A 279193-nucleotide genomic window follows, 5' to 3' on the forward strand; every position below is an offset into this window, starting at 1 on the left:
CAAAGGTGATCCTGGTGCCCCTCTTCCACCCTGGCTGCACATCAATTGTCAGGATCTTATCCCTGATGGTGCTTGTTTGACCATCCTCGTTCATCACCTGGGGGTGAACACCAAGGGGCCAAAGAGGGAGGGTCAGGAGTGGAGAAAAGGGCAAGGGTGGCTTGTACTCCACACCAAAGTGGCTGTGGGTACAAACAGGATCAGATCATAGAATCATGGGATCATTTAGGATGGAAAAGACCTCTAAGATGGGAGTCCAACCATCCCCCAGCACTGCCAAGGCCACCACAAAATCACATCTCCAAGTGCCACATTCACATGGCTTTTAAATCCCTCCAGGAATGGGGAGTCCACCTGGGCAGCCAATTCCAATGCCTGACCACCCTTTCAGTGAAGAAATTTTCCCTAATATCCAGCCTAAATCTCCCCTGGCACCACTTGAGGCTCTTTCCTCATGCCTTAGAGCAGGAGAAACTTGCAGCTGGATCCAAGGAGGTGAGGACACAGGTAACGAAGGGCACAAAAAGGAGACACAACATGGTGTGAAAATGGACTTGTGGGAGCCCAGAACACACTGAGCTTCTTCTCCACTCATTTCTGAAATTCCCACCAGCTCCTGCATTACCTCCTGTGCTGAATTGCCTTTGCAAAGCCAGAGGGGAGGATATTGGTTTGGCTCCTGCTGGGTTTGGTGCTGATCCCACAGCACAACTGCCAAGCCCCCGGAGCATGGCCATCCCCAAATCCTCAATGTCCCACCCCAAAATCCACCCTGCTTCACCTGCACAGCCCCTACCCTGCGGGAGATCTTGATTTTCTTGGTGCAGCCGTGGAACAGGTCCTCCAGGGACACGTAGAGATCCCGCACGATGGGAGGGTCGCGCCGCACCGCCCCCCGGCCCCGGGGCCCTCCGAAGGGCAGCAGCACCTCCGAGCCATCCTCGGCAAAGAACTCTGGGTGAGGGAGCAGAGGAACAGCCCCTCGCCCGGGTCAGAGCTGGGGGATCCTCTGGAGCCCTTACCACCCATCTTCTCCCACCCACAACCACCTGGAGAGGTATTTTTTCCAGCCTTGCTTCCCTAATCCTTCTTCTTGATGGAAATTGTCCCAGGGAAGGGTGACAGGAGCAGCTGTGGAAAGCTGACAGCCTGAACATGTACCTCCAGGCCTCTCCCCCACCCAGGATGGGGGAAATCAGGGTCTAACCTCCAAGCTCCAGAGAGATCTGGGAGCAGCTGGGCAGGGAAACATTCCTGGAAAGCTTAATGCTCTGAGCTGGCAGCAGTCATGGAATCATGGCAGTCATGGACAGACCCCAGCCACCCTCAAGGCTCCCAACCTACCTGCAAAGGGGTTGTCCCCACCAAAGAACTCCCTGAAGACTTTGTCAGGGTTGTTGTGGAACACATATCCGACACTCCAAGGGTTGTCGCTCGCCAGCTCCAAGGGGATGCCTCCTTTGAGCCCCTCTTCCCCAAACTTGTCGTAGATGCCTTTCTTCATGGCTTAGGGGAAAAGAAGGGTTTGGGAATGACTGTGCTGAGGGAGAGCCCCAGCCTGAGATCCAGGTTTTGCTTGGGTGGAGGCTGGAGAAGAGGATTCCCGGGAATAGGGGAGATGGACATGGGAGTGTGTGCCAGTTCTGGGTCACAGAGCTGGTCCTTCCAGGGACCAGGAATTCACACTCCCTTCCAGCCCCTCCTGCCCCTAAAATCAGTGGAAGGGAACATTCCCCACTTACGGTCGCTGAGCACATCGTAGGCCTCTGCCAGCTGCTGGAACCTCTTGGGGCCCCAGGGCTCCTTGCATTTTAATGGATGGTACTTCAGAGCCAACTTCCGATAGCTAGGGATCACAGGATGGGTTGGGTTGGGGGGGACTTTAGAGCCCTTCTGGTTCAAACCCCCTGCCTTGGGCAGGGGCACCTTCCACTATCCCAGGCTGGACAGGGCTTGGAGCAATTTCCAGGCACCCTTCTCCCCCATCCCAATCCCCGCTGTGGGGCACAGCAGGAGGCCAAGGACAGCCACTCTCGGGGCCACCCCCCTCCCACCGCCACCCCCCGGGTCCCCAGGCTGCCTCCCGGCCCAGGGGGTCTCTCTGATGCCGGGGGTCCCTCACGCCTTCTTGATGTCGTCGGCGGTGGCCCCGCGGTCCAGCTCCAGCACAGCGTAGTAGTCCAGGCCCATGGCGTCCTGTTGCTATAGCGACGGAAGGACTTCCGGTCCCTGCCGCTCGGTGCATCACGGGAAACGTAGTTCTCCTGTTCACTTCCGCACTCTGCCTGGGCTCCACTCATACCTTCCCCTCTCATTACCTCGTTTTCTTAAAAATCCCCAAGTTTTCATGGAAACGCACATGTTAACACAGGTATTATCAAAGCTGCGGCTTTATTTCACTCCATACTATGACAGTCACTTTCACTGTGCCCCCCCCTCCTTTATTTCTTTATTTTCCCCCACTACAAACAGCTTTCAGCACTGGAAATGAAACCACAACATCATTGCAACACAAAATCCTCTCTAAATTAAAAATTGATCCCAGTTGTGTCGTAGGAAAAAATATGACCTGGTACTAAAACACTGTGTTTGGAGTCTGGTCATCACAACAGCCTCAAACTTGTACACACATCCCAGGAAAATCAGCTTGGAAGAGCCTTTCCAACACATTTCTCCATTATTCAGCCCCTTCAAACATTTAAAGGTCAGAAAGTTGGTATCTCCTCACTATCCCATCCCTGCAGCATGTGTAGATTTCCTTCTCCCAAGAAGCCACCTGAAGAAGACAGGGAAAAAAGCAGTATTTACACAAGGTGTTTTCCAAGTGACAATCCCCAGTGAAATCCGCAGAGGTGAGCTTTCTCTTTGGACTTTTACAAAGAGAAGAGCAGGGGAATGCTTGCTGGGACAATCCTAAGGGTAAAAGCAATGGTGCTGCCTGATTGTCCCAGCACCCTTAATCCACATGTTTTATAGGAACACAGCTCTGCCAGAGCTGCTCCAACTCCACCATTCCGCTCAGCTCCTGCACGAGGGAGATAAAGCCAGGGAATTCTGCAGCGGATTTCTTTATGCAAAATATTAGGATTATTCAGGCGTGCAAAACAAAGATAAGCTCCAAACTCAACTGTGTGAAGGAACCTGCTGAGGTAAAAAGCCTGAGGTAAAGGCAGCTGTCTCCTGAGTGGAATCAGCTCTCCCTGCCCACTTTCTCCTCAGGGATGTCCTGTGTTCCTCACCTTGTACACAGGGTCACAGTCAGCCTCGGTGAGATCCAGGACATAATCCAGGTCTTGCTGGACAATGAAGCAGGTGCCATCCCCTGCAAGGAAGGTGCAGCAGCCAATTAGGGAAACAGCCCACACTCTTAATTACAAATGAAGTTCCATTGGGAAAAGGCTCCAGTGGGTGACATATGCCTTGGAGGCCACATTTTGGAAGGACATGCAGGAGGTTGGGGGTGGAAATCCCAAGGCAAAGGGGCAAGAGAATAATGCCCAAAGAGCACAAAGCTCATTGACTTGATTATAGGATTTCTACAGGCATTAACAGCACAGGAATTACCTTGGCTAGCAATAAATCCATCTCGGTAAGGGTGCAGGGAAAGCACGGGTGCTCCTGATCTGTGGATCACCTGGATTGGAGAACTAGGAAAAGGAGCAGAAACAAGGGATGAGGATTGTTGCCTGGAGAAACTGTGGCTGCCTCATCCCTGGAAGTGTCCAAGGCCAGGTTGGATGGGGTTTGGAGCAGCCTGGGATAATGGAAGGGAGTGGAACTGGATGAGGTTTAAGGTCCTTTCCAACTGTAATCATTCCATGATTCTTTCCTATGATGAGTTAGCAGGGAACACCAGTAAAACCCCACAGCTCAGTTCCAGTCCTATGCTGGAATGAGGATCAGGATAAATGTCAGAACCCTACAAGGACACTCAGGTGAAGGAGTGGAATGGGCTGTGCTTTTGTGGGGGGAATATTGATGTTAAGAAGTTTCCTGCCAAATTTACCTATATATGTGTACATAGATTATATAGATATAAAATCATACAGATATTTCTATAACACAACACACAGTACATAACATAATGCAAGAGGCTCAGGAGCTCACAGTGCCACAGGATGTGTCCCTTGGAAGTGGCACTGCCTGCCAGCACCCTCTGCTTGACTCTCTTTTGCCAGCTAAAACACCGGTTGTTTAAGGACCTGCAGCCCCAGGCACACACTCACTTTGTGTTCCTCACATCCAGCTGGTAGATGTTCCCATCCTGAGTCCCTGCCAGGATGTAGGTACTTGACAGGAATGTGCAGCAATTGAAGGCATCAGATCCAATGAAGAGGAACACCTGAGAATTCAGGAACAAACCAAGTGTCAGATACATGGGACACCCAGGAGAGGGAAGCAATAATTATTTAGAAGACAGGACACCTGGCACTGTTTAATTTTAAAAAATGTCTTCCCCATTCCCAAGTTAAATCCTGAGCAATTCTTAACTCTTCACATAAATATCTGTCTAGGAGGAAGGAGAGAGAGCATCCTTTTATTGCACCAGGCTTTGGGCTCTCCTCCAGTTTAGATTTAACCTGGCCCAATTTCCCATCCCAGTGCTCTGGCAGTCCCAGCTCCTTACTGGCTGCCTGCTCTGCAGTCCCACTCCTTGAAGCTTCTTGTCCTCTCGAGCCAGCAGCAGGATCTTCCCTTCTGTCCCAACCTCACGTTCACCTGACAAGAGGAGAACAGGAAATTCCAGCAGTGGCTACACAACAAATCTTGATGGGATCCAAACCCAACAGTTTGGATCACCCCTGCTGAATTGTGGCAACATTCCTCCAGATCCCAACACACCAGGAAGGCTAGTAATCAAGCAGAGCTCAGCCTTCATCACTCAAACTGCTGGGTATGGCTCAATTCTACCCAGGATTGGAGTGCTCTGTTGCCTTCCCAAGGTGGTACAAGGGCATGGAGCAGCATTACAGACACTTGGGATTACTGGTGACACACCTAAGCAGTTTGGGACAGGGAATGAAGGGGAATTTTAAGAGAAAGGCCCTTACTGGGAGGTTTCTCAGGTGTGCCCAGGTTCAGGGAGTCGTCAGCAGTGCCCACGGCGATGCCATTGACAGGAGAGCCACAGTCAGCAATGACACCCAGGCAGGCAGATTTCCCACAGTCCCAGAGACGGGCAGTGCCATCCCTGGAGCAGGACAGGACATTCCTTCCCCGATCCACAATGGCAGTGTCCAAAATGCCTGCATGAAAGCAAAGACTGTGTTCATACAGACCTGAAAAGCACCTCATTTCCCAAGGTGAACCCAACTACTGGCTCCAAGCCACTGTCCCCAGTGACACCAGTCACACACAGACAAGTTGTGCATCTAGAAAGAGGTGCCTGTGGAAGGCAGCAGCTCCCAGAATACCTCACAGAGTGGAACCACCATCTGGTACAAAGAGAAGATATCATCAATCAAATGACCAGCAACACCTCATCTCAGCCTGAGCTGATGCCACACAAAATTAACCTCTAATTTGGGCAGCCTGGCACCTTTGAATGTTCCCAACTTCACCCTTGGATAATACCCAAAGCAGCATCCCTGTTATCCAGCTACAGCAACATCCAAAGAGCAGTCTCTGCTGGCATTAAGATCCCTTAACTACTTTATTTTACTGTGGGCTGTCAAATCTGGATCTGAAAAATGACAGGTTTTTTAGCAGGGAACAGTCAGGTGGTCAGGAGATTTAATTGGCACTTTTCCTACAGCAGCTCAAATGACAGGATAAGCCAAGCAAACAGACTGCAGCAGTTTGGGCTGGAGGAATAAGCAGTGACTAAAGTCACCTTGAGACAGACTGGCAGTATCACTCTGACCAAGGCTCTGTCACGCCACCAGGTTTGGTTAGGGGATGTCTGTGCCAAAGCATTTTCAATCCACATAAATAGATTATAAAATGGCTTGGCTTGGAAGGGACCTTGAAGATCAAATTCCAACTCCCTAACCATGTAAGAACAATGGTAGGTTTAGCACAAATGGGTTTTAGAGTTAATCAAGTTTAGGGCAGCCAGCCACGGGGTTTATTAACCTCTCAGTCAAGCCCAGCACCTTGGGGGACAGGGAAAACCAGAGCTTGGACACAGCAGTTGGTGGCTTAGGGAAAAGATAGTTTGGGGCAGAGTTTGGGGCATCTGATGCCACATTCCAGACATCAAACACATAGTGCAGCAGGCTGGCAACTGAACATCAGCCCTGGAGTGCAAGGCAAGCACACACACAGCAAATGAAGCATTTTAAGGGCTCTGTACCTCCTTTGTGACCTTTAAATGTTACTACACAGCTGGCATCTTCTGCTGACCAGATCTTTAGCTGGGCATCCATTCCCCCACTCAGAACCACGAGGCCCGATGGGAAAAACCTGCAACAATTCACATCATACACATGGCCTTCCAAAAGTCTCTGGAAAAACAAAGAACTACATGCTAGTTCCATTGTCATCATCCTCATGCCGAGCAGTTGTTGAGTTATGACACTGGAAAACTTGGCATTCTCACATGGACAAAGGATCAAGCTCAGATCCTCGGGGTTTGTGTTGCTGGAATGGGCTGGTCTGAATTTGGGGCAGTCAAAGAGGTGACTTTGGCCCTCCCTCTACCATTTGAGCAGCTAATTACATAGCAAAATATACTTGATTTGTGCCTAATTACAGGTTAAATGTCTTGATCCTCTGCCAAACAAGGAGCTGACAGGTCAAGCTCCACAAGCAACACCTTCATTGGGAAGGCCACAAGCCAGGATGTGGCTAATCCAGCACAGAAACATTTTTTCCTCCCCTCTTGTCTACTGCAGAACAAATTCAGTGCTTGTACCATGCAGGTTAAGGGCTGTCAGTGACCTCCTATTCCTAAGTATCTCTCTGAGCAGCATTCCCCTTGGGAGAAGTCACTTTTTCCAACAGACTTGACTTAAAGCCTCCAAGATGCCCAATTTCAATAAGCTTTTCATTAAAAAGCCAGATTTTTCACAGGGTGTGGACAGCCTGACCAAAGTCATGGCCACAGGACTTCAGGAATGTCACAGACAACACAAAACATCCAAGCCAGATGCTCTTACTCTTATTTCTCCATTTGCAGCCTGCCAGATTTTCATGGTCCCATCTGTGCTGGTAGACACACCCAGTCCTCCACCACTGGAAATATCAAGGCAGGTAATCTGCAGGAAGGTAAAAGCACCAAGAATTAGCTTTATGTATTTATGTATACAGACATTTCTGCTCAAGAACCTTATTCTGTGCAAGGGAGACTTGCTAAGTATATTCTCTGCCTGTGACTCTGCAAGGCAGGGAGAAAAAGGAATGCTGAGTCTGAAGCCTGCACAAGAGCAGTTGTATTTGTGGTTTATCCCTGAATTCCAGGTGGGAGAGAAATCTGGACTTTTCTAGAAGTCCCTGCAAACAGATGAGAAATAAGAAAAGAGCTCAAGATAACTGGCCTGACTCACAAGCCCCCAAAATATGCTTTATTTATGAAGACAAACTCATAGCCTAAATTTGATGAAACACTGAACCAAAATGAGTTTTTATACAAACTGGGGTCAGTTTGGGGTCCCTCAGAAGGACGTTGAGTGGCTGGAGTGTGTCCAGGGAAGGGAACAGAGCTGGGAAGGGTCTGGAGCACCATGAGAGGTTGAGGGAGCTGGGAAAGGAGCTCAGCCTGGAGCAAAGGAGGCTCAGGGGGACCTTGTGGCTCTGCACAACTGCTGACAGGAGGGGACAGCTGGGGGGTCAGGCTGTGCTCCCAGGGGACAGGGGCAGGATGAGAGAAAACTGCCTCAAGCTGTGCCAAGTTGGACATCAGGAGGAATTTCTTCCTGGAAAGGGTTGTTAAACACTGAAAGGGGCTGCCCGGGGAGATTTGGAATCCTCACCTCTGGAGGTGTCCAAGGAAGGACTGGACGTGGCACTCAGTGCTCTGGACTGGTGACAAGGTGGGGATTGGGCATAGCTTGGATTCGATGATCTAAGAGGTCTTTTCCGACATTAGGAATTCTGTGATTCTGTGAGTTGCACTTGCATTGCTTTTTTAAATTGCATTTGCAAGCTATGGATGGGAAAAAACCCGCTTCAGTGGTAAAACCCACGGACAGGAGTAAGAAATGCAGATGCACCGTGAGACAGACAGACGTGTTCCTGCTCCAGCCAGGACAGGGTTAAGCTCTCCATCAGCAGCAGGGGCAGGGCCAGGAGCCGGATGTTTCCCGATCCCATCTCTCCATGCGCCGGCGGGAAAACTCCCTTCTTTCCGGCGTTTCTTCTTTCCGACCGGGTGCCTAGCATCGCTCCTTGTCCCACTGCTGCTCCCAGGGAGTTGTTCTGGCCTCAGTCTCCGATCGCTGCCTTTGGTGTGCCCAGTTTCCCTCTCCAGCCTCCCGGGGGGAGCGAGCGGCGCAGGGCGTGCCCGCTGGAACGCTAATTTCGGGAATACCATCCCCAAACCACCGCAGCCGAATCCGGCGCCCATCGTGCCGCACCGAGGGAGAACAGCTGTGCCCACAGCGGGTTGGATGGAAATTTGAGCTGAGGGTTCGGTGTTGGTACAGCCGCCCTCACCATGTGGCTCAGTGTGCCCTTAGTGCTGTGGTACCTAGGCAAGTTTGTAATCCCCTATGTGGTGCTGATATCGTGCTTTCACAGGTTAGCGAGATGGTTCAAGTTTCTTCTCTACGTGGATTATGTGGTATCAACTTGTGACATGATATACTACCTCCAGGAGACCATTAATAACCGTTCTCTGTCCGTGGGGGAAACAGGGGATAATAATTTTCACGTGCCTTTCACCGCCTTTTCCTTTTTCAAGGCTCTTAGAGCAGCTCTTGAGAATAATGGACTCCTTCCAGATGTTAAGGAAGGCATATTCTGGTCGCTCCTTATCCTCTCTGGGGTCTGCATGATCTTTATAGATACAAAGTTAAAAGAGATTTCTAGGAGATCAGGTAATGACGAATGGCACGGAAGGTGGGAGAAAATCGGCCAGGTTTTGAAGGAGTATTCAGCTCCAGTGGTTTGGGAATTCACCCCTGAACAAATAGAGGACCCTGTAAGGGTGGCAGAATATCTGAAAGAGAAACGCTGCAGTGGTTCCAGGGAGGAGCAACTCACTGCACTGTGCTGGGGCCTGGCTACTCTTTATCGGACACTGCTGGATACCAGGCAGTCCCCTCAGGGCGAGGAGGGGCAAAACAGACCAACAGCTGCACCAGAGCAACAACCCGTGCCAAGAGCAGTCACTCCTGAACAGAACACATCCAACACCCAGGCAGTTCGCTTACAGAGGGATGAAGAGGAACCAGAGTCCTCAGAACAGGAGGAAGAGACAGAACCAAAGGTAACGGATGAACCAGAACATGTGCTGCAAAAAATGTTTAAGCTGCTACGTATCCAACTACGTTTCGCTGCGCTTCTGAACAGAGAGGCAGACCCAACCAGCGAATCCCAACGTAAGCTGCAAGATATCCGATCCAATTTCACCCGCCGGCCAGATCTGACCTTAATGCTCTGGCTGGCTGACTGCTGGCTTTTAGGGGCCAATACAGAAGTGTTCCTAAACAGAAACGAAGCCAAGCAGCTGGGACCTCTGTCCTGGGATTCAGCCGTTGACTGGGGGATTTCGAGAAGGACAGGAACTCTCAGCCTCTGGACACGAATCGTGTCAAGTATGAGGGACGCGTACACTGGGGATGAGGTGATCGAGCACCGGGACAGGTGGAACAACAAGAAGGAAGGTTCTAACTACCTGACAGAACTGATGATGGTGGACATACTCTATGGGAACTCACTGAACAAGAAGTGCCTTTACAATCCAGACGGGGCCTACTGCACCTGGCGCATGTGGGACACGTTCATAAAGAGCGCGCCGCCGTACTACGCCAAGGCGCTGTCGCTGGTCTCGTGGCACAGGAACCTAACGGTGGCACAATTAAAGGACTATATCTACGCCTACGGATATGAACCCTTTCCCCTGCTACAGATCAGCTTCTTCAAGGTGGAAACGCAGCCCAAGGAAGATGCAGCCCCCAGTGATGATCCCTGCACAATATGCCACGACGAACTAGGCAGATACTCCTTTAAACTGAGGTGTGGGCATGAATTCCACAGAGAGTGCATCAAGACATGGCTCCAGGGGCATTCCAACCTCACCTGCCCCATCTGCCGTGTCTATGCTGTCTTACCTAAAGACGTCCCTGAGCGTCCTGCAGGGAACAACTCCAAACGTTACCAAGCCAATGCTTGAAAAAGGTCAGTGTTTTAGAAGAGCTCCCAAAGAAAAGTGTTGAAGAGACCAAGGTCTTAAAGAATAGACTGGATTGATTTCATAAGACTCAGAAGTGCAAGTGAAAAAATGGCTGCAGGAGGAAAAGAAAAAATCAGAAGAATTTAAAAGTGGATACCTATGATAGGGATTGGAAGAGCACCGATGACAAGGAAAAGCAGTATAATGGATATAAATATGTATCTCAAGACATTTAGGAGGGACAGCCTTTGATTAAGGGAATGATTCCCATGTTTTTGTGTGGATAGATACAGTTGGGAGTATGGGATCTGAGCGTGAGTAGATGGGATAGAATAGGGGGTACAGAATGTCCTGGTTTTGGCCAGGACAGGGTTAATTTTTACAGGAGCAGGGAGGGGCATGGGTTATTTGGGATATTCGATGGCATAGGTTCTGGGTTCCTTGTGGTGAGCAATCTCTACATTCTGTTAATTACTATTTTTGTTACTGTTTCTTATTCCATTGCTGTTCTCAGTAAATTTTTCTTATCTCAAACCCTGATCTTTGTCTTTTGTGCCTCCAATCCCCCTTTCCATCCTGCTGCAGGGAGAGGGGAGAAGGAGGGAATGGCACGTGGTTCAGGGTGTTTCAGTGGGAACACCATTCCTTAACCACAAGATCCTATTTCCATTCCAACCCCTCACACACAAATCCACACTCCAGGCCACCCCTCACCACAAGGACACCACAGACAGGGATGTGTTGTGAGAGTTCCCAGTCACATCCAGGGATTCCCACCTCACAAAGCTACTCACACTTTTCTGATGAATCCTAGAAAAACTTGTGTATGGAGCCAGGAACTTTGTGGACACGTTTTCGTGAGGACAAGAAATGAGGATGCTTTTCTAGGGGAGGAAAGAAAGGGATAAAAGGAATTAGTAATGCTGTGAAGTCCTGCTGAAACAGGTTGCTGAGGCAGAACTGAGACCTGGACCCAGCTGTGGTATCCCAGAGCCTAAAAACTGATGGAGGGATCAGTGTGAGGCACATCTCCTCAGCATGCAGGTGGGAAGGGATGGCTGCTCCAGCCTGGCCAGCCATAGCCCTGTGGGATGTTACAGACCAGCTCCAGGGCTCTGCACAGCGGGAGGCTTGGGGTGGCTGGACAGGACCATGCAGGGACTGGGTGACAGCTTCAGTTGTCAGAGCTAAATCCCCTCTTTGTGCACAGAGGGTGATCACCAACCCCTTTCCCCCCAGCCCTGGCACCTTGGTGACTTCCCCGACCACGAATCCCTCGGAGGCCACGATGTCTGGGACGCCATCGGAGCTGAGCCCGCGCCGGGTGACACTGCCATACAGGGTGGGCTTCCCTGGGGGACAGAAGCCGTCAGCTCCAGCACCCTCACAGCCCAGAGCCCCTCAGCCCATCTGCCCCAATACCCAGAGGGACCCCAAATGTCCCCACCCCTCCCAACTCACAGGGACCCAACCACCCTCACCTCCTTCTTACCCCCAGAGACCTCAAACAGCCCCATCCCCTCCTAACCCACAGGGCTCCCAAATGACCCCAACCTCTTTAAAACCAAAGGGACTCCCAAACCACCCCAATCCCTTTTAAACCACAGGGCACTCCAGCACCCTCCCGCCACCAGCCCCTACCCCACAGGGTATCCCAGCCATCCCCACCCGTTTCTGCACCGCAGGCTCCTTAAACACCCTTCACCCCCAGGACCCTCTCGATCCTCCCCGATCCCCTCTCGTCCCCAGGGCTCCCCCGAGGCCTCCTCAGGCCACTCACCGGGGCTGCGGCAGCTCAGCCACGCCTCGCCCTCGTCCCTGCTGCAGAGAGAAGGGGCCGTAAGTGGGGCAGGGACAGGGACAGGGACAAGGACAGGGACAAAGAAAGGGACCGTCCCCACCTCAACGCGCGGCTCCAGTCGCTCTGGATCCGCAGCGTCGCCGCCATCTTTACCAAGGTAACAGCGCCAACTTCCGCCTCGCTACTTCCCGTCGTCCCCCGCGCGGTAGGGTGGAGCCTACCAATCAACGAGCGCAGCCGCGGCCACGCCCTGCCCCGGAAGTGCCGCGCCGGGCTCCCGCCTTAAAGGGGCTGCGCTGGTATGGAGGGTCTGCGGGGAATGGGGACCCTTGGGAGGATGAGGTGTCGGGTGAAGGGGGACGCTGGGCACCCGTGCTGGGGTAAGGTGCACGGAGAGGGTACCGAGCACCCACTCGGGGGTGCTGAGCCGCTCGTGGGGTGCGGAGGGCTCAGCGCGCTGCCTGAAGGACAGCACCGAAAGGACAGCACCGACTCCCCCGTTCCCTGAAGGACAGCACCGAAAGGACAGCACCGACTCCCCCGTTCCCTGAAGGACAGCACCGAATCAACTCCCCCGTTCCCAGCTGTCCCATGGCGAAGGCTGGGCACGCCTGGAGCCGAGCGGCGGCGGAGCAGGGCGAGGAGGAGGAGGAGGGCGAGGACCCCGTGGATGCCATGATCGCGCGGACCGGCTGCCTGGAGCAGCACCGGCGGGTGCAGGAGTGCATGGCGGAGCGGCAGGACTGGCGGCACTGCCAGGCAGAGCTCCGCGCCTTCGGGGCCTGCATGGCCCGGCGGCAGCAGCGGGAGCGCGGGGCGAGCCCGGCCCAGCCCACGGACTGACGCCGCCCGGGACTCCCGACAGCCCCACGGGAATGGGGGGAGCTGTGCCATTCGCCCCTTTCTCGGTGGTGTTTTTTTATCCAGGTGTTGGGAAACGCATACGGAATTAAATCTGGTGGCATTTGGCATCCCTCGGCTTCATCTGTGCCAGTGGGATAACTGGAAATTTGGAGGGGGTGGCTGGTTTGGAGGATGCAGCATCAAGCTGTGCCAGGGGAGGGTCAGGCTGGACATCAGCAGGAATTTCTTCCTGGAAAGGCCTGTTCAACATTGGAAGGGGCTTCCCAGGGATGTTTGGGGTTCCTGTCCCTGGAGGTGCCCAAGGAAGGAGTGGACATGGCATTCAGTGCTCTCAGCTGGTGACAAGGTGGGCATCAGGCACAGGTTGGACTCCATTTACCCAGAGGTCTTTTCCAACCAAAATGATTCTGTGATTGTGGACTTCCAGCCCAAAATGTCTCAGTCTGGGAGCATTCACAGCACCCAGGCTGGATCTTGGCTCCAGAACAGCCCTGCTATGGATCTTTACTCCATGTCCTTCTCTGTGCCATCCCAAGGCTCTTCCCAGCAGTGAAAACCTCATCTCCCACAGGATGGGATTTTTGGGGAGAGGATTTGTTGCCTGGGAAGATGCAGTAAAATTAGGAATGGGAGAAGAAGGGATTCTCATCTGACCACCACTTCCTGGCAAATAAGCCAAGAGAATACAAATAAAATTGCTTTTGGGGGTCTGGAAAGGGAAGAGCACCCATGGCTTTTGCCAGAAGGAAGGTTCCAGGCTATTTCTGATGGAAGTGGGTGCTGGGAATGCTGAGGGGCTGGGTTCCAGCACTGCTGGCCAAAATCACAGCAGGCATGGAAGTGCAAGCAACACCTGCACAGCCCCAGTTTGGGGGAAATAATAAAGAATGCATATTAAAGTGTTAAATAATTTTCCCTCTTTTTCATGAGCTGGTCCTTAGAAGAGGAGAAAAATAGCCTCCAAACAAACCAGTTTCTGGAACAGTTTCTCTTGGCATCCATCAGATTTGGTTATAACAGTTCCTGGGATTGTTGCAGCACAGCATTATTGACTTGCAGAGATTTCTGCAGAAATTCCCACCTATCAAAAGCAAAATAGGCAGGAATTAAATTTAAAAAAAAAAATGAAGGAAAGAAAACCCACATCCCATTGTGGCACCTTCACTCCCAGTACAAACCAGTCAGATAGAACACATTATTTATTTTTATTGAAACAAGCTGGTGGCCAACAGTGGGAATTCCTTCCAATTCACCGAGTTACCAGTACAGTGCTCATGGAATCACCCTCTGGAGGCTGGAAAAGCCCATGGATTCTGGAAAAGCCACTGTTCCTCACCTCAGGACATCTGTGCCAGCAGCTCTTCCAGCTCTGGTCGAGACTTCAATCGGCTCTTGAAATCAGCTTCCGTGTGCTGTGGAGGGAGGGAAAACCACCACAAATCAGGATCACACAAACCCTCTCCCAAAGAGAATCACTTGAGAGTGGAAAAACTAAAGGCTTAAATGTCCTGTAAACCCAGGGAGTGGGAAGCCACTCAGTGATGGAAAACTGTTGGGCTTGTCATGGAAAATAAGCTGGATGCTCCTCCCAGAGGAAATTCCATCAAAACAGGACACAGCATTTGGGATTCCAGTCCCAGCTTTGCTCTCAGCTGCTCCATGATGTTCCTGGTGATTCCCAGGTAAGAGGTGGAGAAGGACTGCTGAAGTGAAACATTCCCTTACAGCTCACAGGGAATCTGTGGCACAGAGTTCCTGTGGCACTAATTAGAGGAGGCTAAATGGGAAATGAAACACTCATTGAGAATTGGAAACAATGGCTTTCCATGGATCAGGGGGGGCTGGATCTTGGAGATCCTGGGAATCCCTCAGTCTAGAGCAGACAGTAGGGTCAGGACCAGGTCTGTGTTTTCAAAGCAAATTCATGGCATGGATCATCTCTGCTTCCTAAAGGGAAAGGTGCTGGGCAATGTAAATGTACCTGTTTCACTAACAGATGGACCCCCTCAGGCTGGTTACTCTGAATGATCTCCAGGAGTATGGGAGCAAACGTTGAACTCAAACCACGGATCTGAAAGGAGAAATGACAGAGCTGCAGGACAACAATCCCAGGATAGGTTGGGTTGGAAGGGACCTTGAAGCTCATCCAGTGCCAGCCCCTGCCATGGGAGAGAGGGGCTTCCACTGTCCCAGGTTGCTCCAAGCCCCATCCAACCTGGCCTTGGACACTTCCAGAGATCCAGGGGCAGCCACAGCTGCTCTGGGCACCCTGTGCCAGGGCCTCCCCACCCTCACAGGGAACAGTTTCTTCCCAATATCCCATCTAACCCTGCAAGTTTCTTCAGTCACCTATCCCTTAACATTACTTTTCTATCCCTCATATCAATTATTCTGCAGAAAATAGGAAACAAATCTTCTGCCTCAAAAACATAAAGACAGGAAACCCTCCTGGGCTTCTACCTTGGGAGCAACACTCAGCAAAAAACCTAATTAGACTTTTTGCTTTCATTTATGTCCAAATGATGCCTTTCATCTGTTAAACGTTTGAGGGGTTTGGGGAGCCTGCAATGGGAAGTGCTGCAGGAGAATCCCAGCACTGTCAGCAAATCCCAGCTCCTACCTGGACAACCCTCTGGTGGGTGGTAAGGACTGCATCCAGCTGCATTTTGGATCCTCGCTCTTCCAGGAACAGCACCTCGTTGGTTTTGGTGGGCATGGCATAGCTGCAGGAGCCAGAGGGCAGTGCTTAGGACAGGCAGGATATTCGCACTACTTTACAGGAATGAGTCAACCTCCACGGCAGAGAATGGGAAAGGAGATTAACTTTGCACGGGAAATTAATTATGCAAAGGATGTATCTTGCAAATCAGGCACTGGCAGAGGCTGGGTGTTTTGCTGGAAGGAGATAAGGGAGAGGCTCTGCAGCACCACTGCCAGCAAAAACCTGGATTAGCTCCAAACACCAGCCTGAGAACTTTTAACTTCATAGTGCAAGGAAGGCAACAGTTCTGACTTATTTTGTCTTTTGGGACAGAGCTAAAAACTGCTGCTGCAATGCACCACTCAAAAGACATTGTTTACACCTCAGATTTGATGGGAATGTGACTGGGAGTGGATCAGACTCTGCTTAACACTCGGTGACCTCAGCCTCCTCATCCCCATTTCCACAGCTACATCCAAGCTCCATCCTACTGCCCACCTTTCCCCTCAATTTCCAGTCTGAAAGGGCAATTCCTTTCTTTCTGTACTCACTGAACCAAGTCCAACCCCAGAGGGCACAAGTGAAAATACATTTTATAGTCACCACTGGTTTTATTCCCTGATGGCTGCTCAATGCTTTCCCCAGTGCCTGCAGCTCCTTGGGAGCACTTCAGGCACCAAGGTGCTGCCTAACATTCCTCAGGCATTAAAACCAGTGGAGTTGCTGTTGGGATACACCTATTTTGGAGAGCTAAGATGCTCCTGAAGCATCTTCTCCTCCTAAACTGAAGTAGCAGGAAGCTCACCCAGCACCTCAGGGCTTTCCCAAGCTCATTCCAGTTTGGACAACCAGGATGACTGGATCAAACAGGTGAGGGGCAGGTAAGAGATTTGGATTTACACCCAAATGGGAATCTCTCAGGGAGACTTGACTGTGCCCTGGTCTGCAGGGGGACATAACCCAGAGGGACAGAGCTCCTCATACCTCTCGTTGACCCGGATGGAGAGCCGGTTGCAGAGTCTGTGGACATGCTGAGCAAAATGCTCCACCAGGCACAGATCATAAGAAGTCATCTGGATATTGATATCTCCATACTGGTACTCAGTGCCAGCATCGATCTCTTTCATCTGCACTTTTTCTTTTTTCCTCTTTGGAACCTGTTTGCCAAAAGAAAAAAAAAACCCAGAAAATGTATCCGGTTTGAACATGCTGGGAATAAAGGTTCAGATCTTGGGTGGAGTCACTGTGATTAGTTTCTGCTAGAGGAACAAAAAAAGGAGTAGAAACAGTAGAAATAAACCTCTTTTATTTCTGCTTTTTATTTCAGTTCCTGCCTACATGGCTTGTTGTTGTTTCCTCCTTCCACAAAAAATGGATGTCTTTCCAAATCTCAGGGAATGTGAAAAGGTTACACACAAATAAGACCTGCTCACAATATTCTGGAATAGTTTAGGTGTTAAATTCAGCATCAGGAAGAGGTTCCTCCCTCCCACAGCTACTCATTAACTTCCACAGGAATGTACTGGACAGAAGAAAGCAATTCTGCAGTGGTGAGTGGGCACTTCATGGGATCATGGAATGGTTTGGGTTGGAAGGGACCTTAAAACTCATCCTGTCCCACCCCCTGCCATGGGCAGGGACACCTTCCACTAGCCCAGGCTGCTCCAAACCCCATCCAACCTGGCCTGCTGGGATGGGACATCCATATGCTTCAGGATTACCTTGGGAAAGCAAGCACACAGGGAAGTCCTTCTGCTTACCTCCTTTGGGAGCAGGTATTTGAACTTCCCAATTCCATGTGTAGGTCGGGACCTGTAGGACCTGTGGCAACCCAGGAGTGCATCACCTTCAAGTGAAAGCAGAGCAAATGTGTTTCCAGATGCAAACAAACACCTACAGGTACTTTGAGAGCCCCAAACCCACACTGGTGCCACAGAACACCATGGCTGGTGCCACTTGCTTAGCCAAGAACAGGGCAAAAAATAAGAAAATGTTAGGAAAAAACATATGGAAGTGGAAGAGCACCTGCTCAGGTTATTTAACCAGTCCAAAATTGGCTAAAAAAACCCCAAGGGGAAATACTAATGCTCCAATGTTTAATATTTATTTGAGGGAAGTGAAGTTTTGCCTCACATTGCATTAACAGAGCTTACCTGCAGCACACAGACGGTTTTCTCTGCATGTTGCTGCTCTGTAGGAAACAAGATAATGATTAAAAACTCTGTAGGAAACAAGATAATGATGAAAAGCTCTAATTTCCTCCCACCTATGGGAGGCCAATCTCCTTTCACAAAGTCTCTCCTGCCAAGTCCCCACATCCCATCAGTACAAAGATCTTCCCTATTTCCCATTCCACAGCCCTTTCAGCTCCCAGCTCAAAGTCTTACCTTCCCTTTTAGATTTTTTTTGGGGAATAAATAAGCAATTTTTTTGTCATGAATGTTTTCTCACCTGCTGGTGGCAAACAGCTGCCTGAGCAATGCTCCCTTCCCCGAGCACAGCACCTGGAATACAACAGGATGGCAGATCCTCTGAGAATTTTCACCAACACCTTCAGGTTACTACACCTCTGGGATAGGAGCCAAGGGAACGGCTGGAGCTGTGTCAGGGGAGGGTCGGGTTGAATTCAGGCAAAGGTTCTTCCCTCAGAGGGTGGTGGGACACTGAACAGACTCCCCAGGGAATGGTCACACCTCCAAGGCTGCCAGAGCTCCAGAAGTATTTGCACAACGCTCTCAGGGACAGGATGAGATGGTCTACCAACAACCCTCGTGCTTGTCCCACCTCCACACGGATGGAGCAAAACAGCCCATCCACCACGGCAAAGAGCCTTGCTGTCGCCAAGCCAGGGCAGGGGGATAAGCAGCGATGTCCCACATGTCGCAACGTAGAGGGACAGCGACCTGCCAGGGACCAGGGCGGCGAGGAGTGTAATGGGGAGGCCGCATGGTGTGTGAGTGTCTCTGCCCGAGCAGCAAGGCAGATCCAGGGCACGATCTCAAGGTCTGGATGCCCTCAGGATCAACCCCGCACCTCCTTCCGAACCCAAGCCAGGGCCTCCAGCAGCAGCGCTGGGGCTGCCCCAGCTGTCCCACGGCTATTCCTCCGTTCCTGTTCCTCCCTTTCCCTGTGTCCGCCCGTCCTTCCCCGTTCCCACTCCCCTCCCGCTGCCATCCCGCTACCTTCGGCACGGCCGCCATTATCCGGCGCTCAAACCGTTCCCCCTCAGTGCCTTGGTACGGCCCCGATCGGCTTCCCCCCCGTCCCACGGCTCCCGCCCCGCGTTCCGGCCACCGGCGCCTCCCGGGAGCTCTAATTTTCGGACAGCCCCGCCCTCCGCCCACTGCGAATTCCCACAGGCAACAATTTTTGGACAACCCGCGGGGCTGGCGCGGCCCTGGTGTGCTGAAGGAGGCGGCGGGGAGGGCGCGGCGTGTGGGCGGTAATGGCGGACACCTCGTTCTATCCTCCCACACGCAGTGGGCAGCGCCGCCACGCGGGAGCGGCGGAACAGCGCACCCCGCTCTGCGCCTATCACCGCGCGCCCCGCCAGTCACGGCCCGCCCTCCGCCAGTCCGCGCACACTGATTGGTCTGGCGCCACGTCAATCACAGCTCGGCGGCCATGTTGAGTGTGGCATGGCCACGTGGCGGTGCTGAGGTCGGTGCTCCGCCCAGCCCTAGCGTGGTGCAACCGCCACCTTGAGTGTGGCGTCGCGGCGGCCATTTACTTGCTCTTCAGTTTCTTTTAGAATTACTTAAAAAAAAAAAAATTAGAATTGCTAAATCCTAAACGTAGGAAGGTTGGGCTGGCGGGGAGCTCCGCCCTGGTTTTCCAGTGGGAGAGGAGGTGAGCAGGGGATCTGTCTGGGCAGAGATGGGCCTGTGCTCCTGTGCCCCCTGGGCCTGACAGTCCAGAGCTGTCAGGAGAACCCATCCGTGTCAAACTGCCGCTTCCACACAAACCTCAATTCCCCACAGCCTCTTTTCCCTCCTCCTGGCTCCCTTCTCTACAGTCTGGCTCCAGTTTCCCCCTTCTTCCATGGCAGACTCTCTGGAGCCCACATCCCTGAGGCCTGATCTTGGAGCTGTTCCCTGCTTGGCAGCTAGATTTTGGATCAGAATTTCCCTCTCTGCTGACTGATGGCTCCTCCAATTGCTCTCGCTGGAGCTATCAGAGCTCCTGATGGACTTTCTCCCTCCAGTTCATCCACGTGGCAAGTTCATCTGCTCTGGGATCCAGCCCTGTCCTGCATTTCTGAGTGCTTGGAGCTCCCAGAACATCCAACACCCCGATGTTCATCCCCGCTGTGCTGGTGCTTGGAGGGGACAGAAGGAATGTGAAAGGACAAGGTTTGTGTCTCCAGCTGCTTGGCACCTGGAGGGAACAGAGGGAATCCACGGGATGTTTGCTCTCTGCTCCATAATGCAAGGACACGTGTTCCCAGCTCCAGGTTGTGTTTTTCTGCCCCCAGGATGTGACAGAACTGCCCACGTGGATGTTGTCCTGCACTTTGATCCCACCTGGTGAGCCCTGGGCAGGGCCAGCCTGGGAATGACATTTGACTAAGGAGAACTGTGGGAGTCTGAGCTGGGTTAAGGATGGCACCCCTAATCCAGGAAACCTGGACTTTTCCCATGATCTTTGAAGCCTGAGGAAATTGAGGAGAGACTGCTGTTGCCTGGATGGGACTGGTTTTTAGGGAAAGCTGTGATGAGCATCATGATTAAGAGAGGGTGACTCCTAATTCCCTGCCCTCCAATGCTGTGTGCCCATGGAGTAGTACTGCACCCCTTAATTCCCTCTGCCCCTCCTTGGGACTCACCTTTCTTCAACCCACAAAACGTGGCTGACAGGGAGTGTTGCCCCAGGCTGAGTTTGGGTTGGCAGTAACAGATTGCAGGGATTCCCCTCCCAATGACTGGTTGTCCTCCAGTGTCTCCAAGAGAAACAAGTCCATCTCTCCACTGAGGAATGTCTGTGACATCTATCATAGATGGATACATTTTAAGGCCAAAAGGGACTGTTAAATCACAGAATTCCATCTCCTGCACATTGCAATCAATAGGTTTCCTGTGACTTATGGCTTTATGGAAGCAGATCACTCCTCTCTCCATGAAAGCATCTTTCTCACAAAGGCTCCTGCTCTCAATTTTCTCTGAATACAAAGATAGCGCTGCTTTTGGCAGCTTGTTCTGGTGGCTGAGCATCCTCTCTGTTAGGACACAGCCCTCATTTCCAGCTGCAGTGTGCCTTTCTTTGCCTTCTCCTTCATTTTGCAACCAGGGAGCCAAATCCCTGTTGCAGGAGCACAACTTCCAAACATTTTTGTGACATTTAGACAGAGAAGCTGAGGTGACTTGATGACTTCCTTTTTCTGTACCACATTTAAAAAAAATCCAGGAAGCTTTTCCTTCTTTTTAAGGCTTCCCAGCCCTTGCCTCCACTTCTTTTCAGAGTCATCCAATGATGAAAGCAATCAAGAAGTGTTCAAATAGATCTTAGAAGAAAACCTCTGTTTCGCGTGTCTCCTCCTCTGCCTCCAGCTGTTGTTTTCCCTGGGATGCGTGGGAAAGATCCTGGAATGCCCCCTGACACATAAACAAGGACAAGGATCTGTATTTAATATTTGAAGTCATGTCAGGCTGGTCTCTGCCGGTCTGGATTCCCTTTCTCCGTGGTGCAGGAGAGCAGCCACTCATCCGGTGTGGAATTGCTCCCAGATGCAGGATGCAGAGCTGGATGGGAGCTCCTGCTCATGTCTATTAAAACTTGTTTAAATTTAATCACCTGATTAAAGACATGCTTTCCTCTTTTAGTTTGTTGGCAATTCAAGGCCTCGGTGAAAAAAACCAACCCTTGGAGAAGCAGTTAATCACACAGAGGGAGTATAAATGAAACTATCAAAAATAGAAAGACTTTCAAAACGAGGGACTAAACATGCAGCAGATGCCATTTCCTGGACTATCAGAGATGCTCTGGAACAATCTCTCGGCCAAGGTTTATACAGGAGTGGCCAGGATGCACCTGGGAACCTCCTAATCCACTGATCTTTGAGGGCAAACTGGGGAGAAATGGGCAGAAAATGGCGAAAGGCAGAGCTGGCCCCTCCAGCAAAAGGTGGAGGGCCCTCAGCCACTGTGAAAGGATGGCAGTGGGGATCACTGACCTTCCTGGGAAACATCACCCTGCTGTGAGGGACGTGCTCCCCAGAGGTGCTCCTTTGAAAGGAATATCTCTATCCGTTTAGGATTAAGCCTTGGGTTTCCAGGACTTTGCTGGTTCCTCCCTCACACCCGTGCGGTTTGGGTACATCTCGCAGCCCTCACACTGATGCTGAGGGTGTGAGGGTGGCGAGGCTTGGCACAGTGATGCTGTGGCTGCCCTGCATCGCTGGCAGTGTCCAAGGGCAGGGTGGGCAGTGCTGGGAGCACTCCGGGCTGGTGGAAGGTGTCTCTGCCCGTGGCAGGGGGTGGAATTGTAGCTGATCCCTCCCGTCCCTCCCAACCCAAGCCATTCCCGGCCCGTAGCAGAGGGAAGCGCGCACGGCGCCTGCGCGGGGCGGGCGGAGCGCCGGCTCCGGCAGCGCGGGGGGGCGAAGCGGCGGCACCGGCACCGGCACCGACACCGGCACCGACACCTCACCGGGGCTCGCAGCCTCCGCCGGGGAGCGGCAGGACGAGGAGGAGGAGGAGGAGGCGGCGGAAAGAAGCGGGAGCGGTCGCGGGTGCCGCCGCGGGGAGCGGAGCGATCGCGGGGCGGCGGCGGCGGCGGCTCCTCCATCATGTCGTCGGGCGGGGACTTCGGGAACCCGCTGCGGAAATTCAAGCTGGTGTTCCTGGGCGAGCAGAGCGGTGAGTCACCGCCCGGCTCGGGCCGGCAGCTGGGCGAGACCCCCACCCCGGCACCGGTGGGGGCACGGAGGGACCCCCTCGGCATCCCCGCGTCGGGGTCCCTGACACCCGCCCGCCCTCGTGGGATCCAAGGGGAGCACCCTCCTCAGCCTCCCCGACACCCACCCGCCCTTGTGGGGGCTTCTGACACCCACCCACCCTCGTGGGTGCTTCTGACATCACCCCACCCTCATGGGGGCTTCTGACACCCACCCACCCCCGTGGGGTTTGAGGGGATCCCCTCGTCACCCTCCCCGACACCCACCCACCGTCAGGAGGGTTCTCGGGGCTCAGCTCCGCTCTAACCCTCCCACCCACCGCAGCCCATCTCCAGAATCAGTTGCTGATTCATTCGATCGCGGCTCCTCTGGTTTTTGAGGGGCAGGAGTCTCAATCCGCGGTGTTTTCCCTGTAAATACAGCGTTTTTCCATCATGGAGTTATGTCTTGGCAGAGCGACGCTCTGAATGTTTAATTCAGTCAGTGAGGTTTTCTTCCCTGTCTTTGGAATGAAAAAAAAACCCCAACCTAAACAATGTCTCCTCCTTCCTCAGCGGAAGGCCTCTATCTCCAATACTGCATTCCAAATCTTTCCCTTGGAAGAGTTTTCTGAAGGGAAAAAAAAAAAATGAAAAGCTCCTTTATTAGATGCTTTGTGTCCTGGGTAGATACTGAGCGATCTTTGACATAATGAATAGGTGCAAAATATTTTCTGTCTCAGGGCGGGGTATTTGCTCCCTCAGCCACCTTTGGTCCCTGTGGTAGGAGATGATGAAATATTAGTTTGTTTTTTTTTTTTGCCAAATTACTTTGCCAAATTACTTGTATCTTGGTGTTTCGTCACTCAGATGTGGATGAGCTTGGTGATAAGGCTGCTACTGAAATTATTTACCTGTGCATTGTCAGTTTCCTTTAGTTTGTTCCTTTCATCATTCTCTTTTTTATTTTGTGGTTTTGGGGTTGAAGCAGCTCTTCTCATACCAGGGATTTGGGGAGCATGAGTTCAACTTGATTATTTATTATTTTTTGGGTAAGTCACCTGATCTGCTTGCTGAGGTGCTATTTGGCCAGCCATTTTATGAGGATTTTGGATGAGGGTCATGTGTAGAAAATGCTGGGGTTTTTTTTTTGTTTTTTTGTTAGGTTGGTTTTTTTCCCAGGTATTTGATAACAGGAATCTTAGGTATTAGCAGTGCATTTGCAAAATCCTTAATTTGTTTACCTGTATTTCTGAGCTTCAATATCATGAAGCTTTTTTAATATCTTCATGGAAGATTGTGGCACCTGGTGCAGATCTTAAATCTCAGCAGCTCTTCATTTACACGTGGATTTCTTGTCTCTTCTAGCAGACATAACGTCAGATAGCTGCTTCCTCTAGGAATTTTTTTTCCCCTCTCAGCTAATCATCTGCTTTTGTACTGGAAGGTTTTAAACAATTCCCAGCCACAGCATCAAACCTGGGGAGGGGAAGAAGGGATTCTGTGGGTACAGCATAGCAAAATCCTCCTGCCTGAATATTCTGAGCGCTTCAACTGCTGCCTCGGCTGGGGCTTAGGGATGGGTGGGAGCTGATTTGAATCCAGGGCCGGGCTGGCAGCTGCAGGGTGGGCTGCAGCCCTGCCTTTGTCTGGGATGCTGGGCGCTGACTCCGTGCCGTGCCGGCTCCGTGTCCGTGCCTCCCGCGGGTGCTGCAGCGTGGGCATGCTCCAACACGGCGCTCTGAGTCTGCCTCTGATGGAGACACGGCCCTTCATGGATTGAAGCTCTTCAGATGGCTCTGTCATGATGTCATTCCCTGACATTTTTTTTATTTTTTTTGCTCCCCGAAGGATGCAGAGCTCCCATTCCAAGTGGCTCCTGGAAGAATAAAGGCCCTTATAATGTTTGGAGAAAACTGCAGAAGAATCTCTGGTGTTGCAGAAAGGGAGTTGGTGTGGGCTCTGCTCACACCTTGTCATTCTTTGTCTGGAAGGTTAAGGGAAATGCAGAAATAAAAGTTCTTAGTGTAGCAGCTTTCATAACCCAGGAGATCTTTGTACAACTGTTGCGCTGGATTGCTGCATTCGCTTCCTGTTTAGCTGCAAGGTTCTCTGCCCTGTTGGAAGGCCATAATTAAAGATATCCTCCTGCTGCTGCTGGGGAGGCTGAGTGCTCCGGGTTCATTTACATCCAGGGACTTGAGGATGACAAATGAAATGGTACAAAGGGCTGCGATGGCCATTAGCCGCCTCAGCATCCAGAGCTGGCTGATGGCAGCCCTGTGCTGACTGCACACAGCCTCCCCAAGAAATGTGTGTCTTATGGCTGAGGAAATCTAAACCGGAGCTCCTTACTGAGCAGGCTTTGCAGCCCTTCCATAGGAGATCTGGAAGCATCCCTGGGCGTTTTAGTTCCCACTGAAAGTGGGATTGCACAGTGGATGCAGTGTGTGGTTTTCTCCGCTCTCCTCAGCCATATTGTGGGAGTTCAGTGCCACAGCGTTCGCGTGGACTGCAGTGGTTCTGCCTCGTGCTGCTCACCACTAGCTGCAGATGCTCTTACCCGTGCTAAGACGCTGATTTTCCTTGCTCCTCGATCCCCAAAATCTCCTTGTCTCTGGGGCTTGCATCCCCCATGCCCCTCCCAGGCCCAGGCTGAGGACTTGCCGCATGTGCTGTGGGTGCATCACGAGCCTGCAACATCATCCATGCCCAGCCAGAAGAATCTTCTCCTCTCTTTCCATCCCTGTTTTTTTTTATCTTGTGCAAGAATACAGCATTTGGCTGGCTAGCAAGAAGGCAACTTCAGCAGCACTCCCCTTAATTGAATTACTTTTCTCAATGATTGAAGATTATACAGAGTTTAGCAGTTTTAAATATGCTAATCTTTGCTGAAAAGGCAGGGAGAGCTCTGTGCTGAGGGATTAGATAGAGCTATTGTGTGTGGGGAAGTATGTTTCTTGCTGCCTTTGATCTGGTTTTATCAGATGATTTTCATCAGTCCTAATACCTCAAGTTTAAGGAATTCTGGTTTCTGGGTCACATCACGGAGTGGACACATCACCTATATTGGGGTAGCTTGCATGAAATATGATACATATTCAAATATTAATAGCCTCTCTAGTTCTGCCTTGCAAAGGAGCACCTCTACTTCTCAATAAATGGATTTTTTTTCTCTGATTGAGTGGGCAGAACTGAATGCTGGGGCACTGCAACAGAAATATTTGTTTGTCACATGGGTTTCCGCTGCAGCTTTCATTGGTGAGCAGGTCTGAAGGGCACCAACATGTACAGAAAGCAGAAGAACTCCCTGTTGTCTCTCTGTGCTGGCATTTCTGCATAAGATCTTGAAGGAAATTAGAACCAGTTGCGTTTTGTTTTGTTATTTTTTTTTATCAGGAGCTGAGATTTTTAATATTGAAAACCCACTGATAAGTACAGTGTAATAACTTTTGAAATATAACTGTTTGGAAAGCACTAATGAGCTGTTCTGTTGCATAACGATGTTGGTACAGGCACTGCTGAGCTGTGTGATGTGTCTCATTAGATAACTGGGGAGCTGCAGGTGCTTCATGTGTAACGTGAGGCTGGTGCAACATTGTTCACAGTGTGCAGGGACTCTCATCCCCGTGCTGCCTGTAACTCCATTATTTCTAAGGCATTCTCCTCTTTACAAACTCCAGAGAGCTATTACCTTGTTGCACTGGTGGTTTAAAAGCTTATCTGCTTCCCTCCTGTTAATTTCCTAATGCTGTGGTTTTCCTGTGGCTGGGCCTTCAGATATGTGGGGTTCTGTTTGGACTGTATGGATTTTCCATGGGCTTCTTGGGTACATCTGGAGGTGGAATATCAGCAACGCATGCCAAGAAAGGGGAAGTCAGGCAGAAACACCAGGAGGCCTGCATGGATGAATGAGGAACTCCTGGACAACCTCAAACCCAGAATAGAAGCCTGCTGGGAATGTTCACCAGGAGAAGAGAAGGCTCCAGGGAAACCTCAGAGCCTAAAGGAGCTCCAGGAGAGCTGGAGAGGGACTTGGGACAAGGATGGAGGGACAGGACACAGGGAATGGCTTTCCACTGCTGTAGGGCAGGGAGAGCTGGGACGTTGGGAAGGAATTGCTCCCTGTTAGGGTGATGAGGCCCTGGCACAGAGTGCCCAGAGAAGCTGTGGTTGCCCATGGATCCCTGGCAGTGTCCAAGGCCAGGCTGGACAGGGCTTGGGGCAGCCTGGGATAGTGGAAGGTGTTCCTGCCCATGGCAGGGGGTGCCACTGGATGAGTTTTAAATTATCTTCCGACCCAGACCTTTCTGTGATTCTTATATAGTGCAGAGTGCTTGGTTTCTGATCCTTCCTCACTGTCCTGAAGATCTCGAGCTCCACCATTTCTTTCTTTCTCTTCTCCATCTCTGAAAAATCCCTTCCCTACAGCAATGTGTGAAAGAAGCACAGAGAAAAAGACATCAGTGTTTTGTGGTGCCTGTTCTCACGGTGCCTTTTGATCCCTGCCTATTTGTGGAAGCCTCTGAAGGAGCTGTATCTGTTCTTGAAAGGAGGAATAGCTGTGCCTTTCTGCACTCCGGTGTGCTCTTCTGTCTGCATCTCAGAAATAATTTGTGATTTGGAAGGAAACGATCATTTTTTCCCTTGATGTGACATAATGGATTTTCTCTCTGCAGCTCTTGGGGTGGTGGTGGTACCTGGCACTTGATCCAGGTTCTGCAAAGCTGATGTCTGAAGGCTTTTTTTTCCTGAAGCTGTAAATGGGACTAATGGAGAAACAAAGGCAGGGAAGCTCATCTGAGGCCACTTTAGCAGGCGATGTTGCATTTGGGAATTATCAGCGCCAACAGCCATTTTTCTCAGCTTCAGTGATGGTTAAAAATCTGTCTTCTGCAATCAGTCTGTGAGGAAATAGCTTCCTTTTAGTCACCTGCTAATTTAGTCCAGATGTTTAAAGGCATTTTGTTGTGTTCATGCGTATACAAGTACCTGTTGTGTACACTAATGATTCTAAACCCCCAAACTACCCAACCAAAACAAGCCAGCTAAACCCCTCAATGCTTTGAAACATGGCTCAGAAGAAACCACACTTTGCTCTCTCGGCATGAACACCATCAGATTTTTCCAGTCAACCTCTAAAATTTAGCTGTTGAGTCCTGTGACCTGTAAGGACAGTGATAGGTGATAGGTGAATGTTTCTGAATGGGTATGGATGGTGATGCATCTCTCCTGGTATGGAGCAAGAAAAAGACCCCGAGATCACTGAGTCCAACTCTTGACCCATCAAGGACTTGATAATCTTGGAGGTCTTTTCCTATCTAGATGCTCCTGTGATTCTGTAAAAGCACTATTTTGAAAATTAACAGATACCATCAAAATGATGATGGCTTTGACACATTAATATAAGTTATTTATGGAAGTAGTTTAAATGAAAAATGTGTGTCTTGGCAAACAAACAGCAGCCAAAATGTAGACTTGCAGTGAAAGTCACATTTTTCAGGTCCCTTTGCTTGATTTATTTACTGAGCTCACATAAAGTTGAAAAGCTAAATGAATGCTTTGTCTTCCCCTCAGCGTAAACCCAACTCTTCTGGCTGTAATGTAATGAAAGGCCCAGGGACAGCGAACAATTCCATCAATTATTTTATGGCAGATATTTTCCTTTTATGTTCAAACCATGTTCTGGAATATTTGAGTGATATTAACTGGAGAAATGACTTTTTTATGTGTTTCAGTACTGTTTAACTCTTATCCAAATGCAGCCTAGTGTATCACCAAAAAAAAAAAGATAATCTGGGAAGCAAATATTGTGAGAAACTAAATGTAAATTTTCTTGCTCCCGGTTAGAGTGTCCTTTTTGCTGGACTTGTGTAAGCCAGGATGGGTCTGTGCTGCCAGGGCATGGTTTTCCCAATCCCTTGGATTGTGGTGTCCCAGTATGATCCTGATTTAGTCGCAGCATGCACACAGGAGGCTGAGGAACACATCCTGGGATGTCTTGGAGTTTGACTTTTAAGTGTTTTTATGAAGCCAAACGCAAGATCCTTGTGGTTCCTGATAGTGATTAGAACCAGTTAAAGGGAGGATGTTCTCCAAAGTCCCTTTTCTTTTCCTAGGCCATTTTTGTCCCTGCTGTCACTTCCTTTAGTCCCACCACAGAGACCAGGGCTGGAAGTGCCACCCTTTGCTGCTCTGGAGTCTAACTGGGAACTCCAGCAGTGAATCCTGCTTGACTGGGCTACTTCCACGGCTGCAGGTGCCTGGCTAAGCACAAGGCACACACTGATGTCACCCAAGCAGTTGCTTCCATTTTAATGAGCAGATTTTTTGGGGCTCACTTGGAAGAGTTTCCATGCCTTGTGTAGCTGCCAGTATCCCCTGGAGATGCCACCCAGCTATTCCGAGATTCGCAGGCTCGTAGTGTTCTCTCATCCAGACATGTGTAGGTGTTACCAACACACAGAATTGAGGCTTTGCTTTAACTCTAAAGCATATTTTCCCAGGATTGAAAGAGTTGGGAAGAAACACTGGAGCAATCCTGATGAGCAGTATCTTGTCTTCAGACATGGCCAGAACCAGGGAGGGGCAGCTAAATCTGCTAATGAGAAAGTGTCTAAACTTTCAGTTAGTCTTTTCTCTGTCTTGAATTGTGACCCTTTAAACCTCTGTACTATTAACATTTGCACCATATAGACAAGTGCCATTTATCCTGCTAAGTGACTTTTCTTTAATGGTTTGCTTCTTCAAGAGCAATCAGCAATTGCTGCAGAAAAAACCAACCAACTCCAGAATTTCTGTAATTAATGCAGAGGCCAGTTTATTCCATTCCCCTAAATGCTTCCTGCTGTGCTTCCTGTCCCTGCCTCTGTCTAGGTTTGATTTATAGCAAGTTAATTTTCTTAATGTTCTTGATATGTGCAACACAAAGGGAAGGGGGATTAAAGCTGGAATGGGTGTGTGGCTAAAAGGAGAGGGGCCCTTGGAGGGTGCAGCCTCCGTGGCAAAGCTCCAAGCAGTGACTGATGCAGCATTGACAAGATCCCTGTCAGTGTGATATTTGCCAAGGGGTGTAGGTAGCTGCTGCTGGAGTTGGGAAGAGTGAATTCCTGCTAACAGGTTGGAACTTTGGCCCTGCAAAGGCTCTGGAGCTGCACAGGAGTGGGCAGACAGCATTGGATTAATGTGAGTCCAGGAGTGTTTCCCTGCAGCTTTTTTTTTTTTGTTTGTTTGTTTGTTTGTTTTTATGGAGATGTTGTCTTTTCTGGGGATAGAAAATATTTGCTGATTCCTGTTCTCCTCTGCTGATACAGAATTGGTGGTGAGAGCCCTGGGTGTCAGTGACAGGAGGATTTTTTTGAATGGCCCAATAGAAGGAAGGCTTAGTAGAGAAATATGAGCTGGCTGGGTGATGGAATCATCCAATGGATGTCTGGAGGTGGGGGAAGAAATGGAGAACATTCTCTTTCAAAGGCAGTTCCGACTCCTTTTTGACTTTCTTAGGCCGCAGTAGGCAGATCTTCGTGTTAGAGAATTGCTACCTTCTTTGTCTTGTCTATATTGCCTGATTGGTTTTTTCCCCCTTCTCCTTATTTGTTGCTGGAGCAGTTTTGGGGTATTTTGTCCTTGGCTCACTCAAAATGGCTGAACAATCACTTGTGTCCACATAAAAACCAGGATGGCTTTAGTCAAGCTGAGCTGGTGCTGCTGATTTGGGTAAAGCTGGGGGTGAATCCTTCAGCTGTGTCCAGCTGCTCTGCTGGAGGAGGGCCAGTGGCTGAAGACAGTTGGAGTTTGGTGTATCATCACAAGGAAATCCCAACCTTTTTTTTTGCCCTTTTTTTCTCCTGACCTTGGAATGCTTTACAAAGAGGGTTGGTCTGTTCCAGTCTCTCACTTTCAGACTCACTTAGCAGTTCTTGTAATTTCTTCTCAGCTTTTCCAGCTGCCTCTTAATATTAAATATTTATGTATTCAAATCATAATTATGTTCCTATTCTTTCTGTTCTTCCAGCTTCCCATTTTTTCCCCTAGTTATCTTCAGTCTTTTTTTCACTGGACAGTCATCAGAGTGGCTTTTATCCATCACTGTACAATCATGACCATGATTCTCTTCCACTTTTTTTTTTTTTTTTTTTATTATTAGTTGCTCTTAAACCTCAATGTGACTTGGAGAAGAGGATGGTTTTTTTTCCCCTGACACTGCACAAACAGTAGGCAGATCAAATGCTTGTGTCCCATAAAATTGACCTCTTTATTTGGATGCTGTAATGCAACAGCAGACTTGAAAACTTTTCCAATCTTGACTCATCAGCTGGTTTGGTGTTAAAATATTTCTCCCCTCCCTTTTGAAGTGCAAAGGGCTGATAGGTTGCCTGTGTTTCTAGGCTTGGTGGACTTTGTACTGTCACAGTGAGTAATTTATAGATAAAAATAGATTCCTTGACCTTAGGAATTTTACATTTTTGCTTAAAAATACAGGAGAGATTTTAGGAAACTCAAGAGGAACCTTGTGTGAATTGCTACACACATTCCCTCCAGTAAGTCTAGCCATCTAGAGAAAGATTTCCCAGGCTCATTGTGTGGCTGATGTTTTCAATGGGCATTTAGTCTGTGCAAGCCTTGCATGGCTGAGAGATTTGACATCTGGCTCTTGCCTGCCTGGTTCCAGACCCCAAAACGAGCTTTTTTAGCTTTACCTTTTGGAAAATGGAGGAGAGGAAGAAGTGTCCTACATGAGATGTTTTTAAGTTGTCTCAAAACAGCTCCATGCTTTCCCCTGGATTTGATGCTTCTCAGCTGCTTCCCTAAAAACCTGGTCCAGAGCCGACCCTGTGGTGCACTTAAAGCTGGTTTTTAGGTAGGGCAGCCTGAAGACCCCAAAATATTTTCTGTGTGCATTTATACAAGGAATTGCTCAAGTTAGAAGCAATTCTTAGAGAGTAAAGATTACAATTAAATGGAAACTTAACTATTGTCCCTAATATCAAGGAATAATTCTTCTGGAAAATAGTGCTGGAGGAGACTGTTTATTTCACTATACTATATCCCATCTGGAGTGTAGATAATTCTTCTCTAAAGAATTTTCTGCTCCAAACTCAGTTTCTCATATAACCACTTTTTTTTTTTCTCCCATTGTTGAACCCTATAATCCTTTCTAGAATATCCTTTCTTCTAGAAAAGATCAGAATAAAACATCGACAAAACTTGTTCCATTTACTATTTGGAACCAATTTTCTACCTCTTAAAGAATAGCTATTTTTATTTTTAAAATTCTTGTAGATGAATGTCAGACCTTTGGTTTGCAGACCCTTCAGGCTCCGTGGACTCTTCCCAAGGCATTTGTGAAGCACAGCTGGGAAGGAACAAGTTTATTGTCTGCTGGCTGAAACTCCATAAGGAGAGGTCAGTCTCTCAGTTAGGAAGATTTTTGAGGAAAAGTTTCCCATTGAAAAGTTGGGAATTGTTGTAATGGTTTCACATCTTTTGAGTTTGGAGTTCTTAATCTACAGCGCAGGCAGAGCAGGCAGCAGGAGCATCGGGTGTCTGGTGGCCTCTGTCCTGCCCCAGTTCCCAGGAGGAAAGCTGGGACAGCTCAGGAGCAGAGCTGTGCAGGGCAAAGGGATAGTGTGGTGTCAGGATATCCTTCCCTTGAATCCTCAGTGTGAAGGATTTGTAGCCATGTGTTGCCTGAACCCTTGCAGGTGTCTGAGGAGCCCAGAGCGTGCAGCTCCTTCCTCTGTGCTTATTTCAGTTTCTACACAGTTTGGGTTTGTTGCTAAAAACAAATTGAGGTTGGGTTGGTTTTTTTTTTCCATACCAAACCCCAGGATTCTGTGCTGCCCTTGCACACACCCTGGTGTCCATGTCCTATGTTTTACACCAGCTGTTTTCCTTCTGCCTTGCTGGGAGTTGCATCATGTGGACAAACCCGTGTGTGTTGGTGCAGCTCCGGTTATTTTCACAGCAGTCCCAGGTGTTCTCCACAGCCATCCCTGTCAGCTCGGATCAGAGGATGCCTGGAGGAGAGCTGTGCTTAATGAATGTACTCTGGGCAGTTTTTTCCCTTACAAGCTGCATCTTCATAAGCCAGGCTGCATCGACCTTAAATCAGGATTATTTTAGGATCTTGTCCAGGCTGCCTTCAGAAGAAGCACTCACCTGTGTGCCTGCCTGGAGAATGGGTTTGAGGGAGCTCCTGTGGAAGCTGTTTGCTATCTCCTGTGTGGAAAGAGCAGAGGGCAGGTCTTAGTCCTTCCAGTGCTGCCCAGGAGGTGGTAGGTTGTGGGAATAAAATGAGATTGCTTAGAGGGAAGCTATGTGGAGCTCTCTTCCCCTTCTTCCCTTTTTTCCCTCTTCCTTCTTCCTTTTCTTCCTTTTCTCCTCCTCCTTCTTTCCTTTTTCTTCTTTTCCTTTTCTCCTTACCCCAGGCAGGAAAACAGTCACAGCAGTGTGAGAGAGCAGAAATTTCTTAGTGGCAGTGTAGGTAATCACGAGAGGAGGGAGCAGGATGAAATACCTGCTTGTTTTGCCAGTGGAATAATGGTGCTTGGGAAACATTAGGCAAAATTTAACTGAGTTAAAGGATGGAGGGAAGGGAAGCGGATGGTAATCCCTTGCATTTTAATAGGTCTCCTGAAACTTCTCTAATTCCTCGCTGGAAATGGCTGACTTAGCATTGCTTGTTGTGCTTTCAAGGGCAAAACATCTTTGGGAAGAGAGCAGGAGCTTGTTCCAAGGGCTCCATTTGGCATGTGATCCAGGGAAGTGATGCCTGGATTCCCTCAGCTGGATACTGGCATCTGCTGGTGTAGCTTGCGTTGGGATAATGTTCAGTGCTCAAAGCAGGCAATGTTTCCCTGCAGAAATGTATCCTCAGGTGGCTGCCCCTTCTATCCCTGCTGCTCTCTGCTGCCTCTCTCCTTCTGCCTCAGGAATATAACTTGGAGGAATCCAGGAGTGTATTCCTGCATTAGATGATATATTAGCCCATCATTTGCAGTTTATTTAACAAAAGTTACTTTCGGGAAATGTTCTCTTAGGGGATTTTCATGCAGGTTTCTGTCTAAACTGCCCATGAATATGGTTTGTTATGGAAAAAAATTCTGTGTTAAATGTATTTAAACTAGAGAGTCATAATTATATTTTCGGTGTCTGCCTCATGATTTCAAGATGGTTTGGTATCTTTAGTTTCTCACTTGAATTGAAAACTTAAAGTGGCTGTAAATCTGGAAATCAGTTGAAGGGATCTCTTGTGCTTCAGGTGGTAGAGGAGCTCTTGGCTCCTTCCCCTTTTGCCTGTGTGGAATTTGCACTTCCCAGAACCACTCCTGGAAGAGCAGATCCACCCTTCCAATGTAATGTCTGTCCAGAGTGGCTTAATTACTTTTGATCTCCATATGTAGCATTTTATAGCTTTCAAGTCTTTTACAAGCAGATAATTAGGTATTTAAAAATAAAATACTGGGATGTAAAAATTGGATCTTATGAATGATTAATTACTGAAGGGCTCCTGGTGGGTTTTTGCTCAGTCCTGTTCTGATTTTTAATGGAATGTTGGACTGATAGAGCCTGGAAGCAGTAGATGCTTCAGAAAGTGACATCAACCCCATGGGCTTTATTTGCCATCATACATAAAGTGAGCATTGAGCCACCCTTGCATGACAGTAATAAAACTTCAGTGCTGGGCTCTGAGACTTGGTTGGTCAAATTTTTGTGTGAGAAACAAGTGGAATAGAATAGAATAGAATAGAATAGAATAGAATAGAATAGAATAGAATAGAATAGAAGTATTTGGAGGTGTCTCTAAAAGCCTTTAGTTTTTCTGAATGTGCACACAGCAAACCTGTAATAACCTGAACAAAGAAATTTCAACCCGATTTCAATCCAAGATAGATACTTTGTCCAAAAATTGAGTTACTAAAGAAATGTTTAGCCAGAGTGGTGCTGCTGGGATTATTGGAGCAATAATGAGCAGGCTGTTTTGGGAAGAAGGAAATAGTAAATGCCACCTGACCCTTTGAATCCCTGGTTATGTCTTGGCTTCAGCTCTGCCCTTCCCACTTGGAATTGCAGCCAGGAGACAGCTGTGCACTACTGGAGTCTGCCATGCCTTGCTTTGGCATCTGGGTGTCCTTTGGGAGTCTGAATTAACTTTTAGTCACTGCTTTGTTGGGAATGGGAAATCTTTCTCCAGTGGGACTTCCTAGAACCATTTTCCATGAGCCTACCTCGGTGCCTGTGTGTACTAATGGAGTTTCATAAGATTTATTCATTCTTTGATTTTAGACTGAATCTTGAAAATCCTCGTGCTCTGGCTCAGGGCAGGCAGCCATTCCCAACTTAATGGAAGCTGGAATGAAGAGGATGTCACTAGCCAAGATCTAACACTGTTCTTCTTCCTTTCCCCAGACATCTTCCAACTCCCCTGCCTCACAAACCTGCTTTTAAATCTGGTTTGTTTTTTTTTCCCCCACAGAAATGTACTTAGAATATAACTTAGCTAAATATTGGGGATGGGATCCAGTCCATTTCTAGAATGCATCCTCCTAGGGTGAAACCCAGTGTTTAAAACCAGAGTGGGGAGTCCAGAAGAGGTGACTTTGCAAGAACTGCTGCTGCTGTTCATCACCTTTAGAAAAAATAATTCCTGAGATGTAGGAGCAGCTTCCCAATAACATCTCCTGTGTGGAATGTCTTCTGCTTTCCAGTCTGTGCTGCACATGCCAGCTGAGTTGCTGATCAGGTCCTCCTGAAATTCCCAGAGCTCAGAGCTCCTTCCTCCACTCGCTGTGCCTTATTCCTAAGAAGTTTGGGTAGAGACTGTGGTCACATGGACTTCTGGACTGCTAAATCTTCCTTCTTCCTTAGCTCTGTGGTCATCCACACCTGGTCAAAAGATCCCTGGGATGTACTTTACAATATTTCCAAGTGTTGTGATAGTTTTGCAAAGTTCTGCTTTGTTTCCAATGTTTATGGCTGAGGCTTCTGAGACATTTCATGAGCAGTAGAGATAAAGTCCTTTGGAGAATATTTGAAGCCTAATTGGAAACTGCTTTAAAAAACCTAAGTGTGTAAGATAAGGAAAGCAAAATCCTCAGGCTATGGTGAAAAAATATCCTCACAAGTCTCTAAATTTTTGGGTTTTTTTATAATTCCTGGCAAATAGTGAGAAACTGCACAGGAGTCTTTGAAATGTAAAGGTGGCCTGTGAGTACCCTTTAGTTAATTAACCAAGCCTAATATCCATGAGAACCTGAGCATATCATCCGTGATTCCTGTTCTCTGGTTGGTTTTAAACTCATCTGCATGGAAGTGAAAGGCATCCTAGTCTGGATTTCCCTCACAGTCACTGTGGTGTGGATCTTAAATATCTACTCTGATCTGTGTCCTCCAAAGGGCCAGGGTTTCTGCCCACATGCTGTGACACTTGAGGGATACAGCTGGATGCTGATTGTGTGTTTTGTGTTTTCCATGCTTTTGTGGCACTTGTTCTGTGCATTTTATGAGTCAAAACTGTTTGGGACCTTTCCTTTAGGTGCTTTGTCTCATTGCTTATGGCTTGGGCAAAATTCCTGAGCTCTCCCTGTTCTTTTGTTTTCCTTATCTGCGGAGTTACTCCAATTCTTGATCTTCTTGTCACCTTATCTTGGGTTTGTTCTTCTTCATTTGCATGAAACCACATTTAGCACCCTGTGCAGCAGCTGGCAGGTGAGATTCCTTTCCTCCCCTTGCTGTTCCCTGTTGTTCCAGGTGTTCACATGCATGTTTCATTCACCCCATCACAGCATTTTGGTTACAGCTCTTTACAGGATTCCCAGACTCTTCCTCCAAGCCAAAGCTCCTACTTTGCTTGGCTGCAGGAAGTTGAAGACAGTTTCTGGCTTCCACACCAGTTTAACCTAAATTAAATTTAAAAAATCCCACCCAGCATTCAGAAATGGGCAGGACTTTACTTCTTGCCCATTTCTCAGTTACCTTCAGCCATATTTAATCAGAATATTTACCCCTTCTGTACGAAATGATGGGAGATTCAGTGCTCTGAACATGAGAGATGACAGCTGTTCCCTCCAACAGAAAGCTGGGAGTCTGGCTCCTCACGTGGCATTGTGTCACTTCCCAGAGGCTTGGTGTCACACTGGAGGAGGAGAGCTGGGATTGCCTGGAGGTCTTCCACTTGTGACACTCATTTTGGCTCTGTTGCTTTTAGAAACCTTTCAAACTGTGAAAATAGCACTGGTTATGTTCCAGGCTTGGCTTGGAATTCCTCTGCAGAAAGAGCAGACAAGGGGCTTCATCTCTACAACATAAGGCCTAGATGTTAAAATGAATTTTTATAGCTGTGCTTAGGAGGCAATATTTCCATGGTTTTTTTTTATTTTACTATATTGACAAAGTAATCAAATTATTATATTTAATAGATTTGTTCTTTCCTGTTCAGCAGTGAGCAGCTGACTCTTGTTTATTCTTTTCTACAATATGGGGGTAAAACCCACCCCAGTTTTTATATGAAAACTTTGCATTGTGCACCTTAATTGTTTAAAAAAGCTGCAAAGTCTGATCTTGAGACAGAACCAGAGGCCTGCCCCATTCTTACTGTTTCATTTCTTTGTGGCTGTGACTGAGCAAACAGAGCAAGATTTGTTTGCATTGTGCTCTTTCATTTATTTCCCATTTTGGGAGGAAGAGTCGAGCTAATTACTGACAAAACCCACAAGAGTTAATGAAGCTATTTATCACCGGGTATTTTTGTCCCTGTCACAAGGCTTGGTGCAGATCCCAAAGGAAATCTTGCCTGTGCATTAATAATCAGGGATATTGTTCTACTTTTATCAACTCTGCCAGTGCTGATTAGGATTTGCTTAGCGGGAAAGAGTTCTGAGTTTGTCATTAAACTTGTAATGAGTCTCCACACGTTTTTATTGATCTGTGTGATCCTTTCACATCCCAAAATGCCAAGGGGAGCTTTTTCCAGCTTTATGTGTCCAGGCTGTACTTTCTGCCTTGGGGCTGGTCATGATCAGTCTCAACTTGTGGATTAGTTTATTCCCGAGAAATACAGATACCAGGTAAAACTAAGTGGCATCTCCCTCAAGAAAAAAGCATGGTGCTGAATCAAATAAGATTCTAAGTTGCCTAAAGACAGCAAACAAGCTGATGTTGCCTTAGAAAAAGATGGATAATAGAAAATACACTCGTCTGCCTCTTCCTTTTCCCTTTAGCTACTGCTGAGCTTTAAATACAAGTGACAATCCTTTGCTTCTCTTGCTGGTTTTAAAATGCCCAGGGATAGCATAAAATACATCCATATGGCACTGAATACTTGGATCAGTGGCAGAGCAAGCTTTTATCCAGTTGTCTTTCAATATGTAGCTGTCAGCTGTAAAACCCTCCTGGGTTTTTACATAGTATGCCTGGGAATGGTTGTGTAAAAGGAAGGATCCTTTGGGAGAATTGCTGCTCTGCCTGTTGGAGGCAATTTCTTGTCCACTGGAGATGGACCAGTAAATACCAGTGAGCCAGCTGAGCTGTCTGAGTGGGAGGAGGAATCTTCTGGTGAGATGTGACCATGAGGAACAAGGGACTTTTCCACTCATCACTGTCTGCTCACATCTTTTGCAGTAGCAGAAATACTGCTCAGAATTCCTCTCTGAGGTTAAGAACAGGTTCCCTTGGGGAAGGGAAGTCTCACCTGGGCTGTTTAGAATTGAAAACCACGGCAGGGAGTTTGGACAGGATGATCTTTAAAGGTCCTTTCCGACCCAGCCCGTTCTGCCTTAACTCTTTTGCCAAATATTGGAAGCAAAATGCAGTAGTGCACAGCAGGAATTGGACCAGGAAAATGTATACTTCAAGATTAGGAATAAAATGAATTTTTTCTTGTTTAAGGAAAAAGAGAGCAGGCTTTCTTTCTGCATTCCTAGTTACAGAGACAAATGTTCTGCTAGATTTAATCCCAAGTGTGTGTCTCTGTCCAGATGTGTGTCTAATCTAAAGCAATGCTGATAAGAACTTCAAATTTAAGAGATGAACCAGCCTTAAACAGGTAGGTTTTTAAAAGGGTTTCTTGAAAACAGAGAAAATAAATCCTTGATTTCTGCCTTGTATTGAATTTGACTAAAAAACAAGATGGGGAGTGGAGTTACAGGCCTTGCTGGGCACTGCTGCCAGGAACACCCTGGGAAAAAAGCCCTTTCTAGGTCAGAAAAGTGCATCAGCCTCCATTTCTTTCTGTTTTGGATCAATTATTGTGGAAAACAACACTGTGAACGTGCTCTGAGGTACCCGAAGAGAAGAATGAATAAGAATTAATGAGCTTTTGAGGCTAACACGTATTTTCATAGTCATCTTTTTTTATAAGGCAGCTACTGAAGTGTTAATCATTTGATTACTGGTTGTTGTAGATAAGGGAGTAATTGGTCCCTTTTTGTAAATGATGGAAATGCCTGACAGGAAGGGGCAGGCATGAAAACTCTTGTTTCCATGGATTATTGCCCAGAGAGATTGACTGGAACTAAAACCCCTTTGCTCTGATGACATCGGGGTTGTGACAAAATTCTACTTCCTAGTTGCCTCTCAAAAGCGAGGGCAGGTCTTTAAACACAATCCCAAATGTGTGTGAAACTTAATTTTTGGCATGGCTTGAAAAGAGTATTATGAATTTCTTTTAGAAGCCTTTACAAATGAGCCTTTGGGGATGGCCAGGGAGAAGGGCTGAATCATTGTCTTGTGAGTGACAGAGAGCTCTGTTGCTGTTTGAGGACATTTCCCTGAGCCTCAAGGAGCAGCAAATTCCCATGTTTTCCTGGGGCTGTAACAAGCAGAGGAAATATTTTATAATATCAAATTATACCCTCTTTCTGGGAAAGGAAGAGCATGTGGAATCACTGCAGTTTTTTCACATCCTTAGAGTTTAAAATGGTGCTGCTGTGCAAAGGGCCTGGCTCCTTCCTTTGTATCCGTGTTCTTGCAGCACGTGGGAACGAGCTGCAGATGATCCCAGCCATTCCCAGAGCAGCTTTCTGTGTGTTCATCTGCTGGGTAGGTGTCATGCCTTGTTATTCCCTGTTACATCATGCCAGTTCACTCCACTCCATGCTTCCCTTCCTGCTGCTCTGCACCAGACACTCATAAATATTCATGAACACTTTCCACCATCCATTTAGGCTCCTATGCCTGGCTTAGGGTCTGTTCCAGTTTGCTAAATGCAGCTTTTTTTACCAGTGCTGAGGGCTGGCTGGGGAGCTAAAGGCTGATGTCACACTTTCTGCTTTGGGAAGTTGCTGGGAATTGTTGGGATGGTAAGGCTTTAAAAGGTTTTGCTCAGAAATTCTCCCATCACAAAGAGCTGACTGAAGTTCAAGGCACCTGATTGTCACAGGGTGAAAGGAAAATGGAAATTTCCTCAGCAGCAAAATTCTGACCGTGCTGCTTATTTAACAGAATGAGTAAAACTCATCTCTCCACCTTCAGCTCTCATAGAGCTGTCTCACCTTGCCTGGAAAAGTCCAGTTTGCATACAGTCTTTGTAAGAACTAAGGGAATTGAATTTACAACGAGCAAATAATCAACTTTTGGTTCAGGATCTCTCAGTACTTTGAAATACTCAGGGCTGTGTATAAAGGGGAGAGGAAAGAGGCCGATTTGGTTATTCCACTGGTTCATTGATCACATGCTGCATCTCATTAAATTCATCCCCATTTTGTGTAAAGCACTGGGACAATGCTATTACTGATCATCTGGAAAGGGGTTAAAATCTGTGTTTTAAAAAAATTAATTAATTTTTAGAGGCTCAGTGCTCTCCCATGAATCACAGAATCCCAGAATGGTTTGGGCTGGAAGAGACTTTAAAGCTCATCCAGTGCCACCTACCGTGGGCAGGGACACCTTCCACTATCCCAGGTTGCTCCAAGCCCTGTCCAACCTGCCCTGGACACTTCCAGGGCATCCATATGCTTCAGGTTTACCTAGAGCTTCCAAAAGTCTCTCATGTGCTCCAGTCAGTTTCTGCAGAGTTTTTAATTTTGATTGTTTCTGCTGTAAATAGTCTTTGAGCAACTGTGGTGGTGCCTGTGAGGAATTATTTCTTACAGCTTTGTCAACTGCTGGGTAACCAATGGAAATGGAAAATAGGCAAAGGCTGAGTCCACCTTTCCCTGTAGTTCACCAAGGCTGGATGTGCTGCTGTGGGAATGGAATTGGACTATGGGAATCCTCCACTGCCAGTCCCTGAATTTCTGTGTGTGTTTTCTTCTCTGCTGTGTGGGTACAGGCCAGCGATTCTCAAATTGAGAGCTCCAGGCTGCCAGCAATCCTTGAAGCCAAAGTAATTGATCCAGGGCTATATCAAACAGTTTTCAATAGTGCTTTTAATTAAAAGGCAAAATAAAAGCTTTGTTGTGGTGGTGACCTGAAAAGAAATGAAGGATTGGCAGGGATTCATTGGTCTAAAAAGGCCAGCTGCAGTTGTTTGACATTGTTATTGATTGTGTCTGCCTTTCTAGAGTTCCATTTCGAGGTAGGATGCCATAAAACCTCCACAAATAAACTGCCAGAAACCCCTTTCAGAGGTGGTTGCTCTGCTGTCTGTCCTTCCTTCCCCTGCAATCACGGACAGGCTGCTGCCAGCAGCATCCTTGTGGCTGGTTTGCGTTGGAGGAGGTTCAGAGCAGGTTGGAGCAGGTTCTGCAGCCTGTGTGTAAGTTCTTGGAGGACTCTGACTTATTTTTGGGCTGAGGTTTGCTGTGTGGGTGTTGTTTGTAGCCCTGTGAGAGCTGCTGGATCCCCATCCCTGGAGGGATTTAAAGCCCTGTGGATGCAGCATTTGGGGACGTGGGTTAGTGACGTCCTTGGCAGTGCTGGAGAAGCAGTTGGACTCCATGATCTTGGAGGGCTTTTCCAGCCAAAATGGTTCTATGATTCCATGATTTACTTTTTGCATTTTAGAAGTATCCTTGTGGACCACAATGTGTCCTGAGCTGCCAAAGAAGCACCTAAATATCAGTGTTTGGCGTCAGCACGTTGTGTGCAGCTCCTCACTGGCCATGGCTCTGTGGAAGCAATGCAGCTGCAAATGTCCTTTGTCAGAGGAGTTGCCAGTAAAATAGAAGGGCTAAAACTGCTGGAATTGAACTGAAAACTGAAGGGACTTTGTGTTCAGAGTGTGCTCCCTGTGCTCTGCTCCCTCCAAAGCTGGCAGATTCAATGTCAGAGCTTTAATTTCCATTGCCTGATCCCCGTGTTTGATCTCTGCCATGAGCTTTAGGCCATTGTTTGTTCTGCTTGGAATGAGTGTCAAACCCAGAATCAGCTAAAATCAAGGTGAGTTGTTCTCGGGAAGGAATGAAATGAAATTATTTAAGGTAGAAAATGGTGGAACATCTCTTGAATTACAAATATGATGTAAAACAAACCTAAACTGTTCCATGTTTTTCTGGGTTTTGTTTCCCTGTAACTCTCTGGATATTCTACATTAATTTCCTCAACAGAATCTTAAATTCCTTCTTAAAGAAGCTCATCTGTATAACAGGACCACAATATAATTTGTAATCTAGATCTTTTACTAGGCTGGGAATAAATTATCTTAAAAGGGGCTGTTTGAACCATTTTGTTTATACTGCTTAGAGGGGTTCATGCATGGATTTCAAGAATGTTTATGTTTTGCAGGCTTTTTGCTGATTTTATTTTTCCCTGATTTTTTTTGTTTTTTGATTTTTTGAGGACTTAAGAATGTAAAGAATTGGCTCAGGTGGTCCTTTAGTCTGATCTCATCTCTCATCAAGAAAGAAATGGCAGAATAAAATAGGCTTGACAATAGAGCAGGAGTGGAATCAATAGGGAAAAAAATCAGGGTAAAAAAAATCCTTTAATTAGAGCAAGGAGAGGAGACCTCCTCAATTGTGGCTTTTGCCTCTGCTCTCTGGGACTAGACTGGATTCCATGCTTTGAGTTCCTCACTGTGACTGGGCTGAACTTCACCTCACTGAGAATTCCTTGGATGAATGCAGTCTGCTGCCTCTGTCAGTGCCTTCAGATAATGAATGAGTTTTGCTTCTTGCTTTGAGGGAAGCAGGTGAAATTTCCATAGTTTGGCAGCGAAGAGCAGAGGAGGATGGGGTGTGTTTTTATTATTTTTTAAAGAAGCTGCTTTAATCACTTTAATACAGCATTTCTGTTTTCGGTGCTGGGACTGACACACCTAAAAATATTCTTACTGGCTCATACAGATCGTTTTAAGTCAACTCTGTGCATCTCCCTTTTGGGACTTCTTTTTAAACACAAATCTAAAAATGGTTTCGAGGCATTCATAATTCAGTATATTGTTCTTAGCAATGCTTTTCCTCTTGGTGCCTTGGGTTGGTTTTTTTCCAGCAAAATAATTCCAGTGAAGACTGTGAGGTGAGCTTATTTATGAAAGAAAGTTGTAGTGTCATTGGGGTTTATCCTTCAATCAAATCCAAAAGGATTCATGCAAAGGGCAACTGAAATGTTGGGATTACACTGCAATTTATCTGCTTATGTGAGGAGAAGGCTTTCCTCATCTTCCTCCCTTTCGCTGTGGCTTTCAGCAGGTTGCATCTCTTAGTCAAGGCTGCCTCTGAGAGCTCGGAGAGGCTAAACATAGTTTTCCCGTTAAAAAGGTTCGGTGTGTTGATTACTTCTAAGGTTATTCTGCTTTGCAGATACTTCTTGTTTGTTTTTTTTCTTGGTTGCTGATACTTTGAAAGTTCTAAACAACAACTAGGATGAAGTCAGCGATTAAATGTGACTTTTTCAGAAGAATCCTTGGACAAGATGTGAATCTCTAGCACAGTGTGCCTAAGAAAACAAGAGGGGGAAGTCAGGCCTGCTCCTCGTGCATCACACGGTCCAAGTGGCACCATCCCAATTACTTTTCCTTGCTAGGTCACTCCTGGCTGGTGCCTGAGCCCTGTGCAGAGTCTGGCAACAAATGACCTTGTAATCCCGTGCTGGCAGGGAGGTGATTTGTGTTATCTAACGGGTCTGTGTCCTCCTCCCCAGTGCCTCGTTAGAGCATCCAGCACAGAGGGCTGTTCTGCCCACGCTGGCACCAGGAGCTGGGGGAGCCCACCGTTAGTCAGTGGCATTACTGGGGGCTGCCTCTGGACACACACATCTCCCCAGGAGCAGGGAGGAGGCAGCCTGCAAGAATCAGATGGAACGACCTTGGAATCTCTCCAGCGGCCGCTGTCGGATCAAAGTGCTGGAAGCACGAGATCAGCGTATTGATTCCATCTTGCAGCTCAATTCTCTTTGTGAAATCCCTGCCAGGCAGTGGCTCAAGGCTCCCAGACAAAGGAGATCGATCAGGGGGACTCGATGAGCTAAAGGCTTGGAATTTAGCCCCTCCTGGTCAATGGCAGTTCTGCTGATAGGAACTTCACAGCTTTCTGTCTTTTAACTCAGTCATGTTGGGCACTTGGCTGTTTGCTGCCACAATTCAGGTGCTGATTTAGGGGGGTGTTGATATTTGGGCATCTGCTGGTTTCTGTGCTGAACCAGTGATCAAACCTTTCCTTCTAGGAGTTTCCTAGTTTTATATATCAGAACAGCCGACTTCTTTTTGTCCCAGAACATACAAAAACACTGCAGCCTTCCTGACTTCATGTGGATGGGGTGAGCAGCCAGTTCATGATGAGAGCCACCAGGTCCAGATTCTTCCAGAGCTGATGTAGCCTAAGAAAGCCATCTGAACAAGTCTCATCTGATCTTCGAAATTCCTGTTAGAGCTAGACCCATTCAGAAGTCTGCACTGATAATTAGATGCTCCCAGAGCTGGAGTCCCTCTGCTCTGGAGCCAGGCTGGGAAAGCTGGGGGTGTTCACCTGGAGGGGAGGAGAATCCAGGGAGAGCTCAGAGCTCCTGCCAGGGCCTAAAGGATCTCCAGGAGAGCTGCAGAGGGACTTGGGACAAGGGATGGAGGGACAGGACACAGGACATAGCTTCCCACTGCTAGAGGGCAGGAATAAATGGGATATTGGGAAGGAATTCCTGACTGTGAGGGTGATGAGGCTCTGCACAGGTTGCCCAGAGAAGCTGTGGCTGCCCCTGGATCCCTGGCAGTGTCCAAGGCCAGATTGGATGGGGCTTGGAACAGCCTGGGATAGTGGAAGGTGTCCCTGCCCATGACAGGGCATGGCAGGGGGGTGGAATGAGATGGTCTTCCAGGTCCCTTCCAACTCCAAACCTTCTAGGATCTTATAATCACATCACTTAAGCAGTGGTGTCTGAGGCACAACTGTGTGGTTAGGAGTTGATGTGGAGTTTTTGTTGGAAAGTTGGAAGGAGCCAAGAGCTCATCTGGTGAAGCCCTTGTTCAGCCTCTTAATGACAGAAAAATGTCCAGAACTGAAGTTGAGGTACAGTGTTGAAACAAATGATTTCTTTGGTTAATTACTTATTTCCTTGGCTTCCCTTCTCTTCAAAAGATTCTTGGATGCCTTGGATGTAAATTCCTAGAGTGGAATGACATCTGACAACTCTGCGTGCCAAGGCAGGGAGGAGAATCCATGGCCCAGCTGAATTAAGTAATTTTGGAGTTTAATTGCCTCAGTTTCCCAGTTCTGTGCCCTTCCTGCTTGGATTGTGGTTGGACTCAGCTTGCAGCTGTTAGATCTTGATCTGCAGAGGCAGAGTGGCTGGAGACCACTTTTTCTGAGCACTAAATCACTTCTTTCCCTCACCTTTCAGTTCTTGGTGTGAACTATGCAATCTACTTGGTTTTTTGCCAAGAAGTTCCTTCTCAGCTCCCAAATTGTTTGAGATTTTCCCTGGCTTCCTGTAGCACAGCTGGCCAGCAGAACACTGCTGCAGCCAAAGCAAACACCATTCCCAGCATTTCCTCCCCCACCTCTGTCCCCCCAAGGATGATATTGACCTTTTTCTTGGAATTGTTCCAGCAGCATGCCAGGAATATTTTGGCCTAAAGGATATTGCGTTGCTGAGTAATGCTGCCCTGGACATACTTGTGTGTGGAAATTTCTCCAAGAGATTAAATTAACTCACTAGATTGAAAAAAAAAAAAAAACCCAAACCAACATCTTAATGAAACAAAGCTGAAGTCTTGAAGCAAATTTGAAGCAAATCTGCTTCCTTGGGCTATAACCCCCGGATTACTTATCCAGTTGTTTCCCATCTGGATTTTAAGCTGCTGGTTGTTCTTGTCCCTGTGTTCTGCTTGTTCTGCTTCTCCCTGCTGAGCTTCATTTGCCTCCTGAGGTAATTTTGGCATTTTCCAAGATGAATTTGAATTCTGCTTCTGTCCTCTCCTTTGCTTGCAATCACTCCCGAATTAATGCCTTCTGGGAATTCAGTAAACACAGGGCCAGCAAGGCGGAACAGAAATTAGAGATACAGAGGGAATTGTGGGCTTTCATCCCTGCCAGCATTTCTAAAAGGAGTCGGTTTGGGTTTTTTAAGAGGAGGAATGGCAGTGCCTCAGTATTCATGGAATTAAAACTGTGAGCAGTTGGTGTTAATACCAACTTGATCTGGTGCCTGTCAACATAAACCTGGGTCTGTTCAGAGAAGAAATGTCTTGGAACTAAGTCCATTAAGATGCTCTCTCCAAATGCTGGTTGAAACAGATATTTAAATATAAACAAGCCAAGCAGCACCTTATTTTCCCTCTCTTTTTGTGAAATGAGTGAAGGCAGGGAAGGCAGGCTCCAGGAATAACCAAAATATTTTCAGATCTCATAGTTTATGGACAGACCCTCTCCAAGACACATCAGTCAGAAGGGAAAAATTTGCTGGAAGACTTGAGTGTCCTTCAGGGGTCGTGAGTTACCAAAGCAAATAATTTCCTGGACCTGTGAAGAATTCAGTGTGTCTGTTTGCATCAGTGGCCACGTGAGGAAAACCAGCTTGTTTGTGGTGCTGCAAATCAATTCCTGGGATTCAGCCTGTGCTGCAGCGGGAGGGGATTGGATTTGCTTGTCTGTGTCTCCTGAGGATTGTCACTGGATCTGGAATGAATCCCAGGAATTGATTTGGGACATCAATGGGACAAATCTGAATAAGGGATTCAGGAGTCATTCCCACCTGGGATGCATTGCTTCCAAAAACCTACTCAGTGTAGGGAATATTTGCTCTACCTTCATGAAAGCAGCTTTTTAACTTTGTGGGAAACTTGGTTCTGCCTCCAGAGCAGAATATGTTAGAAATTCACGTGGGAATTCAAATTTTGACTTGGGAAAATCTCATTTCTCCAAAGCCATCTGCTGGGTTCCTGTTTGTTTAGCCTTTTTTCAGAGTTAACTGAAGATGAAAATGCTGCTTAATTTGGATAGTGGAGCTTTTGGTGACAACTTGGTTAGTTGTAGGGACTGTTAAATCCATTCAGTTCAGCTAAAATTACTGAATGACTTGGTAGAAAATGGAGCAATGAAATTATTTTCATTTTCATCTCAAATCACAAATAGTTAAGAGTAAAACTGATGCTTGGGAATGATACAGAAAGAAATGTGACTTTACAGTTGTAAAGTCACATAACTTCTCTTTTCCTTGCAGGAAGTTTAAGTGCACACTGTGGATCTGTTGGATACAGTAAACCATTTTTAAATCACTTGCTTAAAACTTGCTCTGAAATTGTTCCTTGAATCCATGGTTTTGTTTTGTTTTTTTTTTCTTTTAGTGGGGAAGACTTCCTTGATCACCAGGTTCATGTATGACAGCTTTGACAACACCTACCAGGTAAATTAATCTGTATTTTTGTCTTGTGTGAGATTCTTCTGCTGCCATGTCTTCCATTACAGGAAAAGTAAGAGTTGAAGAGTTGACCAGGAAATTCCTAATTGTAAAATCTGAATTTTAATCACCTGCCAGAGTGGCACTTCTGGGTTGGATTCTGCTCCAGGAGTTTTTCTGCTGCTTGAGCTGTGATTCTAAGGGAATACCCAAGGAACAGCCAGGAAATAGCAGTTGCTAAAACTGCTAAAATAGCAGTTTGCTAAAAACACACTGCCAGGGTGTTCTTTCCATCATTTTCTACCAGAACACCACAAATGTAATCTGTGTGTGTGGATAACATAACAGGTACCCAGCTCTTTTAAAAAACAAGTTGGTACAAGCTAAAAAAATCATACAAAATGTAAAAAAAAGAGGGAAATTTAGGAAATTTAGAAAAAAAAATACAAATTAGCATTGTGTATTCCAGGAGAATGGTCATTGTTGCCCACTCCCAGAATTGAGCATGAGCTCAAAATGTGGCAAGATATAAAAGTACTTCAGTTTCCTAAAAGTGTGTCTTGACCAAGCAGGACATGTTTCATGACTTGGTTACAGTTGGTGATGTTCTGGATACACGAAACTGAGAAAAATCTGTTCCTTGGTGCCTGGGAAGGTTTTTTTAGGGGGTGGGAGGAGGAGGTAATAGGAAAAAAAAAATGGAAAATGTTGTGATTCTTCTGTTCCTCAGTGTCTACCCAAGGATCTCATTTTAACTGAGTGATTTCCCTCCTGCCTCTTTAGTAATTCCTCCTTGCTGCTGCTAGGAAAAAAGAGATGGGAAGTTCTCCCTGAACTTCTATGGGAAGAGCCAATCTTCCATAGTGTGTGGGAGGGCTGGAGCACAAGTCACTGCTCCTGAGGGAGCAAACATCCTTGCAGATTCCTCCCACTGTAATTACATGGCCATTCAAGGCAGTTCTTTTATTTAAGCTGGGGTTTTTTCTTCCCACTGTATTTTTTTTTTTCAGGACTGCTCCTTTTCCTTATAGAGTTTGTGTCCTAGTTCTTCCTGGAGGAGGTTAGACACTCTGTGCTTTAGGGTGTCCCCGTGGAGAGGTGGTCTGATGTAATACATTAAATGATTGCAAAATCAGTGAGTGGCACTTAGAACGGTGAGAAATCCTAAGGGCTTCCAAGATAACTTGGATTTAGGCATCAGGGCTGCCTGCCCAGTTTGGGTGTTAATGGGCTTGGGTCAGAGCCATGCATCCAGACCCCTCAGTTTTCCTGGAGTTGTGACTGAGGTGGGGCCATACATCCTCTTGGGCTGTAGCTGGAAGAAAGAATCAGTCACAAAAGCTCCAGGAATTTGGCCAGAATCACACTGCATGTTGGTGTCAACCCAAACTAGACATTTTTGGATGCCCAGGATTCTCTGGAGACCCCTCAGAGTCCAGAATTTAATGCCACATCACACCCTGATCATGGGCAACTGGAGCTGGAGGTGAGTTCAGGGACGATCAGCTTGTTCTGGACGTTTCTGGCAGATTTTGAATGCATATTTTTCTGAAGCCTATCATTTGAACACGGGTTTTTGTGTTCAGCTGTTAAAAATAGAAAGCTGCCATTTAATAAAATCCGTGCTGTGCATTGCATTCCTTTTGCTCGTTGATGGATGAGAGGAATTCAGCTGTGTCCCTCTGTCTTATCAATAAGAACTTGCTGTGCTATGTCAGAAACCCAAACACCTGGAATAAAACTGTGCAATTGGAGGTGTTTATTTTACCAGGAGTGACTCCCTTCTGTGGGCATGCTGGGAATGATTTCACTGGTGCTGTGGCACCATATGTGACATATCATAGAAGATCTATTTTAGTAAAAGTCTGGGTTATAGAAAGTGCTGGAATCCACTCCTCCCTACTGCTGTTTCCATTTTGTGGTAGGATAGGCTGGGAGAGGAGAAGGCTCCAGGGAGAGCTCAGAGCCCCTTCCAGTGCCTGAGGGGGTTCCAAGAGAGCTGGAGAGGGACTTGGGACAAGGGACTTGGGACAGGACACAGGGAATGGCTTCCCACTGCCATTAAGGGTGTTCTACAGGAAGCTCCCACCGGTGTCTGGGCATTTGGGTGCAGTTCTGCTGCTTTAGGATGAGCCAAGCTTTAGTAGCTGTTAGGGGTCATGCAGGTATCTGCCTGGAAAAGTGACAATCCATGGAGATATTTGGCAGCTGGGAAGAAGGCAGTGTGCCCACATACCCTGTTGAGCAGGGGGACACCAGTTTGTCACATGCATAAAAATCCCTGCTGCTACCCAAATAAATGTGTGGATTGAACCGTCAATATGCATGAACTGAAGTCAAGCTTAAAACCTTTTGTGCCTTAAGGAATTGTTCTGGTTGTGGATATATTATGTAAATTGCTTATTGAATCATGCTATATCTTAAAAATAAGAAACACAGCCTTTTTTCTTGCAGGTGCTGATGCTCCCCTGAAAAATCACTGCAGGTTTTCTGACATTTTATTTAAGAACTGTTGGTTTTCTTCTCTCTCTTCCAGGCAACAATTGGCATTGACTTCTTATCGAAAACCATGTACTTGGAGGATCGAACAGTGAGTAAGATTTTGTTGCTCTTCTCTGTGAGCAGTAGGAATGAGGACCAGCATCTGGTTTTGTGCAGCCCACACTTCTGAGATCACTTGGAAGCACAGGCTGAGCCTTCATCTCCCAGCTGCTTCCAGACTGACATGTGCTGTGGAGACATGGCAGTAGGGAATGGGAAATAATGGGAAATCACCATTTGGTTCGTGTGTGCAGGGCTCTCAGGAGCAGCTTGGGATTGGCAAAAGGTGCTTTAGTGTCATCCTCTGTGAAGAGAGAGATGATACAGTAATTTGAAATTGAGGGGTGAATGATGGTGGGAATCTGGAGGAGGGACCATGCTTAACCCCTTCAGCTTTTGATGCCAAGGAAGAAGGGTAAAATATAAATTGCCAGATGGGGCCAGTTAATAACTGGCTCCATCTTCATAATATTCCTGGTGTAAAAAGAAGGTGGCCTTTGATGAGTTCACTAATGAGGCTTGTTTCTTAGCTTGGTGCAGTTTCAGCTCCTCAAGTGAAATCACTCCTCTGTGCAAGCAGACCTGTTGTTTAAAATGAGCTCAGATTCTTAATTAAGAAATTCAGCCTCAGTTGAGCTATTTGCAGAAACAAAACTGCAGTGCTGCAGAAGCTTATGGGATTGGATAACTCTCCAATAAATGGGATTGGATAAACCCCCAATAAATGGGATTGCATGGAAAGTGCTTGAGGGATGAGATGTCCTTTCCATGGCCGGACTGGCTCTTGCACACCTTGCCATACACCTTGCTTTTAGTGTGTCTTCCCTTTTCTTCCAGAACCTTGCTGGAAAGAGCCATTCAGCCTCTCTGTGCATGTTACTTTGCAATTTAGAGTTATAATGAGCATTTTATCCTTGAAAAACCGACATGAGTAGCTTTTCCAGCTTTTCCACCAGCAGCCATCCTTCATGCTGCTGGAGGTTGCCTGTGTGAGTCCTGAGGAAGGAGAGCAGAGCATGAAACTCTGGTGTAGGGAGAACTGCAGGTGAACATTTCACAGGATCACAGAATCACTGGGGCTGGAAAAGCCCTCCTAGATGAAATCCAGCCATTCCCCAGCACTGCCAAGGCCACCACTGAGCCACGTCCCCAAGTGCCACATCCTCACGCTTCTGAACACTTCCAGGGATGGTGATTCCATCACTTCAGCCTAGCTTTCTTGTTGGTCCTCTCAGTTTGGAAGCTGAGCCATTCCACTCCTCCCCTTTTGGAAGGGAAGCTTTTTTTTGGGAAGCTGAGCTAGCTGCACCCCCCCAGTTTGGCTGCTATTATCCCTTGGGAGAGATTGCTGTAAGGAGACAGTATCCTGCTTCTCCCAGTCCCCAGGCACCTCCTGCATGAGTTTATCCTTTTTATTTAGCTTTTTTGGAAAAAAAAAGTGAAACATTTCTTTACTCTTTTATTTTTAGTGGCAGTTTGGCTTTTTTAATTTTCTCCCACCCACAGATCAGGTTGCAGCTGTGGGATACTGCGGGTCAGGAACGTTTCCGTAGCCTCATTCCCAGTTACATCCGTGACTCTGCTGCTGCTGTAGTAGTTTACGATATCACAAGTAGGTATTTTGCACTGGGTTTGACCTTTTTTCTTATTTTTCTTGCTTGTTTGACTGATTTTGTTAGGTACGGTTGCAATTATGGGACACAGCAGGTCAAGAGCGGTTCAGGAGCTTGATTCCTAGCTACATTCGTGACTCCACTGTTGCAGTTGTTGTTTATGATATCACAAGTGAGTGGGGGGAATTCTGCATTTCTAATACTCTGCCCTTTTCATCCTCTAGCTTAGCTTTGCATGTCCTCTCACGTCATCTGCTTGGGCTTCATCCTGGCATGACAAAAACGTGGTTTCTTTGCTTGTTTTAAACAAGCCCCGTGGTTGCTGCTGTTGCAATGTATAATCCGTCTCACAAACATCATTTTAACCTTCCCTATCCCATTTTCTTCAGTCCTCGAGTCCTGCCTGCTCTCGTTGCACTCTTCCATCTGCCTTGTGGTCATAACATCACCTGTGACTTTTGGTCTTCATGTTCATGGGTACCTGAATTCTGAAACTGGAGACTTTTGTAGCTTGCTCCACTTCATTCACCCTCCCCCACCAAACCAAATCTGGGCACGGGCTGGCGGGGAGAACGCATTAACATCACCTTTTCCTTGGGATCAGCCACTCTCACGTGCTGCGAGATGTAAAACTTAACCACTAAGCCCTTACCCTTTAACAATTGCTCTTTCATTTCTTACTAAGGTATGTACATTTTTGTCAACTAAAATATTAGTGCTTCTTCAGCCCTTCTCCTTCTGTCCCTCCCCTCAGTCCAGACACCCCTTAACTTACCAGTTCCTGCGCTGACAAAGAGCAGAAATTTTGTTTTAGGGGAGCTAAACATTCAGACAGTTTCAGTTCTAAACCACGATTGACTGAGAACAATGGCCTCATTTTACACAAATGCATAGGTTCTTGTCCTTTGATTTACAAATACTAGAAGATTCCAGCAGGAATAGGGGCTTTACCTAGAACAGCTCTAATTGTTAAAAATAGCACTTTCCTTTGAGCTAAAATTACTGGTTAGCTGTGAACTCGGAATTTTTTCCTGACCTAGCAAATTCGATATTGCCAAGCAGTAAAGAGAATTAAGACACTGGCAAGTGATCAAGTCTTGGCTGTCTAGCACACAATATATTACTTTGCAGTAGAAGCCATTAAGAAAAAAAATCAATACTTTTCAAGAACTGCTGCAGAGCTTCCCCCCCCATCCCTTTTTAAGCACTGAAACTACTTTGGCTGCTCAGATGCTCTTTGTGTCACTAACTGGCAAATGCTGAGCTCTGTGGCAGCTTCCCTCCAACTCCTTTTTCCCTATGGGATGCAACTTTTCAAGCACCATACAGTGTGGAATTCTTACCTTGCAGCTTTTAAGGACGTAGCATTAAGAAAAAAATGCTTGTGAAGAGGTTAAATTTCTATTTCTGGTTCTATGCAAAGATTTGGGAATTGTTTTGAAGGCAAGTGTTCAGTGCCACAGGATTTGCTGGTGTGTTGTGTAACCCTGGGATCCCCTAGAGAAAATAAGAAGTGATTCAAGTGTGCAAAATGCAAGGCTGGGATTGAAAATTTTGAGAAGCAGTGGGACTGTAGGAACCTCTGTAGGTGCACAAGCCACGAGCAGCGTAGAGTGCAAAAATTAATCCCCACTCCCTATAGAAAATACTTTATGTTGAGCCAAAAAAAAGGAACTGAAACACAGTGATAAGACTTTTCATTTTAGGTGCTGTCAAAACCAAATTATAGATGGACTCAGTTCCCTCCCTGGCTTTGAATCCACCTGTCATGAAGCACTTGCCCATCTGAAATGAATGCCAGAGTTTCAGTGTCCTTTAGTGGGGGAGATTTAGGGTTTCACTCGCTGATTCTTCATCACCCTCTTCCGCCGACTCCACAGAATATGAAGCTTTTCTTTCCAAGTCCAGATGTATTTCCTGGTGACCTGTGAGGGACACCTGCAGTGATAACCCTCTCCACTGTTCTCTGATAGATGTAAACTCCTTCCAGCAAACCACAAAGTGGATCGATGATGTCAGAACGGAACGGGGCAGTGATGTCATCATCATGCTGGTGGGAAATAAAACAGATCTAGCAGATAAGAGGTATGAAGAAATAATCCAGCTTTCAAATGCTTTGCTTTCTCTGCTGCTGTTTGCTCCTATTTTTAGGAGTATTTTTAAATGTATTTTTTATTTTATGGAGATGGCTGTGACTAGAGAAATCTCAATTTTAAGCCCTCTGTCTTTTGGCTAAACCAAATTTCCATCACAGTGCTGTGAATGAGTTGAAAACCATCACCAACTTGTTCAGATGACAGGAGAGAAGGGATTGTTGACTACAGCCTGCATCAGTGAATGAATAAACTGGTTACAAATATTTATTCTTAGTAGTGTTCTGCTCAATGGGTGGAACACCTGTCTGGGAAAAATGGGACAAAATTCCTCCCAGTTGAGATGCTGACACTTGAACCTTTGTTAAAACAGTTTGTTGTCGTTGATGAATTTTGGATGTTAAAATGTAGTCATTGCTAATTGTTCAGACATAAAGGCACAGCTTCTTGGACAGGGATTTGGGGGTGATCACTTGGCTGTTCCACTGGAATGCTGAGTTCTGCTTTGGGAGCCAGGTGTGCCATGGAAGTGGGTCTGGTACCAAAAGCAGTGATACCTGTCTGCAGCTGTGCATTCCATGCAGGAAGAAAACCCAATAAATGCTTTCAGAAGTGTAATAAATGATAACTTCTAAGGTATTTGTCCAGTTTTTTTTTTCCCTTGACTCTGTTTTCTTCCCTAGACAAGTGTCCATCGAGGAAGGAGAAAGGAAAGCCAAAGAGTTGAATGTAATGTTCATTGAAACTAGTGCAAAAGCAGGATACAATGTAAAACAGGTGAGTGGCTGCTGTTAACACACCCTTGTGGGCAGATATCCTTCCCTGGATATTGGGAGGCCTTGGCAAATGGTCCCAGAGGGAATTTTAGTCCACACACAGCAAGCAACACCTCAGAGCTGAGTTGTTGGCTGAGGTTCAGAAGGATCCCTGACTCAGGATTTCATTCCCCTTAATTAACAGAGGAGTTATGGAAGAAGCTTTGTGAGTACAGAGTCAGACCTTCCTAGGTTTTTGAATAATCCAGATTTGGATCAGTTCAGACTGATAGACAAAAAATTGGGGAAACACGGTCTGAGGACTTTGTGATCCTGTTTCAGTGAGTAAACAGACCAGAGGAGGAGGAGTGTGATCATTTTAAGCTTCCAATGCTCAGGGAGACAGTGAAACTGCTGTTCCTGCTCTGTTGGAAGGCACTGGAAGTGGCAGCAAATGTTCCTGGACAGCCAAAGCTATTTATTTCTAGTAGATGAGGGGTTGCTTTTGAATTGGGGAAAGCAGTGAAAGGTCTTTTGAGCTGATGGGACAGAAAAATGATGGTTTATGTCCTGGGATGAGCTGTGGCCCTTTAAATTCAGGCCCAGAGAAGACATTAATTCATGGGTGCATCCACAGAGCAAACACACATGGGTGGAATGCTGTGTTCAGCTCCGTGTTCCCCAGGAGTAGAAGGATGTGGAGCTGCTGGAGAGAGGCCAGAGGAGACCACAGAGCTGCTCCAGGGCTGGAGCCTCTCTGCTCTGGAGCCAGGCTGGGAGAGCTGGGGATGTTCACTGGAGAGGAGAAGGATCCAGGGAGAGCTCAGAGCCCCTGCCAGGGCCTAAAGGGGCTGCAGGAGAGCTGGAGAGGGACTGGGGACAAGGGATGGAGGGACAGGACACAGGGAATGGCTTCCCACTGCCAGAGGGCAGGGAGAGATGGGATCTTGGGAAGGAATTCCTGGCTATGAGGGTGGGGAGGCCCTGGCACAGGGTTTCCCAGAGCAGCTCTGGCTGCCCCTGGATCCCTGGCAGTGTTCCAGGCAAGGCAGGATGGGTCTTGGATAGTGGAAGGTGTCCCTGCCCATGGCAGGGGATTGAAACTGGATGAGCTTTAAGGTGCCTTCCCACCCAAACCCTGCAGGGATTCTCTGTGTATGGAGGACATTCCATGTCTATTTTATCTATGTAGTTACACAAGTAGTTTCTATGCAGAAGGGTACCAGGAGTAATAAAATAGGATTATAAACTACTTTATGTTCTAGACAGGACTAAAGGGTCTGTTATTAAAATGTCCCTTGACTTTGTCTCTAAGTAGCAAAATGATTCCCTATATAATGGGATAATTATAGCAGTGTTAACTCAGAGCTGTTTCAGTGCATTACCCACCATGGATGTGTTGGCTTCCAGGGTCCCCCAATTATCCTGCCACAACAGAGGCTGCTTTGTGATTAAGGTTTGGATTCTGTGCTGCAATCCTTGATGAGTGCTTAGACCTGGGGGTGTGCACTGAGAGCAGTTGCCTCACTGAGAGGAGTGATGATGATGATGATGATGATGATGAAGCAGCTCTGTACTCCCTCTTTCCTTGGGGGAGTTTCTGTGCCCTGACACAGTTCCAGAGGTTCTGTAGCCAAGCCTGTGAGGGAGTTGTGGCTTTCAGGGCCAGCTGGGACCCTGAGGATTTGATGGTGTGCAAAGGCATGAGTGGATGTTCAAAAAGAATTTAAAATGGATTTTTCTTCCAAGTTTTGATCCAGGTGTTGCAGCTGTGGACTGGGATGTCCAAGGATTTCAAAGCTATTCTATACTCCAGAATATTTATTACTCTCATTTTTATTAGTTTAATAAGTAGTTGTTTAAGCAATTATCAAAGGATAAGACTTTTAATACCACTACTTAGATGGTTTCCTGTTTTCCTGCAGCTTCTCTATTGAATTGTGTGAATTTATTTTATTAACTTAGCAATAAATTCTCTCCAGTGAAATGGGAAAGTATAACTGCAGAATGGATCCTCTTCCCATAACCTGTGTAAAATCCTTAATAAGCTGAATGCAAATTTGACCTTCCCACAGCTGATAACTTCTATCCACAATATATTCTGATCCTGCAGAACAATCACTGTCCAAGTTAATTTTTATACAGGATTTTCAATTCAAGTGTCAAATTATTTTAGACACAAAGGCCATATTCTGACTAAATATAGTGAAACACATTGATGTCAAAATTAAGATCACCTCTGCCAGCTATTAAATATTAATGTAAAGGTGAATTTTGGAGTAGTTGGTTTGTCCACTAAGGTGTAGGTCTAGATTTAGCAATTAATTAACAGCTTGGATACTGCATGTGACTGAAATGTGTGGATTAGGGATTGTGAACTGGTTTGTTTGGGGTGTTTTCATTTCTGTGCAGGACTCCTGCCTGTCAGTGTTGAAGTTTCCCAGGTTGCCAGTGCTCCACTTCCCAGCCTGTGGGAGCAGTTCAGGAAAACAGACCCAAAGTCCTCTTTTCTCAGCACAAAATCTGGGGTAGGGAGTGGCACAAGTTAATGCAGAAGAACACTTGGGATCAAGTTAAGCCCTCTAACATCTCCCCCAAAAGGGGAGAGCTCTGAGGATGGCACCTCAGAGCTGAGAACTGTTGGATCTGTGACTGCAGAGCTGTTTGCTGTCTCCAAGGTCCTTCATGCTAATTGTTCCCTCAGGCTTTGGGCAGGAGGTGTTGGAGGAAAAATGAGTGGGTATTAGGGAATAAAAGTGGTGCCAGTGTTATTGTGGGGTTAAACTGATGCAGTAGAGGGGAAAAGATTGGCTTCTGGATCCTGCAAAGACTGATTGCCAGGGGAGCCTTAAGCTGGAGAAGTAGATAACTTGCTCCATTTAATGCAGAGAATTGTAGTCTCTGATTCATTCTGTCAGCCCTGAATAAGCTTTAAAAGACTTTGCGATTCCTGCTCTGTCTCGGCAGTCTGTATTTCAGGGAATCTTATTGTTAGTCTGTGGATTTCATGCCCAGAATATGTCAGGGTTCATTTTGCTGTCTTGTAGAAAGAGAGAGGAGGGGGAGAGCCCTCTAATTCCTCCTTCCAGCAGTACCTGGCACACTCCACACTGGCCCTGGAAGAGCCAGGGGATGAATGTGGTCCTTGGCAGAAGAACTTTCTCACGGCAGCAGCTGAGGGAGCACAGCCCCTCCGTGACCCTGTTCTCACAGAGCTGGGCTCTTTCTCCTGTCTTCTGATTCTTATCCATCTGATGGGCAAGAATTATCCTCAGAGTTGCAGAGAATGAGAATTAGGGGAAGATTTTGTTTGCCTTGCATTGGGGAACAGGTTTCTTGCCTGGCATTTCCATCTGGACAGTGATCCTCCTGTCCTTTCCATATTGCTGCTGGAGCGTGGCTGAAAACTGGTTTATGCCTGCCGTCCTTTGTGACCCTGATCTCTTGGGATTTACTGGCTGGAGCAGCAGGAAAGGCACAGTTTGGCAAATCACTTGAAACTATTGGGGAGAGATGAGGCTTTTTTTCAGAGTTTCTATCAGGAAGCAGATTGCAGAGTTGAACACTGAAAGATAGTTTATGTGGATTTTAGTCTTTCAGCTGCTGCATTTCACTCCTGCCTTGGAAAAAAAGCCCTGGATGCTCATCAATACTTGTGTTTTTATACCCACACAAACATTTCAACATGTACATGTGTGTATAGACACACACTGGCTCGGGGCTGACAGCACCAGGAAGCTCAGAGGGCCCTGTGGGAAGGCTGCTTTCCAACCATCAGGAAGTTTCCCTAATTGGATTTACTCACATATGCTGCGGCTGATAAGCAGAAGGCTAATAAAAAAGAAAGTTGATTTTTCTTAGTTGCCAAATTCCTATTTTTAGTCCGATAATTTAGGGGAGAAATGCTAGTAAAAGCTCATTTTATGCCTGGTCTTAATGCAAAGAAAGGATTACTGTATTTTAAACAGCATTTCTGTCATCAGTGTGGTTTAAGTGCTGGCATTCCAGTTGGTTCCATCAGCTGAGGATTTTTTAAAGACACCTCAGCCTTCCCCTGTGTGGACATTCCTGCTGTTGGGTTAGGTACAGTTTAGCATCTGGACTTTCATTACTTCTTTGTTGGCTTATGAAGATTTAGCTGAGGTTTTCAAGGAGGCTGGGAGGTCCAGGTTAATGGCACAGTTTCACAGAAACACAGAGTGGGGTGTACAAAGCTTTTTTATTTCTAAATTGTTGGCTGTAATCAGGGAGTAACATCAAGGACCAACTTCTCAGACCCTTGTCCTTGGCTCAGATCCCACTGTGTGCCAGATTCTTGCCAGGAAAGGTCCCAGAAAGGCCTGGGGTCTTGCCCATGGTGAGCTTGGTGAGCTGTCAAGCCAACAAAGTTGTTTTAATTGTCTCCCCAGCATTGTTTGGACACTGGGAGCCAAAGTGGTGAAAGCCCTTGGGCAGGAGCCGCAGGGCTGGTCGGGTACCCACATTCCTGATGTAAACAGGCTGGCAGTGGCTTGGCTCGGTTTTCTGTGGAAAGTGGGTCACTGGGAATAAGTGGTTTAGCTTTGTGTCATTTGAGGAGAGGCAGGAAAACATGCAGTAATGGAGCACACCAGGGCTGACGTCAGAGCCGCAGCTCCTGGGCGAGCCGGGACTCCCGCCTGGCTGTCAGGGATGCAGTGGGAACACACTGATGGATGGAGGGCATCCTGTGCCAGAGGGGACAGGCAGCTGGATTCAGGGGAATTCTCCTGCATTAATAGTGGGCAGATCTGTGGGGTCTTCGCCCAGGAAAAGCCGTGTTGTGGGAATTACAAGCCTGAGCCTCAGGGGCAAAGGTAGGAAGTGCAGGAGAGGGAATCGGTCCCATTTCATCTCACCTACTTCACGTGGAATAAAACCATGAGGAGAGTTTGGAGTTCAAACCTTGCTGGGAAACTGGAGGTGGTGTTCAAGTGAGAGGCTTTGGATGCATTTTTTCTGTGTTTTATGCTTTGAATGTGGACATAGGATAACCATGGTGTGAGCACCGAAAGATGAGGATTAGGATTGGGCACATTCCTCTGTCTGGTTAGTAGGAGCCTGAGCCACAGATGGGTGAAGCCTGGAAGAAATCCTTTCCATACGTCTCAGTTACTGACACTCTTCCATGTGTGTCAGCTCGGCTGATACAGTGACAAGACTCCTGGAAGGTGTGTTTGCCTTTATCAGTGTGTCCATGCTCCTGTGGGGAGGTGTGAAAATCAAATTCCCACCTGGCATGGGGAAGTTGTTGGGGTCCATGGACATCCATGGCAGGTGTGAGGTGGAAATGCTGGATCCCACGCCGCCTATTTGCAGAGAAGGTGCAGGAGGTTTGCTGCTCACAGCCATTTGATCTCCACTAACAAGAGCTGTGGTTTGGCCTTTTCTAGGAATAAAGGTTATATTTGGTGTCAGGATTTTGGGGCTGAGCAGTGTAAATAGTGCTGGAGGATGTGTTGAATCATTGTTTGAACTGTCTCGGCCGGGGGGAGCCGTTGTTTTCATCTGTTCCCTGTGTGGTTCTTTGCAGCTTTTCCGACGCGTGGCAGCTGCCTTGCCTGGGATGGAAAGCACACAAGACAAAAGTAGAGAAGACAGTATCCTTTCTGTGCCTGTGCCAGGCATTACCCTGGACGAGAAAAATCCACTGCAGCCTTCGCTCAGCTCGTGGACATCCCAAAAAGAGGGGGAATAGGGGCAAGTAACCTTTGAGCTTGAAGTGCTGAGGAAGAAGGAGTGGTGGGTTGGAAGGCTGGGAGCAGGGGTGTTGAGGGTGGAGGCAGCAGGGGAAGTAATGATGATCCAAAAGGATTCTTTGCTTGGTGTTTGAACATGGTGGATGTGGGGAGGGAGGTGAGATAAAACAGCCACAGAGAGGTCTGGAAAAAAAACCCTGTGGCTCTTGCAGATCTGACTGACAGAATCCAAGAACAGTCTCTGTTGGAAGGGACCTCTGTAGTCCCTTTCTCCAGCCTTCCTGTACAAAGCAAGGCTGACCCCCAAATTAGGCCAGTTTCTCCAGGTCACATTCAGGGAAACTTGGGAGATTTCCAAGGATGGAGATCCCATAACCTCCCAGGGCAGCCTGTCACAACCTGGACCCCAGGCAGCATCTCTGGTGTGAGGGAGAAGACTCAGCTGATGGGATCAGTCTCAGCCAAGGGAAAGGAGGTGGCATGAGGGACGGAAAAGGGATGACAAGCAGTATGGCTACACTGGAATCACTGACCTGGCCAGGTGGGTGTGTTTGGAATAGCAGCTTTTCCAGGGTTGTTGGTTTTATTTGGAGCAGGGATCATGGAGCTGGTAAATAGTGGAGAAATTGTGCCTTGCAGGAAGGAAGTCACAGGAGCTGTGGGAGTGGGACAAGCCTCTTGAAATTCCATCAGAGCATCTGATTCGTGGGGGAAAGAAGCATTTGGGAAGCTGGGGACTGCAGCTGCTGAGGCACGAGCTTTGTGCCATAGGGACTTGACTGATCAGAAATATTTTGTTATGCGGGTCCCCAAAAGGTTAATGAGCACCAATGTTTATTAATGAGGGGGAGTAGAGTGCACAGGCAGGGGCTGTGTCAGGCAGTTTGATCACCAGTCTCTAAATGGGAGTGCAGTAAGGGCACTGAGAATTGGGCTTCCTGCAGCCTGCAGATAGCTGGGATGGAACAGGATTGTCTCCCAGGCAGCTGCATTAGGATTAACAGGAGCACTTTTGCAGAACATGGAGAGTTCAAGGATCTTGACCGACTCATGATCTGAGATGAAGCTGGCAAGGTTCATGTCAAGCATCTCTGACTTAAATATGCTTCAAGCTTTAGATCAGCCAAATGGACCAAACACTGGGGATAAATTATTGGTCTTTTGTTTCCCTTTCCATATTTATTTTCTCCAAACCTCTTTAAAAAACAACTTCAACCCCCTAAAGAAATAAGTTGGAAGTACCAGCTGTGTGATCTCTTTGCCTGTGTTCACTGATAAGAGGAATGCTGGAGACTTGTGGTGAACAGCTCTGAGCTGGGGATTAGCATTCAAAGCTCCTCCTGGGAAAGGCTCCGTGAGGTTGTCACTGTAGGGCATCCATTGGGAATTCAAGTGCTGCAGAGGGAGTCGCTTATCACAGGCAGGTTCTGAGCAGCCAGCACTGCAGTGACCTTGTGGGACAGGAGCTGTCATTGGAAGGGGGAATTCAGCCTGGTGGCAGGGCTTTGGTGGCTGCTGGTGGGAGCAGAGAGGTTTAACGGCGCAAGGATTGATGCAGCAGTCAGGATGGCACAGCTGGAGCTAGGAAGTGGTAGAGCCCCCAGCCCCATGTGGATGTGGCATTTGGGGACATGAATTGGTGGTGGCCTTGGCAGTGCATTGGAGCAGATGGATCCAGTGATCTCAGAGGGCTCTTCCAACCAGAATGATTCTATGATTTTGCAGAAACAGTGATTAGACCCTTCAGTGTATCCATGCATCTTTAATTCCCACAGCAAGAGATCAGAGGGATTGCTGGGAAGAGCAGACTGGTTGGAGACTAATATATTAGAGACAAATATTTGGGGTCTGACATTGTTTCTGCTGCATATTTAGTGTGCCAGTGCCAGGGCAGGATGGGACAGGTGAGAAACCTTTGGTCTTTACAGGTGTTTCAGTGGGAAGCACTGAAAATGCCAGTCAAAATCCTGCTCTTGGTAGGGAAACAGAGTTGGAGATCTGTTTGCCTTAACTTCCTCCTTCCAGTGATTGACATAAAACTGGAAAAGCCTCAAGAGCAGCCTGTCAGTGAAGGAGGCTGTTCCTGCTAATACCATGTGGCTTCCACCTTTCTCCAGAACATCACTGCTTTCCCTCCCTGTCCTCTTCATTGACTGCAGTGTGAATATTGGCTTGAACCTTCCCCTTTCCGTAATAACGTATCGCAGTTCATCATCGCTGGCTGTCTCGTGGAGATGATCTTTAGCTTCACAAGCACACCCCACACACACACACACCAACAAAATGTCAGTGTCTTCATTATTTATAAGAAAAAAAAAAAAAGCCAAAATATTCCAGCGTATTCTAGGTATAACTTTAAAAAAAAAAAAAAAACAAAAGGAAAAAAATCCAAACAAAAAATAGGTACAATTTCTTAATATTTGTTCCTTTTTTAATATGTTATGATATTGCACTTTGAAATGATGGCAACCGAGTAAGTTTGGAATTGGACCTAGACGAGATGTATGTGCAGAAGAAGGCTTGCAAATCTGACCCATTGGATTTCTCTCAGAAACTGGGAATGTGTAGACAGCAGGCGGAATCACGGGGAGAGGCAGCAGATGCCGAGGGTTAAACGCTTATCCTTGATAATTAAACACAAATTAACCCCAAGCTCTTAATTGCGTTGAGCAGGGCGAGTCTGCCTGGTGTCCAGACCCAGCCTGGCCTTAGCAGGGGTTTGACACCTCAGCTGCTGGAGCTGGGAATTCTTGCCGAGGCAGCGGGGACACTTTTCCGAGGAAGCATACTGGGAAATACGGATGGGCTCTTTGGGATGAGTGGCTTCTGGAGGATTTGGGGGGGAAGGAAAGGGTGGATGTGCATTAGCAAAACACTTGCAGGAAACAGGGAAATAATGTTTCGAGTGCAAAATGAGTTTTCAGAGCATTTTTTTTTTTTCCTTTTTAAGTAGAACACCAATGAAGTGAATTATTACTGCCCAAGGGATGGGAACGTAACGTTTCAGCTGTTCGGAGGAGAAAGCATTTTGCTTTTTTGTTTTTTTAGGGGAAATATTGAAATCATGACTGGCACTAAAACCTGCCAAAGCCGATTGAAACCTTGGAAATTTGGGAGAAAGAGGGAAGAGCAGCTGGCTGCCCCAGCAGAGGGGGAATGGCACCCGCTTTTCCAGAGCGTGGGCATAGGTTGCTGGGGAAGGGGTGTTTACTTTGATCCTACAGAATCCTAGTTGAGACATCGTAGATGGAAAGGGAGGGACTTGAGTAAGATGGAAACCAACTTCTGATTATGCAGATTTATGCCTTTATTTTTTAGCTTTTTTTTTTTTTTTATGTTCAGTCTTCCAAGTTGGTTTAGTTTGGTTCTGTAGAGCTGTATAGTTTGGTTAAATAATTAGTGATTTAGTTTTCTATGGAATTAGGCTCACAATTAACCCTTTTTTCTTTGATATTTATTTCTCGGCTTCATTTTTTTTACTCTCTTCAGTGCTGATTTTGTTGTTCTCCTTTGGCTGAGGAATCTGTGTAGAGCTTTGCTGATGTTGCGAGATGTAGCTACCCGAGAAACACGGAATGGAACACACTAGAAGTGCACCCTTTTAATCTTTACTAGTCATTGTGAAGTTGCTGTGTAAGTTAATAAACACAATTGTAAATACATTGTTTGCTGGGCGACTCTGGCCGAGTTACAGTGCAGGAAGGAATTTCTTGAGTCTGTGTTGCGATTGCGAATTAAACGGACAATTGCAAGGGAATATTCAGGCTCCTCCTTGGTTCTCTTCTGCCCCTCCCTCTACCATCTAAAATAACCAACTGGGGGAGAGGAAGGGAATCATCCTCACCACCACTTTCCCCAGGAAGCGGGCATAAAAGAGTTGGAATTCTTCATTCCTGAGGTGAATGCCAGGCTCGTGCCCTGCCCTGGGTTTCTAGCAACTCTGCACAACAATAACTTAAAGGCAGAACGAGATGTAAAAGTGCTTTTCTAATGCAATATTAAAGGCGAGTTTTTTTGACGTGGCATGTCTTGAAATAAACATCAATGATATGTGACAAAGGATCATTCTTTATTTAAAAGATACTCTCTGGGGGAAGGAAACCTGGCTGCTTTTCCTTTGTTGTACTGTTCTTAACCGTGCAGAAATGCTTCATCCTGCTGCTTCTTCCTTTGCTTTGGTTTGCTTTTTCCTCCTTTGGTTCTCCGTGCAGCTTTTGTTGGTCCTCATTTGGCTGTTGCCCACAAGCACATCCTTTTTTTTCCTTGCTTCTGGTAGAACCAGCCCCCTCTGCTTCCCACAGCCCCAAGCTTTGAGCACTGGATTTAAGGAGCTGGCTTAGCCTGGACGGGTTGTGGCGGATCAGCAGCCTGGCTGCTTCTCCTGGAAGGCCTGAGAGCAGGTTTGTCCAGAGCTCCCTGGAAACAAAGGTCTGGAGAGCAGCATTCCCACAGCTCCATGTGCAGCCCTGTGGCTGCAGGAGCACGGATGAAGCCGTGGTTTGGCACTTCCAGACGAGGTCCCTGGGGCTGCTCAGCACAGCCAGGTACGTTCAGTGCATGTCCTTGCTGGTAGTCTGTGCTTAACATGACCACAGTGCTCAATCCTGTCCTAATCCCAGTTTTCCAGAGAAAACACACTTCCAAAGTGAGCACAGGAGCAACATGATCTTTATAGTAATTCTTTTTGTTTCCTTTTTTTTTTTTTTGCACCATCCGTCAGGTTTTAGATTTTAATTTTATTTTGCTCCATGGATGTGGCCAGTGGAACCATGGGAACAGACTTTTTAGCGCTGATTTTTGTGTGATTTTTTGAGTGAAGGTCTCGGCTCTGTTTCTTTTCTCCTCCCTGCTCTGGCTTGCTCGTTGTACAGTCCATCATGCAGCTATTCCATGCCTCACTTTTTGTCTTGATAAAAGTAGTTGAAGAAATTGTGTAAGGGGGAAAAAAAGGTTCCTTTTCTTCATGTTGGAATGTCACTGGTACCTCAGCTCTGTTTGATAATATGAACCAACAACAACAAGAGAACAAATCCTTAGCGCTTGAACTAAATAAATACCTGTCTCATTGGAAAGCTCTGGGTCTCTTCTCTCAGCATGTCCAGCGCAGCGCAGGCGGGAGGTGCAGCTCCTCACTGAAGTGCTGCAGGACACCTTTCTGAGGGCAAGCAGAGTTTTGGGGGATTCTGTTTGGGAGGGAGGTGGTGGAGGGGTGTGTTTGCTGTTGCTGCGGTGTCTCTGCGATTGTTTGCAGCCCCAAGGAGCGATGCTGGGGACACAGCCCGTCCTCTGCCGGCTGCAGCTGTGCCTTTCTGCTCCTTTCCTGCTCTTTGCATCCAGCTGCTTCCTCCGTTCCCTTCCCCAAGGCGATTCGGGCGCGCTGTGCGGCATCTCCGCTGCCTCAGCTTCCCTGGGACACGGGTGCAGCAAGCCCACCTGCCCTGAGGAGGATCCTCCTTAAGCCTCCTTCTTGCTGGAGATGGCAGCCAGCTCTGCAGGGCCAGGGAGGTGAGTAACAGATGCTCTTTCATGAGTTATCCTTTGCTTTCCTGAAGGAGAGAATCGTGGAATCACAGCATGGTTGGGTTGGAAGGGACCTGAAATCCCATCCAGTGCCACCCCCTGCCATGAGCAGGGACACCTCCCACTGTCCCAGGTTGGCCCAAGCCCCATCCAACCTGGCCAGTAGAGAAGGGGAATTACCTCGTTTTGGTGTGGGAACCAACAGCCCAACCTTGGTCTCTTGGTCAAGCTCTTCACTATTAAAAGGACTGTGAATAAATTGGCTGTGAAACTGGAATGTAGCGGTGGAGATGTGCTGGAATTAGGGATGTGGAAACAGTTGTGTGGGGACTGTCACTGGAGAAGGTTTTTGTCACTGGGGGGAGCTTCTGTTCCTTGCACCTGGCACCTCCAGGTCCTGCCCTGGGTGGGAGCCTCTGGAAACACCACATTCAGCTCCCTGGGGAGCACCCAGGCACCCCAGTCTCGATTCCTCCTGGCTGCTGTGGTTGGTAGCCTTGGGACTGTCACTTCTTACTGGTATCCCAGCTTCCCACTGGTGAAGGGGATGTGGGTTAAACTGCAGAGACAGAGCTGGTGTGGAGCAGGGAATATGCTGGGGGCATCCCCCAGCTCTGGAGGGTGCTCCTGGCCTCTTGCTTGTGGCTGCAGTGGGTCAAGCTCCCTCTCCCAGCCCTGCTCCAAAACCCAAGAGGGACTATCTGGCTGGGTTGGAGGGTGCTGATGGCTTCTTTGCTCGCTGGTGGGACCAGCCCTGATTTTTCCAGGCTGGAGGAGCCACAGCATCCTCCTGGCAGCATCTGCAGAGCTGCTGCAGCAGCCGAGCCATCTTCTCGCTGCAGTTCTGCTTCCAGCGCCTGAATCCTCAGCAAACCGAAGTGCAAGGGCTCTCCCTACCTGCTGCAGCAGCACCTTTTTCCATGCTGGGCATGTCCCAGCTCCGAAGGAAGATAAATGGGGTGGGCAGGCTGCGGCACAGGCTGCCAGCACTCCCGCAGTCAGGGAGGCAGCTGCAAACAGCCGGACCTCAGAGCAGCCTCTCCCTCCCATCTGCGCTGCCTCCTCCTCTGCTGCTCTCCCGCTGCCTGAGCCGGGCTTTCCAGGCTTGCTGGGCTTGGATTTTCACCAAAGTAATTGTTTTTTCATCAATTTAATTGATTGATCATCAATTGGCGAAAATACAGATTTTGTTTCCCCCCCTCTTTAACCATTTTTTGCTTCCCCACCCTGGTCCGAGCGCATGGTAAAGTCAACGTGGCTTTTTATAAAATATTTAGGATCCTCTTGTAGGAGCAGAACGGAGCCGACTGCCCAGACCAGTGCGGGAAACGCTGGGCTCGGGCGTGTCGGCAATTAAACGCCTGTGGAATTGCAGCTCTGCCCTTCCCGGGAGGATAAGGGGTAGGGAAGGGCTGGAGGCAGCTGGGTGATGATGCTCCTGCTGCCCCACGGCTCTGCCCGGCTGGGCTGGGAGGGAGGGGTGCTGTTTCCAAATAGAATTTTCCAGGCTTGCCACCTGTTTCCAAGGGTTTGGATATAAATTAGAGCTGTTTTGAGTGCTCGCTGTCAGCCACCCAGAGAGCATGGCTGGAACGAGGCTGTTATTAAAGGCTTGATTAAAGTTTTTGCTAATTAAAGCACTGAAGTCTCTCTCTCACAGCCAGTGGGTCCATCCATGGCGCTGCGTGTCCTTGGACACAGGGTAGGGAAGGGAGAAAATGGGATTTATCCACATTTATCTCACAGCACTGGTGGTTTGGTACTGACCTTTCCTGCATTTATCCGAGCTCGGGAAGAGGGGCTGGGTGGAAATTGGAAGTTTTATCCTGACATTTCCAAATCTGCCTGATTTCCAGAGAAGTGGGCTTGGGTCACAGTAAGGGTCATGTGGCCCCCAGCTGATTGCTGTGCCATGGGACATGGTGAGATTCATTTCTTCATGGTGGGCATTAATGGCTTGTGCCCACTCCATGGATCCCATTTTTCTGGAGGGTTTTGGATTTGTTCTGAGCTTTGCTGCGTGTTTGGAGCTTCAGCAGCTCTCCCTGCTGGGAGAGAGGAGTGCTGCGATCTGGGTTGGAGTTGGGAATGGAGCAGATCAGCCCTGATCTCTGTCCCTCAGCACCTCTTGTCCCTCTGGTCCTGCCCAGCACCCATCTTGGCACCATGAGCTCCTGGGAAGCCCCTCCTGAGCGGAGCAGACCAAGCCAGGTACTTTTGTGGGCTGTCGTTCTGTTGTTTGTGCTTCTAGAATTATTCATACTGTATTTAATTGCTCCTTCATTTAGCTCCCTAGTGCAGGGCCTGGCTGCCACCAGCTGTTCCCACTGGCAGCTGGGAACAGAAGATCCTGGGAATTGCTGCTGGAGGCACCTCCTGGTCCATCACTGTCCTTGCCTGGATTGTTCCATGTCCCTGGATCTCTGGGAGAACAGCACAGCAGGAGAGAAGCAGGAATGGCTTTGGGATGTTCAGGTACTACAGGGATGAGGAGCATGGGAATCTGAACTGGAAAAAAGGAGCTTTTGCGGGTCAGCAGCTGGATGTGGTATGGGAAGGAGGGGCAATTTCTAGGTTGTGTTGCTCCCAGGGATAAGTTTCCAGATGTTTCTATCTCCAGGTTCCCAGGTTTCTCACCTGGGATTATGCACCTTGTTTGGTGAATCGTAGAATGGATATTGGGTAGGGAGAGTTTAAAACAGATACTAGAGAAAAATTCTTCCCTAGGCAGATGTTGAGGCCCTGGCCTCAAAGGTTGCAAAGAGAAGCTTCCCAATATCCCATTTATCCCTGCCCTCTGACATTAAAAAGCCATTCCCTATGTCCTGTCCCTCCATCCCTTGTCCCCAGTCCCTCTCCAGCTCTCCTGGAGCCCCTTTAGGCACTGGAAGGGCTCTGAGCTCTCCCTGGATCCTTCTCTTCTCCAGTGAACATCCCCAGCTCTCCCAGCCTGGCTCCAGCCCTGGAGCAGCTCTGTGACCTCCTCTGGAATCTCACCAGCAGCTCCAGGTCCTTGTGCTGTTGTTCCCCAGGGCTGGGGCAGCTCTGCAGGTTGGTCTCACCTGAGCACAGGGGCACAGGAGCAGAATCCCCCCCCTTTCCTGCTGCCCATGCTGGGAGGAAGTGGGGGATCTGGTGACATCCCTGGGCAGGGGGGCACAATCCTTCTACCCCCCAGAGGTGGCCAAGGCTGAGCATTCCATCCTCATCTTCACTAACCCACAGACCAGGGCTGGTTTTTCACTGCCTTTATTCAACTTCAAAGAGATTTTTTTGTGTTTTTTTTCTCTTTCCGGGAGTGGGTGCGCAGCAGGAGGGAGGCAGGGAATGCAGGAGAGGATGAGGATGGTGTGTTGGGATATCCCAATCCCCCGATGGGCACAGGGATGAACTGACCTGGGGCTCTAAAGGCAAGAGCAGGCTGGGGTGCTGGTGTCACTGGTGGTTTTCTGTCCAGCTGTGGGGTTTGTAATTCCTAAATTTAATGCCACTCGTGTTTCCAGGATACAATCCTGGCTCTCGGGGCGATGCTCGGCAGCTGCTCCTCACCCCTTCCATCGCCATCTCCCTGGTGCTGCCCAACCAAAACCCTGAGCTGCTGCTTGTCCCCTGGCCTGCCCATGTGTCCCCCCTCAATCCCAAATCCCTGCTGTGAAGATCCCGGCCTGGCTGCCAGAAAGGATCCCTGGTCCCCATGGAGAGCTGCCCTTCTCCCCCTCCCAAAAATCAGGGTGAAAGGGAAGATGCTGTGTGTCCCTCCCACTTGACTGGAGAGGTTGGGATATTCCCTGGGCTCTTCTCAGCCCAATTCCCAGGGCTGCAGTTCCTGAGGGTTTTGCACCATTCCTCCAACTTGGCCAGGCCCAGGGGACCAGTGTGAGTTGGAAATGGATGGAAATCCTGCAAAGGTTTTCATCCTCAGTCTTTCACCCACCTCTTGAGCATCCCTGTAGTTGTCCCTGTGTCAGATCCTGCTCTGGTGCTGGAGCCTCTCCCAAAAAAAGCCTTTAAAAAGCCTCTGCACTGTGGGGTTCACCCAGCCAAAAAAGATCCAGCCACCTCCCCCCAAATTAAGTGCCCCTTGCTCCCAAACCCGGTATTTCTGCAGCCAGCTCCCTGTGGAGATTTGGGGTGGGGAAGCTCTGCCAGCAGCCCCGGCAGCTCCCCGGGCCCTTTGCCGATGGGAATCGGATGCTGTGGGGGTCTGGAGTGGGTTTTGGGGGGCTCTGAAACACATGGGGGTTATTTAATGCGGAAGCTGGGGCTGGGAGGAAGGTGTGTGTGGGGGTCTCTGTCCCCAGGGCATTTCGGTGAGGCTGAGGGGGGCTCAGTGCAGGTTCCAAGGCAGGGGTGGGTTAGACCGGGCTGGGGAGCGAGGAGGGGCTGTGACCCAGCCTGGGGGCCGCTAGAACCAGCACGGCATCCACATGAAGGAGCCCAGGGCGGCGCCGGTGGCAGCCCCGGCCAGCAGCCCCAGGGCCATCTGGTCCCCGGAGACACGGTACGGATCCTCGCGCACGATGACGTGGGTCACCCCGGGAGCTGCAAGGGAAAACGGGATGTGAGCCAGGGGGGAGCATCCTCCCAGCACCCCCCGCGGCCACCGGGCCACCCACCTCCGTACTGGTGGCCATAGTGGCCCGAGCTGATGTAGGCAGCCTGGTGGGAGTCCAGTGGCACCGTCTGGTAGTAGTCGTCGTCGTAGGGGTCATAGACGTGCACCTGTGGCAGTGAGGTTGGGTCAGTTTGTGCAGCCAGGCCAGGCTCCCCTGGGGTCACAGGGCCCTGGGGTGGGGAATCCAAAGGGTCCCAAGGGCTGGGGGCAGCCTGTGCTCATCTTATCTGTGTCCCCGTCACCTTAACAGTGTCCCCGTCACCTTAACAGTGTCCCCGTCACCTTAACAGTGTCCCTGTCATCTGAACTCTGCTCACATTCCCCTTAAGTGTCCCTGACGCTTTAACCATGTCCCTGTGACCTTAACTCTGCTCCTATTCCCCTCAACTGTCCCCGTTCCCCTTAACTGTGTCCCTCTCACCTTAACATCGTCCCTGTCACCTTAACCGTGTCTCTGTCATCTTAACTGTGTTTCTGTCACCTCAGCTCTGCCCCCATTCCCCTTAACAACATCCCTGTCACCTTAATGGTGTCCCTGTCTCCTTACCTGTCCTCATAACCCTGTGTCCCTGTCACCTTAACTCTACTCCTGTCACCCCCCACCACTGCACAGGGTCCCCATGGCTCTGTCACCTGCCATCAGCAGTGGCATCCAACCCTTCCCCACCTTCTTCCCTGTGGCTGCAGGGACTTTGCTCCCTGTGCCCTGAGACTGCACAGTGGGTGTTGGGGAGCCCCCCAGGCTCAGTGTCAGCCCTGGGTTGGGGTAACCTCCCCCTGCCCAAATCCCAAATCCTGTGCCAGGATGGTGTCCCTGCTCTGGGGGGTGAAGCCTCACCGGGGTGGATTTAGCCTCCAGCACGGCCATCTTCCAAGCACTGCAAACAAAACAGAGGCACTCATTTTTGGTGGGTGCTGGAGGGGTGGGAATTGTCCCCCCTCCTCCCCATGGGGACCTGGATGTGGCCATGGTGGCACTAGTCTTTAATTCCCTATTAATGAGCGCTGGGCTAACAGTTGGGATTGGGAATGTGCTGGGAGGTACCTGACACCAGAGGGATGGGCATAGGGCAGTCCCTGGGAATGGCACCTAAATGACACCTAAATTTGGGAAGAAAAGTGGGTAATGCATGAATTTCCACTCAGCTGAGGTCATGCTCAGTTGATGAAGTTCCGCTTTGCCACAGCTGAAGGTTTTCCTCCATCCGAGTTCAGCTGAACTTTTGCCACTTCTAATTTTTAAAATTTTTCTTTAAAAAATATTTTTTTATTAAAATTATCTTTAAAATTTAATTTCTAATATTTTTTAGAAATGAATAGAAGGAGAACAGTGCTAAAAAGGGCAGTTTGCCTCAAGCCAGCGAGGGCTTCACATTCACACTTTTTATTTCCAAATACTGATGAAAACCCTTCTCCAGTGATCCTCAGTCAGGCCAAGAGGGGATTTCTCACCCAGGAGGAAAACCCATGTGTGAGTCAGTCTCACCCCTCAGGAGACCAACTGCTTATAACAGCTGCTTTTGGCTCTGGATTATTCACTCCAAATCTTCTCCTGCACCTTTTACCCTGCGAGCACGTTTGAGAAAACGGGCTGGGGGCAGATTTAAAGGGTGGGATGTGGTGGCAGTAGGACAGGGCTCTCGTGCAGCCCAGGCTCTTTCCAGGCTGGGATAATTGGGATGGAAAAGTGGCTTACACGGCGTCGTCCTCGCTCTCGGCACACAGCGTGGTCTTGGAGCCGTCCCGCAGCACCACGGTCAGCAGGCAGTCCCGGCTCCTCCCCTCGGGCGGCTGCACGTCTGCCAGGGAAGGGAAGGGAAAGGGTGGGATCCAGCCTCAGCCCCAGAGACCCTCCCTGGGCTCCGAATGCCCCCTGGCACAAGGGTTTAGTTTTGGCTCCATCTCCAGGTGCAGGATGCGGTCAGGGTCTCACAGGTTAAAAGCCAACACGAGGAATGAGCTGATGAGCACAAACCTCCACCCCCGTGGCAGAGAGGACATGGAAGGGCAGCAAACTGCCAAAAATCTCCTCAAGGCCACGAGGCTGAGCTGCCTTTGCTTTGAACTTGCCAGAGTGCCCCAAATTGTGTAGAACGGGAGATGCTCATTGCTGGAGTGGGATCATGAGCTCGAGCAAGAGCAAAATCTTAAATCCATGAGGCTCATGTGTCTCCCCTCATTCTCCAAGCTTGGCAGGACCCTCCGGTGAGCACAAAGCTGTGGGATTGTGCTCCCACCGCTGCTCCCAGCCCAAGAAAGGCGCTTTGTGCAGCGGCCGTGGGCTGCGGGGCCCAGCCAGGCTGCTGCTTTGTTCCCCTTGTTTGTGCGAGACGTGAGTGATGAGTCAGGGCCGTGGGATCCTGTTTGCTACAAGCACAAACCAGGAGGAGAGTTCCTCCTTCCCTCCTTCCTTCCTTCCTTCCTTCCTTCCTTCCCCCAGGAAAAGCGATGCAAGAGACGATCCAGCATCTCCTGGCTGGGAACGAGAAGGGCTGAATGAGGCAGCCTGGAGTATTTTGGGGGTTTGCTGGATGTGCACAGGTGGAGCATCACTTTGAAGGGGTTCAGCCACGTGGAGAGCCCTGTGTGGGATGGGTTTGGGAACGAGGAGCTCGGGAACAGGGGCTCGGCTCACCTTTGCACTCGCGGCCGATCCGCACGTCCCGGCAGCTGTACTTGATGTGGATCCGGCCGTCCATGTCCCGCTGCGTCTCGTCGTGGTAGTAAACCAAGCTGCCATCCAGGTAGAGGACGAACCAGTTCCTCTTCCAGCGGCGCAGGATGGAGCCTGGTGGGGCAGGGAGCAGGTGAAGGACCCCAGTGAGCCCGGTGGGATTCGGCCAGCGCGCTCATGAGACCCAGTGTCATCCCCCAGACTTGCAGCCGGATCCCTCCAGCTCCCGTGAGCCGCTGCATCCCGCAGGACACCTGTGCCTGGCGTGAGCATCCGGGGCAGCGTGACCAGGTGGCTTTAAACTGACAAAGGCTGCCAAAAAAGCCATCAGGGCACTTGGTGCCGCCCTGCCGAGCGCACGGGAGCGGATCCAGCCCCGGACATGGAGCCATGTGTGTTTTCATGGCAGGCAGCCCCTCGCTCCGCTTACGTAAATCCGCGAGTGACTGAGCCACAATCTCCCTGCTGCCGTGGATTAACCGCCCAGGTCAGGGCTCCTTGTGTCCCCCACACCCCACCTCTTCCCAGCCAACATCCATGGGTTTTTTGGGGGGCCCCCAGCCTGGAAAGTTCAAGGGTGGCACTTACTCTGTCGCCAAAGCCAACCGCTCTTCACCAGTGCCATGGCTGCCGCAGGCTTCACCGGATCTGCCGGGATGGGAAGAATAATGGGGTTAAAATAGCAACTCCTGCCTCACCTCCGGCTCTGCCCATGGCTTCCACCTCCCCACAGCCTCCGGGGGCGAAGTGGGATGGGGATTCACCCTTGTTGCTCCTGGTATTTTTGGGGGATGAGCTCAGCGCCCGGGTTAATCGGGGTTAGACAGACGCGGGATTTTGTCATCTGGGAAACATCGCGAAGGAGGCACTCCAGCCACCTTTCTTTCTGCCTTTAATCTCATTGGGATTTAGGGATTATCGTCCCGTGGAGGTAAGTGGAGAAATCCGGGCCGTGCATGAAAACAGGCAGTGCCTCCCCACAGCCCCAGTAACTTTCCATGGTAAACGACACCTACACTTGTTTATTTTCCCTGCCTGGATGGAAATTAGTCCTTAATAAGGCCATGAAGTCATCACTCCCCAGGTCCCCAAGCAGAGCCAACACCCCAGGGACAGGCAGGAGCAGTTCCCTGGCCACAGCCCCCGTATCCAGCCATCAGCTGGGAATCCCAGCACTCCAGTGATGGGAACTCGATACCCTAGGATGGCCTCCAGCATCTCCCACCGGCTCTGTGGGGCACGGCAAGGCACAAACACCCCCCCAGTACCTCTGTGCCTGCGTTACTGAGTGCCTGAATCCCTGAGTATCCAGGTCCCCATGGAGTTTGTAGCCCTGGTACCATCATCCGTACTGCCCACATCCCTGGGAAATCGCAGCCCAGGGATACCCCCATCCCCTGGCACCCTCACCCTGCACTGCCCACATGCCTGGGAAATCACATCCTGTGGATACTCCCATCCTCTGGCACCCTCATCCTCCTGCCCTGGCACCCCCAGGTACCCCCATCCCTCCACACTCCCATCCCTGTGCCACCCTCATCCCGCTCCGTTCGCAACCCCTGGGTACTCACATCTGGTGCCCTCATCCCACACCCCCTGGCATCTCTTTCCCTCCGTACCCACATTCCGTGGCACCGGTTCTGCCTCCCTCGCGACCCCGCACCGCCGAGCACCGACCCCCCGGCACTCCCCTGCCCCGCTCCCCCCTCCCCGGTGCCCCCATCCCCAATTCCCGCGCCCGCAGCCCCCCGAAGCCGCCCCGCGCATCCCTCACCGGGCGGAGGCGGCGGTGCCCGCTGCGGGATGCGCTGCGCTCCGCTCCCGCCGCCCGGCTCTGCCCGCCCGCGCGGCTCGCCGGGAGCTGTAGTCCGGCACCAGCATCCCCGGGTGCCGGCCGCCGGGAAAATTCCCGCTTTCCAGCGGTTTATCCCGGCAAAGCTGCCGCTCGGCGCCTGCGCGGCGGGGATGCTGCCGGCTTGGTGCCGCCGGGGATGCCCGTAGTGGATCCAGCTCCTCCAATCCCCACTTTCTCCTCAAATCCTCCCCTTTTCTCCGAGCATGGAGCACATCCAGCAGTGTGGGTGCCCTTGGGAGGGGGCCAAGCCCCGAATTTGGGGGTCCGGAGGGCTGTCCTGCACTGAATTGGGCATGGAGAGGCGATGCTTGGGAGATGCAGGTTTTTCCTCCAGTGCTGGGAATGGATCTGAGGAGGTGTTTCATGCCAGGAAGCAAAAGTCAGGAGCAACTCAAATTTTAAGCACCAAAGTGCTCGTCTGAAATAAATTTCCAAGTGGAGTGAACAGTCTTGTGGGTCAAAATCAAGGCCTGACCTGGCTTCTGCTGGAATTAGAACCATCCCAGACGGTGGGACATGAGGTTGGATTATTTGGGGAAGTCATGGCTTAAATCAGGTGATAGCTGAGGCTGGGCTGTTAATAAAGGCGTTTATGAAGTACATGGCAACTTTTAATATATAAAAAAGTTCTGTTCTAGCAGGTTTTTCAGTGTAAAGCCCCTTCCCCTTCTCTCCCTCCAGCGCTGGCTTTACTGTGGCAAACAGCAGAAGGAATTAAATTAATCCAGCAGCCCACTGGATGATCCCAAAGGAGTTAAATTGGAATCAGCCAGGCCATTCTCACAGCCTCGTGCTGGTGATTGGGCTGCAAAACATCCTGGTGGTGCTGAGTATTTCCAAAATCAGGGAAATTATTTGGAAATCTGGCTGGGCCAGAGACTTTGTCCTGCGATGAGTCCAGAAAAAAGTTCCCCAGGAAGGGATTTGGGCTGAAATTTGGATTTATCCTGGGTTACACACTGGTATTGTCCTGCCCCTCCATACAGATGTGTCACAGTTTGGCATCAATTATTCCAAAAGCTTTTCCATTGTGGTTTTCCTCTTGGGAAGGAAACGGTGCTGGTGTGGGATTTGGGGGGCTTGGTCTATTCATTTTTTGTAAACTGGAGTGGTTTTTTTTTTTTTAATGTTAAATAGGACAAATTTGGGGCATGTTGTGTGGAAATGGTGATCCAAAGAGCCAGGAAATTATTTCCAGCCAGCAAAAGGAGAAGATGCCATGTGGGAATACATGCTGCCCCTCACTCGGAAGAGCCAGATCCTGGATTTCCCCCCAATTTCCATAGAATTGGGTGCTGCTCAATAAAAGAGATGAACTTTGATGCCTGCAGTTTGTTTTTCCTCCAGCTCTGTGTGCAGTGGCTCGTGCCTGGTGGGCATCTCCCCCATCCCGGCCACAGCCTTGGCTTTTGGGTAGGAAACAAAGGAATTTTGGAACTCTTCCCGTGTCTCAGGAAATCCATGTCTTCCACGGGGGATTTCCCTGAATTTTGTGGTGCTGTGGAGACAGAAGCTCTGCGGGTCCAGCTGCAGGTGACACCCCCAACATTTGCTGTTTCTGCCATTCTCACACTGGGGACAGGTCAGAAAATCCCCCAAATCCCTCTGGAGGCTCCTTTCCCCGTAGCTGAGCATTGGTGCCGCTGGAATCCTGCGGGATAAACGCACAAGGAGAATTGTTTCCTTTGACATTTTCCATCCCCTTCGCCCACATCCCAGGGGTGGGAAACAGACCCTTGCTACCCCTGTCCCAGTCCCCTGATTCCCGAGGGAGGCGTTCCACATCCGTGGCTCGGCAAACACAATTTACGGTGCAAATCTACCAAAAAAAAAAACCAAAACACTTGCAACAGCATGGAGTGTTGTGAAGGATCGAGGCGGGGGACGTGGGGACAAGCCCTGCTCGTGTCAGCCCTGGCTGGAGACGCTCGGGAGCTCTCCATCTGTTCCCTCAGCCTCCTTTCCCGCCCTGGGCAGGCTGAGGGTTGGTTTCGCTGAGGGAAGGGCAGGGCACAGCCCCACGGAGGCGCTGCGGGCTGCAGGCAAGGCCGGGCCCCGCGGCTCCCCGCTCCCTCCCTGCGCCCGCCAGGCGACCCGGGAAGGCACTCCCGGAGCCGGGATCAGCTCCCGGATCGCCGTGCAGCTCCACCGGGCACCTCTCGGTGGGATTCCCGTAGCGGCCTTCTCCCTCCCATCAGCCTCCGCGGACTACGACTCCCGTCATGCCTCGCTGAACTACAGCTCCCGCCATGTCCTGCGGCTCTGCCCCCGCCGCACTACAGCTCCCAGCACTCCCCGCGCCCGCCCGGGCCCTGCCGCCGTATGTCCTTCCCCCGCCTGCCGCGGGGACTACACCGCCCGTGACCCTTTGCGCGGGGCGGCCAGCGGCGGGCCGCGGCGGCGGCGCGCGGGGCGTGCCGGGAGCTGTAGTCCCGGCAGCGGCGGCGGCTGTAACGGTCCCGCTGGTGGTACTGCCCCCCCTACCCCCCCCATTCCCGGCTGGCGGCTGCGGGAGCAGCGGGAAGAGGAGGAGGAGGAGGAGGAGGAGGAGGAGGAGAGGGAGAGCTGCTGTACCGGCACAGGGGCCGCCGCCGCCCGAGCAGCCGCAGGTGAGGGGAGGGGAAGGGAAGGGGGGACACCCCCGGGTGACAGCGGCGGGAAAGGGGTGGCGGGGTGGGGGCACCGCGGCGGGGAAGGCGGGGGGCTGGGGGCTCCGCCGACCCCCGGAGCCAGCGGGGAGGGGGAGCGTGGTGCGGGGCGGGGGCGGCGGGGCCGGGGCAGGGCAGAGCGAGCCCCGGGCTGGCGGCTGCCGGCACAGCCCGTGTCCCCGCACCGAGCCTGCTGCCGCCGCCGGGCTCTGTCCCGCTGTCCCCGAGAGCCTGTTGTGTGCCCCGGTGGAGCCTGTTGCCCCGCTCGGGGCTGTTATCCCGCAGCCTGTTGCCCCACAGCCGCTGTGGGCTGTGTCCCCTCGCCGGGGCTGCTCCCCATCCAGGGCACGGGGAGCGGGCTGCCCGCGCTGCGCAGCCCCCGGGAACGGCAAACCCCCCAAAATGCCCGCGGGGCTGGTGGGACGGGAGCGATGCCGGGCTGTGCCGGGGGCTGAGGGCCGGGCTGGGGCGGTCGGGCTGTCCTGCAGCCCCGCCGCGGGTTAAAGCGCTGCCGAGGTGGGCAGAAAATGGTTAAAGGCTGCCGAGCGGGGGGATGTCGGCGCGCAGCATCCCCGGGAATGAAGGCAGGGACAGCCAGGCTGCCAAAGGCAAGGCGGTGGTGGGTTTTCTGCCTGTGTGAAATGCATACCCCGCTCGTTTTTATGAAAATGTGGATTGTTCCCCCCCCGCCCCTTTTTATTTTTTAATCTCTTTTTGGTGATGATTGCTGGCATGCCGTGCTGATGGCATTGTGGTGTTAGGGCTGGCCAAGTCCGTCGCTATATTGTGGGTGAATAATGCCAAAAAGGAGCTCGGTTTCAGTCCTTTATAGAAAGCAGAGCAGCCTGCAAGTATGGAAATGAAATAAATATTCATTAGCAAAAAGAGGTTTTGTGCCGGCTTGGGTTTTGGGGGCTTTTCTTTCCCCCCCACTGCACATGGTGATGAGCTTTTGGGTTATGGTTTGTATTTCCATAGGCTGGATTTTATTTATTTGGTGCTCATTATTGTCAAGTGTAGAAAAATGAGCAGGTTGAGGATATTTTTTTTTCCCCTCTCCTGGACAAAGACATGTTGTACTAAGCAGAAAGAAACCCCAGAAAGATTCTATTTCTGTTTTAATCAAAATATGATTTAAGATGCAGTGGTGTGTTTATTTTTGCTGCTAAATAGCGATGGAGGAAGTCAGAGCTTTTTTTTAAATTTGGTGTGTGTGTGTTTTTAAAGGAATGTGAATGATGGAAACATCTTTAGGGAAACATTTTGCTGGACTTGATTGCATCAACTGCATTATTTCATAAAATGTGAGCTGTGAAGTGGTTGTTGATTAGAACTCAAATTGAGGAGCGATGTTGAGCAATGTAAAGAAAAAGGAAATTAGTATGAAGAGGCCAAATGCTTATTTTCTTTTTTTTCCAGTACGTTCTGATTTTGAATTTTAACTGTTTTGTGGATTCTCTCGACCTTTATGGTTGAGTCTATAAAAAAAAAAAACCAAATAACAACTATGGTCTGTATATTTATTCTTGTTATGCATATGTAGTTATTAAAAGGACTGATATCAATCAGCATTATGTATTTTGCATTAAATTTAAATCACATCTGATTGACTTTCGTTCTGGAAGTTGCAAAAATCAACTTACCCCGTTATGCATCCCAACTTTTTGTTTAGCAAAGCAAATGTTGACATTTTCAGAAGGAATCCTTCTCTCCCAAATCACGCGCTTTATTTTAGGGAATGTGGGATAAGTGTTACAGATATTGTTGTCCACATCTGGGTGGTTTGGGGTATATTCTTTTATTAAAATTCCTGGCTGTCAGCAAAGACACACTTTTTTGGACAGGTAGATGTGTATCCCCAGCGCTCGGGAACAAAGGGATGGGAAGCAAAATGTGTACTGTGGAGGCGTTTGGAATTTGTTCAGCAATGGGAAATACTCCTTGGAGTGAGAAACCTAAACTGCATAAAAATTTACGTGGAATAACTGGGACACAGTCATTTGGGGAGAACATTTGTGGAGATGCTCTGTGATCCTGGTTGATACTCATCTGTCAAAGCCTGCACTGCAGCAGGTGAAGTGTCCAGGGAGTTTTCAAACCCCACTCTGCAGTTCAGACTTCCTGCTCCCCCAGATCCATACCCCACAACAGGGATAACGGGGAAGAGAGGTGATGCTGCTCCTGGTGCTCCTGAAAACATTTCTTAGGAGAGTGAGCACGCTTTGGAGCAGCAGTTCTGTGAAAGGCCTTCAGTACCTGCACTGAAAGCGTAATTAAAATGATAATTAAATTGGGGCTCAATTGAATTAGGCGATGTGCCTGGAAGAGCTCAGCTGGACACGGAGGTGCAAACGCAGCCACTCCAGGCTAGGGAGGTGTGTGCTCGCTCCAGGGTAGTGCCAGCTTTTGGGAAGTTCTCCAGGGCGTGGGGTTGGCACTGATTCCCCTCGCAGGGAAGTGGGACATTCACCGCTGGGATGTCGCCGCTGGGTCACCTGCTGGCAGAGCTGTGGCGTGAGCAGAATCCCATCTGCCTCTCCATCCAGGTGTTTCGCTGCTGCTGCTGCTGTGGTAGAGGCAGCTCAGACCTTTCCACTCAGGTTGTCAGAAACCTCTGTGTTCCCAGCCAGGAGCTCTGAGCAGATTCCCAGCTCTCTGCAAAGCACTTGACGAGGCTGTCAGAAGGGAAACACAACTTTCGTATCTTCCCCTGTGAGCTTGCCCTTGCCTTGAGCCCGGATTATGATCTTCATTTGTCTCCCAGCCCTGCCTCTGGGGCCTGATGGTATCTGCAGAGGCCCCTGGTTTCCCTTTCCGCAGCACTGGTGCTCCGTGTACTTTCTGTTTCCTCTGCAATTCCTGAAGTCTCTCCCTGTGCCGGGGCATTCCTCTCCCCGTTTCTCTCCCGAGTTAGCTCCCTCGTGCTCGCTGACGTGCCTGTGATCCTCCTCATCAGCTGGGCTCGGTTTTGCTGCTTAAAATCCATAAGTTCTCGTGTTCAGTCCGTAGGAATATTCGATCTGAAATGACTGAATGAGGAAAGGGCTCCTGTCGTACTCTGTAGTATTTTCTTTTTGCCGATTTCAAATGCCAATCCCTTGGTCCCTTTGGATGCTACTGGATTTTTGTGCCGAGCATCCCTTCAGTGAACAGATGAAGATTTTGGTTTCACTGACAAGAAATAAAACCCACTGGTCCATTTTTTTTTTTTATCAGTTGATGATCTTCTAAGCATCTGAATTAAAAAATACTGACTCTTAATCTGTCACTGTTTAAAACTGGGAACAAATTTTCAGGAATTATTTCCATGTGACTGAACTACCAGTTGGACAGACTGGTAGCTCTCCAGAGCTGTTAAATTGTGTCACCTTCTTATTCCTTCCACTCAACTGAATCACTTTGTTCCTATTTTTGTGTCGAAAACATTGATCTCCCTAAACACGAGGGAAGAATGTCGGTGGCAGAGCTGTGTTTATTTATGCAAATTCAGAATCCCAGAAGGATTTGGGTTGGGAGGGACCTTAGAGCTCATCCAGTGCCACCCCTGCCATGGGCAGGGACACCTTCCACTATCCCAGGTTGCTCCAAGCCCTGTCCAGCCTGGCCTTGGACACTTGCAGGGATCCAGGGGCAGCCACAGCTTCTCTGGGCACGCTGTGCCAGGGCCTCACCACCCTCACAGGAAGAATTTTTTCCCAGTAACATTTGTGTCAACCTGATTTTTGCAGAAAATAAGGATAATGTGATTGCACTTCCTACCTGCCCACCTGGGCAGAGCAGGAGAATGAAATCAGTTTAAAACATGTCTGTGATATATATTTTTTGTTATGCTCCTATTTATCAATTCTTTGTTAGGTGGACAATCTTGAGGTGGGATTTTATGTTTATTTATTTGTTAGCTTGAATGGGAAGCAACAGTTGGGAATTTCCAGGATTTTCTTTTGCTGAGAGGCAGGTGTGCCATGGGTGTCTGAAGCAGGAACACCCAGGCAGGAAAAATCCAGCTTTTAAAGTATATCTAGCATTTGCAGATCTGAAATTTGTGGAAGCTCTTTATTTTTAAGAACCATGTAGGGAATGAGCTTCTGCTGAGGATGACGGAGACGCACGGATTTTTTAGAGTGTGAGTGGGACTTGGATAATTTTTCCAAAGCTCCTCTGAGTTTTGTTTACTATGGATGTGCTGAAAACCCTGAGCACTGCACAGGAATTTCAAGTGACTGTGTGCTTTCTGGGAGGAAAAAATGTGGGCCTGCTGACGCTCCCCAGCAAACCATTTAGGAGATTATCGTCATAGGATTTATAAAAGCTGGAAAAAACCACATTCCGCTCCTCTGGTTTGTATTTGCTTGTGCTTTACCCTGTCTCTCCTTCCCCTCCTTGGCTGAAACACTCATGTGGAAAACTGGAGAGTGGAAAAATGAAAAGTCAGAGCAGAAAACTGGGGTTTATCGTGGCCTTCCTACGATAACTTTCTCAATAGGAAGATTAAAGCTGAAGTGTATTTGTAGGCTGATCGTTTTTGCCTTCCTTGTCTCAGCAAGGGTTAGAGATTTGGGAGGATTATTGGAGACAAGCTTAGAGTATTTTATGAGAGGAAAAGTACTAAACTGGGAAAAAAAAAAAAAAGAAATAATAGATGCCATCATGCCTGCTAGGCATGTCTAATTCTTTGATAAAATGGATAAAGATTGCAGACTGCAGCAAAAGTTAAAATAGACCATAACACCTCGGGGTCCACAGGGTTTTTCCTTCTAATTTGCTGTAGAACTTAATAAAAAAGATCTGCCTCTTTTATGGCATCAGGCCCTTTATCTGCCACAAATTAAAGCCCAGTGCTTGGGCTTCTGCTTTCTCTGCTGTTAGATACCAGCTCCCTAAATTTGATAACGAGTGGGTTTTATCATTCTGAGATAGGAAATACATCCTGAAGGCTGGTGAGAAGTTTGGACCATCGTCTTCTTTTTCCCCATTTTCCATTCAGCTCTTTATACTTGGATTTATAGGCAATAAGAGCTAACTTTTCAATGGACAAGGGGATTTATGTGGTTATTTTAAACAAGCTCCAAAGTGTCCCCACAGTCCCAGGGCAGGGGTGATGGGAGTCCCCATCCATGGAGGATTTAAAAGCCACATGAATGTGGCACTTGGGGACCTGGGTTAGTGGTGGCCTTGGCAGTGCTGGGGGACTCCATGATCCTCAAGGTCTTTTCCACTGTTAACAATTCCATTATCCTACCTTCTCCTGCCAATTTGATGGACAAAGTAAGATCATTCATTACAGTTCCTGATGCCATTTTACCCAGGATAATTGTCATGTCTGTATGGACAGACAGGCTCTCAGGACTTTGCCCTGCTGAAAAGTATTTTGCATGAAGCTTGTGAGCATTTAAAATGCAATTACTTTGGAATGGGTCCCTGTATAAACATCTGATTCTGTGGTAGTTTATTCTCCAAATCATTCTCTTCAGTTTTCTGTGTATGTTGTCACTTAATGAGACTTTTAATGGCTTTTACAAAACGATGGCATTCCACATATTTTCCACTTTGCTCTTGACTTGAAGTATATTCACAACAGAAGTTTTCAAGCCCTAAAATGCAGTTCCTAAATTGGAGAACTTTTTGGTTCTTTTTCTTTACCTTAGCACCTGAATCCCAGCTGTCAAACTTTCTTGCATTGCTGAGTCTTTTAATATGGATTTGGGAGCTCAAGAAAATATTTCTTTGTGTAAGAGTTTTTTGACTGTCTTTCTGTTTGAGCCCTTGGAAAAGCAAACACGGAGCAACAGCTCAGGAGCATCTTCCCCACGTGGTTTTGCTTTCCAGGGAAGCTGTGCTGCTGCTGGAGGAGATGCCAGGGGCAGGGTGGGTTCCTGTGTGATTCCAGGAAGTGTGGGACATCTCCACCAAGTGAGGCAGATCCAGGGATGGAGAGAAGGAACAAGTTTTTACAATATGGGTGGTAAAACACTGGTTGCCCAGGTGGCTGCCTCATCCCTGCAAGTGTCCAAGGTGTAATTTGAAACTATTTCTAACTACTACTTCCAAAAGCCTTTTCTTGTCTAAATGCAGAAGTCCTTTGATACCTGGTAAGTTTTCCCTTTAGAGAGAACTCTTAATTCCACACCCAAATGGTCTTTGATTGTGGTCCAGTTAAACTCAAGGCACTGCCTGGCAAGCATTGAGCAGTTTCCTGCCTGGCAATACCTTAGGTGGTGTTTGAGGGGCTCTGGCTTCCAGATCTTGCTCCCCAGGTTCCAGGTCTACAGTGGACCTCTGGAATGGTTCTGGATGCAGCCCAGCAGAACCTCACTACAGCTCACTTTGCTGGGGATTTTCCACGGGTGGCTGCTTTTAGTCATCTGTCCGTCGGCCAACTCTAAATCTGCTCAGCCGCTTTGTTGACACATTTAGTGCTAATTTTTTAATTGGGATGTCATCCTCAAAAGATTGCCTGTTACATTGCAGCACTTTATCACCTTGGATCTCCTCAGAGGATGAAGTCAGCTTTGTTTGACAAGGCCTATTTTCCATAAAATTGACTTGACTCTCATTAATTTTGCTCTGTTCTTTTTAAGCCTGAATCGAGTCTGATTCAGTTTTCCCTTATTTTGTCCAGAGCCCATGTCTGGCAAACTGATTGGTGTTTACTTGGTGTTTTGCCCTCTCCTGATGTAGTCATGTTGGAGATATTTGTCTCCCAAATTTTCTCCTGCATTCTGAAAGATACTGTAAATGAGCCCTCAGGGTCTCTGAAATAGTGGAGGACTCTCTGGTTAAACATCCTGGGATTCTGGGGCACCTTTCCATACTGGAATGCAGAGCTGGGAGAGACTTCGGGGGACTTGCCAGTCCATTCACCTCCTCAAGGCAAGCTAAAGTATCCCTAGAGCATCCTTAATGAATAAATTTCTAATTTTTATTTAAAATCTTCCAGTCTTGGAGGGGCCAGCCTCCTTCAGAAGCTGGCAGTGAGTGCTTAACCAATTTAGTTAAAAGCTTTTCCAATATCTTAGATCTTCTAGGAAGCAGTTATTGGGTGTGAGGGTGGGGAGGCTCTGGCACAGAGAAGCTGTGGCTGCCCCTGGATCCCTGGGATTGTTCCAGCCCAGCTTGGGTGGGGCTTGGAACAACCTGGGATAGTGGAAGGTGTCCTTGCCCATGGCAGGGGGTGGAATGGGATGGTTTTTAAGGTCTCTTCCAACCCAGGCCATCCTGGGATTTTGTGATCTCTGAGAAATGAAGATACTTTGCTTTACTGTGTAGAATAACCCATCCCCTTGTTTCTGCTGTCACTGATGGGAACATGTTACATCTTCCTCCAGTTTGCTTTCCTCTAGGCTGGCAAGGTCCTTTAATGTGTTCTTTTGGATCATTTTCTATCCAAATCTCTTTATTATTTCCTCTGCTTTCCTCTATACTCTGGTGTGTTTACTTCTCTCTCTGCTCTGACTTGGCACTGCTTGGCCTTGTCAGCATTGTATAAAATGAAAAATAATGCTGGTTTCCACATGGCACTCTTAAAACAATCTGAAGTGCTTTTTTTTTGTTATTTTTTGGCAATTCCAGTGTATTGTTGACATTTTACTTGTGATCCAATATCCCTTGGGGTTGTTTTCTCCTGTCCATCAGCCCAGCTGGGAATTCTCCACCTGCACAATGTGCACTGCTCTTGCACTCATCTTTATTAGGTTTCACCAGACTCTTTGGATTTGACACAGTTTGGTCTTGACTCGTCCATGTTGTTTCATTTTAGCTGTGTGCTGTAATTGTTTTTATATAAATTGTTAGATAATGCTTCTGGTGTCTTACATTGATTGGGAAGGCAGTTCAGTCTCTGATTTGCTTCAGAAGCTTCTTCAAACTTCACTCTGGAGCTGTTTCCTTTTTGATCCCAAAAGCACTTTGAAACGTGGTGAGTGGACCATCTATATGCAAATTCCTTAATTTTTCCTCTGCTGCGTTGTATTTGTGGAAATTCAAGTGATGCCAATTTTCATTACAGCTGGATTCAGTATTTTAAAGGTCTTATCCAACCCAAATGATTCTATGAGTCTGTGATTATGTTGATATTTCATTAAGATGATAACTAAAAAGTACAAACGTCATGCAAGTTAAAATCAATTATTGAAATCAAGGCATTTTGCAATCTTGATTGAATTACTAAGCTTAGATAGATTTAAATACGAGCCTGTCCTTTTTCTGCACTGTCAAGACTTCCAGCCCAGTGATTTCTGCAGCTTTATTGCTTGTAAGGAGGCCCAAATGAGTCACTTGGTGTTACAAATTGTCCCCTCTGATTTTGGGAAACCAATCTCCTTGAATCACTTGCTGTGAGAGTTTCTGTATCCCTCCTGTCTCCTCTGTAAGCCCTCATGGGTTTTTTCCCCCATGGACTCACATACCTGTCTCGGTGCTTCCCAGAACCTCCTCCTGGCTTCACCCATTAAAACACACCAAGCTTCTGCCAAGTTGCTCTGCAAATTCAGTTCTCCTGCAGTGTTGATGAGAGAAGTGAGCCTTCCTACCTTTTTTTGAGGGATACATTGCAGCCATCTCTACCTTTCATATCTGAACACCATGGCACTAATGATTTTCAAGTCCCATCACATGCTCATTCTTTTCTTACTGCTGGCCAGGATTTCATTTGTTCCTGCTTGTTATCCAGACTCCCTGCATCCATATATAGCAACAGAAAATTCATTTTTTTTATGAACGCTCTTGTCTGACTTTGTACCTCATTTCCCCTTCTGAGTGTCCTTCTCCTGTGTTCAGCTTGTGCCTTTCCTGGATGCATCAGCAGTTTCATCTGGGAAGGTGTCTTATTAGTTGGAAAGATGCTGGCTCTGCAATTCATGGTCTCTCCCTTCCCTCCAATGTTGTTCCATCACTCAAATCCAAATATTCTCTCATCAGTCGTGCAGCCTTGTTCTATTTCATGATTTTTTTTTCTGGTACTGAATGCATCTTTTAGCTCAGAGTTGACAACCTGTGGATGTACAAGGAGACTGTGGGTGCAGTGTGGAGCATTGGCATTTTGGGGCACTGCTTTGCAAGAGGCAGCAGCTTGCAATTCCTGCCTCTCCCTGAGCTCCACGCTCTGCAAAAGCTGCTGTCCTGCTTGGAAGCAAATTCCTGCTGGTTTGAGAGGCACCTCCTACCAGCTCCTCCTCGGCTTCTCTTGGCACCCTCAAGCCAGTGGGAAGAAGAAGCCTGGGATGGCACCATGTGAAGATTGCCAAACCTTGACTTAGACTTTCCCTTGGAGTGCTTTTCCAGGATCCCTGAAATCTTTTCTCACTGCTTGCTTCCAGCTGACACCATCGCTGCTCCCAGCAGGCACAGTTACTTCTTGTGACCAGAGTGATCAGCCAATATTGGTGCTCGTCTGTGGGAAGAGGAAATCCATGGCAGTTCTTGGAGTCAGTCATGCTGATCCACAAAGCATGCTTGCAGAGGCTGGATTTTCTGAACACAGGCTGGAGAAAGCAGCAGGAAACCATTTTTCTCCATATCCCAAGGTTGTTTTTCCTGCCAGCACTAAACACACGCGCGGAGTTTAGCGTGACTTTCACCACGGGTGTTTCCCTGGATGCCCTTGACTTTCTCCTGCTTTCCTGATGCTCTTCACTGACGTTTCTGGCACTTGACTGTGACTATTCCCTCCTATTCCTTGCAGTTTGTGTGCTTTCCACTTCTCCTGACACAAAGCCTGACGCTCCATGTTTGTGTTCAGCCCTTGGGAAGCTTTTTTGCCTCTGTTTGTGGCCAGTGTTGCTGGCTTTAACCAAATTCCACGTAGCAGAATTGTCTTCTGTGGAGATTTTTTTGGGATGAATTTCCAGCCTTGTGCTGAACTTCTTCATTCAGGGGAGATCTCTCTGCCAGAGAACCCAAATCTCCAACCTTTTATGTTGTGACTCGTAATTTGCTGGTGATGAACAATGGTCTTATGATCCAACCATGTAAGTTTGGCACTTGCTCCATTCCACAATTTCCTTCTAACCCCCAAACTGCATAAACAGTGCCTCAGTTGCCCATTTGGAGTAGGGCAAAAAGGGTTGGTAATGCCTGTACTTGCTGAGACAGATCAATGAAAGGTTGGAAGATGCCACAGTGACAACTTTCCCCCTTCTCTGCCACATGAAGTAATGGAAAGGCTGTGGACTCCCCATGTTTGGGGTCCTTTATTGTGCCCTTTATTTAAAGTTTTACACAGATTTCAGAAGCAAATGATTCCTGCCACATGGAAATGTCTCTGGTGTGACATCAGGGCTGTGGGGACTGTTCTGGTGTCACTCTCACTGGGTTTGCAGTTCAGGCTGCTGCCCTTGATCTGTGAAAGTCCTGATTTGAATCTTCTCTCCGTGTGAGACCTCTCTCCTCAGGACTGTGCTGGCAGTCAGGATTAGCTGGGCTTTACTTCACTGGCAATCTTGTTTTTAAATCTGAAAGGACCTCAGCAGAGTTTTCTCCTGGGGCAGGGAGGCCATTGATTCTGGAATACGTTTTTCTTGGTGTTATCAGGATTTTGTGGCTATCAGGATAAGCCTGGGGCTTATGGATCATGGAGTTTTCTTCCTGGAGGAAGGTGTGTCTTCAGTTTAGGTTAGGTTTTACCTGACCTTCCTATGATTTTTACCTTTTAATGATTTTTTTCCCATATTTTTTGGTATTTCTTTCTTTCTGTGGGTGTTTCATATTTACCCAAATATAGTGGGAAGAACATTGGGGAAAACAATCTCTTATTTTTTGGCTTTTGGTTTCTGCCTGCCCTGTGGAGATGCCGGCAGGGTTCCAGGAACACAGGCTTGCCTGAGGGAGGAGAAAACAGGGCAGTGTTCCTTTTCCTGCTTCAAGGTAGACACCACGAGCTGATTCCTGTCATATTTTAGGGATGTTGCCATTTAGTAAAGAGAGAGCAGAGAAAAACCCGGATATTAAATTTACTTAAGATGTGTCCTCTTGAAGATGCTTGGTTGGATATCAGTACTGTCTGCAAATCTTTTTATATTGAAATAATTTAATGGGAGTATCCATTTGAAAGTTACTGGGGAGTATCCAGAGTCTATTCCTGGTGCAGAGAGCGGAAATCTGTTTTAATTGGAGCAGTTTTCTGGGAGTTGTGTTTCCTGCCAGAGTGGTAACAGTAGGGAGGATCAGCAGCCTGAGAGGTTATAAAACCCCCAGGCATTTTACATTCGTTTCAAGTAGCTGGATACTGTAAAAAACCACAAAAATTGGGCAAACAGAGACTCTGCACAGAGGATTCTGAGACTCTGTATTAAACCTTCCCAAAAAGCACCTGAATCCATGGGGACACAGTTCCTGAGTTCCCTTCTGTGTTTGTTTTACTGAGTGGCTCATAGTCAGAGAGTGGATAAAAATCCACTGCTGCCACAAATAGCACTCGAGATTTTGGTACTGATTATAATTAACCCTGATGGTTTCTGCCTGATTTGGTTCATTTTTGTATTTGTAGGCAAAATACAGCAGTGCAGGAACAAACCCAATTAACACTGGGAAGTGAAGCCAGAGTGTTATCAGATAAACCAGGGAAGTCAGAGAGCTGGAAGCTTTTAAAAATAGTTTTTTCCAAGGTAACTGTGTCACTCTAATTTCAGAAGAAAAAGATATGTAGGTACCTTATTGTTAAAGCCAGTTTTGTTTCCCAAAATGCCTGGAAAATCGAGCTGATCCACTAAAAATTGCTGTTCCTTCAGTGTTTCATCTTAGAGGGATTGTTTTATACAGGGATAATTTACTGCTGCTTGACAGTGTGCCCATAATACTCATTATTAGCAAACCCTCAGAATTTTGTTCTCACATGCTAAAATAAAGTGGAAAATTAGAAGACTCTTTCATGTCCATCACTCCAGATTATCTGAGATTTATTTCTGAATACAGTCTTTACAGAATTGGTGAGAAGCCATCATTAGAGGTTAAAGACATCATTGTGTTCTTAGGTGGATTTTCACTTTGAGTTATTTAGTTGCTCAAAATCTGTCTCTCTTTAAATCCATACATCAGGAAAGTTGTGACAATCCATTTTTCAAAGGTTATTGATTTCCCATTTTTACCCATTAATTTACCCATTCAGCATTCTGCCCTGTCTACAATAAACATCTCTTAAAAATATTTTTATGTAAGAACATCCAGAGACAGCCAAACCTCAATGAATAAAGGGGTGCTTAAAGACTTGAATTCAGTCCTGTTAGAGATCTGCTTTCTACTTACAGTCAAGTTAATACCAACTTAATTTTAAGTTAATAATGCCTAAATAGGTTCCCAGTTTTTGTCATCACTAGGAAATTAAATCGAGTTGACTGTGCTTAAATTACTGTTTTCAATTAAGCAGCTCAGAGCAGATCAGCAGCACTGAGAACTAACCCTGGTCCTGCCTTCCTGCAGACCTGGTGCCCTGCTGAAACCTCTGGGGTGGATCCAGGGAAGCTCTTGTTTAAATTGTGACTTGGGAGGCATTTCAGTACCAAGTGATATTCTGATGGAGAGAATTGGCAGGATGTTAGCAAATAAATATTATATTAATCACATTAAAAATGGGTTATTGCGGTCAGTTGGATGGGTTTTAGAAAGGTTTCAATGAACTGGCAGTGGATGCAATGGGATTTTGGGAGCATGGGGAGGAGAAGGCTCCAGGGAGATATTGGAGCACCTTCCAGTGCCTAAAGGGACTCCAAGAGAGCTGGAGAGAGTTGTATTCTGGGCAGTGGTGCTCAAAGGCATTACAGAGCAGGTGGATGTAAACACCAGGAGCAATGCTGCAGCAGAAAAGATAATTTAATTTTTTTTTTTTTTTTAATTTTTAGGTGTATGAGCAAGAAAATATTTAGAAGAGAACAGATTGCATTTCTGTATTTGGTGCTTGTGACTTTCCCGTGTATGATTTCCATTTCAACATCCTGAAATAGCTCCTGGATAAATTGTAGGGGAATGGAAGAAATGCAAAAATAGTCTGAGGACTAGAAAAAACACACACAGAGGAGCTCAGAGCTAAGTCTGCTTGGCTTATCAGGGTGAGAGTCTAACTGCAGGAGCATTCCAGAGAAAATTCCAGGCAGCAAGTGCCCTCCTTTGCATCCAAGGGAGTTGGTGTTTTAAAGGGGGAACCCTTGAAAGGTGAATGCCTGTTGTAAGGAAGGATCCAAGGAAAAGAGCATTTCTCATCTCTAAAACTGATCACTTTTCCTTTAAAACTACAGAGACCAATGCAGGGTATGTTCTTGTCAAGCATTATGTTGTTTAAAGGGATGAAACTTTGAACAGTATTTTCTTCCCTGGCAGAAAGAGTTGCAGGAGGGCACCAGGCACTGTTAACCCGTGGCTGTGGCACATGGGTTGTGTGAAGGGGTGATGGAGTTCCCTGACTGAAACATTAGTTTTTACTCCATGGGCCAACCTTCACATTGAAATTACCACCTCATTCTGGTGAAAAACTTCTGTGGAGGATGGCACTGTGGGTAGGGTGGGCTTGACATGCAGCTCAAATTAACTGGAGCTGGAGACAAGCCTGAAAAATGTTGTGGAGCAAATGGTGAATATGGGAATGGAATTGAATTGCTGAGAGTGAAGGTTAAAGAGATTTATATTTATGCTATAAATGTATTCCCTTATATACAATTACAGGATTGGTAAGGTTGGGAAAGCCCTCCAAGACCATCAAATCCAACCATTCCCCAGCACTGCCAAGGCCACCAGTGCCCCATGTCCCCAAGTGCCACATCCACATGGCTTTAAATCCCTCCAGGGAGGGGACTCAGCACTGCCCTGGGCAGGTGTGCCACGGCTGGACAACCCTTTCCAGGAATGAATTTTCCCTGCTAGCCAGTCTAAACCTCCCCTTGCACCACGTGGGGCTGTTTCATCTTGTCCTGTCCCTTTTCCCTGGGAGCACAGCCTGACTCTCACCTGGCTGCACCTTCCTGTCAGGGAGTTGTGCAGAGCCAGAAGCTCTTCCCTTGAACCTCCTTTTCTCCCCAGCTCCCTCATTATGTGAGAGAATCTGTAAAAGCTGTCAAATACAGGTGGAAGCCTGGACTGTTTGGGAGTTTGATGATGTGATGGTTGGTGCCTGGTGGATCTCCATTGAGGACCATTATAAACTTCCATATATAAACTTCCTTTCTCCCCACACTGATCCCGTCCTCAGTGTTCACCTTGGCTGCTGTGTCCTGGGAAAATAATTCAGGAAACTGTATAAAATGGAGTTTCAAGTGCTTGTCAGCACTGGATAAAATGATGCAACAAGAATCCTGTGAGCAGCAAGACAAAGCCTCTATTGAAATCCACTGGCTCCAGGTGATGCATTGTGGTACCTGCATGTCTCCAGGTGATCCCTTGTGCTGCTTGAAGCCAGACTTCACCAAGGGACAGCTGGACACTATTCATGGCATTTGCAGAAAAAGTGCCACGTGCATTGATCAGTCTTTGTCTGCATCTAAAACTCATCCCTGCCAGTTCTGCCTCGCCATCAGAGCTCCTGGCCTGACTGATGTTTGAAGTGATCTAAGAATACCTCAGATGTATTGTCAAGGGACTCAGTGCTAAATAAATTATAGGAAAGATGAGATCCTAGCAAGCGTTTGGATAACATAAGCAAGATTAATGGTTTGGAGCCTGTTTTCTGAACAGTGGGACGTGATTGATCAAAGAGAAGAAATCGTCTCTGTGCTCCTTTGTACCGAAACTTTCAAGAGCTGAAAATGAGCAGCTGAAGTAAGAAATTCAGAGGTTAGGGAAGAACCTTGTGATAAAAAACTAGGGTGGGAGGTTATGAAAGTACAGGTTGACAGCTCTGTCCTCTTTATCAACCTTTCCCCATAGGGATCTGCTGTAGAAGATTTTGGACAGGCTGCTGTAGCCTGGATAGGTACTTTGAAATTTTTTTACAGTATTTTTAAAAAATCAAAGACTTTTATTGTGCTCTGAATAAGATTTGAGTTTCTAGAAAGCTGGTTTCCTTTGCTGTCTGGGGAAAAAAGAGCTGAAGAATTGGAAGGCTGATCTCCCAGGGAAGGTGACTGTGCCTGAGGATCTGGGAAGAAACACAAGGGCAGATTTTTGTGTGACTCACTCCCTGCAAATAATGTTTCTTGCAATTCCTGCTCCTAAAGTCAGAACTGAGGACTTTGTTTCCATACTTGATTCTCATTTGGGGGTAGAAATTTAGAATTTCCCAGTGTTTGAGTGTTGGACCGAGATGTGGTGGTCTGGTAGGGAGGGGGAAAGGTGAGGCTGGAAATGAACAGAGGAGTTTATGGACACGGGAGTGCTCAGAGTTCATGGAATATCCTGGGGTAACCCAGTTTTTGGATACAGAATTCTCAGATCAGGTCTGAGACCTCTTTCTTGGTCTCAGAAGAGTCAGACCCATTCTGAGGTTGAAATCTGTGAAGCTGAGAACAAGTGAGACACCAAAGGCAGAAAACTGTGGCTTGAACAATTCCAGCTGATTGAGGTTGGAATGTCACTGAAACCAAGCAGTGGGAAGTGGGAGATAAAGGTTATCAAAGTTGTCCATAGCAGCTCCCATGACTGCAGAATTTTCCATACAGTTCTGTAAAATGGTCCTGTGTGTTTAATGGAGTGAAGGACACACATCCACTTTACTTAGCTGAAGAAACTGGGGTACAGAATGGCTGCACTTGATGGCAATGTCATTTTTTTGCAGTTAAATTTTGCCGTTCCGTTCACTGAAGGGTGCAAGGAAGAGACTGAGGATGATATTCTGCCCTTTCCCAATATCTTTCTTTAAAAGATGTTGCCCTGACTAATCTAACAGTGGGGATGGGCTTTTATTTAGCTCAACCCAAATAGCAGAGCTGGGTATAAGAATAAATACAAATGTGCTCATTCAGTATCAGTAGAGGAGATTGATTTTGTAAAAACATTGCAAGGAGAAAGATGGCTGAAACCCATTTGTTCCATCCCGAGAATAGCAATGTGTAAATTGTGATCACTCTTGCACTCCAAGTGTCAGTTTTAATTTGAGTCTTTTATAAACCACTTGATTGTTGAATATTGCAAAGAAATTTAACCCCCGTGGAAGAAATCAGAAAGAATCCTGCTATTGAGGTAATTAGATACAAATTTGAGTGGGGATTTTTTTAATAAAGATTAAATGATCTGTTCAACTGTTTCAGGCCCTACTTGAGATACACACACCTGTGTCTAGCTTGTAGAGCATTTTCCTCATTAATTAAGAGCACTTTCCTTGTGTTATTATTTAATTGGGTATCACAGGGAACCTGATGAGACAATGAAATGGTCTTAATTGCATACAGACTAAATGCAGGATACTCCACATGCTGGAGTGTTCCACGACATGACCCCAGCTTGTCATCGTGTGCTAATGGCCACGGTGCTTGCTCAGGGGGAGAGGAGCCCTCCTGGAGTGAACACAGCCTGAGCCACAAGCACAGCCTGGGCAGGGAATGGCTGGAGAGCAGCCCTGGGGAAGGATTTGGGAGTGCTGGGGGATGAAAAGCTGGATGTGTCCTGGGCTGAGGGGAATTCTGCCCCTCTGCCCTGCTCAGGTGACACCAACCTGCAGAGCTGCCTCAGCCCTGGGGAACAACAGCAGAAGGACCTGGAGCTGCTGGAGAGTCCAGAGGAGGCCATGGAGCTGCTGCAGGGCTGGAGCCAGGCTGGGAGAGCTGGGAATGTTCACCTAGAGAAGGGAAAGCTCCAGGGAGAGCTCAGAGCCCCTGCCAGTGCCTAGAGGGCCTCCAGGAGAGCTGGAGAGGGACTGGGGACAAGGGGTGGAGGGACAGGACACAGGGAATGGCTTCTCACTGCCAGAAGGCAGGGATAGATGGAATACTGGGAAGGAATTCATCCCTGTGAGGGTGGTGAGGCCCTGGCACAGGGTGCCCAGAGAAGCTGTGGCTGCCCCTGGATCCCTGGCAGTGTCCAAGGCCAGGCTGGACAGAGCTTGGAGCAGCCTGGGATAGTGGAAGGTGTCCCTACCCATGGCAGGGGTGATATTTAAGGTTCCTTCCCACCCAAACCATTCTGGGATTGTATAAATAAATCTATTTATTTATTAGTAGTCAATTTCCCCACTTACCAGACTTAAGTTTTCCATGTTTGACAACATTCAGTTTCAAACCATCTGAACACTCTTGGCTGTTTCATAGGGATGGATCCCATTTCATAGGCATGTCTGTTTCCCTGCAGTTTGAGACTGATAATTACAAAGGTAAATGACTGTGTTAACTTTTAAAAATAATATGTAAGACTTACCTTCTGTGAGTGTGCATATGTGGTTCTGGACAACCAGGGGCTTGTGTGGAAGCAATAAGTTTATTCTTCAGCTTCTGGGATTAATCCCTACTCTGCTTCTTCAGCCTCTTCATTTTTTAAAATTTTCTGTTGAGAGAGTGGAAGCAAGAGTGGAAGAAGGAAAAAACTCTTCCTCATATCATGTTTGTCTGTGCTCATCTTTCCCAAGCAGCAGGTAGATGTGTCAACACCATGAATTATGGATGGAGGTGCTGGAGCCCACAGAGTGCTGCAGATCTGCAGTGGAGTTGACCTGTTTTATTCATCTCTAAGCAGCAGAACTCCCTGTGGGACTGGGAAAACCCAAAACCTTCCCATTTTCCATGCTTGGGAAGTTAGTCCTGGATTATACTGATTAAAACTTGGCAAAGAGAAGTTGGAGAGCTTTCACACCTTTCCAGTATGAAAAATTCTCTTGTTCAAGAGGATATTTCAATCTAAAGAAACAGTTGTCAAAGGCAAACTTATGTTTTTCTCTCTTGAAAATGAACTCTCTTGCAATGAGCCAAGGTATTATTTTTGGTTTCAGAGGGAGATATGGCAAGAGGTGCTTTGCAGTCAAGGCAAGGGAAAGACAAAAGCAGGGATTTGACATGTACTGTGCATGACACAGGAGCTGAGTTCTTGTATGACTTGGAGCAAGATCTGTAGTTTATCTGGATTTTTGTTTTCCAAATCCCTGGAAAGGAATGATTGATATTTCCTTTGCAAAGCTGTTTTCAGGCTTCTTGGATAAAAACTTTGAAGGGATTAATTATATGGCACAAAAGCCCTTGTAGCTCTGGGGTTTGGCATTGGTGGCACTCAAAAGTAATGGTGAGAACTGAAGAATAAGCTGGATTTTATCATGCTCCGAACTCCTTGAGTGCCTTACACAGTCCTAGCAAAGGTAGAGTGGCAGTGAACCAGTATCTTTTACCTTTTGGGTTTTTGTACTTTGAATTTATGCCCATTCCAACAGTCATCATCCAAGGAATTCGACAGTGGGAGGCTCTGAATGGATTCCATTTCCATTCTGTTTGTTGTCGTTACAGCCAGTTTAATTTTTCCTGTTGTATTCCTGTGTACAGACACAGCCTGTGTGTGACTGCATTCCTGGTGGGGAAGGCGGGGAGAGCTGGATTTTACCATTTACCATCCTAGTTCAAGTAGTTTTTGCCTTCCTTTTACTGTTTCCCTTTAACAATATTTTGGATTGTTATTGTATTTTATGTGAGAAAGGGCTGCAATAGGTGTAATTTATTTTAAATACTCAATTTCTCTTAAAAATTCCTGTTTTCTTGGCAAAGGGGATCCTGGAGCTTTGTCTGATGGGAGAGGAAATGGTTATTTCATTTACCTACTTTCTGTTTTTAAATCTATTTTTTTGAATCTATTGCCGATTTAACTTATATTTAAGTCAAGAATTCCAGCTTGCTGATTTGAATCATTTGATTGTAAACTTGTTGATTTTTTTTAAATTTTGCTTTTGTTATCCTAAAATAGATTTCTACTCCCTGCTTGGTACAACCCATCAAATATCAGTAGTACACCGATGTCCTTTCATTAAAATTAGAACTCCTTTATTTTGGCCATTGCTTCTGTGCACACTTATTTAAACAATGGCATCTAATTAGTAATTTGAGAGTCTTTGTTTAATTTTTCATTATGTAGGAAACAGAGAATGATACATCTCAGTGATGATGTGTGCTGGGAACTAATGTCAAACTTCCCCTGGAAACTGGAATCCGGATTAATACAGCGTGGGGTGCACAAGTGTTTGTGTTCGTAGAATTAATTTCCATTTCTCAGGATGAATTCCTGAAAAAACCAACAGCCTTCTCCCAGAACAGACTGGGATGTCAGCAGCAGAATTGATCTGACAGGTGTTTTCATGGAATCCCAGAATGGTTTGGGTTGGAAGGAACTTTAAAGATCTTCCAGTGCCGCCCCTGCCATGGGCAGGGACACCTTCCACTAGCCCAGGTTGAACCTGTCTCGGCTTCTTCAGCGTGGAAGATAAACATCAAATCAAGCAAATTAAAGATGTTCCTTTTTCCCCCCGATATTTCCTTTTTTCTACCCAACTATTGAAGTGCTCTCTTGGTGCTTGGATTTTGCCACAACCATTTTGCATCCCCAAATCTGTGTGTACCCACCTGGAGGGTTTTCAGCAGGGCAGGACAGAGTAGGACCAAGGTCAGGGGTACAAGGCCTTGTAAAACAATCTCAGCGTCTCTTTGTACAGATCTGTTTGTCTTGTGATCCCTCAAAACCCAGCTGTCCGGGCTGATGGCTCGTTTCCTCCTTGGAGAGGCCTTCAAAGGCTGCCATACAAGTGGTTGACATTCTTCTTCACAGGCACATGGTTGTTCCAGGAGGTTCATTAATGCAACGCAGCCTTCAAGCTCTTTGGAAAATTAAGGGTCTGATTCTCTCATTTACACCAGCGTGGAACTGGGTAGGAATTGTAATGACTCGAGCTTTTGTAGTCTGTGTACAAAAAAAGGGCTTGAATTTGATGGGTTTGGTGGGAATTAAGATCAGAAAGGAATTTTAGATCATCTATGCTAATTATGAGTAAATTAGATGGTGCAAATTCTGAGGAGAAAATTAAATGCACGCTGTGATTCCTTACGGGATGAACTCTGTCACCAGGAACTGATGGGTGAGAAGAAGGTGTTAATTGCTGAGGCTGCTCTGATGGGGCACTGCTGATGTTCACTTGGGCATAGTTCATGCAGCAGAAGAGAATGGCATCCCTTTCTCCCTGGACTTAAACTGCAAGGTTTTTATAGACTTGTTCAGAGCCTCCAAAAAGGAAAGTAGCGCAAAATTGATTTACATGTGCTAAGATCAAGGAGGGACTGACATAATCCTCTGTTTGGATGAAAGACCCTCCTGAAGCTTGGAACTGAGCATTTTTTTTTTTGGTTTTGGAAACAATTAATATTCAAGTAAAGATATTGAGTCCAAGATTTATTAAATCCTGATGGATCCTTGTGATGGGCTCTTGGAAAGCTCTTATATGTTGGCCTGGCCTTTTATCTGCTCAGTCTTCAGATGCTTCTATTTTATCTGTTTCTGAACTTCCAGAACTCCAGAAAGCCTTCCAGCCCAATTTAATATGGAATAAAGCAAAAAGCACGGTTTGATTGCAGACCAAGTCGGTCAGGCAACAGTTAGATAAGTATAATTAGACTTGTAATTGGAATGCGTTGTAGACAATTAGTTTTTGTAAATGTGTGTAATTTAATCCCAAGTAAAGGGTCAGGAGGACCTTGCTGTGAAAGAGGTTAAGGAGTAACATGTATAATTTCCAGGCCTTCTGACGCTCATGTCTGACACAGCTGGAGAGGAGCATGTCCATCTTTCCAATGGCAACAAAAATTCCAGCCTCCTCCAGGTGAGTCAGGGCTTCTGTTCTGCCTTTGTCTCCCAGTATTCATTCCAAGAGCAGCCTTAATAAATCCATGGGGGATACTGTAGCAGCAGTGATTTAGAGAATGCCCCATAAAAAACCAAAGTCTGTGAGGTAACAAGACCCGCTGTGGGAGTCCATTCAGTTTTTAGGGAAACTCCAGAGAAATGGGATCCAGTCTCATCCAGAGCACTCGATTCGTGCTGCCTATGGCAAAGGGCTGCAGGATCTCACCCATGCAGTTACCTGGCAGCACTCGGGATGTTTTTCTTCCTGCAATCCTTTTGTCAGGAAAGGGGCAACCCTTCAGTCTCCAAGGTCAGCCCAGGAAAAGGGTCTGCTTCCCAAACATGTGGTACTCATTTGCTTGGAATTTTTGACACCCCTTATTACAATACAGTGTGGCTGCAAGTTCCCAGGCTCTGTTTTGGGGTAGAATTGAATGGCAAAAAAGAAATGCCCAAACCTCTCCCTGGAATCTTACAACACAGCTTGCACGTGGAGCGGTGTGTGTGGGGAATGTGTTTCCAGGATTTAACAGATCCTGCATCATTATGGCTGGCCTTTATAGCTTTAGGAAAACAACTCAGTGTGCTGGAGCCCCGCAATGGGTTGGTGGTGCTCGTGACCGGCTGCACCTGGGCTTTGCCAGAACTCTCTGTGTTATTTATGGCTCGCAGGCTGCACTGTGCGTGACCCAGGTTCTGTCGGCGCAGATGTTGGGGCTGGGGGTGGATTCCATGCAAGGAGTCGGCAAAGGGGACTTGCAGCTCCGTGTGGGATCAGTCAGCGACAGCAAATGCAAAGCCTGGAAGAGCAGGTTCTGGTTTCTTGCCTTCTGTAATAGCAGGAGCAGTGTGACCGTATGATTAACAGCGAGAGTCCAAAAGTAGCAGGATAATAAATACTGGGAATTCAAAGGAAACCTCAGCTTCTGGCAATTACAGAGTCTGTGCAGCAGAGAGATGGAGCTTCTGACTCCAGTGTTATTTGTGACCTACTTGGAACTGAAATGTTGCAAGAGACTGTTTGTTTAATACTCGATTGCTATTTTTTTTTAAAGTTATACCGTATTCGGGTTAAATACAATCCTTTGAACATGGACTGATAGATAAACATTCTCCACAGAAAATTCCATTAGCTCTTGTTGTCTTAATTTTTACTGCCAGCAAGTGCTCGATGCATTCCTTCTTTTTCCATGGCAAAAAACCCCCGCCCCAAACCTCCATAACCTTTCCTATCGTGTATCCAGTATTTTATAGAGCAATCACAAAGGGTGGTAAATTGAGTAAAACGTACTATCCTTGGCAGGATTTCCCTTATGACTAAATCCAATATGAACAAAGAGGACAAGGGCAAATAACTTCACTTATTCAGGTCATTTTTCATAAGAATCATAAAAATTAGATAGAAAAGGCCTATTAGATTATCTCTCCTCTCTTCCATTTTGCCAGTTCTGGGTTGTTCTCTACCGTAACCTTGTGAAATTTTACTTGTCCAAATGGAAGAAAGATAATTTTCCTGCTGGTTATTATTTTCTGAGTGGAAAAGGATGGATGGTTTTTCCATCTGGGCTAGAAAATACTTCATGTGCTTCTACAAGGCTCATTTTTAATTTTTACAACTGTCTCTTCTTCAACAGTTTTATGTTCCTTTTTTTGGGCACCGTGATCTTATCGTGAGGTGTTTCCTATGCTTGGGCCCATGTTTTTAATTCCACCCCGTTATTCCAGTTGCTCAAGTATTGGAATAACCCTGAGGCCATCTGTAACAATTTCACCCCATTGTGTTTCTGCCCTTCAAGTGCTCGCCAGGATTAATGTACCAACAACAACAGATTGTTCCTGCTGTATAGTGAGAAATGTTTATCATGCTCTTCAGATTAAAATAATTTAAAATCCTCTTATAAAGATGTTTTTCTCCCCCCAAGAGAACTGCCAGGGAAGTATATATAAGATGACTTAAACCTCCCAAAACAATACAAACAAAGCCTCTTACAATGGTAAAGGACCATGAGGAGTTGGAGAGAAGCTGTCAGTGCAGCAGCTCTAAAGCTGGTGTTTAGCTTCATACATGTGGTTTAATTGCTGTGCTGAACTTCTCACAAGCTGAAGAAGACTGTGGAATGTTGTTGACATTTGTTGCTCTAAACTATGGTTGTATTGGTACCATTAAAGTGTCCAAAATAATGCTGAAATGAATATGGGTTTGGAAGGAGTTAATGTTTAAGGAGTGTATGTGCTTATCTGGAGCTGAAAGGTCACTGAGTAAATTCTTCAATGATGCCAGTGTTGTGGGGGTGCTGCTGAATTGACAGATCTTATTCTGTTTCCAAAAAAGAAAAAATCTGGGCTGTGACTCTGGAGCAAATGGGGATGTGTCTCGTGTTGCTGGGAAATAGGGAATCATAGAATCATGTCAGAGGATCCCAGAATGGTTTGGGTTGGGAAGGACCTCAAAGTTCATCCAGTGCCACCCCTGCTATGGACAGGGACACCTTCCACTAGCCTGGGTTGCTCCAAGCCCTGTCCAACCTCGTCTTGGACACTTCCAGGGATCCAGGGGCAGCCACAGCTTCTCTGGGCATGCTGTGCCAGGGCCTCAACACCCTCACAGACAGGAATTCCTTCCCAATATCCCATCTATCCCTGCCCTATAGCACTGGGAAGCCATTCCTCTCCACCATCCTGTCCCTTCAGGCCCTTGTGCAAAGTCCCTCTCCATCTTTCTTGCTGGCTCCTCCAGGCACTCAAAGGTCACCTGCACTGCTCAGCTTTCAGGAGCAGTGGTTTGATGGAGTAAAGGGTTTGGCACAGTTTTGGAAAATGCTCTGTGAGGTATCCTGTGGATCCTATGCCACACGTGTATGTCACCTTCATCTCTTCAGCACCTCAAGAGTGAATTGTGAGGAGTGGAATTCTGAAGGGAAAATAAAGGAAAGGAATCTGGCCTTCTCAGTCTGGGGGGAATTAGGTGTCTTTGTCTGTTTTCATCCTAAAGGAGTCTCAGCATCCTGGATTTGGACCTCCCCAGCCTCTGCTGGGTTCCTGAATTACTGTAGACTCCTGGGTGATGTTAGGGAAATCAGGCAAGTCTATAATTTATAAACGAGAGATATATTGAATGTGACAGGGAAAACAAAGAGAAATTAGGATCCACAGAATGAACATTTGTGACAGCAGCAGAGGATTCTTGGGAGCTGGTTGTGGATCTTAATGGGACTGATATGCTGGTATATTAAAGGGAAATAAACCTTTAAGATATAATAAGGTGGCTTTTTTGAGAATTGATTTTAGATGCATGTGTTTGGTTATACATTAGTCTAAAAAACGGGGTCTCCTGGTCAGAAACATAAGAAAAGAAGGTTTTATGCTTAACAACATCCATAATAGCCCTTCCTCTGTCTCTATAGCCACATATCATGTGTTGACACCACACCTGGGTATCCTGTGTGGGTACACAGATCTGAGGGATGTTGTCCCTGTTCTCTGTGGCTCTTGCATGGTGAAGTTGGTCTGCCTTTTAAAATGGAAGAGGGGACTACAGTCCGTGGGAACACATGGGGATTTTACTTAAAAATACTCCTGTTTTGGGAGAGTGGTTTCACTGTGAAATAAAATTATGGCATCCTTTTGCTCTGTTCTCCATAAAATCCATGGATGGGAGGGTGGCCATGTACAGACTTGCTGTACATTAATTTTGTTTGCAAAAGCGCTGTAATTATACAGCTCTCCTGCCAATTTGGCACAGGAAGACAAGTAAAATCCCAAGCGGAATGCTTTCCCCATGAAAAGTCTTTCTGTAGGGTTTTTTCTCCCTTAGCTTGAACATAATAACCTGATTGGCAAACCATTGAAAAATGAATTGCAGGGCTTCCAGCGTGAAATGATTGGCTCCATAGGAGTTATGGCTTTTGCATACGTGGGGGAAAAATCCAACTGTGCCGCCGAGATCCGCTGGGATGTCCTCCTGGAGAGCCTGCCAGGCTGCAGTGACCTGGAATGCATCCAGCTGGTGCGTCACCTCTGCTACCAGCGCTGCATTTCTTCAGCTTTTAACTCAATTCCTGCTCTCAGCGGCAGCTGTTTAATTCTTCTGCCAGAGATAGCTTCGGGAAGGGAAAAAAAAAAAGAGCTGCAAAGAGAGGAATTGTTTGGAATATTGGGTCTAAACATAGATGATGGTGGTGATGGCTGGTTCCATTTTTAGCTTCCTAAAGAAATGAGGCTTATCCAGCAGTGACATCTGCTCGTCGGCTGCTTCCTCACAGGTTGTGAGGGAGGGCACGGGTCAACTTCAGCCAAATTTTGATGAAACCCCAAGTTTTGCTCCAGGTTTTGATGTTTGGTGGATGGGGACGTTTGACTTCGGAGCTCAGCTGTGATTTCTTTTTGAGCACCTGGCTGCAGGGCATGGGAGAAAGAGGGGGTCTTACAAAGCTTGGGATCAGGAGAGGTGGAGAAGTGGGTGTCTTGCTGGTGGGTGAGCTCTGACATGAGGGCAGAGAATAAAAACCATGGCAAAAGCAGGCTGCAGTAGTTCCCTGTCTCGAGGAGCAGCCCACCCTGTGTCACCAGGCAGGCTCCCAGCAGATGTCTTCTCCTGCTCCGTTCCCACCTCTCCTCGTGCTGCCATGACCATTTGTGGTTCCCTGAGGCTTAGGGAACGTTTCTGGCTGTGTCATTTGGAGCTCAGATGAGCTTAGGGCAGCGGTGAGAGTGAAGGCGGCGCAGCCTGTCTGAGGCGCCAGTGGCTCGTCGCGCCCACAAAGCCGCTTGGCCTTAAGGAGCCTGGCTCCGGGCAGGATTATCCACCTGGGAGAGCGCACTGGGAGCCAAGTGGGCATGGAAGTGTCTCTGGGGAGGAGGATCAGCGCCTCAGTGTCACCCCCAGTGCCTGAGCAAAGGTGAGATATGGAGCTTATCAGCTCCAGTCCTCGGGGTTTCTGTCCTGCTTTGGAAGCAAACTCATTTGGTTGGAAGGAATCGTCCAGGCCTCCTGGCTGACCAGATTTACACCGTGGTGTTATAAGGGCATTGTCCAGGCACCCCTGACAGCCTTGAGGCATCAACCACCTCTCCAGGAAGCCTCTTCCAGCATTTGACCATCCTTTTGGTAAAGAAATGCTTCCAAACATCCAGCCTGAAGTGGCCAGGGGGCAATCCTCTCCTGCCCAGCTCCTGGATGCACCCAGGATGTGGTTTGCCCTCACCGCTGGCTCCAGCTGACCAGCACCCCCAATCCCTGTCTGTGGGACTGCTCTCCAGCCACTCCTCTGTGTGGATTGGGGTGGATTTGTACAAACATCTGCTGAACCCTGGCTGGGAAGGCCACGTTGTGCTGCTCCCAGCCCCGGGCAGGCTTTGTGGCTGTGCATTCCCAGCTCCGCTGGCTGTGGGAAAGCAGCAAGGTCTTTGAGAATCGGACCAACTTGGGGAATAAAAATCTGCTGCATTAGTTTTGGAGGGGGCTTTGCCCTGTTTGGGATCTGGCAGAAACGTTTTGGGGTTTAGTGATGGGGAAATGCAGGGCTCTTTAAGACACCCTCCCGGAGTCTGTGGGGAGCTCCCGGCCGAGGGAAGTAAACTGGTGACCTGGAAAAAGAAAATGAAGGAAACAAGATTAGTCTGCTCTACAGGGAATGCTGTCCTGGGATTTATTTTGATTCCTGTGAAAGCAGCAGCCTGAAAGGCTTTATGCAGTGAAAATTTGTGGTTTGTAATTGGAGAGAAAAAGAATACATACTTTTGATTCATGTGTATATGTGTGTGTGTATGTATATGTATAAAATACAGAGATTGGTTCCTAGGTAGAGACTCTGGGAGTGCTTTGGAGAGGCTACTCTGCATGATATCCTTTATTTAGCAACTGTCATGCTCGTTTGTAGGATGTGTAGTGATAGAACCTGTCCTGGGAAATGTCTGAAATCCAGAATCATGAAGTATTTAGTGGACCGTTCACTGCTAATGGGCTCCAGCCCCGTGCCAGCACCACAGGATCAGTAACAAAAGGCTCTGTGTACCAGTGCCAGGCTGCCTGAGACTGCTCTGAGTTTGTTCAAGTCTTATTTCAGGTTGTATCTAAAGCAGAATCTGAGTCCAGCAAGGCAGGGTTTGGTTGGTTGAAACCAGCAAAAGCTTGTTTTATTTTCCTTGCTCGGAGGAAACCTGGGATATGTCATGTGTGGCACACACAGAAGTGAGTTATTTTTTTTCAGCAGTAGATAAATTGATGTGAGAAAAAATACACAGTATTGATTTTCCTTTTCCTGTGGCTTTTGAGAGGTTGTTAATGCAGCAAGTACACAAGAGCACTCATATGTCTGTCTGCACAGTAATCGCTAATAAATTGACTTTCTTAAAAACAATTTTTAGTCTGTAGTTTCAGTGACTTGATTTGTGGAGTAGATGATATCTCCTGGCACATAATTACTCATTTTTGGGCTGTGTAAAAGGGGGGAGGATAAATTTTCCTGCATTATCTGTAGCACTGAACATCTCTCCTATTACTCATACAAGTTTTTTCTCTGTGTCTTCTTCCTTACTGTAGCTGAGCAAAGAGGTTTTTAAGGATCTGAAGGTTTTTTCAGTGTTGAAATTTACAGTACAGACACTTTCTAGAGCTAATTCTTGTGCATTCTGACACAGCAGTGGTCACGATCGTGACAAGGACAATGATTTATACTCAGGAGACCAACAATTCATTTCTCTCAGTTGTATCCAAGTGACTTCAGAGAACTTGTTTTCCTTTGGGAAAAAATCCAAACCTGCAGCAGGACCCATGGTGATAATCATATTAACAGCTCAGTGAAAGCAATTTGATGATATGTGACAGAATGTGACATGCAAAGCCCTGTCAGTCTGGGGGTGGTGATGATCTGAGGATGCTGAGGAAGGCAGTGGGTAGGAGCTGACCCATGGAGTGGGATGAGATGTCTGTCCATGCTTGGGGAATTGTGGTGGATGTCCAGTGGAAACATTTCTTAGTCTGAGGCACAGGTGGGCACGTGGTGGTGCTTAGGAATCACTGATGTTCATGGACACTTCTGTGTGTTGCTCTTGGTTCACGATGTTCTGGGCTTGCAGTCAAAATCTGGGGGTCATTAGTATTTTCTTTCCATTATCCAGTGCAGGATTGCATTGTGTCCAATTTCTTCTGGATTTACTCTGAGCAATCAGCGTTATCTGGGGCTTGTTGTCTCAGAGGTTTTGTTCTAAAGCCTTGCAGGTTGCCAGGGTGGCACAGGGACCATGTTGTCACTGTAGTGAGAAGAGACAGACATTGATTATGTTCCTCTGTGGTGATTTATTCCCAGTAACTCCTTGTCTTGACAGTCATCTGGTGATCTCAGTTCTCATGACAGTGATCCTTCTTTAGCATCGTTCCTGACAGGATTTTTCTGATTATTCCCTTGTTCTTTGCTGTTGTTCTAATGCTTTTAGCCACTTTTCTGGTTTTTGGTCTTTCTTCCCATGATGGTTCTCAAGGTCCTGCCAAATCACAGATCTCCACTCGGATACCTTATATGGAGGAACAGTGAGTCTGTGAAGGAACAGTGACTGCATTGTGAGGTACAAAGTGAAATTTAGGGCTTTTAATTCTTGCACATTCACAGCATTCCTTTTTACCCCCCCCACTTTATGTCCTGTTTACAGTGCAAATGGTTTCTGCAGGAGGGCCTTGGACATCTGTGTGTTTGGCTGTTTATTGCAGAAGGCTTTTAGTGGGTCAAGGAAGCACACGGAGGGGAGCTTTTGGAGTGGCCTGTGAAATGATTTTGCTTAGCTTTCTTTTAACGCTTCTTTCACAAAGCTCTGCTCCCTCCCCTCGGGTCGCAGCTTTCCAAGCTGTGCCAGCAAAAGCAGAGTCAGGCTCTGCTAAACTCAAATAAAGCATGGGGCACATTTAATTTGCATTTGTGCAGAGGTGCTTAATTACAAACACCTCTCATCCTGCCACGGTACTCCTGGTAGTTCCTTGATTGCTCCTGGTCGGGAGCTGAGTGGTTTTGAGGATGGATGTTGTTCCCTTAGATTCAGGAAGGTTTTTTACATCCCTGGGAGTGGTGGGCTGTGAGATGGACAAGTAAAGGTCAGTGATTTGATGTAAGCAGAGGGCTGGTTATTACAGGGTGTAATTGTAGAATCGTGGAATATCCTGAGTTGGAAGAGACCCACAAGGATCATTGCATCCAAATCCTGGCCCTGCACTGGACAACCCCAAGAGTCCCACCATGAATCCCACCCCAAAGATGTGTGTGGGTTCATAGTGAGACCAACACTTTTAAACTCTCAGGGGTTTGGTAGGTGGGGTAGGGTGCACCATCTGTAAACCCATGGGTGAATTGGAAGGAACGTTTGTGGTGTGGCAGGAAAAACAACCCCAAATCTGAGCTGTTGCCTGAGGGAACATGGGAATCCCCAGGAGAATGATTTAGATTAGAAAACACATCTGCCAGGAGTAGCTCCAGTATTGTTCTTGCCTTTGCCTCCTGGAATTCCATCAAGGAAGTCCTGCCTTATTTTCTTAGAAGATAGGAAAACCCAAACACCAAAAAAAAAACCCCAAAAACCATCCTAAAAGTACATTTTATATCTGTATTATTTGTATGTCTAGAACTGGACATCCTCTTGCAGTGCATCCATATCCTCTCAAGAGATGGTCCCAGGATATTCCAGGTCCTGCTTTGGACATTCAAACCTTAGATTCAGCTTGGAAATCATCAGGGAAGTATTTTCTACTGAAATACAAATAACCCCTTCTCACCCCCTCTAGAAACATTAAAGCCTGTTTGGAGGAGTAAAAGTGCAGTACAACATTTAGTTATAAACTGAAGATTTCCAAGCCCTGTTGACTTAAAGCATCTGTTAGTGAAACATGTCTGCTCTGCAGACAATTTTTGTACTTGTGCTGTGCAAGCACATTTCCAACAAGCACAGCAAATGTGCTGCTGAGAACAATCCAGCGGTGCTGCTTGGGTCATTTAGATGACTTAATAGGTCTTTTCTTTTTCCTTGCTATCTGTATTAAATCAATGATTCATAGAAATTATGCCAAAGGGAGTTAATTGTTACTGCATGGTATAAAAAGGTGCCAAACTAAGGGCAAAACTCTGATTGCAGTGCATGAAATAAAATGGAGTTGTGTAGTGATTGCTGAAAGCATAAAATGGCTGAACCTGTCGCCCCTACCAAAACAGCCTGGAATGGAATTCCTGTGGAAACAGCAGCAGCAAAGGAATTGTAGAAGCAAAGGTTTGGTGACTGGGGCATGTTTGGAGATTTTGGCACATTTGTATGTTCTCCAGAACATGCAACAAACATTAAATGTGAAATAGCCATCTCAAAGAACTGTGTTTCTCTGGTGCCTGGATCTGCAGAGGAATTTAGGAATTTAACATTGTTGGTTCATTGGGAGTTGAGCTCCTAAATATCTTTGTGAGATTAGGCTGTGGTCTATGTAATATAGTTTATTTCTTATCTCTGCAAGAGGGGCACTGCTACTGTTCTCTCTTGGGCTTCCTCAGGCACATTTTCAGGGCTGCAAGAAGAGAAATTGGTGCTTCTCAGGGCCTGGAGCTTGATTGGGGCATTTGTAGCTTTTCAAGGTTGGACTTGATGATCTTGGATGTCTTTTCCAGGCTTAGTGATTCCAGGCTTAGTGTTACCCATTGCTTTAGGATGTTTCTCACTGCAGCCAGCGGAGAGGAAAAAACATGTCACATGTTACTTAATTTTGATGTGCATTTTATATTATATCTGACATGGCCCTACCCTAGGGAAGCTGCATTTTACATAGAAGAAGGTAATACAGTGAGAAGTTCATGGAGTCATGGAATGGTTTGGGTTGGAAGGGACCTTAAAGCCCAGTCAGTCCCACCCCCTGCCATGGGCAGTGACACCTTCCACTATCCCAAGCTGCTCCAAGCCTGTCCAGCCTGGCCTTGGACACTTGCAGGGATCCAGGGGCAGCCACAGCTTCTCTGGGCACCCTGTGCCAGGGCCTCCCCACCCTCAAAGCCAGGAATTCCTTCCCAATATCCCATCTGTCCCTGCCCTCTGCCAGTGGGAGGCCATTCCCCCTGTGTTGTATAAGGTGAGAGTGGAAACACTGTCTGTTGTGTGAAGGAGAATGGAAAAAGGTAACACTTTTAGGAATTGGTTGGAGAAAAGTCTGTTTCTTTTTTTGTTGATTTATTTATTTTTGTGCAAGGAAAAGTGGTTTTCAAATAGGAGTCAGCACTGGGAAATAAAATAGAGGTGCATGTGGAATATGTAGGTCTGGGGTAGGACAGAGGAGAGCAACAGTGGGGAGGTTTTGGCAGAGGGAAGTAGTTTGGAATGAGAATGTGGATTTGTTGGAGCCAGTGGGGAAGTTCACGAGCACCACAAGACACCAGCAACTTGGGAAATGGCAATGTGGGAAATGAGGAAATCCACACTCTGTAGTGACTAAATAATTAATGAGGAACCATTTCTGGTCTGCTTGGTGACCTGACCCGACTGCAGGAACCAAATGTGTGGGGTAAGGATTAGCGTGCCTTAGGCAAGGTCTGTGCTGGGATTGGAACAGGAAATGATTAAAGTCCTTTGCAAAAGCTGGAGGAAAGCTCGTTATTTTGCTCTAATATTATCAGGAATTTTTATAATCCATGTGCAGCATTCAGGAAGGTGAAGTAGTTGAGTGTTGGGGGGGGATCCCCCCTATGATCTCTTTAAGAACTGGGGGATATTACTCTAAATTTTGGAGAGTTTTTCACCTGCATTGCTATGCAATAACTGTCCCTGCGTGGCAAAGGGAATTAAGTGAATAAAAATTAAGTCTGTGGTGACAGAAATTGCCAATGACTTCTAAAGCAAGGAGAGATTGGGACTGCTTCGAACAAGTGCTTAATAAACCCCAGTGAAAGAAATGTTGACTTAACTCATTTTTAATTGCTTTTAAGCTCTTAAGTGAGTTTGTTATTGAAAAGTAATTAAAGGCCTTGAAAGATTGTGGGGAACTTTGGGAACACCTTTATGGAAAAGCAGTTACCCACCTTAAAATAATTTTTATTGCTACCTAATCTGTCTGAACTGCTCAATTAATTACTTAATGAAGTGTGGCTCAGCGCAGGGATGCTGCTCAGGTACTGCAGAATGTGTGTGCTTTGGGTACAATGGAAGGAAAACCACCCGATAAATAGTCAATTGTTGCTTTGAGAAACTTTATGGATAAGTGAAAAAAAAATCAGTTTTGTGAAGCCCTTTTTAGACCAGAACTCCTTTTCCCAAGACATTAGAACTGGGATGGGTGAATTTTGTAGAGATGAAAGGTTTCCTTGCAGAATCACAGTTTAAACAATGTTTTCATCAATGTGGCTTAGTTGGTTTTTCAGATGGAAATAACTCCAGCAGGAAGTGTTTCTGTCAATACAACAATCTCCAAATTGATTTTGTTGTCATGTTTCCATTTTCATGAGGATGATGGAGAAAAGATTCCAACTCTGCCTTGTGTGGCTGCATTGGCAAAACATCGTGAAGGGATTCCATGATTTTATGATCAGCCCCAAGGGGTGATAATACAAACAGCCACCAGCTGAACTTTGGGCTGTGGACAACCTCCTTATCCATCTGACAGCTCAGCAAATTTTCCATGCACGTTGGAGCCAAGTTGGGAGCTATGAAGGAAATGGGTAGAGTACAAGAAAACAGTGGGGGGAGATCAAGTGGAAATGGTGCAGTGGTGGGTGGAAAACTAAGGATGGTAAGGTGGATCCACTAAGGATGATGGGATTGCCATCTGATTTAATCAGTGCTTATTTTCTATGCTCTGTTGGTAGTAGGATCTGTCTCCCCGAACTCTGCTACTCAGCTATGCATTGAGCTGAATGAGTCTGATATTCCAATTATTCTGAGTTTGGACATTGAAGAAAAACCCTTCTCCAAAAGATGCCCCACATAAATTGAAGCAGATGACTAAACTAGACTAGAACTTACTGCCCTTAGCTTTTCTAAACACAATAAAGTGAAAATCAAGAATGAGAGCATTTATTTCCAGTGTGTATTTTTCTGGATTACAAAATTTGGCAGATGTGGTGCAGAGCGATATTTCTTGGCAAACTGACATGTTTGAAAGACTGGCCTTAGAGAAATGAGTCTCTTTTAAATGGAGCTAAATATAAAAGCAAACCAGCTCTCACTCTGTTTAAGTCTCTTTTATCTGCTGATACGAGTTCGGATTAGAGTGTCTGATTTAAATATCTCAAATCTACCCATCCTACTGCTGCATTGGCATCCAAAATCCAACAGGGCTCAACAGGAGCAGGGAGCAGAGTGCTGATATTTCACTGGCAGTTGTCCTTTTCCTGCTCTTTGGCTCCAAAAGCAACCCCTCCAGTTTTCCAGGGGATTAGACTACTTTTTTTTTTAATCAGTAACTGGTGAGTAAGTAAAAATGCGGATGGGATTTGCCTCTTTTCCTAAGCTCACTCTGCCCTTCTGCCCTTCTGCTGGCATCCTCCAAGTGGGAAAGTTATTCTAAGGATACAAAGTGATGTCAGAGGGGGGTGTGGTCAGGGTGACGTTCAGAATCCTGACGTGTGTCACTTGTCTTCCTTGGGGCTGAGCCAGCAGGATGTTCCTGGAGGAAGGATGATGCCCAACTTTCCCAGTTTAGTGGCTTCCACACTTTTCCTTCTTTTTGAGTTCTCACTTCCATCCTGCACGTGAAAAACAGAGGAGGCTCTGTGGAGTATTTAATACTCTGGGGTTTGAAGAACCACCTAATTTTAGAAATCCATCGCACACCTGGAGATGTTGAGTCACTGTATGTTGTTCCATGGCGTTTTCCTGCATGGATGTTTTCCCATGGTGGATGTGTGCAAGGTGCTGCTGAAGCACATGGCCCTTTTCACCCTCTTCCTTGAAAACTCCTTCCCCTCCAGATTGGCCAAAGCCATTGCTGGTGATTCCCAACAATTCCAATTCTTCCACCAGTTGGCCAGGACAAGTGCCAGGGATGGGTCTTTGGCAGGAGGAAGCTCAGGAGCTGGAAGCAGTCCTGGGAGCCTTTCCCTCCTGAGCATCAGCAGGTTTGGGGAATTCAGGGATAAATTCCTGCTGGTGCTGCCCTTCTCACTCCATGCCAGTTCTCCTGGCTGTGTCCTGTATTTCCTGACTCCAGGATGAAGCTTTCCCTGGGAGCTTCCCTCCTCCTGTGCTGCCTGTTCCTGGTGCTGGGCTCCCTGGGCTGTGCCGGTCCGGCTCTCCCAGGGCCATCTGGTGAACCAGATCAGGGAACAGCAAACCCAGGTTATTTTTAACCCAGATCCTTTCCCTAATCCAGGTCTCTGTACAGCTCCAGGGCAGTCCTGGTGGTGCAAAGGCAAGTGCCAGTTTTTAAGGAGAGGAAAGATGGGAAGGCACTTCCAGCCAGGAACGACCCTGTGGTTTCCTGCAACGTTCTCTGCCTTCCAAAATTATTTTTTTCCATGCCTTTATTTCCTGCTAGGTATTTGCACAGATGTTTTTGCTTCCAGTTGCTCCAGGTGGATCTCATTGGGTAGGTTTTTTGCCAATGACTCTGGTTTCTCAGGATTTCAGGTTTTTAATGTTTTTTTTTTTTAAATGTGCCCTGAGCAGAACGGAATTTGGATCTGTTCTGGACAATCTGTATATATCCATTAACATTTTGCCTTATTCTTCCAGAATTAAGGTCCTGAGTGCATTAGGCTCCATGACAGATGTGTCTGGTATCCTCTCTGAGGTGTCTCCTTGCTCCCAGCTCAACATCAACCCTTCACTATTGCCTTTAAATTCTGTTCCTTTAATTCTATTCCCTGTGTGAGTAAAGGTGTCTGAATTAACCTTCACAATGAACCTGCCAGTGCTTTTCCCAGTGTCCAAATAGATTCTCATTAATCCCTCTTTTGTAATGCTGGGAAGGTTTGTGTTGGAGTGTTTTGCTTCAATGTTATTATTTTTTTTAAATAGAGGAAAAGGTCAAATTGAGTCTGCTCTCACTGAAAGGTTTATTTTTATTTCTAAGATGACAGCTGCATATAATTTTTAATGCTGCCCTTTCTGGAGGTTGACTGTTGTCAGTAGTACAGTTAATATTTCCTTCAATTAACAATAATCTTAGGTAATGGAATTGTTTTCTTTTCATTACAAAGTCGTCTGTGACTTAGAAACACTGAGGTGCCTTATAATATATAAATTGCACAAGTGAGAATAATTATTTCAGAGTCAATGCTAGAAGAAGTTTGGGAAAATTGTTGAAAACAGGCAGTAAAGAATTGGAACATTGACTTTTGGAGAATTTTTCTCTTTCTTTTTGTGGGGTTTGGTTATGCAGAGGGTTAAACCCAAAATATTGTGGAATAGGATTTAACTCTCCAGCGTGTCAGACATTTGCTGAATATTTTTATCTTCATTTGATAAGCAGTTGTGGAGTGTATTTTAAGATTAATTATGCTACCACTATTTTATCAGAACCCTCTGCAATCTACCAAAGCAGGTGTTTTAATCACCACCTCCTAATTAACTCACAATCTATTTTATAATCCGTCTACCCAGCTCCTACCACTGGAGTCCAATTTTATGGAAAGAAGAACAAAAATAATGGATAAAAAGGAGAGACATAGAAGAATAATTGTAATAAGATCATCATTAAAGTGTGGCTACGAAAACAAAAGAGGAAAACTAAATTTGGGGCATAGGAGGGAGGACAGAATTAAAAATCTGTTTTGCTGCTTGAAATAGCACATGGAGTTGATGAAGATATTAGGGAACGAGCTTCCCTCCTAAGTAGCTGCAGTAATCTTACAAAATATTGAGGGATTTAATCTTTTTTCATAGGAAGAAGAAAGTGGGAAGGGAAGGAGCAATTCTAGGCTGCAGGAACCTCCTTTGGTTTCTTTGCTTAACTTGGCAAGAACGATGGAGAGGGACTTTTTGTGGGAATTTGTGGTGACAGGACAACAGGGAATGGCTTCCCACTGCCAGAGGGCAGGGAGAGATGGGATATTGGGCAGGAATTCCTAGCAGTGAGGGTGGGGAGGCTCTGGCACAGGTTTCCCCACAGGCAGGGCTGGTTTCTTCTGTGTCCTTGAAGTTTTCCCTGCCTGTAATTTGGGATTTAATCCCGGATCACACTCCCGATGAACGTGGTCATGCCAACAGGACTTCCCAATGTTCTGCTATTTCCCTAAATTTTCCAAATTAATACCCCCTCACAAAATCATTTGGTTTTTCTCATTCTATAGGGAATGTCTTTGTGCTTCCACTCAAAGACACTGATTTAGACTCATTGTTTTTCTGCAAATGCATCCAAATTTGGTCAATGCTGATGGTTCCCTGCTGGTTTTTGAGGGCAGAGGTGTGTGTTGGGAGCTGCACAGCCTCCATCTCTGCAGCTCCTCACAGCTTCTCTCTGCAGCAGCAGCATGCACGTACTCTGAACAGAATCACTTTGACTTCTGGTAAAAAAAAAACCAGAAAAGGAGCAAAAAAAAATCCAGAAAGGGTGAATGTGCTGAGTGGCAGCACAATGCAAGCAGGTATTGATGCTGTTGCAGCTAAAGAAAGATCCACTGCCAAGGTTAATGAGAGGTGGGGACTCTTCTCTCTCTCTGTAACAGCCAGAGCCTAACAAAAGGAGGAGTATTTGGAGAACCCCTTGGCATTAAAGGTTGTGGCAGTGCTGTCCTCCCACCATATCCTGGGAACCCTCTGGGCATTCAGCCCTGTGGGACACACACCTGTAGTGTTTGTAAGCAAGAGCTTATGGGCTTCCTTGGCTTTTACAAACGTAAGGATGTCAAAATATTCCAAAATGGGGACCTGGAGCTAATCGAGGTATCAAAGCATCTCTGAAATTAAATAATAATGATAAAGGTTTGGGGATTGAGGTGTGAAGGCAGCAGAAGGAGTGGTGCTGAGCCCGGTGCAAGGCATGCTTTCCTGAAATCCATGGGGGGAGGGAGATATGGGGGAGGTGGTTTTCTCCCCCATTTGCTTGAACTTATTTTCAGCTTCTTTCTTGCCACAAAAGGAGTAATTTGTTTAATTTTACAAAATGTTACTGAAGCTGTTGGAAGTGGAGCTGCAGCCCACGTCTTCTTGATAAATGAATGTGTGTATTCCTGGAAGGAAGTTAAAATGGGGCTGTGTTATATTTGGTACCTCCTGAAGCACTGAGGCTACTTTGAGTACAGAATGTGCTCAGAGAGAGACTAATTTGCCACTGCAAAGCTTGATGGGATGAGATTTCTCAAGTCCTTGTCTCTGCTGAAATTCATTTATGCTTTCCTCACTCTCCTGGAGATATTTTAGTGTTCTATCTTTGAATTGAAGGGCCATAAAAACAAGTCAAAAAGCCTGAGACCAGGATTAAATTCCAAGCAATGAATATGCTCATTGTATTGTAGAAATACAGAAGTGGAAGCAACAGGTGGAGATATTCCTGACCCATTTCCCTGAGGGTGCTCATGCTCATGCTCCTGGTGTTGGGATTATTTGGACACTGCAGCATCAGCAGGATGGGTTTTGACTTCTCTCCAAGGATGCCATTTCTGATGGCAGGTGGTGGCTTCCTGCAGGAGGCAGGAAAAAGAAAGGTTCAATTAAAATGAAGATTTTAGCATTTTCTGTTCATTTACAAATTCATGCTGTTTCATATGCTGGGCTTGATGGTGTAATTCTACATGGAAAAGTGGGATGGACCAGCACTCCCAAGGAAAATCTCCGTTGTTTTACTGGATTCAATGTTTTCTCCATCCTGCTTTCTCCCCCAGAGTGTTTTTGAGTGAATGTAAACTAATATGGGATCAGTGGTTAGAAACCATGAAAAAATATTTAATGTAAACCGTTTGGTACTGGGTTGATTAAAATAAACAACTGATCCGAGGAGCTGGTCCTGCTTTGGGAACAGTAGGGTTTCTGTTCCTCCCTGTAATGCATAAAGCATGTGGAGTGCCTTGAGAGCTTTTTTTGGGTGCTGCACTTTATTTTGAGGGATTTCATTTTCAGTTCTCGGAGCTTTTTTGTCAGCTGGGAAGGGAGGATGTAGGAGTAACATGTAAAACTCAAGCTAAAACCTGTTTAGTCCCAAATCCTGACAAATAGCTGGTAAGGAAGTATTTAAATGAAAGCTTGGAGTTTGGAAAGCTGGGAATACCTCAGTCTTATTGCCAGCTCTAGTATCCCTTCCCTCTCCTCTCATCCTGCATCTCCAGCACTCCACCTTTTTTTTCTGCCTGCATTTCTTACATGTCCCTTTTCTCCTTCTGCTCCAGTGGAGGTGAAGACCACTGTGAGCTGGGAAGAGCCTTGTTTTCTTCCAGCAGGTTTTCCACAGAGCCTCACGGGTGTTTCTCTCTCTCTCTCTCTCTGTCCTTGCTGCTGCAGAGCTCTGGAATGCTGTGAAGACTCCCTGCCCAGGCACACTCCTCTCCGGATTATCTCCATCCCAAGGAAGCTCGTATCCAAGAGGTACCAATTCATCTTGTATCTGTGCCTTTCAGTTACAGCCCTTGACTTTAGCTGCTCCTCCCAACACCTTTCCCCTGCTCCCTCCAGACAGGAAAGCCTTGGATGCTGTGGAGATTGCAAGTGTTGAATGTTAAGTGTTGCTCTTTGATACGGTTTGGACTCTCCTTTCTATTAAATGAATTTTGTTACAGTGGCACTTTACATTTTAAAATGAGAAGTAATTTCTGGGTGAAGAAATGCATAAGCTGAAGCTCCAGCAACACTCGTGCCTGGTGTATTTTATTGTGTTGATTTTTAAAGTTAATAAACATCAGGTCATCAGCAGCCTGATGTCAGTAAAACACTCAGTACTTACATGCTGCTCCTATAAAGAATTGTGAGAGGGTTTCTTTTTTTAGTGTTTATTAGTCTTAGTGTCTTCCTAGTAAAACAACACATTTTTGTTTTATATTAAAAAGGAGACTCGTGTTCATTAGCTGGGTCAAATCACTGGGTTGGCACAGATATGATGTCTGATATAAACTTCTGCCATTTGCCTGGAGACAGGCAAATTGTTTCCTGATAGTTTATATATCTTGGTGGAAGAAAGCTGGAAACAATGTTTTTAAATATAAACTTTTCAGTGTAATTTGGTTGGAGCAGGTTCTATCTTAACTCTTTAATTTGGTTTGTAGTGCCCAGCATGATGAGACCTGAGCAGGTCAAGCCCTCTGAGCATGTATAAATACATATATATATATATATATATGTGTTACATGTGTCTGGGACAAAAAATCTGGGTGTTCCTTCCACTTCCACCCTCAGCAGCTCACCCCATCTTAGGTGGGATGGGACAGAAAATGCCAAGGATCTCAGAAAAGCTTTGTCCTTGCTTGTGTCAGCCTTGAGCAACAACAAGGATCCCCAGTCCATCTTCCACGTCCCCTTTTCCCCCTCTTCATGCTAGAAAAAAAGGGATAAATTTGAAAAAAAAGGGACTTAATGCTGTTCGTGTCCCTTTTTCTGCATGGCTTCCCCTGCTGGGGCTCTGCAGCTTTTTTGGGGGATGAGAAGCAGAAATCCAGGGCTGTGGAAGGGGAAAGGCAAAGCCAAGGGTGGGTTTGATGGGTGGTGGGATGGGAGGAAGGAGACAAAGTAAGGCTGGAACTGATGGGAGATCCAAAGGACAGGATGGTGTTTGAAGTGGGAAAATGTGAAGTGTTGGCTTTGCATCAAAAAGCTCCTGCTCCATGGGCTCCTGCTCCAATTCAGCTCCAGATTAAGAAATTTTAAGCTCAGAAGTGGAACTGATGGAGCCTGTGGAGACTTGGCTGCCCAAGCAGATTGGGATTGCTCTCCAGGCTGTGACTGCCCTGCTGGGAATCTCCAGCAGCCACTTCAGATATTTACTTGTGGGTGACTTCATCTTGAGTTGAACCCCTCCCTGTTAGACTCAGTGTTCATTCAGAAATCAAAAGATGGAATAAATTGAGTTAAACTCTTGAATATGTGAGTGCTCCATGCCTTAACTCAGCTTCCTTAGGTTGTGCCCTGCTTGGGAAGTACCCCACTCCCCCACATCCTGATTGAAATTCCAGCAATGAAATAGTTAAACATGGTGAGTGTGTAAAATCCATGTGTTTCTATAAATACCTCTCTTATCTCTGTAATGGTTTGGTTTGATGTAAATATTTTTAAATGTGCTTTTACATTAGGCTGTTTTTTATCCAGTGTGTGTGAGTGGAATTTGGAACTGGGCCTGGACTTTATGCTTCTGCTCCTCAATGTTTCTGAACTCGTATGGAGAATTTCTGGACTTCAGTCTCCTGAGCATTTCTGCCAGTTTGGTGGGGTCCTCACTGGGCTGGGAATGCACTGAATCCAGAGCTGAAGAGGAGTATTTTGCCAGCAGTTCTTGGATACTTCCATGCTGTTGGGAGCATCACTTAGTGAATTTTTTCAGTGCAGGAGCAAATCCTTTGTCCACAGATCAGAAGTTTTCCTGCACTGCCAGCTCTCTTTTGGAGAGCAAAATTCCTTTCAGAGAACATGTGATACAGAAAATGATTTCTGTCAAGCCAAGTTATGTGCTGTATCCAGCTCTGGGGCCCCCAACATCAGGAGGACATGGAGCTGCCGGAGCAGATCCAGATGGGCCATGGAGCTTCTCCAGGGCTGGAGCCCCTCTGCTCTGGAGCTAGGCTGGGAGAGCTGGGGGTGTTCACTGGAGAGAAGAAGGATCCAGGGAGAGCTCAGAGCCCCTTCCAGAGCCTAAAGGGGCTCCAGGAGAGCTGGAGAGGGACTTTGGAGTGACAGGAACCAGGGAGAATGGCTTCCCACTGGCAGAGGGCAGGGTTAAATGGGTTATGGGGAAGAAACTGTGGCAAAAACATTTTAAAAGGGGATTTTGTTAGATTAGTGGATCTGACTAAGAAAAGTATTTGCAAGACTGTTAGGATGAAATCCTAGGTTATTAATCCTAGTAAATTTATCATCTCATACAAGAGGAAGTTTCCATGTGCAATATGGTACAGCATGTTCAGGTACATCATAGAATCCCCAAATGGTTTGGGTTGGAAGGGAACTTAAAGCTCATCCAGTGCCAACCCCAGCCATGGGCAGGAACACCTTCCACTACCTCAGGTTTCTCCAAGGTGGCCTGGAATACTTCCAGGGATTCAGGGGCAGCCACAGCTTCTCTGGGCAACCTCTGCCAGGGCCTCACCACTGTCACAGGGAATAATTTCTGACTAAGATGCAATCTAAACCTATTCTCTGTCAGTTTGAGAGGAGGCTTCATTCCCCCTTATCCTGTCACTGCAAGCCCTTGTCAATAGTCTCTCCATCTTTCTTGTAGGTTCCCTTCAGGTCCTGGAAGGCCACATTAGGTCACCTCAAAGTTTCTCTTTTCCAGGCTGAACAATTCCAACTCTCTCAGCCTTTCCTCATGGCAGAGCTGCTCCATCCCTCTGATTGCCGTGGTGCCTTGTCTGGAGCTGCTCCAACAGCTCAGCAGCACCAATGTGCTCCATTCAAGCACTCTGTGGCTGAGGTGAGATTGTGGGAAACATCCTCCCTTTTCCCTCCACCTTTCCCCAGTGCTTTCCCGCAGGGTGCTCCACATTCCTGCCCTCACAAAAGCCGTGCTGGAAGCAGGGGCCTTTCTCTCAGATGTATAATTCAGCCCCTCTTCCCGGTGTGCCAGCCTTGTTTGTGTTGATGAATGAATGTTCCCTGTGTACAGCCTGCAGATTGCCCTGCTCCTGGAGTACAGTCCTGCTCAATGTACCTGGTTCTGATTAAGTGCATTTGAATTTGGGAGTGTGCTTAATGAGCTACACCTTTCACAGATTCTTTTGTTAATTCAGAAAAGCTGCCTGTTCTGATTTATGGCGCCAAAAGGGGTAAACTGCCATTAAAAGCATTAATTAGTCTTGGTTGACTGCACAAAGAATAGAGTTGGTGTGAGCCAGTTTTTGATTTAGCCCTTTGATTTTTGCCTAAGCTTGTTAGAGGGTCTCTATCTCTGCCTGTCTCATGCTGGATTGTATAATTGGAATTTTGTGTGAAATTCTTGGGCTGGAGGAGCAAGAGCCAATTATAAGCAATGAAGTTGTAAAGCAATTGGGCAGAACTTTGCAGATATTTTAGTACAGAAATGTTCCTTTTCAACATGTGGAAGTGATAACTTGGTATTGTCAGACTGGCAGGAACGATATCCTGAGGGTTTGTTGTGAGCCCTGGGCACCCTTGGTAAACTTCAGACAGGAAAATATTCTCAGGAGCCTTGGATTTGCCCACTGTGCTGTGCTGCAGCTGTGTGTGAATCCCTGAATCCCAGAAGGGCTGGGCTTGGAAGAGACACCAAAGGTCTCTTCATACAAAGGTCAAAGGTCTCTTTCATACAGGCTAACAGGAAAAAAAAAAAATCCAAAATCCCTAAACCTTGGAACATTGTCTGTGTTTGATCCTTGGAAATCCTGTATTAAAACATTGATGAGTGTATTGCAATGTATGGTAGTTCTTGTACTTCTCAATTCTGGCCATCAATTCTCCACACAAAAGTTTGAAAATTAATTGAAGCGCAAATCATAGCCTAAGCTTTTTTTTTTTTTCCAATGGACTTGCCATAATTATGCTTGACTGGAAAAAAAGAATTCCATTGCTATAATTTTGGTAATTGCCTCTGGTCTGTTTGTGAATTAAGATTTCCCTCTGTCTGTATAAAGTTTCCTTCTCTTTTAGATATTGTCACATTAACTGCTGCATGAAAAGAAGTTTGGATTGGGTTTCCATCCCAATTTGTCCTTAAGGAGCCAACATTGGGATCCTCCAGCTCTGCCTTAATTTCCTGGCAGAGCTAGAAGGTTCCTTCTCCGTTCCTTCTTCCTATGTGCCTGAAGAGGTGATGGTGGTACTATAGAACTTGGGAGTATTGAACTGGAAATGTCCTCTGGATATTCAGGGAAAGGGGAACTGCCTTTAAAGTGCATTTTTAGCAAAAATCAGTTCCTAACAGCAGCATAGTTCTGAAATGGCAAATATCTTTAGAGGCACGGAGATATTTAAGGGCTGTATTCTCTCCTGTCTTCCCTGAACACATCAAGTCCTTGGGGCAGTGAGTTTCCAGCGTCTGCCGTGTTTGGCAGATGGATTTTTGGGTAAGAATGAAAGCCTTTGAGCTTCTGTTTTGTTTTTCACCCTCAGTCAGAACATCCTTGGAGAGAAGTCCATCATGTTGGAACCACTGGAACAGCCAGGGAAGTGTGAGCCCCTCATCTCTTCACAGCCACAGCCTGGGCTTGGTTATTCCCAGCTCCCACAAATGTTCCTGGCTTTGACTCTCCATTATTTGTTTTCCTTTCCCATTGAAGGAAGTGGTTCTTTCCAGTATGAGAAGCATTAAATTGACTTAAATGCTTTGTTTGCCGAAGTAGCTCTTTGAAGTGAATCTTTCAAGTTTCTTATGTGATCTGGGATTTGATGAGACACATTTTAACCCAGCAATCTCATGGCAGGGAAGGAAGGGAGGAAGGGATGCAGGGAGAAAAGGAGGATAGAAGGGAGGAGAAGGAACCTTCTAGGTCTGTCAGTTTTGATCCTAACACGCATGGTTTTCAGCATTCCCTTTTAACACTTGGCTTGTGCCAGAGCATCCAGACGTTTCGGGGTCATCTGTGGGATCAGCAGGATCTCACTGGTCAGCTTTTCCAAGCATGTCTCCAGCATTAAGGCTCAAACTGGAAAGGTAATCCCCTCGGGAGGCTTGACCTACTCTTCAAATTACTTTCTCCTGCTCTTTTGAGCCTTTGGGTTTTATTCGGATGGTTTTTTCCTCCTCATCAAGGCAGCTCGTTTAATTGCTGTGACTGCCAGGCAGAAACCTCACTCTCACTCTTACAGACCTCCTTTTCTTCAGCTCCTTCCTAATAAAGTGGTTCCTGGAACAAGGCCAGGCCTTTAGCCCAAAGTGTTTTCTGGTTTAATATCAAACAGGGGACAGCACAGCCAGATTCCTTCCCTAATCCCTCTTCCCAAAGACAAAGGTGTCAGCACTGTCTAGACATTGCTGTTCCACGTGCTCATTCAGGGCTGAGGGTTCCCTCTCTCTCCTTTTCATCCCACATAATTGTCCTCAAAGCCTCCTAGTCTGCTATCACTCAGTGGGTGAAATCCCCTATACAATTTGAGATGGACATGCCCAATTTGGGAGTAGGTGGTCTGTGCCCCTTTGGAGCAGAATCAATAAACAGAAGGGGTGAGTTCTTGCTGCTGTACAGACCAAGCATTTAAAATCTTTTTTTTTCCCATATTGTTGCTGTATCCAGTCAGGAGATATTACACAGCAGCTGCTCTTAAACTTTTATACTTCTTTTATGGTTATTTAATGCCTTTTCTGGTTTTTCCATGGGGGAGTGGATCCTTACAAGCTACAGATTTGGAGCAGGGAAACTAACAATTTAGTTGGTTTCCTGGTCCTTTGAAATGTTCCTTCTACTGATGGCAGGTTTCAACCTTTTCTTTCTTTGGAAGTGTTGTGCTAGGAAGTTTAGCTAATGGGAGATCATTAGAATCCTGTTTAGCCTTGGATGTGGTGTGGTTGTGTAATGGAGAGGAGGAAAGTGCATAAACACTGGGAAAACTGGAGACAAATTGATTGCAGAGCAAAATCACAAATTCTTTCTGTCCTAAGTTCTCTCTCATTTTGGTGTTGGGTTCCTTACACATACCAATTTTCCATTTTTTGTATTAAAGTGTGAAAATAGTGTTCTCCACTTCAACCAACACAGCAGAAGGACTCTCTCGCAGGTGTAAAAGGCTTTTCCCAGTTTGTCAGTGTCCATGAGGAATTACATGTCAGATCCATGAAGGTGCAGGCCATGCTGAGCCCCATGTCTGGCATAGATCTGCAGATAGCTGAGATGCTGCTCAGAGGCACATCCACATGGCTTTTAAATCCTGCCAGGGGTGGAGACTCCACCACTGCCCTGGGCAGCTGTGCTGCTGTGAATTTCTTCTTTTTGGGGAAGAAATTTTCCCTGGGATCACAGCCTGACCCTCTGGCTGTCCCCTCCTGTCAGCAGCTGTGCAGAGCCACACGGTCCCCCTGAGCCTTCTTTGCTCCAGGCTGAGCTCCTTACCCAGCTCCCTCAGTCTCTCCTGGTGCTCCTGACCCTTCCCAGCTCTGTTCCCTTCCCTGGACATCTTCTTTTTAGGAAGAGCCCAGAGCTGCCCCAGGGCTGGAGGTGCCCCAGCAGTGCCAGCACAGGTCACTGCCCTGCTCCTGTTGGACACTGTGGCTGATAATTCCTTGGCACTTCAGCGTGTTCCTCGTGCCTGTCTGTCAGTCTTCCTGGCTGTCACAGCTGGGAACAAGGAGAATCGCTGTGTTTTGTGTGTTCTGTACAGCTGAGTGTGTCATTTCAAGGTAAAAATAAGACAGCTTAATGTCAAGATTGCAAGTTCAAAAAGCAGAACGGGGCTGGAAGTCAGTCACTGCACTTTCAGTTTGTTCTATATATGTGTGAAGCCTTATCAGCAGCATTTCTCTCCAGGATTCTCCCCCTAAAAAATCCTTCATCCATGAAAGGTGTCTTGGTCTGGCAGCTCGGGGATAATTAATTATTTATAACTTGTGAGGCCACCTAAAAGTGAAGCTCCTTGTTTCTTCTCTAAGCTCTTCCTGGAGTTCAGCCTGCTCTAGTGGAAGATGTCCCTGCTTATGGAAGGGGGTTGGAGTGAGATGGACTTTAAGGCACCTTCCAACCCGAAACAGTCTGGGATTCTGTGGAGACAAGCAGTACTCTACATTTGTGGAGCTGCTGTTGCCTTGTCTTTGGGTAGGTCAGCTTTGAAAGGTGTTTTTTCAGCAAAAGTGCCTGGAAAAGAGCTGATTATTCATCAGAAGTTAACGATAAAGTGTTTTGTTGTTGTTGCCCAGGTACTGCTCAAGGATTCTCTTTGTCAGTTCATTAAAGGCTTGGATAGGGATTTACAAGCTGATTGCTTTGGTTCCTCTGGTGGACTCAGGCTGGAGCCCCGAAATATTTTGCATTTAATGTTGAAATAACGTGGGATTTTGGAGTGAGGAGCCAATTCTCCTGTTGGTTTGAAAAGGATTACAGGCAGAGAGTTAGCAGACTGGGGGCAATGATTGAGTGTAACTGTGCTGTATGGGAAGACCACTGCAGTTTATTCACTGTTATTCCTCCCCTCCATTTATTCTCCTCCTGGGGTGGAACGATGACCCCAGAATGTCATCCTTGGGCTCCCTCCCCCAGCTGCAGGAGTGCAGGAATGGCAAATTCCCATCCCCAGGGTGCTTGTGGCCTCCCAGAGCATCTCAGTGCAGTTCAGTTGTGAATCATTGCTTTATTTGTGACGTGCAGCTCCAGCAGGCCGGGCTGGAGAGCCTTCAGTTGGAATTCACAGCGCTCTGCCAAGGCGATGCATTGTTGTCGGAGTCCTGTGCTGATAAAACACATCCTGACTGCACATTGCTGCATCCATGGCATTGCATTCCTGCATGTGGCAGAAGGAAGAGCTCATTCACAAGCCCAGGAATTTGTTGGGTTTAGTCCTGGGGGTTACAGAGTGGGTGCGGGTGTTCCAGACTGTTAATCCATATATTTTACTGCTTGAAAAATTCATTTTCCTGAGGGTTATTTGGCACTGCAAGTGCATCAGGAGGATCTCTGTAGTGCAATCAGAATGTCTTCTACACAAGAGGAAATGTGTGTATTCTTTTTCCTCAAACAAAAAGACAACTTGCTTTAAGAGAAAAAAATTTCCATTCACGACCTTAAAATAATTGATTGGGGGGAAAAAAAGCTTTTTGTCTTATGAAGGTTTTGTGTCTGCAGGATCTCAGGTGAATGCCGTAGGAATTGACTGATGCTAATGGTGACTTAAAAATAACAGAATTGCTTGGACATGGGAGGTTATCAGTCAAATACTGCTCAGAGAAATTATTGTGACATGCTGCCTTCAGCACCTCACCGCGGTGTGGGGGTGAGCAATAATGTGAGCAGAGTGGGCAATGTAAGATCATCACTTTTCTCCTGATAATTTAACTAAATCAGTTTATAATAGGAATATCTGTTGGTAAAATGAGAGGAGAACATTATTCTTGCACATGCATTGTCCTTGTTCTTACCCCCCTGCTCCAGAGCTTGCTGCCAATGCAGGAAGAGCATTGCAGGAGTCCCTGTGGCTCTGCCTTCCGCTGTGTATGTTTTTATAGAGTTCCTCCTCTTTTCTGCTCCTTTGATTCTACTTTTTCCCTTGAAAGCCACACACAGAGCTGAACCTTCAGTTCTTGTCACCATTGTCATCTTTTGTGCCATCTTTCTTTATCCTTTCTCAGTCCCACCTGTGAAGTAGGTGTGGTTTATAAAAAGAAAACCCAAATGCCAGGTTTATGATCCAGTATTTGTGTTGCTCTGCCATGGCTCACAAACGAGGGCTGGCCTCACAATGGACACAAATGGGTTTTAGTGGCTCTTAAATGTCTTTGCAGGCTGATGAAATTAAAGTAGAGGGAATTAAAAGGTAAAGGTACATCTGGGAAAAGGTGTCCCACATCTGTTTCATGGAGCCAGCAATGGGACAAGAGGAAGAGGCAGGAACTGATGCCCAGGAAGGTCCACCTGGACATGAGGCAGAACTTCACTGTGCACTGACCAAACCCTGAACAGAGACCAGAGAGGCTGTGGAGTGTCCTCACTGGGATATTCCAGAGCCTCATGGACACAGTGCTGTGCCCTGTGCTCTGGGATGGCCCTGCTGGAGCAGGGAGGTGGAATCTGATGAAGCACTGTGATCCCTTCCAGCCTGACCCATCCTGGAATTCTGGGATCTGGAAGGTTCCAGAGCTGAGCTCCAAGTGATTCTATAACAACCAAACCAGTTTCAAATGCTGATCTTCCCTCAGACTGTTTTTTTCCAGTGGTGCCACCTGATCAAAGTAACACATAGAACCACCTCACCTTTGGATTTTAGAGAATCCCGGGATGGTTTGGGTGGGAAGGGACCTTAAAGCCCAGCCAGTTCCAACCCCCTCCCATGGGCAGAGACACCTTCCACTGTCCCAGGTTGCTCCAAGTCCTGTCCAGTGTGGCCTTGGACACTGCCAGGGATCCAGGGGCAGCCACAGCTTCTCTGGGCACCCTGTGCCAGGGCCTGACCACCCTCACAGCCAGGAATTCCTTCCCAATATCCCATCCTATCCCTGCCCTCTGGCAGTGGGAAGCCATTCTCTGTGTCCTGTCCCTCCATCCTTGTCCCCAGTCCGTCTCCAGCTCTCCTAGAGCCCCTTTAGGCACTGGAATTTAATTCAGAAATGCTGTTAATTTTGAAAGAAAATTAAGTGCAGCGTTTAATGCGTTTTTTTAATCATTTGGCCATTTGGTTTTCATTGCATAAATATAAAAATTACAGCATTCAGTGAAGGGTTCCAGAAGCTCCATCATGAGTGAGTTTTGGATAGCCAAAAATTGATTCTAGGGGGTCTTTCTAACATATCAGCCACTGCAATATGAGCAGGATTTATTGTTTTATTCAGCACACACACGCTACCTTGCATCTCTTAGCAGATGATTTCACTCTCTGAACTTCTCTCAGGGCTCTCCCAACTTAATTATGACTATTATGAATAATTTAATCCCCACAAACATTGCTTTGTCTCTTCTGCTCTCTTTCCCAGTTTCAGCTGTTGGTCCATATTAAGGCTCTGGGAGCACCTTGCTGTCACTCTTTCGGGAGCCTGAAAATCCCAAGTTTAATACCAGGCTGTTTCCTATTGCTTAACTGCTCCCTAATCCATAACAGTCCCTTTTCCTGTTGTCCTATAACTTTAATTTTTTAATAGTGTCTCACTGAGGCTTTTGTAAGTAGCTTTTTGAGGTGGTTTATCCCCCAGTTCTGGACTCTTTAGCCACAATTGAGGGATTTGGGTTGAGTTATTTTGCTTCCCATGCTGTGTCTGTTTATCTGAGTGAGGGCAATGCAGCATTCCAGCCACTTTTCTTCATGGGAAAGAAGACATTGGCTAATTCCATCATAATCCTTAGGACACTTGTTCAAGATAAGGACAAGTCTTCTTCTGTTAGGTAGTGAGTGATTTGAATGTGATAAAGGGTTTTTGAATACATCATGGACAGGGCGTTCTAACTTTTCCTGACTTTTTAAGTAAACAATGTTTTGTTTTATTGACTTTGTATATATTTGCTTTTTCTTCCCTCATGAAGTTTTCTGGAAATACCCAATCTTTCCATGCTTGTAAGGGAATAAACATGAAGCAGATTTGTCTTTGCTACATGTACTTTCTAAGTTTAAGGTACTCTGTAGTTTCATTTAAGCTCTTCTAGGTTTGGATTTTGACTCATTTGCTTCCCATTATTTTGTTTCCCGATAAGCCTCCTCCTCCCTGCTCTCCTGTTCTCCCACTGGAAGTTCTCTCACATTCCTCAAGCAGACCACAGGCAGTCTGTTGCCTTTAATTTTCCCTCCTTTGGACTTTTCTTACACGGAATGATCCATATTTGAAATCCTCCTGTGAACAGATGCAGATTTCCATGTCACCCTGCTCATGTTAGAGAACATTGGCTTTTTCCCTGTCCCAAATAAGATTTTATTCTTGGCAGGGAAGAGCTGAGTGCAGTTTGTTTGCAGAATTTCCGGATGACTGACGGCACGCTCAGCCATCAGAGTCCTCACGGTAAACACAGCTCTTGCTGTTGAAAAAATACATCAGAAATCCCCAAATAAAGCAGGCAATGTGCAGTATTCCCAAGTTAGGAACACCACGTGTGGCTCTGGGTGGCAGTCTGTTTGATTCTGGGATGTAGGAGAAGCGATATTTTTCAGCTGTGGTTCAGGGAGAGCCAGAACATCTTTTTTTCCCTTTTCCTACTCATCCGGAAACACTTAGGAATGAGCAATTCCACCTATTTGTCTTGTTGATGGCTGTTTTCTCCTGGTATAAGGAAATAGTTTCCACTTATATTAGACCATTAGCTCACACGGATGTGGAGCAGATTTCCATTTGCTGCTCTTGGCTGGGAAGGACACAGTGAGAGAAATCGGGGGGAAGTTGGGTAAAGAAAAAGAGAATTTGAAGTTTCTTAAATAACTGAACTGTGTGTTCTGACTTAGCCTGAAAATTCCTCATTTGTGGGGTGACTGTAGTGAGGATAACTAAGGAAAAGGCTGTGTGTTAACATTTTTATTTGGGGCTGACAAAGCCTCTTGGTGCCAGTTGGATGCTGAATTGCAAGATGTTGGGATGTCTTTTGTAACTCTACCAGTACTAAATCTCTCTCCCAGAATAACTCCCAGCCCTTTCACCTGTGTTTCAGGAAACCTTTGAAAAGGGAATTACCAGGTCAGATTATCTTTCTGCTGGATCTTGTTAATAACTAGAAATCCCCTGGAATTTCTTGGTAAATACCCTGTAGGACATGCTCCTGGTATAGGGACCCAGCAAACTCTGGCCTTGCAATAGCTCAAAAGCCATGAGTAAATATGTTCTTGAAATTACATTTTAAAATGGGTTTTCATCTTTAACTCGTTTTGAAGTTAAAACCTAATTATGAATATTAAATTCAGGTTAAAGAATCTAATTTTCTTCTAGTTCTGCATTAAATGAGCTGCTAGAACTCACCTGGTGATGACAGGCTGGGAAGGAACATTCACTGAGGTGGCATCACTAAACTGCAGACTCTGTGGCCTAAAACTGTATTTTAAAACATTCATTTGCACAGAATGCAGGTCCTGTCTTTCAGAAAAAAAAAATTAATTGCCTCTCCCCTGACTGGCCCTATCTATGATGAGACTGCAGTGGAAAAGCAGGAACCATGCTTTGGAAAAAGGGTTGTTTGCCAAATTCTCCTCTGAATTGCAAAGAGCAGCTTTGGCTTTGAAATCAACCGTGAGTTCACAGTGCCCTTCTATGGATGAGTGAATGAAGGATGGATTTGGGCAGTGCTGTCTGTTTTTCTGGTGGTTGGTGTGACATGGGCAACTCCTGAGCATACAATCCAGCTGAAAATTCCTCCATGTGTTTTGTGTTGCTGGGAGTTGTGCTGGTTGATTTAAAATGGCCATTGAAACACGTGTTGGCAGCAGTTGAAAAGGATGGTGTGTACTGGTCATTCCAACTGGTCTCATCCCAGAAAACATCAACTGTTTATGCTGCTCAAAAACTTCTGGAGCAGGGGGGCTCTTGCAGCTGTCCCAAACTGGCATCTCAGTGAAGCACAAAGGAACTTCACCCTGTCCAAGGTGCCTTGGATATAATGGAGAATTCTGAGGGATCAGGCATAGTGAATTCCAACAAAGCCATGACAGCCACCAGCCCTTTCTCAAATTGTAGCTGATTTCTGGGCCAGGGAACTCCTAAATGGTGCTGTTGGCTGATTTAGTGTGTTTTGGTCTTGTTTCACTGCTCTGAACCGAGATCACTACAAAGAGAATGGGAATTAATTGCAGAACCTTTGGATTAATTGTACACTGGAGTTCCTGTCCTCAGAGATGCTAAAAATCTGTCTGGATTAGCGCACGAGCAGTGCAACAGTCCAGTGGCATCCCTGTGGTCCCAAAGGCATTTTAGCAGAGGATTATCTCTCCATATGTGGAAAAGCTTTGGGATTTTGAATAAAAAGTGAAAAGGAAGAATAGACACACGCAGCATATAAATACTTTGCTCAATATGCATCTTTTCTGCAATCACTAAATACCTTGAAAATGTCCCTTCCAGCCCAAACCAGTGGATGATTCCATGATCCTCATAGTGAGGAATAATCAACTCTGCTCTTAATTACAAAATCCAATGGAAGCTGAATGGGTGCAATCGGATTGACCATCTCAGACTCTGCTGCCTGAAAAGTTTCATCCCTTTATTCTGAGGCTCCTGAAAGCAGTTCTTTTGGAGTCATTTAGTTGTGACATGACCTGGCTTGTCTCAGAATGACACTTTTCAAGAAGTTGCCAAATAGAGCCATCTGTTTTCTCGTACTCTAATTGCTCATTCAGCCCAAGCAGCTCTGTAGATCCCAGGAAAGCAGGGAGTGAGAGGGGCCAAGTGCTGATGGACTGTTCTGAAACTCCCGGTGTGGATTAAGACTCCATGCCTCAAGATCTCATTTCTCCCTGCCCTCTGGCAGTGGGAAGCCATTCCCTGTGTCCTGTCACTCCATGCCTTGTCCCCAGTCCCTCTCCAGCTCTCCTGGAGCCCCTCTAAGCACTGGAAGAGGCTCTGAGCTCTCCCTGGAGCTTTCTCTTCTCCAGGTGAACATCCCCAGCCTGGCTCCAGATCAGAGGGGCTCTGGAGCAGCTCCATGGCCTCCTCCTATCAATTATGAATAGCCAAATTTCTGTAATTTTTCAAAGCAGATCTCTGTCATTTCCTTTGAGTTTTGAGTTTCTGAATATTTTTAATGTGGTTCCAATGCTGTGAACAAGAACTTTTTACTTGCTAACCTGTGGATTCACAGTGATTATTGAGAGAGGTGTGAAAAGCAAAGTAAATCACACTTCCACTAAAAGAGGGTGGATTCTGACCAGATATTGAGAAGAAATTCTTGGCTGTGAGGGTGGTCAGGCCCTGGCACAGGGTGCCCAGAGAAGCTGTGGCTGCCCCTGGATCCCTGGCAGTGTCCAAGGTCAGGCTGGACAGGGCTTGGAGCAGTCTGGGATAGTGGAAGGTGTTCTGCCCATGGCAGGGAGTGGCACTGGGTGAACTCTGAGGTCCCTCCCAACTGAAATCAGTCTGGGATTCTGTATCTCCCCTTAGCCTCTTGCTGAGTCCAAGCCTGGAAATGTCTTTGTAGTATCTGTGGGTGAAACACCAGCTCTTGCCATGGTAATGCTGATCCAGCCAGCCAAAAGTTATGGAAGACTAGAGCTGGAAAAATGATCCCTTGTTCTGTGAGTCTAAGGATCAATAATGATTCATCTTCAGGCTGTTGGCAGCTGAGGGAACAGAGCAAGCCCTGACAGTCACTGAGCATGGGGAGCTGCCAAGGCACAGGCAGTGGCATTCCCTGGATTCCTTGCTGGAAGGCTTTCCTCAGCCTCCCTGCTGAAGAGAGGAGTAAGTTTCTAGATGCTTGAAGGTCCTGCTCAGTGCATCTCACCTGACTTTCTCTGAGCCAGACCTGGGACTTCTTGTATAATGTTACCTTCAGGTCTGTAGCTTCCAGTTAAACCAGTGCTTGTGCTTCACAGAGACCCATATTGCTGATCTGTCGCAAAGGTTTTCCCCAATAAAGGATGCATGATAGTTCAGGAAACTGGACAAGTTTAATTCTGTGGAGCAGCTTTGAATTAACCTGAAACCCCTGGCAGTTGATGTCTTTGGGTTGACTGGTGATAGCTCTGTCAGGAGATTACAGAGACCCATATGAAGTCTCCAATTTATATCAGGAATATGTTTGATATATGGGATATGGACCAGCAGATCACCTCATTAACCCAGTCACCCCAAAATCCTGCTCAGGAGGGAGCCAAACCCAGCCCAGCTGCAGCACAACTTCCAGCCCTCTCCAGGGAAGTGGGACCTGGGCACAAACATCAGGTTACACCAACCAGAGCAGGGTGGGATGTGTGATTGCTCCGAGGCTGATGCTGAGAAAGAAGTGATGTGCAGCCGTAATTAACAGCCACATAATTGAGTGATTTGCCCAGGTTGTGTAGGATACAGAGCAGGATGTATGGAGAACATCCAGTGAAGGAGCTTTGCAGGAAATGATCTGAGGTCGTGGCCAGAAGCTGCTGGAGCAGCTGTGAGCCTCTTTCTTTGAGAGTGTTGAGAGTTCCCAAATCTTTCCAGGGCTGCACATACTTCCCTTTTCTCATCACCCCTGGGAAAGTAAACCCCTGAGTTCCTGCTGTTCATCTGAAGCCCTGCTTTGTTTTTTGAGCAAACACTGCACAGCCTTAAAAAGCCCAACAGAACAGGATGCTTTTTCATTCCTGGTGAAAGCAAGTGTTAAATACTGGATTACAAGATGGGAAATGGAGTTGTATTTTTATGTGGCTCTTTTGTAATTCTAGGATTATGTTTAACAAAGATCCTCTTCAGCTACACCAGTATTTCATTCCCTTTGGATGCTGGTGACCCCAGGGCTTTCTCTACCACGTTAAACTCTCTGAGATGGAGTTTTTCACTCTACATTCAAGATGGAATTTCCCTTTTCTGCTTCTTAGTATTTTGTTAACCTATTTTAGGAGTGATTCTTCTGGATTTACACCAAATATAGCAGCCGTGACTCAGCCTCTGTTCCTGGTTTTGGACTCAGAGATGCACTTGCTGCTTTTGCATTCCCTCCGCCTCTGTAATTTCCCCCTCCAAGTTTCTAATCTGGTCCCCCTGCATTCCTCGAGGAGCTTCCTTCAGTTTACATGGCTTTCCTATTGATCCTGGGATTTCCAAGATTGTCACAATATTTTATAAATTGGCAGCAGCAGAAGAATTCAGCACAGGGGATAGGACAAGGCAGAATGGTTTTAAACTGAAGGAGAGTGAGTTTAGATTAGAAATTGGGGTGGAATTCCTGGATCCCTGGCAGTGTCCAAGGCCAGGCTGGACAGGGCTTGGAGCAGCCTGGGATAGTGGAAGGTGAGTGCCTGGCTGGGATAAGTAACTCATGGCACACATTGTCCAAGAGCCATGGGATGGGATGAGCAGGCTGCACACAGTGGGATGCAGAAGGCTGGAGAGGCATGAGAAGCTTTTGAGAGATGCCAGCTCTGAATTCCAAGGTGGTTCAGGGGCTGATAAGGATTTTTTTGAGTGCCCTCTTAATTGTTGGTAACTGGCAGCACAGCCTGAGCAGTTCTGTCTCGTGTTCAGTTCTCTGTTTCCCTGCTCTGATGTCTGCAGAAGATTTTCAGGATCAGATGGCAGCAGTGAATTGCAAATGAGGAGGATTAGCATTTGTATCAAACATGCTCCAGCAGAAGGAGATTACAAGTCCTGGGTCAGCAAGAGCTGGGGAGTGTAGCTATGGAGTTGGTGCTGTGGTGGGGATGGGAATTCTGCTCCACTCCTTCTACTATGCTGCCTTGACAGATCATAGAAACATGGAATATCCTAAGCTGGAAGGAACCCATGAGGATCAAAATCCAGCTCCTAGCCCTGCACAGACACCCCAACAATCCTATCCTGTGCCTGAGGGCATTGTCCAAACGCTCCTGGAGCTCTGGCAGCCTTGGGGATGTGACCATTTCCTGGGGAGCCTGGGCAGTGCTCCCTCTGGGTGAAGAACCTTTTCCTTATAATAATGCTTTGCTTCTGCCAAGATGTTGTGTTCCCCTGCGAAAATGCAGAAGAAAATCCTTCCAGAACGTTGTTCCTGTCCTTCAGTATCAGACCTCCCTTTCTCTTTTCAGCCAGTGACATGTATTTTATATCAGATAAAAGCCCAGGAGAGGTGCAGGCACACATTTCATGTTTTTATAGCTGCTTTCAGTGTCGGCTGAATTGAGCAAAGCAGGGATGTGAGAGCATCAATGGCAGCTTCACCTCAGCTCATCCACACCGAGCTGGAAATACCTGCAGGCTTGTGTTCGTTTAAAAACTCAGAATGGGAGCAGGGGGAAGCCTGGGCTTCCTCTGCCAAGAGCTTAAACACCCACAAAACACACACATGAACTGCTGCCTGTGGCAAACAGCCTGCCTGAGGGGGAAATTAAAAGTGCCACCCTAAAACCCTTTGTAATTACATTTCCATAGCCCTCAGCCACACTGGGAGGACAAATCTGACACTGTTGTGCTGATACCAAAATCTGGGCACTGCTGGGTTTTAATTTCCAGAGAGAATGGAGGGGTGTGAAGTGCATCTTCCTCTCCTTGTGCTGTGTGTCTTCCATCTTCCTTTGGAATTGCACTTGGAGTGCTCTGCACATTGAGGGATGCTGGTGGGATAGCACAGCCCCAGTAATGCAGGGACACCTATGCCCTGGGAAATTTATATGGAAATACTTTATAGAATGTCATTCACCGTGCTCTGATTCTAAATACAGGCACCATTCTGTTTAAATTCATATAGGTAAAGAAATGAAAATGTAAAATTTATATCGCAAATGTGATTAAATGCATATTATTAATTGAAAAGGAACAACCAGATTATTTTATAGTTATTGAGAGAAGCCAGTTCAGGAAAAAAATACAGAGAAAGGGGGGGCCTTGGGGAAGTGTCTTGCTGTGTAGCATTTGTTCTTTCTGAAGTGTGTATTCCCAGGCTCTCCAGATCGTAGAGGTCGTGGCTACTTTCACGATTTGCCCTCCTTTTCTTTCCCTCAAGGACATTTTTTTCACTCCCGTTGCCTGGCAATTCCTGTGAAGATCACCCAGGCCCTGCCCTGTGCTTTCCCTGTGTTCCCTGCTCTGGTCACATTGTCCAGCATCTTAGCACTGCACTTCCAGGGGATGCACATCCAGCCTGGTTTCTGTCTTACCCACAGCCTGTGCTGCCTACTGAGATGCTTATTATATATTTAATTCCTTCTAGATCCCCTGTTAGTTCTTCCTTGCTGTTGGAATCATCTCTTAAAGCTGAATTAATCATTGAACAGAAAGCAGGAACTCAGTTTCTGTTGTTTATTAAGGAAATAAAAAACATGCCACCAGTATTTCGCAAAACATCTTCTGGGAATATTGGGTTTCTTTTCCAAGCATGTGAAACCCAAACTTGTGAATTCATTAAAAAGTAGAGCGAATCTTACCAAAATTAGTCCCCTGCCAGACTGGGGAGTTTATCCCAGTTATTATCAATTTGGGCATTGTCAGAGGACAGAGAAATCTGGAGAAAGGAAATCTGTCTCTTGAGTAGGTGATGTGCACCTGTTGTATGATTGATAGAGTTCATTTAAGACGAAAATTGAATTGTTAGGGAGAAATGATGGCAGAAAAAAGCCTTATTATGTACAGAGATGAGGCTTATCAGCATGAAAAGAAATGTGTCACAAATTGGTTGCAAATCAAAGGCCTGATTTTTTTCTTCCTTTTCAAAAGGGCACAAATAAGGGTGTGCACTATAAATCATGGAATTGCTGTGTAATGTGTGCTGGGATCTTTTGTGCTATATAAAATGGCTTTTTCTCTGAAGACTTTATAACGTGAAGCTGTGAGGCTGCAGACAACTCTGTGTGCTTAAACCAGTGAGTTTAGTCTGGCTACACCTGAGTGTGTGAAAAAATCAGCACTGAATTCTAAGAATAATTAAATTATCAGTCATAGGTGCAAGCATGGAATTGTTGAAGTTGGAAAAAGCCTCCAAGAACATTAAGTCCAACTGTTCCCCCAGCACTGCACCAAGAGAGCTGAACAGGAACTTGGGACAAGGGATGGAGTGACAGGACACAGGGAATGGCTTGCCATTGCCAGAGGGCAGAGAGAGATGGGATATCAGGAAGGAATTCCTGGATGTGAGGGTGCCCAGAGAAGCTGTGGCTGCCTCTGGATCCCTGGAAGTGTCCAAGGCCAGGCTGGACAGGGCTTGGAGCAACCTGGGCTGGTGAAAGGTGTCCCTGCCCATGGCAGGGGGTGGCACTGGATGTTCTTCAAGGTCCCTTCCAACCCAACCCATTCTGGGACTGTAAATTAACTTTTCTCTACAGTCAATTTTCCCACTTACCAGACTTAAGAAGTTTTCCACATTTGACAACATTCAGTTTAGAATCATCCGAACCCTCTTGGTTTTTTCATAGGGATGTGTCCCATTTCACAGGGATGTGTGTTTCCCTGCAGTTTGAGACTGATAGTTACAAAGGTGAATGACAGTTTGTGATTGTTTAACCCACACATGGATGCTGAAGCCCTGGTTGTTCAAGTGGCTCCTCAGATCCCTGACCTTCCACCCAGGAGGAATCGATTTGAGATGAACACAAATGTTCACACGGGAAGGCCAATATTTGCTTGGCTGCTTCAGAGTAAGCTTTTCCTTTTAAATATTTCTGAGAGACTTCCAGAACTTTTTAAATTGTTTTTTTGCTGTCAGCACTCACTGTGATTTTAAGGAAAAAGGGAATGACTGCTCTGCAATTTCTGCCATCCCATTCATCCCCCAACCTGATCTTATCCCTGATGGAAAACAAGGAAGCTAAGCCAGGTTTTCCAGCCATCATAGGTTGGGGATTTAGGAGTTCTTTTTCTCCTGATATAAACTGCAAGCTGTAAGCTCCTTCAAACTTCTCTTCCTGCTCTTTAGTGTGGGAAGAAATGACCAGAAATCTGTGAAAAGTGTTAATTGTTGACTTGCTGTGGCCTTTGAGTGCTTTTCTTTGTGTTGCTGCAAAAGCATTCCTGGTTTCTGCCTCTTGGGCTGGGTATATTCACTGGAAACCTGAATGAGTGTTCAGGTGAATAAAAGCACTGCAAAATGCTCTGTAATGGCTGGCTGGAAAATTCTTGGCTTTTCCAGTGGTTATGAAATGAATATGCTAATTGAGTGCATATTGCATGTGTTAGGGATTCATGTCATACATGCACCATTTATTGGCTCCTGTCTCTTATACAGTGTCTGCCACTAACCTCTGGTAATTCCTGCATGGAATGTTTGACTTGTGTTTGAGACCTAGGGCAGCTTTAGAGACATCTGTAGCTTTCATTTAAAGATTTCTGTCGTGATCATGTGTGCAAGCTTTCTTCCTGTTGTGCTGGTTATATGTTGTTTTACTGTGTATTTCTGCAGGATTAGCCTCAGAGTTTTTCAAAAAAGTGCCAAGTAGGACAGAATTCCAATAGGATGTGAGTTGGAGAAATATTAGAGCAGAAGGATAGCAGCATTCCAGATGGGGAGAAGGATGCTGAAAGTTGGCTCTTCTGCCCAGGAGAACGGCACAAGTTGGTCATGGAGACCCTTGGATTTGGGATGTGGTGACCAGGCAGTGATCCCCACCAGCACTGCCTAACCTTTGGGAAAACAATGCCAAGCAAGTTGTGGGCAAGGGGAGAGCACTGAGCTGTAAAACACCTGATCTCCCACTCACTGCAGTGTTTGAGAGCTGCAGGTGATTCAGTGAGTCTTCAACATTTAAACCAGCTATTTAATTTCTTGTTTTCAGTTTGAACAATCTTTATTTTGAAGGCTTGTCATAATAATTGCAACACCACTGCCTTTGGGTGAGCATCCCTATTTTTTTTTTAAGACTGGGCTGTCCCATATTTCCTTAGGAAGTTAAACCCTGCCTGAGCTCTGCCTGTGATTGTCGTGAATATCTTGTTTTCTTGATTTGAGATCTGTTTGTTCATCACTTGGCAGCTTTTCCCCAAAAAGTCAGCAACTTCTTTAGCTTATTTTTCAAGTGGTACCAATATATTTTCTGGTGGTCCTTGGTAGCACGGGGCACATCAAGCCCAGCATAAATCTGCAGTCTGTTTTTCTCCTTCCGTGCAGCTTGATTTCCAAATGGAGTGAGGGAATGCCAGTGTCTGCCTGTCCTATGGATGGGAAAGACTTTCAGGCTCCTGGGCTTGTTAACACAGTGCCTCTTGCCAACACGAAATTACAAAAAGACGATGATAAACAAACTTCTTGCCAAAGCTCCCTTTCCGCTGACAGATTTAGCCTGGGCTCTCCTTCATCTTCCCTGGTACTGCTTTGTTTCAGAACAAAGATTCCAAAATACTTAAGGAAGAAGGGACTATTAGGGAGGATTGATCCCCTCAGTTTCCACTGTTCATCTTCCTTTTTCTCAGTCTCTAAACCCCATCTGGGTCCCATCCATCAGTGTGAGCAAAGGAAGAGTGGAGGGCAGAGATTTGCTGTGCTGCCTGATGGGAAAGTGGGGCTGGAGCTGCTCCTCAGTCCTGCCTTGGGTTTCCAGTCTTGACCAGAGAAGAAATCCCAGAAGCAACCAGAAAACAGGACCTGGGAGAAGATTGTTAGAGAACAGTGAGGAATAGCCATGGCTGGAAATGACAAATCACAGCCAAAACCTGTTGCACAGTGGATTTGACCAAATAAAGCCTGACCCATCTGTCAATTCAAAGGACATCTCTGCCCTCATCTAATTTTAATTCCAGGAATATTGTTTTGCTGCTGTGCCAACTTTGTACAGTGTAATTGACTCCCAGGCAAATTAAGATCTTTATCCTGCTGCAATCCGTGGGAAGGAGTGATGTTTTCAGTGTTCAGGATATGGCTGGAAAGGGATTCTCCCATTTGGTGAGGAGTAATTACAAAAAAGGAGGGAGGGTAATTAGTGGTAGTGGTTGGAAATTTTGGAGCAAAACCTTAAATTCAAGCTTGTCTTGGAGGATAACGTGATGGAAAAATGTGTGTTACACCTGAATCTTGGTCCTGCCAGTATGGTCTGGTTTACCTTAGAATAATGGAATTATTTAGGTTGGAAAAGCCCTCTGAGACCATTGAGTCCAACTGTGAACCCAGAACTGCCAAGGCCACCTCTAAGCCATGTCCCCTGAACACTTCCAGGAATGGTTATTCCACCTATTCCAGTGCTTTCAGTGAGCTCACCCTTGAACCCATTGCTCTCCTGCATCTTCTCTGCATCTGTAAAACAAAGCCAAAGGGGTCATAAATTATTTCATATTTTTAAATAGCTTTGAGGGGGGCAAGATTATACTTCTTAGTACCATAAATTGTCTTTGTATGGAGTCTGACTCCTGAAGTGCAGCTTCTCTTAGTGGTTGGCTGGGAGAAAGGCCTATTGAGAAGGCTCAGATAAGAAATACAACTAAGAATAATTTGGGTTTTTTATGGTGATTGGGTGATGTTGTGGGATAGATGTTTATAATCCAGGCTTCTCCTGATGGCCAACCCAAATCTGCCAAGGCAGTGCTTGTGGAAAGGAAGGAGCAGAGAGAAGTGTCTTCAAGCTGCACGTTCCAGGAAGTCTTTTCAGCACAACGTAATGAAGTAGCATAGGGAAGATAAAAGAATGGAGATAATCAGCTGGAGAAGGCTGTGGCTCAGTCGGAGAGCACTGAGTACAAGAGTACAGCAGGGTTCATCTCCAAAGGAAAAGTCAGCAAGACCTCAAGTTAGAGAAATTAATAGGAATATATCAAGGAAGTCGTTTGAGAGCTGCTGAGAATGGTTTGGGACACACTGGGGCAGATATGTTAGATCTTTTAAAAAATACATGTATTTATTGGTTACCTGCTGGTGAAACCCATCAGACTTGCAGATAAAAATCTGGGAATTTGCAGCATGGAATTCATCTGTGTTAAGACATTTTCTTCTCTGGAAACAAGTTACTATAACCCCAGCTGTGCCAGAATCTTTTGGGTTTTCTCATTTTGACATTTCTTGTGGGGAATTGGTTCAAGGATAGGTTGGATGGAGCTTGGGGCCACCTGGTCTGGTGAAAGATATCCCTGCCCATGGCAGGGGGTTAGAACTGGATGAGCTTTAAGGTCTCTCCCAACCCAAACCAGTGTGTGAGTCTATGATTCAATAATTTCTCATTTATTTAGGATCAAAGGGGTGTTTGTGTAAGCTCTGCCTAATCCAAATAATACAATGTGCAGATATTTTGCCACCCACTTTCAGGTTCACCTGTGCAACAAGGGATCCCATCTTCCTAATCCTTTTCAGGGAGGACAGGATTTCCTTTACTATATTTTAGTATGCAGTCTAGCATATTAAATTGAATTAATAAGTGAATTATCATTTTTTGATCCTCTGGCTTTTAAGCAGATCATAAACTTCAGCAAATGAAAGGTCGAGATTTTTCCTGCCTCAGCATTTATTTTTTGGGCAGTCTGAGGTCAGCAAATTCTGGAGTCAAGAGCTGCTTTGTGCTTATAAATTATCCATTTAATTTTTCATACAATGAAGACAAAAGGGCTTGTTGCTGTTAGAGATGTCAGGCTTTTCTCGATTGGAAGTGTCTGGGTTTATTTAGTCATTTATCTCAGAGGAGGCAGTAGGTGATGGATCCTTAGGGATTTGTCACCCAGCCAGCCCAGGATACCCTCCTGTGTCTCCTCGATGAAGAGCTGAGTGCTCCTGTCCTGTTTGGAGGTGGATCTGATGGAAAACACTGTAGGACAATACATTTTCAGGATCAGCTTTGTTTTCCCTTTGCTGGTTTTTTGAGATCAGCAAGGTCAAGTGCTGTAGTGAAATCCCTCACTCCAAGGCATTTCCCTGGGGTTTAGTTCTTTCCCTCCACTGGGGAGGTTCACATCAGCTGGGAGAGCTGGGGGTGTTCACCTGGAGAAGAGAAGAATCCAGGAGGCTTCCAGAGCCTAAAGGGGCTCCAGGAGAGCTGGAGAGGGACTGGGGACAAGGGATGGAGGGACAGGACACAGGGAATGGCTGCAAACTACCAGAGGGCAGGGAGAGATGGGATATTGGGAAGGAATTCCTGGCTGTGAGGGTGGGGAGGTCCTGGCACAGGTTGCCCAGAGAAGCTGTGGCTGCCCCTGGATCCCTGGCAGTGGCCAAGGCCAGGTTGGAGCAACCTGGGCTAGTGGAAGGTGTCCCTGCCCATGGCAGAGGGTGGCACTGGATGATCTTTAAGGTCTCTTCCAACCCAAACCATCCTGGGATTCCATGTGCCAACTTGATGTTTTCACATTATATGAAAACCTGTGAACAGAGTCAATCTTTTGTTTCACATGAGAGATGTTCAATCAACTCTTAGTTAAGGTGTCACTAAAAAAAGAATAAATTAAAGAAGATGCTGCTCACTGTGGAAACAAATCTCTGAGCTCATGCCTACTGTCCCAGACTTTTTTGGGGAAAGGTGGGATATAGCCTTGTAACTTGCCTAAACTAACCTTTAACAGATGAATTGGAAGGTAATTTAATTATTGTTTGGCGGATCCCCAGTGAGGGTCAAGCTTCAAAAGACTTAAGTGAAAAATTGTCAGAAAATTAGTGGAATTTGCATGGAGTGTAAGGTCAGGAGGCCTTTTCATGTTCAAGGAGACTTTGGCTGAATATTATTAGCATGCAATTTGTATAAAATTCATTTAAAGAGGTGATGAGCAGGTCAAGGAAGAAACGTATCTCTTTTCTTTGTTCACACTCTCTCATGTTGGTTCTGTGCCACCTGATGTGAAATAAATGACTTTTGGCACATACAGAAAATACCAACCTTTCTCCAAAATGTAGGGAATAGTCTCTCAAAAGCAATTGCATCCCAGTGCCACAAAGAACAAGGCAATGGGAGTTTAAAGTGAAAATCACCTTGACACAAGGAGTGACTTGAAACAAAACTGAAAAATATCTGTTGTTCAGAACAGCTCCATTTCCATTGTTTACTCTTTTCAAGCTCAGAGCTGCTATTTACTTTATGGAGAGCCTAAAAGACTCACCTGTCCATGTCACTGTTTTAAAATATATTTATTTCTCTGTTTGTAAAGATCTCATTCCTTTATTCTGAAAAGATAATGATAATGACTTCATAAACTTCCTGGATTTTGCACGCCAGCTTTATTCTTTTAGGTTTTACATTTGGTCAGAGGTTGGACTTGATCTTGGAGATCTTTTCCAATCATAATGATAACTTTTCCAACCTGACTTTCACAGGAAGGATAACTCAGATGAAAGCGTAACCAGGTTACAGCCACAAAATATCCCAGGACTGTTTGCTAGCAGCTTATTCCCATGGCATTCCTGCTGGAGTTCCTCCTTGCTGGAGTCTCTCAGAGCAACTGAGCGTCGTTGTCTCAGGGATTAGGAAGCACTGAAGCTCCTGCAATAGAGCAACACTTGTGTTTGCCTGTTTATAATTAATTTTTATTAGTCTTTTGGTTGGGTATTCATGGCCACAAGCAAACGCTGCAGGTTCTGGCGGTGCGGGAGGTTTAATTTTGCTAATCCTGTTTTATTCCCATTTCAGTGTAGCTGTTTCAATGCCACAACATGGTGCCTGCAATGAATTTCAAATGTATTTTCGGATGGCATTGTCTTGCAGAATGGGAGAGAAAATCATCCCTCCCAAACGCCGTTTGCAGGGGCTCTTTCCTGCTGTCTGGAAATCCCACCCTGCATACAAAGGGGGAAAGAAGCACAAGCATCTTCCTCACAAGCTCTCAAGCCCCCACTAAGATTACAACCTTTTTATCTTGGATAAAGAGCATTTTCTTTCATCCTTCTCAATAAGAGTGTTTTGCTTGTGCCATTTGGTACAACTCCTAATGCAAGCCACACATACACAATCATTTTTTCCCCCAAATTATGATTTTTTTTGTACTCTTTACACACACAAGTGTACAAATGAAATGTTGCTGGCATTGGAAAGGCACTTTAGAAAAGCAGCTGTGACTCCAGCCCTGCCTGGGAGCATGTCCAGCTGTCACCACGTGGGTTTTGGGGAGGAACAACTGGAAGGTGTAGAGGGACCCTCATAAATTTTATTTCATAAAATCACAGAATGATTTGCATTGGAAGGGACCTTAAAGCTCATCCAGTTCCACCTCTTGCCATGGGCAGGGACACTTTCCACTAGCCCAGGATGCTCCAAGCCCTTGGGCACTTTCAGAGATCCAGGGGCAGCCACAGCTTCTCTGGACAGCCTGGTCTTACACTGATTTTCCTAAAGATCTTCTTAGTGCTCTGCTGTTAGTGAAGCCACTGATGGAATTCCATGTCTCCCCGTAGGTTTGGTTTTTCTTCCCACTTGCTTTATGACCCTGATTTCCTTTGCTTTGAGAATGGCTCCTTCAGTGCTAACTTGGGGCTGGAGGGACAGCTAATTAATTAAGCACTAATTGTTGTCAAGTCAATCGGTGCTAACATTTAACGTTTGACTTGTTTACTCTCTGGAGGTAAAGCGGAAGGAGTTAATGATCTAACAAATTGTGTGTCCATCATGAGGGACTTGTTTGGAGAGAACGGTGTTATTTATGAACTGTAAAACAGCACATTTTAACAAAATCCCCAGATTTTGAAGCAAGATGGGTTTGGTTCTGGTGTGAAATTATCACTAGATAGCTGTGGAGACAAACGTGTCGCCTAATAAAGCTTAATGACTGATTTTCCCATTAATCAGAATTGAAAATGTGCTTCATTAAGATAATTAACTGAGCCAGTTGCTTAACTGACAGTTAGGAGACACAAATTCCCAAGTTACTTGCTTTCCTCTTAATAAAACCCACAAGAAGCTGACCTGGCTACATCATCCTTATTGGAGAGAGGAGCACAGGGGCTGTCGAGATCTCTTTGTTCCCGTAAGCTCTGTGACAGAGCTCCCTGTGGGACACGGGTGGGATGTGGGGCTGGCCCTGCCCACCCCTGCCAGGATCCAAGCCTCAGCCTCCAGCTTTCACAGTCAGCTCACGCAGCAAGCTCACCAATATTTGCCCTTCTCCGTCTCGCCAGCGGCAAATGGCCTTTTATCTGCTGCTTTTGGAAAGGTCAGGTCTTCGGCGGGGTTGGTTTTATCACCCAAGAACTCTTCTCTCTTCCAAGGGGGAGAATTCCTTGCCTGACTTTGTGGCTCCTCCTCTTTGTTCATCGCTAGCTGGAAGAGGGGTCATGAGTTCTGAGCCCCCCTGGAGCAGCGATGTGGAAGATGAATCTGCTCCGGGTACATTTGTAGGCAGAATATGCAGCGCTGGAGAAGTTGTGGGAATTAGCAGAGAGATCCAAAACTTGAATTATTAAATACGCTATCTGGTTGTAATGTCTGGTTGTAAATCCCTTCCTTTGCAGCGCTCTGTGTCTGGAATTCTAACAGGGTGATGCTATCAGGACTCTGCACAGACTCAGGAGCCAACGTAAGGCAACCATCTCAACTCTGCTTTTCTTTTGTCCTCAGAGTTCCCGGTCTTCCACCATGAATCCTGTTTACAGCCCCGTCCAACCTGGGGCTCCCTACGGAAACCCGAAGAACATGGCCTACACAGGTAGGACAGGGCTTGGTGGCTTTTCCTGAGTGTCTGTGTGCTGTGGGGGTTAATCCCTTTATGAGGGACAAAAAGTTCCCATCAGGGAGCTGGATGGGAATGTGGCTTGTGGTAAAAACCTTCCAGGAAAGCCAGAGAGAGTGAGAAGAGCTGGAGCTGAATTCATGTGAAGAGGATGCCCTGGACATCTTAAGGAAAGGATCCAAAGGGGTTTTCTTTAGATGAATAAAATGTGTGAGAACATGCTGGGACAGGAAGTGGGTGGGCTCCCCTCTGGGGCTGCACTGAGCCACTTGGGTGCACATGCTGGAATAATCCAGCTGTGGAAATGAGGATCCCTCAGCCAAGAGCCCCTTGTTAGGAGAACATCCAGTTATTGTGATTGGTGGTGACTTAAAATACATCATTGATTGATTTTTTTTGATTTCAAGTTGTGCTTTGGTTGAGTTAATCTTATGTTGGAGAGCAAGTCTGATGTCTGTTTGAAACCTTCTTTAGAACTGAGTTGTCTAAAAATGTCATCCTTAATACTCAAAAAAGGCCTGGAAAGATGTTTACCATAATTATGTAACTAGAGGGGAACTAAAGTGTACTAATATGGAAAGAATTCATCTGGGAGAGAATTCAATGGTGCTTTGGAAAAAGAAAATCCCAGCTTAGGTATATCTGGTTTTCCCCATGGATTACATTCACCTTGTATTGTTCTGATCTCGTAACCCCCTTACAAAACCAGCCCTGGAAAACTCCTTTTCATACAATTTCAGGGAATGTAATCAGCTATTGGGTGTTGTGCTGTTTTAGGACTTCCTGCTTTGTGTTTGCGTTGCCAGTTGGATGTGTTGGCTTTCACCTGATGTGTGGAATTGCTTGGGAATGTGCTTTCATGGAGGACAATGGTCACCAGCAAATGGCAATGAACATCAAATGCTCTCAGCTGCTCTGTGTGTGGAATATTTTGGTTTGATTTTGGCAGCTCTTCCAGCTGGTGGATCCGTGGGGCTGTGAGGAGCCCTGTCTGAGACTCTGCAGAGCAGAGAGTTCCTCAAAGGCTTTTTGCCCCATTTTTATTCATCCTTTCTTTTTCCCATTCCAATTTATGCGGCTGCTTTGTTGGAGATACTGTAGCTTGGGGGAACTTTGGTCTTGCAGTCAAAGCATGAGAGGCTTGAGAAAAAACAATTTCTGTGAAAAAGTCTCTTCAAAAATCTCCCCATTGTGAGAGGACTGTGGACTCCAGCAGTGCTTGGGTGATAGAACGAGCTCATAAGTGCACAGTTATTTTCCTGCTCTGGAAATAACAGGAATTTTGTGGCTTTCCAGCACAAGAGGCTACTTCTCTCCCACTTTACTTTGATTTATTTTTGGCATGTGCTTAAAGCTGCACCTTAATATCCATGCAATGTATATTTCTGTGTCTGCTTTCATACAATCCTGGGTGTCTTAGAAGCTGCTTTCTGGCACTTGATGAAAGAATTTTATTTAAATATTGAGGTGCAGATTGGTCAGAATTTGAACCTTGAACCTTTCTAGGAGAATTTGAGAAGGTGAGTTCTGCTTTAGAGGAAGGAATTAATGGAATCCCAGAATGGTTTGAGCTGGGAGGGACCTTGAAGGTCCTCTCATTCCACCCCCTACCATGGGCAGGGACAACTTCTACAAGGCCAGGTTGCTCCAAGCCCTGTCCAACCTGGCCTTGGACACCTGAATTCTGCAGGACTGCATTTGGAATCAGTCAAGTGCCAACATTATTGGGATGTTGCCTTCTAAAATAACCTGCTGGTTGATCACTGTGAAGTTTCTGCTGTGCACTTAAATCAGCAAAATTTAACTTGGCCAACTTGTGCCAGCTCTGATCCATGCAGGGATCATGACAAGGTACCCCCAGAGACTGGTTTCTTCCCAAACCATTGGCCTTCAGGCATTTGTCTTCCAGAATTCGTGGTAAATGCAGAGAAATCTGTGGTGGATGTGCAGAATGGTCTTGGAGAAAAAAATTGGAGTCTGATCAGACTGGAAAAATTATTCCAAGGTTCTTAGTGGTAAAACAAAAAAGGGAAGATTCTGTGTGGTTGTAGGACACCAAAGCAGGAATATTGATGCTGGATTGTTCCATTGCCCAGGTGGAAGGTAAGGAGTCAGTGGGCTGAACTCTTACAGTGAGGTCCCAAAGTAGAAGTTAAAAAGCATTTAACAGAACAGCTTTTTTCTTTTTTTCTTTTTTTTCTTTTTTCTTTTTTTCTTTTTTTTTCTGTGTAAATAGTGTTACAAACCCCTTTTAAATCTGAATTTGTTTGAATATGTAATGAAAGGCCCAAATTTCTGTAGTGAATGGGGGGAGAAAATTTATATTTTATCCTCTGTGGAGGAAAGACAGGGATCTCCTGAGGGTGGTCTCAGCAGCTATGAAAAGAGCTGTGGAATAAAACTCAGGTGGGATAGAGGCAGAAAAACAGCAGGGATGGTAATGAGGATAATGGCAGGTTGAATTCTATGCTTTTGTGGGGTTTTTTTGTGCTAAATGTAAGTGCTTTATGGTACTTAATACCTTATTATTTTTATTTATGTGATAGCTTTAGGCTGAAATAATGAGTTTTAATCTGATTTTCTTCTCATTCTCACTTCTGTGTTGTTTTCTGGTGGAGCAGGGAGAGAGGTCCATTGCAAGATAAATAATCCAATTTTTTCTGCCAGATTGGCTGTTAGGGAAAATAGGAAATCCTTGTGTTAGGGAGAATGGGAAATCCTTGGCACAGACTCAAGCACTTGATGAACCATCCGTTAATTCAGATTCTTCATTTCTCCATTTTGATCTTCCTTAAAGGAAGTGTGAAGGACAGTTATTTCCTAAATCATGTTTCAAGTGTGGTCTGCATTAGGTGGATTTTTAGGGGAAATACTAATTAAGTTTAAAAAAGGAAGTTTTGAAATGGAGTTACTTGGTGAGATAAAATCAGAATTGTTCAATTCATAAGAGAAATGTTTATCAAAACAATCCCCATGTTTGAGCTGACAGATTATTAAGCAGAGGTGGTTTCCCCTGTGTCTCATTTTTTGGGGTCCTTAGAACTCCCAGATCTGTTGAATTTCCTTCCCGTTTTCCACCAGAAAATGAAAGGGGAGCAGAATAACTTCTGTTGGCAGTGTTTCTGGCTGCTGGGTGAGCAGTTGTTGAGCTGAGGGAAGGTGACACAGGGAGAATATTCCTGCTCTAGCCAGAGCTGCATCTGCCCAATGCCAGGTCTGTGCTCCAATCCTGGCTCCTTGTGCCCGGCTGGTGACAGCTTCCACTCTGCTAATTCCATGGATTTTGGAACAGCAGCAGCAGTGTTTCTGTGTTGTTTACTATTTAATTAAACCAGACTGTAATTAAGTTGGATTTTCATGTAAGCTGTTGTTTTAATTGGGGCTAATTTTAAATTGTATTTAAGACCTCTGATTTGCTTTTTAATGCTTAGCAGAATTCGCTTTACCTGCCCCAAATGGGAGCTGCTGAACCACCTGGTTTTCCATTGGCACATTCCCCTTCCCATCTCCTTGCACCCACTCCAGGAAGGCACCAGTGCTGCAGTAAATAGATTAGCCCATTGGTGTGGAATCAGGGATGAAGAATCAGTCTCTCCTGGAGCTTGTTTGACTTCAAGCGTGAAACTATAAAGTGTTTGTGATAGCTCACACCATTTTCCCTCTCCCTACCAGGAGCTGATTAATATGCTGATAAGATGCTGTGATTTATGAACCTTTGCCAGGCTGACTCTGTGTTTGGAGGAGTTATTCCTAAATAATAAATGGTAATAAGATCCAAGAGCCCAAAGATGCGAAGCCGGTTGGGAAATCTCCAGGGGGTTTGTGTCACGTCGCTCCAGCACTCGGCCTTTCTCAGGTTGTGCTGCAGCATGACAGATGCTCACAGAATCCTGGAATGATTTCCAGAAGGGACCTTGAAGAACATCTCATTCCCATCCCCTGCCATGGGCAGGGATACCTCCCACTATCCCAGGTTGCTCCAAGCCCTGTCCAGCCTGGCCTTGGACACTGCCAGGGATCCAGGGGCAGCCACAGCTTCTCTGGGCACCCTGTGCCAGGGCCTGCCCACCCTCACAGGGAACAATTCCTTCCCAATATCCCATCCATCCCTGCCCTCTGGCAGTGGAAAGCCATTCTCTGTGTCTTGTCCCTCCATGCCTTGTCCCCAGTCCCTCTCCAGCTCTCCTGCAGCCCCTTTAGGCACTGTCAGGAGCTCTGAGCTCTCCCTGGAGCTTCTCTTCTCCAGCTGAACATTCCCAGTTCTCCCAGCCTGGCTCCAGAGCAGAGGACCATCCCTGCACAGGACCCCTGCACACTCCTGTAGAGCAAGACACATCCCTGAGCCAGGCTGTTTGCAGCACTCCCAAGATGAACATTCCCAAGTTTTGTCATTTTTTTCTTCCCCAAGGTGAAACCACAACATTTGTTTGGACATAATGACAAACAGAGGGAATCTGCACCCTCCGGCTGTTGTTAGCAGGACAGGAGGTGAAGGATTCTCACGTGTGTTCTCTCCTAATCCATGTCATTGGCATTCCTTGTGGAACCTCAGGGACAACTGCACATGTGAGGAGTGACCTCTTTTACTCCTGATTGTTCCTTTAATTTGTTGGGATGTTGAAAGCTGGTGGCCATTGATGTTGTAGAAGATAGAAGGATGTTCCGATAGGATTTCTGCTGTCAGCTTTTAATCCTCCTTCGCATACTCTTTGTGGGACAAAGGTAATTCTCGGCATGATTTCAACCTTCCTTATTAACTTAGAATTAAAATTTGGCTGTATTACTCTCTGGAAATGCTGGCCCTTTGATGGCAAACCAGCTCTTTGGCCACATAAACTAAGTTCTTTCAGAACTGCTCTGTACAAAAAGGATGAACTTTATGGTTTTTTTCCTTTCCTTTTGGCATTCCTCAGCACATTTGTGGGGAGCACTGAGGAACACGAGGCAAATGGCAGGGTTGAGGTGCTCTCTCCTTGCTTTTCCTTCTGCTCTAAGATGTACATGAACATCAGCCCCTTCCATTGATTGGGAAATGCCACTCCTGGATTTAATTAGGCGATCCATCACTTACCAGGTCTGTAAAACAGGAATTCTAAACCGTGTTCAGGGTGTTGAATTGATTTCAGGGTGATTAAAAATGTATGAAGTGGATACAGTGAATATTTTTCCTCTGGCGTTTCTTCATGTTTATTAATTGGTGTGTATAGAGCAGACAGGAAAATCCTACTTGACTGGGAGAAGAATGAGCTGTGACTTGTGTAGACTCTCGTTGTTTTTATGTTTAAATACATGGTTTTCGTTCGGGAATACTTCCAAACACCTTGCTGAATTCCTCAGTGCTGGAAGCTGCTGAGTTTCAGCACTGAGATCAACGATGGGTAAATCACCATCTTTGCAATGAGTTAACTCAGGGACTTTCTTGAGGTTGTAAAAAGTATAAAACCCCTAAGGAAAGGAGGGAGGAGCAGTTTTTTTGTTTGGGGAGAAGGAAGCAAAAGGATTTTGGGTCAGATTAAGGGTGTTTATGAATGGCACCGGCTGCCCAGGGCAGTGGTGGAATCATCATCCCTGGAAGTGTTCCAAAGCCATGTGGATGTGCCACTTGGGGACATGGGGCAGTGGTGGCCTTGGCAGTGCTGGGGAGCAGTTGGACTTGATGATCTTAGAGGGCTTTTCCATCCCTAATGACTCTGTTGTTCTAAAATAATTCATGACATCAACTCAGCTCACTTGCAGATTTGTCCAGCTGATGCCAGCCTTCCAAGGAGTTCATAGAAACTTTGGAAAACATCCCTCACCCCTTGTTTTGTAGCTGGTTGGAGAAGGTTTTACAGGCTTTTGAGTTTCCCTGTGTTGTAAAGAAACGGAACAGTCTCAGATCTTAAAAGCAAACAAAACTCATGTTCTGTTTTTCCAAATGACCTCATTGTGGGCCTTCTCCTGCTCCAGGCTTGGGTTAGTCTGTGCAACTGGTTTATGTTCAGCCTCATTTCTTGGCTGCAATATTGATTTTGTTTTTCCTCATGGTGGAAAAGAAATAAAAAGATTAAATGGCCACGCTTGAAGAGAGCTGGGGAAAAATTGTGAGGCAGAGAAGCAAAAAAGCATAGGTGGGGAAAAAAAAGATGGCCTTGGAAACATGTTTTGAAGGGAGAAGTGTTCCATTTAAAGAAAATAAAAGGTGAACAGAGAATTTTCTTGTATCTCAATTGCTTCTGTTGAGTACAGGCACATCATCTGAAATTCTTCATTCACTTGGGGAAGAGACAAGCTTTATTTTTAAGTATTAGTCCCCCCAAAGCTCTGTCTTAAATTGCATATAGACAAATTGTAACCAGTGCTTTTGGCTTTTAAAATGCACCTTCAGGATTAAGATTGGTGACTGAAGGGGTTTTTTATTGTCTTATTTCTTAGTGTTTGCATATCAGAGAATGAAACTGGATTTTGGTGGCTTAATAATTTTTAGTGTGCTTCTGTGCCATCTCCTTTTCCTTTGTTTTAGCCATGGTCAATTGTTTTCCACCATTTAAAACTTCCTTTTCTTCATGTTTCCTTTACTTCCATAACTTTTCCTCTAAGTTCCTCTCACTGTGCTTCTGAACAAGGAGCCTCTGTAGGAAGTCAGAATCACGTTGGCCATTTGAGCATCACAGAATCATTGAGGCTGGAAAAGACCTTTAATAAGATCCAAGTCCAGGTGTTCCCCAGCATTGCCAAAGCCACCACTGAGCCATGTCCCCAAGTGCCACATCCACATGGCTTTTAAATGCCTCCAGGGATGGGGACTTTGGGAACCTCTGGGAGCCATGGAGCTGGAATGGGACCTCATTGTGTGAGTTGGAAATGGGGATTGTTCATAAACCAGGATGGAAAGATCTCCTGGCCCTGGCACCCCACATTTCAGGGAATCTCTCAGAGGAAGTTAAAACCTCACCCAGTCCAAAACAGAAGCCTTTTCCTGCATATTTCTTTTTGCCACTTGCAGTTCAAATTCATACCCTGCCTTGTTTTTCTCTGTGCAGGTTTGCACCCCACACATTCAATACCTCTTAAATCCCCAGGTGCTTCAATGAAATGATTGCAAATAAGCTCCAAGGCTGCCTCGTGATCCATTGAAAACCCTTAATATTTGCTGCTTTTCCTCCCCCCCCACCTTTTTTTTCATCTGGCACAGCAAATAAGTGGTCAGATACTCATGTTTTTTCAGGCTGAAGGTAATAAATTAAAAATTAGTGGCTTGACTTCTGCAGAAATGTTTTTAGATTAAGTATTGAGTTTTTCTTCCCTCCTGGTGCACAATTATTTCTCACACCGGGCGCAGTCAATGTGATCCAGCACAGAGGTTTGTACAGACAGAAACGTGAGCTGGGCCAGGCTTGGAAAAGACTTTTATAAGCTTCAGAAATAATTCCCTGGTTTGTACCAGATCTGTTAATTACTGAGTCTGTTTTCCTACTGTGCTTTATACCTAATATCTTACTTCTAATTTAATGGGGATCAGCTTTCCCGAAGTGGAGCGATTGAGTCTATTAATCACAGAATCCCAGAATGGTTTGGATTTTGGAGGGACCTTAAAGATCACCCCGTTGCAGATCTGTTTTGCTGTTCTGTTTATTAGATTTAGCCTGGTGTGAAGCCAAAATCAGGTGTTGCTTACATGCAAATGCATTCATATACTTTATTTTAAAGTGTGTGTGGCTGCCCTTCCTCTCCCTGCGCTTGCTGGCACTCGGCCTCATTTCATCTGATGCAGTACTGGGCTAGAATTTTAATGTCTCTGCGGCCAGCGATGATTTATTAGATCCCAAAGCCCTGGCTCTGAGTGCAGGAAGAAAATATTGCAGCAGTGAGCTGCCTTGGCACTGCTCGAATAAATGAGTCCTGAAAGACTCTTTAGTGTTGCAGCCTTTTTTCCTTTCCCTCCCCTCATCCCCACTGCTCCTTCCCCTGACCCCTGGATTTCTGCTGATGGTGAGAAGTGCTCGTTTCCTTGCGGGAATTGCCATCTCCAGGTCTTTTTACAGGAATGGATTTGTCAAAAGGCTCGTCATGTAAAGCCCTTTGGATTCCCAGAAAGAGCTGCTATCATTCATCTGGAGAAAAAATCAGCTTTTGTGGCAGGGCGCAAAGCTTGTGCTCCTGGTGAGGAACTGGTGATACATAGGGAAGATCATGGAATCACAAGATGGTTTGGGTTGGAAGGGACCTTAAAACCCATCTAATCCCACCCTTAGGGGATGAGCAGGGACACCTTCCACTATCCCAGGTTGCTCCAAGCCCTGTCCAACCTGACCTTGGACACTGCCAGAGATCCAGGGGCAGCCACAGCTTCTCTGGGCACCCTGTGCCAGGGCCTGACCACCCTCCCAGGGAGCAATTCCTTCCCAGTATCCCATCTCTCCCTTTCCTCTGGCAGTGGGAAGCCATTCCCTGTGTCCTGTCCCTCCCTGCCTTGTCCCCAGTCCCTCTCTAGCTCTCCTGGAGCCCCTTTAGGCTCTGGCAGGAGCTCTGAGATCTCCCTGGATCCTTCTCTTCTCCAGCTGAACATTCCCAGCTTTCCCAGCCTGGCTCCAGAGCAGAGGGACTCCTGCACCTCCGTGGCCTCCTCTGGATCTGCTCCAGCAGAGCCATGTCTTTCCTGTTCTGAGGTCCTGTCTTAGCAGTGACCTGACTAAAGAAATCTAGGACTTCAGTCTTCCCAGGAGAACCAGCAGCCTGTGGCCGTTACCCAGATGCTGGCCATGCTCCTCTCTGAAGCTGCTCCCCAGCTGGTCCTTGCAGAGAACTGTCAGCCCAGCAGCCCTTCCTGGGAGCAGGTCTGACTTGTTTCACTTCATCAACAAAATAATTTTCAAGCACAAGCAGTATGAAGAAGAAATCAGGCTGAACAGTTGAGCTCTCAGGTTGGGAGGAGAAGTACAGGAAGGAAACCCTGGAGTAATGACAGGTGAAGGAATTTCGAAGCTCATAGTTAAGAAATTCTCGTAGTAAGTAACCAGAGGAAGTGTCCACTTTATGCTTGATTTGTTGCCATCTATTTGCACTTAAAAATGACATTTCTGTGCCTCATCATTAGAGGCCTCATGTTTGGCAGCAAAGAGCATCCATCTCCAGAAGAGGTTGATTCTGTGGCATTCCTAGGAGATGTAAAGCACAGGGTGACTGTAAATGAAATCATGCAGGGGAAAAACGTGATTTTAACAGCTGAACAATGAAGAATTTCATTCAGAAAGGTGAATGTGTAGGGGCATCTGAACTTCTGTTTACCTCTAGTTTTCTTTTTCTGTCAAATTAGGAACTGTGTTGAGATTAAGAGTATTCTGTGCTGTTGTTGAAGGTGTAAAGATGTGCATTCTGTTGCCAGAACAGTTTTTCTCTCCCCTCAAAACAGTTAAGGAAACAGTAGTCTAATGGACTATCACAGTAATTTCAGGGTGAGCAGAGCAATTTTCCACAAAAATACCAATTATGTTGTCATCAAACAAGGCATGGTTTGCTCTGAGCCCATTAATGTAATTGAGGGTCTCGTTGAATGCACGAGCAGCAGGTTGGTGACTTATACCCACCACCCCCAGCTCTCCCAGCTTGGCTCCAGAACACAGGGATTCCAGCACCTGGAGCATCCTCTGGCCTCCTCTGGACTGGAAATCCAGATTATTTTCCCCTAGTTTGAGTGTCTTGGAAAACTGGACATTTTGTGATATTTAATGCAATGTGAACTCTGGTTTGAGAAGACGTTGTCAAGATGGGTCTTGAGTCACAGATCCCAGACTGGTTTGTGTTGGAAGGGACCTTAAAACCCATTCAGTGCCACCCCTGCCATAGCAGGGACATCTTCCAATTCCCAGATTGTTCCAATCCCTGTCCAGCCTGGCCTTGGACACTGCCAGGGCTCCAGGGGCAGCCACAGCTTCTCTGACCTCACCTCCCTCCCAGGAAAGAACTTTTTCCTAATATCCTGCATCTCCCCAAGCATTTTCATCCCTGGGTTCTTTTCCCTCCTATCAGTGCTTCAGTTTGGCTGTGGAATTTTAGATTTTTCTTTTAATCCTCACAGTCCTTTATCCCTGCCTTGCTTCTCCCAAGCTCTCTGGTTCCTTGAAGGCACTGCTGTGGAATTCTCCCATGGAGGATGTTGGATCTGTTATGAATAAAGATGAAGTGGAAGTGGAATGCTTTCCCATTAATTTAAAACTTTGGTTATCATGACAACAGGTTACAACTCTCCTCATTGCCATGACAATCTCCTGCAAAATTGTTCAAATGCCGGCTTATGGTTATTTTTAGTTTGTCCTCTATTCCCATGGAGACCAACTTTTCCGTGGAGTGTTTGATGCTTTGTGCTTGGAGCCTTTAATGAGCCCCACAGAAGTCTGGAAGTCAGGGAAGGCAGAGGCCTCTGAGGTCAACCCATCCCTCCGTCAGCCTTGAGGGATGCTTGGTGCAGATGCTTTGCTGCTGCTTTTGTTGTATTGTGGGCACTTCTTCTTTATTATTATTATCATCATCTTCTTCTCTTGTGTGATTTTTAACATTTACATTTCCTGTAGTGCAAAAGCTCTTGTATTCTTTGCCTATGACCCTATTCTTTTATTGTATTCTTTGCATATGACCTTATTTTTTATTGTATTCTTTGCATATGACCCTATTTTTTTGCACTAAATTCTGTCTGAAAACTTTGGGTTCTGCACAGGCCACTGGGGAAAAAATCTACAAGGGGAAAAAGAAAAATTGTAGAAGAGCTTGAACAAGACACATAAAGTAGTAATTTTTAGTTGCTGGGTTGTTTTGGGAAAAAAATCACACAGAAATTAACTTTTCTGTCTGTCAGTTTACAAAGTAGTTTTACTGGAGTGACATTTGCTCAATCAGCTCAACATTTACCGGTTTGTAATTAATATATTACAAATTAATACAGTATTACAAATCACCTCAGTTAAAAAGGGAAGAAAAACTTCTTTGTGATCAACATTTCTCCATGGGCTTATATTTTCTCCCCAGGTCTTTCTGGAAGGTGGCTGAGGCTCTGTAATCTTTTCATTTGTATCCATCACACCTTGACTGAACGGGTTTTCACTGAACTTGGGGATTTTTTCCACATCTAAGAACAATTACAGTTGTTCTGTAATTTCTTAGACATCTAAAATTGTTGTGTCATTAATGAACTCTGAGCTCAACTCAACCTTCCACTATCCCAGGCTGCTCCAAGCCCTGTCCAGCCTGGCCTTGGACACCTCAGGGATCCAGGGGCAGCCACAGCCTCTCATACAGATAATATTTCTAGCAATAATTTTAGGCCTCTAGAGAGGCTCAGGAACTTATCATTGATGGCAAAATTCTCTTCTTAAATGGTGCAAAATCTTTCTGGGATAATGAAATCCTTTTGCTGTGAGGGTGACTCTGAATCTTTTTACAGCTGATAAGAGCAATCAGAAGAGGTTTTAATGCCTCTTGCTTGCAGAATCTCAATGCTCATCAGAGTCCTTTTGCTCTCTGGTGTGTCTGAGTTTGCATTTTCCATGCAGAATCCAAATAAAACATGATTTCTGCATAACCCTGCCCTCATCTCTAGGATTATAAGGTTATTTTGGCAGCAGGATTTTCTGGGAAGGTTGATGGCTCAGTTCTACTCTGCAGATACAAGGGAAAGTATGAAATAAGGTGGATTTTTGTAGCACTAGCTGTGGTGGTAAGATTTTTATCAGGATGTTGCTCAGCATCCTGTGAGATGCAAGGAAGATAAATCCTGATGCTGAGGCTGGAGCACTTAACTGAAGTAATAATCTATAAATCCCTTTAATTTTTTTTTTTTTGGTAGGCAAAATTCCCCTGATTTTATGTTGATGTTGATTGCGAGATGTGTGGCTGTATTTAAATGTTCCCACAGAATTTTGGCCACATGCTCTTCCCAGAATAATTCCTTTGCCCTTCCCATGTGTGGTTAAGAGGCCATTTAGCATTCCTCAATCACTATTTTATTGTAATGGCTGCTAATTGGCAGTAAAGGTTATAACTAATGTAATATATGCAATGTATTGATAGCACTGCTTATGGGGGTGGGATGGAGTGGGTTTTGTTCCCTGGATTTTTATTCTTTTCACATTATTTAGGATTGCATGGAACAGAATAGAACAGAACAGAATAGACCATTACTGTTGGAAGGGATCTCCAACAATCATCTCATCCATCTGCCTGCCGATTTCAGGGCTGATCGTGTTATTAAGGGCATTATTATTTGGTTTTATTTGCATTTCTGTGACCAGTGAATTAATTTTCTGAGACAATGTTGGTTATAAAATCCACCATGATCTGCTCTTTCTCCAAGTTTGGGACCAGCAGCTAGAGGGAAGTGCAATGAGAAATCTGCCAGCATGGAAAAATGGAGTTTCTTTCCTTGAGGAGTTTCCTTCCTCAACTTGCGCTTAGCAGGAGGTAATGTGGGATTTTGGAAGGAAGGGGGAATTTTTCAGATTTTCTGATGGGAATTGCCCAGAGAGGCTGTGGCTGCCCATCCCTGGGAATGTTCAAGGCCAGGTTGGACACACCTCAAAGCAACCTGACCTAGTGGAAGATGCCTTCCAGTCCAAACCATTCCAGGATTCTGTAACCTCTCCTAAATGCAGATTCTGCTCCAGTGCCTTTGGGAGTAAAAAAAGATATAGGGACAGAAAAATCTGGGCAAAATTTTTACACATCCAGGAGATTTTTTCTCTATGATGACACACCCCAAAATGCAGGCTTGGTTTCCTCAGCCTATTTTGATATTTTAGCAAAATGACACTACATCAAATTTCCAGCTTGAGGAGATGTTTCCCATCCTTGGTTTTCACAGAATTTGGGGTCAAATTCAGTCTCCCAATGCTTCCTGAAGAAGCTCAGAATGAAGGGCAACATTTTCCCTTTTGTTTTCCCAGGGGGAAATTTTCTTCTAGCACTGAGAAGATACGGAGTGATCTAAATCTCCATGTACGTTTTTGTTTGAGGAAAGGAGCCTGTATTCCTGTAAAAAAATTCTTCAAGATCATAGCCTGGTGTAAAAGAGAGGGAAGAGCTGGTGTGTGAGCAAAGGGAAATTCTGGAGGCGTTTGTGTTAAGCTCGGGATCAAATCCTGCCGGGCACTGACTCAACTGCCATCGATCCATCCCCTTGTTTGCCTTCCAGCTCTCACATTAAGCAATGGTTAAATCATCCCTGGAGCTCCCTGGGGCTCCCTTGACTAATTGACCGCTCAAGGTGGTCCAGGTGCTTCTCAGCAGGTCCATCTGGCAGCAGCTCCAACCCATCTGCCCCTGTTCTGGCCTTGGAGAAACCTCTCCTGGGAAGTTTAGCCCAAAATCGTTGCTTTCAGAAGTGTTTAAGGAGCAAAGTGAGGTGCTGCAACGACCAGGAATTCCTGTCAGTCCGTAGTTCTGGAATGCCTTCTGCTTCAAAAAGTGCACAAGGAGCAGCGGGAGCAAGCGTCAGCTATTGGAAGAGCCCTGCTCCTGCATATTTAGGAAGTGTGGATTTTAAGGCTTCTGACATTCCTTCAGAGCAACTTTCCAAAGTAAATGCGAAGTCAGTCACCTTCGAAAGGCAGGGAATGTCACCCTGCCTTTCTCTATCCACCTTTGCCAAGTGGGAGGACTTGGCATTCTCTGGAATGGGGAGATTTGATGGATGGCAGGGCTTCTAATGTTGTTGGCAAGCGGTGCAGGTTCCATAGGATTTGGCAATGTTGGAGTCTTTTATTTTATTATTCCCTATTTTTAGAGGAATCTTTCAGTTTGCTCTTGCTCCTGGTGTAAATCAAGAGCCTCCATGGGGAGGTGTCCATGTCCAGATATTTCCATGCATTGCACACATTCCACATCCCCAATTTACTGATCCAGACACTAACCACGAACCTTTCCTTCCCTGCTGTCAATCCCAACACATTTTTCCAGCAGAAGCAAGGTCATTTCAATCCCTCAGGTGGGGAGAGGACCTGCCCACAGTTTAAAATCAATACTGGGGGTGAGATTATTTTTAGAAATCAGGTGCAGCCCTGACGCTGAGCTCCCCCAGGTTTATCCCTGCCTTTGCAGTGTGGGGCTGGGAGGATGCTCTGGCAGCACCGCTGGGTTCCCTTCCGGCATCGCCCTCGCCATTCCCGAGTGCCTTTGGCTCGTCTGTCCGGGAAGCAGATTTATTCAGCTCGTGTGAGTCCCTGTATAATCATCCTCAGCTCTGCATTAATGTGCTGAGCAAGTGAAACTGCTTAATGAGAGGAGGAGAAAGGAATCTCTTTTTTTTTGTCCGTGCAATGCTCTTGTTCCTGGAAGCGGAGGGGAATAATTAACATTCCAGCCAGGAATCCGGTTCCTTCGGCAGTGCCTACGATGGAACGTGGGGGATACAGGTGAACTAATTCCAGCCAGCCAAAGGCTTGATGTTTAGCTCTGCCTTTGTTATATAACAAGTTTTTAGGTCTTCAAAAAAAGCCATTTCTGAGCAGGAATGACCTTCAAGGAATGGTTAAAATAAGAAAGCTGACGTCCCTTTGGTTACCGGTGCACAAACTCATCACTTACATAAACAGGACAAAGGCTTTAATCTCCTTTTGAAGTTATTTGCATATTTATTGAGGCTTACAGTGCCTTTTTCTTTGGGATCCCACTGATCTGAAAGTGAAGGACACACATGGCTGGAAAACCCACCAGGATTCCCTGAGGTTCACATCAAACTCGGTTGTTAGTCCTCATGGTGGGACAAAGTGGCAGAACTCAGTTTTTCTGTGAAATCATTAAACCAGGAATTTCTTGGTATTTCTGTGCTTTTTTTTTGTTGTTGTTGTTCAACAACCTTCAAATTATTTTTTCACCTGTATCCCTTGTTACTCTTTCAAAGAAGAAAACCTTTGGGGCTTTGAAATTCATTTTGCTGTAGGTTCATTGAAATTCCTTTTCCTACATGGGATTTCAGCCTGGCTGAGTGGCACGTGACCATCACGATTAGATTTATCAACAAAAAGGACACCTCAGAGAGCTCTTTTGAGACAAACACTGCTGCACACTCAGAGAAGGTGTTTGGAGAAGTGGTGCTTCATTGTTCCCTTTGCTTTGTCATTAACACCAGTGGGAGACTCCACATCCATAGGGTGGTTTTGTGGCTAAAGGTGAAGCAGGAACCAAGATCCTTTGTGCTCCAGTGGTGCAGGCTGTCCTTGCTCATCCTGGATGGAGTAGCCAGCACCAGCTCATATTAAGAAACCCCACAAAAAAACCCCAAAACTTTGAGGTTTTGTTAACCACATACTGCCTGGATGGGAAATTTCCACGCTGCAGGTTGAGGAAGGTGCTATGGACAGCAAGGGGTGCCATAATTACATTGCACAGTGCACCTGAGCATGGGCTATTGTGGTAATTAATGTTAAATGCTGGCCTGTAATTATAATCCAGCGATATTCCTGGCAGAAACCTTTGTGTGGAAGCAGCGAGGAGCTGTTCTGCATTGGCGACTTGGAAGTAGCTGGAAGAAATTCAAAACATCTTCATATAAATTACATTTTGGTCATGGTCTGCTCATCCCCAGGGCTTTGCAGGACCAAGTTCCCCTCCTTGACTCCTCCCTGCTCTGAGGCCGCTTTGTCAGCTCATCTTTCCTTTTTTCCATCCCCACCAGTAGGATTTTCCTCATGGACAGCAGCAGGTTGCTTTGTGCTGCTCCAGGACTCTGCTGTGCTGAGCAGGGATCAGGTGAAATCCTTGGCATTCGTGCTCTCCACAAAACCTTGGGACAGTTCTGGAAGAAAACTCCACACTTGCCTTGCACACGAACCATATGAAACTATTTTCAGGAAACATTTGCCTAATTTTGAGCTTTCCCCTCCTTTTTTAATCATTGGCCAATTCATACCAGAATGTCAGGACTGTGGCTGATTTAAAGCAGGCTTGAAAACTTCTTGTGTATCATTAAAAAAAAATGAAATGTTTATGGGTCTCCATCTGTTTGACTAGAATACACTTGGCTTTTGGGACTAGACACATGCTCTGCCTAAACCCAAGGCTTCAGAGATAAAACATGACGCTGGGATGCCTGACTAATCTCCTGGAGGGATGCTGCTGGGATAAGATAAGGAACTTGTTGGAAATGGTTATTATTGTCTGGGGGAGGGACCTTGCAGGGCACAGGCTGCCAAAAACACCTGATAAGGTCCTGCAAGCATGGCACCCACAGGTCCTGCCCTGCTGGGCTTTTCTGGGCATAGCAGAAGATAAATAAACATCTCTAATGGTAAACAATCCGAAAGGACAGCAACGTTTTCCTGGATTTTGTTCCTGATGGACAGGCAGGCGGGGAATTTTCAGGAGTTTTCCTTTGCAAGCAATTCTGGGGAAATCAGTAGGAGCTGTTATTTGGATTATATTTACATTTCTGTCCTTTCCCAATGCTCCTCTGCAGCAGTTTCAGGGGGCTCAGCCTTGGAGGTATTATTCACTCCAGTTCCATATCCACACTGACATTCTCCTTATCTTTTAATTTCATTGACTGATTTTTTTTCCCCATTTTTTTCCCCTTCCCTGCTTGTGGATTTACGTCACCTTTTTATAAATATTGTATAAAACACGTAATTTTTTTTTCTGTGTGAGCAAATAGGATTCTCTTAAAGAACAGGGCACGACATCATCTTAAAATTGAAATAGTGGATTATGAATTGGCTTTTTTCCTTTAAAAACATTCCAGGTGTGTTCAGCAGGATGTGGAAAAAGCAAGGAAAATGTATCACAGGGTAAAAAAGAAAGAGAAATTTTTGTGGTTGTGATGATTTTGGGAGGAAAAAGAAAGATATTTTTAATGGGTAAATAAATCTGTTTTAATTCCAGGCTGGGTGTTGAATAACTGGTGTCTGTAGTTGTTTCTAAAGCTCAAAGGGTTTAGGAAAATCCCTCTCCACCTCCTTGAGCTGCTTCAGCAGCTTTTCCAGGCCTTCCTCGAGGTCTCAGCTCAGGGCTGAGGGTTCCTGCAATTCCCCATTTTATCCCAGTTCAGCCCAGTTCTCTTCCTGCCTATCCAGCTCAGGATGTGACAGTGATGTTACATTTCATTTGGCAAATAAACTGAAAACATAAAAACAATTCCATTCTATTTAAGGAATAATTAATATTTATTCTTGCCTGAACACCCCATTTGCCTGCCAGCCAGTCTGCTTGAGTTTAATACAAATTATTTCATTCAGCTCAAAATGTTTAATTTCATTCATTTATGAGGAAATTAAAGGAAGTGAAGAGGGAAGAGAGATGCTAATTTTCATAAAATCACAGGTTCCCAGAATGGTTCCTGCTCCATTTTGTGATAACACTGGAACAGGACCAGAGTCCAAATGGATGTCCAGAAAGTTCAGTCCTCAGGATAATTAATAATCTTCACACTGGGTTGGTTTTTGGGGTTTTTTTTGTTATTCGTGGCTTTTTTTCCAAAAAATTTCCAGAATCTGTGGGCACAAAGCTTTTGCAGCTGGTGCCACTTTTTCAATGGATTTCCACATCCTCCCAGATTCAGGGGGATGAGTCACCTGGCAGGAACAGGAAAGGAGTAGCACTGCTGTCTCATCCCAAACACATCCTCATTCATCCCAACGCTTTGGGATGCTGCACGTGGTCTGTGAGGAATGTTGGCTTTGTTTCGTTTTCCAAGGATGTGCAGTCAGTGGGAATACAAAAAGCTGGTGCTGCTCACAGTTTCTGGGATAGCAAATGGAAGTATAATGGTTGAGAGAAGGTGGGAATCGTAGTCGTGGAACTGTTTGGTCCCCTGCCATGGACTGTGATATTATCTTGTGTGATATTTTGCCCAAATTGAGAATAATTAGGAAGTGCTTTCTGTTCCTGTTCAAGATGCACATCCAGGGAGAGGTGAACATGTCCCTGTCAGCTCCCAGCTCTTCCTTCCTCACCTGTGTGTATCTTCCTTACCCTTTACTTCCCAAAGGTAAAATGGAAAAGTGAATAATTCAAATTCAAGAGCCTGATTTCACTGGCACAGGTGATACTGGTGCACACAGGTGGCATCTTTGGTTTTCTGACCAGATTCTTTCTGCCTATTCAACTTATTGCTTATGACTGAACCTTTGGGAAGCAAAGACCTTGAATATTCATGGAATTAGTCCTTGGAACACCCTGAACTTGCATACCTAATCAGGTAATATATTTACCTTCTTAATCCCTCCTGACCTTCTTCCCTATGTAAATGAGACAATTTGAAAGCATCTACTTCAGCTCTGGCTGGGAGATCCAGCTGATTCCTCTTACAGGAATTGCAGTGCCTCTTACCAAAGTTTCTGGGAAATATCTTCAATCTTAAATTTCCCTTAGCTGTGCTATGCCCTTGACCACTAATAAATTAGTTTTAGCTCATTTCTGTTTCCTTTGAAAGGAACCTGCATCTGCATTTTTTGACTTGGTCAAAAGCCTACACCAATTCCACCCAAAGGCTGTACCAAAAATGGCTTTAAATTATTTTTCTAACAGGTGAGAGGCCAGCTCTCAATCACACTCATCTTTTGGAGCTCTTTGAATTCTTGTGTGAAACACTGAGGTGTTGTTCCAGTAGTTCCCCTGGACATCCCTAGGGCCATATTTAATATCCCATAGTGATTTGGGTTGGAAGGACCTTAAAGCTCATCTCATTCTCCCCCTTTCGTGGGCAGGGACACCTTCCACTGTCCCAGATTGCTCCAAACCCTATCCAGCCTGGCCTTGGACACTGCCAGGGATCCAGGGGCAGCCACAGCTTCTCTGGGCGCCCTGTGCCAGGGCCTGACCATCCTCACAGCCAGGAATTTCTTCCCAATCTCCCATCTCTCCCTGCCCTCTGGCAGTGGGAAGCCATTCTCTGTGTCCTGTCCCTCCATCCCTTGTCCCCAGTCCCTCCCCAGCTCTCCTGGAGCCCCTTTAGGCACTGGCAGGGGCTTTGAGCTCTCCCTGGAGCTTCCCTTCTCCAGGCTGAACACTCCCAGCTCTGTGTACTAATTTTAGTGAGTAAAAATAATAAATTTTAAAAAAGTCAACCTGCAAAAATGTGAGCAGGTGACAAAATAGTTGTGGAATGATTGGTGCATGTTGAGATTTGGACTAAAAATGCCACATGTCAACCTACTTCAGGCAAGGTTTTGCTGTCATGGAGAATGAATTCAGCCCTGACACTGATTTGATTATCCACTCCAATAAAACAGGTTATTGACTTACACAGGTTATAGATGGTTACAGGAGACATGTACTACAGGAACTGCAGCACTTCCTTCTTTTGCACTCTTCTGAGTGAAAAATAGAAACTGGAATCACTTTTTGGTGCCCCTAATCATGAGAATACCCCTGAACTTGTGTCCCTTGTTGCTCAGTTGAGGTGTGAGGATGTTGAGACAGAGCTTTGTTGCCAGAGGTACCTGAAACTGTGTTGGGAGCATCTCCCCTTCTCTATAAAATAATCATGGAGTGATTGGGGTTGGGAAAGCCCTCCAAGACCATCGAATCCAGCCATTCCCCAGCACTCCCAAGGCCACCACTGCCACATGTCCCCAAGTGCCACATCCACACAGCTTTCAATCCCTCTGGGGAGGGTACTCACCACTGCCCTGGGCAGCTGTGCCAGGGCTGGACAGTCCTTTCCAGGAAGGAATTTTCCCTGATATCCAACCTAAACTTCCCCTGGTGCAATTTGAGGTAAGTTCTTTTGCCCTATCCCTTTGTTCCCCAGGAGCAGATCCTGATCCCTACCTAGTCCTATTAGGGAGTTGTAGATTGGAATTCTTTCCCCTGTAATCCTGACAGTGTTGTACCTCTTTTTGAGAGATGATCACCAGGCAGTGAACACATGTAATTTTCTGCTGGAAAAGGCAGGGATTCCTTGAACTAGGGAAGGATAAATTCCATGAAAGGAGCTGGTGGCACCTGAGATGGTTGGTCTGGAATGTAAACACCTCGAGAAAGCTGGAAGCTGGTGATGCAATCACAGAGAATTTGGGGTGATGGGGAAAGGGAATGTTTGTTGCAAAAGTGGGGTGGGAATCATTTAGACAAGTCAACAGGCTGCTGAGAGGGATCTTAGGAGGGTGATTTGAGGATGAAGAGAGGTAAAATGTGAGGTGGAAGTTTGGAAGGAAGATAAAGCACTGAAGTTGCAAAAAGCTAAATGAGGTAATTTGTGCTGTTTATAAAACTTCTGTGCTGTTGCAGAAGCTTTAGGAGGACTTCTCGATTCTGCTGAAGCTCTTCAGATCTTCACTTTCATGTTCTTTTTCATAATCTCTTTATCTTTTGATTTACCAACACCAAAAGGATCCTGCCAAGCTGTTTGAAACCATAAAGAAAGAAGTTGCCCTGTTTATTGACCTCTACTTGAAAGCTGGAAACCATCCTTCGATTTCTCAGATGTTTTCCTCATTTCACATGCTATGTTATTATAAACATTTGTCTCTCAAGCATGGGACAGGCTGAGAGCTGAAGAATTACCAGCCTGGAGCAAATCCTCAGAGTCCACCTGGTTCCTTCTCTCCATGGCAGGACCCTGGAAGTGTCCAAAGTCCATTGGGGAATGATTTGGGTTGGGAAGGACCTTAAAGCTCACCCAGTGCCACCCAGCCATGGCCAGGGACACCTTCCACTATCCCAGGTTGCTCCAAGCCTTGTCCAGCCTGGCCTTGGACACTGCCAGGGATCCAGGGGCAGCCACAGCTTCTCTGGGCACCCTGTGCCAGGGCCTCAGCATCCTCCCAGGGAACAATTCCTTCCCAATATCCCATCTATCCCTCTGGCAGTGGGAAGGCATTCCCTGTGTGCTGTCCCTCCATCCCTTGTCCCAAGTCCTTCTCCAGCTGTCTCTGGAGTTTTTTTCCCAATATTTATTATTTTACACTTGTCACAAGTGGATTTTGTTGGTTGTCATTTTGCTTATTCACCAGCTTTGTACAGGTGTATTTTCTCCCCTTAAATTTCTTGTGCTGTCTCTGGCCTGGCTGACTTCCTATTTTCCTACTCACTTTTCATTATTAATCCATATGTCAAACAATTTTGATGGGCTTGATTTTCTTCCATAAGTTAATAGAGGTGTGGTGCTGCCATGGATTAATACAGAATAAATTATGGAGTGTCTTTCCCAAGCCAAGGATCGCCGATATCACAGCAACAGCAGAAATCAGCTCCAGTGGGAGACAGACAGAACACCCTGTCCAGGACTGGGTCAGCTCAGGCAAGGAGTCTTTTACCCCATTTAAACCAGCAGGGAGCTGATATCTTTTCATGGAAGTGCCCAGTGATAGCAGCAGCAGTGTCTGGAACATTTGGATCCCACGGGAAGGGATGAGGATGCTGCACAGGGCAGATTCATCAGTTTGGTGTTTAACTCTTCTCCTCTTGTTTTGCCTCTTGTTCCTTTATCCCCTGCCAAAGATTAATTTAAATTTGCACTCTTGTTTTATTTTTTTTTTCCCTGCCAGACTGTCTGTGCTCAATTCCCAGTTAATTTTCCAGAGTACAGGGAGCTTCTTGGACAGGGAGAAAAGCTCTTCGGATGACCAAGTCTTGCATTGAATCATAAACCTCCATTTTGTGTAATTTTCTGGCAGATGTAACTCGCTGTGGGAATGGTGTTTGTGGTTTGGGTCCTTGGGTCTAAGACAGCCCTTTCCTATAAAACCTTAGGAAGGGGTACAGAAGCTCTGGCTCTGATTGACAGCTCAGTCCATCTCTCATTACTCCACTCTGGTTTATTTACCTTTTTCATTAAGCTTAAGGGGAGAGCTGCCCACATAAACAAAACATCAAGAGTGAATTAGCTTCAACAGGCATGATTAAAGCTATTCCCAAATTCTAATTTATCCCCTATTAGCAGACAAATGAGCACATGCTGACTCCATGCTCTTCCTTTACCACACTCTTCATTCCCAGTGTCACTTCCAATAACAGGAGCTCCTTGACACCGCTGAGAGCACAGTGCCCAGAACGAATCCAGCACCTCTGAGTGCTCAAATTCAGGTGGAAAATATATTTCTATCTCACAGATATAAACCTGTGCTCATTGTAATTGCAAATAAGGAACAAAAAGACACCATTCCAGGGGAGAGAAGAGAGAAGCAGCAGGATCTGAAGTGCAGAAGAGGAGTAGAGAAAGCATAAAATAGCAATTATTGAATAATTCTGTGTCAGAAACTCTCTGGGTAGTAAGTACTAGAATAATTTTGTTTGCAAGGACTCAGTTCAGCTCTTTTTTTCCTCAGCCCCTGGCTCAAATCAAAGCCAGCTTCCAAGTTAGAGTCATATCCATTTGAGTTTTAAACTTAGCCAAAAAAGGGTATTTCCATCCCGTCTCTGGGCCCCAGTTCCACCCTCCCTGCAGCTGCATTTTCTCCCAATGTTGGGCTGAGTTTTCCTTACTGGCACTTGTGCTCATGGCACACGATGCCTTTGCTGTCACCTCCAGGTGGAGCTCAGCCTCATCTTCCTTCTGTCCCCGCAGCAGGAAGCTCCAGGTGGCTTGGAGCTCTCCAGCTTGAGCAGAGCCTGTCTTCCCTCAGTCATGAATTCCCATGCTCAGAGACGTGCTGTGGTCAGGGTCGCTCATTAGGGAAGGCAATCAGGAGCTGGGAGTGATTGTGCTTCACGAATCCATATTGGATGTTCAAATCACTTTCTGATCCTTCATGTGCCTGGTTCTGGCTTCCAGAAGGATTTGCCTCATGAATTTCCAGGCAGGGAGTGAGGTTGACTGGGCTGGCAGGTGTGATGTTGCCCTTTTTCCAATCGCCAGGGACATTCCCCGTCACCAGGACCTTTCAGAGATGACAGAGTGGCAGTGACACCAGCCAGCTCCCTTGGCACCCTCAGCTCCATCTCATCTGGCACCCCAGACTTGTGTATGTGCACATTGTTCAGGTGGTCTGTAATTCATCCATCCTTTATCAGCTGTTGTTCTTCTGGGACATTAAAGTGGGACAGGAATTGCACTCCAGACCCAGGAGAAAGCACTGCTGTCAGAACATTTGGGTTACTTGGAGTCATTGGATTTCCAGCTCCCTGCAGCGTCAGTCTGCTGCCCTTTGAACTCTTGAGACATCCAGTAATGTGGGTGGTGAAGTTCCATGGGACAGGAGGTCAGGGAAAGCATCCCAGACAGGCAGGGAAGGTGAGATGGGTGGAGAAGGTGAATGGGAAAATGCACAAGGAATAAACAGTCTGAGGGTTGCTCTGATCCAGACTTGGATGAGCATTTTAGTCATGTGAAAAATGCGGGTTTGGGTGAAGTAGAGGGAGGATGTGGTGGAGCTTGGCCAGAAAATTGCTACTGACAGGAAAAGCTCTCTGGGGCTATTTAAAGATGCAGGTTTGGCTCCTCTGTTTTTCACTATTTTGTGGTGTTAATTTGTTTTGCTGTTGATGCCTGACTGATGTCTCGCAACGCCTACTCCAGAGACGTTCAAATTAATTCCTAGTAGGATTTGTCTCATCGAATCCCAGACTGGTTTGGGTTAGAAGGGACCTTAAATCCATCCAGTCCCACCCCTGCCATGGGCAGGGACACCTTCCACTGTCCCAGGCTGCCCCAAGCCCTGTCCAACCTGGCCTTGGACACTGCCAGGGATCCAGGGACAGCCACAGTCTCTCTGGGCACCCTGTGCCAGGGCCTGCCCACCCTCACAGGGAACAATTCCTTCCCAACATCCCATCTCTCCCTGCCCTCTGGCAGTGGAAGCCATTCCCTGTGTCCTGTCCCTCCATGCCTTGTCCCCAGTCCCTCTCCAGCTCTCCTGGAGCCCCTTTAGGCACTGGCAGGGGCTCTGAGCTCTCCCTGGATCATTCTCTTCTCCAGCCCTGGAGCAGCTCTGTGGCTCCTCTGGACTCTCTCCAGCAGCTCCATGTCCTTGTGCTGTTGTTTATCATAGCTGGGTGACGTTGGCATGTAATTTTAATAAATGTCAAGGCTGACATGTGTTAATCTTGTCCCATCAAATAATATCATCTTTCCAAATGTGTATTTTCCTTGAGGGTTTCCTGGATGTGTGAAGCTTCAGCTTCTCCACTGAATTTTGGAGGTTTTTTTCCCTACCTTCCTGAGAAATCTATCCAGCAGTAGAGCATGGAAGACTGTGGAAGGCAGATTGGTGTTTGCTGTGCTCAGTTCATTTGCTGCAAGCACCTGGTGGCCATTTAGGGAAAGGGATAAACACGGCGACTTCTGTCAAGCCTGAAAGGAAACACGATTAAGGCAGAATTGACAACTCCTATTTCTCCAGCCATCATTTGTCATCATGCTTTGGTGAGCAACATCAAGAGGAAAATACTTTGTTGTGATGTGGATAGAGATATTATTTATTTGTACTGGCACAGAGTGGCTTCAGCTGCTTGAAAACACTGCAAGATGAATCAGGCCTGTTGTTTAACTCTTTCCCAGCCAGGCACTTCCTGAGGATTATGCAATTAAATTTTGGATTAAATTGAAAATTTAATTGAATTTATTATCTCTAGGGGGGAGGATAAGCAAAGATTGTTGGTTCTACTTGGGAAACAGGGTGATGTCCAGTGAAATGTGTGGCTCATGGATTGCACAGTCCACTGCCCATCACTACACCCATGCTCCTCTAAAAACCCATTGGAAATTCATTTTATAAAGTGGGAGTTCAAGCCTTTTTTTTTTTTACAGCAGAATTTTAAAACCCAAGAAAAACTCCAAATCTCTCATTATGTCTTGACATGGAGCCTTTTTGCATGAAGGAAGCTGATGGCTTCTCCTTGAATTATCTGGCTCTTTGGAGTAGGGAATTAAGGCTTAAAGCAGCATCTGCTACCTATTAGCATTTTTCCCATTGTGATATCACTGAATTAGTCCAAAGGATTTTTTTTTTTTTTTTGAGAAATCACAATCTTTTGTAAGACATCCCTGCCAGAATCTACTCCATGTCTTTGTTCCAAGAAAACTCAAATTTCTGCTCTGTGTTAATCCCAAAAAAGCACCAGGTAAAGCCTGGTTTGGGTTTGGCTTTTGCAGAGCAGTCAGGAGGCTCTTTGCCAACATTTCCAAGCAGTTCCCTCTCTCCATATCCAAAATCACGTGTGTCCAAGATGGAGCTGCAGGACATGCATGTCTTACATGAATGAGAATAATCTCACAGATGAGGGAAGGCTGGGAGGGAGATAAAAATTACAGTATTAATTTTTTTTTTCTTAATTCTGAAGGACGACAGAACTTCATTATCCAATCTGCTTAAAATTGAACGACCTAATGAAATTTCACACCCACTAAATTTAATCATGGATTACTCATGTGGGATTTGAATCAGATAAAAAGGATGCTTCAGATATTTGGTAGCAATTGCATAAGGTAATAAAAAATCTGCAGTGTTCTTTGTCCTTTTCAGCAAATGTGAATTGCTTGACCTACTTTTCTTTTCTTTACTTTTTTTCCCTTTTTTTTTCTTTTTTTTGGTATTCATGACCCTGACTTCCTCCTGGGCGTCACTGAACAGTCAGTCCCACACTCATGTACAAGCCAATGGATCCCAGGAGTGCTTCCTCCTGGATGCTGGGGATGCAGGTGGATTATTGCTTTTGCTGCAGCAGTTTAAGGCTGGGAAAAGAAAGAAATATTTTCCAATCAATATCCTAGCTCGTGTATTAAAAGGCCAGGCTGATAAGAGAATCTTGTTTGGGGCAGGTGAGGGTGGATGATGGATTAAGGTTCTGCTCAGCGTTTTAGTTGTGGCTGCTGAATGAGCTTTTGCAGTTCACTTTGCCCCTCCAAACCTTTCCTGTATAGATTTATCCCTCCAAACCCTCCCTGTATAGATTTTACCCCTCCAAACTTTCCCTGTATGGATTTCAGGGGTGTTTGGCTCACAGGGATGTTCTAACACCCCCAGAACCAACAGTGCCTGTAGGAACCTTGACACAACACACACTCTGTGCTTACAACCTGTGTTTTTCCTCTCCTCCCCTGTGTTTCCTGCAGAGCCAACCAAAGGGGGAGGAGGGTTCTGGAAATAGCAGCTCTCCTGTGTTTTTGGTGGGACTTTGGGATTTGGGCTGTTCCTCAACATCAACTTCTGGCAGCACCCCAAGCACAGAGCAAACCCAGGCCTCGCCCTAGAAGTGGCGCCTGGAGTCATTTTTGGGAAGTGTACAGTCAAAGGAGCCTCTGGAAGAGATGTATTTAGGAAGACTTCTGGAATTTCCTAGTGGGAAATGGAGCACACAAAGTTGCTTTTTGATGTGCCCTGAGAGAGCAGCAGAAGCAAGGCTGGGATGGTGTGGGGACCAGGGGGTTGGTGCCTCAGTGCTGAAAGAGGTGGGTGAGGATTTGGTGATGGAAAACCTTAAAATAAGCACAAATTCCTTACTTCTGGTAGAAGAAAGGGAATTAATCAAGTTGGTAAAGGGAGAAAGGCATGTCCTGAGGAAATGATCTTTCCAAGAGTATTTGGAGTAGACAGTGTGGAAGAGCAAAGCTGTAGTCAAGGCTGAAGGAAAAGCTCTCATGGTAGTGGAGATGTGAGATGCTCTGGCTCCTGGGTGGATGGGTTAGGCTGTGTTTAAGGACATAACCACAAGAGTTTGGAATGTCCCACCAGCAGCTGAAGGCAGTGATGAAGTTTTCAGTGCAAGAGACAGGGAAGATGCTGAAAACTGATGGAGAAGTAGCAAGAGCTTGGGGAGAAAACTCCTGGGCTTCTACTCCCTGAGAGCTTCAGCTGATGGATTGGCATCCCTGATGTCCATGAAGAGACGCCAAGCAGAAATGTTTTTTGGAGAGGATGGGCAAGGTCTATAGGAGACACCACTTGAGTTTTGTATTTGGGAGTAAAGAGCTTTAAATACCCCCAGGAACAGCTCAAGTTGGAGAAACCACTTCTTGATTCGGAGCCTGACTGTCCACAGTACAAAAAAAGTCGGTGCAGGCATGGCTCAAGAAGGAGAGAGAAACAGCCTTTGTTGTCAGATCTTTCCTGCTTTTGGCAGAACTATTATTCTGAAGTTTGTGCAGTGCCTGCCTGGTGTGCACTGGGTGCCCTTCATCCTCAAAAAAACCCCAAAAACCCAGGAAAAAAGCAGCTCCAGACGTATAAAAGAATCCGTCAACAAACTGAACAGCAGCTTCAAATGTTTCATCAAGGAGTAGGAAATCTCATCACAGCTGGATTCCCCACAAGCTTCAGGGTTCTTTAAGGTCAAAAAGTGGTTCAATTGTAGAGAGCAGCGGGAAACAAGGGCACTGAGGCCTCTTCTGGAGGCTGTTGGGTTTGAGTCCTGTCTTCCACATGTGGCCCACGACATTTTTGTTCTTGTAATCCCTTCCCATGAGCACTTTCCAGGCTTGGAGGGGTTTTTTGTGCCAGTCTTTTCACACTCCCAGAATTAAGGGAATTTTCTGTCTAAAAGGTGTTCTGTGGCCTTTGCAAACACTTTGATGTAGCTGGATGGTGGTGAGAGCTTTTACCACAATTCTCCATCACCCTGCAGGATGATGCCAGGGCATTTTCTAATGGCAAGCTGTAATTTTTGTTGGAATCTGTATGGTCATGTCTGGGAATGGTGTCTGTGGTGGGCAGGAAGAATTTCTGGCCATATTTATCCAGGGATGTGCATCTCCTGTTGCAGCAACTGTGATTAGGTGACTTCCAGCATGCCACCAGGGGTCTGGAGTGACCAGAGCATGTCCAGGGAAGGAAATGGAGCTGGGAAGGGTCTGGAGCACCAGGAAATGCTGAGGGAGCTGGGAAAGGAGCTCAGCCTGGAGCAAAGGAGGCTCAGGGGGACCTTGTGGCTCTGCACAACTGCTGACAGGAGGGGACAGCCAGGGGGTCAGGCTGTGCTCCAGGGAACAGGGACAGGAGGAGAGGGAACAGCCTCAGGCTGGGCAGGGGAGGTTTAGGTTGGATACTGGGAGAATTTCTTCATGGACAGGGTTGTCCAGCCCTGGGCAGTGGTGAGTCCCCATCCCTGGAGGGATTTAAAAGCCATGTGGCTGTGACACTTGGTGACATGGGTTGGTGGTGGCTGTGGCAGTGCTGGGGAAATGGTTGGACTTGATGATCTTTGAGGTCTGCTCCAACCTCAACAATTCCATGCTTTTATGAACCAAAAGCAATGTCTTTGGATCTGTTCACTGCTACCAGTGACAATAAATCTCCTTCACTGCCAGTTTCTTGGGAAAAAATAATCAGTGGTTGAAATCAGATTGGTGCCAGTCCCAGATTGTACAGCCTGTGTGAAAAACACGTGTAAGGCCAAAGAGTGAAGGCAGTGATGGATCAGAGGGAGCTGAGGCTCACACAAGGACTTGATGATGTTGGATACAGGGAAGAGTCTTCTTCCTTTTTCAGTCTCCTGCTGACACTGCCCCCCTCTTCACCTGCAGAGCTCATCCTGCCTCGGAGACACGCCTGCCAGTCTTCACTTGTGCTGCAGTTTCAAAGCCCTGAATCTATTGTTTTATATAAAACCCAAGTATGAGGCTGTGTCTGCCTGCATGGAAAGAAAATTCTTTGTGTGTGTGACACCTATCACTATCCCAGGTTGCTCCAAGCCCTGTCCAACCTGGCCTTGGACACTTCCATGACCAGAGCCTGAAAAAATGTGGCAAGTGGTGGAAGGAGGATCAGCAGGAGCTGTGGAAAAGGCGAGAGTCTGGTCTGCTGGAGGGGAAAGGAGGAAGCAGCAGCGACACTTTCAATGGGTGTTTTGAAATATGCTCGGAGTTAATTTTATCCAGAAGCATTTGACATGAATTTAGATTTGAAATCAGCATTTGCTCATTACCGAGCGACTGATGAATGCCAAATCAGGTCATTACTCTTGGAGTGGGTTTTTATCTTCTCCCATTATCTGGGGTTGCTCAGATCCTCTTCATTCATAGTTGTCTTTTCTGGATATAATTGGGTTTAAGCAACTAAGATACTAAATGAAGTGTTGATAACGAGAAGGATTGTTCATCTCCAAAGATGGTTGGGTTTTTTTCCTTTCTCTCGCTCCTGCTGTGCCGAGGGCTGCTCAGCAGTAATTGTTCTAAGCTCTATGCATTCAGATGTGTTCCATCACTGTCAGGATGTATGTACTGACCCTTCCCTCCCTGCTGGAGCACATGATCTGTAGGAATTTGCCTGCAGAGCTGAAGTTCCTCTGTCTCCACTCCTGAAGGCTGTTCCGACAGCTCAGCGAGTGCTCGGTGGGAGAATAACAAAACGACCTTAATACCTTTGAAAACTGAACTACCTTGTTTAACTCAATAACACTGAGGGGAAATTGGTTTCCCATCCTAAAAATGTCTCCTCTCCTCCTGGAGGAAGGGATGAGGTTTCCATTTATCAGAGCAGTGGAGATCAACAGGAAAATGTTACTGAGTTCCTGCGGCGCTTTTAATAGAATAAGGAGGCAGTGCCCTTCAGCTGTTCCTTAGCCAAACAAAATGTTTGGTGAGCCTTGCTAATCTATCCTGGCAGGACCAGAGCCACCTAACAGCAGGAAATGTCACCATGGCCAACTGCTAAAATAATATTATAATTGTGTGATTTGTATTCCTGCGGGAGAATCCGGCCATGTGCTCCAGCCCAGATCCCGCTGTGTGCCGGGGTGATCCCACAGCGTGGGCAGCAGGAAAAGGGGAATTCTGCCCCTCTGCCCTGCTCAGGTGAGACCCCACCTGCAGAGCTGCTCCAGGGCTGGAGTTTCTGTGCTCTGAAGCCAGGCTGGGAGAGCTGGGGGTGTTCACTGGAGAAAAGAAGCTCCAGGGAGAGCTCAGAGCCCCTGCCAGAGCCTAAAGGAGCTCCAGGAGAGCTGGAGAGTGACTGGGGACAAGGGATGGAGGGACAGGACACAGGGAATGGCTTTATGTTTATATAAACCCACTGTACTGCTGGATCCCCACTGTTATGACAATGTCACTGTATTTTTTCTCTCCAGCACACAAAGCTGAACCTCTGAGTTTGCAGGCTTCAGTATTTTCCCACATCTAAATCAATTTTGGACATGCCAAGCCTCGTGCTCCCACATTGTTTCTTTACACTAAATATCCTACTCCCACATCTTGTCATTTTTAAAAACGGGAGCGTGGCCCAACAGGTCCTGGAGGGCTTTCCCTCTCTTTACACAGAGCTTTTGATTCCTGGATCTGTTTGAAAGTGTCTGAGGGCTTTCAAGATAAAATGCAGTTGTCTCCTTTTCACTCCTCTCTGGTAGGCAGAGCAAATGCCTTTGTTTCCAGGCATAGCTGAAGCGCTGCCATTCCGTTTGAAAATCCCATTAATCTCATGCATCCAATGATAACATTAAAAAAAAGTACAATATATGCTTGGTCTTCCACAGGCATCCTATTATTCAGTGTACACGCATGTCTCTGTGGGAAGAGGGCTTTGGGGGACTTCACAGAGAACTTGAGGGAAATTTCCCAGGCTTAGGCCTGCCAGGATGTCCCTTTTTTACTCCTCAATCATCTCCAGCCTCCTACTCCTGCAGGTGCTCCTGGCAGGAAGATGGGACTGCTGACATAGCTTGGAGTCTTTATCCCCAGGCATAGAATCCCTGGAGGGTTTGGGTTGGAAGGAACCTTAAAGCTCATCCAGTGCCACCCCCTGCCTGGGCAGGGACACCTTCCACTGTTCCAGGCTGCTCCAAGCCCTGTCCAACCTGGCCTTGGACACGTCAGGGATCCAGGGGCAGCCACAGCTTCTCTGGGCACCCTGTGCCAGGGCCTCCCCATGCTGACAGGGAACAATTCCTTCCCAATATCCCATCTAACCCTGCCCTCATTCAGTTTAAAGTCATTCCCCCTTTGTCCTTTCACTCCATCTCCTCGTATTTATCTCCAGTTTCTTCCCATCACACAAACAGGGGGAGCTGGATGCCGCCGGATTCCTCACATTTTCACCCACTAGAAATTCAGCTGAATGGTCATGAGGAATATTTGTATTTCAGCAGGAGCAGCTTTGAATTGGGAACAAATTTAACCATTAAATTTGTCTTAAAACACAGAAAGGCATCTTTGCACCATGTGGCCCCACCACCTTTTTTTTTTCCCCAGATAAACTGATGTTCCCTGTTCTGTGGGGATTTAACTCTCTTTGTCTTCAGCTTGAACAATCCCTTAACTACATTAATCACATATTTCCATCAGAAGATATTTTTGAATGTCTTTAAGCATATTTTGCACAGGTTGGGAGACTCAGTGAGCTGCCAGCTCACTCTTGTTACTCTTCAGATTTGTAATTCCCCAAAGATAAAGCAGCATTAGGAACAGTCCCCAGTTTTCTCTGGAAAGTAATTTCTGATTTCCATATTAATCAAAAATAGCTTTACCTTCGTCCTGCCCTAATCCTAGGAACAACACAGGAAGAAGATTACATTCTGTAGATGTCAGAAAAGCAATTAAAATTTGCACAGAGGAATCGAGGGGGGAAGGAATCTCACCTCTTTATTTTGTGAGCTGAGCAGGGAAAGACCCTGACCTCAAACTGTTTGTTTCTTATTGGCTCCTTTTCTTTTGAAGTGCCTGCTAGAATCGTCTTTAATATCACAAGATTAAAATACTGGGGTTTCAGTAGACTGAGAGGGTTATAGTGATGAGAAGAGACATTTAAGGAGGGTGAGGATTGGCTGTGAAGAGCCTGGAATTTGCAGTTGGAGAGGTGAGTGACTATTAATAGCTCTGTCTGCGGAGATGGATATTCCTTGATCCCCACGGACTCCAGTGTGTGTCTGTAGGGAGATCCTGCAGCTCCCAGCCTGGGATCAAGGGAGGGCAGGGCTGAGGGGCAGCTGAGGCAGTGCCTGCACTGCTGGGGGCAAAGGTTCTGCTGTGGGGGTGTGAACCTGCAGGAATTTGGGAGGTTTGGGAGTAGCCTGGGGAAGCCAAATCTGTCACAGCTGGCAGGAGGAATGCGGAGAAACGTGGGGATGGCTTTTGGGGTTTGCCTTTGGGACCTGTCACTTGTCACCTGTTTTATTCTGTGGGTGAATCAGGGGTGGGAAGGGAGGTGGGATGTGCACTGAGGGGTGTTTACCTTGGATTTTGGGACAGGGTCGTATGAGATTAATGTTTAGGTGTTGAGGAGGAGAGCCAAAATGGAATGGAATGGAATGGAATGGAATGGAATGGAATGGAAAAGTCTGTGGAAGCCCTGTGGAAAAGGAGCACATCGGGAGGTGCTGCTGGGGTATGGACTCTGTGTATGGGGGATGGATCTTCCCAGGATTGTGCTGTTGCTCTTACCTTTGAGGAGATGAGAGTTCCCCAGAGCTGTTAAACATCTTTTATTCTCCAGTTTTTAAATTTTCTGCAGGGCAAACACTGAGGCTGCAGGTATCAGTTTATACTGACTGAACCTTGGAACTGAACCCAGTTTGCAGCTGGATTGATTGTTGTAAATCCCTTCCAACTGAACAATTCCATTCTAACCTCTTCTATTCCTTCCATTCCATTCTTTCCTTTTTAGTGAGCATATCTAAGTGTTCTCTGGAATGTGTGACATCATACCCACAATAATTCTCTTCCTGAAATACTTCTGCTGTTAAAGAGACCCATTCTGGAAATTCCTTTCCTCCACTTGCCTGATAACCCTGGAGCATTCCAAGGCACTGTGATCAAACAATTGTTTTGGATCCCAAAGGCCTGTATTTATTGGAATCAATTTCTCCTGCAACTTGCCATGTGACTGATGACAGGTCTCAACACTGAACTTTTCCTCCTGCTTTCCCTATGCACTACAACTTACAAGAATATGATCATGGAATTACTTCAATTCGATTGGATATTGGGAAAAAATTCTTCCCTGTGAGGGTGGGGAGGCTCTGGCACAGGGTGCCCAGAGAAGCTGTGGCTGCCCCTGGATCCCTGGCAGTGTCCAAGGCCAGGCTGGACAGGGCTTGGAGCAGCCTGGGCTAGTGGAAGGTGTCCCTGCCCATGGCAGGGATAGGGAACAAGATATTTTTTATGGTTCCTTCCAACCCAAATAATTCTGGAATTTTATTCAAAATATTCTGCTCTAAAGCTTTGCTTCCTATTTTATGGCATTAAAAGCATTTTTGGTTGTGATTTACAGCCTGTGAGAGCCCTTTATAAAGCTGTTTTATATTAAAACTCTTGAGGTGTTGGTATGTTACTTTATTTTTGCAGGGAGAAAAACCTGCTGCAAAAAGAGATGATTGTCTTCATGCATTTTTAAAACTTACTCAGCCAGAGCTGTGACAGTGATAAACTGGCCTCAGGTCATTTCTTCTCCTTGACATTTGCAAGTCAGATGCATTTTCCGACCTGTGGCTGCCCCTGGATTCCTGGAAGTGTCCAAGGCCAGGTTGGATGGGGCTTGGAGCAACCTGGGCTAGTGGAATTGGATTAGCTTTAAGGTCCCTTCCAGCCCTAACCATCTGTGATTCTGTGATGCTTTGAACTAAAACACATTTCCTGAAATGCTTCCAACATAAATTTAGAAAATTCCAGACTTCTAATAGAGTTCTCATTAGTTTGTTTTACTGGAAATGAAATGCTTAAAGTGAGTCTTTCCATTCTTGTTCTGTTTCTCAATTTCTTTGCTGTTGGTCCTGTCATTTTTGAAGAGCATTGGGGCAGAAAGCCCAATACTTGATGGCAGTGCTGGGGCACAGCTGGATTTTGGATCTCAGGTCTCATTGTACTTTATTTAAGGATAACAGCTTAGATTTGAGCCATTGGTGACCTGGGGAAGCAGGGGATGAGTGCCACACATTGGAATTCCACCTAGGAAATGAAGCTGGTATTCAATCATGATTTCCCTCAGTTTATTGCAGCGAGATCATGCTGCAGGACAGTCACTGGGATAAATTAATTGTAATGCATTGATTTTGTCCTGGAAATCTGCAGAAATTCATTAGCATTGAACAGGAGCACTGCCTGACCAGCTGCCTGGTGGTGATTTGACCAAAATGAGTCACTTTGTGCCTGCAAGAGCACCTGAGATGTCACCATGCACCGAGGACTGCGTTTGACCCCCTTGGTGTTTGCCAAGTGACCTGGAACTGGCACTTGCTTGTCTTTAAAAGAAGGAGCAAAATCTTTAGGAGTGTTTCCTAAGGCTGCTCCACTTTGAATCAGTCTGTTAAAGCCAGATGCCTGTAGGAAATTGCTAATTTCTTCAGGCCATGGAAAAGCTTCCTCAGAGCCTTCTTTGCCATCACAGGCAGTGGGACAGCTTCCACTATCCCTGGTTGCTCCAAGCCCTGTCCAACCTGGCCTTAGACACTTCCAGGGATCCAGGGGGATCCAGGGGCAGCCACAGGCAACGTGTGCAATGTGTGAATCCATAAAGAGCTTAGAGAGATGGGGAATTGTCTCAGTGTTTTACAGTGCTGAGGCTTTAGAATCATTTAAATGCATTCTTCGCATAGAGCTTTTAAAATAAGCCCATCCAATGAAGTAGATGTAGTTTATGCTTGCCCTGCTTGGAAGTAGCCCAGGACTTTGTGGATGATGAGAGGTCTCCAACGTGCTGAGATGGAGTGGGAGGCACAAATCCAGGCACAGGAGGATTTCAGGGCATCTAAAGGGAAGCAGCACCACTGCCTACAGAAGCCCTGGTGAGGGACCGTGTGCTGCCAGTCATGTTGTGCCAGGAAAAATACAAACTTGCCTTATTTTAGCTATTTTAGTTATTTTTAAATGCAGACACAGCCTCTGCCTTTATTTCTCAACTGTTCCCATTAACATTTTTAGGCAGAAGACAAGACCTGCCAGGAATTTTTGCTCTGTGGAGAAAAAAACAGGTTGCCCAGAGAAGCTGTGGCTGCTCCATCTCTTTGAAAATGTGAAATATCCATCCCTGGAAGTGTCCTGTGCCAGGTTGGACAGGGCTTGGAGCAATCTGGGCTAGTGGAAGGTGTCCCTGCCCATGGCAGGGATGGGACTGGATGAGCTTTAAAATCCCCTTCCACCAGTCATTCCATGATTCTGTCCATAATTCATTATAAAGTGAACATGGTGTTATTTTGCGGTTTCAAGTGCCCCAAATGATATTTTATGCAGTGTATCTGGTGCCATGAATGAATGGCAGTTTTATACTGTTGTCTTTTTTGGTAGCATTTTGTAAGACCATCCAAGAGATTCCCCTGGATGACTCTTCCCTCTCCTTGTCTATGCTCCTCACTTAAATCATCCCTCAGGTTCTGCTGGTAAAACTGAAACCTACTGATGTTCTGAGTCCCAAACCATAATTAGTCATCTTCCCTTTTTTAAGCTGATTTTTCAACCCAGCAGCCCCCAGTATAGGAGGAGGCAGATGTGAACTCTCTGATTTTATTTTGCTCGACATCCTGCCTTTCGCTCCTTCAACTTCTGAGCTTCTCTCTTTTTTCCTTTCCCTTTTCCATCCCAGTCCATTACTCTAATTTGCTATTCCTGGAGGGAACTGCTGATCCTTTTTGCTGTTTCCCAGCCACGCTGGCTGTGTTATTTTTAAGGCAGCCTTACTACCTGCAGCACCATGACTCATGATGGATTTGCCAAGTCCCCACGTTTCTGCCGAGAAGTCGACTCCCGGATTGAATTCCTGAGAGGATTGTTAGGAGCACAGCAGAGAATCCCCAAATCCTTGGGGGATGTTAAAGTGACATTCTCTAAACACAACCCAGCACTGTCCTTCTAAACTGCGGGGGCAGGGGGTGCCCCAAGGACCTTTAATTCCCCTCGTCCCTGCAAGTCTCCAAGGCCAGACTGGATGGAGCTTTGAGCAATCTCGGTTTTTAAATCCTTCCAGTGATGGGGACTCCCCACCTCCTTGGGCAGCCTGTACAATCCTTTCCATGAAAAAATTTTCCATCTTCCTCCCTCTCTCTCCATCTGCCACCCATCCTGGGGGTCTCCCAGTTATCCATGTGAAATATTGACCAACACAAATCTTGGGGTTTTTTTTCAAACAAGCCAAAAAGGAGCTGCCACAAATTTATCACTTTTTAGCTGCTTGAGCAACCAGGAGGATGCACCTCAGCAATCAAATGTAATTTATTTAATTAAATGATCTCTTTGCTGAGTTGGACCAGTGTAGAAATCCTTGTTTTATAGCAAGCAAATGAAAACTGTGCTGAAACATCCCAGGCTGTCACCCCTCAGTGGGGGTTTATTGTGTTTGGAGTTTCTTCTGGGCTTTTTGTGAGGAATAAAATATTTACAGGATGGAGGGAAGAGATTTCCATTTGTTTTTCTTTATTTGTTTTTTTTCTTCCCAAGTTTTCTGAAGAGATGCTCCAGCAGAACAGCTGGTGCAAAAACATTACTCTAATTCAAGTATTACCAGAAATGAGTTCTTTTTGTTTGTTTTTTTTTTTTTTTTTTTTAAGGAAAGGGATTGTAGGGAATGAACGTGGCTTATAACACTTCTTTAGGGGTTGAAAATTTCAGTTTACAAACCAGAAGTAGTAAATGCTACACAGCCCCATGATTGCAGTTGCTCTTCCCTGGATTTCAGTGAGTTGAGCAGGAGCTGGTGGGATTCTCTGGTGTAACAGTCAGGGAATCTCACCCCAGCTCTTGGCTGGAAAATCAGTAACAAAAAAGATGGGATAAGGGGTCTTTGTGAGATCACTGTATCCCTGCTGCCTTTCTGACAGAACCTTTGCCCTTCCAAGCTGGTGAAATCAGATTTTATTTCCACCAGAGCTGTTTTTTTGAACAGCAACATGGAGTTTTGCCAGGTCAAATGCTAGGGATTCTCAGCTTCCCCCAAGCACAATTTGAATCTGATCTCCTGGCCCAAATACGTGTGAGAGACCCATTAAGTCTTTTAACACCCAAAACCTGCTTTTGTTAATATTCTCCGTGTGCTCCATCTGCTGCTGTGTTTGTCCATAGCCAATGGATTTGGGAGCAGTTCACTTCTCTGGTCCAAGGCCAAAATGTCCAAAATACCATATGGACATTTGAAAGTTAATGAGCATTTAAAAATTGCAATATCTAGGGATGTTGTGATCCCTAAACCTGAGTCTTTCTGAGTTTGTTTTCTTCTTGTAACCCTAAATATTTTCTCATTTTGAGGTTGTATCTTTGCAAATGAAAAATCACTGTGTTCATGCTCTAAAACTGGCCCTTTGGGGCAGTAATTTGATTTGTAACATTGTTTTGACTGCTCTGGAGCTGCCTCTTACTAAAATGAGCTGAAATAGAAATTTGGTGTCCCCAGAGATGTTGTTTAAGGGTGTGAATCAAGGATGAAATCAGGAAGATGCTGCCAGTGCCAGAGGACAATGTGGAATGTAAAAAGCAGAGATGGGAGCCAGGACAATGTTTGTGCTATAGAGATACTTAATTAGTCAATTAATTGATTACTGATTAATTGATTAATGACTGGACAGTTTCTGTTGTGTTAATCATTGATCATGCTCAGGGCACCTTGGCTTTGGCAGCACACCTGGAATACCATTTTTAAGGCAGTTCCAACACTGGCAAATTCACTTCAAGCATCTTGAATAAGAAAGACTAAAAGCAAGGAGCTTTTTGCCATCACTTCTCCCAGCCCAAACCATTCCAGGATTCTATTTTGTACACAGTTGTTGTCGACACCAGCTTGGCAGTATAAAGAAACAACAACAGATAGAAAACAGGGACAAATTCCCTGTTCCAGGATCTAGGAAGGCATCAGGAATGTGCACTGGAGCAGTTGCCTCTCCTTAGCTGGAAGCACAGAGGTTTTGCAGGGATCACTCTGTCTGTGACAGAGCAGGAGTTGCAGCTGGAGCAGAACTCTGGGGCTTGAACTGGTTTTTCTTTTTAGCTCCTGGCTTGGGAGCAGAGCTGAAAAGGATGGATTGGAAATTAGCCAGATGAACAAGTGCATTTTGGACATCACAAAGGGCTGTTTTCTGAGCAGTTATTGTATATATCCTGCTGTAACCTGTAACCTGAGGGCACAGAGAGCAGAGTCCTGCCTGCATTTACATTCCCAACTCCTCCAGAAAGGGCCTTCACACCCCTCTAGAGCTGCCATAAAACTCTGCCAGAGCAGACCAGGAGCATCCAGCTAAGGCTCTCCTCATCCTCCACAAATTCAGGGAAATGGCAAATTCATGATTGAAAAGCAAAAGAATGCTTCCCTGGGACTGTTCCCGGCCAGGCTGGACAGGGCTTGGAGCAACCTGGGATAGTGGAAAGTGTCCCTTGGCAGAGGGTGGAACTGGATGAGCTTTGAGATCCCTCCCAACCCAAACCATCCTGGGATTCTAGTACTACATGGTCTGTTCCAAGCTGAGCACTCTTCTGCCATCTTAATTTATTTTAATCCTTCCAGCTAAAAATTTCCCTGGGGAACATTATTGGATAAGGTTGAGCCACAGTTGAGTATTGAAGAAAAACTGCAAAGGAGCTTCTTTATCTCAGGCCTCCACTTTGTGTGGAGCAACAAAGCCTTTTATTTTATCATTAGGGGCTGTTCATATCCTACTTCGGATTCTTCAAATACAGAACGAAGTAAATCATTGCAAGGAGAATCAATACTGCACAACCTAAACCCTTTTCCAGAACTTCCTTCCCACAGAGCCTTGTCTGAACACAGGAGAGGATATGACACATATCTCTGGCCCAGAAGTGATATTGATTGACAGTCTGACAAGTTCTGTCACTCTGGTTTATTTATAGTGCGTGCGCAAAGCAAGCAACAACTATCTCTCTAATATTTTTGGACAGTTGCTTCTAGTTTTCAGGATGAGTTTTGCTCATCCAAATGCATCCCATGCCCAGACAGCTGCAGTAAGGACTGGGAGGTTTGTTTTGGATGTAGGTGGGAAGCAAAATTGAGGTGGAATTGAAATAAGAAAGGAAATGGGAATGATCTCTTTTGTCCAACAGCTTGCAACTGTATTGAACTTTAAAAACTTGTCTGGAAGTAAGTTTTGTCTGAGCAAGAGAAAATCAGGGCAATGTGTGTCTAAAACTGTGCTTCTGTCATTTCCTTAGTATCTTTTTGGGGTTGTAAATTCCCCTAATTCCTGACATGATGACGGAAAGAGCTTCCAGCTGACGTATGGCCTCCTGCAGCCACAAAGTCCTGTGGAAGAGCTCAGAATTCTGTGCAAAATCATTGCTTTTCCAGCCGAATTCCTGAGCAGCCAGGATTCTGCAGCTCCCCAGGGCAGGGAGGCCCCACCATCCATCCCCTTGTCTTTGACCTCCAGCTGGGAGAATCTCCTCCAGGCAGGCAGGACCCCATTGTGTCAACACTGTGACCCCGTGGGATGGAGACAAGCAGGCAGTGCCACGTGTCCAAGCTGTCCTGCTGGAACTGGGGATTTTCTCTCCATCACTCCATGCCAGAGGCACCTCTGCCTCTCCCAGCACTTTCAGCTGTGCTTCCTTAGGAGTCTGTATGATATAAAGGAAATGGTCATCAAAAGAAAATATTTTCTGTGAGATTCCTGTGGGGTTTGTCAGGATTTTGGGGTGGTTGGTGCCCAGAGAAGCTGTGGCTGCCCCTGGATCCCTGGAAGTGTCCAAGGGACAGGGCTTGGAGCAAATTGGGACAGTGGAAAGGTTGTTTTTGCATGGCCACAGGCAACAAACAAGAAATAAGTTGCTGTGTGTATAAAGGAAAGGACCCTTCAGGTGAAAAAAGAACCCACTGTAAAAGGTCTCCAGGAGCAAGGTTGCCAAATGAGAAAGCAAATCTTTTTTTAAAGCCATTGCTGTGTCTGGAGCATCCACATCCATTTGACTGCTCCACTCTTGGGCTGATGAGGCTTGAAACAGTAATAAGGGGGTGGCATTTTTTCATGGGAACAAATGCATTTATTATCCTCAGAGCCTTCAGAAATGCTGGATTCTCAACCATCCATTAACTTGCTCTTCAGAACAGTCCCACCCTTGCTTTCAGCTTTTCCTCTGTTTTTACATCCATTTAGCATGAGTGGGCTGGAATGGTTTCATGGCAAGGTGGTGGGTGACTGATGGGGTAGCTGTGGTTATGTGGGATGATCAGTGTGAAATTAAACCTCTGCTGGATGCTCCTGCAGCATCCAGGTGCATTTACCTGGCTGCTTGTCCAAGGAGAGGCATTGGGAGAGGTGTGAGTAGAACTGGAAATGGAAATGTGTCCATCACACAAAGGGAAGAAAGGAAAGGTTATCTCATCCTTTCTGTCCTGATCTGGCAGGATTGACTCAGGGATGTTTTAAACATTTCCCACTGAGCAGGGAATGTCTGGCAATGCCCTGCATAAGGAGCTGCTCAGCGGTCACCTCCCTAAATCCCATGTGCCAAGGGATATTCCCTGGGCACAGCTCCCCCAAAGGCAGCAGGAGATGCATGGCCTAAGCCTGGAGCTCTGCAGCTGTGTGAGGAGCCAGGCAGGCTGGGAAGATCCTGCTGGACTGAGATTGGCTCATGCCATGGGAGACGCTTTGATGACACCAAAGCTTTGCTGACACTCCTGCTGCAAGCCCTGTCAGAAATGCTGGAGCCCTTCATCTCTGGAGGCTGGCTTCCCATGCAGAATTAGTTCCCAGATGTCCTTCTCTGCTCTTTTCCCTGTGTCCTTCTCCATCACATAGCCAGGCTCATCCTTTCCAGTGTCACTGCTCCCAGCAATCAGTGCTCAAGGGCCTTTGCTGCAAGTCTGGCTGGTGGAGGCTTTGGTGGAGCTGTGCCAGGGAGCCTACATGGTGTCTGCTCTCTCATTTCTCACTTCTGGGGTAATTCCTCAAGTACCAAATCTGCACATTCATTTCCCAACACGTGACTTTCTGCAGGAATAAATTCCCAATCGCTCAAAAGGCAATGGATTTACAGCAGTGTGTAGCTGAAAGCATGAAGTTTCTCATGTTTTTGTCCTGAGAAGGTGCTTGTAAATCCTATTTTTGAAGAGTTTCTGAGGGCTGGGCAATAAAGAATGAGAAATGCTGGATGGTCTTAAAATAGAACATGAAAGTGTTTTTCAGGGGAAAATGCTTTGGCTCCATCTGGCTGACCCGAGGAGGTGATCATAAAGCAAAAATGTTCCTGGGGCTGCTGCAGCTTCAAAGCTGTCACTCAGCAGAAACAAAGGGGTGGGCAGTGGTTATGGGGTTTTAAAGGGAGAATTGGTAAAACAGAATCAGGGAATTGGGCTGGAAAAGCCCTCCAAGACCATACAGTCCAACCATTTATTTCCCCAGCACTGCCAAGGCCACCACTGACCCATGTCCCTAGGTGTCACATCCACAAATCCCTCCAGGGATGGGGACTCCAGCCCTGCTCTGGGCAGCTGTGAAGAAATTTTCCCAATACCAACCTGACTCTCCCCTGGCCCAGCCTGAGGCTGTTCCCTCTCCTCCTGTCCCTGTTCCCTGGAGCACAGCCTGACCCCCCAGCTGTCCCCTCCTGTCAGCAGCTGTGCAGAGCTACAAGGTCCCCCTGAGCCTCCTTTGCTCCAGGCTGAGCCCTTTCCCAGTTCCCTCAGCCTCTCCTGGTGCTCCAGACCCTTCCCAGCTCTGTTCCCTTCCCTGGACACTCTCCAGCCCCTCCATGTCCTTCTTGCAGTGAGAGGCCCAAATAATCTCATATTTATCCACCTTGGAGCAACAAATGCCACAAGAGGGACAGTTCAGTGTGGCTGCCTGGCTTTTCCTTGCAGGGAGTGTTGGTGGTTAATGAGCTCTCAAATGCAGCAAGTGTCGCGCTGGAGTCCTTGGTGGTTCAAGGAGTTGAAGTGTGATTTTACAGTGCTTTGTCCTGCCCTTAGATAAGGGACTTTATCATCTGTCCCTGTAAAAATCCATGTGATATGGCCACTTCCAGGAGTCTGCACTGCTTGAGACTCGCGAAGAAAAAGAATGAAGGAGAATATTTTGTCTTGTAAATTAATGTCGACTGCTTGTAGCAATTAGGGCCTCGATCAGATAATGGTCATTGAAACTACTCTTGAAAAAATGAAATGACGCATTCTGGAATTCAGGGTTGTAAGTGACAATTCCCAGTGGGTGGGAGGCTGAGACATGGACCAAAATAAGGGACCTGTAGCCAAAGAGAACCAAATTCTCTTTCAAGAATTTCGGGAGAACCAAGTCCTTCAGAGCCTGAGCACTTGTGGATTGTCATTGGCTGGGTGTTATTTAGATGATATTGATACAGAAATATTTAAAATACATGAAAAATTAAAGGTGGCTTTAAAATACCTACTTGATGCAGCCCCACGTGCATTTTGCTTTGCACAGTTACTGTGTGGTAATTTTTAAAGCAGCTCAGTTACTGCTTCCCAGAGCTGGAGTGCTGTGTGTTTTCCTTGGGGAGGAGATTAAATGAACATTGCCTTTCTTATTCCTATTGATTGTGGAGATGATATTAAATTAAAATAAGCCACAAAACAACTTTGGATTTCTTCTACTTGGAATCCAATAAATTCTGTTCGATATTTTTCATCTCATTTTCTTTCCTTCTGCACCACTGCAAGGCCTCAAGCCCCAGCAGAGACAGAGTCCTGTCATGTGCAGATCCATAGAAAGTAAAGGATATGTTCTTTCTGTTCCTGACATTTTCATGTCAAGTGGGTTTGAGCCTCTTGCTGTTGTTTTTTTATTCAAGGTGATGGGGCAGGACAGATGTGGCAGGAGGGGAGCACTGTCAGCAGGAGGAGCAGAAATTTACAGGAGGTCTTTTAGGTTTTCCAAGGGGAGAATCAGAGCAGGATGCCAAAAGCTTGGGTGTCGCCACCTCTCCTGAACTCATTCCTGGTTGTTGGGTGCAGACTTTGCCTTGTACCCCAGGGGATTTAAGACAGCTTTTGCTTCCATGTGGAAGCTGATTTGGGGTTATTTGGGGGATGAAGAAGAGCCAGCAAACAGATCCTAAAAGCTCACAACCAGTAAGGGTAAAAATCACAGGATTATGGAGTCGTTTGAGTGACAAGAGACTTTTTAAAGGTCATCCAGTGCCACCCCCTGCCATGGGCAGTGACACCTTCCACTTGCCCAGGTTGCTCCAAGCCCTGTCCATCCTGGCCTTGGACACTGCCAGGGATCCAGGGGCAGCCACAGCTTCTCTGGGCACCTTGTTTTATCACCCTCATTGTAAAAAACCTCCTTCTTCATATCTAATCTAAATCAACCCTGCTTCTGATTGAAACCTTTCCCCTTTGTCCACAATCAGCAGGCCCTGCTAAATAAAAAATGTCTCATGTATTTTTAAACCTGCTTGATTTTGAGTGCTGGGAATTTTCAGGCATGTTTCTCCTGGCACAAATTGCCCCAGATTCTGCTCCTTTCTTATTTTTCAGTATGTCCAAAAAAAGGAGCAAACCACATTAATTTTCCTGTACCTTTCCCATCTCTGCTTCCCCTTAAAATAGAAAGGACAAGTTTTCTTGCTGGAGGTCAGCACTTATCAAAGTTTATGAGATCAGAGTGGAAGATAGTGCAGAGCAGGGCTCCTTTTTGCATCCAAAGCTATTAAAGCTTCCTTGATAGAAATCGTATTTATCTGAGCTGAAATTATTCTGAAAACAGCCATAACTTACCTTCAGAACAACAAAAGACACCATGACAAGGAAGAGTCCTGCCTGGTGGAAATCAAACCCCCCAAAAAAGGGGAAAGACCAATTGAGTCCCCAGCCCTGGAGGGTTTTAAAATAGGTGTGATGTGGCACTTGGGGACGTGTGTTAGTGGTGGCCTTGGCAGTGCTGGGGAATGGTTGTACTGGTGGTCTTAAAGGTCTTTTCCAAGTGAAACAATTCTGTGATTCTATAAATATACAGTTGTCTCCATCTGCCTGAAATAAATCCTTCAATATTTGGCTGGATGGAAAATCTTACCCAAAGCCACGCTTTTCCTGTGGTTTGATTTATTTCAGGCTCGTTTTTTACCTATAACCCCAATGCTGCAAATTTTGGTCCAAGTAAAAGCCAAAAACATTTAGATCCAAATTCAGCCAAAAAAAATGTTTGGCTGAATTTGACAGTGGGTGAGTGCTGCTGGAATTTTCCTGCAGCAAAGATGCAAAGAGCCTCTTGGTGCCCCAAGAGATTGTCATCCAGATCCTATCCCTTGGGAATGAGCAAGGGTCTTCCCAAAACACAGCCAACATCATCTGTGCCCATGGCAGGGATTTGTAATTTGGTGATTTTTAAGGTGTGTTCCAGCTGGTTTAGCATCCCTGGCCAGATTGTCAGGAGGCAAAGCAGGATCATTGAGGAAACAGGAGGAGTGTGGAGCAATGAATGGCCTGGAAAAGACATGGTTCTCTTCTAATGAAGTGGAGGGAAGGGATATTTCTGATTTAAGATCCTCATCATTAATGCTCTGCTTGCAATCACTGGATCTGCAAATAACTTTGTAAGGAGCTTCTTGATTGCTGAAAGGCTTTAGATATTCCTGGGTACGATGAAAACAGAGTTCCGTGTAGCCTAAAAAAAAAAAAATCTGTTAAACTGCTGCTTATCCAACATTAACTACAGCAATTTTTAATTAACCTGATTTAGAAGCCAAATATATCACTGATGAAAATGAGAGGGTAGAACATCCAGTCATTTATTCCAGTACAGTGGTCATGATTGTTGAATTAGATTTATTCAAATGAACCTCAACATTTTGCCACAGTAGTCAGTGGTGCCAGGGTTTTAGAGCAGTGGGATTTTGGGGCATGGGAATGAGGGATTGCATTGTGGCTCTTCTGGTGCTCAGAAAGGGGGAGAACAGACCCACGCTCACTTTCATTTAATAAAACAAAATATTTTAAAAGGTGGGTGTAAATCCACTGCTAATTACCTCCTTCCAGGCTTTGTTGGCAGCCAGCAGCCTGTATCAGTGGGGCTTGGCATGGAAACACTCTCCAAGGGTCATTCCATTGGCTCTGCTCTGGGATGATGGCCAAGGGGACACACAGATAAACCGGGTGGTGACACATAGCAAAGCCAAATTCTCCACCAGCAAAGCAGGATTAACGTGTCCCGTTCACTCTGCCAGGGGGATTTACCCAGCAGCACCTAAGAAGGATGGAGTTATTCGTGTGTTACTCTTTTCAGTAGGGAAGACTTCCAAGAAATGGAAGGAAACAAAAGCAACACAGTGACCAGTGATAGGACCCCAGTGAAGGGCTGGAGCAGTGCCAGGGCAGGTTTAGGTTGGATATCAGGGAATGGTTGTTCCCCCAGAGGGTGCTGGCACTGCCCAGGCTCCCCAGGCAATGGGCACAGCCTGAGGCTGCCAGAGCTCCAGGAGTGTTTGGACAGCACTGCCAGGGATGCACAGGGTGGCATTGTTGGGGTGTCTGTGCAGGGACAGGAGATAGACTGGATGATCCTTGGGGGTCTTTTCCAGGTCAGGACATGGTGTGATTCTGTGGAAAAGGAGCAGACTGAGGTGCATAGGTTGTGTCTGTGGCCTCCACAAAGGACAGGAATATCCAGTGGAGTAGGAGTCGGATTCTGGACACCTGCACTGTGTGGGTGCACACAAGCTCTGGGGTGTGCCATGATTTCCAGCCCCTCACTTCCATCCCACAATTCCCCTGAACTCCCTCTGACCCCTCTGAGTGAGGCTGATGCAAACTGAAGATGCTCTGCAACCTTTCCCAAAGTGCCCATTAAGCCCTGTGTGGCTCCAAAGGGTCTAAGCATGTTCCTTCCAGGTGGTCTGGCAGGTAATCCCTCCTGGGAATGGCACTTGTGCAGCCATGGGTGAATCCAAGGCTGGCATGTTTTCCTGCAGTATCCCTGCCTTCCCTTCAGCAAGAAACTCTGGTTAATGGAAGTGCTGAGCTCTCTAAAGTGCTGCCATGCAGCCCAGAAGAACCTTTCCAATGTCTCTGTGCCAGTGGGGTTTTGTACCTGAATTCCACATTCAGAATATGAATTTTCCCAGTAGTCTTCTCCAAAGCACGGTGAGCATTCCTTCATTCTGCATTCTGATCCATGTTCTCTACAGGAATAAAGATGAAATATTGATGATGGCACGTGTAAGTCTGTGGAGCACATTCATAGCCCTTCCTATTCCCAGAGAATCCACCTGTGTTTTCCCTCCAGTGCTCACACAGGTTGTTTATTGCTTTCCAGGGGTGCCATCCTCACTCCCTGCTGATGAAACCCTAATTCCTCTTTTTGTCTCCTTGCAGGTTATCCAACAGGCTATCCCACTGCTGCCCCAGCCTACAATCCCAACATGTATCCAACCAGCAGCCCCGGCTACGCCCCAGGTAAAAATCCCAAAAAAGGCCTGAAAACATCCCTTGCTCATCCTTTTCCAAGCACACATTGGAAATGAAAAATAACATCTCGCCCTTTGATTCGACTTTTGATTGCCTGAGATGTTTATTCTGAATGGTTTCGCCTCAGAAGAGCTGCAGGGTTTTAAAACTCCCAAACGAAGCTGCCTTTTGAGCTCAGTGTGCAGCAGGAAGAGCTGCTTGCATGAGGAACACAAAGCTGGACTTGGTGCCAGTCTTGCTAAACCCTCTCTCCCTTTAATTGCCAAGTTTTCAGTCTCCCAGTTGTCATAAAATCAGTGGATCCCCAGGCTCAGGCACTTTCCAAGGCTGATGAAACAGGAATGAGGGGTTGGTTGCCAAAATCTTTTGGTTTTGTCCTCTCCACATCACAGTTTACACATATTCCATAAAACTGTTTATTGTGGATGATTCTGGAAGGGATCTGTTGTGTTTTGTTTGGGTTTATGTGCTTTTGATAAGGTCTTTAGCTGCATTTCTTCCCAATAAAGCCTTAACATGGAACATGAAACAAGTTTTGTTCCTTTGGATGTGTGCTGGCCATGCCCAAATTCCCCTGAAGGATAAAACACTGGAGGAATTAAATGAAAACAACTCCATAGAATAAGAAAAAGCCCATAAATTTATTAGTAGCTTGTCCTGCCAGAGGCTGGCAACGTCCTCCCTGCTCAGCCAGGAATGTAAATACTGCATCATTCCAGCATTTTGGCCTGGATATTATAAAATGTCACTTGTCCCCAGCCCCTGCCACATGCTGCAGGCAGCAGCTCCTCCAAGGAATGGGCAGATGGCCAGGGGAACATCCAAGTGACAGGGAACCCCAAATTACTTCAGGACAAGGTTTTTTTGGGGAGGATCTGTATTGCACCTTGTGCATCTTAGACACCATCCTTGGGAGGGTGGAGTTTCTATTAGAACACGAATTGAAACAACCCTCAGAAAGAAATGTCCAAGGCCAGGTTGGATGGGGCTTGAAGCAACCTGGGATAGTGGAAGGTGTCCCTGCCCACAGCAGGGATTGGAATGAGATGAGCTTTAAGGTCCTCTCCAACCAGAACGGTCAAGAAAAGCAGGAGAGAACAAGGAACACAGGCATAACCCTGAAAACTGGGGATTTCCCAGGCAGGCAGCAGCAAACCCTTGGACATACCTTCTGGAGCTCCACTGTCCCAGCCTGTCCCCTCCACCCAGCAGAAAGGACACTCAGTGAGAGCCAAGCTCTCCATCTGTCTTGGTCTCTCCTCACTGAAAGCAGCCTTCAGAAGCTTCCTCACTCCATGTTCCATATGGAATAATCCCCCCAAACCTTGAAATCAGCAGCTTTTCCAAGACATTGGTTGTTCCCTACCTGAGTCCCATTGGCTGTGGCTGTGGTGTCCTGTCATGAAAAATGCTAAACATCCCCTGTGCTTTGATTTCTGCTCTATGTTATCACTACAGTCCTTTGCAGAAAGCAGCTCTGCAGATTCATTAAGGCTTGAGTTGCTGATTATTATAATTATTATTATTTTTAAAGCCTTGCTAATTATTGTCTGTTGCTTATATTTGCATGATGTGGTCAATCTTCTTTGTGCCAGTCACCCTTTTGTTCATTCCCAGTGCTTCCTTCCCAAGTGCAATCCTAATCTTTCCTGACTTGCTTTCCCTAAATAAAAAAATCCTCTGATCATTTTTGTCCCCCCCTCGCCAGATCTTTTTGTTGCACAGCTTAATGCTCAAGCCAGAGAGCTGCCACAGCCCTTTGACATTTAAATTTCATTCTTCTGTTTCTCATCCTTCAAAAATGCTTTTAATAATTTCCATATTGGAAATCTCCTGATGTCCAGAGAGCTGACAGGTCGTTTTGCATGGAGAACAAAAATGTTCCAGTGGGTAACACAGCTAAGCACTAAATCAGGGAGGAAACAATGAAGATTAAAATTCAGAAATTAAATTTGGGATTAAAACTTTTATAAAGTTTCCCATAAATCTTGAGGCCAAGTTGGAGAGACCTGGTCCAGGTAAAGGTGTCCCTGCCTGTGGCATGGAGATGGAATTGGATTGTCCTTAGGGTCCCTTCCAACCCAAGCCAAGTCTCTGGTTCTGTGATAAACAATTTTACAGCTCTTGAAATCAATACAATTTAATATCACAGCAGGATATGAAACCATTTTAACCACTGTGGGAAGCAGGAGCAGGTTCTGCTGCCCAGGACCTCCCAGCACCACACTCAGGGGTCACTTCTCAATGGGAAACAGGCTTATAGGAGAAGAATATAAGAGCTTTTGAGAGGTAACTAAGAGAAAAGAAGTGCAAGAAAATCTCCTGGCAGTGGGGACATGTGACAGAGTGACAGCATCTTCAACTGTGTTAAATGGAATTGGGCTGAAGTAATTCTGTGGTTCAGTGGCTGAGTTAAAACCTGCATCAGTACTGAGAGTGTTTCCTCAAAATGAACGAGCTGCTGTCACACTGGAGGCTGGAAACAACCTGGAGAGGAATGTGCTCCTGGTGTCCTTCAGACACACTGGGAATCAGCTTGGGGGTTAAAATCTTGGACTACTGAAACAGCAGACTAATTCTAAATATGTTTTTAAGGGATTTTAGAGGTTGAGTCTAAAAAAGAAAGAAGTGCTGCATGTTCCCAGCAGAATTACTGTTCTTGAGCATTGCATCCATGGACAAGGTCCTGTTCCAAACCTCCCAGGCTGGCAAGGGGGTGGTGCCTGCTGGCAGAAATCCCTCCAGCTCACTAAAAAGCAATCACAAACCAAGGTTTCATCTGATTCTCCATATGGAAGTTAACCAGGCAAATGTGCCCCTTAATCTTGCTTGGAATAGATGTTGGGAAGGGTGGGAAGAACATCCTTTGCTTGTGGCTTCTGAATTTGAGGGATGTAACTGCAGGTGAGGTCTCTTGAACAGAACTGTTCTGTACCAGCTTGATCACTTGATCACCCTCTCTGCTCCACCCTAAAGGTGCTCCTTAGGTGCCTCTTGCCCCAAACCTCATGAATTTTTTGGGATTCCGTGCAAAGTCTTGGCAGGAGATCAACCCCTGAGTGAAGATGAGCCCACAGTTCAAATCCCACCCACTTTTGTCCCTGATGTTCTCCAAACACTCCCTGATGCCCTGCTGGAAGTCAGCAAAGCTCATACTCTCCTCTTGACCTCACAGTTCCCAAAATCCTGGGATCCACGTGGGAAATTAAACAAGGTAGTGACCTAAACTTTGTCACAGCATCAGGGAAGGGTAAGGAATCTCGGAGAGGAGCTTGGAGAAGTCTGGAGTCCCCTTGGTCCAGCACCAGTGAGGGAGGGGAATGGTAACTGGAGCCAGTCTTGACTCCTCTGTCCCTTAGTGCCACGTTTCTGGTGGATATTTGCTGGTGTTTGAGCCCTAAAGGTGTTAAATTATTCCCCAGATTATTCCAAAGGAGCTCGGTGTCAAGCAAGGGCCATGAGCTGGACTGGGTGATCCTTGTTGGTCCCTCCCAGTTGAGGATATTCTGTGATTCTGTTAATTCCTGGCCATTCCAGTTCAAGTTCCTGCCTTGTGTGATTTTCCTGCTCTATTTTTCCACAGTTTTTAGAGAGAGAGAGACACAAGGCAAAACACCAGCATTGCAAACTCATGCTTGCAATAAGCCTGGGTTTTTAGGACACTGTTCTTTAAAAAAAAAAATCCCTTTTAAGTATGCAAAAATGAGCATCTAAAATCACTCTGCTGCAGAGACACAATTAAAAAAAATAAAATTATGTATGTCTTCATTAAGCCTGGTTCATGTTCCCTCCCAGGCATTCTGTCTTCCTCATGGTTGTTTTGTTTTAACTTCCTTCATTAAAGCCTCCCTTTATATTTTCCTGAAAGTAGGACACACACTTTGCTCGTGCAGGCTGGCTGAGGCTGGAGTTGAGTTTATTAATAATGCAGGGCAGAAATAATGGCTTTGCAGCAGTGCCCTTACAGAGCAGAACTGAAATCAGCCTCAGAAATCAGGGATCTGTGTGGGAATGTCGTGGGACAGCATGGAGGCTCTGAGCTCCCATTCCTGCTTCTGGATCCTGCTTTGTAGAAGGAAGTTGGAGCATCATCAGTGCTCTGAGCTATCCTCTAGCGGTGCCCACCGACCCTTTGGGGACACCAGTGTGTCCCCTAAGGGATGTCTTGGGGTCTGGAGGGGGGAATGTCCTGTGGTGCCTCACAAGGTTTTCCAAGGACAAATGCTCCCATCATTTTGAGCCACTCAGGCACGGGACTGCCTGGGGAATGAAGCTTATTGCAACCTTTGTTCAGGGCTGGGGGCTGTATCCATCACAAATGAGGTTGTCAGAGGGAAGCAAGAAATTCTAGAGTAGTTTGGGTTGGAAGGGTTCATATTTTTGTCTTTCCCACTTAAAATATGCCCTGAACATTCCCACACTGTCTAATGGTCCTGTCAGGAAAACAGACCAATTCCAGCTCTGCAGATACCCCCAGCTCACATTGTTTGCTCAGTTCCCACTGCTTGGTTTTCCAGGGATTAAACTCATAATGAATAAAACCTTCATTTATTTTTAGGTGAGAGGGTAAACCAAATCCAGAAGATGCTGGTTGGAGGTAGCCCTTAAATGATGTTAGGTAGCTGTGACTGGATTGTGATCTCTGTGAATTATTGCAAAGGACCAGGAGGTATTCATGTTCCTGGAAGCCTCCTTGATCCACCTTTTGTGTAGTTTTAAGTGATGGATTCTCTGAGGATCCTTGATTTAATAAAGAACATGCAGAGCTCACAGCCATCTGCAACCCAAATTGCCTTGATTTTGTGGCAGGTTTAATGTGGAGAGGGAAAACCACAGAGGAAGGATTCGTGTAACATTGGAATGAATTTTCTCATCAGTCTCGGAGATTAAAACCTCTGTGAAATCCAGAGGCAGAAATGAATCTGATTCTGAATAAAAGCATAAGTGAAGGAGTGTTTCTGTCCCAGCACTGGGAGTTGCTCTCTAGTGTGATGTTCCTGAGTGCAGCCTACCATGGCAAATAAAGCAAGGCAGCCTGGAAATCCTTAATAACTCCCAAACCTTTGGGAGAGGGCAGAGACTTGGAGCAGAAAATGATCGGTGGCTGAGTGGAGGAGAAATTGGGCTTGAATCTCTCACTTCCCACAAACCTCCTGGTTTTCTGTTGAAGGAGGAAGAGGGAGGAGCAGGTTTCCACATCTCCAGCAGTGGAGCAGAATCCAGGTGGATCTCCCATCCAGGACTATCTCCCACAGTTGATGCTGGCCAGTAAAGCAGCACTGCTGGGTGTCCTCCATGCTTCCCATTCCTGTCCCACTCCACGAGAGTCTCAGGAGGGCTTGGTGGACCAACAGACCTGCAGCAATGCTTCCCTGTGCTCTGTGGGAAGTGGTTTTCCATCACTAGGATGTATTGTGCTGGTGTGGGCTGTGGCACCAGTGCCAGTTCCTCCTCAGCCTCCTCAGTCCCTCATTCCCAATTTCCAGCCCTGTGACACTGCGGATTGACAGCTGTACCTTCAGGGAGGGTTAATTCAGAGTCTGAGCAGACGTGGAGGCTGTGAAACATCTCTGCACAGCCTTGGGGCTGCAGGAAGCTGTCCAAGCCCTGACCAAGGCATGAAGTCCCCTCCGTGGAGCTCATGGGTAGGAACTTGGTGGGGAGAGATTAGCAAGGTGATTCAAATGTGACATAAATGTGGGAAGTTGTCTCTCATTGCTCTGTGTGACACCTCTTCTCTGTCCCCACTCAAGCCACACTTCTGATGAAGCAGGCCTGGCCCCAGACCTCCTCGTCCTGTGCCACCGAGGGCACCTTCCACCTCCCGGTGGACACCGGCACGGAGAACAGAACCTACCAGGCTTCTTCTGCAGCATTCAGTAAACAAACCTTTTCTTCTGGGGTTTTACTTGGTTGCTTTGTGGCCGTTTGCCTCCCCTGCCAGGGCTTGATTTGGGCACAGGGTTATTTGGGATCACAGAATCCAAGACTCGTTTGGGTTGGGAGGGACCTTAAAGACCATCTCGTTCCAGCTCCCATGGGCACCTTCCACTAGACCAGGTTGCTCCAAGCCCCATCGAGCCTGGCTTTGATGGATTAAAACCATGAAGGAGCATGAAAAGGAGAGCACTGACCCTCCTGCTGCTCCTGCAGAGGAGGAATTCCAGGGGAGAAGATGAAACCTCTCTCTTAGCTGAGTGTTGGATCTCTGGGAGCAACCTGTGGTTGTTCACAGGTGTTTATCTCCAAAGGGAGATTATTCCCTATTCCCTTTAAACTGAAGGAATTCCGAAATAAAGCCTGATTTTCAAGGAACATGGTTGAAACTCCTGCCTTTTAACCCAGGCTGGCTGAGCAGGAGCAGGGGGAGGAGATGCTGTTCAAGGATCGCAGTCAAACAGGCTTTTCCAGGTGGAGCCTTGTCATCTCATCCCTGAAGAGGATAAGTGGTGCCTCCAGGAGGGCTGATAAGCTCCCTGATAAACCCTGGGATGCTTTCCCTGGTATGTGGGGTGTCCTCTGGCCCCTGCCTGACTGTTCCCTGCTAAATCTGGGGCATGGCTGACGTGAGGTCGGAGTGTTCCTCACCTTCCAGCTACTCCAGACTCCCTTTTCCTGCTAAATTAAATCAATTACACAATGAGGTGAGAGGAAGAAATATTGTTTCCTTTTTTTTAATGAAAAGAATTATTAAAAATGTGGGAGACTTTGTCTTGGAAATGGGATGTCCCTACCAATTCCTTGGGGTAGAGGCTGTGCACTGGGCACAGTGCAGCACTGGAGCAGCTCCGTGGCCTCCTCTGGACTCTCTCCAGCAGCTGCACATTTTTCTGCTGCTGGCCCCAGGGCTGGAGGCAGCTCTGCAGTTGGGGTCTGACCTGAGCAGGGCAGAGGGACAGAATCTGGATGTGGACACCCAGTCAGTTCCTCATCCAGCTGAGGAATCCTGCTCGTGGTGAACCCTTCATGTGGAAGCAAACGGAGATGGCAACACAAAATTCCCCACTGAGCTCTTCCTCCCCCCAACCAGCCTTTTATAGAAAAACATTTCTGTGCAATCCAGGGCACTTGTGAGCTGCAGGATCAATAAGGCTGAGATTTCTGGAGTGACATGAGGGATTTAATCAGCAATTTTAATAGAAGCTGGAGCTTAAAGGCTCGCTGCTGCTGCTGCTGCTACTGAGCCACAAAGCGGCAGCAGCACGAGCCACACCAGCCTAATCCTAATAAGGTGTTAGTCATAATTAGGTTTTTAAATTAGCTGCCAGATAGAGAGAGCCTCCATCACCTTGTGTCATTAAACCTTGATTTCACATTGTTTTACCTGCAGGTTGTTCTGGTTTTTCCCCAGTTTATAAACACAGCAGATTACATCTGCCTGGGCTATTATGTTTAATATCATTTTCATATTGGAGATAAACTGTCCTTGATTCATCAGTCAGGAAACCACTGCAAGTCTTGGTATTCAAAGTGGTGAAACCATACAGGCTTGAGCTGGTCCACACCTCTGGACACCCCTCAGAAATTAGGTGTGATGCTGAGAACTGGCAGCCTCCAAGGTCTTTGTTTGAAAAAACAGGTTCAAAATAGAGAAAAAAATCTATTAGATGGAAAAGCAGGAGATTGGTTGGTCTGTGGGTGACATTGTTTGTTTCCTGGAGGAGTTCTGATGGAGGAGGCTTCACTTCTGCTGCAATGATCAATATTTCAAACCTTTTCCACCTCTCGTTGAATGATTGTTGCTTTCCTGCTAATGTGAGTGAGGATAAGGGTTACAGCTATTCCCCTTGTTAATTAACACCTATTTTTCCAATCTGCAGTAATCAGGAGGTGGTGAGATGCTGTTTGGGAGTTCCTAAAAGCTCTGTGTGTTCTTTACGCTGTTTCAGTGCTTGGAGGATAATATGGAATATTAGACTTGAGATCTTGGCCTTTTGTAATTGCTGCACACTGGCAGAATAAACAAGTTAAATATATTTGAGTGTTCTGGCTGGGCTGAGCCTTGACTTCCCCTACAGGGGGAAGTCCTTGGGACCATTTTCCCCAGGGATGGTTTCTCCCAGCCCTCCTGCCAGCCCTGGCCAGCACTCCCCAGCAGCAATTCCAGCCCCTAACTGGGATCCCTGTTGTCTCTGGCAGGGTACACTGCGGGGACTCCCTACAAGGTGCCACCGACCCAGAGTAACAACGCCCCTCCTCCCTACTCGCCGTCTCCAAACCCGTACCAAACCGCGATGTACCCCATCAGAAGTGCCTACCCACAGCAGAACCTGTACACCCAGGTAGGTGCCACCTCCTGTCACCTCAGCCACGCCCCAGGACACCTGAGCTTCCTGCAGGGCTCTGTCATTGGCTCTCAGGGTGGAGCAGCCCCGGCTCGGTGGGATGGAGGTGCTGATATCACCTTGATATCCCTTTCCACTGAGCTTCTCACAGCAGTTCTCTCCCTCATGCACCTCCTTATTTCAGGCTCTTCATTACTTTGGATGTGAAGCTTTCTCTGTTGGCTCCTTTTATTCCTATGTATCCTTCTCCTGTTGTTTCAAAGCCCTGTGAGTCTTGGAAGCCTGGGTTTTGGAGCCCTGTTGGAAGCTCAAGAAGGTGACCAATTGCTGGACCCAAGCACCTGGAGGTCATCCAAAAGCTGTGGCTTGTCCTTTTCTTCCATCCCTTGTTCCTTTTCTACAGCAGCAGCCAAAGCCATTCATTTCCAAGCCCTGTTTCCTCCCACCAAAAGGAGGCAGCACAGTTTGTCCTGGATGGATTGCCTCTTTGACTGTTGATTCCCTCCTCATTCATCCCACGCATCCACAGGTTCAGCTTGCCAGGCTTTCAGGCACCAGAGCTCATTGTGAGAAGCACCAACCCTTCGGCAGTGCTCGAGTGACAGAATCGAGAATTCCTTAGGTTGGAAAAGAACCTGGAGTGATGGTGGGATTTTTTTTTTTTCCCTTCTCCAACAGGGAGCTTACTACACCCAGCCCGTGTACGCTGCCCAGCCTCACGTCATCCACCACACCACGGTGGTGCAGCCCAACAGCATCCCCTCGGCCATCTACCCGGCCCCGGTGGCCGCGCCTCGCACCAACGGCGTGGCCATGGGCATGGTCGCTGGCACCACCATGGCAATGTCAGCAGGTAAGGAGGGAACCCTTCCCGTGCTCTGAGTCCTGTGTGAAAAATTCCCTGTGCATCTGACACGCTGCCTCGGCCTTGCAGGGTGTGCACAGTTCACTTGCTCCTTTGCAGGCAAAAATCCAGAAATTTGCCCCAAATCCTGATCTGACCATGCAGAGCAGGTCTCTGGTTTGGCTCACTCCTGCATCCTTAAATATATTATTCTGTATGTTTAAATATGTTATTCTTTCCTCTGTCAGTTCCATAAAAAGAGGAGTAACCAGGTTTGTGCATTTTTAAATAGCTGTTATTTCTCTCAAGTTCCTCTTTTGAAGACACTTACGGTCTTGTTTTTGTTTGACAAAATGAATGTTAACCTTGGTTTATCTATCCTAGTTTCTCTACATCTTATGTGCAGGATCCCTTCTAACTGCAATTAATTGACAGCACATTAAGTAAGGATAGAGGCAGGTTTTATTTTTTCCAAAGCCTGGATTTTATTCCTTAACAATTCTTAGGATTGTGTATTGAATTATGCCAAGAAATGCATCATTCATCCTTTTGCATCTGCATTAGCAGTGAAATAGGAGTCTGTAATGGGACACAATCCCTGTTCCAAGCAGAGATATTGCAGCCTGGATGTGACAAGAACCACTCTGAGAGATTTACTGTTGCTTATATTGAGAAGTAGATAAATGTAATTAATGCTCGTGGGATGTGTTAGAATATCATTAATGACATTTGTAGAGAGATATCCAGAAGCTGAGAATTTGGTCTGAACACCCAGCTGCTCCCAGAGTAGAGTAGTCCAAGGCTGTGTTCTCCCTTCCCCTGAAGGCATTGTGCAAATTCTGCCCTAAACTCCCTCTGTTACTGTCTGCAGTCTAAGAAAAAAGCTCATCTTAATTTTCTGGAGATCTGCTGGGTTTTTTGCTCATCTCCCTTTGCATCCCTCATCCCTTCCAGTTTGTTTCAGATCTATGCAGTGATCTGCTGTCCCAGTTTAGCCCAGTGCTTTCAGCAGGTGGATGTCAGCAGGTTGTGTCCAGCTCTGCTGCTGGTCTTTAGGGAAAAGGAACATTGGAAAAAAACAGGGAAAACCCTTAAGGTTAAGGGCCAAAGGTGGTGTGGAAAATCTGCTGGAATCTGTTGGTGCTGATCCCAATCACATGGGTCCAACACCTTTAATCCAGGTCTGGCAGACAGAATAATGTCAGGGGAAAGGGAGAGGGAACAAGGAGGCCCTGATGCTGTTCCTGCCCCTCGGATGAGCATGACAAGTGTTTGTGGTGTCCTTGCAGGAACCTTGTTGACCACCCCCCAACACACTGCCATCGGAGCACATCCAGTGTCCGTGCCAACGTACAGGGCTCAAGGAACCCCCACCTACAGCTACGTACCTCCACACTGGTAAACCACTGGCCAATCCATGTGAGTGCTGCCTGCTGCTCTGAACGAGCCTCCAAACCCCTCCAGCCTGGCCTTGGACACTTCCAGGGATGGAGCTTCTCTGGGCAACCTGTGCCAGGGCCGCCCCACCCTCACAGGGAGGGATTTTTTCCCAGTATCCCATCTAACCCTGCCCTCTGGCAGTTTAAAACCATTACCCCTAGGCCTACCACTCCATTCCCTGATAAAGAGTCCCTCCCCATCTTTATGTCACTGGAATATTTCTTCTCCCCTGCTGGGAGATCATGCTGTTCTTTAGCACCGGGGTTGCGTGCGACTGCCTGTGTGTTCCTGTCATGCTCAGGATCCCAGCAATCCCAGCTGCTTGTTCCTGGAGCCCTTGGCCCATCATGCCCAATTACCAGGACAAGCAGTTGATGGGAACAGGATGCTGCCCAGGGAGGCAGCGGAGATCCCATCCAGCCCTGGGGGTACCTAAAATCTCTCCGTGCCACATAAATTACGCTGGGCTAATCCTGCCCCTCCCAAATTGGTGTGCAATTAGCAGGGAGCATCCCGTCTGCATAGCTGTAATCCTCTGCATTGGGTAGCACCAGCGAGCTGCTGCCTTCCCAGCTCCCTTGCCCTAGAAATCACCCACAGGGTGATTCCATGTGGGTCAGCTCCATGTGGTGCAGGGGTGTAGAAAGGAGGAGAACATCCTTCTAACTCCCTGTTTTTAATGTATTTTCTCTCTTGCAGATCCGGAGTCAAACATTGTATGCAACTACACAAGTCTTACATCGGTGCTGCGGCCGCTGGGCTGCAGCGCCTCGTCTGTTTGCAAGAACAAAAGAAAAAAAAAAAAGTGCAAGGGTCACTTTATGCATTCTTTAGTGGTTTTTGTAAAAGCTGCTTTTTCTAATCTTCTGCCTCTTTTTTTCCCCCCTCCTTCCCCTTCCTCCTCCTCCCACATGAATTGTGTAACACACATACTGACACTGAGCAATAGTCAAGTTCTCTCTTCGGTCCTATCATTTGAAAGCTCAGAATCTTCACTTTTCCAGCATTGCCCAGCTGAGTGGTGCAAAGATCCCCCCACTTCTTGTTCGTTTGGGTTCTTTTTGTTATTTTTCTGTTGTCGTTGTTGTTGACAAGAGCCTAGATTTTTTTTGGCTAGTAAGAGTGGTTGATGTTCAGGGTACTATGTGAAAAGCACAGCGCTGGTAGGCAGGCTTATTCCGATTTGGTTTGGGTATTTTTAGTTGAAGAATATAAATTATTCAATCTTCCATAACATATTACAAGAAAATTGGTGTCTTCCAGATAGCTGTCGTGATAGATTATAAATGCATTATCTGCAGTGGAATTCTGAACTCATCCCTTCTTTTTGTAGGAGTAAGAGAATATAAATAAAATTAGCGACGTAACACACTTGTCTTAGGAAGCATGAGGACTGGTCACCAGCGGGTCTTTGGTCTGCTTTTTCCAACTGGGCAAACGGATAGTGGGTGATGGGAAGGGAGCAGCGGGAAGATAGGTGCCCTGGGAGCATCTTGCACCTCTTGGAAAACAGGATGCTCCCCTCAGCCACATCCTGGAGCAGCGTGAGGGAGAAGATGGCTCCTTCCTTGCGTGGCTGCTGTTTGCAGGCAGAGATGTGCTGGGCAGCTGCTGAGGGAAGCAAGGACGTGTCCAAGGGCTGGGCTGAAGAGCTTCTCCAGGTTCAAGGGTTGATCTGAAGAGCTTCTCCAGGTTTATGGTTTGGTCTGAAGAGCTCCTCCAAGTTCAGGGTTTGGTCTGAAGAGCTTCTCCAGAGTATGGTGGTGTGGGAAAAGAGGGCGTCTGGTTGATGGAGATGAGTCTTCAAAGCAGGGCGAGGGGAAGATGGGTGGCTTCACCTTGCACCCATGGTGTTGGCAGGGCTGAGACCAAACCATGCTGCCTCCGTGGCAGTGAAGGTGTCCCCCTCCCAGTCTTTGGGTTACACCTCCAAGACTTCCAGGAGGAATGTTCATCCAAGCACAAATACCAGCACTGTAGAGAGAGGCCTGGGTGGGTGGGGGATGATGCCTGGCTGCTCTGCTTGGAGAAGAAGGGGCAGAGGAGGAAGCAATAGCAATAAACACGTCGCCTCCTTCACGGGAAGGCACCTGAGAAGAGGTGACAGCAGGGAAGGTGATCCACAGTTGACATGGACCAGGATGGAGGACAGCAAGCACGCAGAGGCTGTGGGCACCAGGGTTGTTTTGGGGGGGTTTGGCTTACCCAGGGACACGGGGACAGGAAGCTGGTGACACCCCCCCCTCGGGGTGTCCAAGTAGAGCAATAAGTTGTCTTGCGGGCAGCAGAGGGAGTTTGGATTTGCAGACAATGCTTGTGGCCAGTTTGTTTTTAAATCCTTGTCACTAAACCCAGCATAGAAACAAGGTTTTTCAGATTTTATTGGTTTTTTAAGACAAAAGCTTGGTTGGGTTTCGATTTTTGCCTCAAGTGTGCCAAAAGTGTTCCATGCTCTCAGTGGTTTCTCCCAGCTTGGCTTCTGCTGCCACTGGGAGGAGCTCCCAGAGCTCCTTCCCTGGAGCATGGGCCAGATGGGGAGTAACAAGCCTAGGGATCCCAGGAGGACTTTTCCTCCCACTGGTTGGTCCCTGGTGGTTTGTCAGGTTGGGTGTTGGCATTGGCACTTCTGTTTGGGGGTCATTTGGTTGGTTCTGCTGGTTTTAAAGGAAATTTAGAGCAAAGCTCTGGTTGACCTCTTCAACCTCAAGAGGAACAAAGTGGGGGAAGGCTGGACACCAGTGCTGTGGGGTGGGGAAGGGGCACCCTTCAGGTTGCACTTTGGGCTTGTATCGAGGGAGAGGAGAAGGAAAAAAGAGGAAAAGAGCCAATAATCAGTAGGTTCCCCATTTGGCAAAGCCAAGGGTTAGTAAAGAGCAGCAGGACCTTGGGAAATAACACCACTACATCGTCCTTCCTAGCACATTGCAGTTAAACCTGGGCCAGAAAATCCCCAGTAGATCCTAGGAACTGAAGACTTCTGAGATCCCTTTTTTTCCCTCTCATGTTGACTTTGTGTTACGTAGCAGGAGTTGTCTGTCAGCGTTGAGTCAGGTCTCCCAACGTTTGGCACTCCAGTTTGCAGGGTCCAACATGAGCTTTGGGATCACAGCCCAGGCTCTGCAAAGGACCTTTCCCAGCAGACACCATCCCACCACTGTCCCGGTCACCCTTCATCACTTCAGGAGCCACTGCTAAAATTTGGGCCCATGTGTGGAAAGGAGATACTGGGATTTCTTCTGGAAGGCAAAAAAAATCAAAGGTGGGGGAGAAAGCCCCAGGAGTTGAGCGTGGTGAATCACCCAGTGTTCCCACTAATGAGACCTGACATGGAGCTGTTGGGTTTTAATTCCTCTGCTTGGATCAATAGCAGATCCAGTGCTCCTCATCCCATTATTCCCAGGCAGAAATACTTCTTAACCAAGGTGTGGAGAGATGAAATATTTACCACCTGTTGGGCCAGAGGCTTTAGTGAGGACATTTGGTAACCAGGCTTGGGCCACTGTGTGGAACCAGGGCCAGCACCTGGCTCTGGGACCACCACACGGTGCCAGGCTTGGGTAGCTCCTTCCTTCAGGGGGCTGCAGTGGTGGGGAGGTGCTCCCTGCCCTTTCCAAGTCCTTTTTCCTTCATCCCAAGCCATTTCCTTGGTCAGGTCGTGGCTTAAGCGAGGGTCCTGGGAAGGTCACAGTGGGGGACACTGATGGGGGCCGCCAGCTTCTCAAATATTTAATTCCAGCAAAGCTTTGCTGATGTTGGTTAAGAATTAAAGAGCTGGTTAAAGAGTTTCCCATGGTGGAGGATCACACTGGGCATTAGTGGGGAAGAGCAGGAGAGGTTAAACCATCCTCAGCAGCCATGGAAGTGTCTGAGATTAAAATTCCAGCTAAAGAGGAAGGAAAATAACTCTGAACCATTAACCAATCCCTGTCCTTACCTTTGCTTTAAAACACAAGCTGCCATGCAAGATTTGGGGGAGAAATAGGATTTTGGTGGTGGTGGTGACCCCCAAACCCAGGGAGCCCCTTGGAGCCTGAAGCCATCACGCCTCCAAGTGGCTGAACCCTCCAGGCAAGGATTTGCTTCTGTATTTTATGAACAATAAATAACCCAGTTCAGCATTGTTGCAGTTTCAGGGTGTAATTCCCCAGCAGTGTTATTTGAGGGCTTTGTTTTAATGAGGGCTGCTCCGAGTACCAGGTTTTCCTCCAGCCACTGGCATCCCACTGAATCTGGTCCTGCCCAACTCTTTGCCATCCCCTCCCTCTCCCCCTGCATCCCACAGGGAATGTGGGATGATGTGGTTCCCAGCTGGAGGGTGTGAAATGGGATCCTGCTTTTTTACGGGGGCGAAAAGCAACAATTGAGACTTTATTTCGGGTAAAATCCAACCAGCCCACAATAGCAATAAGAGCTGCTGGATACCCATAAATCCAGGTATTTTTGGTTTGGGGTTTTTGGTTTGGTTTTTTTTTTAATTGCCAATATTTTCAGGCCCTCCAACTCTCGTCCCCAAAAATGTAGTGACCCTCTGCCCATCTTCCCTTTGCTTTGCTGCTGAGCCAGAATCAGCCCCCAAATATTGTCTCTGCTCTGTGTTAGCATTCCCACAGGGAAAGAAAGGAATATAAATCCTGTTATGGAGCTTGGGAGGGAGGAAATCTTGGAAAAGGTGTTGCACCGTGGCACTTGGAGGTTCTCTGGAAATCAGGTACAATCAGGGAGTGTTTGCAGAGCAGGAATAGGAAAATACATGGTTTGACAGCAGCAATTCCCATTTGGAAACTCTCCACTGTGCTGCCTGTAGGGAATAATCTTGATGCAACATGGCCACCTGCAGCCTCCCTGCGTCCTCCTGCAAGGGATGGAGCCAGGAGATGGAATTTTCCTGGGGCAAAGGGGTTCAGGGTCAGGGGAGGGAGTTGCAGGGAAGCATGGTGAGGTGCAGGATCACACCCAAACCCTCCCATTCCCACCACACAGCCTCAACCCACGCCAGGCTCCCACCCCTCTTTCTGTGTGATTAATTTTTAAATTCATTTCGACCGCCAGACCAACTCATTTTTAAGTATTATTGGACCTCTTAAATAAAAATAAATACAAAAAAAAAAATCCCCAAAAGAACAAAAACAACAACAAAAAATTTAAACCCAAGAGTAACCACGTCTTCCAAGTCTAAATCTCACAGGTGTGTAGGGAACATGGCCTTGGACTGATGCCCCAGAGAGCCCCACAGCCTCAGTTTGTCCATCTGAAGTGTAAATTTGGGGTTATTTTCCCGTTTGTTTTCTGTTCTGGTTTTGGTTCTGAAGATCAGGTCGTGATCTCCCTGACAGATTTCAGCCAAGAGTTTGTAACTGTACGATATTTACTGTAAGATGTAGAACATTCGATAACTATTAAAATGTTTCCAAAAAAAAATTAAATAAATAAATAAAAGAGCCCGAGAGGGTTTGGTGGTTGGTTTTTTGGCATGATGATGTGGTGGAGAGGTGGATGGGACCAGCCATAAACCCTGGTTTGGGTTGATGGTGAAAGTTGGTGATCTCCAGCCCAACCTCAGGTGGGTTATCCCAGTGATCCCAACGTGGCCAAGGCAGCATGATCCCATAGAAGCAGTTCCTATGGGAAGTGAAGTGTGTGATCTTCATGGTGAGCATCCCCAGCGTGTCCTCCTGAACTGAGACTCTGGAGAGAGGGTGGATGGATGCAGGAGACCAGCTTTGCCCTGAGCAATCCGTGCCCCAGCTGGGTTGTTGGGAAGGTGGGAATTGTCCTGGGATCCAGTGATTCATTGTCCTGCGATGCTGAGCGCTGGCAGCTGGTGATGGAGGGAAATCAGGAGTTCATTACGGTCCTGGAGAGTTCAACAGATGCAGAAGGTGACCATGAAATGAGATCCAGTGTCCTCTGTGCTTCCGATGGAGCTGTGCTGTGGCATCCTGGTTCCCAGAGATGATCATTCCTGTGGCCACCACCACTGCCATTGCAGCTCCTGAAGATGTTATCCGTCAGGCCACCGTGCTGTGGCCACCATCAGGCCTCAGGGACAGAGAATCCTTCTCACCAGCTGGGCAAGACACTGGATTGGCCATGCTGCTGGTGGATACCTTTGTGGCAGGAGCAGAAGCTGAGCTGCCACCTGCAGCACTTCACAGCTCTGAGCAGGACTGCCTTTCACACAATGCCCAGTGTCCTCCATCCCCTCCATGGGGTTCTTGTGGGTGTCACTGACCCCTGAGGCAGCCCCCAGGCCAGGTGCCAGCTGTGCGGGACAAGGGATGGACCACAGGTGAGCCTGGATTGGGCCTTTTGCACCACCCAAGGTGGCAGGAGCCACTCGGTGTCACTTGGCCATGGCTGTCACTACCCAGCCTGAGCCTTCCCTGTCAGCAGCTGTGCAGAGCCACAAGGTCCCCCTGAGCCTCCTTTTGCTCCAGGCTGAGCTCCTTTCCCAGCTCCCCCAGCCTCTCCTGGGGCTCCATTCCCCTCCCTGAACATGCTCCAGCCCCTCAGTGTCCTTGTCGGGAGATGCCCAGAGCTGCATGGCCACAGCAGCAGCGCTGCTGGCAGAGGGGACACGGGGACAAGGGGGAACGTGAGCGAGGGCACGTGTGCCCGTGCAGCTGCCCATGAGTCACAGAGCAGCCCCTGGCCGTGCCACCCGTGCCAGGCCCTGCCAGCACCCTGCGGCGGGGGACAGCCCTCCCTCCTGGCTGGCTGTCCCCACGAGTATCCCTACAGAGTTAACGCTCCATTCTCCAAAACCCCTTTCTCCAGGAAGGAGTCCCCGGGGCTCCCCCCCACCCTCCCTCCGCACCCCCTCACCTCACCTCGGGGGCCATCTGTCTGTCCAGCCGCAGGGTCACATCCCGCTGCCGACAGGGAGGGGACCACGGAGGGGCTCAGCCCCCGCCTCGCTCCTCACCTCAGGGATCCGGGACACCCGGAACCTGTCGGGGAGCATCGCAGAGGTCAGCCTGGCACGCAGAGGGGACACGCACTGCGGGGGTGTCCCTGCTCACCTGCCGATGGAGAGGATGGTCACCTCGCTGGGATGAGCTCCGGGTTTGGGGACCTTGGTGGCACCGAGCGATGGCAGCGCCTCGGGCCACTTCTGGCTGCAGCGGGCGCACGGGGCCGGCCCCTGCACCGTGTGCAGGTGCTGCTGCTGGTGGTGGCAGGCGGGGGGAAACTGAGGCAGGAATTGCAGCCTGGGGAGGGGGGAGATGCCATCAGCGTGGGGTTGGGCCCACCGTGGAGCGTCCTCAGTGCAGCCTTGGGATGGGGGTGGCGTCTTACTTATTGAGGGGGACACAGCTCGGTGGCATCAGCTGCTGCCTCTGATGCTCCTTCAGCAGCTCCTCCAGCGCCGCTGCATTTTCTGCAGGCAGGAGGACACCGAGGAGCTGGGGGTCACAGGGGTCTGGCCCTGGTCACCCCCTCCTGCCCCTCCCCACAGAGCCCCCGACCTTTCTTCTCGGTGATCAGCCGCACCAGCACCCCGATGGTGTCCTCGTTGGCATCCTCCAGCTGGTAGATGGAGCTGGGACCTGCAGGCAGAAGTTAGGGAAGTGTCAGCTGTGGGGGTAAGGCACCCCAAGGACGAGCAGGATGCTCCGGGACAAGGACCAGAAACCATGGGAATGGGCTGAGCGAGACGGGATGGATGTGGGATCACCGAGAGGTGTCACAGCACAGCCGGGGCTCACCGCTGCCGCCGGGCTGGGGCTCCTTGCTGGCGGTGCAGTGGTACCCCTTCTTCTTCAGTAGGTTGCACACCAGGATTCCCAACAAGCCCATGGCGCAGAACACCGGGACGATGGTCAGCACGGCTGCCTGTGCTGCTGCCGCCTCCTCCTCTTCCTCACCCAGCAGCGTCACCCGCGTCCCGTTGGCTCCCGGTGCCCGGCCCGGCATTTCGGGGCTGCGGGCTCTCCGGTGGCCTGCAGGGAGGCACGGACCAGCCTCAGAGAGCGGCTTTGCTGGGGTTAAATCCCGTTTTCCGAGGGGCCCTGCTGCAGGGTTGGACCCCAGGGAAGCGGAAGCCACTTGTGTCACGAGCGGAGGCGTTCTCAGCTGCCACATCCCAGCAGGACATCGCGCCCCATCCCAAGGGGACACATCCCGCAGTATGCCCAGGGGGAGGGCTGGCACAAGCTCTTCCATCGTCCCCAGCCCTGAGGGGACGCCTCGAGCACCCACCTGGGCACCCCGGGGTGCTGCGGGGAGCAGCGGCGCAGGGCAGGCAGCGGCCCCGGGGCTCCCTCTCCCCTGCGGGGCTGTGAAACCTGCGGGGGGACGGCACGGTCAGGACACGGATCCCGAGCGAGGGAAGGCTGGGGCTCCCCGCGACCCCCGGCTGGGCTCACCCCGGCAGGCAGGCTCCGCACCGGCTGTCGCTCGCCGCTGTCCCCGCGGCCACCAGGACCCTGTTCCCGGCGCGACACGGGGTGTGAGCGGCGCAGGACGTGTCCCCCAGAGAGAAGGTGCCGGGGGGACAAGCTCGGCACGTCCCCGCTGGATCCTGCGGGGCGGAAAGAGGGGTGAGCGGTGGTCCCGAACCTTCCCCCCCGGTGGAGGTGCCGCGGGCGGGCACTGCTTACCCCGGTGGGCTCCTCTCCCGGCGGGCATCCCGCTGTCCCCTGCTCCGGGGGACTGCAGCTCCCGGCGCCCTGGGCAGGTCTGCTCAGCACCTGCGGGAGGAATCGGAGCGCTCAGTTGCAGCGATGTGGCCCCGGTGGCACTGTGGCAGATGCCATCCCATCCTGTCACAGGTGATGCCGTGGGTGCCATCCTCTGGCTTGCACCACGGCCAGTGGACACCCTTCTCCAGTGGTATGAGGGATATGAACTCCCTGGATGCATCCTGATGGATGCAAAGCCATCCTCATGTCTGCCATGGCTCTGGGGTGGTGTTTGAGCAGCAGAGAAGCAGAGGGATGGGATGGGATGGGATGGGATGGGATGGGATGGGATGGGATGGGATGGGATGGGATGGACGAGGCCACACTCACCCCCAGGATGGTGACAAGCCACCAGTGCATCCTGCTCCTCTTCATCACCAGGGGAGACCTGCCCAAGGGAGAGCACCAGAGTCATCATCCAGGGAAAATCCCACTGCAGAAGTAATTTGGGGTCCCTATTTCTCCCTGTTGGGATGCTCCAAGGCATCTGCCTAAATATCCCTGCAGCAGCAGTCCTGAACCATCTCCCAGAAAGTTTTATTAAAGGTTTTAGGAATGCCTGGCATCAACCCTTCCCCTGGTGATCCCAGCTACATCCCAAACTGGAGAGGGACCAAGCTCAGCAGTGGAGTCACACCATTTGTGCAAGGAGCAGGGTAAGGAGCAGATGATGCTAAACAAAGTCAAAGAAAGGTTTTTCCTGCTCCGGAGGAAATCCTTTTGCATCTGTCACAAGGAAATGAAGTCACTACCAAAAAAATAAAAAGTATTTAAATAAAAATCTGAACAAAACAAAAGGTGTTTCTCAGAGTCTCATCCCCCTCTCTCTGAGCTCGGCAATTGGTTGTTAAAAATTAAAATCTATGCTGACAGCACAGGGGAAGGAAGGAAAAAATAAATAACCCAAACCCGGATCCAGCCCCCGCATGGAAATCCTGCCGCCCGCATGGAAATTCCCCCCGGTCGTCACGGTCCTGTGAGAGCCCCGGCAGAGCTTCGTTACAGCCTTTGCCTGACGAGTTTCTCTAATTAGTGACTGGCACCACCCCGGAGATGCAGCTGATTACACGTGAAGGGGGTCCTGGGGGTGAGCGGGGCTCCGGGTGTTCACAGTGTGAGTTGGGGCGCAGTGGCACAACCCAAAATGAGCATCCTCTGTGCTCCAGTTCCCTCCAGCAGCTCCAAGTTCAGGGTGCCAGCATGGAGCTGGCCGTCCCATCTCCTGAACCCCCTGCGATTTGGGATGTGCCCCTTGGGCACAAAAGGGATGGTGACACTCACGCAAGCTCTCCACACTGTAATCTAGCACTAAAAAACCCTCAAATTTAAGCCTAATGTGAAGCATTTTAATCCTCCGGGGCTGTGGAATTCCAGCACTTCTGGGACACGCCGGGCTGTCTGGGGAGCTGCTCTGCTGCGGAAGGAATGGGGACAGGAGGGGACAGGAAGGTCCCACCACCGCTGAGGGACCACGAGCAGTGGCTGAATGATGCCGCAGCTGCCGGAGCATCCCTGCTCACCAGGGCATCCAGATCGTGATAACTGGATCGAAACACCACCAGGAGCAGGGGCAGAGCTGAACGGAGGCCAAGCCTAATCCAAGGATTAAGGACATCTCTCAGATGACCAAGACGCTGCCACAGGGATGCAGGAGGTGAAGGGACCAGAGGGTGCCAGCTCCTGGGTGGCACTGGAGCTTTGCCACTCACAGCCACCCCGGCACTGGGGACAGCTCGGGGCCATGCCGGGATGGGGGATCAGGCACAAATCCTCAGCTGGTGACGGTGGGAAGCACGGCTGCCCTGCCACACTCCTAAAAGCAACAGACTTTGCCTCTCCAAGAACCAGAGGAAACCAAAAACCAACCCCACCAGTGCCGGACCTGGCTGCTTTTTGGGGACACTCAGAGCTCCATTCCCCCATACCCCACTTGGCTGGTGCATCAATGCCGACAAGCCAGAAAAGGAGGTTTTGGAAACCTCCCCAGATCCCTCCGGGTCACACGAGCTCTATTCCCAGCTCCCCTTAACACAGTCTGTAACCCAAAACTGCCCGCTGGGATTCCAGCGAGGGTTTCCCCTCCCTGCGGGAGAACAGGGTTTCAGCCGATGGCTCCTGCAGACAAACAGAGGGAAAAAGGAGCAACTGTTTGGAGAAACTTCGGGGAACAGCTGCTGGAGACAGCCTGGGACAAGGAGGGGATTGTCCGGCAGATGGAGCGAAACTCAGCATTATGGAACCCCCAGGGCCCCACCGGAGCGCTGGGAACAACCGAGCGGCCACAAAATCCCGGCATTAGAGCCAGCCGATCCCAGGGGCACCGCCGGGATGGCGCACAGCCCAGCCAGAGGCATTCCAGCCCCGTTTCGGGGCGCAGCCCGCACCGCAGCATCCCGGCTGGTGCAGCCCTTTGCCTCGGAGCGCCGTGATTTTCCAGCTCCGGCAGGAGGGGAAAAAAAAAAAAGAGAGGCGACACGGTTCCTACCTCTCTTCCCAGGCAGCTGCGGCTGAGTATTCCTTAACCTACTTTTCCCCCCTCTCCACCCTTGATTTTAACCTACTTTGGCGCTGCAGCAGCCGCAGCCTCCCGGAGCCGCCGGGCTCTCCCCAGCGCACTCCGCTCCAGGTGGAGCTCCCGCCATGCCCTGCTTAGGGACAGCACCAGGACAACAACAACATCCCCCTTTTTTAGCGCAAAGCGGGGGTCGAGCATCCCAAAAAGCACCAGATCCCCCTCCCTGCACAACCCAAACCCGCAGAAACCTCAACGCCGGACCCCTCCATGGGGGAATAACCCTTTAGGGCGAAATCAGCCGAGCCCCCCAGTCGGGATCAGCCCCCCCGGGCAGGGGGGGTGTCCCTGTGCCGGGGTGTCCCTTACCTGTCCCCGCCGCGGACCCCCCGAGCTCCCCCCGGGGCCGCCCCGTCACTCGCGCCTCCTCCTTATGAATGAACCCGCGGGAGAACTGCCCAAACCACGCCCATTTCCGTGACGTCACACAGAAAAGCCACGCCCCTTTGCTCTTGGCCACGCCCCTATGCTCTGCGGGGCAGCGCCACCTCCCGGCCGAGGCGGGGACTGCGGGAACCGGGGCGGGATTTGCAGGGAATGCGCTTTATCCACCCGCGGGGGGTTTTGGGGAAAACGGGAACGACCTGATCAGGATGGGATTTTACCTACCTTTCCCTTAATAAGTAAGGATTTTCTTTTCTCCCCCATATAGGCTCGCAGGGGGCACCGTGGGTGTTGCGCCCTGCTTTCCTACGTGTCTACAGCACATCACGTCGTGGCCTTGTCCTCTTCCCTAGGGGACAGCTTTCCCGCAGTGGGGACACCCGGTTGCTGTCAGGCCTGGTGTTCCCTCTATTCCCTTCGTTTTTCCCCAGGACAATCTGCTGTCCCCTGTTCCAGCTGTCTGTCCATCCAGGGAATGCCACATCCCAATGCTGTGTGGCACAGACGATGGATATCCTGATATACCCTTCAGGGTTATCCAGGACAGAATAACTTCAGTAGATGAAAGGCTTTCTTCCTCCTACTGGGGTCTTCATCACCAGTGGCACCAGTGGGTGACATTCCCAGTGGGAATGGGTGGTGGGAGCTGTCCTCACCCTGTCCCTGCCACCCCATCCCAAGGTGAAGGATGAGACCACGCTGGGATCATTCTGGCACAGGTGACCTTTAATAACAAAGAGCCCCCAAGTGACCGAAATCCCCCCCCACCCCTTTCCCAAAATATCCTCATCATCCCAATTATAGCACACACCCACTCACCCCGCTGACGGACAGACGGATGGCTCCATGTGGGATGGCAGCATTCCCGTCACTCACCCAGCTGTGTGGGACTGGGAACACCCTGATTCATCGCTGCCACCACGGTTGTCACGTCTCCCATGGGGACAACAGGCTGTCCCAATCTGGGAGGACTGATCTCGCCTGAGTCCTGGGATGAAAGCAGGAAAGTGGGGGAGAAAAAGGGCAAAAGGGGGAGGGTTGGTCCAGCAAAGTCTCATTTTTAGGGTCCCTCACACTGTCACCCCGTTGTAAGGGTGGGGGGACAGCCCTGGTGGCTGTCAGGCAATGCAAAGATGATTGTCCTCATCCAGAAGATGTCTCAAATGTCAGCAGCGCCTTCATCCCACTTCCCAGGCTGCAAAATCCCATTGGGAATCACAGAGAAGGGGGGGGGAACCCCAATTTCCTTCCCTCCTCCTCTCCCGCAGCCCTCCCCCACAAGCGTGGTCCAGCTCCATCAGTGCGGTCCATTTCTCCCTCGGGGCAACCATCCAGAAGTTTTAATCCCTCAGCTCCGGAGCAGAGGGACTGGCAGTGAGGTGATGATGCCCCTGAGCCCCCCAAGCCCCCCCCAAATAAATAAGGATGTTTATATATATATATAATATATATATATTTAAAACAAACGAACAAACAAACAGAGCTATCTGGGTGCTGGCGATGGAGCGAGCGGGTTAGCGGGAGGCCCGGGCCGGGGGGGACACCGCGGGCAGATTGTCCCTGGGGTGGTCCCGCGGCGTGGCCGGGGGTCCCGGGGGCCGGGGGGTGACAGGGCCGCGCCCCCCGCCCCGTGAAGCAGGCACACACAAAACCGGAGAGCGAGGCAGGTTCCTGGCTGTCGGGCATCCTCCGGCCGGTCCCCAGGGATGCTCGGAAACGTCCTCCTCCCCCGCAGCGCCTTCCCAAGCGAACGCACCCCCCTGCCCATCTTCTGGAGGCCCCCGAAGCGCTGTGTGTCCCCCCCGAGTCCGGGGGGACGGCGGGGGGAGCGGGGCTCATCCCCCCCAACCCCGAGCACACAGAGAGCAGCCGGGTCGGAGATGAGAGGTGCTGGGGCGGGGGGCGGTGGGGAGGGGGCCGGGACCCCCCCTCTGCACACGGGGGGGCCAGCACCCCCCTTCCTGGCCGGGGCGGCCCGGGGGGGCCGTGGCTGGTCACGCTCTCCAGAGGAGGAGGTGGTTGGTGCTGTCGTCCCGGCCCACGGTCTCGCTGCTGCTGGTCAGCCGGAAATCCTCGTAGCCGTCGCCGCCGCTGATCACCAGCATCTTGGGCTTGGACAGCGCCAGCGCGGGGCCACGCGGGCGAGATGGGTCTCGTTTCTCCGCCTCGCTCGGCTTCTCGGCCCCTGCCAGGCGCAGAACCCCGAATGCTGTCACCTGTCCCCCCCGCAACTCCGCTGGTCCTCGGCGGCATCCCACTGGCAGCAGCTCAGCAGCATCCCACGAACATCCCAACATCATCCCAGCAGCGCCCCGCCGGCATCCCACCATCACCCTCCCGGGTACCACGTCCTGGCCCTAAAAACTCCCCTCCCCCGTGGCTCCTCCCACCCCAAACTGCAACCCACGTCAGCTCCTCCCTTCAAAACTGCTAACCCACATGTCCCAGCTCCTTCTTCTCCCCATCCCACCGTAGCCTCCGGGCTGGGCTGGGTGACACCCTGCACAGGGCTGTCCCCACGGGAATTTGGGTCTCCCTGGGAAATTTGGGGTCGCTCATGCTGGTGGAGGGCAGTTTAGCACTCAGTTTCCCCCGCCCTCCACCATCAGTTTTTCACCCTGGATTTTAACAAGGCACGGATGGAATGGGGACTCTGACAACATTTCTCCTGGTCACCCAGAGCAGCATTCCCAGCCCCATAAAAACTACCCACTGCCCCTGAAACACGACATGACCGGGACACGCCAGTCACCCCACCTACCCGTGTCCCTGGGCAGCGGGAAGAGGACATCAAAGCCGTCGGGCAGCTCGATGGCCGTGAGGAAGCGGACGTGGCCGGTGTGCCCCTGGGACAGCCCCACCAACGTGGGGGCTGCCTTGGCCGACACGGAGAGGGTCAGCACCACGCCGGCGCTGGTCCCGATCCACAGCAAGTCCTTGCACACCAGGAGAGCCGTGATCCGCAGGCAGGCAGCCTTGTGCTGCCGGATAATGGCATCCGAGCCTGCCGAGCATCCCGACCGTCAGCACCTCATCCTGCCCGGCACGGGGCTGGGAACACCCCCAGCGCACAGGGATCCATTCCCAGGGGTGTCTGTGGCACAGGGGACATGGGGAAGGGACCCCACAACCCCTCTGGCTGGTGGTATCAGACTTGGGTGACAGGACACGTGGAATGGCTTCTCACTGGCAGAGGGCAGGGTTAGGATGGGATATTGGGAAGGAATTCCTGGCTGTGAGGGTGGGGAGGTCCTGGCACAGGGTGCCCAGAGAAACTGTGGCTGCCCCTGGATCCCTGGAAGCGCCCAAGGCCAGGCTGGACAGGGCTTGGAGCAGCCTGGGATAATGAAAGGTGTCCCTGCCCATGGCAGGGGCTGGAATTTGGTGATCTTTAAGGTCCCTCCCAACCCAAACCATTCTGGAATTCCATGATTCTGTGATTATGGAATTACCACACAGGATCATCCATTTCCCATGGGGCTGCCCTATTTCCTCGTGGGATTACACAGCCACCTAACACGAGCACAAGGACTCATATTCCCTCCCCAATCACAGGATCCTAAAGTTCCCAGCTCTGGATGCTGCAGGATATTTTCCAGGGGCAGTGGCACCCACTAGAGCCGTGTCCCGGGTGGCACTCACCGGCGAGCATCTTGTGCACCGGGGGGGTGATGTCTGCCTCGGCCAGCTGCTCGTAGGTGGTGGCGTGGTACAGCCGGACCTGGGCGCTGCCCTGCAGCGCGACCCACACGCCGCTGCCCGCGCTCACCATGCAGGTGACGCTGCGCCCGCCGTCCTGCCCCACCTGGAGCGTGTGCTGCGGGGACAGAGCCGCGGTGACACTGTGGTGACACCACTGGCACTCGTCACACCTCCCCTCCTGCCCTCCCGCCGCTGCCCACGGTACCTCCTGTGCCAGAGTGGTGGTGTTGAGGACGATGACTCTGTTTTGGCAGCCACACCACAGCTTCCCTGCCACTGCCACCATCTTGGTGATGGGGCTCCCTGGTGAGCCCAGTGACAGGGACTTGGAGTTTTGGGGGTCCCAGAAGCGGCCTGTGGGGGTGGGGAGAGTGGGGGGGGTAGTTAAAACATCCCCCAAAAATGTCCAACTTGATGCAGACAAGGGGGGGTGGTAGCTGAAGACAACTCTCTCCTCAGAGGGGACATAAAGTGATGTCACCATGGGGTTCAAATAGCAGGCAGAGACCAGGAGAAGGTTGCACACCTCCACCAAGGATGCACACCTCCACCTGCCTCTGATTTTGGTGTCTCCAGTATCCCTCCGGGGATGTCGCTTTCCATGGAAGCAGGGAAGCCACTGACACCCTGAGCAGCCCCAAAGCCACCCCCCAACAGCCACCACCTTGGGGCTACATTTAACCCCTCCAGTGCCTTTTGATGTCCCCAGTCTGGCCTCACCTGCTTCCCGCTGGTACACAACGAGCTCCCCGTTGGCCAACGACACAAAAACCTGGTTATCCAGGTACCTGTGGAGGCAAACCACCTTTGACATCCAGCTGCTGAGCCCTGCTCAGCCACCCCAAACCCTCTGCTATGGCTCCCCCAGAGCTGAAAACCTCCCTTCCCCACTCACAGGATGCACATGACGGCAGCAGCGTGTTGCATCTTCATGCTGTTCTTCCTGTTCCGGATGTTGTCCGACGACTGGTACACGTGGATGCTGCAGGAGGAGAGCAAAGCTCGAGGCTCACCCGGGATTGGCATCCTCCCCACACAGGAATTCCCATCCTGGGGACCTACCAGCCATCCTCGGTGCCCAGCCACATGGAGCTCTGATGGGCTTCGGGGTCGAGGCTGAGGAGGTCCTCGAGGCTGCCGCGCGTGAAGGAGCCGCGGCTGGAGCGGCGCAGGGCTCGCCCGTCCGTGGGGCTCTCGCCGTGCTGGCTCTGCCCGTAGGTGCCCGAGATGGGCATGAAGCCAGGCTCCTGCTCCTCCTCCGAGCTCGTCGTCTCCACTGCTGCCTCCTTGCAGCTCGGGATCTCTTCGTCTGTGCAGGAGGAGGAGGAGGAGGGGGGAAGGGGTCGGACCATGACCATCCAACACCCTCCAAAGCCATGGGGAAGGGGCCATGCATGATGTCAAACCCAGGGGAGGGCTCAAAACCCACCAGGAGCCCCAAAACCCACCAGGTTTTACTCAAAGCACCCCCCATCCCTGCACCAGTGTTGGGCTGATAGCCCTCAACATCTCTTTTCCCAGGCTCAAAAGCCTCCACCTGCAGATTCCTCTGAGGAATGTGAGGCAGAGAACCACAACAGGGGAGCTGCCCACAATTTTGGGGCTATAAAGTGGATTCTTCGCTAAGCAGGGGCTGGGGAGGACTCACTGCCGAAGCTGGAGGAGATGGTGGAGTGGCTGGCTTGGCTCTGCAGCGTCCCAGAGGGACTGGGTGAGGACTCATCATCCGTGTCATCGCTGTCAAAGGGCACCAGCTCCCTGTTGCCGCCGTCCACCGGCTCCGAGAGCTCCAGCGACGAGCCCGAGATGGAGATGTGCAGGCAGGGCTGCGGCGCTGCATCCTCCTGCTGTGCCGGGCCCAGCTCCGCCGAGGGGCTGCCCAGCGGCTCCGCGCGCTCCCTGCCGCCACCGGGGAGGGAGAGAAGCAGCTCCAGCATCGCCCGGCGCCCGCCGGCTGCGCGGGGCCGGGGAATGCCCTACCTATAGGTGCGCTTGAGGCCGGGCACGGAGGCGATGCAGAGGATCCTGGCGGAGCAGACGGCGATGCACGCCTCCACCGTGGGCTCCCTGCGGATGCTCAGCAGGCAAACCTGCCCCACGTAGCCGTCGCTGTTGCACACCCAAACCTCGTGCGAGCTCTCCGGGCTGCCGTGGCTGGGAGAAGCGCAGGAGAACTGCGAGGGAGCAGAAGATTGGGTTGTTCAGGAGTGATGCAGGAGCTGGCAGTATCTGGCAACGGCCCACCAGGATGGGGAGAACCTGTGGGATGCTTGAGCCCAGCCTCTGAGTACCTGCATCCCACTCCGTGTCTTCATGATGGGAATGGCTTTGAGGAACTCTGGGTCCAGGCAGTTCTTGCTGGAAGCTGGGAAAATCAAGTTGGAGGGTGAAGAAGTGATGGAGGAAAGGAGTCTACCAAAGCGGGGTGGGGGGGATGCCAAGCCCACCGCCAAGTCCACCTCCCTCATCCCTGCTTTACCCAGCTTTTTCTTGGCATCCTCGAAGGCTTGCTCGAAGCCGAGTCGGGCGTCGGGGTTGGGGAACTCGAAGATGAAGGACTCTGTGCCATCGGCTTTGGTGGTGCTGAGCTCCACCTTGTTGGGGGGGAAGGCCATGCTGAAGGACAGGGATTGCTTCTCCGACAGCTCCCGGTGGATGGCAGCCATCAGGTCCTTGATCACGTCATCCAGGCCCTGGGGACAGGGACAATGCTTTGGTTCCCAGAGATGGGCCACCACCAGCCACACGCTTGATAACCCCCTGTCCATTCTGGGGCATCCTTCAGTTGCTGCCCCAACCCCTTTTGTGGCTTTAGGGCTGGACACTCATGGCCACCAGCCCTTCCACAGGCTCTCCCCTCATGCTGAGGACATCCTGGCTGGTCCCACTGGGAACGTATCCAACCAGGGGACGGCTCCAGGGCCGCCATCCCCATACCTGGTGGGGGAAGCTGAGGGTCTCTGACAGTTTGCTGACTTGCCCCAGTGTGTTGAGGTCTTCATCCAGGCGGCTGATGCTTTTCTGGATGCTCTCCCTGTTGGTGGCTTGTGAGGCACCTGTGTGGGGACACGTGCACGACATTAACCCCTCCCTGGCACCATCAGCTTGAGAGAGTGACAGGTTTTGGGGTGGGGTGGGACACTCCAGCGGGCAGTGACAGACCTTTGACGATGTCCACGTCCTCCAGGGGCAGCTTCCAGAGCAGTTTGTACTTGCTGGCAGTGTCGATCACGCTGGCCGCCGTGTACCTGGGAGGTTGGGGGGGATGGCCGAGCTGCACCCACACCCACAGCCCCTTACAGCAAGGCCAGCTGGCAGGGACACCCAGGGATGTCCCCAAGCCTGGTGGTACTCACAGGCTCATGGAGCTGCGGCGGAGCGAGCCTGACTTGCGCTTCAGCGTGGTGCACACCAGCAGGTCCGTGAAGAGGAAGAAGGAGCGATCCTTCTTCCCGCCCACCGCCTTCTGTGGAGCAGTGCGAGACACCAAAGGGTTAATGACCACCCCTCCCTCTGTGCCAGTGCTGGGAGAGAGCTCTGCCTCAGTTTCCCCACGTGCTGCCTTGCCCTTCCATCTGTCTGTTCTCTCCATCTGTCCATCTACCCACCCATCCATCCATCCATCCATCCATCTGTAGTCTCCCATGGGCACACAGGTATCCCATGACCTGCAATCACAGCTTCCCACTGCCCCATCCAGCATGTGGTCCCATGGCCCCATGGACCTTGCCCTTACCACTTCCACGACCATCTCCTGGCGCAGGAACCTGCGGAGCGGAGCCTGGAGCTGTGGGGACAAGGAGATTCGTGGGTGGGAGGCCATGGCAGGGATGTGGGTGGGCTTCATCCCTGCCCCTGCATCCCCCAGCTCAGAACTGGGACTCCCAAACCCCCAGGAGCCCACCAAGGTAAAGAGATAATGGGGAAAGCAGGACCTGGAGGAGAAAACAAGTGACCTAGCCTGGGGAGGACCAGAAAGAGCAGAAACAAGGACATTTAGTGGAGAAGGAAAGACAGGCCCCATCTAAGGCCCCCATACATACGTCCTCCATCCCTTCGATGTGGGACTCGATCTCCTGCACAATCCGGGCGTTCCTCTCCACCTCCTCCGCGCTCTTCATGCCCTTGTTGATCCTCTCGGCCACTTGCTTGATGTTGCGCTGGGCGTCGATGAGGAACGGGTGGTCGGGGTGGTCCTCTGGCGTGTGCTTCAGCAGGTCCTGCAGCGGGGACAGAGCCGGGGTGTCACCTCTGGCAAAGCCCTGAAAGCTGCGGCTGTGTGGAGGTGAGGAGGAGCAGTGGCCTCCCCCGTTCCCAGCGTGGCACTGCCACCCCAGTGTCACCCACCTTCACCAGCAGCTCGTATCGTGGGATCCTCTGCACCGGCTTGATCATCAGGTCGGACAGGGCCTGCTTCTCCTTGTTCTCCCGCATGCTTTGCTGCAAAACACCAGAAAGGGACAGGGATGAGCCCTGAGGTGGGACATGGCAGGGACACTGCAGGGACACAGCCTCCCACCGACCCAGGATCACCCATTTTGGTTTGCAGTGACTTCCTTCCACGCCATCTGGAGTGATTCTGGTTCATCCCAACTGACCCTCTTTGCAATAAAACCAAGAAGGTGGGGTGAAAATTCCCAGTCTAGCAATAAATTTACTCCCACTAACTCCCATCCTGCCTGGCTCTAGATCTTGGCCAGGATCTATGGAAAGGGGATCCAGGACCCACCTCCAGGAACTTCATGAAAGCTGGCCGGGCTTCCTTGGCGATCCTGACGGCATCCTTGGCGTTGAGGAAGTTATCGATGTAGGCAGAGTAGATGTTCACCAGCACGTCCTTGGAGAACTGGGGGGCAAAAAGGGGGCTGGATCCAGCATGGACATACTGGGAGAGCCTGGAAGAAGCTGCCCCAAGGGTTAACTCTGGCTCTGGGCCGGCACAGGGAGGGCTCACCCGTTGTCCGCCCACCTCGATTTTTCAGCCCTGACGTTTGCGCTCCCGAGGCAGAAATGCGGAGCTGCAGAGCTGGCCAGGAGCAGCAGCTCCCACCCTTATGCTAAGCAGACAGCAGGCCTGGAGATCGTCTCCTGTTCTCCATCCCAGGCCTGCTTGGGCCCATCCTTTCATCACTCCCCTGCCTCCTGCTCCCAAACCTCTGCTCTGGGGCTCTGCCCAGGAGTGGCACACGCACATTCGGGGGGAATCACCCCACCAGGACATACCGACTGCACCAGGAGGTCGCCCACTTTCTGCTTCTCGTGCCAGTTCTGCACACAGTCATGGATCTGCTCCAGGAACTGCTCGTGGTGCTCCAGCAGCTCGGGGATCTGGTCGAAGATCTCGTCCACCAGCGAAGGGTCACACAGCAGGGAGTTCTCTGGCTGCTTCAGTGGCTTCATGTAACCCTGTGGACAAGAAAAGCCACCGTGGTCCATCGAGGTTTCTTCTCCCACCCCACCCTGCAGGGATCTCTCAGCCCATGTAAATGCAGGGATGGATGGATGGCATCCTGCAGCAGGGGGTTCCTCCAGTGGACGTTGGGTTGTGGGACACACCAGCAGGACCAGACAGGCTTTGCAGCTCAGCCTCCCTGGGTCCCATTGCACCCCACAAATCCCCATGGCTCTGGGGAGGGTGACAGAGCTTGACATGGCTTGGTGGCATGTTCCTTCCTGCACAAGGAACCCCCACAGCACGGGATCCTCTGTGCCATGGCCTTGAGAGCCTCCAAATCTTTGCTGTCATGAGCTTTCATCACCTCCATCTGCCTGACCTAGCTGGGAAATCATGGCAACACGACCCCAGGAGCCAAATGTCAGTGTCTTCCTGGTGGGGGTTTGGGACCAGGAGGGGCTGCAGCTGGCAGGATGCATCCACTGGATCATGCCCTGGACCACCACACAATGGCCAATGAGCAATACTGAGGGCCAACAACACCTCAGCAAGGCTGGCTGGATGGCTCTGCTATGAAACCTCTGCCCTCCCTCCAGAGCTGCAGAGTGGAGCAGTGCTGGTGGCCTTCAGGATGTTGGGAGGACCATGGAGCAGAGCAATGAGGACAGAACCCATCTCAAGCAGCTTTGGAGATCTCCAACCAAGCTGGTGAAGGAGGAGTCACTCCCCAAGGATCAGGCTCCTCAAGCTGATGCCAGATACCTCATGGAAACCCAAGCCAGAAGGAACAAATCCTTCCTGAGGCTCCTAAGCCCCTTCACCTGCCCTGCTGTGGCCAGCACATCCTGCAGGAGTTGGGATGGACTGTGCCATGCATCCCATGCTTCCCGCACCGGGAAGAAGAGCACAGAGACAGCCCTGGCTGCAGCACACAGGCCTTGTCCATGCACCATCTGGCTTGGCTGGAAGATGGTGCTCCAAGGTGCTCCTTGTCCCTGGTGGCCACCATGCTACGTGCCACCAAGCCATGTCAAGGATCCCAGCACCTCATCCCAGCAGAGGCAGGGAGCTGGGGACACCTGGAGCCCTGTGATCCTTGCCAGAAGGGCAGGTCCCCCCGGTGGCACCGTGTCAGGACATGTCCCATGGACAGGAGCTCAGGCATTACCACCCTGGGCTCCCACCCGTGTCTCACTGGTTTCTCCAGTGGCAAATTGGACAGTCCCAGCAGAGCTGTCCTCTCCAACCAGCCTGGTGTGCCACCCCAGAGAATGGCACAGACCATGGCACAGACTCTCTCCAAGACCAGCAGGGATGCCACTCAACCCTAAATCCTGTACAGCTCCTCGTCAAATCAGCCCCAGCGGGTCCTTCCCTCCTGCAGCACATCTGTGTCCACCATGGGGGCATCCTTGAAGGAGGATTTATGGGAAGAGCCCACGGGAGTGCTGGGATGGTGTGCCCCATGCCCTCATGGTCATGTCACACATGTCCTACAGGCACTGCTTCTGCAGAGCTCTGAGGTTTTGGTGTTTCCCACAGCAGGGATGTGGTTGGACAACCCACACCTTGGCCAGGTGAGGTCTCCAGGGCGTTGCCCACCATTAACCTGCTGAAACACCTTCATTAACATCTGAAACGTGGGGTGGACCCTCCGGCCAGGCTGCTCCAGGGGGGTTGGAACCAGCTCAGCAAAAAAAAAAGCCTGAGAAAAACCTTTGGCCCAGGTGACGATCCGAGCAGGAAACGGGAGCACATGGGAACAGGGGATCTCAGGGGTTCTCCATCATGGCAGGGCCACCAGCAGCAGCCCAGGACATGGGGTGCAACGTAAGGAAGAGCTTTTGGAAGGCAAGCATGGGAAGAGACCTGGGGACACAATACCTGCCAGGTGACAAGGCAGTGGGAATGCTACAGGCTCGCTTCGGGGATGGAGGTAACTCCCACACCCCATTCCTGACACGGCTGTCACAGTGCTCCCACTTCTGCTCCTGCCGTCCCCAACATCCCCCTGCCACCCCAACCCACCCCTGTGCCACACGGGTCCTGGCACAGCACCCACAGCCAGGGGTCCGGCTCGGGGTGACCACGCCGACCCCACACCATGGTTTGGGGCGTCACGCCCCGGCCGTGCCACCTTACCTGCATCAAGGTGCGCAGGGACTCCACGTAGGACTGCTCGGTGTCCAGCAGTGTCATGATGACGTGTTTCCTCATGTCCTGCCCGGGGGGAAAGACACACGAGTGTTTCGGGGTGCCCCGGGGCGGGGCGGCTGCGTGCCGGGGCTCGGGGCCGGCACCGGGGCTGGCTGGGGAGGCTGAGCACCGGAGGAGCCCGGCTGGCGTCCAGCTCCCCTGCGCTCCCTCTCCACCCCGATGGAGGAATCCGGGAGGATTAGGAAGTACATGACACCGAGCGCACAGACGCCTGGTTTCCTCCGCGGCCGCGTCAGGAGCCCGCCCTGGAGCTCACAGCCCTACATGGGTCGGTCCCGGAGCCCTCTGGCTCTCCAGCGGCTCCGCTCCGAGCGGGAATTTGCCTCCCGCCCAGCACCCCGGGCACCCTGGGGCTGGGCTGTGGCCCCACAGGAGGCGGATTAATGGGGTGGTGGTGTGGGATGGTCCGCCGGCCTTGGGAAGCGGATGGGTTGGGGTCTTCTTGGCTGAGGGGCTCAGGGACACCCCTTGTGTGCACCCCCTGCAGCTCAGCCTGGGGGCACAGTGCTCCAGAGCCCAGGGTGTGAGACACCCCAAAATTTTGGGTGTGAGATGTTCCAAAGGCTCTGAGTGCAAGGACACCCCAAGAGATTTGGGTGCAAGATGCTCCAAGGGCCCTGAGCCTCGGAAGCTTTGGGTGCAGAAATGCTCCAGAAGTGCAGAGGAACCCCAGAAGTTTTGTGTTTGGATACACTCCACAGACCCTGGGTGCAGAGGAATTCCAAAAGTTGTGCATGTCAAGGTGCTCTGAGACACTCTGGGTGCAAAGATATCCCAAAAGCTTTTGGTGCAGAGATGCTCCAAACGCCCTGAGTGCACAGATGTAAAACCCCGAAAGTTTCGCATGTGTAGAATCTCCAGAGACCCTGGATGTGAGAAACCCCAAATGTCCTCAGTCTTGTGGGACTGTCCCTGTTCCCTGGACACATGGGGCTGTGTCCTCCCCAGTGGGGACACGTGAGCTGTGAAGCTGCTCTGCAGCCACAGGAAGAAATTTGAGCCCAGCCATCCTGACCATGGATAGAGGCCACCATGTCCCTGGTGGTCTCCAGGGAGCAATGGGGAGGGATCCTGGCCAGATCCTGTTCAGTGCTCCAGGACAGAGCTGTGCCTCAGTTTCCCTGCTCCCCACCAGGCTGACGATGGAGCCAAGCATGGAGGAAACTGTCGTCTAAAGCCAAATACTGGTGACAGGTCCAAGTCTCTCCAGGGAATCAGGAAACCATGGTGATATTGAAGTCCTCAGGGACACCAGCTGAGACCTCCCCACTTGGTTAGAAGGTTTATAAACGCTCTTACTGCCAGATTAATTTGTTGTAATTATGAGCTGAAGTGCACTCACTTGAGGATGGAGCTTAGGAGTACCTGACCCTTCACCCCGCCTCAGTTTCCCCAATCCTTGCCCAGCCTGCAGTTCCCTGCTGCTCCCATTTTTCTCTGGAGCCATCCCAGCTCAGGACCAGAGCAAAGGATCAGATCCAGGGGCTGAGCAGGCTCAGCACCACACGCAGCACCAGCAGCTGGGGATTTGCAGCAGTGGGGAGACGCAGGATGAGGTCCAACTGTTGGCAAGGGGATTTTTTCCACCGTTACAGCACCAGTATTATCCCAGCGGGGGAAAATTCCCACTGGGATGAGCAGGAGCTGGGGGTAAGGCACCATCCCAGCAGGGTCCGTGGGCAAGGGCGGAATGCGCCCCACTGCCTTCCTTATCCCAGCAAAGCCTCACCCCTGGGGGGCTGACGATGCTTCAGTCTCCATCTGCTCCCCCTGGACACCCCCGCCTCACCCCGGCCTCATCCTGCCTCCCCCGAGGTGCTCAGCACCCTGGGGATCAGCCCCTGCCGCGGTGGCAATCGCGGTATTTCCCACCCGCCGCCGCCTCCGCGGTGTAAATCGGCACCGGGGGGAAGGCGGCAGCGATCCTCCATCCCCCCATCACCCTCTCCGGGCGGGAGCATCCCCCCTCCCCGCAGCCCGGAGAATCCCGGGGGTGTCGCGCTGAGGATGAGGATGGAGGCACCGTTGCCACGGCAATCGCGGTCCAGACCCCACAGGTGCCGGGCTCGGCACACGTGCCCAAACGTGACGCATCCCCGCGCCCCCGCCTCGCCCCCGCATCCCCCCCGCCCCGTCCCCGGGACCCCTCCGGCCATCACCTCGCTGCCACCGCGGCTGCCGCAGCCCTTGTCCGGCAGCTCCTCGGCCGCGCCGCTGAGCCCGGAGGTGGCGAAGGCCGCGTCGATGCCGTCCCCGATGTCTCGCATGTCCTCCAGCGCGATGGTGAACTGCGCCAGAGTCCTCACCATCTGCAGCATGCGGGTCCCGGGGGTCGGTCCGTCCCACGCGGCCCAAGGAATCGCACCGAAAATCCCCTCTCTATCTCTCTGGCTCTATCTCTCCCCAGGTGTCCGCCCGAGCCGGAACGCTGCGCCGGGATGCGGCGGGGAGGGGAATAAAAGCGAGGCGCTATTTATATCGCCGGGGTTCGGTGTGGATGGTGAACTACGGGGATGTATAAAAAGCGAGGCTGCGCCTGCGTCCGTGGCGACGCGAGGGTCTCCGGCCCCCGGAGCTGCCCAGGCACGGGTGGAGCGGCGGTGGGAGCGGGGAGGCAGAGCCGAGCCCACACAGACACGCGCGGATGCGGGCACGGCCGGATCCTGCCGAGGGATGCTGCTGGAAAGGCTTTGCCCGGGGAGGATGCTGGGGGTGGGGTGGGGGGGAGCTGATGCTCGCTTGGGGCGTGTGATTTTTGGGGAGGGGGGATGCAGGGATGGCGTCGGGGTGCTCAGCATCCCTCTAGGGGCTCCATCCCTGTCAGTGTCCCCCCTCGCTGAGCTTGCAGACGGGGAAACTGAGGCGCACACAGCCCCCTTTCCCCCACGGCATCATCACCTCAGCACCCACATCCCTGCTGGCCGGGTGATGCATCCTGCCCAGATCTGTTTGCAACGCTCCCCTCCTGCTTCGTTAATTAAATCTAATTAGCCGCTCACCCCGTTTCCACAGCAACGGCGTGCAGCAGGGCTGCATCCTCCCATTGCAGCCAGTAAATTTCCTCTTGGAAATGAGGATGATGAGCATCCCACCCCGGGAAGGGCGCGTGGCAGAGCACGGAGCACTCGGGGCATGTAATGAGAGCTGCGGCAGCTGTCAATGCACTCGGACATTGGCATCGGGGAAGAGGGACAGCTAATTGCAACCAGGTAACGAGGCTGTTTGCAAGGCAGCAGCTCCTGCTCCTGCAGCTGCAGTGCCCTGGTCATCCAGCTGTTGGAAAGCTGAGTGGTTTGGCTTGCAATCCCAGATCCGTTTGGGTCGTGGTCCTGAGCTCTTCTGGGATCCAATCCCAGCCCCATTTCTGTTGTAATCTTTAGGCTGCCATCCTGGACCCATTTGTGTTGCAAGCTTGGATCCATCTGCATTGCAATCCCAGAGCCATCTGGATTGAAATCCCAGACTGTTCTGGGTTCCAATCCCAGATCCATTTTGGTGGTAATCCCAGATGCACTTGGGCTGCAATCCCAAACCCATCTCAGCTGCAATCCTGGGCATATCCACATTGCAATTCAGGATCCATCAAGGATACAGTTCTGGGCTCTTCACATTTCTGTTGCAATCCCAAACCCATTTCTGTGCAATCCCTGCTTTATTTGGGTTCCAATCCCAGAATGAACTGGGTTGCAAATCTGGGTCCATTTGGATTCCAATCCCAGACCCTTCTGCTTGCAATCTTGGGTCCATTTGGTTTGTAATCTCAAACCCACGTGGTTTGCAATCCCAGATCCACCTGGACTGCTAATCCAGGCCCAACTGGGCTGCAACACTCTGGGCTGCAATCCCAGACCCACTTGGTTTGCAATCCTGGGCCCATCTGTGTTGGAATCCTGAGCCCATTTGGGCTCCAATCCCAGACCCATCTGGCTGTAATCCCAAACCCATTCCTGTTGCAATTCCAGATCCATTTGGGTTGCAACCACAGACCCACCAGGGGTTCAAACCTGGGTCGCTTTGCAATCCCCAATCCATCTGGGTTGCAATCCCAGTTCCCCACTGGGAATTGCAATTCCTCTTGCATTCCCAACCCCATTCCTGTTGCAATCTCAGACTCAACAGGGAAGCAAACCTGGGTCCATCTGCATTGCAATGCCAGATCCATTTGGGCTGCAATCCTGGAACCATTCCTGTTGGAATCCTGGACCCACCTGGGTCACAGTTTTGGTCACAGTTGCAGTCCAAATCAAAAACTGTGATTTGGACTGCAACTCCAAATCCATCTGGGTTGCAGTCCCAGCCCCATTCCTCTTGCAATCCCCAGACCCGACTGGGATGCAAACCTTGGTCCAACCGCACTGCAATCCCAGGTTCACTTTGGCTGCAATCACTGATCCCTCTGGGTTGCACCCCAACCCTATTCCTGCTGCAATCCCAGCCCCACCAGGGATTCAAACCTGGGTCCAACCGCATTGCAAACCCTAATCCGTTTGGTTTGGAATCCAATTCCCCTAGCGATCCCATTTCCATTCCCCTAGCCATCCTAACCCCATTCCTGTTGTAGTCCCTGTCCTGCTTCAGCCCCAGCTCCACTCCCATGGGACCTCCTGTCCCTGGGGCTAGCAGGGGGATCCCTCCATCCCAGGAAGGCCCTTCCCATTCCCTGAACACCACCCTTGGATCAATCCCTTCATCCAGCCCAGCATCTCCCCACCGGAGCACCGCCAGGAGGCTCCCTGGTGTCTGCAGGAGAGGCTGAGCTTTCCTGCCGTGGGTTTGGATCCCTCGGGATGTGACACGGGAGGAAGGACAGCCAGAGAAGGGTTAAGCCAGCCCTGCCTGGCACAGGGAGGAAGGAGCCAGGCTGAACCCCGCCGTGCTTTCGGGGCCCCATGGGGGTCACCTCTCTGTCACCCAGGGGAGCAAGCTGCGGCCAGCCCAGCCCGGACCCCCCTGCGAGCGGCCCGCGGCCCACAGGAAATTCCTGGGAGTGTTTGGCCACTCTGACAGCGCTGCCTATTTTTAGGGCTGTCTATAATATGAGCTGGTTATTTTTAGCAGCGCGGCTCTTTGTAAACACCTTTAGATTTCCTCTCGGACCAGCCCCTGGTGGGTTTTTTTTACCACCCTGGGTGTTTTCTCCCCCAAAACCCCAAACCCTCCTGGGAAAAGCATGGCAGTCCCTTGGGATGGAGCCAAGGGGCTCATCCCCCATCCCAAAGGTTTGTGCCAGTGTGGCAAAATGCTCCTGGAAACCCAAAGAGAGAGTGAACTCGGCACTGGGGTGATTCTGCAGCACCCCAAACCTGGGGTGGGGGGCCAAGGAAAGGGCTTTTCCCCCAGCATTTCCCTCTGACATTGGAAATACAACCCTGAAGAAGGATGGGAACTCTCCCATCTTGATTTATTTTTTAATCAGGCTCAGGGTGCAATCCCATCATTTTGCTTTTTTCTGCCCAGGAATATCGATGCAGGAGGAGCTTGAGCATCCCCAGGGATTTTCAAGCATCCTAAAATATTTGGAAAAGGCTGTGGCATATTGTGTCCTGCCTCCACCCCCACAAACAAAGAGCCATCAATGGAGGAAAGTCCTAAAACATCCATTTTTTAAACAAACAAAGGCCAAAGGGAGAGTAGGAATGTACATTCCATGAGGAATCACAGCCGTCACACAACTTCTGGCCCTCGAGCCCCGGCTGAGGCCATGCACACATCAGTGCACAGAATGATGATGCTTTCAGCCACTCTGAGGACTCCCCCCAAATTCTGGGAGCTTGGCTGGAGTGGGAGGGTGTTCCTCGTGCTGTCACCACCCGGCTGGGATGCAAAAATCACATCCCATGGGAAGGAGGATCTCCGTGTCCCAGAGATCATCCCAAAGTTGCCTTCCCACACCCACAGCGCTCGGAGTTTCCCTCTTTCACCAGAGCAGTGAGTTGTGCCAGGGCTCAGCCAGATTCCAAGTGACTTGCAGCAGGGATTTTGCCTTTTTTGAGGCAAAAATGCCCGGATTTAGGGGGGAAAACAGAGTGGTTTGGACCACTCTGGGAGTGGGATTTGCTGCTCAGGGCCTTCCTGCAGCTGCTGAAGGAGGAGCTAACCCTGCCTCAGGCAAAATTATTCCCACCCCTCCAAAACACGCCAAAATTTTAGGAGTAAATAAATACAAGTTGTTTCCCCCTCAATACAGCTCGTCCTGCTGCCAGCTCCCGATGGGAGATCCTCTAGGGTGTCACAGTGGGGTTGTGCTAGGAGCTACCTGAATCTTGGCACCTCCCTGAAACCAGCATTCCCAGGGTGAAAGAATCAGGAATTTCTGCACCTTTTCTTTCCCTGCATGCTTGTTCCCAGGGTAGATCCCACTAGAGGGAGCTGGGACATAGTGGGAGCCACTGGTTCACGGGGACAGTGCACGGTGAATTCCCAAGTTTAACAATTTTAACACATCCGCAGCTCTATTTCTACCAAAACCCTGGGAAAAAAAAGGCTTGGAAATAAACTGGACCTGTTTCCATCCATCCCAACGCAATCAGCAAACACCTCTGCAACAAACAGCATCATCCTGGCACGTAAAAATTCCTCATGCAGCCAGAAAAGCCCCTGGCTGGCACCATCTTCCTAAACAGGATGATGCTGTTCCATCCAATCCCATATTTCCTCAATCACTCAGCCTCTGGCAGGAAATCACTTGGGGGAGAAATCACATTCAGCCCTCTTGGGATGTATTAAAGCAAGAGGTTTGATTCGGTTTTGTTGGGATTTCAAACCCAACCAGCCTTTCCCCTGGGTAAGTGATTCTCCTCCCTGTGTCCCACATGTGCCACACGGATGGGGATGGCAGCCACCAAAGAGAGGATCAGCCACTGCCATGCCTGGGTGCCAATCACCTCCATTCCATGGTAGTAGCCAATTTTTGGGGCATGTCAGCCCATCCCTGGGTGCCAATCTCCTCCATCCCTGGGCATCAGTCGCTGCCATCCCTGGGTACCAACCACTGCCACCCCTGAGCGCAAGTCACCTCCTTGTCCAGGTGTGTCACCTCATCCCTGGCTGCCAATCCCTCTCTCCCTGCTACCAGCCTCTCATCTCTGAATGCCAGCTCATCCCTGGGACCACCAGGTCCTGGGGGAGCTGCTCCCATGGGAACAGGAGGAGCTGTGGCAGAAGAGGAGCTGTGCCAGAGCCTGCATCCGGGGCTTCATTCGCTCCCTGCCCAGCCTCTCCCTGCTCTCCCACGGGTAAGGAAAGTCCCAGCAGCTCTCCAAAGAGTAACTTCTTGAAAGGAAATAAGAGCATAAATCAGCAGCTCTGATTCAGCCCTGCTTCGGTTACTAATAATATTCCCGTGTTTATTCGCAAGCCCGGGGCTGGAGATGTTTGCTTTTCCCTCGGCCGTGGTTTTTCCCAGGCTCCCAGCTCACAGAGGAGCATTGATTTGGTCAGGGATGCTCCCATGGAGAAACCCGGCAGCTCCACTGCTCCCCGGGATGGGGAGGAAGAGAAGGATGAGGAGGAGGAGGAGGAGGAGGAGGAGGAGGAGCAGGGCAGCTTCAGCCCCAATGCACGGGAATTCAGTTGCTTTCCCTTCTTGGACTTCTCGGCCGCGGTGATTCATCCCGGGAGGACACGGCCTGGCTGCAATTCTGCTTTTAAAGTGTGAGAAAAAAAGGGGAATAAAAAATAAAGGAGTCGGGGCAATTTTTCCGGGGCAGGGTGGGAGGATGCTGGGCATCCCGGTGCTGTCCTGGGGAGCAGCAGCACTGGGAGCACTGCCTGTGGGATGGGGAGTGGGGAGGTGATAGGACACTCATTTCCCAAAGCAACGAAAATTCCTCCTCTAAACGCACCGTGGGACTTTCCCTGTGGGGTTTTCACTTGAAATCGGGGTTTGCACCACCAGCACTGGGGTGAGGGGTTCCCCCCTCCGCCAGAATTCCAGGCTCAGGGTTGTGCTGGTGCATCTCGTACATCCTCCCTGCACTGCTGGCAGCATCCAGAGGATCCCCCTCACTCCATGATCCCCTTCCCACCCGACAGGAGATGCTCACCCCAATCTAACCCTCCCCGACTACCATCCATCCCCTGGCACGTTTGCAGAGCCCTTTCCAAACCAGTGGTCCAGGACAGAGCTGGGGGCTTGCTGGGCCTCGTTTGCTGCCAGCCTTTGCCGAGCCCTGGAGCAACTTTCACCAAATATGGAAGGTTTTTTTTGCCTCCGGTTTTCGGCACGCAGGCCACGGCCCAAGAGCGCAGCTTTCCAGATGCTGAGGTCAGCCCGGCTCTCCTTCCCTCCCCCTGCTCCTTCCCTGCCGCCTCCCAGTGGGCTTGGCCCTGCATCCACCGGGACAGGAGCAATTCCACCCCCTGGCTCACTGGAATCCCTGGATCCCCCACCGGCATCCTCTGCTGTTGGCACAAACCTCACCCTGCATCCCACAGCACCCCAAAGCAATGGTTCTTGGGATTTGGGGGAGCAAGGCAGCCAGGGAGAAGGTGCCTGATGCTGGCACTCCCTGACACTGCTGCTGGATGCCAGCCTGGCATGCAGGGAGTGATGGACACCAGGAGGTGTTTGGCACCCAGGAGCTGATGGGGATCCAGGTCTCCATGTGGAGACAGAATTCCAAGCACACCTGAAGCCAAGAGGTATCCAGGAGTCAAAGGGCATCCCAGAGACGATGGATGCTCAGGAGCTGATGGTTGCTCAGCAGCCAATGGGGACTCCCTGGGTGCCCAGGAGCTGATGGATGCCTGGGATCCCAAAGAGACTCTGGGCACCTGGGAATCCACAAGTGCACAGGAGCTGAAGGACACCCAGGAGTCAACACTCACAAGCTTATGGGCATCCTGAGTCCATGGGCACCCAGGAACTGACGGATGGCCAGCATCCAATAGCTACCCAGAAGCCAATGGGGACACCCAGAGCAGATGGGAATGCAGGAGCTGATGGATTCCTAGGATCCAACAGGTGTCACAAGTTCATGGACACTCACAAATCCACAAGTAATCACAAGCCCCCAGGAGCTGATGGACCCTCAGGAGTCAGCCAGTACCAGGAGTCCATGGGCACCTAGAAATGTCACCCAGCAGCTGGCAGACAGCCAGGAGCTGACAGATGGATTCTTAGGATCAGAGTCTGTGGGCACCCACAAATCCATGAGCACCCAGGAGCTGAGGGAGGAGGTAGGAGCCCTGGCCATCCCATTCCATGCCCCTGCCAGGACTGCTCCTGTCCCTCCTGCCTGGATCCATGTCCTTGGCAGCAGCTGAGGTGCAACCACCAGCCTTTGCCCCCATCTGTGCCCCACAGACTCCCAGTTTCCGTGGGTCTCCTCACCCGGCTGCAAGCGGGACAGCAGGGATCTGGGGAGGGGGGGGAACCACAGAGCTCGCCAGGAACGCCCACAGCCCACGTCACATCACAGCCAAGGCGAGAGGTGACAGCTTCCCTGCCCTGTCATTGTCACGGCGGCACCCCGGGGTGGGGGGCAGGGGGTGGAACGGGGGGGTTCAGCATCCACTGACCTGCGCCAGGTTCGGACGATGGAGGGATGAGTTCCCTCTCCGCTCACCGGGGCTCTCAGCCATCTACATCCCATCTCACCGGGGTTTTGGGCAACCCAAAAAAAACCAAAAGGACCAGACCCGATCCCCTACTGCTAGCGACGGTGTTTCTGCCGAGGGGTCAGGATGAAACTCTTCCAAAAAAAAAAAAAAAAAGCAAGAAGAAGGATGCCAAATCAGGGCAGGCCGACGAGTCTGCTGCTACTCCAGCTAAAAAAAGCAGGAAACCATATCCCAGGCTCGGAGATGCCAATCTTCCCATGCAAACAACTCCCTTTTTGTTTTTTTTGGAGAGTATCGGAGGGCTCGGGAACAGGCAGTCACAAATAGCAACTCCACGGCACCACCAAGGAAACCTTCTCCAGCCCCAGGAACCATGCAGGGATGCTGGTGGCCCCAGCAGGGTGGTGGCTTCTCCAGAGGGAGCCTGGTGGTGGCCATCCCCTGGTCAGGTTGGTGACTCCTGCAGGGGGGACCTGGCTGTCCCCTCACTGGGATGGTGACCCTTCCACAGGAAACCTGGTGGTGGATCTACCACAAGCGTTCTTTTCCCAGCACATCCACGCAGAGATGTCCTAGTGGGGCTCACTGGTGTCCTGGATGTCACTACTGGGGTGGAAGGTGGTGGTGGCCATCCCCAAGACAGGACATGCTGGGGGTCTCTGGGACAACGCAGGACATGGGGGGTCACACAAGCCCAACATTTCTTCCATGAACCTTTCCATCGCTCAGATTAAAGGGATTCAACTTCAAACGCCCTACACAAGGTACAGGGGAGCACAGGCTGGGGGACAGCCCCAGCTGCACCCAGGAATGGTGGCCATGAGGGCAGGAACCAGGCAGACTGGGAGCAGCCTCCTGTCCCCCGGAAGCTGAGCAGCTCCAATGGGAATTCGCACAAAGAGTGAGTTACTGGAATATTTTTACCCAGATGCTGATTTTCATTCTCCCTCCCATTGGCCGGGCCGCAGTTCCCAAAGAACCAAAAGCAAACACACTATTTTTAGAGAAGAGTTCATTTACTGGAGCCATTCCCTTTGAAATTCCTCACTCATCCTCTCCATGGAAACCAAGGGAGTCCGGAGAAACAGCCCCACCGGGACCAACCATCAGAGCTTTAAAAAGAGCCACGTTGAGGGAGAGGGGGTGGAAGAGGCTGATTTTCCTCCACTGGACACATCCTGGCCTGGGGGAACCATGGTGGAAATGGCAACATTTTTGTTTTAGTGGGCTCTGTCTGTGGAAGCTGGACTTGGTGCCTTCAGGAGGAGACATCCTGGAAGATGGACTATGCTCTCTTGGAAAATCATGCCTGGATAGCATGTGGGGACTGTTTGTGTGGGATGGGTGGTGGGAATGGGTGGAGGGGGATGGCTGGATGGGCATATGGCCATGGATGGAGGTTGATGGAGATGGGAGGACAAGGATGGAGATGGATGGATGGATGGATGGATGGATGGATGGATGGATGGATGGATGGATGGGAGTCTCTTCCCCCATTTTCCAGGGCATTTCCACCAGCATTTCCATCCCAGTGCTACCTTGCTGCACCTTCCCTTCACATGAGGGCACCACCTTCTCGATCCTGGATTTAGGAGAAGTCTTGCTGCAGCTCTGGGAGTTTCCCCATGGGACCTGCCATGACCAGGTGAGGGAGCTCAGCAATGAACCCACAGCAAGGGGAGAACTCAGCACATCACCCCTCTGGACACTCCCATCACCCAGGGATCAATATCCAGGGGAAAAATCTCCCTCTTCAGAAATATCCCTGGGAAAGGCTCTACATCAGAGAATCAGGGAATCACAGAATGGTTTGGACTGGAAGGGACCTTAAGCTCATCTCATTCCAACCTTCTGCCACAGGCAGGGACACCAGGTTGCTCCAAGGCCTATCCAGTCTGGCCTTGAAGACTTCCAAGGATCCCACAGCCCTTGCAATGATGGATTGAGGCTGCAGCAACAAGCCCTGGGAAGCTTTGAGCTTCCATCCCAGCCGAATCTGGCAGGAGGTTACCTGGAGGTTACATCTCAGAGAGGCTGACCTGCTGCTTCCCTGGCAAGAGCAGATGGAAGAACAAGGCCACCTCCTCCCAGAGGCTTTGGAGGCATGTGATTTTCCATGGCAAAGCCCAGGCATCTGTGCAGGGCTGCAGGCAGGGGGCAGGCAGGCTGCCCAGAAATGCAGAGCAAGGTACACATGGGGATGTACAGCCCTGCACCTTCCCTGTGCATCCCGCTGTGGGCACTGGGAGCAGCACCTGGATCTATCCCTGCACCTCAGGATGCCCCCATCCAGGGATACAAGTGCACTACTGACCCCCTGCTCAACCCTGATGTGCAAACTGGCATGAGTGACCTCTTCATGCATTCCTGCACCTTTATGCACCCTTGCATCAGGACCAGGGAGCTCCCTGTGCATCCCTGGGAATATATCCCAGCACCAGGGATCTCCCTGTGCATCCCTGGGAATATATCCCAGCACCAGGACCCTCTCCATACCTCCCAAACACGCATCTCTGTACCAGGACCTTCTCCATACCCCCTGTGTGTGTGTCCCTGCACATCCCAACCAGCTCCAGGGATTCCCCTGCAAGCACAAGCTCCAGAATCAGCCATCTCCATGTCCACCCCAGCCCCAGGGAGCATCCCAGAGGACTGTGGGTCTCTCCAGAGGCTGGAAGCCGAGCTCCTGCCGAGCCCATTCCAGCCTCCCACCCTGGCTGGAGCTCCTGGATCCTGCCAAGAGCCTGACCTTTGGATCAGGCAGCCACGGGCCAAGGCCAGCCCCCTGTACCAGCTCAGCCCAGCACTAACCCTCTCATTCCAAGGCTGGATCCTGCCCCAAAGGATGCACATCCCACGTGGATCATCCCCTCCGGTGGAGCTCGCTGTCTAATTAATTAGAGGCTCTTAATTAAGGCAAGGGGACAAGGGACAAAGCAGCCCTGTTCAAAGTCTTGGCAGCGGGGAAGGGAAGGAGCAGGAATGGCAGAGTTAAGGGGATTTTGGCAGCAGGGGATGGAAGGGATAAAAATGGGCAGAGATAAGGGGATTTTGGCACTGGAGAAGAGCAAAAATTGGGAAGAGTTTAGGGAACTTTGGCACCGGGGAAAGAAAAGAGGCAAAAATGGGCAGAGTGAAGGGGATTTTGGCACTGGGGAAGGAAGGAATACAAAATGGGCAAAGATAAGGGATTTTGGCAGTGGGAAAAGAAAGAGAGAAAAACGGGCAGAGTGAAGGGGATTTTGGCTGGGTCACCCCCCTGGCCACAGTGATTCCAGGGTGAATCCATGCCACTGACAGGCAGCACCCCTGATCCCAGCCAACCTCTCCATGCTCCATCCATAAACCTCTCTGAAGGGCTGCCCGTGTGCCTCAGTTTCCCCTCAGACCAGCATTTTGCTGAGCACGGCGGATCCAGGGAGGCAAAACCCGGGCAAACCATTGGTGCAGGGAGAGGAAAGCCAAGATTTGCCCATTCCCACTTTTCCCCTGCTGCTGCTCTAAGTACAGATTTCCATTAACACCAAAAAACGAGACAACTCCCAGCCACGGCCTCAAACCTGCTTTCTATGGAGATTTACGGAAAAGGAACAGAGGGATAAGGAGGTCCAAAGATGACAAACTTTAGGAATACATGGCCACTGCACAGATCCAGCCTTTGAGCTGTCCCCAGAGCGAGGAGGAGCTTCTGGAGGCTCAGGGATGAGCTGGGAGGGAGGATGCTGGGGAGGAAAGGGGGTGGTTTACGCAAGCATCCCTGGGAACGTGACCCCGACATTTCCCTCCGGGATTCCCTCCATGCCTGATGGCTTTTCCGGGGTGGCTGCCCCGCCCGGGAGCAGCAGGTGGGGAAGGCAGCGGCCGGGGCGCCGGGGGCCACATTCCCACGACTCCCCTGCTCCCCAGAGGTGCTATATTTAAATCAATATTTTCCTGTTTAATCCAACTGCCGCTAAGTCAACAAACACAGCATGACGGCGAACATACCTAATTTCCCATCCCTGGACGGAGTCAGCCATGGGGGGAAGAAAGATCCATGGGGCTGTCAGCCTGCTGTCCTGCTCATACTTTAACTGGGCAGCAAATGGACCCCAAATCCATCCTAAATGCATCCTGGCTTGGTGCTAGACTGTGTGAGGCTGCACATGGCTGTAAACACACGTGCTTGCGTGTGCTGCCCATTCCAGCAGTTTTTGGGATAATGGAGGCAGGAAAAGGTCTCTATCTTGAGTTTTGGGGTTTTTTCCCCCCCACAGGGTCCACCAGAGTGGGATGTGCCCCTAACGACCCCACAGCAATTAAAAGCCTGGTGCCCATCATGGGCTCGGGGTGAAGGAGTTCCTCTGCACCCAGCATGGCTTGGATGGCTCCAGCCCCATGGAGGAAAGCTGGAAAGCGCCCAGGACAAACAGTGCTGCCCCCGAGGGAGAACAGCACGTTACCTCTCTGGCTGGGATGTGCCAGATGTGCCGCTGCCAAAGCCACCACCAAACCACGGGAGCCAGGAAAATATCCTGGGGGAATGATGCTGCAGGGATACTCGACCCCAAGAGAATATCTTGGGGGTGAGAGATTTTGGGAGGTGATATTTTGGGAGAGCATCACCCCACAAATGCCAGACCCCATTATTAATCCCTGCCCAGTACAGCCTGCTGGAGACAGACACCACCTCACCATCACCACCAGGATGTGGGATGGATGATCCCACCCTGTAAAATTCCCAAATGGCAATGACCATTTCCCCACACAGACCCCCCATCTCACAACGCTGGCCCTTTCCACTGAGTTGGGGAGGAGAAAAAATCTAAAAGTAAAAAATAAAGCTTATTTCTTCCCTGTTGGTCAGGGAACTCATAAATCCCTGTTCCCAGCCAGCCATCCCAGTGCCAAGTTATATCCGGTCCTCGGTGCTCTCACTTAGAATCAAAGCAACTCCCTTGCAGGGCTCGGTCCCCCTCCGCCCCCCCAGGCAAAGCTGGTGCCATCCGAAACAAAACATCCCAGCTCCACTATCTAATAAATCAAAAGGAGAAATAAAAATCCTGGTTTCACTTAGGATACGGCTGGAGCACAAAGAAATCCCAAGGCAGGAGAGAGATTTGGAGATACAGCTGTGGTGTTGCCCTTAAAAGGGAAAATTCACACCCTCTTCCCGAGGCCGGAGGGTTCAGGCAAGGTGAGGAGCAGCATCCTCAGGATCTGCTCCCACAGGGTGGCCCAGCCACCTGAGGTGATGCTCGGCCAAACAGGCCTCCCACTTGGTAAAAATCCACCCCAAATCATCCCAAATTCGGGATCAGACCAGGGCTGGGGGTCAGCAGAGCATCCCTGACATTGGGGCCATCAGGTACTGGCTGCAGGACACCACAGGGACCTGCCTGGGTAGGAAATATCTCTTTATAAATTATTAAAATGGACCATATATTATATAAACGAAACATATTAATTATTTAGAAATGTCACTGGGTGCACTGCCTCATCTTGGGGACCTGCCAATGTCCCCAAGGTGGCACCAGCCAAAGCTCCACGAGGTCCCTCATTAACCCATTTAAATTATAACGCTTGATGGTTTCACAGCTCTTTTCACTCCAAGATTAGAGAAGACTAAAAACTAAACCTAAATTGGTCCATCAGGCAAAAAATGCTGCCAAATTCACCCAAAATATCCCCGAAGATGTTTTATACTGTGGCCAAGAGCTCCCTGTTCTGGGCCACCAACGGTTGTTGTCTGGCAGTGGGGACAACAGGAGAAGGAGCTGGATGGGGAGCAGAAATCCCTGGAGAATATCTGGAGGGGAATGACACTGCAGGGATGATGGATTCCAAGGGAATAACCTGGGGGAATGATGCTGTGGGGATGCCAGACCCCAGGAGAACACCCTGGGGTGGATGATGCTGCAGGGCTGCTGGATCCCACGAGAATATCCTGTGAGGAGGATGCCAGACCCCAAGAGAATATCTTGGGGGAAAGATGCTGCAGGGATCTGGATTTTGGGGACATCCAGAGAAAGCCAGCCTTGCTCCATGCTGCTCTGCCCTGGCCAGCAAGGGTTACACTGCTGGGCTCAGCCCCGGGGACTTCACGCTTGGCTGCCGGTGGCTGCTGCAAGGGAATGGTCCAGCCCATCCCCTGAAATCGGCATGGCAGCAGGGGGGGAGAGCCCTGCCAGCATCATTCCTGCGCGCTCTCGGCAGATCCCCCGCGGGAACACGTATTTCTGGGCTTCTCCCAGAGCTATTAAAAGCCCCGTGGGTGCTGGCAGTGCTGTGCCGCAGCGGGAGGTGATGCTTCCAAGCCCTTCCCGGCACAAACACCCGGAGTGATGGGAACCCAAGTCCATGTTCAAACAACAGCCAAGGGGCTGGCAGTGCCAAAAACCCAACCCAGGAAACATCCCAAAGCACGCAACTGAGCTTCAGGGTGAGCAGAGCACCTTCACATCCCCCAAATGGCACGGATCCTTCCCCAGACAGGATAAAACTTCTACCTACTGATCAAATATTCACTACATGCACAAGAATATTTTTCCACTTTTTTCCCACCCACCAGCACGGCAATGCTCATGATCACAAGTGGAGGGATGGTGGTTTTTTTTGAGGGGGGAGAATGCAGATTTGCTCAATAAGAGGTATAACGTGAGGAACCCCAAGCAGAATGATTGCTTAAGCCTTCCCAGCCAAGCAAAAGGCAATTTTTGGTTCAGCATCTCAGGGATGGTCAATTTAGCAGGACGGTATATAGCATCACTGAGAGATGTTATATATAAACATAAAATAAAAAATATATATATTTATAAAACCCTCTTCCACCAAAATTTGGTGCTATTTAACCTGAAAACTGCTTCTTCCCATCCAAAAATCTCCTTTTTACCAGGGAGGTTGGTCCAACAAACTCATCCCTTGGGGACCACCGGAAAGGGCTGGGAGGGCTCTTGGCCATCGAGTAGTGCATCCGCAGATGGGAATTTGTCCACCACAAGGGACACAGGACACGCCCCCAAGGCCACCAACGCCTCGGAGGGGTCACGTCCCCCGTGAAACCAAGGTGTTTTTAGGATGGATGGGCACTTACCACCTGTGGCTTGGTCCTGGGGCCGTGTTCGTCGGGCAGCCGTGAGCACCGGGGCAGCCGGGGCGGTGGGGCAGCGGGTGGAGAGCGGGGTCCATCCCCGGGAGCGGGGGAATTGTCACCTGAGTTGAGGGCCAGCATGTACCGCTTGGTGACATCCTCCAGCGAAGGAGGCTGGAGGGTCGGGAAGGATTTTCCAGGTGAGCGGCCGGCAGCCGGCGCAGGGAGGTGGCCGTGGTGGCCGGAGGGGACGAGCGGCTCGGGGACGGTGATGGGGACGAAGGTGGCGGGCTCGCTGGTGTGGCGGACGTGCTTGGTGGCCGGGCGGCTCTTGGCGAGGACGGCGGGCGCTGGGGGCGGCTGGTTCTCCTGGTGAGCCGCGCGGTTGGAGCGCTTCTTGGAGCTGCGGCGGGCGATGCGAGGGGACAGCACGTCGGCCAGCTTGGGGTCAAAGCCGTAGCCGCGGCCAGTGCCCGGCACTGCCGGCTGCGCCGAGAGGATGGGCTCGCTGCTGGACGGGGGGATGCTGGGCTCCAGCTCGCTGATGGCCTCGCCGGGACCCTCGAAGGCTCCGGCCGCCAGCTCGCCGCGGCGGCTGGGGTCGCTCAGCGACTTCTTCTTGATGGTCTTGCCGTTGGCCTTGTCGTCGCCCAGCTTGGCCATGGCGCCGGGCTGGCTGACGATGGTGCGGATGAGGCTGCTGTAGTCGCGGGGCCCATCGCTGCCCAGGGACAGGTCGCTGCCCGCGCTGCCCGCGCTGCCCGCGATGGCGGCGGGCTGCGGGATGCCCGCCTTGGCGCTCAGCGAGCCCAGCAGGTTGCTGTCCACGGAGAAATTCTTCGCCTCCTCCGCCACCGAGCATCTCCGGTGAGGCATGGGGTCGCTGAGGGAGCGGTAGGGCTCGGTGCCACCCTCGCCGCCGCCCTCCATCCCATTGGCGCCCGCTGACGGGAACTTACGTCGGCGCCGCAGGCTGCCAGGGGTGCTCGGCGCCTCGGGTTTGCCGGCTGGAAGGTCCTCCGCTGCCGTCGGGTGAGCGGGCAGTGCCATCTCGGAGCCACCGGCTGCCGGCCCGGCACTGGGCAGCATCCAGGCGTCCACAGCTTCACGCAGGCCTTGGAAGGGGATCCCCACGGGCTCGGGCTCCGTGACGATGCCCTCGTCCGTCACACTCGACTCGTGACCCGACAGCTCCTCCACGGATTTGGTACGAGCGAGGTTCTCCTCCGACTCCACGTCCTTCAAGCACCGCGCGCTCTCCCCCTGTCCCCGAAGGGCTGCGTCCGTCGTCCCCGTCGGTGCCACCACCTCAGCGCCCTCCACACCTCCGCTGTCCTTCTGTTCGGCGGCAAAGCCGTAGTCCTGCTGCGAACCCATCCTGCTGATCTTCTCAAACACCTGCCTCGCCTCCTGGATGTACTGGTCCTGGATGACCATGGGGAGAGCATCCTCGTCCCCATGCTGTCCCCCCGCCGGAGCCACCCGGTCCTGGCTGTCGGTAGAGGCCAGGAGGAGCTCGGAGGAGCTCTGCTTCATGGCGCTCTGTAGGAAAAGCCGCCTCGTCCCGGATTTTTCGGAGCAGGTGAAGGACTTGGCGCGACGTAAAGTGGCCGTTAGGTCCTTGAGCGTTGGCCGCTCGCCCGGCGCCCAGCGGTTTTGGGGATGAGTGGCACCGCAGCTGCCCGGGGAGGGGCTGGCCGCGCCGGAGCATCCGTCGGAGCCTGCATCAAGGCCAACCCTCACCCCTTTCTTCTTCACCTTCAGCTCCGAGAGGTCTGATTTGAGGAAGCTGAGGAGCGTCAGGGTCTCGGTGGCAATGTCGGGGTTGGACAAGGACTTGCGGTGCTTGGCCCGCTCGCCTTCCAGCCCTGGCTGCTGCAGGCTCTCGCTCCCATAGTCCGGTTTTGCCTTGGCCACGCTCTGGGGCAGCTTGGGGCGGACACGGACCCCCGGCTGTCCCCACGCCAGGCCGTCGCCGGTCCCAAAACTGGGCGATCGATAGATACCATAACCTGCCTGGAGAGTCCGTCCTTGGCTGGGCCAACAGACCCCAAACTGCTCCTCTTCCTTCAGCGTCTCCGTGCTGGAGTAACGACTGCTGCTGCGCGACCCGCCGGGGCTGCCGAAGGGCAGGATGTTCACCTTGGAGACTCGGGCCACCACGGGCAGCGGGTGGCGGGGGACCACCCTGGCGCAGCCTTCGGCCTCGGCATCGCCATCCGCCGTGCCCTCCTTCTTCTTCCTCCGTGCGGCGCGGGGCCGGTGGGCAGCGCTCTGCCCTTCGCCTTCGCTGCCCGACGAAGCGCGGGGAGAACGGGCCGCCGCGGCTTCATCCTCCCCGTTGGAGCGGGGCGATGGGGAGGAGGAGGGTGGTTGCGGTCGAGCCGAGTTATGCCAGGAATGCGGGCCGGGCTCCGGCGGAGCTCCGCGGGGAGAGCGGAGCGCCGGGTGCGGGACGCGGCTGCGGGGCGGAGGCGGCGGGGGAGCTCCGCGGGCGCTCCCGCTCCCGTTCCCCATCCCATTCCCGGTCGCCCCCGCCGGCTGCCGGCAGCTCTCCCCGAAGAGTTTCCGCATCGCCGGGACGCTGGGCCAGCGCGGCGGCTCCGCGTTTAACCCCGGGCCCGGCGGCGACGGCGGCGGCGGCGGGGGCGGCGGTGGAGCCGGGGACGGCGGCTGAGCCCCGGCATGAGCCGGGCCCGGCGGCTCCGGCTCGGTAAAGCGAAGAGAAAGCTGCCGTACCGACGGGGCCAGGCTGCCAAAAGCCCGGCCCGGTTGTTGCTCCGCGATCGGCGCCGAAACTTTCCTAGCCGGGAAGAAGAAGGAGGAGGAGGAGGAGGAAGGCGGGGAGGAGGCGGGCAGGAGGCACCGAGCCGCCGCTACCCCCCGGCCGCTGCCCCCCTCCGCCATTGTCGGTGCCCCCCCGTCGCCGCCGCCGCCTCCGCCCGCCCCCCGGCCCCGCCGCGCCCCGGCCCCGGCCCCGCCGCAGGCACCGCCCGGCCCCGCTCCTCCTCCGGGCTGCCGCCGGGCTGCATCCCTCCCGCTTTGTTTTCTCTCGCTCTCCCCCCCACCCCTTCTTTTTTTTTTTTTTTTTGGCTTTTCCTCCTCCCTCACCCCCTGCTTTTTTATTTGTTGCATTCAAATAAACTTTCCTCCCCGGAGGCGGGGTTTGCTCCCGCAGAGGGGGAGGGTTGAAGTTTTGCTCCCTTCTTTTTAATTATTTATTTAATTTTCTTTATTTTTCTTTTCTTTTCTTTTTTTTTTTTTTTTTTTTTGGAGGGGACGATGGGGAGAGGAAGCTGGCTTTAGAGCTGCCCTCTCGCTCCCGGGCTAAGAAGGAGCACCTCGCACCCCCCGGCATCTTTCGCCCTCCTCCCGCATCCTTCATCACCCCCTGCATCCTTTCTTCCCCACCCCCTCACCCCCAGCATCCTTCATCCCCCTTCCCTTAGATAAGGGGGTTTATAAAAAAATGGGAGATTTTTTTATAAAAATGGGAGATTTTTTTATAAAAAATAAAAAAACTTTTTACACGGGCAGATGGTGACAGGACGAGGGGGGACAGCCTTAAACTAAAATAGAGGAGATTTAAATTGGATATTGGGGAGAAATCGTTCCCTGTAAGGGGGGTGAGGCACTGGCACTCTGGTTGCCCAGAGAAGCTGTGGCTGCCTCATCCCTGGCAGTGTCCAAGGCCAGGTTGGACAGGGCTTGGAGCAACCTGGGATAGTGGAAGGTGTCCCTGCCCATGGCAGAGGATGGAATTAAATGATCTTTAAGGTCGCTCCCAAACCACTCTGCGATTCCCTCCATCTCTTCCCAGCTTTTTCTTTTTAAAGGGAAAGAGGATAAGTAAGCAAAACTATGGGTGCCAGTGGGAGATTCTTCCCTTTGCAGTGGATTTCTCCAGACCCTGCTTTTCAGCTCATCTCGGGGAAGAGAGAACACCTTGTTCCCAACTTGCAAAGCTCACCAGCCAAGCACTGCCCCGTGAACAGACTTTCTCGTGGGTTTTCAGCATCGCTTGTCAGCGCTTGCTATTTGCAGCCTATAACCCTTTTTTTCCCCCAAGACAGCAGATTTATCGCTGGGGATGTGAAAAATGAAGGTGGCTGGGATGGCTGGTGGGTGAGCTGTGGCCTTGGCAGCATGGATGGGGCTGCAGAGGTGTCCTGGCCATGTGGAGGACGTTGCTTGCTTTGACCTCGAGGCACAAAAAAAACCTGGGGGAAAAAAATCCAACACCTCCTGTAAATGCATTTTTCAGGACCTAAAAAGCGCCTCCAGCGATGCTGTGAGATGCACCGCCCCAGCAAGTATTCCTTCCCTGGCTCTCCCTTCCCACCCTCCACCCTGCTTCCCTGCTTCCCCCAGGCCTGGGTGTCTCCTGGCTGCAAGGATGACATCCCCCCTGATGTTCCCCCCTCCTGGCATTTTGGGAAGAGCCATGTATTTCATCCCCGCTCGGGGCTGTAAGATCCTCAGCCGCTGGTTTTGAGCATCTCGCAAGCAAAGGAGGTTTTTGGAGGTGTTCACCCCATTTCTAAGGCATCCCACTGTTCCCATCGCCCTGGCTTCTAGGGTGGGTGCCAAGGAAATTGCTGAGAGAACGCCAAGGCTGGGCAGGACATAGTGAGACCCAAAGAGAGCCCTGTGTGTCCTCTACTCTTAAAAATATTCAAAATTGCTGATTCCAATAACAGGAACATCATCCTGAGGCCACTGGATGTCACCGCCTGAGCCCGTGCAGCCCCTGCAGCCACCGCCAGACTTTTTGGAAGCTGCTTGATTTTTTTCCCCCTCAGAGCTTTATTGTGGATAAGTTTTCTCGGCCACCTGGTCCCACGGGTCCTATCCAGGCACTGGGTGCTGCGGTGCTGCAGGGCTCCTCCCTCCCTCCCTGGAGCCAGGTGGACACCCACAGAGCCAGACGGATTGCTCCAAATCTAAATATTTTGCGCCCTCTCCTGGGTCCGGATGGCGTGGCCCGCCCTCCCACCCTGTCACCTCCCTGCTGTCTGGGAAGAGATGGGGACACCAGGCTGGGGTTGTCCCTGCAGCCCCCCAGGATTTCACCCTTCCACTGCAGGACGCCAAAGACACATCCGAGGGGATTTTGGTGTGGACGAGCTCTGGCCAAGGGAAAGCACGGGGCTGCCTTTGCCTCCTCCATCACATTCGGAGCCCCAGCCCGGAGTCATTGTCACATCAGGACAGGGACACAGCTCCTGCAAAACCAGGTGGTTTGAGCTAATGCTGCCGCGGGATTCCTCTCCCTTCGAGCCCGACCGTGATGCTGAGATCTTTGAGCATCATCCAAGAGTCTGTGACCACTCTGGACACCCTCATCATCCTCATGGCAGCGAGGAGCCACACTGGGACCACCAGCACTGGCTGCTGGGGAGGTCCTTGGGTGGCCAGGTACCTGAAGAAGACACTGTGTACCTGCAGGGAGCAAGTCAGGATAGAGCTGCACTCTTGGCCAGTGCAGGCAGCCAAGCTGGAGGGTGCTCAACCCTGGAGATTTGAAGCAAAGCACTTAAATCAACTTAGACATATTATTATGAGCAGACATGAAAAACGCAGTTATCCACATATATATTTATATATATACACGTTGTATAGATACATATATTGTGTTGAGGCAGAGAATTTCTGCACTGCAGAGCCTGTACTGGGCCACAAACCTCCTTCTGCTCGGATATATTCTATGTCTGTACATACAGTGGGTGTATCCACCCATCTCAGGGAGTTAATTCTATACATCCTAAATGCTAGAGAAGGCCTGCAGAGCGATGAGTGGTGCATCCACCTCGCAAATCCCTCCTCGCTGGGAGGGAGCAGCATCCCAACAGAGACTGCGGGAGCAAAGTTCAATCCCCACCCACGTGGAGAGGCCAAGGCAGCCGTGGGACACGAGGTGACATGGCCAAGGACACCAAGTAGGTCTCTGTGGCACGGATTTCCTGGCTGCAGGCATTGTGTCTGCATGTGCTGGCTCTGATTTTGGTGGATCCTGGTTAGGACCCAACAGCAGGGCACCACTGGCACCAGGATGGGCCAGATTTGGGGTGCTGGGCTAAGCAGGGAGCTGGACTCAGATGAAGGTCCCCAGGCAGGTGACAACACTGCTGGTTTGTGCCCAACTCAGCCCAGGCTCATTGCTCTGGTGGGAAATCCAACATGGGTGTTCCATTTGTCCTTATGTCCTTTCCCTGTTCCCAGTCCATCCAAGGATGCTCCTCCACCATTTCACAGCACCAGCAATACCAGTGAGCCCACATCTCTTACTGGTGTGGCCTCATTCTGGGCACTGGAGGACAGGGATGTCCCAATATTATCCAAAAACCATTCTGACACTGACCTTGAGCAGGACAAACACACGGCCCCATGGTATGGCTGGAACCAAACCCTCCCCAGCCTTTGCATGTCCCCATCAGGGAGTTTTTTATTGAGTTAGGGGAGAAATCCTCCCTCAGCAGCTCATCCTGAGCCAGGGATGTGTCCTCCATGGTCCCAGTGGAATTTTATGGCGTAGATGGCTTGACCACCAAGATGCTGAGCTGCTCCAAGCGAGCAACCGAGCCAGGGAGAGGACACTGGATCTGGGGCGATCCAGGTGTGGGGTCAACAGTGCGCTGCTGCAGGCTGGAGATGGGATCAAAGTGCTGAAAGCTTGGGAGATGCCATCCCCCTGTCCTCCAGCACATCCCCAGTGAAGCCATCTGTGCTCCGTGGAGCTTAGAGCCAAAATTGCTCCGTGCCTCGGCGGCACCGAGGTGGCCTTGTCCTCGCCTAGGAGCCGTAGGTGACGCAGTGGTCGTGCCGCCACTTGGAGCTCATCTTGTCGAGGAGGTAGCGGGTGCTCTCCCGGAACTTGCGCTGGGTGAAGTAGAAGAGGATGGGGTCGAGGACGCTGTTCATGCTGGCGAAGGGCCGCGTGCACTTGTAGGCGATGGCGAAGGCCTGCAGCGCCGGGCAGGGCAGGCTGGGCGAGGAGCGCACGATCAGGTAGATGGTCTTGGTGAGGTGGAAGGGCAGGAAGCTGATGGAGAAGACGATGACCACGATGATGACCATGCGCACGGCTTTGTCCTTCCTCTTGTGCACGGCCAGGCCGATCAGCTCGTCCTTCTGGCACAGGATGCGGGCCATGCTGCAGTAGCAGGCCAGGATGGCCACGAAGGGCAGCAGGAAGCCGGTGAAGGTGAGGGTGATGCCGTAGGGGAAGTAGGCGGCGGAGCGGTCGGGCGGGCTCAGGTCGTAGCAGACCGTGCGGTTCCTCTGCGTGCCCGTGGAGGCGAACACGAAGGTGGGCAGGCACTGGGCGATGACGATGAACCACACGGCGGCACACACCAGCCACGTCAGCTTCTTGCCCTTCTTCTTGTGCCACGAGGCCAGCGGGTGGCAGATGCCCAGGTACCGCTGGACGCTGATGCAGGTGAGGAAGAAGATGCTGCTGTGCAGGTTGGTGTAGAACTGGAAGCGCACGAATTTGCAGGTGAAGTCCCCGAAAGGCCAGTAGTCCTTCTGGGTGTAGTTGTAGATGAGGAGGGGCAGGGAGCAGACGTAGAGCAGGTCTGCCACGGCCAGGTTGAGCATGTAGATCATGGTGCGGCTCAGCGCCTGGCGCGCCACCCAGATCTGCCCGATGACCACGGCGTTCAGCGGCAGCCCCACCACGAACACCAGCGAGTACACCAGGGGCAGCAGCACCTGCTTGAACTCCTCGTGGTAGGTGCACGAGTTCCTCCCTGGGCTCACGAGGGCTGTCAGGTTGGCCATGGTGCTGCTCCCAGCCGTCACTGTCCTCTCTGCTGGCGTGGCCCTTCCGCAGGACCTGTAAATGTCAGAGGGGACAGTTGGTGGCTTGTCTGCGTGGTGTCGCATGTGCCCTCACAGGATGAACCTGGAGCAGTGCTCCGTGGGTTGGGGCAGCCCCCAGACTCTCCTGTGATTCCATGATTCCAAGCCATGACAATGGATTTAAGGGTCTAACAGGAAGGTGGGGAGTGGCACCGCATGGGCTGGTGGCACATAGGACAGTGTGGTGGCCACACTTGCCACCACCCCAGCTCCACTTGTTATGACTCTTTTTCCCCACAGAAAAGCTTGCACAAGGCCAAGGCACTGTCCTCCCCCTGCGGCAGAGGAAATTGCAGCAGGATGCTCCGGTAGCCGCCGGCACGGCTTCCTGCTCCTCTGCAGGGGGTGCCAAAGCCCTGCGGCCAGGCGGGCTGCTCCGGGAGATGCCACCCGCACGGAGCCCAGCGCGACCCCCGCGGGCGCCTTCCGCCGGGAGTTGGGACTGGCGACAACGAGCCCAGAGGTTTTGAGTTTCGTGGGCTCAGAGAGCCCAGCCAGTGGTCTCTGGGCTGCTCTGAGGAGGGGAAGAGGACATCTGCTTTCCTCAGAGACCGAGCAGCGTGAGAGATGCGGTCCCACAGCCCCGTGAGACCCCTGGCCCCCGCCATGTCCCTGGGTGGCACCTCCTGCCACTCCACCGGTGGGTGCCACACGCGCCCGGGGTGCAGCAGCTCCGGCAGAGCCACTTCTCCTCCCTCCCCTCACTCCCTGCCCTGCCAGCAGTCCCCAGAGAGCAGCCCAGCCATGGTGTCAGTGCTGGGGACACAATTTTGGGGGTGCTCTGAACTTGTGAATCAGTCCCTCCTTGCTGCTGCATCTCCTATTTCCTTGTACCCCACTGAGCCCACCTGCACCCTCATTCAGCCTGCTTGAGCCCCTCTGTCACCTCACTGTGTCCCCATCGTCCCCAGCATCCCCCTGAGCACCCCACTGCACCCCACTGCCCCCCAGCTCCACACAGCCCCAGCACCCTCCTCTGCCACCTCCAAGCCAGCAAGTGCTCCAGGGCTGTGAACTTCCCTGTCCCCTGCGTCCCCCCAAACCTCCCTGGGGACCCAAGGTTGGGGCAGCACCCCCCCAGCACCCACAGGAGCCTGGCAGAGATGTCCTGGTGGCCCTGGGAGCTCCTCTTACCTGCTGGGTGCCCCGGGGTGCTGTGTCCCTGCCCTGCCAGCACTCAGCACATCCGCGGGTGCTCTGCTCACCCCACGGGGCAACACTTCCCCTTTCCTCCCAACTGCAGCGCTCTGGGGAAAGGGGGAACAGAAACCCGGCTGGCAGGGTGGGCACAGGGCTGCCTGGAGTGGCTCTGAGTGGCACTGCGTGGTGGTGGCACGGCACAGATGCCACCAGGGTAGGGGATGCTGCTGCCTGCGGTGCCAGGATGTGGCCACCATGAATTATTTGGTCTTTTCTATAATTTTTGAATGTTTCTCCTCATTCTTTTGACCCCTTTCCCTCGTTTTTGAGTCTTTCCTCCATTTTTGCCTCCTTTCCCTCATATTTGGCTCCTTCCAAGGGTGGGCAGTTCCTGGGGACAGGGATGTCCCCTGGCACTGTGGCAACAAGAAGAAGATGCTCCTGTTGTCCAGGTGCTGCAGTCAAACAAGGGAAACTGAGGCACAAGCACTGAGCTTGAAGAGAACCAGTGTGGCCTACACCCCTTTTTAACAGATTTTTCTCCCAAAACACGCCTTGGAGGTGTTTGCAGGACATTGCCAAGGTCCATGCCCAGGAGGAGCAGCCAAAAAGAGAGGGAATCCCCCCAAAAATTGCAAATCAGGAAAAAACCCTCTTTGCAAGAGGGAAACAAGGCACTAAACCCCACTGCTGCTGGGTTCAGAGGGATGGGAAAGCTGGAGCAGAGGAGGAAAAATCCCTCCTGATCCCAGGGAAAAGCCAGACACAGGAGAATCCCCATCCCTTCTGTACCCAGGGCCTGCAGCTGCCGGTAACCCCCCAGTCACAGTCTGCCTGCACCCACCAATCAATGAAACTCATTAACAAAACCACATCAAGACCCTCGGCCTCACCCAGCTGCTGTGCCCAGGGAATGTTCCCAGCTCATTGTCTGTCCAAGCAGATTATCCCAGGAATCCCTGCCAGCTCTTGGGGTGATGGGGTTGGCACCTCCCAAATCCACAGGATCTGGTGCCCTGACACCACAGTGATGGGCACTGGGTGAAATCCATTAGAAAATGAGATTTTTAGGGGGGAAAAAAGGGGGTGCCCATGGTGTTGGGAGGGGTCAGGATGGGGTCACCCTTATCCCAGGGGCTTAAGGTGCCTGCAGAGGAGGAACAAGGATCAGGAAAGAGAAGTGGGGCTGCTCTGTGGCCAGATGGGGAGGAGATTAAAAATAATCACCAGCAGCCGTAAGCTTCCCCCAGCACCTGCCTCCTCCAACCCCTTTGCTTCCAAACCAAGCCCTTCTCCAGTGCAATTAGCTTTAATTAACACCCCACTATTAATATGAAAGGGGGTTCTGCAAAGTGGGAAAAGCTTTTGGCTGTTGCTGCCATCGAATAGGAAACGGGGGAGGACTTCCTCCCTTGGAAATCTCCCTCCTTGGTTTGTCCTGCCCATCGTGGTCTTTGTGGCTCGCTGGAAAGCTGGGCTGGATGGAAGTGAAAGCTCCAGCTCAGCACATTTCAAAGAGGATGAAAGGGGGATGCTCCATCCTGCATGTCACTATGCCAAAGCCACCACATCCTTGTCCCCAAACATCTCCTGGCTGGTGCCAAAATATCTTCCGGTGCCCGTCTGCCCAGTGGGGACCAAAGCTTGGATGTTTTCAGGGAAATCTCTGGTTAGTGGTGCCTGAGGGTGTAATGATGTGGAAAAACTGGGACAACATTGGGAATTTTGGGGTGCTAAACATGGATTATTGGGAATGGGGCACGAGGTGGAGGCAGAGCCTATCTGTCCTGGGGTGAACCCCTTCACCTTCCCATCCTTCAGTGTCTCATCATAAATCAGCAGCTCAGGGATGCTCTGAGAGACCTGGGCTGTGATTCCCTGCTGGAAAGGGAATGATGGGGACAGGGAAGGTGCAAGGAATTGTTCCAGTATCAGCTGGCCTATACCTCTATACATATAAATATAAATATAAATATAAATATATATAAATACATTTCTATATATACACACACCTCTATAGATAAATGCCCCTCTGCACAAATATATCTCTACACATACAGCCATATCTATGGCTCTCCACACACACACACATTTTTCTGCACATATATATAAATATTTATGTCTTCACTTACACACACACACATATATACAAAAACTTCTACACCCCATGCACAAAACTGTGTTCCTGAGCACATGGAGTCACACTCATGTTGATACATAACTCCATCCATCTATATATAAATATATTTATACTTCTATACACGTGTCTGTACAGAAATGCTCATATATATGAGCATTGTACATATTATTTATACCTCTCAATGTATATATGCACAAATATATACATATTTAGGCACAGGTCAGGCTACTGGCACCCACAGCAGAAATGCCAAGGAAAACCAGGTCTCCCGAGCAGATTTAGGCACACTGCATGTCCAACACAACCTCTGGCACGGGGCTGATCACTACGGATGCCCCCAGGGATGCAGGTGCATCCTGGATGCACCCCAGATCATGGGAGCAGAGGGACAGGGGAGAACCTACTCTGTGCCAGCCCTGCCATGGGGATAACAGTGGGATTTCGAGCCCTGATCCATGGTAAGAGCTGCCAAACCTCCCTAAGAGCAAAGTACAACAGTTTCCACTTGGGGTGGCTTTGGGATCACCCCAAATCCCAGCTGAAGCGCAGATGTTCTCTGGATCTGACCCCATTTGCTCCAGTTCTGCCTCATCGTGCCCAGTCCAATCTGATCTGTTCGGGTCTGATCCTGCCCAGCCTGGCCCGATCCTGCCCAGCTCGATCTCACCCTGCCAGGTCCCATCCAGACTGGTCTCAGTCTCAGGTCTCATCCTGACCCCGTTTTATATCTGATGTATTCGGGCCTAATCCTGCCCGCTCTGTCCCCATCCTGCCCAGTCCAGTCTGACCCTTTCGGGTCTGATCCTGCCCGGCTCACTCTGACCCACTCAGGTCCCATCCTGCCCAGCAGGGTCTCACCCCGCTGGGTCCCGTCTTGCCCTGTCCAGTCCCATCCTGCCCGGATCACTCTGTCCCAGCTGGATTCCATCCTTTCCCGGTTCGACCTGTCCCGTTCCCCCCTCCCCATTCGCGGCACTTACGGGCAGCGGGATGTGCCGGGAAGCAGAGGAACCCTCTGCTCCGACCCTGCAAGATCCCATCCTGCCCGGCTGGGTCTGACCCTGCCGGGTCCCACCCTGCCCTGTCCAGACCCACCCTGCCCTGTTCACTCGGACCCTGCTGGCTCCCTTCCTACCTCTCCCGTTCCATCCTGTCCGGTCCAGTCCCATCCTGTCCAGCTCGGTCTAACCCTTCTGGGTCTCATCCTGTCCTGTCCAGTCCCTTCCCGTCCTTCCAGCCCTATCCTGCCCGGTTCACTCTGACCCACCTGAATTCCATCCTTTCCCGGCTCGGCTTGTCCCGTAGCCCCAGTCGGCAGCATTTACCGGCGGCGGGATGCGCCGGGGGGCTGCGGGTTCCCTCTGATCCCCGACCCTTTTAGGGTCCCATCCTGTCCTCTCCAGCCCCATCCTGCCCAGTTCACTCAGACCCGCCAAGATGACACCCTGCCCGGCTGGATCTGACCCTTTAGGGTGGCATGCTGCTCAGCCCAGCCCCATCCCGCCCGGTCCGACCCCAACCCGCCCGGTTCACCCTGAGTGTTGCGTCCCATCCCGGCGCGGCTCGGCTGATCCCGTTCCCGCCGTTGGCGGCACTTACCGGCAGCGGGATGCGCCGGGAGCCCGCGGCACGGAGCGCTCGGAGCTGCCCGCTGCCGCCGCCGCTCCGCCCCGGGGCCGCCCCGCTCCGCCCCGCTCCGGCTGCGGCACCTGCGGGAGGGCCGGGGGGACTGGGGAGGGGTCACAGCTGGATTGGGGCGGGGGGGGGGGGAAACAGCTGGGCTGGGGGGCCGGCAGCTGCACGGGGGTCTCCCAGGCGAACATCTGGTCTAGGATGGTGGGTGAACATCTGTATCAAAGAGCTGCTCGGGGGCTCCTAACGACCCCGACCGTGGGATTTACGGGGTGGGATGCCCGTGTGCCAGGGAACAGCTGGATTGCCCTGGCCCTGGGTGTCGGGGACAGGGTCTCCCTGCGGCACCGTGTCCCAGCCGGAGGGGTCGGTGCCTCCCGTACTCATTAACCAGGCGGTCAAGGCTCCGCGCTTCCTGAGCAGCGCTATTAACGAGCAATAAGGCAATAACCCCGGGGGGACGCGTTGGGTACGAAACGGCAGATGCATAAACAGCACGGGGATGCTGGGATTCTGTGGGATTCCTTTCCCTGGGAGCCCGTTTCGGCCCCCCCAAATGATTCCCTGCTTTCCCTTTTGGGACTTGTGATGGGTCTCTGTGGATGTGGAGGGGAGGGAGCTGCTGAAGGCATTGCCCAGAGGATGGAGCTCCATCTGGGGGGTCCCCGGTGTCACCTCATTGAGCAGGCACCCAAATATGCCGTGAGGGGTTTTGGGTTGAACAGGAAGGGATGGAGAAGCGGAATGAGCTTGTCTGGATACTGCTGCAGTGGACAGCACGGGCTTTCATCGATCCTGGCGTGAGCCCGCGGCCGAGCCGGGCAGCGGGGCCACGGGAGAGATGGGCTCTGGCAGGAGCTGCCACGAATATTTGCAACCACAGCCAGGCTGGAGCCATCCCTCACATCCCGGGGCTGCCCGGGCTTGCGGGGTTGGGTTGGCGATGGCTCGGCGCCCTGGTGAAATTCCCCGCTCCCTCAGCCTCCACGGGGAGAAGAAAACTTGGGGGGAAATGTGCTTTTCCCCAGAAAACGCACCTTGTGCAAACAAGCCCAGCATCCTGGGATGGGGAGCCCAGGATTTCCCGCAGGAATCCGGGGAATGCAGCTGAGGATGGACACAACTCACTCCTCCCATGAACTGACAGGGAGAGCACCTATCCCGCTTCCAGTGCTGCCTCTGGCTCTGGTGTCCTCCTCCCTCCTGGCGCGGCGGGTGTCCTTGCAGGTCCCCAAGGTGAACAGCCGGCTGTCCTGCTGTGGGGACACTGTAAATAGTGGGTGGGAGTGTTAAAAAACAGAAAATATAATAGTGGCTCCTGGCTGCCTGCCAGCTCCAAACGCCTCCACTGAGCCTCGAGCCCAGCCCTAGAGTACCTGGAATAAATGGGAATCCCCCAAAAATGACATTTTGGGAGCTGAGCAGGGATAGGAGAGGCAAATTTGGAGGCAGAACCGAGGCTAAAAAAAGAGATTTCAAGCAAAGTGTTGTTTTTATATCTCTTTTTATTCATACACAAGGATCATTGGGAAAAATAAGTGGGGAAAGGGACTAGCCTGGGTTCCTCTTGGAGTCTGATCTAGTGAATTAATCCTTGGCAAAAAGGCCTGGCACAGAGGCTGGATTTGAGTTTCCGAGCCCCTGGTTTCTGTTCCTCCGGCTGGAGGTTGCCAGTAACTGCATTAGCTCCTGAGTAGTGCAGGTGACCTTTGCCACTGCTGTTCCCTGGAGTTTTGCACCTTCCCCCCGGGATCCAGGCCTCCAGCTGCCAGCAGATCCCAGAATGGTTGGATGGAGAAAGGAACATCTGTGGTCAAGGCCAGGGAGGCAGTTGGGAACTGGGATTGTGCCCCTCTGATGGGTGCAAAACCTCTTGGAGGTGAAAAGCAACATTTTTCGAATGCTGAAGCTTTGTGAGAGCCTCGGGGCTGGGATGTCCCCATCAGCAGACACTGGATGTCCCCATGTGGAGGTTCCTCAGGGCTTTCAGGTTGCTCCCCAGCACAGACATGCAGGGATCAGGCTGGGTCCCTCCTGCCTCAGGCTCCGCCGCGTCTCACCAGACCGGAGACATCTTGCATGAAAAATTTCATTACCTCTAAAAGCTATTTATAACGGAAATGGAGCTAACCTCTCATGTCCTGACAACTCCAGCCTGCCAGGGTGGTGGATCTGGTTGAGCTTGCTCATGAGGAGGCCACACTTGATGGCAACTTTCTCTTTCTAAACCAGCTTGGAGGATGTGGTCACCCCGGACTCCCCCATGGACAGCTTGTACCCTAGCACATTTGAGTCCCAGAGTTTTTGGCAGAGAAGGTGTTTGGTGGAGGAAATCTCATCCCCTGAGGTCTACTCTGACAGAACATTCCACCTTTATGTCACAACCAGTGTTGGCCACAGTGAGGTCAGTGAAGTGAGGGAGAGGGTGAAGTCAGACAGGTCATCTCGCTGCTGGACTTCTGAGGTGGAGGAGCTGGTCACCCTGCACTGCCATGAGGGCTCCTTCACAATCTGGACCTTCACAATTTGCACCTTCACGATTTGGACCTTCACAATTTGTAGTCAACTTTCTCTCCTTGAGGTCAGAACTGGGGTCTGAGATGAGGACATCCCTGAACTTTGCATGGTCGAGTGGAAATCAAACACCTCCACAACCCTTCCTTTGGCTCCTTGCCCTCCATCCTAAAAACCCTTTTGGATTTTCACCTCTCTGAGGCTCTTCCCATCCTGGGAGACAAAGGCATGTCCAAAAGCAGGCTCAGATCCCTCTGGCAGTCTGCAGAATCTGCCCATAATTATTTTAAGGTTTAAACCCAGCATCTCAGGGATGAGTTGACTTGAGGAGCTCCATGATCATGGTCCATCACCATAAACCAGGGCCAAACACAGTTGTCCCAGCTTGCCACCATGTGGACATCCAACACTTGGCTCTTATGGATGGGCTCAGGCAGCCCAAGGATGAGATGCTTGAATTTCACCAGGAATTTTGTGCGACAGAAATTGAATGCTTTACGTTAAAAATTACTCAGTGCAGCTTCTTATTGCCTCCCCAGGGACCCTGTGGTCACTTCTGGAAGCAATAAGGAATTTTCCAGGTGACTCCCAAGCCATGGATCGAATCACACAGCTGGATGGATGTGCAAGTTTTAATCTGGGCAATGAGTCTGTGCATTTCCATAATGGGAATTTGAAGTATTGTGCTGAAGTTATTTCTCAGGTCAATTTAAGTCATTTGTTCATTAACACCATTAAACGCAGTGCTGTTGACTCAGTTTGTCCATCCCCTTGCCAAGGAAGCAGTGTGAAGATGAGGCCTTGGGGATTCCTGAGAAGCCAAAATAACTTTCAGGCATGAGGCATCTCCCAGAGGGACCAAAGCCTTCCAGGAATTCAAACTCAGAGCTCCCCAGGAGCACACAGGGATCTGCTCCACTCTTGGGCTGGTTCTCCTTTTCCTGCAGGTTGGTCCAGCACATCCAGCCAGCACAGCAAATATTTAAAACACACTTCCCTGTTCCTTCCACTGCAAAGGCAACCAAACTGGACATTTATTTTGGGGGAAAAAGCCTCTGTTTCATGTCTGGCATCACTGATGATGCTTTCAGTGTGAGCTACTCACATGTCTTCACTTCTCCCTTTCGATTCCTCTTCTCAGAAGATCATGCTGTGCCCTTGAAGAAGATGAAAGGGGAAGACATGTCCCAAGGGATTTATTTTTTTAATTCCAAGAATTGGCCTCTTTCTTAAGAAGAAAAATACTTTGTTTTTTTTGTTTTTTTCTTTTTCCATAGAACAGCGACATTACAGAAACAAGATAAAACTTTATCTGAATTTTATCTTCTGTCACTCACAGATGGGAAAAAAAACCCTCCACCAGTGCTTGAGGTTTCTACTCAGATGAACCAAATGTGATGGTAACATTTTATAGAGATATTTTGGGGCTATCACAGATATTAACACCTCTTGGTTCAGGGATAACAGATTTTTGTGCTCTGCTTGCTGGGAGATGACTGAACCACCACTGGGTGAAGGTTTTATTGGGAGCATTCCCACAGAGGGACAATTCCATGTGCTCCATCCTAAAATGGGGATAATTCCCATCTTTTTTCCCTCACCTAGTCTATCAGGAAACCCTTTGCTTCCACTTCTGTGCAAGCAGAGAAGGTCTCAAAGCTCCAGCAAACCCACTCAGGGCTTGCTGTAGGGTTTGCTGTGTGTTATGGGCAGCATTAGGAGTGGGGATCAGGGGATCAGGGGTCTGGGGCCAGCTTGGTGCCCAGGATAAGGAGGGGGACAGGAGTCAGTTTTTGCAGGGATGTGCTGCTCATGCAGCAGTGCTGGGAGCAGCATTACCTTGGCAGCACCTTCTAAACAAAGCTCAGCACAGAGCCAGTGCCCAGACACTTCACCCAAACACCGGCAGGAAACTATGACAAGGAAAATACAATCCTGGGGGGTCCTGGCCATCAGCTGTCTGTGTTTGGGCAAAACCAGGCAGGCTGTTGAGCCTTCTCTTTGGATGTGGTGGCTTGCACGTGGCTGGGGGTTTGGGTGGGTGGCATTCAGGTGCCTGTCCAGCACAGGAGTGTGGCTGGGAGATGCTCAGAGGATGCTGATGTGGAGGTCAGGTGTATCCTTGAGGGGCTGTAAGGCCATCCTGAGCAAGGAGCTCTGTGCCCATCACTGCTGGGAGTGACAGGGAGCTCCTGTGATAACCCCAGTGTGTACCTCAGTTTCTCCAGCTGCACTAAGCAGTGAATGCCCAGCTTTCAGCTCCTGGGTAACAGCTATAAAACACTCAAACACAGGGTTAGAAGGTTGCATCCCACATCTGCTCCAGGTGACACCTCCTGGAGCAGCAGGCAGGGCCCTCCTCCCCTCAACCCGCCCGTCCTGTGCCATCCGGGACACCTGAGACCTGCCCCAGCCAAAAATGTTCAAGCAGGTCCATCCCGTCGGGGATGTGTTGCAAAACCGAGGCAGTGGCTGAGCTCTGCACCTCGGCGGGGAGGGAGGAGGGGAATCTGATGGGAAACAAGATCAGCTTGTTGCCCTGGAGCTTGCGTGTGCTGGCAGGCTCAGGAGCAGCGGGTGACCTCACTCACAGCACCTTTTGCAGGGTTTCAGCCTCTTTGATTCGTGTTTTTGAATCATTTTCCTGCAAACAAGGTTCTATTCCATTCTTCTGTATTCCAAGTTATTATTTTTAAATCCCTTTACTCAGGCTGGGAGCTGCCAGTGCCTGGGTCACTCTCCCTCCATGCACGTCAAACCAAGAGTCCTGATCTCAGCAGGGTGGTGACTCCTCTAACTTAAGGGCTAAATACCCAGACAAATCTGGCATAAACTGAGAAAATTATGAAATGGGTTTGATTTAATACCTCCAGTAATCCCAGGCATTACTTACTACACTTCCTTCCCGTTATTATCTGATGTGTCTTCTATTCCTGGATCCTCAGAGAAATTTGCTCAAAGGAAAACCGAACAATAACAGACAGGAGTTTAAAATAAAACCAGAAAAATAACGGGAATGGTGGACAAGGAATCGGTTGGATTTCCAGGAAGGTTCAAGGGAATCTTCAGTGAAGGGATGTGACTGTGCCATGCTCTGAATCCCTGTTGAGGGGGGAGGTGAAGGTGCTGCATTGTTTTCAGAACCAAAACTTCTGAGCTTGGATATCTTTGGTCCCAGCTGGCTCATCTCAGCAGGGTGGCTGGAGAAGGAGCCATGGGATCTTCTCTGGAATGTGTAGTGGGCTCTGTCCCTGGCACATGGCTCTGAGCGTGACAAATTCCCAGCCAACAGGACCTTGTCCTCCAGAGCCCAAGATGCGCTGCGACCAGGCGGCTGTAATTAGGCAAATGATTAAATTTCTGATTTCCAGGCGCTTGGACATCTGGTTTTTAACCCAGCCAAGAGAGGAAATGCTGCTTTTCTCCACTAGGATGAGAGCAGGTGCAAACAACCCTTGGCTAAGCATGGCCATGACACACCTTGAGGTCTCCAGGCACACCTGGATGTGCCTCTCTGCTCAGTTCCAGTGTGAGGGCTGAGCTGCATCCCATCTTCTCCTGGGTGTCCAAACGTCCAAACGTCCAGATGTCCAGTGTCCAGATGCCCCAGTCTCTGGGATTTTAGGGGTACCACGTGGCCCATGAGCCAACACAGCAATGGTCTGGTTTGGCCATTCCCAGACTGGGACCTCCAAGGCCAGCACTTCCCTGTGTAGTGTTGGTGTGTGCACAAGGATTTCAGTCTGCAAACAACCAGGACAGCTCAAGGGCTTGGCTCCTGCTCTGCCAGCTCCTGGATGTGTTCCTCTGTTGGCTCTTCTCCCTCTCCCTCTCTCGTGTTTCAGCAGCCCTGCTCCTCCCTCCTCTCCATGCTCATCCCATGCCAGGCATTAACATGGGAGAGCTCCCAGGTGTCAGAGATGTCACCACAGCACTCCCCAGGGTGTTGGGACCTGTGTGCTGCCAGGCTGACTTCTCTGGGCATCTTCCAAGCAGATGTGGCCAGTGGGTTGAGTTCCTCCCTTCCATTCCCAGGAATTCCTCATAGGTGTCACGGAGGGCCTGGAGAGAACAGCCATGTCCACATTGCTTCCAGGACTGTCACACTGTCCTAGGACTGTCACATTCTCACCCTAGCACCAGTGGGGAAAACCCATCCACACCAGCAGGCAGCATCAAACAGGTCACTGGTGCAGTGGAGATGCCAAATGGCCTGGTTTCTCCTTCTCTTCCTCCTCCTCCTCCTCCTCGGGCAGTTAATATTGATTGAGTTTATGAATTAACTTCCCTCTGAGCGAGTCGGCAGAGCTGGAATGGGGACATTAAACAAAAAGCAAGTCGTTTGTGACTCAGGCCATGGCCCCGTGCCAAGGCAAGCACAAAGGCAGAGGCCTCTGCAGAGCCTTGGGAATTGTTCCCTGCTCAAACCCATGTGGACCTGGAGAAGACACTGGATGGGTCCCCTTGCTAAATTCAGCTGGGGCAGGTGAAAAACTTCTCTCCTTGCCAGCTCTGGTGCTCAGGACCTCTGCTCCTCACCCAGTGCAGAGGCAGCAGAACAATCCATGGAAAGATGCCACCAAGCAGAAAAAACTTGTCTCTGAGTGCCACCCACGGTGACACAGATCTCCTCCAGGATTTGGGAAAGTCCCTTTTCCACATGCCACAGGTGTCACCTGCTCCTGCACGGGATGATGCAGCCCTGTCCTGTAGACTCCTGGGTGCCTCTGTTTCTCAGCAAAATGAGTAAGAGTTGATTGTTCTTTTGGATAGGAATGGATCAAAGAAGTTTTAAATAGTAAACCTGTCCTTTCCTATAGTTATTTCCCTCTTTATTCCCCCTCCTAGCTGCTGGGAGGTTTGTAAACATTTATTAAAATCTGCTTTGACATGTCACGCTGAGTATTTCCTTTTGGCCAGCTTCTTGCACATTTGCTTCCATCCAAATTCCCATACAAGGACAACGGGGAGCCAAACTGCTTTCATCCCTCACTGCCTGCCCAGAGCCCTGTCAGGGGTTGGGGAGGCTGAGACCTCCCTGAGATCCTGGCTCAGGCTGATCCTTTGCTCTGATGGTGCTGACACAGGCTGAGGAGGGAGGCTGTTCCTGTGCTTGTTTGCAATGCAAAAATCCAAAGGCAATGGAAAAGGTGAGAATAAGAAAAATGGAGCCAGAGCCTTTTCAGTGGTGTCCAAGTGATAGACACCATGAGAAATCCTGTTTAGATGTAAAAAAAGTTATTTTGCGACTGTGAGGGTGGTCAGCTGAGGTTGTGGAGATGCTCAAAATCCATCTTGACATACATCACTCAGTCCCAGTCCCAGTCCCAGAGGTCTCTGACAGCCTCGGGCACTCTGGAAGGGAAGGAACAAGAGGACATATATTTCCTTAGGAAATTAGCTCTGTCTGCTTGTGTGGGAAGGTGGGAGTCTCTCCCATGCCTGGAGGTGACCAGGGAAGTCCTTGAAGACACAGCTGGGTGTGAGGAGGATGTGCCTGACTGCCTGACCCACACTTCTCCCACAGTTTTGCAGGGCAGAGGGGCTGCTGATTCCAGCCCTTTCCATGGAAGCTTTCCTTTTCCATAGCAAGCTTTCTCCCACTCACCACAGTGCACATCAGGAGTGCAGTCCCCTGCCTTTGACTCACGCAGTGGTCCTGTGAGGACACAGTGAGATCCTCCTCCTCCTCCTCGTCCTCCTCCCCCCCATTAAATCCCAGACATCCTCCAGATGTTCCACGGAAGGATGAGCACCACGTTTTTGTCATTAGATCAGAGATAAAAGCTCTGGCTGAAGCAGATGAACTTGTGCCCTCTGAAGCAGGTGCCAAAGTCCAGATGTTTGCACCACTGGCAGGGATGAAGTGAGGGAGAGGGTTGGTCCAGGAGAAACATCTGGGCACCTGGTGGCTGCTCGACCTGCTCTCCTTGGAGCTGGAGCCCTCTCCAAAGGGTTTGGAAAGGCAGCACAAGCCCCTCTGGAGATGAGCAACACTGGGAAGCACCTGCATTCCTCCTGACAGAGTCTGAGCAGCCTCACCAGATGAATATCCTAATTTTGGCTTGATGTGTGCAGATGTGTTTGGAAAGGTCCATGTTTGAATCTCAAGGCTGCTTCTGTAGATCATGGGGAGAAGCAGCTGCCTCCAGAGGAGAGCTCCCCTTGAATCCCTGGAGATGGCATTGGCTTTCTTTTGGAAGGAACCTCCTCTCTGATGCTCTAGACTCCCCTCACACTCCCAGGCACAAAGAGTCACATTTGCATGGGCTTTGGGCAAAAAGCAAGTGAAATATTGGGCTGGTGAGAAACGACAAGTTTGGAGTAGGATTTGTGGCATGAAGAGCCACGTACTTTCATAAAATCATGGAACAGATCGGGTTGGAAGGAGCCAAAGTCCAAAGCTAGATCAGATTGATCAATGCCCCATGCAACCTGATGTTGAATGTTTCCAGGGGTGGAGCATCCACCACCTCTCTGGGAACCCCGTGCCATTGTTTTACCAGTCTCATTGTAAAAAATCCCTTTTTGTATCCAATATTCTGTCCTGTTTTCTTCTTTCTCTTCCATAATCATCTCACAGCTCACTGCCCATGGTTGCAGAGTGAAGGGAAAGCTGCTCCAGAGGGAGAATCAAAGGGCTGGAGCTCAGTGTTTTCCTGGGCACTGCTCAGAGATGTGATGTCCCTCTGCTGCAGCCCCTCACCCCTGTCCTGCAGTACAATCAGCTTTCTGAGGGCCTTCAGCAGCTCTAATCAGCTCTCCCCTCAGCCCAAACAATCCCATTCTCTGGCTGCAGCCTGTGCTTGCTCTCCAGGGCTGCTTGGTGCCCTTGGGGACATCTCGAATATTTCACCTGCTGTGGATAAGGGGACAGGGTCAGTGTGTCCCTCACCACGCTGTGCAGGGGGGTTGGAGGTCCTTCTCTTCCAGCAAGGCCTCCCAGTGCAGCTCCTGGTTTGGGAATGGAAAATGTATGGAGCAGTGGTGAAAAGAATAGGGGAAAAAATGGGTGCAACCACACATTTCCTGCCCCAAATTGCCCCTCAGTGCTCACGCAGCCTGCAAGCCCAGCTGGCAGGGGAGGGATGTGCTCCCAGTTTGAAATGCTCCCAGTTTCCAAGTGCAGGGAGAATGTTTTGGGGGAGATAAGGGCTGGTACAGATGCAGGGAGCTGGGCTGAGATAAGAACAGCCATTGGCTGAGCTGCAAACATGGAAGTGTTTCAGCTCCATGAAGCTGCACCCAGGGCCAGGCAACCCTGGACTGCACTGGAGATAGGAGAGGGACACACTCTGCCAGCCCTGGGGCAGGGACAAACCCTGCCCCTCTGGGAGTCAGTCCAAAATCATGGATGTTCCAACTGGATTCCTTTGCTCTGCTGCCCTTTGCATCCCAGGGGCTAAAAATCACAGCTATAAATGATTATAACTGAGCAGCCACCAGCACTTTGATCCCGGCTTTGGCTCCTTCTCTGCCTCTCCATGGCATGCTGGCTGGATGAAATACCAAGCTTGGGGTTTTTCCCTTGGGAAATCATCCTGGCACTGGGTGTTTCCCTTCCCCGGGCCTTGGATGGAGGTCAGCTGCTCCATGTCCTGCTTGTCCAACATTCATGGCTGGACTTGATGATCTTCAAGGTCTTTTCCAGCCTAATTATTTTCTGATTACATAATGTGCTGTAAACTTTTCTCTCCTCCTTCCCTCCTTCCCAGCCCATCTTTTTTGATTTCCACACTGTCCTGTGCATCCTGGTTGATGTGCACTGAGCAGGTCTAAGCATCCCTGAGGCTTTCCTGATTCCCTTTCCTTCAGGCTCAGGAAGGACCTTGCTTCGTTTATCCCTTCACCCAATGCTAAAGCTCATTTTCAAAGGACAATGCAAGTCCTTAATGCCATGAACCAGCGATTTCTGAATATTTGGGGACAAGGCTTGGGATTATGCAGAGCTGTTTGCTGCCTACCCCTGAATTACAGTGACCTCCCACGAGCAGCCACAGTGGAAATGCCAATGCCCCAGAAATACTGCACACAAACAGCACAAAAAGCCAAATATTTGTCCTTTCATGCCACCCAAGGAGGGTTCCTCCTGCAGAGCCCTCCTGGCCCTAGACTGGGACAAAATGGAGGGAAAAATGCAGAGGGAACGGAAGCTGGAGGCAGCAGGTTGGCTGGGAAATAATAACAGGGGCAAAGCACCAGCACCAGCACCTGAGCCAGATCCAGGCCACTGAACTCAGCTCCTCTTCGTGATGTTTCCTAGGACACCAAGTGTTCTTCCCTGCTGGTTTTAAGGGATTATTTTAACCAGGCATCAATGGCTGATACCAGCAGTGTTTCTCACCACAGCCAGCAGCACTGCTGGGGGCATTTCAAGGAGCTGACACCTGGGACACAATGCCAGAAAAGTGCAAAAGTGGTGATGAAATACGGATCAGAAATCCCAAGGACCCTGGGAAGAAGAGCTGATACTTCAGTGACATCTCTGGCAATGCTTATCCATCCACTGGGTGGAGAGCAGCTGCTGGCTTTGGTGGGCTTGTCCCAGTTTGGAGACTGGGAAGTGACAATTCCTGAAGGTTCAGCTTTCTGGCCCCCCTTAGGGACAAGGGATGCCTAGAAAATCCTGGGAAAACCCTGTGATGAGAAGGCAAATAGAGAGAAGGCAGTAACAACATGTATTAAAATCTCTGGTGCTCTCGAAGGTGGCTGGTTTTGATTTTGGATGAGCTGACAGTGGCTTTTTCAAGAGAACAGGCACTCATCAGCACACTGGAGTGTGTGTCCTATGTTTCAGAGAATCATGGAATGGTTTGGCTTGGAAGGGGCCTTAAAGACCACCTTGTTCCAGCCTCCCCCCATGGGCAGAGACATACCCCTCTAGACCTCCAAGCCCTGTTCAGCCAGGCCTTGAGCTTTCCTGGGATTTTGGACCAAGGGCTCAGGGTTTCATCTGCCTCTCTCCAACTGCAGGCTCATCACTCTAGGCCCTTCCCACCTCTGAATCCATGGTGAGGAGCAAAGCCTGGTAAAGTGTGACCCCCAGGTCATCCTGCCCTGGACTTTGTGTCCCAGTGGTCCCTGTGGCTTCCCAGCCAGCACAGCCTGGTCTCTAACCAGGGACAAGGAGCTGCCTCGCTGCTGCCACAAGATCAGGAACTGTTCTGTTTCCATCCTCCTTCCCTCTGGGCTCTGGGGAATTTCCATTTTTGCTCCCTGGATTATGTTCAAACCCTCAGGCCACACAGAACAATAGCAATGAGGTGAGCTGGTGTCGGGGAATGGCATTAAGGGGACAAAGGAGATGTCCCCATCCTTGTTCTCCCTCAAGGTGGAAAGGTTAGGAAAGGGGCTCATCTCTGAGGATCCCCAAGATATCCACAAGGGATTTTTATCTCTTCATGTGTGCTCAGCCAAGCAAGGAGTTGCACACCTGGAAAAAGGGTCTGGCTGCACAGCAGGGGCATCATCTGTTCCCCATAACATTTTGGCACCACAAAGAGGGACTTTAGTGTCACTGCACAAAACTCTTTTACACCCCTGTGTGAATTCCCATATTTTGAGATTTCCTGGGGTTAAAAAAGGCCGTTTCTTGTCCTAGGAGTGCAGACACACCATCAAGCCAAGCAATTTTGTAGGTATTGCGCTGTTAAATGTTGGGGATGCTTCTCCTTAGCTTTTCCTCTTTATTCTGCAGGATCCATGCACGAGCTCAGGGTGTTGTCACCGAGCTCTGGGTGGCCAAGCTGTGACAGGCAGAGCCAGGACAAGGCATTTGTTGTGCCCCAACACTGACCCCTGACTCTCAAGGGCTCAGGCTGGCAAGTTAAATTGTCCCGGCCCATGGCCAGAACAAATACTCCTCTTAGACTCATCAGACTGAGGTTTCTGGAGAGTCACTGCCTGCCCAGAGTCTGCTGGCTGGAACAGAGGTCCAGAGAGGCTGTCCCTGGAGGAGAGTGGTCAGAGGGCACCGTTGTCCCCAGGGGTGACCACACTGTGTCCACTGGGAAAAACCCCTAAGCCCCAGAGAAGAAATGTCCACAGCAATGCGTTCCTGGCTGAATCACCCTCTGGTTCCCACTAACCCTGGCTGTCCCAGAACCTTGTGCATGTCAGGGAGGGTTCCCCAGCATGCCCAGTTCAGCCAGGCTCTCCCCATCTCCACCAGCCTTGCCCTGGGAAGATGCTGGTGGGTGAGATCCTGGATGCTGGCCTAGCCCATGGACTACCAGAAAAAAATCATTTTCTACAGCAATACTTGGGACAATATAATTTCCTCTCTTTTATTGAGACAATCAGTATCATCTGGTACATCATCCAGGAGATGCCTCTGCTGCAAGATGCTCTGGATTTTCCTTTGTGAAAGTCCACAGCAGTTCAACCTCTGCAAAGCCTTTACAGCTCTCAGATCCTGGAATTCCTCCTGATTTAGCTCTGAGTGAGTGTTCCATCCTTGGAGAGGACAAATTCATGGCCAACCCATAGGGTTGACAGTCCTTGGGCATTATCTTGATGGGTTTGATTTGGCCCAGCTAAACCCCTGCCTGGCCATGGTTAGAATGTTGTTTGGATTTAGCAGAGAAGGTTCAGTTACAACAAAGTGTTTTCAGTGGAAAAAAAATCCTGGTACTGCAGTGTTTGACTGCAAAAAGGGAAATGGCAAAGAAATGAGGAAGCTCCTGAGAATTAAGCAGCTGAACAGGATGAAATGTTTGCAGAGGGAGTGGAAGTGGGCTGAGGATGCAAATGCAAAGCACTGATTCAAAAAGGCCCAGGGCAGCCAGGTTCAAACAGCAAAATGTCATCAGAGGAAAGAAAATCTCCTGCTGAAGGTCCATGTTGAGTCCAAAGGGGGAGGCATGGAACAGGTCATGGACACAGCAAGTTGAAGGTGTAAACCCACTTGAGTGTGTGGAGGATTTTGGGGAGCAACTCAGTGAAAGCTGTAGAAGGAGTTAACAGGAAGCAGAGCCCACAGAGCATTGCTGCAGAGCTTGGTGGTGGTGGTGGATAAAATTAATTGTGCTGAATTCACAGTGCTGAGGAGGTGGCAGCATCTCCTGCCAGCTGTCCCTGCCCTGCTGTTCCACAGGGAGATGGGCTGGAGCTGGGACAGACCCCAGGGGGAATGAAGATCTGATCAAGCTCCAGGTTGGAAAAGACCTGTCCAAGCCCAGGATGAGGATCCAAGATCACCTGGATGGAGCAGGGGGGTTTCAGCCACCACGACTCACCCACCTGGAGGAGGTAGCGTGACGTGTGGAGGTTATAAAAGTGGGAAAGTCTCCAAAGCAGGGACATTTTCTGGAGCTTATCTAACTTACCCCACCTCCTTCTCACAAAATCCTGCAGCCACAAAAGCAGGGTGTGATTCAGAGCAGGTATCACATTGCTAATTCCTTCCCCCTGTCCCTTTCCCAGGGGCCTCTGCCAGCAGTGGGGCACTGGGGCTTATGCAAATACGCATGAAAAAAATGCACAACACATCTCAAAATACATAAATATATATTTATATATATAACAGGCTTCACAAGACATTTAAAAAATGTGGCTGCTGTTACCAGGATATCTCCAGATATCCGTAGGAAATTCCCTGGTGGGGACATCTCTGAATGACAGCCTGAGAAATGCAAAAGAGGTCCTTTTCAGTGGTACTAAACCATGTCATTAAACCTGAGATTACCTGGGGTCACTTTGTATGGTGCAGGGTAAACATTTGCTCTTACTGGAAAAGGATTTTTTTCTCCCTCCCTGCTTTTGTGAAGGCTTTATCTGCAGGGTAATGAGTCTTTCTCTTGCCTTTTTCCTACGAAATCGAGTTTCTTAAAGTGTTCCAACTGATTCCTCCTCCTCCCACACAGGGTCGACGTCAAGTGTCCACCAGTTTCACAATAATCCCATTAACTTGGAACCAGACAAAACCCACAAAGCCAGCCCTGGGCAAGGCTGGGGCAGGAGGCATTTTTTGACTGGGTGGTTGAACCAAAATTTGGGAGGAAAGCATAATTCCAGTCAAAGGGAGGTCAAAGCAAGTAGTTCCCGTTGATTTCTTTTAACCCTTGACTATTTTGGCCAAAAAAGAAAAAAAGAAAAAAGAAAAAAAGAAAAAAGAAAAAAAGAGAAAAAAGAGTGGAGGTTTTTTGTGGGTTTTTTAGTTGAAAAGGTGTCTTTGTGAAATGAAAAGTGCTTTGCATCAGAAAAGTAGGAAGGGGAATAATTCTATCTCCCAAAATTATGATGTTTTCTGGGAGTTGAGTTGTTTATAGGAATCCCAGAATGATTTGGGTTGGAAGGGACCTTAAAGTTCATCCCAACTCCCAGCCATGGGCAGGGACACCTTCCACTAGCCCAGGTTGCTCCAACAACTTGGATTTCCATCCAACTTCCATGCACAACTTCTCCATCCCCCCCCAAATACTTCCACCCTCAACCAACATCAGCAGAACAACACCTTGGTGGTAAATCTTTGTGTGGTGCTCACCTGGAATGATTCATCCTCCTTGGACGTCACCAGCTGGATCCATAGCCCTGGGCTGGGAATGTCCAGAGCAATTGTTGCACCACCCCTGACAAGGTTTGGTTCCAACTCCTCCAAAGCAGCTCTTTTTTTTGGGGATGCCCATCTGGATGAGGCCACCTGGGCATTTTGTGTGTCTCATGGGGTCCTGAAGGGGCTGCCTCTGTCTCATGGGTTCACACTGGGGGTCTTGTGCAGGTCCTGGCCAACATTTCTCCCAGGACAGGCTGTAATCACCCAAACCAAGCATCTGATGGGCTAAAGCAGGGGGGAGGAGACCCCAAAACACCACGAGCCTCACCAAACAAGCTGAAGGAGGAGCCCAGAGGGGTGCAGTGCTCTTCCTCCATCTACGGGCAACCCGGAGGAAGAGCAGCTGATATAAATCCAAATTTGCAGCACATTTTCCATCCAGCTGCATTCTGGGTGCGCTGGAAGAGTTACCATAATTGGGACAAAAAATGGAAATATTTTGGAGATGAGGGGGATTTTGATGCTACAATGGTTTTTTGGAACGTGCTGCTCTTACTCCTCTCGCTGCCTCACACCACCAGCCAGATACAGAAATGCAGAGATGGGTTGCAACATCTGGGAAGCATTGCCTGGGAAGGATGATGGATTTCGAGGAAATGACCTCAGAAAGTCTGGATGAGGCTCAGGAGAGTGGGGTATTAATCACCACATGGAACTGGCATCACAGCACGTGGGCATTCACTGCTGCCCACAACTCTGGCTTGAGGCATCATCCTCACGCTGCTCAGCCCAGGCCCACAATCCCCAAAACTCCACCCCCCAAAAATCCCCAAAATCCTGTTGTTGCTCCCCACACCTGGTGCATCACCCCAGCAGCTGACCACAAAGGAGACCCTGAGCCCAGACCACCCAGCCAGGATCCCGTTTGCCTGAGGAAGAGCAGATGGGGATGCACGAGCAGGGAGGCTGCTCCAGGGCTTTTGGGACTTCCCTGGCAACCCCCTGTGGTTCTGTGTGCCAGAGGGGTTTGGGGTCAGCATGGCAGTGCAGATGGGCTTGGGAACAGGGGCTTGGGAATGCTGACGTTGGTGATGGTGCAGTGACAGCGATGCCCACCCACCCACTGCCCCCAGAGGGTTATTTTTAGGTCTCAGCCCTGTGAGCTCATCCTCGGGGGATGCTGGAGGGTGAGACATTGGAGTATCGGCATCTTGCTGAGCACAGGGCTGCAGAAGCTATTTAGGGACGATTTGGGTCATTCAGCAGCTCCCAGCTGGGCTGTCTCCACTCCTTTGCCCAAGAAGGACCAGAAGAGTGTGGATCCTCCCCTTTCTTGCAGCCTTTCCGCTTGGCCCTGCAGGTTGCGGTGACAGGATGACACCAAAGAGTCCCACAGGAGTTCCCAACCTGCTTTGCAATCCCATCCCGAGGCTCTGGAGCTCTTTTGGGACCAGCTGGACTCGTTCCACAGGCCATGAGGAGCGTTGAACCCGCGCCCTATTTGCAAACAGGCTGTGCTGACACCCAGGTGACGCCTTGTCCTGCTGCCAGGCTGTGAAATGCACCCAAGTCACGGAGCAGGAGCAGGGCAAGAACCGCATCCGGCTGTTCCGGGGTGCTGGAGCCACTTACCTGGGAAAGATCTTAAGGAAGACATCCCATCCTCTTGCTTCTCAGCAGAGGAGGTTTGCAGGGAGCTCCAGAGCCCGGAGGAATGACTGAGCAGGGACATCCCTCTGAAATAAAGCTGTTTCCAAGTGCAGTGATGGTGGGAAAGCCCCACTTGGCTCATACCAAGGTCTTTCCCAACGTGTCCTCCACCTCCATCCACACACATCCATCCTTTCCTAAAGGTGTCCAGCCAGTTTCCAACCCACTTGCCCCAGTTAAAAGGGAAAAAGGATGTTAAAGGAGCATGAAGCCTTTCCCCAAGGGAAGGGATGGAGCTGGAGCAGTAGGTGGGCCACTGGGTGATGAGTTGGTGACCAGGCTCTTTCCCTGTCAGCAAAACCACAGGTGACAGGATGAGAAACCAGGCAAGGGGAACTTCAAAGTGAACAGAAAACCTCCCCATTCCCTGGAAAGTGCCATGGGTGAAAATCAGGACCCAGTCAGAGCCACAATCCCAGCCTGGGGACAAGGACCCTGCTGCTGGCACATCCCCTTGGCACCAGCAGAGGACTCTGCTGCCGCAGGTTCAGCCTGTTCAGCTAAATAATTTCTCAGTTAAAAATCAGCCTAGGATGGGGTTTGCACTGCTGGGACCAGGATCTTCCAGGTACCTTCCACCACCTCCCAAGGTCCCCCACTGGCTGAGACCTCAGCTGAAAACCTCCTACCCCTTTCTTTCCAAGTTCAAAGGTGGGAGCTCGGTGGTTTGAGGGCATCTCGAGGATCTGAGGGGGCTGGAATGGGGTTGTGACACAGTGCCTTTCCACAGTGAGTGGCAAAAGCAGAGCAGAAGGATCTGGTGGGAGAATCTCCAGCTCTCCTACCATCAAATGGGGCTGCAAAACCTGCCCAGGCAAAATGGGGCTTTGGGGGTGCTGCAAAAGTGGGAGCCTCCAGCACCGAGCTGAGACCTTGCAGCTCATCTCATGAGTGAGGAGCCACAGGCAGGACACTTTCAGCAGGCTGGGAGGATTTGTGGAGTTGCTGTTCTTGCATACATTAGGTTTTGGGGTTTTCTTTGGCAGTTCTGGATGCTTTTTTCTGCCCCTGGGAGATCAGGCAATAGGCATGAGGGCTCAAAACCTTCTCCAGTCCTGGAGCATGGATTGTGGGCATTTGTATGCTGATATACAACACATGCATGTGTGTTTGCATGTGCACACTCCAGCTGCTCCCCAAAACACACCCCAAAATGCTGGTGCTTAGCCAGGGCTTAAAACTGCAGGTATTTGAGGAGAAATAATTTTAAAAAAATATTTTAAACTTTCAGGCTTTCCTGAGCATTTATTTGCCAGAGTCTGCAAGTATTGGTATTGAAACTGTGAAAGTCTTCAAATAAACTCCTCACAAAGCTGCCTGATTGGTGTGCTATTTCAAACACCCACTGGTTTGGTTTCTCCCTAAGAAACTGCTGCCTTGGCCCACCCATTTTGGGGGATTTCTGCAATCATATTGGTTTGTGGGATTTGAGAATCTCCCCCGTGTCTGAACACAGCTTTGGTCTGCTGGGTGGCTTTGGGGCTGCCACCTTCCCTCACCCCTCATGGTGTGAGGGACACTGTGCCACGCCAGCCCCTCTGGCATGGGGAAGTGGGGGAGGTTTCTCTGGTGTCTAAAACAAATTTTGAGCTTTAAACCCAAATTTTGTTGGGTGACAGCTCCTTTGGCTCCTTCCCCTTCGTGTCACAATGTCCCATGAAACTCATAGGAGCTCAGCAGTGCAGGGACTTTGTCCCTTTATCAAACTGGCTGAGTAGAGCAGAAATGGAGCCAGGACTTGAAAAAGAAGTGGATGCACCAAGTATTTACAGTAACAACACAGCCCATTGCCTGCCACTGTCCCATTAAGGGTCTACTTCCTAGAAAGGCATGATCAGGAAGGAAAAGCTCTCCACTTGGATGCTGGGAAGATCCAGCAGAAGCGTGCATCCCTCCAGCCCATGTGGCACATTTGTTTCCTTGGCAGGAAACCATCAGTGCTCTTAACTTTCGCTTCCTGCTCCCTGTGCTAAGGGATATTTAGAAAAAGTGGTTTGTAACCACTTGGCGAGGCTGGCTGGTTTTTTTTTCTGCTCGTTTCTCTGCACAGCCTCTCTGGTCCACATCAATGGCTGTTTTTCTTTCTTACTTCTCATTCTTGGGTTTGGGTGACTCAGTGCTGCTATGAGCTGCGCAGTCATTGCAGGAAAAATTTGGGAATGATGCTGGAAATCCCACAAGATAAACCTATTCACGTGTGAGCCCTTGGTCCCTGGGCATTAACCCCGGAGAGAGACCCCAAAACCTGGGCTGGAAATCAAGAGGGGCTTTTCAGAGGGTGCCTCCTGGGATACCTCATTTAGGAATTCTGGGGCTTACAGCTTTTTTTTTGGCTTTATGCTTTTTAGACTTTGTGTTTTGGCAGCTCTAATGGCTACAAAGTTCTTGGAAAGAGAAAGCAAAGCAAAGCTTTCTGCCCTGGTGCAGGGGACCACAGAGGGCTTGTGTCCCACAGCAGGGTGATGAGTGACTGTGGCTGCACCTTAAAGACATTGCTGGGACATTGAGGGTAAACTGATTTGAAATCAGTTTCAGGATGGAAGTGAAGGAATTCACAGAACCAGAGAGTCATGGAATCCCAAGAGGTTTGGGTTGGAAAGGACCTTAAAGATCATCTCATTCTAACCTCTCCTCCCACCACGGGCAGGGACACCTTGCAGCATCCCTGTCCACCCTGGCCTTGAACACTTCCAGGGATGCACAGAACAGTGGGTTTCCATAAAATTATACTTGCAGAGATCATCCATATCCCTTGGAAGTTCCTCTCTGAGCTGCTCAGATTATTGCTGAGCAGACTGCAAGGCTTGACCGCAGTTTGGAACAAACACATCCATGGATGTGTGTCCTGAGCCTTGTTTCACTGGCAGAGAAAGGCCCAGAAAAAGCCAGGCTGGGGACCAAGATAAATCGCAAACCAAATGAAAAATAGATTGAAACCAAATGTATTTTTTCATGGGGACTGTGGTTAGGCTCAGGAAACCTTCTCCTGGTGCCTGCAGGGGAAGGTGAGGAGCCTGTGAGAACAAGAGGTTTCCAACATCTTGGTTTGGTGGCTTTGTGAGTGGCTGGGAGAACCAAAAAAAAAAACCAAAAAAAAAGGTCCATGGGATGGGAGATTAATTATTTTGAGATTTGTTAATTAATCTAACAATTAATCTAATTTTGAGATTTGTTAATTAATCTAACAATTTCTTCTACTCTTCAACATGAGCAGCCTAGGAGAAGCTGCCAACTCCATGGAAACACAACCAAAAAGGCTAGCTACTGAGTTTGTCATGCTCCAAGGGGTTTTGGCACCCTTGAAGCCCTGCCACGACCACAGAGCTGCCTCTGCACCTGGGTTTTGCCAGAGCTGGTAGTATCAGCCCCCTGAAATCACTGAATTTAAGAGCAGAGATTGAATTCACTGAATTAGATGGAGATCAAGATTCACAGAGGAGTGGACAGCTGTACCTGGAGCTTAAAATATGTCCATGACATTCAACAGCCCATTTCTACCCCCAGTATCCATCTTTGCACATACCAGAGGAGATGGCTGACAAGTGCTACTAGTAGAAATAAACTCCTTTACTATCAGAAATCTGAGGCGTTCGCATGTTACAAAAATAAAAATGTACAGTCACTGTCATAAAACTCACCTTTTCTTTTCTTTCTAGTATAAGTTAGTGCTTTTACAAACAAAACAAAAAAGTCTAGAGTTAGATTTCCAGCTGGGGCCTCTCCAACTGCTCTGCATCTGGCCAGTGGGATAACCTGGAGATCAGGATCACAGAGGGACACCCCTGATGGCACTGCTGCCCAGGGTGGTGGCTCAGCCAGAGGAAGGCAGGATCTCCAAGCAGGACCTCAGGAGGGATCTCTGGGTATGTTTTTCTTGAATTATTCTGAGCACGTAACTGTGTCCACACTGCTTTTTGGCAAGGGCAGGGGACAGGGCCAGGCCTGGCCTGCAGTGACATTTGTACCAGTTCAGTGGCACGGCTGAATTCATTTCTCCCAGTTATTTGTCTCGCCCCAGTGACTGAGGCATGACCCTCAGCACAAAAGCCAAGCCTCCTTCACAAGAACAAAGAAATAAAGGTGCTGCCATGGTGCAAGCCTTGTCTTAACCCAATCCTATCCCAAACACGCTCGAGGGTGGGATGAACCACCCTACAAATGTCCTTTTTCCAAAATCCAGGCAGAATGGGGTTAAGCTCAGCACCACTTACGGCTCCTCAACGCAGGGTTCAGTGCTGGCAAATTCTGTCACCTCTGAGGGACAGCAATGGGGAGGTGGCAGTGCTCAGCCAAGAGGATGAGCACTGGTCTTTGCTGCTGGCCTGGAAACATGAGTCACCAGGAAAGGGGTTAAAAACAAGACGTGAACAGCTCACCTTAAATTTTAATGAGCTGGAGATGATTACTAAAGCCAGTAGCTGGAAGCTGTAGGTTCCTAAAAGCTTTTAAAAGGTGACTGTTGCTGTTGGGAAGCACTAATGGGTTTTTTGGAAGATGTTGGCCCCACTGGAGAAACCTGCAAGGGGACCTGCTGGATGGTACCAGTAAACTCCAGTGGGCTGCTACCAGTGTACTCCAGTGGGATGGAATGTCCTTCAGCACCCTGGGTAATGGGAAGCCAGCCCTGGGACAGGATGGGAATCCCATCCCTGCAGATCTTCAGGGATGCAAAGCTGTAGGAGATCCTTTCCTGCTGTAGGTGATATTTGTCCTTGACATTTTCATCAAGCTGCTCAGAAGAGCTGCAGCTGACTCTCCTCATCCACCCAAGGCCTTTCCTGCCTTGCCAAGGCACAGAGAAACTCCAGCTCCCCCTGTGCCAGGCGATCTGCACACGGAATTCTTTAGGGGGACCTTTTGCACACGGTGTCTTTGTGTTGCAAAATGATTCAAGGCATCCAGGGTGTGAATTTTTGTTAGCAGATCCTCAGCACTGAGCAGAGGGGCAGGCTGGGACGCAGAGCCAGAGCTCAGGGTTTGTGTGTGCAACCACAGCTGCATCCTCCTGAAAAAGGCACAGCAAAACAAGCAGAGGAGCGTGTTTGACACAGACCATGCTGGGCTGGGTGCAAGCCAGGCACCCCAAACACCCAAAGCCTCGGGCCCCAGAGCATCCTGACCTCCCTTCACACCGGGATAAACCCTTCTGCTGTGAGCAGAGCTAGGATTTCAGCCCCTTGGAGAGTGTGTCTGTGTCACTGCTGGTTCCCAGGTGACTGTTGGGCACGATGCCCAGAGCAACCTCATTCTGAGGCTTCCCTAGCATTTTGTTGCCTGCAAACTTCATAAATCGCTGCCCTGCTAAGAAGTACAAAATGGGGTCCAAGCAGCTGTTGGTGCTGGCGAGGGGACGAGTCACCTTGTAGGCCAGATTGATGGCATTGAGGGTCTGACAGCTCAGGTCCCAGCTCCGGAAGGAGTAGTACAAGGTACGAGTGACGTGGAAGGGAAGGAAACAAACAATGAAGACCACCAGGACGATGATTATCATCTTCACCGACTTCTTTTTGGAGCGGGACAGGCGGGAAATGCCCCGGGTGGGCTGCAGCAGCCGCCGGGCCATCAGGCAGTAGCAGACGATGATGATGAGGAAGGGGATGCAGAAGAGCAGCACCAGCATCACCGAGCTGTAGATGACAAACTGGCCGAAGAGGTCCTTGCTGGACGTGTCGTGGCAGGTGATGGTGTCGCCCTTGACGCTGGTGGTGACGAAGAAGAGCACGGGCGACTGGCACACCACGGTCACCAGCCACACCAGCACGGACACCCGGCGGGCGTGGCGCACGTGGCCCCACTGCAGCGACTTCAGCGGGTAGCAGATGCCCAGGAAGCGATGGATGCTGATGCAGAGCAGGAAGAGGATGCTGCAGTAGAGGTTGGTGTAGAACAGGAAGCGGACGATCTTGCAGAGCCCCACGCTGAAGGGCCAGTTGTCCCCCATGGCGTAGTAGTACACCAGCAGGGGCAGGGAGACCACGTAGAGCGTGTCGGATATGGCCAGGTTGAACATGTAGGTGGTGGAGGCGTTCCAGGTCTTGATCCTGAAGATGAAGGCGTAGAGGGCCAGCAGGTTGAGGAAGAGCCCCACCACACACACGATGCCATAGGAGACGGGCAGCAGGACGTATTTGAAGTCCTCATCAAACACGCACTTGTAGGGGTTGTCATCTGTGCCACCCGGGTCCAGGGAGCTGTTGATGGCTCTGGTCCAGGCTGGAGGAGTCGTGAGGTTCTCCATTGCCCTGTGGGGAAAGCAAAGAGGCTGTAAGGATATGGAAACAATGGCTCAGGAGGGCAGAGCATCACCCACCACAGACACCACTGCCTCGTGGCGTTGGTGACACAGCTGAGGCAGTCCCTGGCATGGAGGAATTATGGTCAGGCAGAAAAAGGGAGTTTTATTTAACCTCACTTTGGACCTGGAGCACAGAGGAGGAACTGAGCTGCTCTAAAGTCATCAAAAAACCCCAGGCCACACGTGGGAGTGCACCTCAGATCTCCTGCAGCCCAGCTCAATGTCACAAACCACACTTCCCACCAGGTTCACACAGAAATTTGGCCTCCTGCATCACAGAACAGGAAAGATGCTCCATTCTGTGTTTAACCAGCCATGAGAAGTGACTCAGCTGAGCACCATGAAAATCAGGTCCTGCTAAATCCCAGGCAGAAAGGATTAGAAAGTGGAATTTCGAAGAGCAATGCTCGTGACTGGCCCCCATTTCAGAGATCCCCAGCTCCTTCTGGTAGAGCAAACCTCACCACATCTGGAGGCCCTGTACTCAAACCTTGACAAAAGGAGTGTGTTCTCCACCACAGGGGCTCTGCCTGGGTTGTCTGGTGATGATGATGATGGGTTTTTAATTAGTGTTGGGCTGATGGTGGCCTGGTCACAGTGCTGCTCCCTGGCCTTGAGACCTGCCTGTGCAAAGCTGGTTTCTGCCTGGGACTGATCAGCTGAGAGGAGGAAAATGGGCTCGAAAGGGTCTCTGCAGACACACAGAGCCTGGCCTGTCTGTGAGGAGGGACAAGGGCCCTTTTGTGCCCTGGGCCCAGCTGACACACGATCTCTGAGTGAGTCCCTGGGTCAGGAATCAAATTAGAATGCATTTCCTCCCTTCCTGTAAGAGAAGCTGGTTCGATGTCCCTGCTGCTCCCTGCCTTACGGGAAGCCTGCGGAAATGGGGGTTCCAGGGACATGAATCCAGCACAGGGACTGGCAGCTCCTGCAGGAGAAAAGGGCTGAGAAAAGATGCCCTTGGAATGAGTGCATGGGATGCACTCTGACCCAAATCTCATCAGGATTTTAGGTGGAAAAGAGCAATCCCAGCCTTCTCAGGTAAAGGGCTCAGCTCTAACCCGGTACCACCATGCTGAGGGACAGTGTGGCCATGCCCTTTCTTGCAAAACAAGCAGTTTTCATCCAGAGCTATCCTGCCTCTACCTCCACCTCAGATCTTGCAGGGAAGGAGGTGATGAAAGTCTCCCAGAAGCTGCCAGCCTGGATGATCTCTCAACAAAGTAAAGCACTTCAGTGCTTTATTTCAGTTATTTATTTGTTATTTGACAAGTCATTGCTGATGCTTCCAGCCCATCACAAGGGGATAACTCCAGTCTTTGCTCCAAGGACTGGATCAAACAACCTGTCCAGATTTGCACTGACACATCCCACCTCACTGCTTCTCCCCTTGGAGCAGAGCACAAACAGTGCTGGCTGAGGCTCACACTTCCCAAGGACAGGGGTGGAAACCCCACATGCTCTCACCCCAACTAATCTGCAGCAAAAACCCCAATAGAACTTTGGGAACCACTTTGTCATGAAAATTAGGAGCCAGCACCCATCTTGCTCTGTCCTGGCCTCAGGGTTTTGCTTTTCCTGCTCTCAGTTCAGCTTTGCTCTCATCCTGCTTCCCTCGAGTCCTCAGCACTGTGGCTGTGGATGGAGAGGGTTAACAGAGCTCAAGCAGATGGGAAAAAAATTTCCAGCTGCTGTTCTCCGCAGTTTCTTGCTTCCCTCTGAGCTTTGCAGATCTGTGGCCAGCCAGAGAGAGGTTGCCCGCAGACCTGGCAGGCAATGAAACGGGTTGGACAGGCCACCGTGACCGAGGGAAGCCACACAAGATGCCCTAAAAGGCACAGGGAAGGGTCACAGAGTTCCAGAGGCTTCAGGCTGGCACGGGATTTCTCCCATCTGCATTCCCTCTCTCCCCTGCAGGCAACCCAGCACTGGTGGGGGGAGATCACCCTGATTTTCAGCCCATCTCGCCACAGGCTCCTGAGACCCTAGTAAGAAAACCCAACAAAGGGTTTGAAACCCATCCCTAAGCCAAGGTGGAGAATTTCCTCCGGCTGCCCCAGGGATGTGCCAAGTTCCTCATCTCCATCTTCAGGAGAAGGAGCAAACAGGGTTTGCTGGCTGGTTTGAAAGGAGCCTTGTCCTTGCTGTCGTGCTCTCCCTCCTTGCTCCTTGTGGGAATGCAAAAGCCTTTCTTTTCCCTGTTTCACCCTAGTTTTGCCCAGAATCTGCAGGACAAAACCCGCTGTGTGTGCTGGGCCCGTGGCTGCAGGCCACCCCCTCACTCTGGTGCTGCTGCATCCGCAGGGAGCGAGCTGGAGAGGCCAGGGCCAGCCAAGGCCTGTGAAGGGACAAGAGCTGGCAGCTGGCACTGCCCTTTGCTGTGCCCACGGGTGGCACGGACGCCAGCTCCGACTGTGACACCCTGAGCCCCCGGCAGGACGAGGGGAGGGTGACAGCAGCAGCAGTTCCAGAGGATGCCAAGCAGGATAAACACTGCTGTGATCACCAAAAGCAAGCAAACCACGATGCTTTGGGGAGAACCACCTGCACCTGTCTCATCACATCTCCCAGCCCTTTCCATGGTCACAGTGGGAAGTTTTTTCTCTGGCATTGGATGCAGGTGAAACCATGATAAGAAGCACAGCTTTTTAGGTGCTCTCCAGCCAGTTTCCTCCATGCTGAACCACATTCAGGTTGCAAAGGCTATCTCTCTCTCTGCAGCGTGGCCTTGGACCTGTTTATCCCATGGGACACGGGAGTTTTTCCCCAGAAACAAGTAAGATCAGTGGTAGTGAATGAAGGCAGCACAGGAGAGGAGCCTGGGCAGATCAGTGCCCTCAAATATAGGTCCCCACAGGCATGTGCACGTGATGTCAGCATCCCAAAATGCTCCTGTAACTGTATCTGCCAGGGATATTTAGATCAGTCAATATGGGAAAGGAGGGGGCTGTCATGGGAGAAGGTCAAGGGCAGTCGAGGGATGGACAGCACTCCATAGGGACACCATGTTATGGGTACTGATTTGCCAAGTAAAGGCCTTGACTCCTGGTTTCTGCTTCATTTTTCAGCATTCCCAGTGCCATCCCAGCCATGTTTCATGCTTGGGAATTTGCCAGCAGCAGCAAAGTCACTGAAGACAGCAAAGCACAACCAAATCACGGCTGCAATTGCTACATTTACACCGGGGGTTGATGAGGTTTAATTTGCCTTCCCAAATAATTAATGTGGATTAATTTACCAGCAGGACCTCGCAGAGGCAGCTTTCATTCTGCCACAGCTACCATTGTTTTACGCCGGAGGCTGAAACCATGATCCCTTCACCACATCTCCTCCCTGACTCCTTTCCAATGGACACACTGAGAACGTGGGTGTCTTCCCTGCCCTAATTCGTAGGCATTTAGTAGACTCATCAAAATCCTCGCTCTGGATCAGGAACTACTCAAGACTCTGGGAAGCAAACGACCTGGAATCGTTTTTCACTGCCCTGGGTCTGCGGTTGAAACCCTCCGCAGCCAAAAGCAAACAGTTGGGATGCTCCCAGTCCTGTCTGCTCGGAGCCATGAGACAGGATCTGGCTGAAATCTGAGCCTGCCCAAACTGCCTGCTTTCCAGCTGCCCTTTCCCTTCGGCTCCTTTCTGCCACACTGACCTTCAGAGCCCTTCTCCTCCGGGCTGGCTCCGGCCATCAGTGGACTGAGGACATCCCCAGCTGTCCCGGCTCCACCATCCCCGGTGCTTCTCTCAGTGATCCCAAAGCAAGACATCTCCAAGATTCATTTCCAGGATACCCAAGCAGCTTAAGGGGATTTATCCATCTCCCTGCCAGGCAACATCCCTCTTTTATCCTGATGGGTGTGATCTACCCATTCCTCCATCGCCAAAATAGCCAGAACACCTCCTTTAAACCAAAACCTTGCAAAGAATCTGTGTTTCTGTTCCTTACAAAAAAGCACCTTTGGAGGGCAGCTCCACTCCAGAGATGGAGCTGCTCCACTGAAGCAGCCACGTGCCTCAGTTTCCCCTCTTGTCACCAGGTTGAGAAACAGCAGAGCTAAATCTGTTTTCTCCATGTAAAATATTTTTCTGGGGGTGTTTAGGTTTCCTAGAGGGTTTTTCAGTAACTTGATCCAAGATAAAAAGGGGAGAGGGAGTCTGAATAAAAGATATAACCAGTTTAAAAGAACTTCATGACTTTGTTTGTAGGTAAAATAAAATGTTTTGCTTTGAAACAAATGACTTTTTCTGGGAATTTCTGGTTTTCCCCAAGAAACTCCCTGAATTCCTCCCTGAATCAATCTCCCTTCCAGTCTTTGCTTCCCAGGGGGTACCAAAACCACCTGCCTTGCTCGACACCATGGGA

The 279193-nt window shown here is 49.1% G+C and overlaps 11 protein-coding genes and 1 long non-coding RNA gene across 20 annotated transcripts in view; 3 read left to right on the forward strand and 9 right to left on the reverse strand.

Annotated features, from left to right (window-relative positions):
- DNAJB13 (DnaJ heat shock protein family (Hsp40) member B13) overlaps positions 1-2340 on the reverse strand; it is a 3918-nt gene extending 1578 nt beyond the window's left edge. For both annotated transcript variants that reach the window (XM_085077840.1, XM_085077848.1), the window contains exons 1-5: positions 2123-2340; positions 1743-1846; positions 1345-1506; positions 797-954; positions 1-97 (exon numbers count right to left, since the gene is read on the reverse strand). The exon at positions 1-97 is cut by the window's left edge and continues 17 nt beyond it. In XM_085077840.1, coding sequence (XP_084933966.1) covers positions 1-97; positions 797-954; positions 1345-1506; positions 1743-1846; positions 2123-2190 — 589 coding nt within the window. In that variant the 5' untranslated portion in view covers positions 2191-2340. The remainder of the gene's footprint in view (positions 98-796; positions 955-1344; positions 1507-1742; positions 1847-2122) is intronic.
- A 32-nt stretch (positions 2341-2372) lies between these two features.
- PAAF1 (proteasomal ATPase associated factor 1) lies at positions 2373-12274 on the reverse strand. Its single transcript, XM_085077827.1, has 12 exons — positions 12178-12274; positions 12057-12097; positions 11525-11628; positions 11071-11160; positions 7101-7199; positions 6296-6446; positions 5052-5246; positions 4628-4719; positions 4227-4342; positions 3565-3647; positions 3240-3322; positions 2373-2776 (listed from the first exon to the last, which is right to left on the reverse strand). Exons 1-12 carry the CDS (start codon positions 12222-12224, stop codon positions 2699-2701), a joined length of 1179 nt encoding a protein of 392 aa, XP_084933953.1. The 5' UTR covers positions 12225-12274; the 3' UTR covers positions 2373-2698.
- A 17-nt stretch (positions 12275-12291) lies between these two features.
- COA4 (cytochrome c oxidase assembly factor 4 homolog) lies at positions 12292-13048 on the forward strand. 3 transcript variants are annotated; one of them, XM_085077901.1, is made up of 3 exons: positions 12292-12376; positions 12559-12597; positions 12646-13048. In XM_085077901.1, the coding sequence occupies exon 3, from the start codon at positions 12669-12671 to the stop codon at positions 12918-12920; it is 252 nt and encodes an 83-aa protein (XP_084934027.1). In that variant the 5' UTR covers positions 12292-12376; positions 12559-12597; positions 12646-12668; the 3' UTR covers positions 12921-13048. The 3 variants fall into 3 exon arrangements, with proteins under 3 accessions (XP_084934027.1, XP_084934037.1, XP_084934018.1); XM_085077911.1 differs by lacking the exon at positions 12559-12597 and having other exon boundaries at positions 12636-13048; XM_085077892.1 differs by lacking the exon at positions 12559-12597 and having other exon boundaries at positions 12333-12376; positions 12602-13048.
- An 866-nt stretch (positions 13049-13914) lies between these two features.
- Positions 13915-18925, reverse strand: MRPL48 (mitochondrial ribosomal protein L48). The gene is made up of 9 exons (XM_085077861.1): positions 18825-18925; positions 18094-18146; positions 17796-17833; positions 17403-17488; positions 16627-16799; positions 15562-15664; positions 14923-15012; positions 14278-14353; positions 13915-14022 (listed from the first exon to the last, which is right to left on the reverse strand). Exons 1-8 carry the CDS (start codon positions 18840-18842, stop codon positions 14279-14281), a joined length of 636 nt encoding a protein of 211 aa, XP_084933987.1. The 5' UTR covers positions 18843-18925; the 3' UTR covers positions 13915-14022; position 14278.
- A 3261-nt stretch (positions 18926-22186) lies between these two features.
- On the forward strand, positions 22187-62268 carry RAB6A (RAB6A, member RAS oncogene family). Of its 2 annotated transcripts, none has more exons than XM_085077871.1 (8): positions 22187-22496; positions 47168-47226; positions 49757-49810; positions 51441-51546; positions 53348-53459; positions 54151-54244; positions 59774-59840; positions 61965-62268. In XM_085077871.1, exons 1-8 carry the CDS (start codon positions 22427-22429, stop codon positions 62027-62029), a joined length of 627 nt encoding a protein of 208 aa, XP_084933997.1. In that variant the 5' UTR covers positions 22187-22426; the 3' UTR covers positions 62030-62268. The 2 variants fall into 2 exon arrangements, with proteins under 2 accessions (XP_084933997.1, XP_084934003.1); XM_085077877.1 differs by lacking the exon at positions 51441-51546 and adding an exon at positions 51268-51373 and having other exon boundaries at positions 22188-22496.
- A 6424-nt stretch (positions 62269-68692) lies between these two features.
- On the reverse strand, positions 68693-74678 carry PLEKHB1 (pleckstrin homology domain containing B1). The gene is made up of 7 exons (XM_085077962.1): positions 74523-74678; positions 73337-73396; positions 72710-72862; positions 71771-71873; positions 70913-70952; positions 70076-70181; positions 68693-70001 (listed from the first exon to the last, which is right to left on the reverse strand). Exons 2-7 carry the CDS (start codon positions 73371-73373, stop codon positions 69865-69867), a joined length of 576 nt encoding a protein of 191 aa, XP_084934088.1. The 5' UTR covers positions 73374-73396; positions 74523-74678; the 3' UTR covers positions 68693-69864.
- A 2398-nt stretch (positions 74679-77076) lies between these two features.
- Positions 77077-202729, forward strand: FAM168A (family with sequence similarity 168 member A). Of its 4 annotated transcripts, XM_085077948.1 has the most exons (10): positions 77153-77212; positions 97858-97940; positions 115346-115429; positions 142652-142739; positions 188795-188875; positions 194641-194766; positions 197027-197169; positions 197851-198025; positions 199306-199435; positions 200156-202729. In XM_085077948.1, the coding sequence occupies exons 4-9, from the start codon at positions 142670-142672 to the stop codon at positions 199416-199418; spliced, it is 708 nt and encodes a 235-aa protein (XP_084934074.1). In that variant the 5' UTR covers positions 77153-77212; positions 97858-97940; positions 115346-115429; positions 142652-142669; the 3' UTR covers positions 199419-199435; positions 200156-202729. The 4 variants fall into 4 exon arrangements, with proteins under 4 accessions (XP_084934057.1, XP_084934048.1, XP_084934074.1 ...); XM_085077939.1 differs by lacking the exon at positions 97858-97940 and having other exon boundaries at positions 77166-77212; XM_085077922.1 differs by lacking the exons at positions 97858-97940; positions 115346-115429 and having other exon boundaries at positions 77082-77212.
- A 1782-nt stretch (positions 202730-204511) lies between these two features.
- RELT (RELT TNF receptor) lies at positions 204512-211105 on the reverse strand. Its single transcript, XM_085077957.1, has 11 exons — positions 211022-211105; positions 208471-208528; positions 208060-208149; positions 207826-207980; positions 207659-207744; positions 207166-207399; positions 206926-207006; positions 206756-206837; positions 206479-206667; positions 206287-206406; positions 204512-205718 (listed from the first exon to the last, which is right to left on the reverse strand). The coding sequence occupies exons 2-10, from the start codon at positions 208513-208515 to the stop codon at positions 206319-206321; spliced, it is 1050 nt and encodes a 349-aa protein (XP_084934083.1). The 5' UTR covers positions 208516-208528; positions 211022-211105; the 3' UTR covers positions 204512-205718; positions 206287-206318.
- A 1419-nt stretch (positions 211106-212524) lies between these two features.
- ARHGEF17 (Rho guanine nucleotide exchange factor 17) lies at positions 212525-242074 on the reverse strand. Its single transcript, XM_085077976.1, has 21 exons — positions 239047-242074; positions 222336-222413; positions 220022-220204; positions 219528-219644; positions 219146-219238; positions 218842-219018; positions 218535-218585; positions 218155-218264; positions 217961-218046; positions 217736-217854; positions 217278-217491; positions 217090-217163; positions 216779-216972; positions 216447-216697; positions 215861-216107; positions 215694-215780; positions 215519-215586; positions 215004-215152; positions 214739-214913; positions 213858-214100; positions 212525-213281 (listed from the first exon to the last, which is right to left on the reverse strand). The coding sequence occupies exons 1-21, from the start codon at positions 241948-241950 to the stop codon at positions 213091-213093; spliced, it is 5811 nt and encodes a 1936-aa protein (XP_084934102.1). The 5' UTR covers positions 241951-242074; the 3' UTR covers positions 212525-213090.
- A 2548-nt stretch (positions 242075-244622) lies between these two features.
- Positions 244623-251851, reverse strand: P2RY6 (pyrimidinergic receptor P2Y6). 2 transcript variants are annotated; one of them, XM_085077993.1, is made up of 2 exons: positions 251789-251851; positions 244623-246883 (listed from the first exon to the last, which is right to left on the reverse strand). In XM_085077993.1, exon 2 carries the CDS (start codon positions 246826-246828, stop codon positions 245836-245838), a length of 993 nt encoding a protein of 330 aa, XP_084934119.1. In that variant the 5' UTR covers positions 246829-246883; positions 251789-251851; the 3' UTR covers positions 244623-245835. The 2 variants fall into 2 exon arrangements, with proteins under 2 accessions (XP_084934119.1, XP_084934110.1); XM_085077984.1 differs by lacking the exon at positions 251789-251851 and adding an exon at positions 248044-249954.
- A 13973-nt stretch (positions 251852-265824) lies between these two features.
- On the reverse strand, positions 265825-270261 carry LOC146445639 (uncharacterized). Its single transcript, XR_014855662.1, has 2 exons — positions 266820-270261; positions 265825-266401 (listed from the first exon to the last, which is right to left on the reverse strand). It is a non-coding gene; the product is annotated as an uncharacterized LOC146445639 (long non-coding RNA).
- Positions 270262-272084: 1823 nt separating this feature from the next.
- The window catches only part of P2RY2 (purinergic receptor P2Y2), a 9520-nt gene continuing 2411 nt past the window's right edge, over positions 272085-279193 (reverse strand). Inside the window, exon 2 of the mRNA XM_085078014.1 lies at positions 272085-274780. Coding sequence (XP_084934140.1) covers positions 273700-274776 — 1077 coding nt within the window. The 5' untranslated portion in view covers positions 274777-274780 and the 3' untranslated portion in view covers positions 272085-273699. The remainder of the gene's footprint in view (positions 274781-279193) is intronic.

Source organism: Lichenostomus cassidix, chromosome 1, assembly GCF_008360975.1.
Source record: "Lichenostomus cassidix isolate B80296 chromosome 1, HeHo_3.0, whole genome shotgun sequence".
NCBI classification, from domain to species: Eukaryota; Metazoa; Chordata; class Aves; order Passeriformes; family Meliphagidae; genus Lichenostomus; species Lichenostomus cassidix.

Bases quoted from the DNA above. Each gene is read 5' to 3' on its own strand.
- P2RY6 (XM_085077984.1), bottom strand. From the start codon at position 248,306: ATGGTGGCCACATCCTGGCACCGCAGGCAGCAGCATCCCCTACCCTGG. The intron at 246,884-248,043 runs GTAAGAGGAGCT...TGACATTTACAG, and splicing joins CACCCCGGGGCACCCAGCAG to GTCCTGCGGAAGGGCCACGC.
- MRPL48 (XM_085077861.1), bottom strand. The intron at 17,834-18,093 runs GTGAGAAAACAT...TGTTTCCTACAG, and splicing joins CAGCTGTTTGCCACCAGCAG to AGCAGCAACATGCAGAGAAA. The intron at 16,800-17,402 runs GTAAGCAGAAGG...TTTGGCAAACAG, and splicing joins AATACCTGCTCCCAAAGGAG to GTTCCAAAGAGGAAAAAAGA.
- ARHGEF17 (XM_085077976.1), bottom strand. From the start codon at position 241,950: ATGGCGGAGGGGGGCAGCGGCCGGGGGGTAGCGGCGGCTCGGTGCCTC. The intron at 217,855-217,960 runs GTCTGTCACTGC...GTCCCCACACAG, and splicing joins GGACGTGGACATCGTCAAAG to GTGCCTCACAAGCCACCAAC. The intron at 217,492-217,735 runs GTATGGGGATGG...CCCTGTCCCCAG, and splicing joins CCCTCAGCTTCCCCCACCAG to GGCCTGGATGACGTGATCAA.
- PAAF1 (XM_085077827.1), bottom strand. From the start codon at position 12,224: ATGGCGGCGACGCTGCGGATCCAGAGCGACTGGAGCCGCGCGTTGAG. The intron at 12,098-12,177 runs GTGGGGACGGTC...TTCTCTCTGCAG, and splicing joins GACTGGAGCCGCGCGTTGAG to CAGGGACGAGGGCGAGGCGT. The intron at 7,200-11,070 runs GTGAGTAGCTTT...ACCTTCCTGCAG, and splicing joins CTAGGATTCATCAGAAAAGT to ATTACCTGCCTTGATATTTC.
- RELT (XM_085077957.1), bottom strand. From the start codon at position 208,515: ATGAAGAGGAGCAGGATGCACTGGTGGCTTGTCACCATCCTGGGG. The intron at 207,400-207,658 runs GTGGGTGCTCGA...GCCTCCCTGCAG, and splicing joins CAGCACCCCGGGGTGCCCAG to GCCACCGGAGAGCCCGCAGC. The intron at 206,838-206,925 runs GTCGGGGGCTCT...TCCTGCCTGCAG, and splicing joins GCTGATCACCGAGAAGAAAG to AAAATGCAGCGGCGCTGGAG.
- FAM168A (XM_085077922.1), top strand. From the start codon at position 142,670: ATGAATCCTGTTTACAGCCCCGTCCAACCTGGGGCTCCCTACGGAAAC. The intron at 188,876-194,640 runs GTAAAAATCCCA...TCCCCACTCAAG, and splicing joins CAGCCCCGGCTACGCCCCAG to CCACACTTCTGATGAAGCAG. The intron at 198,026-199,305 runs GTAAGGAGGGAA...GTGTCCTTGCAG, and splicing joins CACCATGGCAATGTCAGCAG to GAACCTTGTTGACCACCCCC.
- COA4 (XM_085077901.1), top strand. From the start codon at position 12,669: ATGGCGAAGGCTGGGCACGCCTGGAGCCGAGCGGCGGCGGAGCAGGGC.
- RAB6A (XM_085077871.1), top strand. From the start codon at position 22,427: ATGTCGTCGGGCGGGGACTTCGGGAACCCGCTGCGGAAATTCAAGCTG. The intron at 22,497-47,167 runs GTGAGTCACCGC...TTTTTCTTTTAG, and splicing joins GTTCCTGGGCGAGCAGAGCG to TGGGGAAGACTTCCTTGATC. The intron at 54,245-59,773 runs GTGAGTGGCTGC...GGTTCTTTGCAG, and splicing joins CAGGATACAATGTAAAACAG to CTTTTCCGACGCGTGGCAGC.
- PLEKHB1 (XM_085077962.1), bottom strand. From the start codon at position 73,373: ATGGCACTGGTGAAGAGCGGTTGGCTTTGGCGACAGA. The intron at 71,874-72,709 runs GTGAGCCGAGCC...CTTCCCTGGCAG, and splicing joins GATCGGCCGCGAGTGCAAAG to ACGTGCAGCCGCCCGAGGGG. The intron at 70,953-71,770 runs GTAAGCCACTTT...TTTTGTTTGCAG, and splicing joins GAGAGCGAGGACGACGCCGT to TGCTTGGAAGATGGCCGTGC.